The sequence below is a fragment of the Acartia tonsa genome, chromosome 12, assembly GCF_053477335.1.
Source record: "Acartia tonsa isolate MP-2025a chromosome 12, ASM5347733v1, whole genome shotgun sequence".
Taxonomy (NCBI): Eukaryota; Metazoa; Arthropoda; class Copepoda; order Calanoida; family Acartiidae; genus Acartia; species Acartia tonsa.
The window spans coordinates 13,923,248-14,164,325 of record NC_137271.1 but is presented as its reverse complement, the minus strand read 5'-3'; the positions used below and the strand labels follow the sequence as shown (position 1 = coordinate 14,164,325).

Genomic DNA, 241,078 nt, shown 5'->3' with positions numbered 1-241,078 from the left:
TAAGGATAATTTTATTGCATTTATTTCAGACAGACAAATGCACACACACACACACAGAAAAAAACCAATTAGACTTATAGATAGATAGATAGATCTATTTACCATACAATGCCTAGATATCATGGATCTAAAGGGATAGGACAATGGAGGATCAATTGATGAAAATCCCCAATCTTAATTCAGTTTTAAAGTTTAAACGCTACTATTTTCAAACTAACAAATCAAAATTTGATAAAAGTACCCAAAGGTTTGAGTCATTAATAAGAGAACGAAATCATAAAACTTCGGGTACCAGTGTAATTTACAGTCCAATGTCCCCTCCCTCCCTGAATAGATAAACTGGAAGCCGGGTAAATCTTGACATACAATAACGGGGAAACTCTGGAAACTGGTATATACTAGTTACCAAACTTATTTTCATCATTCAATATAATAAGTGTATTAGATGTAGATACATGCCTGTATTGTTTAATCAAATGGTTATAAAAGCAAGGTTTTTCTATAATTAAGGTCGGTAAGTCCGACATAGATAGCTTTTTTCGGTAATTTAGGCATTGTCCTAAAAATTTTAAACCTTGCATGGTGTTTCCTGTAGTACGATTTAGAGAGCGCAGCAACTCTATAATTGTTAGCAGAATGTCCTAATGTCCATTTTAAACCTGCTGATTTTTAACTTTTTTAAGAACAAATTTAAGTGATATAATTATCCGATTGATCCGATTTTGAAATAATGATTCATAGGACAACAAAGTACAATGTTATAAGCAAAGCAACTCTATAATCAAGAAGTAAAAATGTTCTTCTATAAATCTATACATTTATATTCTAATTCAGCAGTTCTGACACTCTAAGTGTTAATGTTCGTTTGTCCTACCGTTTCAGAGTTTCGCTTTTATGGATGTTGTCATCATTGTTAAATTTGCACATGTATTGCAAGGATAGGCTAATGCAACGCTAACATAAAAAAGTGCGTAAAATCAGTCTTTTTGACTGTGTATTTTTAAATTTTTTTGAAATATATTAGGATATGGGATAGGACAATGTACTGAAACCAACGCAACTTTACTTATTACAACTATATTTCAAGACTTTTGAAATGCCGCTTAAAAAAGTTCTAGCAGACCAAGCTAACTATAATAAATCAAAACAAATACTAGACAATAAAGTCCCAAATGAAAAAAAATACAAATGAGATAATTTTGGTTGGTTTAAAATAAAAAGGTTTCATTCCAAGCTGTGACCACTAGGGGCTGTCTGAGTATTCCTGTCTGTAGCTTATGATCTTGCTAACTCTTGATCTGATATGGTTCACCTTTACAATGAAGCTTCTCATAGGTCTAGGGAAGATTATAATCATATGAGGGAAGTAACACTCCTCCCCAAGTACAAAATAGACCACCCTCCTTTACCTCACATGCCAATATAAGAATTCATTTGACTTTATTAACCCCCCCCCCCCCTCTGAAAACAAATGTTTTTGACTTAATTGAAAATCTGTATAGTATATCAGAATGCTCCCCCCCCCCCCCTCCAAAAAATTACTTAGCACGAATATGGTTTATTTGCTAAACTTGTGGCACTGTGGAAAGGATACTGTATTTTTTAGTAAGGTCTGGTTTCGATTAGGGAGGGAGTTGACATTTGGGCTGTTTATTACATTTTTTAGAAACTGTATCTGGTTGGTTGGTTCATTAAGTAAGTTGTCCAAATATTTCAACTACTGATTGTAATCTACAGAAGAGGTAATTTTGTGTCTTTTTATTGGGGATATATTCATATAAATTTATTGGCCATTGTCTTATCCCTTTTGTTCTCTGGTTTACGATAGTGTCAAGGATTTTAACATTTGTTATAAAAGTTGCTATGTCAGAAATATACATTAGTAGGTATAATATGAATTGCATAGATAGCTAATTAAAATTACAGGACTTTTAAATAAATTGATTTTTTTCTCATGAAGTTTAAATCCAAATCTCAAAAAAAAGAAAACAAACATCAGAACTAGGTCCGAGAAATGGATATAGAATATACGTGGATATACTGACAGGGTAAAATTTGTCATCAATTAATTTTGGTTGCTGATATGGACCTCTTTTATTGGTCAGTTCGTTCATCCAGTAGGAGTGAGAGGGAATTAGGGGTATCTCTATTTTAGCCAGCTTTGAGCACCAGAGTACATGAATATCTTGTGCAACATTCAAGTAAGTAATAATATATCGATTGCCGAATTGAAATGAATTGTGACTTAAATGACTGAAACTTGTTTTAAAAGGAAACAAGGCCTAAAAACGCGTCAAAACATGCATAGATGCAATAAAAGTTAAGACTGAAAACAATTTACAATTATGGTATGCATTGTAAGGTTTCTTTGTATGAAACATAAGATCTCAATAACTGCTCGACGGGTGGAGTTTTTTATTTTAAGTAAGCTTCAAATAGGTTTCTTATGGTTTCAGTCAATTTATTTTAAGATATAAGTTTAAGGATGGTTTTAAGACATTTTTATACATATGAAATAAGAGCCCCTAAATGAAAGGGGCATTGCCACTAGTACTATATATATATAAACAATAAATACTCTTCGAAGATACACATTGCAAAAATGAAAGCATTAAGTATAAAACACAATTTGCAATATAAAAATGATGCAATATTTAATATTTCTATCAAATCAAATATAATATAACCAGAAATTATCTTTAACAAATTATTGTATAATACAGTTTGTCTAGCTTAATATTTCGATAACCACTGAACCGATTGTATTCTCTATTTCTACATATTGGTTTTAGGCTATTTTTCTGCTTTCCAAACTCGAAAAAGGGCGCCTAGATGCTAGGGTAGCGTGTGTGTGCTACAGATTTTTAGGGGGTTGTATTTCCAACGCCCCTACCTCCTTGGGTAACATAATTTAGGAGCTAGATATATATGTTTTGCTAAAATGTTTTTGGTTTTAATTTAAAGGGGGGGGGGGGGGGGGTATAAAATCACGATTAAAGGGGGTAAAAAATAATTTTTACACCTTTGACAATTACAGTGTAGCTGCGCTGATGAAACTGATTGGTTCAAAGTCCATCAATAATCGAATATGTATAAATAGTGGGGGGAGGGGGGGGGGGGGATAGCACTTGACAACATGAATACTTTTTAAAAGCGAAGCTTTTCTATAATTTTATGGTCTGTGCGTCCATCCGCTCGTACGTAAGTAACGGTTTACTCTTTTCATTGAATAAGACATGTTAGAATTGTCCTAATGATTTCAAACTTTGCATGAAAATTCATGTACTAGTTAGGTACGGTTTGCAAAAACAGTGCTACTCTATAATATTAATAGTTACAATAAAGTCCGTATGTCAAATTAAAACATCCTAATTACCGAACTTTTATGATAACAATTTTTTAGTATGTTATAAAAAAAAAGTTTTTAATTAAAAAGCCGGTAAAAAAAATCACTTTGCTCAAGTTTAATCTGATAGGAAGATATATTTTTAATTCTTTTAAACTATGATTAATCTACAGTTAAAAATAATATATTATTCTATTTACAAATGCATCATATTGCTAAAATCAAGATTTTCTTGTTTCAAAATTTTCATTTTTCAATAATTAAAACATTTTTAAAGATTATTTCTTGATAAAATTTATTGAATAACGCCAAAAATAATAATAATAAAAAAATTAAATACAAATATAAATAATATAACTTTAAATATACAAATAAACCTGAAAAATAACTTTTTAACTTCCGTATAACAACTAGTAAGTTGAAACTGGCAAGAAAATGTTTGACTGAGAACAGCTGATTTTTCACAGCGCTTTTTAGCAGACAAGTTACACAGACTAAATATTTTTACAGATCGGAAAGTTTTTTTTGCAGAAAAAACTAATTTTGGGGGGATAAATTCTTAAGTATATTTATATATAAAAGTATATATAAAAGATAACTGCTAACTGCTGAACCGATATGGTTCTCCTTTTCAATGTAGCTTCTCATAGGTCCTTGGAAGATTTGTGACTATTTTAGGGGAGGATACCACACCCCTTGAAAAAAAAATCGCCCCTCTCCCCCCATAAAATTTTCTTTTTCCTTATAACAAAAAAAAATTAAAATGATAGAAAAGGGGTCGATTTCTCCCCCTCCCCACCTCGTGTGCTCCTAGAGGCCTATGGGGGCCTAGTCGCTTGTAAAAAATATAATAGAAACTTTTACACTAAGGCCTAGAATATTTTGTGCGTTGTGAAATAAATTTGCGTACTAATCTAACAATTATTAGTCTATGATTTTCAGTATGACGCACGAAGTTGCGAAGAGGAGGCTTTCATTCTGCATTCACCCTCTAGATATAATTATGTAATCTGATGCGTCAATTTGTAAACTTTACTATACACCCAGGGATCTAAAGGGATAAGATAATTGCCGATAAATTGATGTACATCCCCAATGATGATACACAAAATAAATGATTAAAATTAGTGGTTGAACGTGATGAAACAACTACTCAAGATTTTCTGAAGTCCCCAAAGTTATTAAGCCAACGAATAAAAACATTATTATGAAACTTTGGGGACTAGTGTAATAAAAGGCCCATTGTCCCCTCTCCTTCGACATGATTATACACATAAAAATCAATGCCCTGTTTTTTAAAAGCAAAGCTTTTCTATAATTAGGGTCGGTCCGTCCGTCCGTTACAGTTAGCAATTTTCGTTAATTTAAACAGGTTATAATTGTCCTATCGATTTAAAACTTTGCATTCTGATTTCTATAACAGTTAGGTACGACTAGAAAGCGCAGGAACTGTATAATCGTTACCAGAAAGTCCGTACGTCCATTTAAAACAAGCAGATTTTTTTTTAAATTGACAACAAATTTTTGAAAGTTAATTAAAGTTATACTATTCATCTGATTTTTTGTTACTGATTCCTATAACAACAAGGTATAGTGTAATAGGCAAAGCATCTCTATAATCAAGTCCTGAAAACGTCAGTATGTCCATAAACAGTAATGTGTATTTAATCAGTTTTGCAACAAATTTACTTATAATTTTTTATAGACAATATGCATTAATATTCAGAATATTCAGTTATGACACTCTACAAGTGTTGATGTTCGTTTGTTCCATTCCATTTCAGAGCTTCACTTTTTTGGATGTTGTCATTCTTGTTTTAAAGCGAAGCTTTTCTATAATTAAGTCGGGTCCGTCCTTCCATCTGGAGCTGTTAGCTATTTTTCTTAATTTAGACATATTAAAATTGTCCTATTGATTTCAAACTTGATGATTTCTATAACAGTTAGGTACGACTTTGGCAGCGTAGCAACTCTATATTCGTTACCAGGAAGTCCGTAAGTCCATTTAAATTTTAGTACATGTTTATTGATTTTTTTTTTAAAGCGAAGCTTTTCTATAATTAGGGTAGGTCCGTCTGTTCGTCTGTCCGTACGTCCGTCACAAACGGATAGCTTTTTTAGTTGATTTAGGCATGTTAGAATTGTCCTATCGATTTCAAACTTTGCATGGTGATTCCTTTAGTAGTTAGGTAGGATTTAGAAAGCGTAGAAACTCTATAATATTTACAAGAATATCCGTACGTCTATTTTAAACATGTTGATTTTTTTACTTTTTTAACAACAATTTTTTTGTGATTTAATCATCCGATTGTTCTGATTTTTTAGATGGTTATTCCTAGGACAACAAAGTATATTGTTTCAAGCGAAGCAACTCTATAATCAAGTCCTAAAAATGTAAGTATGTCCATAAACATTATCCTGTATCAAGCAGTTTTTCAACAAATTTACTTACAATTTTGCATCAACTCTTATACATTTATATTCTGATTATTCAGTTCTGACACTATATAACACAAGGACTCTGGCAGGAAATTGACAACTTATTCATACGTACTGTACTAAATCAATCTTTACGTGGACTAATTTAACCAAATTAGGGTTTTTTTAGGTTTTTTATAATTCATACAACCCCCTTAAGTTATTCATTACAATAGAATACAATTTTAAAATTTATTTACTGTGTAAATATGCATAAATATGACGTTTTTACTGACAATTAGGTTAATTTTTACTCAAAGCATTTTTCTTGTAGACAATAAAATGATTATAACTTTCGTTCTATTTAAGATAAATTGATGAAATAAAAAGTATTTTCAATTTTATTATGCTGTGAAGTCACTTATTGGTTTTAAGAAATAATAAACCCCTTTGAGTTGGGGGGGGGGGGGGGCGTTGAGTATCAAAATAATGAAACTAATGTAAATTTCTTTTTATGGTGGGTTTTAATGATTCATATAGCAGCCAAACTGTTTTTAGGCAATACCCCTTTGTCTGTCTGTCCCTCTGTCTGTCTGTTTTTTGTCTGTCTGTCACTCCACTTGTCAGTCTATCTGTCTAACTGCCTCTTTTTCGGATTTCAATGAATCATCTAGCATAGCCTAATTCTAATTTGTTAATGCCTCAAAAACTGTCTGTCTGTCCGTCTGTCTGTCTATCCCTCCATCTGTCTGATCATTCACAGGTTCTCTATTGGATTTTATTTAATGAATTGTCTATTATGGTCAAACTGTAATTTGATCATTCTTCTTGCCTGTCTGTCTGTCTCGTCTATCTGCTGAGTTTCTACCATTGGTCTAACAGACTGATTTACTTAATTAACCCCTTACGGTCGGGCCCCTTACCGCACCTTAATCAGTCGGGGGGGGGGGGGCGTCCCCCCCCCCTATTATCTCAGTTCTTATTAGAGCTAGTAAGCTAAAAAATTTTGTGCAAGTCCCCTTGAGATATTTAAGGTTAAGGATATTTTGCAGTTGTTAGATAAATAATAAGTGTTATGTCCGTTTGTCCCACAGTTTTAGTGCTTCGCTTTTATGGATGTTGTCATCCTTGTTTTATTTTATTTTATTTATTTTTTTTGGTATTTATTTTTTTTCTGTTTTCATTTGTTTTTTTTTTTATTTTTTTTTTCATTTTTATTTTATCTTTTTTTATTTATTTATTTATATACTATATAATTCAAAAGGCCCGTCCGTCCGTCTGAGACAGAAAGGTAGAAACATGATTTTCTCGGCTCTTATAACAGATAGAGAGCTGAAATTTTCAGGGATTAATTACGTTAACAGTCTTCATATTTTCACAAAGTTTCATAAGGATTCGTCCGTTGGTTGGGGTTCTAGATCGATTCCTACATTTTTAAGTTTTCATTATTTTCTCAACTCCTATTCAACATAGACGGCTGAAATTTTCAAGGATTGAATACTTTCATATAAGGCATACTTTTATTAAGTTTTATTAAGATTTGGTGATTGGTTGGGGTGCTAGTTCGATTCCTAGATTTTTAGGTTTTCATAATTTTCTTTACTCCCATTTGAGATAGACAAATATGTATTTTTAGGGATTTAATAAATTCACAATTTACATATCCCCACAAAGTTTCATTAAGATTTGCTAATTTCCTGAGGTGCTAGTTCAATTCCTAGATTTTCAAGTTATAAATCTTATAAGGTTTCGTGATTTTTTAGTTTAATGATTATTTATGAAACTGCAATAAAGTTAATTTTTTCCATCCATAATATTTGTGCTTCGCTGCTTATGGATGTTGTCAACCTTGTTTACTTCTTGACAACAACATTTTTTATGATATAATATCTTATTCGTCTAATTTTTGGAATAATGTTCCTAGAACAACAAGGGTGCAATATTTTAAGCAAGGCATCTCTATACCTAATCAAATCCTAAAAATGAAAGTATGTCCTTTTATCCAGTTTTTATAAATTTGCAACAAATTTATAAAAAAATTGTTTAGAAAAACAAACAAATATTCTCCTTATTAAGTTCTGACACTCTACAAGAGTTATATTGTTCGTTTTCCCTTTCTTCTGATTTTAGAGCTTCTATGGATGTTGTCATCCTTGTTGCTATATCTGTTAGTAGTAAATCTACTCTATAATTTGAAATGTCAGTCTGGACCAGCTAGCTAGTTAGAGGAAAACGAGATTTACTCAGATGCTTTTTTAAGATAGATGCGGTTGAAATATTGCCTTTAAAATGAGCATCGATTGAAATTAAGTTGAAATGGTAATTTTGTAAGGTGCAGCCATTTTCCACTAATAACAGTGCCACCTATGGTATTTAATTTACGTCCTTGTATAAAGTGTATACATAAAAGTAGTAATAACCAACTAGTCATAATTGAATTGAAGCTATGCACCTGAAATATAGAAAGTTGATGATCCTTTAATTGCCATTTGAGATATTCCACAGCAACCATTAGCTCATAAAAAAATTATGTAACCCCTTTTGGGCCCTGCTGCACCCCCTAGAGGTATTGTAGTATCCAGTCCTGCTGGATACTGATAAAGGTTTTTTTCTGGTGTACACTGAAAAGATGGCACCTCAAAACAGGATAGTATTGTACCTTTGCAAAAAAAATCATATTTACATAGCTAATTACAGGGATAAGGGATAGGAAACCTGTCCATTAATTAGGTCCCGGCCTAGATTTGAAAGGGATATTGCAACTTTTACCAATTCCTAATTAACTGATGTCACTGGCAGATGCTCTGAAGTAGCTATGGCTCCAAACCAATACGGATCGGCCTGTTTTGTATCAACCAATAGGCAATTGGCGGATGCTGATATAAAAAATTGGCATATGAAATTGAAGAAAAGATTTTGCATTGTCTGCTTCTAAATAGAAATAAGAAAAGAAAAAAAAGGAGTTCGATCAAATCTCCTTGATTATCAAATCTGCCCAGAGTTTTACATTAAAAAAATACCATAGATAAAAAAAATAAGGGAATTATTTTTTGAACAGTAGGTAGCTACGAATTAATCATTTGGTAGTTTATAAATGAAATGTTGTATTTTAAATTTTAAAACTTTATACGGAATTGATTGAAACACCTCAATTTACTATCTATAATACAAAGTAGAACGATGTCTGTCCGTCTGTCTGTCCGTCTGTCCGTCTGTCCGTCTGAAGCTTAAGATCTCGGTAACCACTGAACCGAATGGATTCTACTCTTCAGGGTATATACCTATTGGTCCTGCGGTGGTTTTAAGCTATTTTCTTGGGGGGTGGGACACCCCCAACCCCCCCAAAAACAAAAAAATCCCCCCCATTTTTTTTTTTTTTTTTTTTTTTTTTTTTTTTTTTGGTGAAGAATTCTTTTGTAGAAATATTCTTTTGAAGAAGAATTCTTTTGTAGAAGATTTCTTTTGTAGAAAATTTCTTTTGTAGAAGATTTCTTTAATTCTTCTTATTTTTTTTTTGAATTTTTTGTTGTTGTCATCTCTTGTGGCAAAGCCCCTAGAGGCTAGGGGCGAAGCCGCTAGTTATCTATAATTCAAAGTAGAACAATGTCTGTCCGTCTGTCCGTCTGAAGCTTAAGATCTCAGTAACCACTGAACCGATTGGGCTCTACTATTCAGGGAATATACCTACTGTTCCTGTGATGGTTTTAAGCTATTTTCTTTGGGGGTGAGACACCCCCAACCCCCCCAAAAAATGAAAATACCCCCCCAAAAAAAAAAAAATTTTAAATCTAAAATACGAAAAATTAAGTTGATGAAACCTCTTGGGGCAAAGCCCCTAGAGGCTAGGGGCGAAGCCGCTAGTATGCTAAAAAGTACAAACACATTATTCTATTAACATGAAACAAAAAGAATTGATAGAATTTACCCAAGTGCTTATTTACTTGTACTAAATTTATTTATTCATTTAGAATTTTAGTAGGCAATGATAAAATAATATTTTAAAATAAAATTTTTACTCTTTAATAAAAATGCAAACAACACATATCTGTCTTAGGCAAACCCAACGATAGCTTTCTGAAAAATTCAAATAACTAGAGTAAAAGATAAAAAAAAATTTGGGAGACAAAAAAACATCATAATATGATTTTAACAAAAGCCATTAATATATTGGTTTATAAAAAGTTCTATTTTTACGTTAGACTAGCTACCTGAATTTTATTCTATACTTTATCTACACATACACACACAGCTATTTCATTAGCGTTGATAACGAACTAATGCACCATCCCATACTTGTTTTTTTTAGGCCCATGCTTGAAATAGGCCTGAAATAATATTTTCTTACGTTTCCAATCCCTTATCCCTGACTAATTATAGCGGCACTACTTATTGTATCTATATATTTGCAAGCTCTATTTTTTTTATTATAAAAATCGCAGCTGTTCTTTTGTACTTAAAAGCGTTTTCTATAAAACTTATTCTCCCTTTCTAAATCTGTAACTAGGTTTGTTTTATCCATATAATAAAGTAACAGGATGTTTGTCTGTCTGTGGGTCTGTTTGAATACAGATACCCTTAATGCTAGGGGTGCAGCGGATAGTATTCAATATAGTACATGCTTACAGAATAAAGTATACAACTTTGTGGTGTGGACAACGTTTATTTAAATACTTAGTACATGAGTAAATAGAGATTAAATAGAGATTCACGGTTAGGAATTTAATAGTATTGAGAGAGTATTAATTGAAGTAGTAACCTTTCAAGCCTGTACCATTATAAGCTATAAATTTGGTCAGGGCTAATAGCTAAGACAACAGAGCACTTAATTCTGACCAACACCTTCCCAAGTTAACTCTCTCAATGATATTAGAAAGTGAATACAATTGAGTGCATATATATAAGCGCACTATTACTTTTTATCTATACTAGCGGATACGCCCCTAGAGGCCTTTAGTGGCACTTTAAATGTTTTTTTTTATATCTAAATATAGCTATTTTGCGTTTGACGTTTATTTTTCGTTGAAATCTCTTTCTAAAATCGAGAAATAAAAAAAAATAATTTCTCTAGGGAGGGTGGTGGTACCCTCCCCCAAAATAGATATAAACCTTCCCGGGACATATGAGAATCTACCCTGTTAAGGAGAACCCGATCGGTTCAGCGGTTAGCGAGATCCTTCGGTACAACAAAAGCACACAGACATCCTGCTACTTTAGTATAAGGATAACAATAATATATTTATTACAATCAAGCATAAAGTTGTCCATTTCATCAGTTCATCTGAAAAAAAGACAAAAAATAAATCATTGAAATATTTTTTCAGTTTTTATTATAATAATTTTTATCTTAGGAAAACTTTTTAAAATTTAAATCAAATAGAATTAAAAATTGTCAACATTTTAAAATTATTAGATAAAAAAAAACATAGACAACTAACCTTTCATAGTTCTAATGAGTCTAATAACAAATGGGATCGCCACCTGCTCCCCATCTGCATGGTCTTTCGGGATTTTCAACTGAGTCTGAAATATTAATGTTTTTCAACAGATATACATAACACATGCATTGCTTTCGGACATAAAAGTTCTAATCTATACAATGAGCATAGAAAAAAATCTTGCTTTCAAACAATTAGACTTTTATTTAAAAAAGTCATGCTGAACCAAATACTAAAGAATTTATAATTTATTATCAAATCATAGTAATCATCAATTACCGTATGAACGGGCGGAGGTGCTGTCCATGACAATCAAACGCTATTGTCCGACAACCCAGGATAACAAAGGGGGAGCAAAAAAACGCCCATCTCAGGGGAGCTAAATGCCTCCTTTTCTGTCCAAACACCCGGGGTATTAGATTAAGTAACACCCAACAGACAACCAACTCTTTGATTGTACGACCTTTGTCTGAGAAGTCCTAACTGGGCATGGTAATGATCGAGTTGCGCCTGTTTTGGGCCTAGGCATTCCCCCTAATCTAACTATTAATGTCGCGCACCTGACATAGTAGCAGTAGAAATATTGTTAAGCCTAGATTCGAACATATTACCTCCCTGACGACGAGCGGATGCGCTACGTGTTGAGCCACGGTCGCGAATATTAAAATAGGGATGGGAAAAATGTAAAGAAAAAAGTTAGATAATATAAAGAAAAAAAGACAGTAAATAATCAAATATATATATCCTATTATATAAAGAAGTAAGCTTTTTTTCTGTAGCGAAGGATCTCGCTAACCGCTGAACCGATATGATTCGCCTTTACAAAGAAGCTTCTTATAGGTCCTTGGATGGTTTTAGTTCATTTCATTTTTATAAATAAGTCTAGGTATGATGTTAGGCTACTTCTCTGCCCTTCGAATATATATCCCGTAATATAGGCTATATTCTTTGGGGGTGGGAAACCCCTAACCCCCCCAAAAAAATGAAAAAAAAAACTCAATTTTTTTAATAATGTTAATGTTTTTAAATGTTAATAATTGCCCGGAGGGTTAGGAAATTGGCCCTGCGGGGTTAGGGTCCCTCGCAGGTGCTAGAAATAGGAGAAAAGCTACTGTGAAAATACGATGAAAACTCGCTACTTTGTTTTTTTCCTCATGATCCTTATAAACATACCTTCTTCAATTTTTTTATCTAACCATTCTGCCGCTTCTACCAAATTCATAGCAGCACAATGTGTTGCCTCAATTGTATTTTATACTTTAGCTGCTGCCAAAACTATCGGGATTACTGGAAATGCCCTAATCAAAAAGAAAAATTATGTTGTTATTATGTCAGCATAAGTATGTAATTTTAATCTCATGTCAATATGATGTCAGCCAATACAATTTTTAACAGCAAATCTTTTCTATAATTAGGGTTGGTCCGTCCGTCCATACGTAACGGTTAGCTATTCTCGGTGATCTCGACATGTTAGAATTATGCTATTAATTTCTAACTTTGTATGAAAGTTCCTTTAAACAACTTAAAAAGCGTAGCAACTCTATAATCGTTACCAGTAAAACCGAACATCCAATCAAAACAAGCTAATTTTTAACTTTGTTGATAACAACTTATGATCTGATTTTTTAAGTATTGATTCCTATTACAACAAGGTATAATATTACAGGCGAAGCATCTCTATATCAAGTCCCAATAATGTAAGCATGTCCTTAAACAGTATCCTGTATTTAAAAAGTTTTTTAATTAAATTTATGTTCAATTTTGTCTAAGCTTTATATTTTGGTTCAGTTCTGACACTCTACAAGAGTTAATGTTCGTTTGTCCATTTGTTTCAGAGCTTGTCTTTAGTTAGCATGAGTGAGAGACTAATGGTCTAAGTAGATATATACTGGATGCTCAAAACAATTTTTTTACTCTGATCCTAAAAACTTATAAAATCGGACCAAACATACCAAAGATATGGGGGGAAATGTAAAATGTATAAAATTGTATAGCAATACAATGCCAACAACATAATTTGCACTAACTTCCCCTTTTTATTGATGTAAAAAATAGATTTTAAATTAAATTACCTTTTACGCCTTTTAGCATATATATCTAAACCTACACTTGGTACACCTACTAAAATAAAAAAAATTGGGAAGTTGAATCCATTTATATAAAAGCAGAAATATACTCTATGAGTATTAAGAGATATAAGTTTTCCGGAATTTTAATGTAGGGAGTAGATTTGAAATCTGCATCAAATTTTAAGGATTTTTTATAAAATTCGTTTTTTGTAAAATTCTTTATCTAAAAGCGGAAATACGTTTTAAGTTAATTAATTTTGACCAATAGGATAAGTGGATTTTAAACTACCTGCGCTCTAATTGGTTGAATGATATACGACATCCAATCAGAGCGCAGATTTTTTAAATCCACCAATCACGGATGCCAAAATTAATTAACTTAATTTGTATTTCCGCTTTTAAATAAAGAATTATACAAAAAACGAATTTTATAAAAAATCCTTAAAATTTGATGCAGATTTCAAATCTACTCCCTACATTACAATTCCGGAAAACTTATATCTCTTAATGAGTATGGTTTTGTCCCTCTAAAAAAAGGTAATGCATGATTTCATTGTCCCCTCTCTTCATAATAGTATCATCTTGGTTGATATGAATTTTTTTAACACCATTCCATTTTAGCCTCTCTTGGTAAAAATATTATTATATTATCATGGCTGGTACAATTTTTGTAATGCACCATTCAACTTTGAAGAGACACAAAACTTGAATGGTGGTTTACATTTTTAACATTAAAGTAATCGAAATCCTCTTTACTATTTTTAGAATATGTTAATTTTAAAAATGCCAAACATTTTTTTTAAATTCATGTAAAATAATTACTATATACCATGAATATTATATTAATTTAAATAAGGAAATCAATGTTTACAAATATGCTGGTATATAAACATGAATGTACCATTCTAGTTTCGTCTGATTTGTAAGAATAATGGCGCATTACAAAATTCATATCAACCAAGATATCGACCAAGATGATATCACTATGAAGAGAGGGGAATCATACATTACCATTTAGATCTACAAAACCGTATTTATAGATCATATTTATGCTTTCATAAAAATTGTTTCAACCTCTTAACTGTTAAAGGCTCGCAAACTATACTATGAGCATTTAAAAAATTACTTTTAAACAATAAGACTGTAATAAAATTGTTCATGTTGACCCCAAACTAAAGAATTTGGAATTTAATATTAAAAAGAAAACAATAAGAGTTGTTTAAAGGAAACAGACAGTTATATTAAATATATGTAATATTTTGACTTAACGCTTATTATATCAGAGTTCCAAGATTTAGGCAAAACATAGGTTTCAAAAACATATTAAAAATCATCAAAATTGTAGTATGCATACTAACTGTCGTGTCTGCTTTCTATATTTTCTTGTAGCCAGTTTGCCAGATCTACCACTTTACCCGCATTACAAATGGCACTAGGTATATAAGGTGCTTTTGTCTTTTTATACACTTTTAGCGCTTTCTCCAAAAAAGTTTCCCTAATAAAAAAGAAAAATTATGTTGTTATTATTTCAGCATAATTATGTAGTTTTAATGTCATTATATTGTCAATATGATGTCAGCCACGCAACATATGTTTTAAAACAGTGTAGCAGACCGACCTATCTATAATACAAAGTAGAACGATATCTGTTTGTTTGTAGCGAAGGATCTCGCTAACCGCTGAACCGATCGGGTTCTCCTTTACAGGGTAGCTTTTCATAGGTCCCAGGAAGGTTTATAACCATTTTCTTGGGGAGTGGGACACCCTTAACCCCCCCCCCCCCCCCATCTGTCGTGGCCGCATCTTGCGCCGATTACGCTACAACAGTATGATGCTATTAAGACATCAATTACTACTTTATATCAAAGCTATATTGTCAACCTAAACCAACGGTTTATGTGGCATAACTTCTCTTTTTGATATTGTAAGGTATTAATTATAAATCAAGATTTACCCGTTTACACCAGAGAAGCTTATCATCTCAATTAACAACAATGCTCCCTGTAATAATTATAAGAAGTTAGAATGCAAGATTTTAATTTGTAAGTTTCTCAAAGATACTACTAACTAGTGATAGCTTTTGTTGTTTCATGTCAACTTTAATATTTAACAGTTTAGTTAATTTTTTTATCAAAGATTTTTACTCCATGTTAATATCATATCTCTTTTATTAAGAGAGTGATAATATATTACAGCACTTTATTGGAGCCTTGTAATCAGAAAATATTTTTAAAATCGATCAAGTCAAAATACTGTGTTAATCCTTATAATAAAATTAAAGTAACACGATGTTTGTCTGTGTGTCTGTACCGAAGAGAAATAATTATAAATCGAAATTTTTATTTTAAGTATAGAGACTCCTACGTAACATTTCGAGGTATCGTATATGGAGACTCCTACGCAACATATCGTAGAAACGCAACAAAAACCAAACATTTAAAGTGCCACTAGAGGCTTCTGGGGGCGTAGCCGCTAGTAGATAGATATCGTATTATTAAAAAAAACATTTAAAGTGCCACTAGAGGCTTTTATGGGCGTAGCCGCAAGTCCTTATAATAAAGTAACAAGATGTGTGTTTGTCTGTTTGTTTGTCTGTACCGAAGGATCTCGCTAACCGCTGAACCGATCGGGTTCTTCTTAACAGGGAAGCTTCTCATAGGTCCCGGAAGGTTTATAACTATTTTGGGGGAGAGTACCACAACCATCCCAAGAGAAATCACAAAAAATTTATGAAGAGCAACGCAACATGAACGTTAACGCAACATAGACATATTTCAAATATAAAAAAAAATTTAAAGTGCCACTAGAGGCCTTTAGGAGCATAGCCGCTAGATATATTAATAATGTTTACATTCTTTTGAGGTTACATGAAATGGGATTTCAAAAGAGGATTTCTTACTTTCTATATTTTTAACCAATAGATTTTTTGCTTCGCTTTTATGGATGTCATCCTTGTATATTATACCTAATTAGTGGAATTAATAAATATCTATCTATCTATCTATCTACATATATGCTTAATTTTAATAAATGAAGAAAAACATACCAAAAGTAGCAGTGTAACCTTCATGTTGAGAGATAGTAATTTTCAATACTAGAAAGTTTTCTAACCCACTTCACTTTTTATAGGCCCCTTAAAAATTTGTGATTCACAAATTAAAAGGGGAAACTTGTTTATCCATGTTAAATAGGTTAATTGTGGTAGTGTGGTATCCGCCGAGGATCAATGGCAGACACCGGAGTTCAATTAGATTACGGCAGTGTGACAGACGTGGACACCTTACTATAGAGAAGCTACGCTTCTCTAGCTTTCACTAGATAATGATCAACATCTACTTTTAGTTGTCACTTTATTGAAGGCTTAAGATATACTGGAGTTATATACAACAAACAATAATTACATGGATAGGAATAAATAATCATAACATAAAAGCATAAATAATATATGTACAATGGTCAGTTTGGGCAATAATGATTCCCCCATCCCTGGAAAGGGTGGGGGAGAATTAAGAATACAGTTAGCCATAATAAACATGACAGATTCAAATCATTAATTCTAAGCGTAGGGAGGGGGTCACTAGACCCCTTCCCCAGGACTCGGGGGAGGGCCATTGACCCTCCACCGAACCCCAGATCAGGGGTGCCATAGACATGGCTCACGGTTGCCGAATACCACAACTCTCCCCTCGGAAGGCTGGGAGATGGTTTCCCTACCAGACTTCCGACAGTGGTTGAGGCCTTCGGCCCGCTCCTTAGGGCTAAAAATATATACAAACGATAATGATTCAATGGAATCCTAGTGGTGAGTATCTTCTTAGGGTTGATGGGCTCCCAATGTGGGGTAGAAGGCAGAGGCTGCCTTGGGTTGGATACGTTGGTCGGCGCCGGCAGGTATCAGGTTTGGTGGTGGCACATTGGTTGCTGGAACGGTCAGCAGTGGGACCTGCGGGTTGTTGTTGGCAGCGGCTGGGGCACTGGCTGCCAGGTTGAGTGTCTGAGCAGCGGCCTGTCCTCCTGAGGGGCCGCGGGGTCTGCCAGAGGGCGGTCCGGGTCTACCTGGGCGGTCATGCCCGCTGTCAGTGGATTTCATAGACACCATTTCCTCGGCTGCTTCCCTGCCGATGGGGATGGCATCCCAGTCCACTGAAAAGTCCCGGGACTTGGCATGGTTGAGCCTGGCTCTAGCCATCGCCTTCTTATACAAAGCTGGGTGGTACAGGAACACTTGTGATATCGCATTCAGGGCTGCCCGGACTCCTCCTTGTGCTGCTGCCAGAGAAATGATGGTGAGGTCCCCCAGCAGTTTGAGGATCAGCAGCAGCAAGCACAAGATGGCGGCGCCATCTCCCCACTCGTGGATGGCTTGTCTAAATCCTGCCCAGACATCCAGGGCTGCCTCTCCTTCCTCCGCCAGTCGGTCAATGTTGTAGGACACTATCCCATGGTCTCCTGTGGCCGAACAGCTGCCTTGCTGAACGCAGGAGCCATAGGATAGGCCGGTCAGCATGGCGCTCTTGTATGCTGGGAACGCCAGCAGCTGTTGCCAGTCGTTCAACTCAGCCTGTGAATACAGACCACCTGAACTGAAGTCATCTAAGGGGTCTGTCAACAGCTGCTTGGGCGTATCCAGCGGGGGTGGCCTCTTCTTGGGAGCAGGGGTCAACTCTATCCAGCCTTCCTCTGCGTGCACAGTCAGGGGGTAGGTGGAGGAACAGGGAATCTTGGTGGCGTGCTCACTGTATACCCGCGTCACGGCGTCTACAAAACCTGTGGGCTCCACTGGCACTTTGTCCCAACACTCCTTGTGTTCGCGGACAACATACTTGTGCCTTTGGCAGGTCAGCTGCAGCAGGATGTCTCCCCTCAGTACCGAGAACGTGCTCCCCTGGACACGCACCGGGTGGGCCGGATCTAGTTGCTGGAGCTTCCAGCAGTTGGCCGCTACTTCTTCTGCTGCAGTGCTCCTCATGCGTGTTTCCAGGGTGAATCCAATATAACCTGCATGGATCTGTGCTTGGAGGGGAACGTCAACATCCCTGGCCGACACTCGGGGCAGCGCAGCCGCGGCTGGGTCAGCTGCCACAAACAGCGCTGGATGGTTGGTGGCATGGGCCTCGAAGTCGCAGTTCACAATTGAGGTGGGGCTGGTCATGTTGATGAAAAACTGGGCCTGATGGTCAATCAAATATGCATCCCTCACCAGGCTGGGCTGGAGGCTGCGGATCAGCCTCAAGGGGCAATCTCTTCCCAGGTGGTCCCACACGTAGGTTGCTTCCCCAGTGATACAGGACAGCTCAGAATGGGGACAGTCGAGGGTCAGGTGGTCAGACTGGGACTCCACCCGTCCATCCTCCACCACATAGGTCTCCTCCTTGACCAGCAGCCGCCGCTCCTGGAGCACTAATTCATTGCGGTAGAGCTGGCCCTCAAAGTGGACGTCCTCCCCCTCGCAACCCACCCCCTCGGGGCTGTTGACGAGGGCGCCCACTACATCAACGGTGAAGAACAGGGGGTGGTTCAGCTGGAACGTCAGTGGCTGGGTCTTGCCTGGCAACGTGTATACTCGGTTCCTGGCCAGGTCTCGGCACGCTTCTGGGTCTATCTTGGTTGGCCTCATGAGGGTGGGGACCGAGGTCACCTTGAGGTGACCCCATACCCCACACCTGAATGTCCACTGGGACACGGTGAGCTGACAGCTGAACCCAGTGGTTTCCCTCACCTTGACTTGCTGCAGGACGTGGATGTCGTGGCCCAGGGGCACCTCCTGGTGTAGGGGCTCCGTGTCACACATCTTTTCTTTGTTGTAAGACGTGACATGGGTGGGGTTGGCACAGTCCCACCCCACCAGGACGTAGCTGGTTGTAGGCCACACGGCTGCCAGAAGGAGGCCCCACAGGACCATCCACCAATGGGAGAGGCTTCCAGGTAACCATCTTCCTCGGGCACGCGGCTGGGGATCTCCGGTTCTGGTCACGGCTGCTTCTTGGGGCTGGACACGGCTGGGCTGCTCCTGGCTAGACACAAATTTCCATTGAGCGTTATCTGTATGCGGCCGAGGCACCCCGATACCCTCCCCAATGACAGACTGGCAAGCGACTGGCACTTGCCTGGGTGTCGGCTCCCCTAGCCCTAAATGCTCCCTTCCCTGGTCCAAGGCATGCCCAGTGGCATGGGGCTGAAGTGCATGTGGCACAGGCTCGCCCTTACTCAATGCCCTCCCCTGCCCTAGGAACTCAGGTGCATGTGGCACAGGCAAGCCCTTATTTTCCCAATTTTCAATCTCCCCAGCCTCAAGTGCAGGGGGCACAGGCAAGGCTGGGTGTTTACAAGGTTTTGGATTCAATACATTTAACAAATTCAACTTATCCTGATGGTGAGCCGCTGGGTTCCCTTGGCTGGTAGAGGGCTCTGGATGGCATGTAGCTGGACTCTCCCTGCAGGCTGGTGGCGCTGGCTGGCATGTAGCTGGGCTCTCACTGCAGGCTGGTGGCGCTGGCTGGCTGGGGGTGACGGGTGTCACCCCTTCCTCTGGGACCGCTGGCTCGTTCCAGGACTCAGGTCTCTCGGTGGCGGCGACGGGGGTCGCCCCAGACATCAGGTTGGAGGCTGGCTCGTTCCAGGATCCAGGTATCTCGGTGGCGGCGACGGTTGTCGCCCCAAGCACACGGTGGGAGGCGCTGGATAGCACCCCCCCATCATCCCAGGTGGCGACGCCGGGTGGCGTCCCATACATCGATGCAGAGGTGCTGGCTAGCACCTCCTGCCTCTCTCGTTCAGCGGCTGCCAGGGCCTCCCCATACACCGTCTCAGGGACGCTGGGCAGCGCCCCTCCACTCTTGCTGGGTAGGCTCGGTCGGGCAGGTTCCATCATATTGAGACTGAAAGGCTGGGGCCTCAGCACCTCTGGCTCGGCTATGTTGTTGGGCTGTATCAGCTCTGGCCCCAGATGGTTCAGACTGAAGCCTAGGCCAACCCGGTTGGGCTCAGCCGCGCCGCCCAGTACGTTGATCCTAGCTGGGACAGTCCCGAACTGCGGCATCCCATCGGCTCGGTCCGCAGCTCTGGAGGCGGCTGCTTGCGGTGGTGGTGCTGGGGGCGCGCTCCCTTCCATATGGGCCACTCTGCTGGGCTTCCCTGGAGGGGCACCTTTGTCGGCGGTGCGCCTGCGGCTGGCTACCTGGGCCCAGTCAGCTCTACACTCGGCCGCCGTGTGGCCGTCATAGTGGCAACGCTCACACTTGGCAGAACGGTCACGGCGTGGCTGGGTGCGCCTCTCCTCTAGGCTAACTTCCATAGGCGTTGGACAGTCTCGAGCTCGGTGGCCTCTCCCCTGGCAGCGGTAGCAGCGGCCTGGAACCTTGTCATCTGGAGCGACCTTCCCCATCTGGTGGAGACCCGGAGCCAAGGAGCCAATCTCCATTGGCTCCGACTCGTCATATTGGGGCAACTGGATGCAGGCAGATCCAGTCAGCCCGTCGGTCGAGTCCACTAAGCACACACCCTCCTTCAGTTGCTTAGTAACCATGGTCACGGTGAACATGGCCTTGCGAGTGTACTCAGGTACACTCGCAATTTCATGGTTCATCATGAGGCGTTTTACATTGGCGTTACGAATTCCACGGTTTAATTCGTCCACCAACAATTCAAGATCCTCATGATTGTAGGCGTCCCTATACAAGGCGCACTTTGTTGATATGTACGCCTGTATAGGTTCTGTCGAGTGTTGCTTGTAGTCCCTAAACGCTTGTTTAAGCGTTTGGGACTCAAAAGCAGGACGAAATAACAATTCACACTCGGTCTTGACCTGCTCGTAGGTCAAGGCTTGGCCTGCCTCGCCAAACAGATGGGACGCCATTTCCGCCGCTTGCCCTACCAATGACAGTAGTAGGGCGTTGCGGCGGTTGAGGGAATCATGAGGTGGCACGCGGTAAGCCGCCCATGACATTTCCAGTCGGCGGATATGTGCCGACCAGGACTGCTTGGGCGGCCCTCTATACTCCGGCAGATTGCTCAACATCAGCTTGCGGTACTCGGCTGGTGCCGGCTGAGGGTCATCCTGGAGCCATCCTGGGGCTTGGTCACCTCCTGGGACTTGATGCTGGTCCATTGGGTCAACGGTGAAACGGCGGGCACAAAGTTATACAGGAATACAATGAATGGGTTGTCACTTGAGGCTTCCTAGCCTAACAGCCAACACTGTTTGTATCACTAGGTTGGGAGTTTTAGTTGCAAAGGTATAACTTAGCTGTACTTATCAATGGTTAGATGTTGAGGTAGATAGATGTTGAGGGTCTGAACTGCTGTCAGGAACTGATTGGGTTTTCCCTTATCACACTAGAGCTAGGAGGAAAGAAACTTGCAATTCTTTATTTGCTAAAAATACCCCTGTTAGATGCTATGGAGTAGCTCTGCTCTGGTGTGAAGGTGTGTGTGTGTGTGTGTGTGTGTGTGTACGTGGAATCTTCTGTCCTTGTAACGCGCGTTCGCGCCGTCAAATCCGCGCACACGGGGAAAACGCGCTCTCACCCCTCAGCTCGCTCCCTCATTGGTCCGTTTCGTCCGTTGGATTTATGATGTTTTCCGCACTTTGTTGCGCTACCCGTGAATGGCGCTCTGTATATCCGATCGCTAGCTCCACACTACAGACGGACTTGGCCTAGTGTGGGTAGGAAGGGGGAAGCGCGTGAGGGGGACGGGGGTAACTCCGTCCGTTCCCACTGTGAGGGAGGGGGTAACTGTGTGTTGGTGTAATGGGGCCTCTGCTTCTTAATCTCAGGCTTATCTGTTATATAACCCTGATTGTATTTGTCTTCAAATGGAAAGGGGCCCCCTCCCCTTCCCTTGGAATAAAGGGTGTATTTGTTATTGTGCTGTGGGCTTGAAATTGTTTTGATTATATTACATCTAACTTTTATTGCTGTCCTTATCACAATTACATAACAGATTTGTTGACCAACTCTGTTCTATTTTTAGCTGTTATCACAATAAACAGTAATCCAAGCCTGTTCTATTCTTAGATTTATCACAACACAACAATTTGTTTGCCAAGCTTTGCTCATAAATCTATTGTTTGGTCATCACATTGGGGTGGTAATCCCTGCAAATGTGATATAATATCTGTCTTCTAGATGGGTGGCTGCGTTGTAGCTTCTCAGGATACTCGGGGTTGACGTAGTTTTTCTCTGTTCTGGTGCACTACACCCGTATGTTAGCTCGCAGCTTGCAGCTATGTGGCATGTTTCAGCCTATCGGCGGCAGGGAATGTCCCGTCCTGCTAGCGCCACTGGTTCGGATCCTGCTATTTCTTGCAGTAAAGTTGGCCTATTTTCAGCCGTCTACACGTATTTGGCTTGTTTCAGCCGGTCCGCAGGCCTGTTTCAGCCCTTTTGGCGCTCAATTCTCCGTTAGATATCAGCGCTGCTCGCGGTTATTCGTCAGATTTCGCTGTTTTGCTTCCACAACTGCCGGATGCAGAGTTAAACTTTGCTGTCCAGGGTGGGTAATTCAGGTTGCTTGCGTCAGTTTTGCCAGATTCACTGCTGGGAGTACCTTAGCCTCAGATGCGCGTCTGCTCTACACTTGTGGTTCGCCGTAATATCTCACAGCTGACACCAAAGTTGTGGTATCCGCCGAGGATCAATGGCAGACACCGGAGTTCAATTAGATTACGGCAGTGTGACAGACGTGGACACCTTACTATAGAGAAGCTACGCTTCTCTAGCTTTCACTAGATAATGATCAACATCTACTTTTAGTTGTCACTTTATTGAAGGCTTAAGATATACTGGAGTTATATACAACAAACAATAATTACATGGATAGGAATAAATAATCATAACATAAAAGCATAAATAATATATGTACAATGGTCAGTTTGGGCAATAATGATTCCCCCATCCCTGGAAAGGGTGGGGGAGAATTAAGAATACAGTTAGCCATAATAAACATGACAGATTCAAATCATTAATTCTAAGCGTAGGGAGGGGGTCACTAGACCCCTTCCCCAGGACTCGGGGGAGGGCCATTGACCCTCCACCGAACCCCAGATCAGGGGTGCCATAGACATGGCTCACGGTTGCCGAATACCACAGTAGTACGTAGTTAAGGTTTACCATAAAAATATTTAAGTCTTTTTCAACAAAAAATAAATTTGTGTGAGGAATGGGTTGGGGAGGGGGGGGACCTATAAGCAGCTCTAACTAGAGACTCTGCCCCCCAAAAATTTTACCCCACATAAAAAAACCTTAAACATTATTTCTTATGTATTTTTTTTTTACAAATCCCATCATAACATTTAAGGTAAAACCCTTAAGTTTTAGCCTAAATTTTCCAGAGAAGGTTTGTAACTATTGTTGGGAGGGTATCTCAACTTTTCCAAGTGAAATCGCAACTGGAACAAAAAATTGCATTAAACAAAACAGTGTTGAAAATTACTGTAAAATTTTCTATTTTTTAAAAGTCTATTTATCTTGCAGAAAAATGTTCCACAGATAAATATATTTTATGTTAGAGCACACCAAGTAGTCAAAAATAAAATAAAAACATTACAGGCTCTGACTTTTAAGATTTGTAATTCCCTCTTTCCAATTTTTTTCAATTTTCAATTTAGATTTTCTGTGTAAATTTACCATTTAACACGTCCATTAGATAATCAAACTATCGTTTTTTTGTGTCATGTTAAACTAAGTACCTTTTTATCTGAAACGACTTTGTAGACAAAATCAAGTTGTATTTCATCCTGTTACTAGGAGAAACTTCTTACATAAAAATTAAGGTTTTAAGAAAGCCTTTTTTAGTCATATTTTTTGAGGCTTTTAGAAAACTTAATTTTGAGGAAACATTACCAAATATAAAAGTGTTTGAGTTTTCATTTCAAGAAAAAATAAAATAAAATTTAAAGTCTTATATACACAAAGAAAATGCAGGGTTTAAAAGGAATAAGACAATTGCCAATAAATTGATGGTGTCCGGAAGCATATCAAGAATGGTTTTAGGATGTAGCGTGGGTTCCGCAGATTTTTAATTTTTAGCAGTTGTATACTTATTATATCTGTATCAATAAGGTTTTATACAGAGGTTTAATGGGATTAAAAAAAATGGCCGATAAATTGTTGTACTTCCCCAATAATTATCCTTTCTGTATAACAATTAGTGGTTGAAACGTTTGGACACTCAACTTAATAAATCAACCAATCAAAATTATAAAGTTCCCAAAGTTGTTGAGTTAACAAATAGGAAAACGTTATTATTATACTTTGGGGCCTGGTGAAATAAACAGCCTAATATCCCCTCATTTTCTGCAGAAACTTAGTAGGTAATTAATTGGCTTATATGTATGTAAACTTTATATTCAAAATCCTAAAATATAAATTTGGCTGTACTTGGCAGCTGCCATCTGCCGCAGTAGGTGGTCGGCGGGAAAACAGAGGCAGATTTTCATGATCTAAGTAAAAAAACGCGGTCACAGGAGCTATTTAAAGATTTCTGAAGACCTGGAGGATGAGATAGAACCCCCCCCCCCCCACCGTTTAAGGGTTAATCTATAATACAAAGTAGCTTGATGTCTGTCCGTCTGAAGCTTAAGATCTTAGTAACCACTGAAACGATTGGGCTCTACTCTTCAGGGAATATACCTACTGGTCCTGTGATGGTTTAAGGCTGTTTTCTATGGGGATGGGACACCCCCCCCACAAAAAATTTTTTTTAGGTAGTTACTTCACATAAAATGGCAGCACCAGAAATACATAATTTTTTTAAAATTACCTCTTGGGGCAAAGCCCCTAGAGGCTAGGGACGAACCCGCTATTATCTTATATTCTGATGTCCTTCTTTTTCATTCTTTTTTTTATGACCACTGAGCATTTGGATAATTTACTTCGACTTTTTGTCAATCCTTGTTTTTCTGTGCTTCACTACTCATGGATGTTAATCTTCCTTGTTTTTTTCTTTTCCTTAGTTAAATTGGCACATAAAAACAACGCAATAAAGCAAGCACTTTCTAAACTTTCTAAAAACAGGTCCTAAATATCAGATAATTCTATTGCTAAGCTTGATTAAAATAAGGATGACAACATCCATAAGTAGCAATACACAAAATATCATGGATAAGAGAAGAGTTAAAAAGCAGTTGTTAAAATAAAGAAATGTTATATTGTTGTAAATATCCCGAAATGTTTCTCACGATTTTTTTTATATTTTATAATAACTGACATACTGACTGCCAAAGTAAATTACATACTGGATGCTCCGAAGAACGGGAAATTTAATTTTGATATTATTATCCACAAAAATTTTGAAAATCGGACCAAAAACACCATAGATATGGGGGAAATATGTCAAAATATCAAAATAGCCAAAAACTTTGAAAAAAGCAGTCCGACCAGTCCACCATGGATGTTTCCTAAGAACGAAGGGATATTTAATTTTTATATATTTCTATCTTAAATGGCTGAGATCATATTCACCCCATTTTGTGTCTGACGGACAGACGAACTGATATTTGAAATTATAGAATAGATTCACTACTAAAAATACATGTGCCTCGGTTTGGAAATTACAAATTCTTTACAGCCACACTTTTCTAGGTTAAAGGAACTGCGTTCTATTAGTTTTGGGATGATTTCCAGATTTAACTGGATGTTGAGATAAGGCAGCCTATGTAGAATTAAGTAGGTACGCCATAAAGTTGTTAGAAATCTTAATACTTTATTCACTACTAGCCTCTACGCCCCTAACATCTAGGGGGCACTGTATTCAAAGGAGCAAATAAGTTCTAGGAAATAGCCTTAAACCGTCCGAAAACTTAAATAGAAAATTAAATAGCCTAAAACCATCCAAACACCTGTGTAAATCTTCCATATGATGAAGAATTGGACAAAGCCCAAATTGTGTCAAAATTGTGTCAAAAACCATCAATGTGACGTCATAAAAATGAGGGATAATCCATCTCTATTTTAGGGGTTTTCTTCCCCACTTCTCCTCTCGTCTCCCTCACATGGACCATTTTTGACACAACTTTGACACAATTTATGCTTTGTCGTTGAATTGGGATTGTAGAAGGAATGAACCATCACCATTTTTTACTTATTTATTTTGTTAAATTAAGATTGGAGGCGATAATTTTTTCTAGGGGCAATTCATTCTTTGAGGGTTGTGGTACCCTCACCTAAAATAGTTATAAACCTACCCTGAACCTAAAAAAATTTACATTGTAAAGAGGAGTTCAGCGGTTAAACAGATCTTTTGGTATTAGCATACAGACATCCTGTTACTTTATGATAAGTATTGTACATTGTTTTCTGAACATAATTATATGATTTAAGACAACAAATGACCAAATAACACATATCTATTCTTGGTTCATTTTTAGGAACAAGAAATTTAGGAAATATAGAAAGTTAAACTTCCCAGAGGGAGGTAGGGGACAATGGACTATAGATTATAATATTTAATGTCAAAAGTTTTATACACATGATCTTTTATTCAATGGCTCAAAAACTTTTATCAAAGCTTGATTATTTTGTGCTCACCTTTAATGTCCAAACTTTCCCACCAATGATTTAAATTTATATTTAGGATATTTATTTATCACAATAAAGGATGTACATAGTACATCTTTATATTCTTTAATTGAGTTATTCCTCAAGATCCCTAAAACTTGCAGACATACAAAAAATATTTTTAAACAATTTTCATTTTCTTTTACTTGTTGGCTTATTTAGTTTGTATGTTTATACTTTTTTTACAAGCCAACTGTCTGGTTTGGTATACAGGATGTTAGATTGGTTGTATATAATTTCACAGCTTTTCTAAATTAAGAATAGCCATCAGTATAATTTTGACATGTTTGAATTGATTTCAAGAATGTGGCAACTCTATAATCAATGAAGGTATTCCAAGACATGTTACTGCTTTTTGTAAGTAATATTTTAAATTTAAATTGTGCAAATCAACCTTGTTAAAAAAATTTTAACACTGGAGAAAACCAAAATAATTGAACCTGACTTTGCCTGTCATAAATATCTATCCTTATACTAAAGTAACAGTATGTCTGTTTGTCTGTGTGTTTGTGTGTTTGTATGTCTGTACCGAAGGATCTCGCTAACCGCTGAACCGATCGGGTTCTCCTTAACAGGGTAGCTTCTCATAGGTCTCGTGAAGGTTTATAACTATTTTCTGGGGGGGTGGGACACCCCCAACCCCCCCCCCCCAAAAAATGAAAAATCCCCCCCCCGAAAAAAAATTTTTTTTTTATTTTTTTTAAATTTTTTTTACCAAAGTTAAAAATGAAGGGGGGGGGCACCTCCAAAAAAAATTTTTTTTTTTTAATTTTTCTAAAATCTAAAATAAGAAATTGGGTTATTAAATTCGACTCTCTCCTCCTCAAGTGACCCTAGAGGCCTCTAGGGGCGTAGCCGCTAGTCCTTATACTAAAGTAACAGGATGTCTGTGTGTCTGTGTGTCTGTACCGAAGGATCTCGCTAACCGCTGAACCGATCGGGTTCTCCTTAACAGGGTAGCTTTTCATAGGTCCAGGGAAGGTTTATAACTATTTTTTTGGGGGTGGGACACCCCCAACCGCCCCAAAAAATGAAAAATCCCCCCCCCAAAAAAAAATTAACTAAAATTAAAAATGAGGGGGGGGCACCCTCCCCACCCAAAAAAATTTTTTTGCTCCCCCCAAAATTTTTTTTATATTTTTTCTTTAAAAATTTAAAATAAGAAATCGGGTTATTAAATTTGACTCTCTCCTCCTCACGTGCCCCTAGAGGCCTCTAGGGGCGTAGCCGCTAGTCCTTATAATAAAGTAACAGGATGTGTGTTTGTGTGTTTGTTTGTACCAAAGGATCTCGCTAACCACTGAACCGATCGGATTCTCCTTAACAGGGTAGCTTCTCATAGGTCCCGGGAAGGTTTATAACTATTTTCTTGGGGGGTGTGACACCCCCAACCCCCCAAAAAAATTAATAATCCCCCCCCAAAATTTTTTTTTTAATTTTTTTAACTGAAATTAAGAATTTTTTAATTTTTCTATTAAAATCTAAAATAATAAATTGGGTTATCAAATTCCACTCTCCTCTCCTCAAGTGCCCCTAGAGGCCTCTAGGGGGCGTAGCCGCTAGTATTAAATAATTTCCTAAAATTGTCTCCATCTTTACAACCTAATAGATCCAGACAAGAAGACTTAATTAGCTGGAGCTAAGTCAAATCTTTTAACAGACATACCCATAAGCAGACAGACTCACATTGATAATGTTAATTTTATGTATAGAAAGCCATTATTTGTTTATGAGGATTAAAATAAAAAGCTCAAAAAAGTAAATAATAGCAATTCTATATTAGTTATTTCTCGCATCGTATTATAAACAGCTTTCCGCGGATATAAAATGTATAATTATAAGATTAAATCCAGTTTTTTTAGCCCAAAAATGCCAAAGTGTTAAATTATTAATTTAATTTGATTTTTCTAATTAGATTAAGTTAGGTTAAGATATGAATGTACAAATAAGCCCCCCGCAGGGGTTAGGCATTTAAAAAACTATAATAATCTAAAATAGGTTAGGTTAGAGTCCACTCCGTTGTTTGGGACTCCTGCATTTGTCCGGCCTTGGACCATTAAACCCAGGAATACATTAAACCTACAATCTAAGCAGGGATCCTGGAGGATAAGACTACAACAATGACCGAAAAAATTAAGCTACACTTCCCCCAAATTTGATAAATGCTTTAAAAACTTACAAGTATGTATATAAAAATTAGACAAAAAAATGACAAATTAAATTCTAGGCATTTTATACTAATTATTCATTGTTTTCATGTAAAGTTTTAAATAAATTATGCAAATTTGTCATTGTTTGTTTGTTAATTTATAAAAATAATATGTTAATTTCAAATAAATATCTATTTATTGATATTTTAAAACAATATTAAAGTAAAACTAATATTTTCACGTACTGCATCCAATCTATAAACATTAGACCTATTACTCAAAATACACTTTTTCAAATTTAATTCTTCTGATCACCTATAATTTATTTTAGAGGCCTTTAAATACATGTACAAAATTTCATCTCTCTAACTCTACTGGCTACCTAGCGCCAGGCCTCTAAAAAATCATCAGCTAAGGGTAGCAATTTCTCAGCAAAGTGCAGGTTTTTAGCTCTTCTGCAAATTTCAATTTAAACAGATAAGGCCAAAGATATGATATTCAAAAATTCTTTTGTCAAAAGTCTGCTCTACAACTAGCGCCGGTCAGTTTTCTAAAAATATTGCTGAAATTTGTTTAAAACAGACATCGCCATGCAGCGCTAGTCACGATTCAAAGATAGTACAGCATACTTTTGACACAACAATCTTAATCGCATTTCATAATTTAACAAGGATGACAACATCCATAAGTAGCGAAGCACAAAAAATCGTGGATGGAAATATGTAAAAGTAGATTTAAAATGTATTTATTAAAAACAAGAATAGATTTATTGGAGAAAATAAACACGAAACCTTGTTTTATTTTTAATGATGACGACGGTCAAAGTAGATTACATAAAAGATTTTCATAACAATGGGAAAAATTATTTTGATACTGATATCCCAAAAAAGTTTGAAAATTGGACCAAAAACACCAAATATATGGGAAAATGTGTAAAACATATAAAAATAGCCAAAACCTTATAAAAGGCAGTGTGACCGCCATGGTTGTTTTCTTTAAACGACGGGAAATTTAATTCTTATATCTATAACTGAAAAAATTTTGAAAATCGGACCATAAACACTGAAAATATGGAGAATAATGTGAAAAAATACAAAAATAGCCTAAAACCTGCAAACAGGCAGTCTGGCCATCATGGTTGTTTTCTTTAAACGACGGGAAATTTAATTCTTATATCTATAACTGTAAAAATTTTGAAAATCGGACCATAAACACTGAAGATATGGAGAATAATGTGAAAAAATACAAAAATAGCCTAAAACCTGCAAACAGGCAGTCTGGCCGTCATGGTTGTTTTCTTTAAACGATGGGAAATTTAATTCTTATATCTATAACTGAAAAAATTTTAAAATCGGACCATAAACACTGAAGATATGGTGGAAATGTGAAAAATACAAAAATAGCCTAAAACCTGCAAAATGGCAGTTTGGCCGTCATGATTGTTTACTGTAAACGACAGGAAATTTAATTTTGATATCAATAACTGAAAAAATTTTTAAAATCAAACCATAAACACTGAAGATATGGAGGAAAATGTGAAAAATACAAAAATAGCCTAAAACCTGCAAAAAAGCGGTCCGACCGCCCTTGATGTTTTATAGTTAATTGTGCTCCTTAATATTGGGAATGTTGTCAAAAAATTTCAGCTGTCTATCTTTAATAGGAGCCGAGAAAATCACGTTTTCCCTATTCTGTCTCAGACGGACAGACGGATGGACGGACGGACATTGTGAATTATAGAGTAGCTTCGCTACTAAAAAATATTCAGTACACCTAAATTAATCTCCAAGCCATTCTCGTATGCATTTGAAATTTTTGTATGAAATAACTGGATCTCAAAAATGTCCTTTTTTTTAGACGCCTGGCTCTAGGTAGCCAGTAGAGATAGAGAGATAAAATTTTGTGCATGTATTTCTAGGCTCCTAGTGTTGGCTATTTTTATAACCCTTCCCCCCACCCCCTCCCTAATAACAAAAGCGCATCAGCAAATTTTTTTTTTAAATTAAGAAAAAAAGATTCTACAATTCACTTCATTATACTGCTTGGAGGCCACAGGAAAAGTGTCTGACTATGACGTAAGGAAAAATTAACAATTAACCGATGAGAAGCCAGTATTCACAATGGTAAAATATATAGCGGCCTCTCATTGGTTAGTTGTTAATTTTTTCTGACGTCATAGTCAGACACTTTTACTGTTTTCCTGCTTGGATGTTGTATATAGAGGGGGGGGGGGGGGTTTATTTTTTTTCAGAATCTCACTCCTCAACTGTGAAATTGCCAAACTGGTATTAATTTTATGATTTTTTAATTTTTAATATTCTTGAAAAATTGTCTGTAATACATGATTTTTAAGTTTATCTGAGAATCTAGGGATATTAATTGTTGTGTAGTCATACTGCAAATATGCAGGGAGGGAGGGGACATTGGACTGTAAATAACACCCTTACCCTAAGTTTTATAACCATATATATAGCCGCCGCCTCTCTTGTTGAAAAACTTTTTAAATAAAATTTAAAAATCTGAAAATATAATAAGATTAAAATTGATAAAACGATGAATTTTAGATAAAAACAAGGTAAAAATATAAAATTATAAGTTACAAATAACACGTTCATTGCAAAACATTAGAGAAAATTTCCATTCATTTCAATATACTTGAAATACCAATACATCTTATTCGTTTGCTGAGAAACTTTGGGTTCTTTTGTCATAGATTATACCCATATCCAATCTAAGTTACATTATTTAGTCTATGGAGCAACTTCTACGCGTGAATACCGCGTTCAATATTTTCTCATTTGGCGGGGTTCAGACACTTTTCACAACAAGTGGTCAAATTTTTCAAAATAAGTAAAAAAAGTTTCTTTTTCGCACATGACAGCTAGTTTTCCTGGCTTTTTGTCAAAAAATGAATATAGTTTTATAATTATCACCAATAATAATTTTTTGTAGTCATTTGTTATAAATAATATCCGAATTTTAATTTAAATTGAATACAACTTTTGTGATGTTTTGTAGTGTACTAGCAGCTCTAGGCACTTGAGGAGGGACTCGATCCCCCCGCCCCTTTAGTTTTACAATAAAAGTCCTAACCTTTTTTTTATTTGGTGGGGTTGTCATTCATATCTCTTGTGAGGGTGGTGGTTTCCTCCCCCAAAACAATCAAAAACATTACCCCCTGTGTACCTAATATGACAAGTTACACCGATTCGGAGTTTGAAGCGCTTTAGCATCCTATGTACGTTTTTCATAATTTCAGGTTCCCTCTAAGTGACTTTTCGAGCAAAAATATTTAGGGGGGGGGGGGGGGGGGCGAGGGTTGTAGTTAATGTCAGGTTTTTTTCTTTAAGCGAGTTAAGACTAAATAATTTTCAGGAGTTTTAGGGCACCATAGGTTAATTATGCCCTTTAGGGTTAAGTTCCCCCCCCCCAGGCCCCCCGCATGGGTACGTTTGGGAAAAAGAATTAAAATTTAACCTCCCCCTTTTTTTATATTTATTTATTTTTCAAATGGCGAGGTCAGTGCTCGTTATATAGGCACTTGGAGGATTGAAAGCATCTAATTCATATAATTTTGCCCTTTTATTCTCGAATAAACTAATAATCGAAGCTGTCTAAAAGAACGATACCCACAATAATTTCCCCCCTCATATTGGATGAACGAACTGAACAATTAATGAGGTCTATGTTAACGGTCTTAAAGGGAGTGTGAACGTAAAAATTTCTCATCTGATTATCAAATCTTAACATTTACTAAGCACATTTCACTACACTGATCAACCAAAAATGTCCTATTCACAAAAATATCCAGAAATAATGCCTTGATTTTATGGTATTTTGAGAGGGAAAAAGGAAAAAACAGGGAAAATCTGAACGTTTTTGTTTCTTATAATGTTTGTAGGGATATTTAACTTGTCATATATAGTTGAAACAATTTACTTACTGTTAAGGATTTATTTTATGCTATAAAATTGCCAATTCGTTTTTTTATAACGTAGTAATTAGGTAATAAAGACATATTTTAAATTCGTATTATTGACAAAAAAAATACCACACTGTCTACAAAGGGTTGAATCTCATAGGTTATATAAAATGATAATATCCTTTTTTATTGTGTTGAACAATAAATAACCCACTTTGGAGAATTAGTTTACACTTTTATCAGACTGTTTATAAAGAAATATTGCGTCTTTATTATTTACAAATTTGTAATTAAAGGTGGGCGAGAGATGGGCCATTTAAAGTTAATTGGATACTAATAAAAAACCTGTTTCTGGCTTTGTTATTGTATTTGGTTTTCAATAAAAAAATATTGCTTATTTTATCAATTTCTAAGTAACTATACATTGGATTAAAGCAAGGATTATGTTAAAAGTCAGCTTAACTGTTAGGAAAAATCTATAACTATGTGAAAAAGTTTAATTTTAGCTATAATGGGAGAAAAAAGCAATTTAATGCACATTTTATATAATACGGAAAATTTCTTCATTTCCCCGTACCTTATAAAAATCGTCGGAAAAAGCCGTTTTTTAAGCAAACAAAAGCGCGTTTTGCTCTATCTGTGAGATATTATGAATGAGGTAATGTTAAGATTTGATATTAAGATGAGAAAAATTTACGTTCACAGTCCCTTTAATTTTTGACCAATTTTGCCCTTCTCAATATATTCACGTAAATTCTATTATTCTACATCCATTATTTTTCAGAATTTTTATAACTTACTCTTGTAGGAAATATGGCATTTATTAGTTCAAGTTTTGATAATGAAAGATCTTTCCACTAAGAGAAGAGATTTATCTGAGAGTTTGGAGAGTCAGAGGAGAGGCCCAAGGAGAAGTAAGTATAATCTTGTTCACAATAACAATTGATGTCTAGCTACCTACTATCTATCTTTAGCTGCTTTGATATTGCTGACATTAACAGTACCCAAAGTAAATGATCTCTCCTTAACCATCAGGCTGAGGGACACACGTCTAACTATCTTTCTGGCTATCTGTGACTACCTTAACAAGGCTGGCAATATCAGTACCTATAGTATATAACCCAATAAGACTGAAGAAACACAATAACATTTGATGTCTACTATCGAGTTAAAATTGGTACTCAGAAGCTCGGGTACTGTATAAAAAAGAATATGTGTCCTTAGTTAGCACATTGGAAAATAATTACCTATGTTTTTTTTAGGGTTGGCAATCCGGATCCGGAATCCGCCCAATTTTTGGGCCAATTTTGGGATCCGGATCCGGAATCCGTTTTTTTATTAGCGAATTCCGGATACTTAATTGGTATGCTAAAATTAGCGTCTTGAGTTTTTTCTTTCAACTATCGCTTTTTGAAGGCAAAGATTATCATCAATACATATAAAATTTTTCAAAATCTGGTTCGATTCTCGGAAGTGAATTATAGAGAACACCAAGAACATTAATTTTAGGACATATGTAGCACTTAAGGGGGGGGTCCGTAATGACATCTATTCGTAAACCGTGAGCAAAATGGTCTAAATATTTAGCTAGACCCTTCAAACTTGGTATATAAGCCTAGTCCTATAGGTATTACATCTAAATGGCAAAAAAATCCAAAATTTTTTATTTTAAGGTTAGGTTAGGTAAGAAAAACCCTGCGGAAATGGGGTTTTTAGGCTTTTTATAGTCTATTTTGATGTGGAAACTTACCTTAAATTATTTTTTCTTAGGGTTTTAACTTAAATACACTGTGTCTATTCATATGGACATTACTTAAGATGATTCAGCAAGTCTTGGACCGACCCCAGGGGGCTAGGTGGGTGGCCCGCAGGGGTTAAGTGCATTTTTCCCAATATATATGTTGTGATACATCAAATTATAGGTTTTTTAGGTCAAGGAACTCAAATTCAGAGCTAAAATAAGCATTAGACTAATCTGAAGCTAGCCCCAGCAGGCTAGGTTGGTGGCCCGCAGGGGCTAAGTGCATTTTTTCCAATATATATCTTGTTATATATCAAAATATAGGTTTTTTAGGTCAAGAAACTCAAATTCTCAGCGAAATTAGCATTAGACTAACCTGAAGCTAACCCCCCCGGGCTAGGTTGGTTTTCTGCAGGCCTTAAGAGCATTTATCTAACCTAACCTAGAAACTTACTTATATTTTTACAGGTTTTTTTTCTTGAATAAACTGTGTCTATTAATGAGGACTTTATTTAAGATGATCCAGCAAGTCGGGGACTGACCCCAGCGGGCTAGGTGGGTGGCCAGCAGGGGTTAAGTGCATTTTTCCCGATATATATGTTGTGATACATCAAATTATAAGTTTTTTAGGTCAGTAACTCAAATTCAGAGCTAGAATTAGCATAAGATTAATCTGAAGCTAGCCCCAGCGGGCTAGGTCGGTGGCCCGCAGGGGTTAAATGCATTATTTTCCAATATATACCTTGTTATATATCAAAATATAGGTTTTTAAGGTCAAGAAACTCAAATTCAGAGCTAAAATTGGCATAAGACTTACCTGAAGCTACCCCCCGCGGGCTAGGTAGATTTTCCGCAGGGCTTATGTGCATTTTACCTAACCTAACCTAGAAGCTTACTTATTCTTTTGGTTTTTTCCTTGAATAAACAGTGTCTATTAATGAAGACATTATTTTAGATAATCCAGCAAGTTGGGGACCGACCCCAGTGGGCTAAGTGGGTGACCCGCTTTGAATTTGAGTTTCTTGACCTTAAAAACCTATATTTTGATATATAACAAGGTATATATTGGAAAATAATGCATTTAACCCCTGCGGGCCACCGACCTAGCCCTTCTGGGGCTAGCTTCAGATTAATCTTATGCTAATTCTAGCTCTGAATTTGAGTTACTGACCTAAAAAACTTATAATTTGATGTATCACAACATATATATCGGGAAAAATGCACTTAACCCCTGCGGGCCACCCACCTAGCCCGCTGGGGTCAGTCCCCGACTTGCTGGATCATCTTAAATAAAGTCCTCATTAATAGACACAGTTTATTCAAGAAAAAAAACCTGTAAAAATATAAGTAAGTTTCTAGGTTAGGTTAGATAAATGCTCTTAAGGCCTGCAGAAAACCAACCTAGCCCGGGGGGGTTAGCTTCAGGTTAGTCTAATGCTAATTTCGCTGAGAATTTGAGTTTCTTGACCTTAAAAACCTATATTTTGATATATAACAAGATATATATTGAAAAAAAATGCACTTAGCCCCTGCGGGCCACCAACCTAGCCTGCTGGGGCTAGCTTCAGATTAGTCTAATGCTTATTTTAGCTCTGAATTTGAGTTCCTTGACCTAAAAAACCTATAATTTGATGTATCACAACATATATATTGGGAAAAATGCACTTAACCCCTGCGGGCCACCCACCTAGCCCCCTGGGGTCGGTCCAAGACTTGCTGAATCATCTTAAGTAATGTCCATATGAATAGACACAGTGTATTTAAGTTAAAACCCTAAGAAAAAATAATTTAAGGTAAGTTTCCACATCAAAATAGACTATAAAAAGCCTAAAAACCCCATTTCCGCAGGGTTTTTCTTACCTAACCTAACCTTAAAATAAAAATTTTTGGATTTTTTTGCCATTTAGATGTAATACCTATAGGACTAGGCTTATATACCAAGTTTGAAGGGTCTAGCTAAATATTTAGACCATTTTGCTCACGGTTTACGAATAGATGTCATTACGGACCCCCCCCCCTTTTTTTAATTTTTAAAAAAAGCCTTTAAAAATACTGCTAGAATCCGGAATCCGTCAAAAATAAGAATCCGGAATCCGCCACTTTTTTTGACGGATTCTTTTAAGAATATGGAATCCGAATCCGGCCCAAAAATTCGACGGATTGCCATCACTAGTATTTTTAAATCTTGTTGTTTGACCTCTCTTACTTCATATTGTTCGATCGTACTTAGTTGGCCGTCTTTCTGTCAAAATCTGAATATCTCTAAAAATCTGTTGTATATTTCAGGGACTAGAAGCGGTTCTCCTACTTCCCACGACAACAAATCCTTTATTTCAACCTTTTCCGAAGATCACTTTCCCATCAAGAAAGTCGACGTTCGCATCAAACCTGTTCAAATCCCAAAAAGGATCTGGGATCTTCAGTTTAAAAGACTTTTTGCCTCTCCCACAAAGGAGGAAGGGTCTAGAGTCACAAGATTTTCAACCTGGACGCCAGCAGTTGAAGCTGGTATTTTGCCCAGTGTTGGTGAACAAATAACCTCTAGTTCTAGTGACCAAGAAGCTAGTGATTTAAGGGGCGTTTCATTTATATCTTCAAGATGATTTTTTTTGTAGAATAGAATTTATTCAGTGATGTATATTTTCCATAGTCTTCCCCCTCTCTTGTTGGTGGGAGGGAATATAAATAAGAAAATATTTCTTATTTTTACTTAGAGAACGAAATTGAGTGGGGGTGGGGGGGGGGGGAGACTCAAATTTAACTCGATTAGGAAATATACATATATACCTAATTGAAAGACTCAACTTAACATTATTCACTTGTCAAGTATACGTTTTATGATATAAATGAAACCATCTAAATATTATTATAGTCTTTCTGAATCAGAGACTAGGACCTTGGCATTGGGACTACGTCCTGTGAAAAGTAAACCGAACTACAGAGACACATCGGATCATCGTAGCAGTGATAGTGCTAGTAAGAGTGACAGACAATCTCCAAAGCACAGTTTAAAACGGTTGACTAGGTCCCTGGAAAAATCTTCAAACCGTGGACCAGATCGTTGCCGTCGAAAGAGTAATATTTTATCCCCCAGACCAAATGTATTTTTTGACAATGAAGCAAACAAAAATGTTGTAATCAAAGATTCATTTATAAAAGGTATGTGTATTTATATATTTTATTGGTGTTTAACGTCTTATGAAAAAAATACTAGGTACTACAAAAAAATGGGGTGAAATATTTGAAGAAAAATAAGCAAAAAGATACTTGTCCTCTGTCAAAAACAAGCCTTTAAAATTATGGGAAATTTAATTTTAACTCGAGGGGGAAATGAAATATTTTTTGGAGCTTGGAAATAAGGAATTTTGTGCAGAATATACAGTATGACCCTCGAAAAAGTATCTTTAAGGGTATACAGCCCTTATTTCTTAATCTATCATAAAAAATAGCATATGTCCTTGTTCTCTGTACATTTTCACACAAGCATTTATAAAAAAAATAATTTTACCTCCATTAACACTGGAGATTTTTAGAGCTAAAGTTTTGAAAAAGTGACTGAGCAAAAAGTAACTTTTAACATAAATTGACTTTTTTGGCAAAATTAAGATAGAAATCCTATTATTTTTGTTACTAGCAGAAACTTTATACAAAAATGAAACAAAAAATTTAGGTTTTAAGTTAAAAGTCTTTTTTTTTACACATATTTTTGAGTCTTTCTTGTGTAATCATATTTTGAAAAACTTAATTATGAGGCAAAATTGTTTTAGATTAAAAAACGAAATAAATCTTTATGAATATAGCAGGAATATTGTTTTTGTTTCATAATCATAACTTTAATAACAAAAAAGTTATAAGGAAAATAAAATTACATTATAATGATTTTTTAGTCTAAAAAGCTTAATTAATCCCCTATTAAGTGATTGAGATGTCAAAAAAGGGGGCGGAGCAACTGTCATAATTAATCCTTTTCTTAAATAAGGGTAAGTAAATAGCCTGAAATTTGCAAATAATCAATTAATTCAGTAGTATTTTATGCTTTTAAAAATTTATATTTTTTGGTGGAATAAAAAGAAATAATTAGTTACCATGTTTTTCTTTGTTTATCATTCTTCAGTTACCAGAAAGACATAATTTAACCATCCAAAAATAGTGGGAAACAAAAAAAAATTATTTTTCTCAGTCACTTTTTCAAAACTTTAGCTCTAAAAATCTCCGGTGTTAATGGAGGTAAAATAAAAAAATTTATATATGTTTGTGTGGAAATGTACAGAGAACAAGGACATATGCTATTTTTTGTGATACATTAAGAAATAAGGACTGTATACCCTTAAAGATACTTTTTCGAGGGTCATACTGTATACCCTGTTGATAAATGAATTAAACTTAAAACAAATATTGATTAATTGCGAAAATTGTATGGGAAAATTAAGGTATGATATTATTTCAATAAAGCTTTATAAAATATTTTTAAGGAAAGTAGGTATTCATGTATTTTAGCTTCTCCAACTTTTTGTTTAATTTAGGGAAAATAGACCTACCAAGGAATACTCTTGCAAAATTTCAGATTGAAATTCGAATTCTAAGCGTCATTTAATCATTGATTACGAGATGGTTGCATTACCCCCCCCCCCTATTTTCAAAATTGAAATAATTTTGTTAGTTTTAATCATTTTATTTTTTTTAGTGAGAAGGATGAGCTCAGAAGAGATTTCTGCTGCTGGTGAAAACAGGTACCTAGTAACCCTTCCTACCTTAAACAGTTTTCCAGTATGGCTTAGAACCGGTTCTGTAATGTCCACGTAAATATATCTATAATATGATGCGATAAATGTATAATTAAACATAAAATAGGGAAGAAAATGAAGGAACTTTTCAAAATTGTATTTTTATTATATAGAAAAGAACAATAATTTATAACGCATCGTATTGTAGACAGCGTTGCACAAAAAGTTAATAAAAATTGTGAGATTATTTCCAGTTGGGTTGGCTCTGGGCCAATAGAGCAGGGATTGATTTAGGATATTTTTATTATTCGTAAAAAATTCTCTATTATTACAAAGCATTATATTTCATTATGGCTCAAAATTGGCTCTAATCTAGAGGAAATTAAACAGATTCGAAGCCATACTGCATATAAAGTTATTCAATCTTAATATTAAATAAACTTTGTGTTCCTAAGACTCCCAACTGGGCTACGCAGCAAGCTGGTTGAAGATTTGAAACTGGCGGGAATAGAATCGGAAAATAGCAGTGAACCTTTGGATCAGAATCAACAGGGATGTTGCCAATTTTATAACTGACAATAGCAATAGTTAATGAACTAATGGGGGGGGGGGGGGGTGCATATTTTCCAATCAGATAAATTTTTTTCTCTCTCCGCCCCTATTTTTTCTCAAGTTTATTAAGTAAATATACAGGGAGGGACATTTAGCTGTTTATTACACTAGTCCCTAAAGTTTTATAATAGCGTGTTCTTATTCGTTGGCTTAATGACTTTGGTGATTTTTATTAAATTTTGATTGGTTGGTTCATGAAGCAGAGTGGTCAAACATTTCAACCATTAATTGTAATGTAATTCCCATGGTTAGGAAGTATTAGATACTATTATCAAAAAATATACAATACTATCTGATAATCAACTAGCTAATCAAATTCAAATATCCAAACAGATTAAATCTTGTTGGAACGTACTCCCATAAATCTATTCTAATATGAAGTCAGTTTAAAATTCATCCAATACAACAGGCTAAAGAGTCAGAAAAATCTGAATCCGCCGGCGAAGAAAAACAACCAGAAAAAGCTGTAAGGAACAAAGCTGATGAGATAGAAGAGATAACTATTAGTGACACCACTAGCGCTGAAAATACACCAAATACAGGAATGCATCTATTACAGCAGTCTACACGTTTCCTAAAACAAATAGGTGCTTTCTTACAAAGTGCCTGTCGAGCACTGTAAATAAGGCGAGGTGGTTTATTTCCATATTCCTAACTCCTGTAATGGTGCCCTAACCCTGCGTGGCTGTTAATCCATTATAACCTATACTAGTCTCATCTATGTAATAAACGAACATACGAAAAACTACTTCCCCTTCTTATTTTTAAAATTATTTTCAAAACAAGAGGGGGGTTATTTGTGCTCAACAAGGCATTTTGAGGGATAACGACAACTATTGATGTATGGTTTATGACACAAAACCTCATTGGTTAAATTCTATTAGTACCCAGTCAGATTATAAATAGGTATACAGTTTACGAAAATGAAAATTATATACCTAATAGATACAATTGATAAGGATCTGAAACGGCTAAAACCGAATTTTCAGCCCAGCTATCTTCCATCAAACTGCCACCTGGAATAACTGTCCTGAAAGCTGGAACCTCCAGCTCCAATGTCCAGAAGCCATCCCTGCCTGTCCTACCTGCTTCTACTATAACTATAACAAGTGTAAGCACTTGCGAAGGCACGAACGATACTGCTAAAAAATCGTTACAAGGTACTTATCATTAAAATTTAGGATAGTTAATATTTATAGCATCGTATTATAGCCAGCTTTCCACAGATATTAAGATTGAATTTATATTAAATTTCAAACCAGAACTTCAGGCCCTGGTTAACAAAACTGGTATATATTTATTTCATGTCTATATTTTAATATTCTTGGAAAAATGTCTGTAATACGATACTATGCATGATGTTTCAGTATGTTTGAGAACCGGTTCTAATCCAACGGATATGAATCGGTTTTGAAGCATAACTGGAAAAAAAATATGAAATAGTATATTAATAGAGTTAAGTTTTAAAGTTTCTTAAGAACACCTACCTATCTATACCAGTTGTAACTACTTAATTCTCAATTATGATTGTATTTAGGTAACAATATCAGTGTTTTGATGCCTGCCATGTCATCTACTACAATAAGTACAGGTCTTAGTTCTTTTATATATATATACAATGACGTCAGACTCAGCGCAATATTTTTTTTACCTTTTGCTTACCCATAACTAGGTATGACAGAATCTTACGATAAGGAGAATTTTTATGTGAAGATTCTCCTGAGCATAGCCAACTTTAACTTCTCGTTAGATTATATTCCATTCTGATAAATGAGACTTACTCGGTAGCTAAATGATGTAACTCTCTTTGTTTTTCTTGTATGTCTGTATTAAAAATTTTGTCCTGGAAGTGCCTATATAATATGATCTATAATTCCACCCCCCTCCCCCCTATCTTTAAATAAAATATAAACAAATTGGCCTTTTTTCTTCATACCGAACCCCTGCGAGGGGCCATAACCAAATCATGGAGGGCTAAAATGTACCTAATATGATCTAACTTCCCTAACCTAGCCTGGGGTCATAATTTACACTAGAATAAAAACTGACCCCCCCCCTGATCCCCCCTTTTATTTAAAATAATGCACTGTCATTTATTTTGTTCAGTTGACGGTCGTCCGGTACCTGCCTTAGTGACCAAGGCAATGATGAAGCAAGGGATAACCACAGTCTCTACACAGTCTTCACCTATGAGATCAAATACAGGGCTGTTTCATGTTTTTGTTCAATGTATTTTTAAAATTTTATCTAAACCTAGTTTTGTTAGGAGAAAAATCACCCAAAGAATACCTATATTTTTCATCTTTTTTACTGTTAAAATATTCAAAATTATGACAAATGTATTGTATTTCTCTACGTTAAAGTTAGTGTCATATTTGTCAAACAAGTAGAAAATGAGTATTTTAAGTCAATAAGTTAAAGCTTTACGTATGAAATATCCTTTCTAAACGTGGTACCTACTTACCTATGGTTCTAAATTATCTTCAAATTTAATGTTTTTCAATATTTTTAAACCACTCTGGGGAAAAAAATTTACTTCCATCCCCCCTTCCCCCCCAAATTTTGTTTACTTAAAAAGCTAAAATTGAAAGTGAAATTTATACTTACCCCTCCTCCCTCAAATTTCCCCCTTAAGGCCTCTAGGGGCACAACCGCTTATTTTAGATAAAAATTAAAATTACTACCTACTTAAAAAATCTTCGAAACATTATGGACTAACAGATTCGAACTGCATGGCGAGCCCTAATCACGTGATGTCTGATCATGCCTACGGAATTCCATCACCAAAACAACATGAGGGACAGAGATATAGTTTCTACTAGTTGCTTTCATTTGTAATTTCTAGGAAGTTAATACCCTGAATAGATATTAAAATTAAGTTTTGTAATGGGGTAGTTCCATGGATTTTTTTCAGCTGATTTGGTACAAGACTTGAAGATTGCATAAGGCGTATAAGAATCTGATTTTAAGACCTAAAGATTCAACTACAAGGTAGAAAATCAAGTTCAAAACGTTCATTGTTCATGTAACTACCTCTTGAAACTTTTTCCTGAACCTAAATTTGACCTTCGCGAATCGCCATTATTGATGTATAGACTCCATATCTTTGTGACTAACACAGGATGAAAAATCTGGAGGAACTCACCATGATCCAGGTTCTGCTCTGGCAGCCACATCTACCAGCAGCGGCAAGGTTATGGTCACCCGTACCCCACAGGTATCACCTTAAACTTAAAGTATAAAATTGGCATTTTCCCTTAAAGTGCCTATCAAGCACACAAAACCACGCCGAACCTTTGGGGGAGAAGGGGGGGGGGGTGCTAATCCTCCGGGGCTTATCTGTACCTAACGGAATTATTTTAAAAGTACGGGCGGGATCTGTGGTCGACAAAAAGGGTGGAAATCGCTTATTTATGAAACGAAATCATACCAAACACACTCCTTCACATCCCCGGGATTGCATTTCATTTTTTTTTTGCCTTGATTAGCATCTCTATCCAGGGTTTCGGATCCGGATCTGGATCCGGATCCGCAAGGATCCGTATATTTTCGAGTCCAAGGATCCGGATCCTTGGACTCAAAAAAATGCGGAAAAAATGGAAAAATCTACCTAAATTTATATAAAATCTCAGACATTCTCTTGATGAGAGCCAGTCTTTAAGGTTTAGGGTAAGACTTGAAAATTAAAAGTATTTTTGACTTCGAATTAAGAATAAATATTTTTTGAAAGGTTTGGTGATTTTTTTTTTTTATTGTCAAGGATCCGGAATCGGATCCGGATCCGGATCTGGATCCGCACTGACCAAATTTTGAGGATCCGGATCCGCAAAAAATCAATGCGGATCCGAAACCCTGTCTCTATCTTATAAATGTAAATACTACTTTATTATTGTCTTAATATCTTTCCATCTGTTGTATTTATTTAGGTGTACCCTAATATTAGAAATAGTGTTTACACGCCTGGTGCCATATCAGCTGATGATGAAAGTTCAGGTACAGACAGATTAGATAAACAGCTGGATAGACAGATAGATTAGATAAACAGCTGGATAGACAGACAGATTAGATAGACAGCTGGATAGACAGATAGATTAGATAAACAGCTGATTAGACAGATAGATTAGATAAACAGCTGGATAGACAGACAGATTAGATAGACAGCTGGATAGACAGATAGATTAGATAAACAGCTGATTAGACAGATAGATTAGATAGACAGCTGGATAGACAGACAGATTAGATAGACAGCTGGATAGACAGAAAGATTAGATAGACAGCTGGATAGACAGATAGATTATATAGACAGCTGGATAGACAGATAGATTAGATAAACAGCTGGATAGACAGATAGATTAAGTGTCATGTGAATATTCATCCCCCCTTTCAGCGAGGCTATCCAGTACCAAATAACTAACTTAACAAGTTAACATGACCTAGAATAATAATCAAACCATAAACTACCCCCTCTTCCCTTCTCTAAACATTGTTGTGCCATTTTAAAGAAAAAAAGATACCTAGTTTTCACTTCTTTTAACATTGTTTTCATTTTATTTTTTAAAGATAATGCGGTAAATAATATTCCATACAATAAGTAATTCTCTAGGTATAATTACACGTTGTAACAAAAAGGTTGCATTAATATTTTTTTCCACAGAAAATGAGGGAGAGGTGACCCAAGCTGGTAGCAGCTCGAAGCCCAGCGGGGGCAGCAGCCAAGTTGGCTCCGTGTGGAATAGCCTAAACTTCATACTGAGTGATAACTCCCCTGTCAGCAGCCAAAATTCACAGGTAGGGTTTTATTTAAGGTCGTGTCTCTACATTAAGAAGTTCGAAAAAACTGGTGGTAATTGGCTTTATACAAAATAATAAGTTTTGTTCCAAGATAATTTTAATTTAATAAGTGAACACTTTTTCAATTCGTTATTCTCCAATTAGTTTGAAATATTTTCAATTTAGAGCCAAGATGGTGGACCAAAGAGAAAATTGGAGAAAAAGAAGGTTCTCAGAAAAACTATGCATACAAAGGTACCTAAGGATTTTAACACAATCTCACATGTAATATCGGTTAAAACGGCGTTGCCAGGTAAAAAAGACCTAAATTCTAAAGATTTAATCTGACAAAACACTTAATCCTATAAAATACCTAACCCATCAAAACAAAGACCTAAAAGACATAACTTACAGCTTTCAAATCCATATAAAACTGTAAAAAAGTAGTCTTTCCCCATTCCTGACTCCCTAACCACAAAGGCCTTGTTTCTGAGGATGCTGGACTACCCAGTAACCAATAATGCGTGGAAAATGTCCCACTACTTTGACTTTTTTATGTAACTGAACAATTCTCATTATCATTCCATTTTGTTTCCAGGCGAAACATTTGGAGGCTGAAACTGGAACGGATACCGACGATCCAGAATTCTCTCCCCGCATATCTAACCGCATCGTTGAAACCTCCCGCCTCTCCCGCAAATCATCAGAGTCCAGATCACAACCAACGCGCAACTCACAGCCGGCCGCCAAAATGGCTAATAATGAAACCGGCCAGCTATCTGACAACACGGCTGTTGAAGCGTCGGATAACGCTGTTCAACACACAGAGACTGCTAAAGAAACACCGCCAAAGGCGGTGGCAGTTGGTCGTCGGTCAAGATTGTCCCGTAGAAAGACACCGTCTAAGACTAAACCATCACCGGCCACTACCCCAAGCAACCAACCAAAGATTTCACAATTCTTCGAGAAATCTCCCAGATCTCCAATGGAAAACAAGGACAATACAACATTGAAGCAAGCAGAAGCTGGTAAAGATAGTATGAAGGCACCTGTAACAGTTGACATAGCTGGGACTAGAAGTAAGCTAGAAGTTAGCACTTGTGGAACTAGTGAGGCCATGGAGATTGAAACAGGTATTTGTTGTTTTTATTAAAAGGCATTGAACTTCTTCCACAAATTCAAAATGTATGGCCCTGGCCTTGGGACCTTTATAACAATGGTCCTCAAATAGTGTGTCTGTGTTTTTTAGACACGGTTGTTTAAGTTTTGTATATCTTGGCCTATTTTCATTGGATTTTCAATTTTTATGGGCTCAAAACAATGGAAATAATTTCCAGTTATCCTATGCAGTAATTCAATGTTACTATCCCAAAAAAGAAGGACGAAATTTTGTATAGATTGGTCATTTTTTCATCAATTTTTATTGACACAAATTTTTCCAGGGAACAGTGAAGTAGAAGAAAAGTCAACTAGGCCAGTGAGAAAATCTACCAGGATTCAAGAAGTTCTAAGGTAAGCATTGTTCTTGAATTTTTTAATATAAATCAAGGCCTAAAACAATAATAAACTAAGGCAGGTACCGTCACTCAAACCTATTACTTGACCAGCCAAAAAATCCCCTTCTGCATGTATTTTAAATTTAATAAAAAATTATTTCTAACAACTGTGGGGCGTTCTAACCCATCCCTATCCCCACGGGTACTATCTCTTCCTGCGGGACTCTTCTAACTTAATTTTTAAACCTAACCAATATAAGAATAAAAACAGGATTTTTTACACGGTTCGTTTGTGGTCCAGATGCAAAATAAGTGAAATCGCCCTTTGTCATTTAAGATAATATAATCTTGTTATAAATGGTAAAATAAATTTCAATGCAAGTGATACTGAGACTTCAGTTTTGAATTTGACTGGTGGAATGTCCGACACTGATACCAGCAAGTTGGATACCTCACAGGTTTGTTAGTTGTAGCATAACTACTCTACAATCACAGTCATGTTGGCCTGTCCTAAATAAAACTTTTACATTTTTATGCTCTTTTGCTTTTCTTACTTTCTTTTTTTGTTTGTGCATGTGATTTATTTTTAATATAAAAAAAACGCTATAGAAGCACATTAGTTTATCAATCTGTATGTATATCCAATCTTATCGTATGTTCTTACAATAAATAGTATTTTTTTTTGGTCTGTAGCTTAAGATCTCGGGGAAATGCTTATCCAAAAAGAGTTGTACTTTTTATATTTTATGTTTATATTTATTATTAGCGGCTTGTTTCGCCAACAGCGGCCTCTAAGGGCACTTTCATTGAGGAAGGGTACGGGGGGGGGGGGGGTGGAGGAGTTAAAAATTTTTAACGAAAACAAATCTTTGGGGTATAGACATAAAGGAGAATATTCTGTTACTTTTATATCATAAGGATTAAAATGTTTTAGGAAAGTATAGAATCACCTGCAAGACCTCTGGGTCCTCCAGAGTATGAGCAAGGAGACCTGGTCTGGGTTAGGCTGGGTAACTATCCTTGGTGGCCTGCCATGGTAAGTTATATGTGAGTGTGTGTTTGTGTCTGTGTGTGTGTAGCTGTGTCCTCCAGAGTATGAGCAAGGAGACCTGGTCTGGGTTAGGCTAGGTAACTATCCTTGATGGCCTGCCATGGTAAGTTATATGTGAGTGTGTGTTTGTGTCTGTGTGTGTGTAGCTGTGTCCTCCAGTGTATGAGCAAGGAGACCTGGTCTGGGTTAGGCTGGGTAACTATCCTTGGTGGCCTGCCATGGTAAGTTATATGTGAGTTGAGTGTGTGTGTGTTTGTGTCTGTGTGTGTGTAGCTGTGTCCTCCAGAGTATAAGCAAGGAGACCTGGTCTAGGTTAGGCTAGGTAACTGTCCTTGGTGGCCTGCCATGGTAAGTTATCAGAGCCCAGATGTGAATATTCTGCACAAGATTATTTTTTTTCCCCTGCTGCAAAAAAAATATTTTATACTCCCCCCTAGTTTTTTTTTCCAAGTAGGGAGAAAAATGGAAAACTCACTGAAGGAGCTATGACAAAAGGCAAATGAAAAAATGAGACAATTAAGGCCAAATGATTTTAAGTGCTATTTTTCAAATGCTGTCACTGCTGGAAGGTGCTTAACAGCACTTGCTCTCGAGCATTCATAGAAACCTTTAAAGAGATTACCTATGTGTTAAAATAGTAGACTTTTTTTATTTATGTTCATGCTTTTCAGATTAAAGTTACTTATTAATATATATTAATATTTGTACTCTGAGCTTGATCTTTAAATCGTTTTTATGGTGCGCTGAATCGGGGCGATTCAGAGGTGAACCGTAGGTGCGCTGGTGGTAAGCCACAGCGCACCTAATTTTAAAAAGATTTTCAGCGCGGTGTTGTTAAATTGCTTGCGCACTCACTAAAATATCGATCCGCGCCAGTACAACTTTATTACTTAAGCAGTGTCAGTAAGGTATTTTATATAAAATGCCATGTCAGTATGGTATTTTATATAAAACATTAATATATAATTTATTTTAAAAATAACTATAAAAATGTTTTCATGATAATTTTGCAATCCTTATACTAACGTAACAGAATGTCTGTGTGTGTATCTGTGTGTCTGTACCGAAGGATCTCGCTAACCGCTGAACCGATCAGGTTCTCCGTAACAGGGTAGCTTCTCATAGGTTCCGGGAAGGTTTATAACTATTTTGGGGGAGGGTACCACCACCCTCCCAAGAGAAATCACAATAAAATCAAAAATATTAAATATTTCCGCTGCATAGTGTAGCTAGCATAGTCGCGCTACGTAGTCGCGCTGCGTAGACGCCTGAATTTAACAATTGAAACATAGACAAGTTATTTCTCAAATTAGATATTTAAAATTAAAAAAAAACATTTAAAGGCCACTAGAGGCCTCTAGGGGCGTAGCCGCTAGTAAAATATTAAAGTAATTAAAAAAAAATATTTATTTATTAAATAAATCACCCCGATTTGGTTCGGCAATGCCACTCAGTGAGTGGCATTGCCGCGTCGGTACCGCGCCACTGGGCGCGCCAAATCGCCCATGCAAATTCGATTTAAAGATTGGTATTTAATAATTTGATGGTGCGCTGAATGAATCGCCCCGGTTTAAATCACCTATAAACAATTTAAAGATCAAGCTCGGATTAATAATTGACACTAACTCAACTAGGTGTCTGGTGACCCTCTGGAACAATCCTACTGCAGGAAGAGCGCCCACTCAGACAAATGGGAATACCATGTGTCATTTTTGGGCGAGGCAAACAGGGCCTGGATTATACAACGTAAAGCTATTCCGTACCAGGTTAATATTTAGCTTTAATTCTGTTTGAGGCTGATTTGAAAATAGTAGGATGTATGTTTGTCTGTTTTTAGCTGTAGAACTCACCGCTGGACTGATATGGTTCTCCTTTATAGTGAAGCTTTATATAGGTCCAGAAAAGGTTTATAATTATTATTGGATGTGAGTTAGGTTCTTAAAAATGAACAAGTATCGCTCAAGCGTTCAGATCACAAAAATTATTTTTCTAAAAAATCCTCCAATTGACTTAAAATTGTCTAATTTGACGTTAGAAAACAAAAAAAATAGGCTGATATTACTAGCTTTCTTGGATGTTTATAAATGATCATAACAACGAGTTTTATGAGAATTAAAAAAAAGAAAAAGAATCTCCCTCCCTTTGTTAGGATCGTTAATTTTTCTTGAATTTTCACATTTCTTTGTATTTAAGGGCAAAGATAAGTTAATGGAAAAGAAACATGGTGATATATCAGCTGGAGCAAAGTCGAAATACATCAACGTAGCCTATGTTCCGAAACCTCAACATGTTGACAGGGAAAATCCTTTTCATAAATCCTTATACTAAAGTAACAGGATGTTTGTTTGTCTGTCTGTGTGTCTGTACCGAAGGATCTCGCTAACCTCTGAACCGATCGGGTTCTCCTTAACAGGGTAGATTCTCATGGTTTCTGGGAAGGTTTATATCTATTTTGGGGGAGGGTACGACCACCCTCCCAAGAGAAATTTAAAAAAAATCGAAAATTTTTAAAATATATGGGAGACTTCAACGTAACATAAAGAGAATTATCGTAAAATAAAGAAGTAATGTAGAGACTTTAACAAATAAAAACATCTAAAGTGCCACTAGAGGCCTCTAGGGGCGTTGCCGCTAGTTTGATTTTAAAGTAAAGAAATTACGCATTGTCATTAGTTTAACACAGGGATCTAAAGGGATAAGACAATAAACAACAATGGGTAGTACATCCACAATTTTGATAAACAAAATACTACTTCTGTATTTTGATTGTAAACTGTGAACACTGTCGCTTTAAAGCAACCAATCAAGATGCATGGAAAGTACCTAGATCTTTTGATCAAACGAATGAGAAAACATCTTTCTATAACTACATAAAGTTCAATGTCCCTTCCTTCCTGATAAGAACAAATTCTTTACTTTGGGTCGTTCTTGTTTTTAGATGAGTTTCAATTGTTAAATGTGACTTACTTAAAAAATAAAGGATTTTACCAATGTACAGGTGGCAGACAGGCATTTTAGCAGCTGACCAGCTGGCTAAACTGTCCAAAAAGGTCCGACTTCAAAGCATCATGGAGTTTAGCACTGCGTTACCTGCATCCAACATTTCATTCGGTAGTGAGGATTTAAAACACGCCAAAAGTCCAAGAACTGTCAGTCAATCCACCCCAAGTGACAAGGACCAAAGGAGGTGTAAGAAACGAGTGGCCCAAATTGAGGCAGTTATCAGCAAAGTTCCACAAAAGATTCTCTCTGCTGCAGGCACATATTATACATTTGTTAGTTCAACAGCTTCTCTATAATTTGACTATGTTCGAGTTTGTTATCTGTATAACCTATAGAGTCCAGACTTCCAGAGGACATGATACACCACGAGATCTTATTTTGGTTCAACTCTGAACTGAACCAAATCTTGTTAAATAAGCCCTTCCTTCATACAACTAACCCTTTCACTGCATGATCTTTGTCTGAAAGTCCTTGCTGTGCATAAGGTACACTTCTTTATGTTATAAAGCGTTTTTAAACTTTTACCAGTGGTTTCATTTTTTTGTATGGCCAGTAATCTTATATATATTTAAATTACATAGTTCCATAAAAAAAATGCGTTAAATTAGAAATAAGATTTTTAGAAAAATGCGTTAAATAAAATGTGCGAATAACAGGAACCAAACTAACAGCGTACAAACTGTACAAGATGTGTCTCAAAGTTTCCAAGGATCCCAAATACGAAGATGATGTCTACTGCAAGTAAGAAAATAATTTTGCTATTAATATTGTACTAATATTTATTATGCTGTAATGCTGGAACAACATGAAAACACTTAAGTCAACCAGGGGGGGGGGGGGTTAGAGATTAGACTGTAAATTCGTTGTATTATTCAATCTTGATTGGTTGGTTGAAACTAAAAATGTTCAAACTTTTTAAGCAACAATTTTAATCTAAAGGAGGGGTAATTTAAATTTACTGTGATTTGGGATGTACATCTATTTATCGTCCATCGTCGTATCCCTTTGGATCCTTGATAGACAAAACAACAATGATTTGTTAAGGAAAAGTTGGGAAGAGTTGCCTGGATATGAGAAGCACGTGTACAGCCAACATAAGAAGAAACTTTTAGAGGATCTTAGCTGTGCTGAATCAGATGATGGAGGAAACAGGTAAAAAAAGTTATGTATTAAATCGTATTATAGACAACTTTCCGCGGATATTAATTTGAAAAATTATGAAATTAAAGAGTAAAGATTAAAAGTAATAATATATTTAATGTTACTAAGGAGAAGTCAGGCTTCCAAACGACAACAAGAGCTTCAACAACAGAAGGAGGAAAAGGAAAGAAAGTAAGTTCATTTTGTTTCTGCAACATAATCTTTAATTTCATGTTACTTCTTTAGGAAAGAATAGTCTAGCCATATTTTTTAATCGGTCCCTAACCGTCTTACAAAGCCACAGATCCAGTTCAAGCTTACTTAAGCCGCTATATAATGAGAGCTTCTACTACTATTACCTTAACCTCATCAAATATGGCAGGTGTCTCAAATTAAGTCAAAATAATTGTCAAAGACGCTTGCTGCCTTTTTGTTGTCAAAAGTATAGAGTTTTCAAGGAAACTTGGCGGCCACTAGATATCAGCAAACTTCGAGTTAAAGAATATAATGAAGCTTTTAAAAAAGATGATTCCTAGTTTTGCATTATTTCTTGTACAACAATAAGTTATTTTTGTATAAACTAAGACTTTAGCTTCATACCAACCTAGCAACTAAGAAAATAAAGATTTTTTTTATTAAAATATTAAAACAAATGGTTTAGCTAAGATATTAAGATAATACTTTTCAGGGAAGCAGAAAAAGGACCTGGATGGTACTATGAGCTGGTTCCTGTAAAGAACAGTCCTAGGCCAGTGGAGGTTGCGGAAGAGCCAGTAGATTTACTGGGCTACAAGAAGTATGAGAGATGCTGCTCCAAGTGCGAGGGCGTCACTACAACAGAACAGGTGAAAAAAGGTTCAGCATGTGCGTTAGATCACGTCAAACTTAATTGGCGCATTTTTAAAATTAAAATCGTACCTAATACGAATTTGATTACATAATGAAATGATACATTTGCGTTTCTAGTATTTTCTAATTTTAATAGTTATTGGTACTACGTCAGACAGACAAACATTAGATGCGTCAAACGCTAGACAGACAAACAATAGATGCGTTAAACACTAGACTACGACAAACAGTAGAATTTTCAATTTCGCGACAAACAGTAAAATTTTTAAAGTGCGACAAACACTAGAAGCGACATACGCTAGAATTTAAACTTGAAAAAATATTCATAGATATTTTTTGTTAATTAATACCTACTAAATTTATATTACAATCAACGGAGGGATCTAAAGGGATAAGATAATGGATGAAAAATTGTATGTACATCCCCTATAGCGTATTTAGCGTATGTCGTGTCTAGGCTTTGTCTGTCTACTGGCTTTTAGAATAAAACCGAATTTGATTTTCAACTAAGTACAAAAAAAACATTCTTTTGTGTTAAACTGATTTTTAATTATAATTTAGGGTGAAGTTTTGAAGTGTCGTGGAGCATGTAGTTTATCCTATCATCCTTCCTGTCTACAGATTAATATAAAGGTATTTCTAGTATGGCTTCGAAACCGATTAATATCCGGAAGATCAGAACCGGTTATTAGCAATGCTGAAAAATCATGTATAGCCTCGTATTAGACACAACTTTCCATGAATCTTAAAATATAAATCATAAAAAATCAATACTAGTTTTGTTATCCTGAGCCTTCGGCCCATCGGGGCTAACAAAACAGATTTTAATTTTATAATTTTTCATTTTAACATACGCGGAAAGTTGTCTATAATACGAAAGTAAATAACTATTATATTAGCGTAGCTATCCTACATTATGTTTAGGTTAGGTAATATGTAGGTCTGCAATGCAAAAACATTTAAAATGATAGAAAATAGTACCTAGATACTAGCACATTTTGTCATTAAATTGGTTTCTCCATTAGCCGTTTACATTCTATTACATTTTATATTACACACAGACAAATCTGCTACTAATTCTAAATAACATAACATTAATTTAGAGTGGGCAGGAGGACAGTTTCAAATGCTTGGACTGTCAGGAAAACAGGATCCTGTGCTCTCTGTGTGGTCTACAGGAACCTCCAGTTAGTTCAGTTCCAGGTATTATTTTCAGTGAGATTATTAGCATTGAACATATGAAGGTTTAAAAAACAAATTTAACCCAATTTATTATTGAAATATGCCTACTCCTTGTGGAGTATCTTACCCTTCGTGGGTACCCATTATCTGATATTTATACCCTAACCTAACTAAAGTATTAAACAAACAAACAATTATAACCACCCCCTGCCCCATTATTTTTAATTTATTTCATGTTAAGGGAATTTTTAATGCCCTTATTTTAACATTTAAAAATATGAAATTTTTAAGAGTGATATAACTTTAGATTAACAGCATATTAGGATTATTTATAGATTGATTATTTTTAGCTTTAACGAACGAAGATGATTCACAAGCTGTTGTTGCCGCTACAAATTCTGATACGGTGTTGCGGCGGTGTAATAGCAGCGGCTGTGGACGATGGTTCCACCCCTCTTGTCTGACAGCTACACCCTTGTGGCCACAGGTAACTTGGATATTGGATTGTGTGTATAATGTATATTACACTGGTACCCAAAGTTTTATAGATAAACACGACATCTTATTCGTTTGCTCTAAAACTTGGATTTAGATTGGTTAGTTCCCTAACTAATGGTTTCCAAACTTTTTGACCAATAATTTAATAAATTAGAAAGGGGCAATATTGGGGACATATTTTTAAAATATCATAGTCATGTGATTTATGCAACTTTTTATGTTACTGTAAATGTATTACTTGTCTCCAAAATTTCAGTAATTGATTATATCAATATCTAGTCCCCTGGTTAAACTAGCCTATTGTTTTGTGATTTGCATAAACAAAATACCATATTCGAGCAACTTTTTAGTTTACTGTAAATGGGACTTGTATATGATTTTCTAAATGTTTAGGCTCGGGTAGGAAGCAGCCATTTGATATGTCCAGCGCACATGTGCCATACTTGTGCTTCTGATGATCCAAAGAATCCTATTATGAAGCACAAAGAGAAGCTTGTCAGGTGAAAATTTAACATATATGACGTTTATGGTCGTACAGATTTCCTGAAGCCCATTTTTTCTCGAATAAAAAAAGGTATACTCAAAATAATTTGGATGTTGTGATTTTAAATGCTACAGTGTTCTCACGTAGAGGTTTGGGATTCAACCACAGAATTTAAAGGAATATTTTTAGTTTAAAACTTCTGGTGACGGTTGATAACAACGTGGGCTAGGCATTTAAGGTATTTTAACGCCGTTTGGGAAGAAATCCGAACCCATTACTTTCAGAATAGAATGCTGGAGGATGATTTAAAAATCATTATACCAGTCTTTTAGATATCATAAAAAACATAAAGCCAGACTAACACCTAATCCTTGTTAGATGTATCCGATGTCCGACAGCGTACCACCACAATGACTACTGCATGACTGCGGGCACACTCATCATCACCAAGCATGACATCCTGTGCCCCAAGCACTACAGCCCCGCCAAGGGAAAGAAGAACCATCATGTGAATGCCAGCTGGTGCTTCATGTGTAGGTATGTATAATTATATGTTCCTTACTTCAATACTTGTGACTCTTGATGGTATATATTGCAAGTCATTTATGGGTATGAGAGGCAGTAAACTACACGTCTTTGGCGAAACCGTTTGGGAACTTATTAATTCTTGATTGGGCTGCACAAACTTTTAATGTCTAAACTTTTCCACAATAACCCACAGAAGCCGTAATTTTGTTTATCGTAATTAAGGGTTACTTCAAAGTATCGTCTATTGTCTTTTCCCCGAAACAACCTGTCCTAACTCTGCTCTGAATACTACAGATGTACTTATTTAATCAACTATTTAATAAGGCTAAATATAAATGAAATCCATTTTTAAAGTTTCTTGGAGGAATGAACAAATAAATCTCATTCTTTTTCTCCTTTCCCATTTGTGTGATCTTGATACCTAGTAAATAAACTATTTGAAAATATACATCTTTATTAATATGTAGTGAGGGTGGAAGTCTGATTTGTTGCGAGATTTGTCCTGCTGCCTTCCATTTGGAGTGCCTTAAACTAGGTAAATATTCTTAATTTTTTTTGGAGTTTTAGCCGATTTAGCATTGACCCCTCCCCCCAAAATTAATTTTATTTATAAAATGTGCTTCTTATTTGCATATAGGCTTTGTGGATCTTTGCAAAGGTTTCGTGACTCTTATATTTTCCATTTATTGTTTGTTTGACTTTCACGAGGCCTTTGATAATCAGTTGATGGTTCTTCTTGGTTATCTAAAACAAGAGAGCATTACTGATGAGCGCAAAATAAAGGGATGTCTATTAAATCTCATTTGAATATTTATTTTTGTTCAGAAACCCCGCCAGAAAAGTATTACTGTGATAACTGTGAGACTGGCCGTTTGCCACTCTATAATGAGATTGTTTGGGTCAAAATTGGAGCTTACCGCTGGTGGCCAACTAAGGTAAGATTATTATTTTATAATTTTGGCAAGATTAAATTCTGTTATAATAATATTGTCATATTACTGCTTTTTAAAATCTTCTCTGGATATGACATAACATCTGGCAAGTAGGAGAAATTGACTGTCAATTACACTGGTACCTAAAGTTTTATAATTTATATCCACCTGACGTTATCTTATTAATGGCATGGCTTTAGAACTTTAACGCTGAATTTTGATTGGTAGATTCCAAATTGATTTAGTCTAAAGTTCTTCCACCATAATTTGATCTACAGAGGGGTAAATTTGTATTTTATCACTGGGAATGTACCAGGGGCGTCCAATTTTTTATTTTTGGGGGGGGGGGGGGGGTAAAATTTTTTTAAGGAGGGGTAAAATGGCGCGAGTACTTTTATAGGGTGGTCGTTACTCAGTTCTACTTCGGTTCCAGAAACATAACCCATTCGTGTACGAATTATCTTCTTTTTATCCAGGTTGTACCTCCAGAGAAGCTGCCCAACAAGATCGAAGCAATTCCACATCAGGAGGGAGAATTTCCTGTTCAGTTTCTGGGCAGTGGAGAGTATTCTTGGATGAATCATGGTCGGGCATTCTTGTATGAAGAAGGGGATAGCGAAAAGGTATTTTCTTGGTCTTTCACTTAAAGTGCATAGCGAGCCCCACCCCCCCCCCCTCTTGATTTTGGAAATAAATTGAAAACAAGTAGGTTGTGGTTTTTTTTATTAGCCCTAGGGACCTCAAAAGTTTCACACGTTCTATAGGGTATCTTTGTCTGTATAAAAATCTTTTGCTCATTTAAACTAGGCATCAGTTTTCATAAAAAGCTAATCTTATGTTTAGGTACCTGCTCACAGTTCCAAGTCTATGGATGCGGTGTTCCGCAAGGGTCTCAAGGAGGCAGAAGAATTGTATCAAGCTTACACCAAGGCAGGGATAAGGGATATGTCAATGGGATGAAAACAAAACAACGTTTTTTATGTAAAAATCTTGTCATTAAAGAAAAACATTTTTGTGATTTTTTTCATGTATGTTAGTTCAGGTTGACTAAGATTGCAAGTTTTTTTATTATTTGCTTATCCCTTATCCCTGTTAACAAGGAAAAAGAGGCACGTGACGCGAAAAACGCGGGCAAACGCAGTTTTGTCGGCAATAAGCCGGCGCCATATGTGAAGCTAAAGACCAACAAGGTGTATGGCAACTGTCCCATTTATACAGTAGATCCTGAGGTATTGTTATTTAGTTTTAGAAGCTAAGCTTATTTTAATTAGGCGGTTTTTTGTCTGTATTTATGTATTTAGATACCAGTGTAAATCAAAATATGTATAAAGATAAAAGATTCTCATTACGATAAGAAGAGATTTTTTAAGTATCCTACGTAATACCACTTTGAACATAATAATTTTGTTAAGGATTTACACCCCTGTGATTGTGACCCTGCTAAGGCTGGTCCCTGTGGGGAGGATAGTAATTGTATCAACAGGATGCTAATGTTTGAATGCCATCCCCAGGTAAGATCACATTTTATATTTTAATCCAAACTTGCACTTACCTTAGCTTAAAAAAGGAATTTCTTTGGAATTATTTTAATCAGCATCTAGAAAAGCTTATGAGTTTAAGTTTTGACGCATAATATCTCATAATAACTCGAATTTTATATTTAGTTTTAAAATAGTTGTAATAAACTTTTGGAGAGTCATTTTTTCTAGGGGCAAAATCTCTTGGACGGGTGTAGGTATACTCTCCTCTAAATAGTGTTAACATTTATTTATTTCAAATAGGTTTGTAACTCTGGAGACAAATGTGAAAATATGAGATTTCAGAAACGACAATACCCTGATTTTAAGGTGAATTTTGAAACCTATAGATTTACAACTTATAGACAATAATTTCTCCAACTTAAAAAGAATTTCTAGTTAACGAACATATTTGTTTTGTAACTTGTCATTACGATACGATTCCCATACGAACGACGAACTTTTTCACAGTAAATTGGATATGTTTGTTTGTCCTACCAAGCAGTGGACTATCCCTAAACTGGCTATAGCAGCCTTGTTTATTGACGGATTTTAATGATTCAATGACACAAATTGCCCTTTCACAGAATTTGATATTCAGGAGAGCATTTGTTATAAAATATTTCATGTTATGATTGACTAGGTACAAAGGGGGGGGGGGGAGTTTGTACAGTTATAGGAAATGAAAATTCAGTACCAAATTTTGCTCTGGCCGTTTGGGCTTGTTTTTATAGTTATCAACCTAATTCTTTTTGTAAGCTCTCTTATATGATTGGATCTGCCTGTAAAATTGAGTTTTGGGACTTTCCCTGATTTTTTAAATGGAACCTTCTATTACATAGATGAGTTGATTAGCCACCCCATATTACATTTTTGCACTTTACTTCTAGGGACTTTTGGAGTAAAACAACCCCGCCAAATACAAAATTTATAAGTTTTGAGCTTACATGCCCCTAGAAGTAAGGTGCAAAAATGAAATATGGGATGGCTAATCATAAGGAAAAAGGATAATACTCATCCTTTTTCATGGTAAAATACTTCTTCCCCATCCCTAAATTTAGAAGCAGACGAAAATCAAAAGCCGCCCAGGGCTTTTTGTAAGTCAATCATAAATAATAATGTGAATAAAAAGAAAAGCGATATTTAGCAAACAGCCGTGGGCGGTCAGAATCAGCTGAATGTTCATTATGAAAAAATTTCCCCCTTTTTAGAAATAGAAGGATTCATCTTTCATGAACAAATTTTTTAAAATAAAAATAAAATTCTATGTAATTTTTAATTAAAACATTAAAACGAAAATATCTAATCTAATATTATTGCCCTAAATATGGAAATAGTAAAAAGTAAAAAAATATTTTTTTAAATAATTTTTAATGCGCTCAGTAGGCCTCTTGGCCCACTGCCTATTTTCGTCTTCTAGTTGCTTCGATTCCTCTCTTTTATTTTTTTCTCTATATGGCTAATCAACTCATTTATGTAATAAAAGCTTCCATTTAAAAACCTGCTCGATATCTTTAAAAATAAGCTCATAACTTAAAATTTTAGTTTTTGGGGGGGTCTTTTGCACCACTAGATGCAAAATTTGGTACTGAATTTTCATTTCATATAACTGTACAAACTCCCCCCCCCCCCCCTCCCTTATTAATGTATTTTGTTAATTTTGGACTAAAATGTTCTTTTTTAAACATGTACAGTTTACATTATGGATTTTTTATCAGTATTTTCATTAGGTTACTCGAGTAGAAGGTAGAGGATGGGGATTGTTCGCCAACCAGCTGATCAAGAAAGGCAGCTTTTGTATCGGTGAGTTTTTAGCATCACATCTAATCTTTGCACAAAATCGGATTGTCAAAATATTGGAGGATTTCAGATTTAACACAACTAAATATCCAAATTTTCACTATTTCGGTTTAGAAGCATCCAGTAGTTGGGTAATTTTTGCGTAAATTCATACATACGGAAGTTTTGTTAAGGTTTTTAAAATGTTAAAAGATAAAATGCGTTGATACTCTATACTTTATGTTCGTTTGTCTGACCGCATGTGTGATGGGTCTCTAAAGATTTAAATTATCATTATAGTCTTTTGTCAATTAAAGGAAAAAAAATTGTCAAATTCTATTGAAGTAGTTCATTGGATGAATAAAGTACTAACTGTTTATTCAGAATACTATATTCATCAAATGATTTACAACATAGATCACATCATGATAATACAAGTTTATGTATTTTAAAATAATGGAAACAGGATATACGTGGATATTATGACAGGGGAAAACTTTTTAATTTAGTTTGCTTACAGTTCGTTTATCCAGTAGGAGGGAAGGGGATGAATTGGAAGGGGGGATCTTTATTTTAGCCAGCTACGTATTTACTTTATTAGAGAAAAAAATCTGGTAGGTCTAACATCCAAGTAATAATAAATCTATTTTTAGAATATGTTGGAGAGCTGATAACTATGGAAGAGTATAGATATAGAATGAAACAAAATCAAGACACTAAAGAGGAAAACTATTACTATCTCACCATTGATAATAATAGGTGATTAAAGTATTATGATTACTGCCGTTTTATTGAACATGCCTATTATCTTATCATATAATGTAAATATGTATTTTCTCCTTTAATTTCTTTTTCAGCATAAATGTTAATTTATCTGTCATTAACTAATCCATATCAGATTTTGCAACCTTATTCATCAAAAAAGGGTTCAAAATGTCAGCATCACTTTATCAGAGTACATGAAATTCTGGTGTAAAACACTAGAGTGAGAAAGGGTTAAATAACAGTATCTCCCCATCGCAACTGTCTTGTGTAACCTTTCTATTGGGTCATTGATAATCAACCAATGGTATCGCTTATATTACACAGCCAAGTGCAGAAAATAATTTAGAAGCTGACAAAAGAGGTCTTTGAAAAATTAAGGGAGGTAGATGTATATACATGTATGTTATATACATCTATATTCTATACTATAGATCTGTTATCCAAGCAATAATCAATTCAATTTTTTGTTTGATTTTAGAATGATAGACGCTGGACCGAAGGGTAACAACGCGAGGTTTATGAACCACTCCTGTGATCCCAACTGTATCACACAAAAGTGGAGCGTCAATGGAGACACACGGGTTGGACTCTTTGCCATTAAGGTAGCTTTTATGTCTCTAAAATTAAGTAGCAGGGTGTTTTTGCCTATTTTTGCGTTTCTTGGCCAATTTTTTTTTCTAAAAGTTGTAAGAGAATAATTTTCAGTGTGGCTTCGAAACCGATTAATATCCGCTGGATTAGAACCGGTTCTAAGAAATATTGGAAAATCATGTTTCGTATCGTTTTCTAATTTAAAACGGCGTAGGTAATATGTTATTAAAACTTATCCTTAGTTCTGTATTTCATAATTAGACAGCAATTTATCGTCCATTGACTCATCCCTGGTAAATTGCAGGATATCGAACCCGGTGCTGAATTGACCTTCAACTATCAGCTGGAGAGTGTCGGGGATGTGAAGAAACCCTGCCTGTGTGGGGCGGCCAACTGCTCAGGTCTGCATTCTGGGGGGATGGGCACAAGCACACTTTAGGCATTAAAGGGGGGGGGGGGGATTAGTCGACCATCCACTTTGAATTTTTCACAATTATTCTTGGTATGTTGGTGATACCTATCCCCAATATAGTAATAAACCTTTCCAGGATCTATGAAAAGCTACAGGTAGCGATATTATTCGCTGTAGAGTAGACACATTAACAGACAGGCATCCTGTTATTATTATATCAGCATAAGGTACATTCGTTGAAAGGCAAAAAATAAAAGTGGTTAGAAAAAAATGGAATCGAGTGTCTACAATTAAACTTTGCTATGCGGCGGCTATTTTAATAATGATGAATTCAGGTTTCATTGGGTTGAAGCCGAAGAATGAGAAGGATGACAAGAAGAAGGATCAAGAAGCTAGAAAGAAAGAACTAAAGAAACAGAAGAAATTAAAGGAATAAATCATTTTCTCGTTCTCATTCGAATTTGGTGGATAGGAACCGGTTCTCATCCATACGAAAAAACTATGTCTTGCATCGTATTATATCCAGTTTTCTACGAATATAGAAATGTACAATCATAAGATTAAAACCAGTTTTTTTTTAGCCCGTGCCTTCGGCATCTCGGGGCTAAAAAACTAGTTTTAATCTTATAATTGTGCATTCAATATCCGCGGAAAGCCGTTTATAATACGATGAAAGAAATAACTATTAAAATATTTGTAATATGCATGCAACAGAGCTATAATGATACCTACTAATCTTGGTTTATAAAGTAAAAAAATTGCTTAAAAATACCTTAATATTTATTAAGCTTTTCTGAAAAATACAACAAATTTGGACCAGTAATTTTGAAGTTTTTTAGCTTCAAACAAACATTTCTCTAGTCTCCCAAAAATATATATGAACCTTCCCAGGACCTATGAGAAGCTACACTGTAAAGGATTGATTGATTGATTAGCCTCCAGGGGAAATCTCGTCAGTGGAATGAATCTGTGTTTTCTGTTCAAGTTACGCCCTCGTCAAGTTTAAGAAAATTCGCCGCCAAAACAGGTTGAGTCCATAGTGATAAAACTGTAAGATGCGTTGGATTGTTGGGGCAGTTGAACAGGTGAACAGTGTCGTGTGGTGTTTGGTTGCAGAGCGGGCATTTATCTTCAATATTCTCGTCAATTCTATGTAGATATGAGTTTAAAAGTCTTATAGCCAGATCTTAATTGAGATAGTTGGGAACGTACAGATCTAGTTAAATTAGCCTCCATTTTGTTGACCTCTGGGGGGTTGGCCTGGAGGACTTTATTTGGTGGATAGTTGGCCAGAATTCTGGTAACTTCTCTGGTGTGTATAATTTTCTGCTTAGCTTTAAGGTTGTCTCTGGATACAGGTAGCAGGTCTCGTATGTCTTGTCTCATGTTTTGGATGGTAGGTTTTAGATGAGATCTAGGTGGTAGAGGTTTATGGACATGTTTGTATCCAGGGTGGCCAGGAACATGGTTGGTCAGCAGGAATTGTTTGGAAATCATTTTGCAATGATCTCTTATAGGTAAGATTTTGGCTTCCCTATGTATATGTTGTTCAGATGCCATAGCCAAGTTGCCTGTGATGACTTTTAAGGCTTGGTTTTGGACAGATTGAAGTTTCTGCCAACTGCTGTCAGAAATAATTGGGCTCCATATTGGAGCAGCATATTCTAACACACTCCTGACTATAGCTTTGTATGTCATGGACAGGGTCTCCTGGTCTTGCCCCCAGGTGGCGCCTGCCAGGGACTTCATGATGTTAACTTTGGTCTTAGCTGAATCAACGGTTGCTTTTATATGATGACAGAAAGTGTACATGGTGTCAAAAGTGACACCAAGTAGTTTCGGTTTCAATTCAAGTTTTACTACTTCATTTTCAATTACCACTGTGAGAAGTTCTTTAAACTCCTTAGTGTCGGGGGTAAACAGGGTGACCGTGGACTTGGAGGGGGAGACTTACAACTCCCTTTCTTCAAGAAAATCTAGCACTGCTGGTATGTATGTGTTGATGGCTTTGGCGAGTGCAGCATGTGGTTTGCCTGTAGCATATATGCTAATATCATCAGCATATTGGACAACCACAATGTTCTTGGGTGGGTTTGGTAGATGGCGAAGGTAAAAATTGAATAAAATAGGAGAGGTGACAGCTCCTTGTGGTACTCCAGCTCTAATATTTCTGCTTTTAGAGAGGTGGTTTCTGAAATTAACCTTAGATTGACGTCCTTTTAGATAGCAGCAGAACCATCTTTTTAGGGCACCAGGGATGTTGGATTGGTTGAGGTCTTTAAGCAACTTGTCATGATTGACCATGTCAAATGCTTTACTAAGGTCAATTTGGAGTAGCACTGTTCTATCCGGTTTGATAGAAGCTTTTTCATTGAAACCATTTGATATCTGGATATTGAAGTCATTCAGAGCTGTGACTGTAGAATGATCTTTACGAAAGCCATGTTGGAAGACAGGGATGTTTAAATTGCTGGTGAGGGTTGGGAGAAGAAGTCGTTCAAGGATTTTAATTGCTGGACAGAGGAGAGAAACAGGTCTGTAGGAGTCAAATTCATTTGCAGGCTTGTTGGGTTTAAGAAGAGGGATAATGATGGAGGTCTTCCAGATGTCGGGGATGGTGCTGGTGCTCATTGAGATGTTAAAGATCTTGGTTAGGTATTTAATACAATTATCTCCTAGGTGTTTAAGATGGAGGTTGGAAATATTGTCGGGCCCAGCTGCCTTAGAAGCTTTACAAGCTTTTATGGCTTTCTTAGTATCCATGTAGTTGAAGGTGATGTTGTCCTCTAGGTCGTTCTTCTTAATATTCTTAGAGATGGTTCTTGAGCCTTTAGAGCTTTGATGTTTCACGATGGAGGAGTATTGCTTGTTGAAACCAAAAGCAATATCCTTGGCTGTGGATAGATATTTACCTTTGAACCTTATAGCTTGATTGTTGTGGTTATCATAGCTTTTACCATTCAGATTTTTAATTAATTTGAATAGTTTTGAAGAACAACCTTTGTGGATTTCATTGACTTTTTCTCTCCATTTAGATTTGCGATGTATATTAATTTCCTTCAGGATGTCTCTGTTAAGGTTGGCAATCTCTGGAGAGTTTGGGTCATTTGATCTTAATTCATCTCTAGTCTTAATCTTGTTGGCTGTTGCTGTTGGTATTTCAGGAATTATGTCTTTAATTCTGCTGCCAGGTATAGTCCTTTTTGCAGCTTTATTGATAACTTTCCTGAGAGCCTTTTCAGCTTGGTGTATATTAATGATAGGTAGTCCTGTGGTAGGATCAGTAGATGTAGGGTCAGGTAGCTTCAGAACTTCCTGTTCGGTGATTTTAGTGAACTTCTCCCAGTCTGCTTTATTGAAGTTGATAAAGTTTCTGAAGTCACTTTTTGTGTGGTTGATTGATGTTTTTATTTTTATAATGATTGGGAGGTGATCTGATCCCAGACAGGTTTTAGTCTTCCAATCTGTACTAGTTATGATGGATGTTGATGCCAGAGATATGTTAGGTGATGTTGGTTGACCACTGGATGGAACTCTGGTGGGAAGATTCTCATTAATAACACAATAAGATGAATTTCCAATATCATCTGCAATTTCTGAGTCACGTGTATCTTGAATGCTCGAGTGCCATAAGTTATCATGTGCATTGAAGTCTCCAAGTACAAGGGCGTCTCCCAGTGGAAGGAGAGCAGGTATATTAGGTTTAAAACCTGTGGCGCAGCTAGTGACAGGAGGTATGTAAACATTTAAAATGTTTGTGTTACCAACTTTTACTCCAAGTGTTTCAGTGTGGCCGTCGGATGGAATATCAGGAAGTTTCATAAATTGTAAGGATTTATGAATATATGTGGCAAGTCCACCTCCTTTATCTGATGTTCTATCTTTACGTACTAATGTAAAGTTAGGTATAGTGGGATTGTTGGATTTTTTGCCAAGTTTTGTTTCCTGGAGGACTGCTACTTTTATATCATTTTGATGGATGAAGTTGGAGAGTTCAGTAATTTTACTGCTGATGCCATTGCAGTTCCATTGGAGTATGTTTAGATCATATTCGTCGTCTAGATTAGTGGGGGGAGGGGGTGGGGGTTGTGGGGGGGTAGGTGGGGGTGTTGATGGTGGAGGTGGCGGGGGTGGAGAAGGGGGTTGTTGACTAGCAGGATTTTTGGTATATTTGTTTTTGGTAGGATTTATCACAGGTTGAGGAAGAGCCGCCGAGGTAAATGTTGGGTTAGATCTACAGGAGGGGCATTTGTAGGATTTGTCGTATTCTTTGGTAGATGTAAGCTGCAGTTATTTTGTCTTCTATGATGAACCCATTTTAGACAATAATTGCACTGTACTGAGGTAGAATTTGTCTTTAACTTGACTAGACAAAAAGACAGATGTATACAGGTCCTGGATTTGGTTCTATGCCGGCCATCACCAAAAGGATTTTGACCAGTCCTGCCGGCATTGGCTGGTCAGTTACAATAAAAATTCATAAGCACTGACTTGAGATCCTCTGAGAGGAGTAGAGTGGAAGACTTTGCTGGCGCTGCTGATGGTGTGGCGGCTCCAGGTAGTTGCACCTCGGACAGGCTCTTCCTCGACAACCACACTGTAAATGAGAACCATATCGGTTCAGCGCTAGGCAAAATCCTACGGTACAACTAAGGAATAATTAATTAAGGTTTAATAGATTTTCATAGAGTAGCTTTACTGAACATAAATGTATTTTAAATATAAAAATGATTATACTGACAGAAACAGCAGCAACGTCAAGCAAAGGAGAAAGAAGAACAGGAGAAAAAGAAGGAAAATGTCAAGATTTGGGAGTCTCTTTGCTTTAGGTAAAGACTAGCGGCTCCGTCCTTAGAGGCTTCTAGGTTCAATTGTGACAGTGGGGTGTTGGGTGGGGGACCCTCTCTAGTATACCCACAAATTTATTTTTTAATTTAAAAAAAAAAATTTTTGGGTATTTTTTCTATTAGTGATAGACAACCTGCGACTTTTATATAAGGAATAGTTTTTCCAGAGTGACTTCCAAACCGATTTGAGTCCGCTGGATTAGAACAAGTGTTTATTTATACTAAAAATCATGTGCACCATTGTATTACGGAGATTTTCCCACGCATATTAAAATATAATTTTAAAGGGGGGGGGGGGCGAAAGTGACACATTTTGTAACCAAAACTAAAAGTCAACAAAGGAACTCTACTAAAAAAAAGAGTTACAGGTCTGAGATTTTGCATGGCAGTTGCTTTATAGGGGTACAATATGGAACTGCGAAGAAACGGCGGCGCAACCGCCGAAAACCGCTGTTTCCCGCCGAATTTTTTTTTACCTTTTCTCGGCGGTTTTCGGCGGTTGCGCCGCCGTTTCTTCACAGTTCCATATAATATTGTACCCCTATAAAGCAACTGCCATTCAAAATGTCAGACCTGTAACTCTTTTTTTAGTTGAGTTCCTTTCTTTTTTAGTTTTGGTTTCAAAAAGTGTCACTTTCGGAAAGATGTCTATAATACGATGCAAAAATTAACTTTGATAGTTATTTTAATTAACCACATATATACAGAGATAGTTAAATTGAAGATAAAATAACAAATAAAAAAGTTTTTAATTTAAACTATTGTTTTAGATGCCATGAGGGTGGTAGTTTGATTAGATGTGAGATGGGACTTTGTCCTAAAGTTTATCATTTGTCTTGCATAGGTAATATTTATCTTACATTTTAAAAGTCAAGCTACTCTTGTAACACTTTTTGTACGTTCATCTGTCAGAAATGTGAAAAAAATTCTGGCTGTTAGATATGTAATTATTGAGACTATGGAAATCTTTTAAAAGATTTTCTTGTTTAACATTTGAGTTTTTGTGACTTTTTTATTTAAAGTTCTTTTGGTTTGATAAGTTCTTATATTTTTTTTTGATAAATATGGATCAAAATGAAGATTAAAGTTTAAATGAATTAAAATTAAATTATATTTTTACGTATGTTTTCTTCCTTTATAGGAAAAGAAACTTTGCCACGTGGAAAATGGCATTGTCCCTGGCATTATTGTCATGAGTGTGGCAAACTGGTTGATGGTCCCAACTCTTGGTGTATCCATTGCCCTAGCGCGTATTGCAGGAACCACAAGGTATGTTGTTATTAATGGTCCCAACTCTTAGTGTATCCATTGCCCTAGCGCGTACTGCAGGAATCATAAGGTAAGCTGTTATTAATGGTCCAAACTCTTGATGTATCCATTGCCCTAGCGCGTACTGCAGGAACCACAAGGTAAGCTGTTATTAATGGTCACAACTCTTGATGTATCCATTGCCCTAGCGCTTACTGCAGAAAGCACTAGGTATGTTGTTATTAATAGTCCCAACTCTTGGTGTATCCATTGCCCTAGCGCGTACTGCAGGAACTACAAGGTATGTTGTTATTAATGGTCCCAACTCTTGGTGTATCCATTGCCCTAGCGCTTACTGCAGGAACCACAAGGTATGTTGTTATTAATGGTCCCAACGATTTTTTATTCATTATTTCTTTTTGTGTATTGCAGGGCCCATAAGGTAAGATAGCATTGATGGGCCCTATTTTAAACTCTTGTTTGTAATAGTTAAACTATTGTGAGGCTATTCATTGCTAAAAATGTTTAAGTATGAAAACATTTTTGTACACTTTTTTTATCAGAACTATTTACATATTAGCGAGGCTTTTTTTCTATACAGTCAAATTCAACAACCTTTTATTGGTCAGTTCGTTCATCCAGTAGAGGGGAGGGGGATTTGGGTGGATGTGGGTATCGTTATTGTAGCCAGCTGCGAGTATTACTTTATCAGAGTTCACATAAATCTGGTGCAATATCCCAAGTAGTAATAATAATATGGATTTTCATTATAGGATTGTTTGAGCAAGCATCCTGAGTTGTCTTGGATGTGTAACCAGCATGTGGAGCAAGAGCTTGACTTCATGTTGGATGTTGTGAGAGAGGGGGCTGGTCTTGCTGAACTTCTTCCTTGTCCTAATCCAACTAAGGTAGATGCATGAATGGATGGATGGATGGATAGATAGCACTGTAAATTATAATGGTACCCATTCTCTCGTTGGTTGGCTTAATAAATGTGAGGACTAATATTAAACCCTAACAGAAAGACAAACAGATTGACCTGTATTAAAGAAAAGAAATATATACAGATTGTTACATATTATTATATCCATTAGTAGCGTCTATGCCACTTGAGGTCTCTAGTAGCACTTGATAGATTCAATGTCGACCCCCGCCATTTGATTTTAAATTTAAAAGAAAAGTGGAAAAAATTTATGTATATTTTTTCTTGGGACGATTTCTCTTTTAAGAAACAGTTTAAGATTTCTATCTTGTTGTTTTTCCACATCTAGCTGACCAATTAGGGTAATTTTTTCGTGTATTTTTCGTAAAGTTCAGTATTAGCGTTTAATCGAATGCGCTTAATAAGGCAAACTGTTTTAATTATGAAATTTTTGTATACATTTAGTAAAAATTGAGAACAGAATGCGCTTAATAAGTCAAACTGTTTTTAATTATGAAATTACCTTTGTATACATTTGGTCAAAATTGAGAACAGTTTGACTTAATAAGCGCATTTGACTAAACATTAACACACAACTTTGGGGAAATACACAAAAGATCACCTTCTTTATTCTTATTTAATAGTTTTTTGTTTGATAGGAACAATTATCCATTTGGAAGAAAGCCAGAGGCATTGATGACAACTCTGAGTCTCAACAAACACAAAGTAAAGAAACAAACAAAGACAACAAGAAAAAGAATAAAAATAGATTTTCTATTGACTTTGGTAAATTTTTTTTCTGGTTGAATATGTAATTTTTTCAGGCTACAGGTCCAGGTACTGCAGACCTCCAGGTGGATCCTGGACAAGTAAAAACTGAAAAAAATTTCAATTAAAGATAGAACAAAACTTATTTAATAAAAGTTGATACTTCATGGATGGTATTAACTAATTTAAAGAAAATTTTGAAATTGGTCTCCAGGTTCAGGTACTGCAGGCCTCCAGGTGGATCCTGGACAGGTAAAAACTGAAAAAGGGGGGGGGGGGGAAATGTGGTGACTCGTCACACGACATACCAGCAATTTTATTTTGGGTGCTACTCCCTTAGTTTTAGAGATAATTGGATGAAATCTTTTGGGCTGGGTCACTAATTACCCCAACTATTGGTATCTTTAAAAAAAACGGCGGCGGGACCGCCGCTCGCCGCCGTTTTCCGCCGCCACCAAAATTTTTTTTTTTATTGCATTTCTCGCCGAATTAGGCAATTTGGAATCATTTGAGACCATGTTATTTTTTTTCAAAAATTTTTCCCTTACAATCAACCCTTCGGGGGGATTTTTTTCAAATTCTCGTTTATGAACGTATATCTTAAATTCAGTGCTACTCCTGTGCTTTTAAAGATATTGAAACAAAATCTTTTTAGGTAGGTCAGTAAAAAAATATTTGAAAATATTTGAATAAAAAATGGCGGCGGGACCGCCGCTCCCGCCGTCCGCCGCCGTTTTCCGCCGCCACAAAAAAAAATTTATTGCATTTCTCGCCGAATTAGGCAATTTGGAATATTATGAATAATATTTTTTTCAAATTCTCGTTTATGAAGGTATATCTTAAATACAGTATGCTACTCCTTTAGTTTTAGAGATAATTGGATGAAATCTTTTTGATTGTGTCACTAATTACCCCAACTATTGGTATCTTTCAAAAAAAAACATGTTATTTTTTTCAAAAATTTTTCCCCTTACAAGCAACCCTTCGGGGGGATTTTTTTCAAATTCTCGTTTATGAACGTATATCTTAAATTCAGTGCTACTCCTGTGCTTTTAAAGATATTGAAACAAAATCTTTTTAGGTAGGTCAGTAAAAAAATATTTGAAAATATTTGAATAAAAAATGGCGGCGGGACCGCCGCTCCCGCCGTCCGCCGCCGTTTTCCGCCGCCACAAAAAAAATTTATTGCATTTCTCGCCGAATTAGGCAATTTGGAATAATATGAGACCAAGTTATTTTTTTCAAAAATTTCCCCTTACAAGCAACCTTGCTCCCGCCATCCGCCGCCGCCGCTTTCCGCCACCGCCCAAAAAAAAATTTGAAAAAATAACATGGTCTCAAATGATTCCAAATTGCCTAATTCGGCGAGAAATGCAATAAAAATTTTTTTTTGGTGGCGGCGGAAAACGGCGGTGGCCGGCGGGAGCGGCGGTCCCGCCGTTGTTTTTTTTTGAAAGACACCAAAACTTGGGTTAATTAGTAACACAATCAAACAGTCCCCCGAAGGGTTGCTTGTAAGGGGAAAAATTTTTGAAAAAAATAACATGGTCTCAAATGATTCCAAATTGCCTAATTCGGCGAGAAATGCAATAAAAATTTTTTTTTGGTGGCGGCGGAAAACGGCGGTGGCCGGCGGGAGCGGCGGTCCCGCCGCTGTTTTTTTTGAAAGACACCAAAACTTGGGGTAATTAGTAACACAATCAAATAAATTTCATCCAATTATCTCTAAAACTAAGGGAGTAGCATACTGTATTTAAGATATACCTTCATAAACGAGAATTTGAAAAAAATGACCCCCCGCAGGGTTGCTTGTAAGGGGAAAAATTTTTGAAAAAAATAACATGGTCTCAAATGATTCCAAATTGCCTAATTCGGCGAGAAATGCAATAAAAAAAATTTTTTGGTGGTGGCGGAAAACGGCGGCGGGAGCGGCGGTCCCGCCGCCGTTTTTTTTTTTAAAGATACCAATAGTTGGGGTTATTAGTGACCCAGCCCAAAAGATTTCATCCAATTATCTCTAAAACTAAGGGAGTAGCAACCAAAATAAAATTGCTGGTATGTCGTGTGACGAGTCACCACATTTCCCCCCCCCCCCTTTTTCTATTAAAGTTAGAACAAAACTTATTTAACAAAAGTTGATACTTTATACATGGTAGGAACTAATTTAAAGAAATTTTTTTAATTTGGCTCCAGGTTCAGGAACTGCAGGCCTCCAGGTAGATCCTGCATGGACAGGTAAAAATTGAAATTTTTTACTTTAAAAATTTTCTTCAAATTAGTTCATACCATCCATAAAGTAGCAACTTTTGTTAAATAAGTTTTGTTCTAACTTAAAATTTTTTTTACCTGTCCAGAATCCACCTGGAGGCCTGGAGGCCGAATCCAAATTTGTTTTAAAAATAGGAAAACTACATCCCAAAAGGAAACTTTTTTGTTAAATAACCTATCCTCTCCAGGAATAAGGTATAACCAACAAGCAAATTAATTCAGAAATTGATTTGGGGGGCAAAATAACGCAACCTTTATTAAATTGCCTTTTTCAGCTGTCGTTGGGGGGCAAAAATTGTATTTCACCATCGATAAAATGTAGGTAAATCGCGGCATTGTGTACATTATCAATAACCAAAACAATCGTTTAATAGCAGACAAGAATGAATTATAAGAATGAAAAGGACTGTCCACAGGAAGTTTTTTTTAACTTTAAGCATACTATATGTATTATCAGAATCAAGATCTAATCCTTTTGAAAAGTCTGACCTCTAACTATTAGATTATCCCACCCGTTTTTGTGCTTCTTTAGTGGTAGTTTTCTCTTCTTGTTTTGCCTCTCATGGCGCTATATAATATACCACCAGCAGGATAATATAATAGAGGTCAATTTTTAAATGGCTTCTATTGCTATGCTGTCAATATAAAATCCGAACAGAAAGCAATAGTTATATGAGTAAAATTAAAGTTTTACTTTTATTTCTTTTTTTTTCTATTGTACAGTCCTAATTGAGAGTACAAAATACAAGTTTTAGATTTGTAATTTGAATAGATAGATATAGTAGATCTAGATGATCAATCTGGCCCCTTATTCCATCAAACTAAACAATGAATTTCTAACCTTTTTGTTTATTTATACATAAATAGGATTTGTTTCATTATTACGAACGATATTTTTTTGGCTATATAATTTCCTGAAAGATATTTTATCATTAAGAATTAAAATATGCACATCTTATCATATTTGTTTTCCCATATGTTTCACTTTTAACGAAATTAAAGAAATGCTTTATCCTAAGTGTTATCTGTTCATTTTCTAACCTGATTATTCCTGTTGGCTGATTAATATATTATGTATCTAGATTATATTTAACATTGAGCACCCAATCAGATATAACCACGTACTTCACCATTGCAATGGATATAGCATACATGGATATATTGACAGGGGAAAATGCGTCGTCAATTTAGGTTGCTAATATGCAGGGATCTAAAGGGATATAAGCAGGGTTGTCGAATTGGGCACTTTTTTTGATATTGGGCGGCCCAATTGCCCAAAAGGGTTTTAGGCGGGTTTTGGGCGCCCAAAAGTGGTTTTGGGCACCCTTTTTGGGCAAATGTCGTAAAAAGCATATAAAAAGGATGTAAAATAGCCTAGAACCATACCTAGACTTATTATTAGAAATAAAATAGCCTAAAACCATCTCAGGACCTATAAAGGCTCCACTGGAAAGGAGAACCATATCGGTTCAACAGTTAGCGAAATCCTTCTCTAGATACAAAAAAGCTTACTAATTTATATAGTTAACTAGCGGCTACGGCCCTAGAGGCCTCTAGGGGCACTTGAGGAGGGGAGAGTCAAATTTGATAATCCAATTATTATATTAGATTTAAAAAGAAAAAGTAAAAAAAAATTGGGGGGGGGGGGAATATTTTTTTTTTTTTGGGGGGGGGAGTGGGTTTCCTCCCCCCATTTTTATTTTTAGTTTTCAAAAAATTTTTAAAAAGTTTTGGGGAGAGTGTAATTTTTTTCTAGGGGCGATTTCTCTTAGGAAGGTGGTGGTACCCTCCCCCAAAATAGTTATAAACCTTCCCAGAACCTATAAGAAGCTACCCTGTTAAGGAGAACCCGATCGGTTCAGCGGTTAGCGAGATCCTTCGGTACAAACACACAGACAAACAAACAAACAGACACACATCCTGTTACTTTAGTATAAGGATATCACCCAAAAAATAGGCCCGCCCCCCTCTTTTTTAACCCCCTTCCCTTTTTCTCTTATCCCTAAAAGGGGGGTGCCCAAAACTGCCCAAAAGGACCTTATATTGGGCGGCCCAAAACCGCCCGCCCAAAACTGCCCGCCCAAAAGCGTCCGCCCAAAATGACAACCCTGGATATAAGACAATGACAAATAAATTGATGTATATCCCCAATGATGCTACACAAAATAACTTCTTCTGTTTATTACAATTAGTGGTTGAGGCGTTTGGACATTTAACTTTATGAACCAACCAATTAAAATTTAGCAAAATCACTCTAGCTGTTTTGCCAACGAATAAGAAAACGTTATTATAAAATATGACTTGTGTAATAAACAGTTCAATGACCTTTACCTCCCTTCTAATATGGTACTCATTTATTAGTCTGCTCGTTTATCCAGTAGGAAGGGAGGGGATAAGGTCAAGAAGGTGGATGGTGGGTTTTGTTATTTTATCCAGTTTTTTTTACAACAGTAGATGAAAATCTGGTGCAACATCTATGTAATAATATATCAATTACCATAGTTGGACTGTTTTAATGCTAAAAATTGAATCTTCCAAAAAACAGGTTTTAAGCAAGTATGGTGAAATTGGGTTAAATAATTAATTCGCTTGTTGGTTATAGCTAGCTGTATCCTCTCACTCCAAAGACAAAGTCTATAATCACTGTTTACGCAATAGTGTCAGAACTCCCCCCCCCTTGTTATCTAGAGAAGGGGTAAGTTTGTGAATCATCATAGATGATGTATATCAATTTATCGGCCATTGTCTTATCCCTTTAGACCTTAGGAATGTTGTATATTCTGCTCCTTGTCCATTTTTTCGCTGATTTTTGCATAGTTTGTCCATTTTTCATCGGTATTTTATTTTTAATGTTTGTTTAGATAGCGAAGAGGACACAGAGACATCCATATCCAGAGAACAAACTGTTAGCCGTAGTGTTACTCCATCCACACTTTCTACTATTAGTAATACAGAATCAAGGTTAGTCACGTGACATCAATTTTCAATAATATATTCTCATGTTTCACCTTCTATGTGCCAACTCTAAGCAATAGTCTAAAAGTTAGTGTGTCTAATTGCCGAAGTCGACGGGGTGTCGGGTTTGAGAACCACACATAGTTTTACTAAAGACGCTTGAAATGGTCCTATAATTAAAGCAGTAAAACTATTGGTTTCTGCAGGCGAATTGCTTTGTCCTATAAAAACAGACCCAACTTATTATTATACACAGTTGGGAAGTTCAGAAAATGGTAGTTTAATCAAAATATTGTTTTTATGTAATTTCACCCTATATATCTTGAAGAAACTCTTCTAAATTTTCCTTCAATGTTATTTATTTTTCAGGCCTATGTCTCCAAGTGAGTCAAATCCTAGAGCCAATCGCGGCAACCGCCGTTCCACAACGGCATCAGCCATCCCCGCCGAACTGAAAGTTACAATCCAGAAGCCAAAGAGTAGCAAGAAACAGCAGCCAGAAGCCATTTTGACGGCTGCTAAAGAGCGACTGCAGGAGATGTCAGAAAATGATGTTCTTGATAATGATGATGCCAGCACGGCTGCAAGCGAAGCAGAAGAAATGGAAATAGACTTGCCAACTCCCGCGGTGGTAACCAAAGAGACTTCGGTCACAGATTCTAGTGCCAAGAAAGACCGGACAAACAGATTATCCCGCCGATCCGATAGGCAACCCAGGGAAAAAGAGCCTAAAACACCAACATTACCCTCAAAATCGCCATCCAACAAAAGTCGTCAAAGTTTGGCACTTGATTCAAATAAAACTGACCCAGGACCTTCGGCGACAACCCGGCCGTCAAGAAGAAGTCTTGCCACTGTTGTCGAACCTAAGGCTGCCGAAGTTGAAAATAGAGAATCGACTAGACGCAGTAGGTCAGCCGTCAAACAAACACCTTCGCGGTTAGAAGCTGAAGCAAACGCTCCAAATAATGTCAGTCCACCATCAACAAAATCTGCTGCCAAAGTGTCTACAGCTAGAACGCCAAAATCAGCTGCTAAAGAAAAAGCTGACAAGCCAGCAACTTTGTTTTCACCTCCCTCTGCTAGATCACTAAGATTGGCAGCAGCTAGAAAAGAAAATGTTCCTTCTCCTCAAAAGTAGGTTTTTAAACATCCTATTTTATGGTTAACGTTTCTTCGCCAAATAATATCTTTGATTCTGAACGTAATTCTCAATTTTTACACTAAAATAGTTTTTCTGCAAATTTGAGAAAATTTTGTTGCTTAGACTATTTAACTTAATTACCCTATGTTTTAAGAGATTTCTGTTTTTATCCTATTATATAAAAGTAGTACCAAAGGTTTCTTTTTTCTTGAGCTAAAGATCTCGGATAATGGTTGTTTGAAAGGGTTTTACTTTGCAAAAGAACCTTTATGAATGTCTAAGCGTGATTTTATGCTATTTTCCTAGCCCTGGCATCCCCTAGGCTAGGGGCAAAGCAACTTGTTTGTATGTTGATATATTAAAAACTAGCAGCTACGCCCCTAGAGGCCTCTAGGGACACATAAAATTGTTTCAATCTATTTTAAATCAGCTATTTTTACAAAAAAAAAAAATTTGCCGCTAGATAGTGCTAGTTAAATTGGTTTTAGCTAATTACAAAAAAATGTCGGCAGTGCGGCTTTTTTTTATTTTATTTATTTTTGTCGATTTCTCTGGAGAGGATGGTGGTACCCTCCCCCCAAATTTCTAGTTTGTTTACGTATGTTTACAAAAGACTAATCTTGTTTACTTTAGGGCGACAGTGTCGGAAGTCTCAAAAGCAGCATCACCAAAGTCTGTTCCCGCCACAGCCAACACGATAACTTTCCCAACTCCTGGTGCTGCGACACCCGTCCAGAAAACTAACCCACTAACCTCACCAATACGACTAACTGCTGCTGCTCCGACATCCATCAAGATAACGCCTGTAAAACAACCAGATTGGTTCAAAAGAGAAGATCAGGTTTTTATTTTCCTTATAATAAAGTAACAGGATGTCTGTCTGTATAACTATTTTGGGGGAGGGCACCACCACCCTCCTAAGATAAATCGTAAAAAAAACTGATTTTTAATATTGATTATGAGATTATGATCCATAAATCATAATTTTTTTTATATAAAAAAACAGTATACGTTTATTTGCACAAGATGGTGCAATGATAAAAGTAAAATCCACTTATCTAAAAATTTGTTTATTTGAAAATTCAGAATAAGATTTATTTTGTTATTTAAGTAGATTGACATCCCCCACGCCCCCCCTTTTTGGTTAAACAAGGGAAATCTAGATATGTCTTTTATTTAAATAGTTTATTCAACTTTTATGATTCATCACTATAAAAGACATCTCTAACCTTCTCCCACTCCCTTTTCTAACCCAAATTGGAAGAACTGAATTCTAGTATTATGTAAAGTACTTAGTTAGGAAAAACTGGAATTTTCATTTCTAATAAAAATACACAACCCCCCTCCTTTACCCACTTCCCTTCTTAGGCCTTAAGATTTTACTATATAAAGGAAACCTCACCTTGAGTAAAGCAGTTCTATTTGAACACTAACGAGATTCACATCTCAGCTCTCCTCTCAACATATAAATCTAGGCATAAATATATATTGATAAAATGGAAGGTATTTTAGATTGGACCGATGCCGAACTGGCAGCCTTTTTAGAACTACCTAATGAAATTAACCCTCCCCAGAATTTGGCTCACTCTAGTGAGGGTAATTGCTTTATAGACTCGAACCTAACTAATCTTTTGGTAACAGTAGATTTCATTATTTTATTTAAGTCAACAATTAGGCCTAAGGCCAACAGGAAAACATTTTTTGCAAAGAGATTGATAAAGGTCCAGGAAATAGTTGAAACCCAGAATAAGTTTATAGGTTTTAGACCTTATTTCAGATTTCTAATAACTTTATCAAAATCGGATCCTAAGATCCAAAGATTTATGCTAGATTCATGTACAGTAGGCCGACTCAAGATGCAAAATTTTTTGGCGCGCTATTTTAACCCATTCTATTCATAAATATAAGACTATAGATACCTTTAAAAGTGTTCTCAGACTATTTTTTCAGCAATATGTCAAATTCGAATTTCATAAAAAAGGGGAAGGTTCCCCCCTGGGGGTGAAATTTTTTTTTCTTTCAAACCATGGCTTTATACACCTTCCTGAATTCGCCTTGAAGAGTACATTAAGAATCAAAAAACGTTTTTTAAAAATATTGATCCCAGAAAAAGTTATCCTCAAATAACCGTCAAAATCACCTGATTTTGCTAAAATGGCCAAAATTGTTAGTTTTTTGAGAATAGCTCTTGCTATGATCAAAATATTTTAAAATCGTTTTTTGATCCTTAATGTACTCTTCAAGACGAATTCAGGAAGGTGTATAAAGCCATGGTTTGAAAGAAAAAAAAATTTCACCCCCAGGGGGGAACCTTCCCCTTTTTTATGAAAATCGAATTTGACATATTGCTGAAAAAAAGCTACCAGAACACTTTTTTTGGTATCATTGGTCTTTATATCATAAAAGGAATGGGTTGAAATAGCGCGCCCATTGAATTTCAAAAAAAGTGGTAATTCTGAGTCGGTCTAATGTACAGAATGTCTCTACTCATTTTATAAAAATAAAAACCCACTATAAATCTATGTATGTTTTTTCATGTATATATAATTATAATATTTATTTAACGTTTATATGCCTTTTACCAAAATAAAAAACCTCTATAAATCTATTTATGTATCTAATGTATGTAAACTATAATATTCATTTAATCCTTTACCTATTTGTAAATAAAACTATGTATATATTGTAAAAAAAATCTTAGTTTCTTATTAACGACAAGGATGATTATTTTCATTTTAAGTAGCATTCTTACCTGTTTAGGAAGATACCAGAATCATAGGCCAGAGTTATCCTTTTTCTATTACACTAAGTCACAGTTTTTTTTCACTCTTGTGTCAATCACTTGTGTAACTCTGTATGGCATCTCACTTTGTAGGCCTAGAAGAAAATAGGTTTTACTATCACAAAAGAATCATTATTACTAAATAGAGATGGAAAGATCTTATTAAGTGTCCAGGGTAACCCCCCCCCCCCCTCCGTGGTTTTTAGAATAGCACGGATTAATAGTTGTTTAAAATATCATGCAAGTCTGTGTATTCCTTAAACCATTACAGTGACTATCCCCCCTTAAATGAACCAACGACCAAAGTATAGAGAAACACATTTGTACCTTAAGCTAGGGGGTGTGTCGCAATCAATATTTCTCAAATTAGGTAGATATCAAAATAAATTAAAAAACATTTAATTGCCACTAGAGGCCTTTAGAGGCGTAGCCGCTAGTGTACTAAAAAATGAGTTTGATGTTTGTTTAAAATAAACTAGAACATTTTAAACTTTTCATAAAAATATTGTATTATTTTAGACTAATTCACGGAGCCTCTGTAAATGACAGTTTTTCCTTCTGTAATAAAACTAAAGTATTCCTTCGGCCCCTTTGGGCTTATAAAACTGGTTCTATTCTTATAATTTTTCATTTTAATATTGGCGGAAAGCTGTATGTATATGTATAATATGATGCGATAAATATCATTTTTTGTTTATATTTGATTTTTAATTTTGTTCTTGTGTTATTGAAATGACATCTTTGGGTGTTATGGCTGTTTTCGGCCTTGTTAAACATTATTTATATTTATAAAGGTTGTATGGAAATGTGTGGAGACTAGATGTCGGTACCTTGGCACTGACGACCTGCAGAAAATGCAGAACCACCTGAGTTACCATGGCTTGCCAGACGAGGAGGTCCATAGGCTGGCAGCTAATATTCTGGCCATCAATATGAACCTGAAAATGGCAACCAGGTAAATTAAATAAATGGATAGTTAACCTAATACGATTTTTAAAAAAAGCAAATGTAAGAATGATATTGATAAAGCTTAAGTCAAGTTTTTTAGTCCCTTCCTAAATTGTTTTTAGTTAAATTAAATTTTTTTGACATTGATTTATTGATTGATAATAACGTACAAACTTGTGTTTCAGGACTCTATATAAGCTATTGGTAAAACCCGAGACAATTTTGGGAGCTTCTCCACAAAAACTGGTTACTGACCCCAGCGCAGGTAGATAAGTTATGTAAAAAAAATCTATTTATCTACTTTGTAAAGATTGGAGATTCAAAACAAATCTAGTTTAATGAGGAAGGGCACATTGGACAGAAAATGAAATTACATTAGCACCCAAAGTTTTATCATTACTTGTTGGCTCGAAAAACTTTGGGCACATTTATTACATTTTGATTGGTGAGATCAAACTAGCAGTACCCAAACTTTTCAACCAATAACTTTAACCTACAGAAGGGGTACTTTTTGTTTATTTGCTCGACAGGCACCAGAAAATATTTTTGTCCTACATTAGTACATATTATAAAATTAAGAAAAATGAGAAAAGCTACTGTGAAAGTACAACGAAACTCGCTACTTCAATTTCTTTCCATGATCCAAATCTTCCTATTATGAATATCAATTTGTTTCAGCTGTTTACGGTTATGAAGAGTTTGAGTGTTTGACAGATTCTGAATGCAGGATGACTTTCACCACAGAATTAGAGCTTATCAATCATTTAAGGTGCATTTTATAAAATTCATCTATATTATTATTGGAGTATAAGTAATGGAATGTTTGTCATTAATCTAATCTCCTCGATTTTTGCTTTGAAAATCTTGTTTCAGAAATGTTTTTATGTCTGTACAATAAAGGACAGTCGTGAAATAGATACTGTAGATCTATAATCTATATATACAATCTGGCCCAATAATCCGTCAAACTTAAAATGGGATTCCAATCAGACAAACCCTTTTGTGAATTGTATCTTTAAATACAATTCATTCCAAACATACGAGCTATGACACTTTGACGATTTAGGTACGAAAGCGTAAAACTTTATCCTAAGATCAATTTTTACGCATGATAATATACCCAAGCAAAGCTTTATCTATATTACATTTATTGCCATAAATTTTTCATTTAAAAAAGGAACAGCTTTCATGAAAACTTTTTCATATACCTAACCTTTAAAACATATTCAGACGAGCCCATTCCTCTATAGTTCCAGCTTCTCCAGAGCCACAGAAACCTGTGATTAAGGATCTATCTTCCATTGACACATCTCTGCCACCTTCAATCCAGGCATAGATTCTTTACATAATACCTTAATACCTATTTGATATTTTCTCAAGATATCAGTTTGTACATTTACGGGACCTATGTGAAGCTTACCTTACAGTAGAGAACCCAATCAGTTCAGTATTTATTGAGATCTAAAGCGTTAGATAAAAAACAATACTAGGATTTTATTCATTTATTGTTAGTTTGACTTTTTAAAAGCCTTCGATAGTCTATTGATGGTTATACTTAGTTATCTAAACAAGAAATAATTACTGAAAAAGCAAAAGGATACAAAAGGTAGAAAAATCCACCTGCCCTGTTATCTAAAGTTATCTGTGTATCAAGGATGCCACTCCTAAGGTTGGTTATCAATGCAAGTTCCAGGGCTGTAACAGGTAAGAAATTCAGAAGTGGATTCTTAAAAAACTTTTTGGCTCACTGCCTCTATGAAAAAAATTATTGTTAAAAATCTTACAAAATCGCATTAAAAATGTACAAAAATTGAACAAAATCTTATGCTAATAACCCTTCTATGATTTTATTTAATTTTTGTAGATCTTTTATGCGATTTTGGAGGATTTTTCACCAAAAATTTTAGCGAGCCTCACTAATTTTAGGGAGTCAGTGAGCCAAAAAAATTTTAATGAATCTACCTCAGATTATTTATTAGCAAAGCCTATCTTGAAATGAAAGTATTTTCTCGTCTGTATGGATGGAACTGTATCTGAAAATAAGAGGAGAGATCTTATTGGATAAGACATTCAAAAGAATGATAAATAAAATTATGCTTCTTTAGATTATTAAAGTTTAAATGGTTTGGCTACTACTTTAAGAAGCCAACCAACCAAGATATAAAAGAAGTTTAAAACAGCGAATGAGAGAATGACTTTGGTTACTATACACACTTATTAGATTTAACCAACCAAAGAATTTTTTATCCAATCTTAACCAGACAAATGCCATCTAGCTAAAAAAGATGCGTAGATTTCATTTCTGGCAACCAGAAAATCCGCAGAAATCGAATTCACGAGATCCAAAAAAGTTTCATTAAAAAAAACCTTACACCAAAAATAACAAACAATAATTATAACGACGACTTAGTTTCTTTTTCCTGTTTAATACGAATATTGAAACTAATTTTCAGGCATGCATGTTTGTTGGTATAGTACTTTTTTTAGAAACCAAAATACAGACATATATAAAACTACGAAATTGTATATTAGTCACTAGAAAGATTATATTTTTTTTCTTGCTTTAAAACAACTTTTTGTACATAAAAACCCGTAATGTCTTCATTATTGACACAAACATGCATGCTGTATAGTTTTAAAAAAATTAGTCAAATAAAATACCTGATTAGAATACAAAGCAAGAAATAAAGGTTATCAACTCCCTATGAGCTTTTTGTGTTAAATAGAATTATTAATAAGAATAAAAGAGTTTCAAAAAAAAGTAAAATAACAAAATGTTAGGTGAATTGTTAATATTAAATCAATCAAAAAATGTTTTACATTCTTATAATTAATTTCAATAAAACATATATATGCTCAAGAAAGGTTATTTATAATTATGAATTCTACCAGACTAAAATATAAAAGGGGAAATAGTTTATGAAGACGACACAAAATGATTTTAAAAATTACTTATTTTTATCTTTTTTTTTAATCTTTAACAATTTTAATGTTTTTATTATGTAAATATATAAAGTATTATTCAGTGACAGAGTGAAAAAAATATATACCTTGTTTTATAGTTTTTGATCTCTTTTTTTATATATATTTTTATCTGATATGTATATCAAAATTTAAAAGTATCTATTTCATTAGATATTCATACTTTGCTAAAACGTCTTGGTTACTTTTTGCACTATATTTGCTCTAAAAAGGATTCTTTATCTGACTTTTACATTTAAAATGAAAGATTTTATGCCAATTTTTGTGTTGACTGTAGAAAAAAATAATTATTTTGTTTATATGCAATTTTCTATAATAAAATGTGAGAAATGCCTTTTTTCACATGTAGGGCGAAAAAAGTAACACTGAAAATATTTTTTACGTCTTAAGCATGTCCTAAACTCAAAGATAATAAACTTTCATAAAAGATTTATTTCAGAATATGTCATTTAGGGCATAAAATTAATTTTGCAAATTAACATTGCAAATGTTTGCCAATAACTTTTAAAAATGATTTCTGCGGATTTTCTAATTTACATGGGTGTTTTCTACACATTTTCCCCTTTCTAAAAATACCTTCCTCATAAAGATTGGCTTCCGGAAAGTATATACTTTTCGAAAATGATATGTGTATAGTAGTACAATTTACAGTCCTATGGCACTTCCATCCGATTTCTGTCTATTACTACTAATGTATTGAATTAAGTTAAAATTAAAATAAATTTGAATTTTAGTGTTATTGATTGTTTGCCCGGATCAGCAGCCCTTAAAACTCATTGGATGTCACATCACGGTGCTGTGTTTAAAGATCTAGTCTTTTATGATCTTAAAAATGAGAAGGTTAGTTTGTTATATGAGTAGAGAGATTAATCAAGAGACATATCAATAGGAGAATCCTTAAGGAACATTAAAGAGATCTCATTGGTTGAAATTGTGTACTCATTTTATTACGAACGCATATTTTTTTCATTTCATACATAGATAAAAGTCAGCTGTAAACAGTATAATTTCTTAGTATAAAACTTTTCTGAATCAGACTTAATTGCCTAAAAATCTCGTCGTAAATTTTTTGAAATGTGAAAGCTTCAAACAGAGGTGGATTCTTTAAAAGAAATTAGGCTCACTACTCGCTGGTGAGGCAAAATTATTTTTTTGAAAGATCCTCCGAAATCACACAAAATTCTACAAAAATTAAATAAAAACTTATAATTAAGGGTTATTAACATAAGATTTTGTTTAATTTTGTAGATTTTTAATGTGATTTTGAGGATTTTTCAGAAAAATAATTTTGTCTCACCAACGAGAAGCGAGTCGAAGTTTTAATCTAAATATAATATGTCTATTGTTATATCATATGGAACGCCAACGTATAGATTCGCATCTTCTTGATAGGAGGGATATGTTCAATATCATAATTAAACGATATTGCCTTAAATTGAGATTTAATTGTTTGTTGGTTGTTAAAAACTAAAGAAAAAATTATTTGCTAAAATTGTCTATTTTAACAGTATAATACTTTATTGTTCGTAATTATACAAAATTTTCTATGTTAAGGATTTAGACATAGAATCAGTATATTCATATTTCATAGAATATGGACTATGTAGTTTGTATTACTATATATAACTTTCTATGTAAAGTATTTAGACATAGAATCATTTTATCCATAGAATATGTGCTTTGTACTTTTCCTATCCATATGATATGGAGTATTTGCAATATACATTATACAATATACATCTATCTATTATAACTTTCTATGTTAAGGATTTAGACATAGAATCAGTGTATCCATATTTTGGAGAATGTGCGCTATGTCCTGAAATTTGTACGAGTATGCTGAGCATGACCGACGTGCTACAGCAGATCCGGCTACACTGGAAAAGTTGCCATTCTAACTCCCAGGTAGGGGTTCATTCATCCATAGGCCATATATATATATGGTTTAAGCTGGGTGTTGTGGTTGTCAAATTTCGTACAGTGTTTTACAGGAGTGTAGGTATATTCTGCAAATTTGTATAAAAAATATGTGGTTGGGGAAAAAATGTAAAAATTAAGAAAACTGAAAACATTTCTTTCCTTTTTTCTCCCCTACTTGGTAAAAAAAATAAAAGAATATGTGTGATAATATGAATAAAATATAGACTTCTGAAAATATTTTCATTTTTTCCCCTTCCTTCCGTCCGTCCGTAAAAGTTCTGACTCTGCAATTGTTAATGTTCGTTTGTCCTACCGTCTGGTTTTAGAGCTTTAGTTTTATGGATTTTGTCATTCTTGTTTGCTTTCATCATAAATATTGGTAACTTGTATTTGCGTCACTTTTGGACATAATTGTCCTTGTTTTTTTTTTTTATTTAGAATACATCACAAAGTTCAGTATCCCACCAAACAAGTTTTGGCCAACATCATTCACCTACCAGGAAACAAATACAATAATAAAAATATTAATTTATTTGTAACCATTTACCCAGGGCTTGGCAGCTGCGCCTCAGCCGCGCATGAGCCTCAAATTTAAACCAGCTTGTATAAAAAAAAGAATCGAAAAGATGTATTGTCTGTTCAGGAACAGGCTTAGACATCCAGCTGAATTTTAAAGTTCTACTATGCCGATTTAACTGAGGCTTACACGCGGCTGGATTAAAAATATACCTAGTGGTCTCATATTTAAGGATTTTCGGAAATAGTCCCTTTCGTAACATCGCCCCATAAGGGGCGATTCGTCGTATTTTTTAAAAGGCTTTTTATAGGTTATTTTAGGTTAGGTTAGGTTATATTGGGTTAGGTGATTGCCAGACAGGGTTAGGTAATTGGCCTCGCAGGGTTAGAGCCCCCCGCAGGGGCTAGAAGTAGGAGAAAAGTTATTGTGAAAAATACCAAGAATCGCCCCATAAGGTGCGATGTTACAAAAAAAAACTTTACCCGGATTTTCTTTATTGTCTCAAATATATGTATAGAATTATAGCCTAAAATCATTAAAAGACGTAAACTTAAAGCCTTTCTGAAGTGGAGAACTATATCGGTTGGTTTGCTAGATCTTATTACTCTATTTAAATAGACTAGCGAATGCGCACTTAGCCTTGAGGGCATCTTAAATCATAATCAGGGAGGTTAGGGGGGCTGTGTTCAAGCAGTCGCTTTGAAGGAAAACGTGAATTGACTTCTTATTTCTTTCTAAATGACTATGTCCTTGTCAATGTGTAAATAGTGTTTTAATAGTGTAAGTAAAAAATTAAGAAATAAGTATTTGTTAATCCAACAGAAGAGTACCAATGGCTGGACTGTTGAGCCCTCCTGCAGCATCCTCCAGAAAAGGCAAGGGTATAGGATATTGTAGGTATGAATATACAAAAAATATTTTGAGGCAAAGTGTTCCGCTAGTTAATTGAAGGTAGATATTAATAGAAATATTTTCTTTTTTCTTTTGACTAGACTATAATTACATTACATTATAAAATGATTTAATTAAGGAAAAGAATAGAAAAGTAAGCATAATAGTTTTTCAAAACCGATTAATAACCGGATTCTCATCCATACGAAATTTTTTTGTCGATCATCGTATTTTATCAGTTTTCTACAAACCAGTTTTTATCTTATAATAATAAATTTTATATCCGCGGAAAGCTGTTTATAATACGATGCGAGAAATAACTATTCTTGTCCTATACTGTCTGAGGCTTTTGAAAGGCTATAATGCAGGAAATGCTTTACTAAGCTACTGGCTTTATCTGTTCTTGTTATTTATTTACTCCTAAATCCCTGATAAAAAAGGAATGATGTCTGTCCAACAAAGTCCTGCAGCTGTAACTAGTAGCGGCGGTGGCCGCAAAATCAAAACAAAGAAAACTGCTGATAAAATCAAAGGTATTTATAACTTATTTATTATAAAGCAAAAGGTATAGTATGAAAACTTGCTTTTGTAACCTTTTACAGCAATTTAATTACATACATGGCTTACTGTAAGTATGTCCTTTTTTATCATGCATAGTTTTTAATCATTTTTTGGTAGCTTACTTTTTTACAATTAATCTTGAATGAATGGATTTAATTACTTGGATCTTACACCAGATTATCATTTACTCTAATAAAATGAAACTTGCATCTTGCTAAAATAACGATCCACCCCTTTACCCCATACCCTCCCCTTCTACTGAATGAAGGAACTGACCATTTTAGCAACCTAAATTGACAACAATAATTCCCCTGTCATAATATCCATGTAAATATATCCTATATACATTTTTAGTTGAGCCTATGACAATCACTGACGAAATAGACTACAAATCAGAACAGGATGAGATCAACACTGACCATGAAGACACAAAACCTTTAAACAAATCCCAGTCAAGACTTAGCAAAAGCCCCGCAGGGCGCAAACCCAGCCTCGCGGGGATCAAGCCGACCCTGGGCAAAGTTGTGGATGATGAAATGGTTGCAGATCCGATGGAGTTGCGCGGCCCATTCACGTGTCAGATGTTAAAGTGTAAACAAACCCTGGATGATGCACAGTCTGTTCTCAGGTATTGCGAGGCCCTTCTTCATTAATACTTAAAAATTATATAGCGCAGCCCTTTTTTATGTTCTGCTATTAGTAGTATTAATGCATTTCGACGCGTAAATAAATCCTTTGTATTTGTAACGTATGTATTTTGATTTCCGCCTTAGTTTTAAACGAGACTTAATTTTAGCTTATGGCATTTTAAACTTTTAACTTATGGGAAGAAAACTCAACGTTGTAAAAAATCCTCTAAAATCTTTGTAATAAATCTCTGAATTTCTATTTTATCTTTAGACATTGTAGAGAGCAACACCCCGACACAAGCCTAGCTAAGAAAACTGTACATCATAATAATACAGAGAGAGTGGTTTATATAACTGCTTTGTACAGATATGTTTTGCAGTGTGGATTCAAGAAATGCAACTACTTCGTGTATAGGTAGGCAATTTCCGTAGAATAGGTCAATTATTTCCAAAAGAGGCCCAGAAATAAGCTTTTTTGTAAAAGATATTCTAAATACTGAATCCTTGTTTACGACTATCTGTTAATGTCTATCTGACTAATATTTTAGCGAAAGGTCTTGCTAACCTCTGTACTTATATGGTTCTTCTTCACATTCAAGCCTCTTTATAACAATTTTAAGGAGAGTACCTCCACCCTCCCAAGAGCAATCGCTCCTTATAATCCTTCTCCCCCCCCCCAAAAAAAAAGAAAATTGTTCTATAACTTTTTGTTATTAAAGCTGAAGGCTTCAAATTTGGAGTACTTTTTCTACTCGTGGCTGTCTTTTAGCAGTCAAAGTGGGGAATTTCCTGCAGGATTCCTCTAATAGTTGAAGAAAGTAACCAATCGCATTTAATTATGGTACCAGTGTGTTTTACACTTGTAATACGTTATTTGTACTGCAATAATTCTAGTTATGTATTTACACTAGGAACTCAAGCGAAGACGAAGCCCAGATATTGATGAAGAATCATTGGACTATTCAGCACAGCTCTGTTTCTCCCAGAGATTTTATTTTCCAGGTTGGAATAGTTTTATTTCCCTAGATGCTCTGTCAGTCAATAATCCGTCCAATTAAACATATGTTCAATCAAATAATACTAAGAAAGAGAGGGGTAGGTTTCTGGTAGAATCCGTAAAGGTGTGTGTTTTAAGGCTTAAAAATAGTAGTAGAACGATAATATTCACTGAATATGTGTATTTCTTATTGAAAAGAACTGTAGACAAATTTTTAAAAAATTTTTTTATCGTTCTACTACTGTTTTTTACTTATAACACATAACCTTTACGGATTTAAACCAGATACCTAGCCCCTCTTTTACAATTTACAGCTGATTATGTATGTATGAATTGAAAAATGTACTTATGTACCATAAAGTGTAAAGGTTCTAACCAATAATATGGCTGGATTGATCTTACACTGTATTCTTATTGGACCAGTTTATTGATAAGTTATCTAGATCTACTATATTTATTCGGTTATCTTTAACGATGTTTAAAAGTCAAAATAATATTTAATTTGCGAGTTTTTTTTGTAGAAAAGTGACGATTTTGTGTTAGTTTGATATTCACAAAGCATTTGACATTTAACAGAGAAAAGTGACCGAAATAATTTGTACCAATTAAAAATGCCAATCATTATAATACTAGCTTTTGTTCTTGTCTCAATAAAGTCTAGAAATTTCTGAGATTTTAATGAACAAATTTTCAGGATCTATCAGTTAACCATCCTGTTGAAGTGAAACCGGTTTCTGTTGAAGAACCACTCCAATTATCTGCTTCAGGAATGGAATTATGAAAAAAAACGCATAAAGGACTAAGAAACTGGCGGACATATACAGACTGGTCACTAAAGATGCCAACGTGTTTAAATGCTAATAAAATCCACCATTTTTTTAATGCTACTTCGACCATGGACATTTAAAATGATAGTCCAAAAAAATGTTACGTCAAACAATGTAGAATTTGACGTATCTGACCCGATTTTTATCGGATTTTTAAATTTTTATCAGAAAAGAAAATAATATTCAAGCGTTTTCTAAAGTAATAAGACGTTTACCTATCTGTCAAATTTAAATAATTTATAGGTTGTATAATTTGGAAACTTGGTAATTTTCGGATTTCAATTAATTACCTATGCGATAAACGTTTTAAAAAAATATTTACTGTCGTTCTATGAGCATAAGATTTTATAAAAACTAATCTTGTATAAATATTAAAATTTAATTTCTCCATTATTATTAGAATCTGGACCGTACTACTGTTCAGTGCAGGATTGTTCCTACATGTGCTCCAAGTGGACAATGTTTACAAGACACAAGAATTCAAAACATCCAGAGTTGGATATAGAATCAGCTGGTATGTTATATATTATTCTATACCTATATGAGCGATTACTTTTTCTGTTTTTTACCTTATGAATTATTTTCGACAGATTTTTTATAAAACGGCTTGCTTTATTGCATCAAGATCCATGACAGATCTATATAGGAAATAAACGTCTATATATGAGCTCGAGTCTTCCAATAGTAGAGTGTTTAATACTCATAGTGCTTCAAAAACCTATAATAAATTCTCATTGACCAGAACTATAAGACCCATTATTTTACTCTAAAGAATAAATTCTTTTTTTAATTTCATGTTGCTATTTCAATTATACTAAAGTATTAAATTTCTATTCATTAAATAGAAAATTTGAATTTATAAAATAGTAAATCAAAGAAAACTTAGTTTTAAAATTATTTGATACTAACGCTGCGTCTGTAATGTGTTCAGATATTAAACTAAAATTTAACATTTAACTAAATATCTTAACCCTTTGAGGACGATAATTTGAAACAAAAAAATTCTAGGATCCTAAAATATTTTAAAGAAAGAGAGATAAAATTATAAATACGGTTTTAAATAAAAATAATGAAATTTAAAGATGGAAGGAAAGGGTAGTGAGAGAGAGGGACATATAATCTCTAAAAAATGATGAAAAAACGAAACTAAAGTCGTAGTATCTTTTTAAAAAATCTTTAAGTGTAGTAACTTTTTTGTAGTTGGGTTGATATTCAGTGGTTGGACAATGGAAGAAAAAGATTAATATTCAGAGATAGGCCAATGGAAGAAAAAGATTAAGATTCAATCTAGCCAATAGCGAGATAATTTTATAACGCCTCCTCTAGTGAATTATATATGGTAGCTTTCATCTATCTATAATACAAAGTAGCTTGATGTCTATAATACAAAGTAGAACGATGTATGTCTGTTCCTTAAGATCTCGGTAACCACTGAACCGATCGGATTCTACTCTTCAAACCCCCACCCCTCAAAAAAAAAAAAAAAAAATCGCCCCATTTTTTTAGCATGTTTGAAAATAGTGGGTACACCTCCATTTTTTATTTTTTTTTAAAATATGTTCAAAATAAGTGATTGTATCTCCAATTTATTTTTTTAATTACCTCTTGCGGCTAGGGGCGAAGCCGCTTGTATAGTACAAAGAAATAAGATGTCTATCTGTCCGTATAAAGCCACAAATCTCTGTAACCTTTGAACCGATTAGGTTGTGCTTCTCAGGGGAATACTTCTACTAGTCCTGTGGTGGTTTTAATGGGGTGGGATAGAAGGAGGAGATTAACCCCCCCCCCTTCCCTGTAAAATAGAAGTGATTTCAGTTAGATATCATTTACCCCTACACCTCAGCTTTCATATCTTCACTTTTTTAAGATTTTGATTTTTTTCTAGCATGTACCAGGAAGTATTTTTTAGGCATTCTATTGGGTTTGTAATAGGGACAGTAATCTTTTTTTTCCTCTCATAAAGGCATCAGTTTTTATATACCTACTAATCTTATAAAACTTATGATTATTTTTAGGTTTTATTGATTCCAGTACGCAGTCGTATGTGACTGTATTCAATTTTGCCTCATTTATCATGGCATGCAGGCTTTGCAGGTAAGGAAATATTTAGTTTTGGCTAATATCTTGATTGGGTAGTACAAACTAACAGTACCCAAACTTTTTTACAAATAATTTAATCAACAGAAGGGTTAATTTTTTTGTTAAAAAATAAAGCTTGTACATCTATTTTTGATAAGGCAACTGACGATAAATTAATATACATCCCCCAAGGATGATAAACAATATTATCCCTTCTGTTTTTTGGTATTTATGGTTAACGAGTTTTGACACTAGAAGTTAAGAACCAACTCTTCAAAATTCCATAAAAGTACCCAAAGTTTTAGATCTAATGAATTAGATAACGTAATTATAAAACTTTCACACAAAGTGCCTGCTGAGCACTGATAACCCCTCCATTCCCCTTATTTTTAAAGTAAATTAAAAATTATTTCAGGGGTGTATAATTTGCACAAAATTCATTTTTCTCCCTGCTGCAATTTTTTTTTTATTTTTTCCTCCTAGTAAGTTTTTTCCAGCAAGGAAGGGGAAAAATTGAAAAATATTTTCAGAACTCTTTTTTTTTTTTATTCATATTATCCCCCTCCCACATATTCTTTTATTTTTTTTACCAAAGAGTGGAGTAAAATGGAAAAAAATGCTCTCAGTTCTCTTAATTTTTACATTTCCCCCCCCCCCCCCCCCGTACATATACCACACTTTTCTGGGATCTTGCCAGATCAAGTATCAACTGTGGGGAATACCAAAGGATGACTCCATGCAAAATTTGAGCCTGATCCGGCCAAAACCGGCCGTGATTTTTATAAAAAACCGTTTTTTTCCGGTTTTTAGAGGGTATCTGTAAATCGATTCAGCTGGAGCAAAACCGGATAAGATACAAAAAAATTTACTTCACATAAAATTTAGCCAATGTAATTGCCTACAAAAATGAACTTCATCATCAACTTGATTGGACAACTCTTTCCCCTCCTAAATGTCCATTAAAATCTCGGAAACGGCATAAATCGCTTAAAATCACGCCTTTGGCGGCGAATAACGGCTAAACGGTCAGCCGGAGGCGAATCAAACATAATTAAAGAAATGTCCGCCTTAAAAAGTTGTTCAACATCAAAGAGATGCTTGAAATCTCTTAAACGACTCCTTCCCCTACTTTAAGGGGAAAAACTGAAAAAACGTGATTTTCAAAAGTATGCCCACTTCATGGGTGTGGGGGGCACTGACCCCGTCACCCCAGGGTCACCAAATATAAAGTCTAGGCGGCCCACAATGCTAAATTTTCACCAACTGAAAGTCTTGTGTCATTATCTCTTATGAGAAAAAAGTTATTAATTAATTAAAATTTCAAATTGTGATTTTTTGATGGATTTCTTTGATGAAATGACAGGCCAGTCAATTTTTAGGCCATTTTTTGCAGTTTTTGGCCCGTCACGCCCAAACGGTTTGAGATAATCTCACGGGACCTTTTGCCCAACCTAAGTCTGGTTATTTGTGAGGTCTAGGAAAAAAATTAGACTTACGCAAAAGATTATAATGATAATCTTTACACAGAAAAATGGCACAAGGTGAGGGTTTAAGGGGGCAAAATGAGCCGACCAGCGATTTTTGACGGCGATTTTTGACGGTGCTTCATCCAATCCGGGATTTTTTTTTCTTAGACCTTACAAATACCCCCTAAAAACCGGAAAAAAACGGTTTATTAAAATTACGGCTGGTTTTGGCCGGATCAGGCTCAAATTTTGCATGGAGTCATCCTTTGGTATTCCCCACAGTTGATACTTGATCTGGCAAGATCCCAGAAAAGTGTGGTATATCTCCCCCCCCCTCCCCCCCCCCAACCACATATTTTTATATTTTTTTACCCCCCCCCCCCCCTTAGCAGGCTTAAATTTGCAGAATATATACACCCCTGTTTCTTAAATAAATTGAAAATTATTTAGGTGTGCATTTTCTGCAAACAAACGCAACCATACTGAGGAATCATTGGAAAAGCATTTCCGAAGTAAGCACGATGATATCACCAGAGAGGATGTCTATAATCATGTTGATGTTCTAAAAGATGAAAATGGACAGGTACAGTTTTTGAAGCTTTCGGTAAGAGAATTTTTTGGTGTGAAGGGGGGGGGGTCTTTTTTTTGGTTATTTCTTTTGCGAGCTTCTCTTCCCGAAAAAGTTATGAACCTTCCTTTATGAAAAGCTACACTGTAATGTAGAGCCATATCGGTTCAGCGATACGCGAGATCCTTCGGTACAAACATATTCCTTTACTTTCATATAAGGACTAGTTTCCCCGCTACTAGCCTCTAGGGAAGGGCGGAAAACATTAAGACATTTTAAAATGTTCCCTGAAAAGTGAAAAGTGTTTCAGACCAGCATTTTCCGAGATCTGTCACTGTACAAAAATTTCACAACCTTAAAATATAGGATAGGTTTGCTTCCTGGCTGTCATGTATTTCACAGCTATTGAACAAGTATGATGATTTAGATTAGTCGACATATTATTAAATGAATGTTGCACCAGATTTTCATGTACTTAAATTAAGTGATACTCGCAGCTGGCTAGAATAACGATACCGCCCATCCACCACCTTTCCCCATCCTCTCCTCCCCTCCTACTGGACCAACGAACTGACCTATAAATTATCAACCTAAATTGACGACAAATATTCCCCTGTCAATATATCTTTCTTTATCCATTTTTAGGTTGCAGCTGCGCCTCCGGAATTTAGTTCCTACAGACTTGCTGTTAACCAAGGTCTTATTGACAATGGAAGACAGGTAAATACAGGGGTTCATATTTTGCAAAATTGACCCTGCTAAGGGGGGGGGGGGGGTAAAAAGATATGTTGCTGGGGGGGAAAAAGGAAAAAATAAGAGAAATGAAAACATTTTTTCCATTTTCTCTCATCCTTGGTGAAAAAAACTAAAATAATGTGTGGAAGGGGGATAATATAAATAAAAGAGTTTTTGAATTTTTTTTAACTTTACCCCTTCCTTGCTTGAAAAAAACCAGGAGGGAAAAAAATTAAAACCTTTGCAACAGGGAAAAAAATGAATCTTTTGCAGAATATACACCCCTGGGTAAATACCAGGGATCTTAAGGGATATGATAATGGATGTCAATTTATATACTAGGTACGCCGTCCGAATCTAAAGGGATAGTTGCATGATTGCAAGCATAAGTTATAAGAATACCATCGAACATATATATTTTTGTATTATTATAAATTAAATAGCAATCAATTGGGCACCAACAAAATAGTCAGGACAGCCATTTATTTTGCATATATCCAAAAAAATATGCTTTTCAAGTCTTGATAATTTAAAAACTACCTGGTAGAAAATTTAAATTCTTTCAAATATGTCCTATAGATGTAGTTTATGCAGTTCACTAAATTCAAGTTTAAATGCACTTCGTGCAACTTCCCCTTTTAAGGGAGATATTATGCACGCATATGCAAGAAAACCTTTTAAAAATTTGACCTTGGGGAGAGGGATGAGTGGTATTATTACTTTTTTAACATAGGTAAGGTTAATCTGTAAATTAAAATCTATTTAATGAATGATCCATGTTTAACTATTTAGGTTGAAGTTCCTATTGGTGCCTTAAAATGCCTTTACTCTGGTTGTGATCAGAATCAATCTTTCTCATACAAACAAATATTAAGGTAAGTCTTACTTTTCTTGAATATATTTACTCTAGTGTTTTGCTTATTTTTTATAAGATTAAACCTTTTTTATGACTTTAAGAAAAATAGGCCAGTTTAATCTTTTTTTGGTCCTCATTTATATGGTCCAAAATTCTTCAAAAAGCATGTGTGTGTGTTTGTCTGTGAATGTGTGTTAGTTTGTTATGCGTTTTTAAGTTTGTTATGTATTTTTAAGTGTGACTTAGGTAACTTTATCCCGATTTTCACTGGATTTTCTATTATTTATTAGAACAAGATTATATTGCTTTATTCCCTTCTACATGAGGTTCGATTGATCATGAAGATTTTTTCTTTGAAATATAATATATTACGTCGTTGCAGCAGACTAATTCAAATATATTGGTTGAAATAGATTTATAACCTTTAAAAATGCATTTTAGTCATGATTACGCTAAGTTTTTTTTTGAATAATAGGCTTAACTGACATATTTTTAGACATTGGAATACAGCTCATGAGAACGTCAGCCTTACAAAGTTCATAGTTCTAGACGTAGAGAAAAACCAAAGGGATGTTTATCAACAATAATCTAACAATATTATGCAATCACAGTTACTTTAGAAATTACTTCCATTGTGACTAGGGTTGGCATTCCGAATCCGGGATCCGGAATCCGCCGAATTTTTGGTCAATTTTGGAATCCGAATCCGGAATCCGTTTTTTAATAGCGGATTCGGATTCTTAATTGGTAGGCTAAAATTAGCGTCTTGAGTTTTTTAATACTTGTCATTATCATCATTATATATCTTTTAAATTCTGGTTCCATTCTCGGAAGTGAATTATAGAGAACACCAAGAACAAAAATTTTTAGAACATATGTAGCAATCAAATTTTTTAATTTTAAAAAAAAGCCTTTTAAAATATTGCTAGAATCCGGAATCCGCCATTTTTTTGGACGGATTCTTGTTAGAATCCGAATCCGGTCAAAAAATTTGACGGATTGCCATCCCTAATTGTGACAAGTGTCGTCGTCTCTAGTATTTAGGGGCTTGACTCTGTATCCGAAGTGAAAGAAAGACAATTAACTAGCCTAAAACCAACCCGGGAGCTGTAAGAAGCCTTGTATTTACAGCAGGGGTACTTATCATTATGTTTATCTTAATTAGGTGTACATCAATTATCGTACATTGACTAAACCTTAAAATCCCTGTGTAAAGTATATAGTTGATAAAAAAAAAACTGATTAGACTTGGAGTGAATGATGTATTTAAGTGTACAGGAGAATGTCCAACCTGTGGTGTCTATTCATTTAGCAATACCAGCTATGCTAAATTATACCATGTAAGTTCTTGATAAATACTAGCGGATACGCCCCTAGACAAATTTGTGGGAGGATTTTTTTTTGCGGGGGGGGGGGGGAATTTTTTACAATCGATTTCTCTTTTGGGTTATGGTACCCTCCCCCAAAATAGTTATAAACTTTTTCAGGAGCTACCCTGTAAAGGACAACCATATCGGTTCAGCTGTCAGCGAGATCCTTCGGTACAATCAGATAGATAGACATCCTGTTACTTTATTACAAGGATTTTAAAACAAAGCTTGTTTGAAATCAGGGAGAAAGGGAACATTAGCCTGTAAATTATACTCGTACCAACAGTTTCATTTGCTTACAGGACACTTTAACTCAATTACTTTTTTTAATAGTATTGATTAAAACCTTTGAAATATGATGGAGAGAGGAGAGGTCTTGTCCCTAAAGTTTTATAAGCACGATCTATCATAACATACAAACTTTGGGGACTTCACTATCGGTGTACCTCAATTTATCGTTCATGATTAATATTTTGTTTAGACTATTAAGATTCATAATGAAGTGATACACAACAAAGAAATTACTGACTTCAGAGTAATTCTACCCCCTTCAATCAACAATGCTGGTAAGTCTAAATTGTTAATTTATTTTATTTTATTTTATTATAAGCAAACAAAAGAGGACTATCCACGAACGAGAGCACATGATTCTAAGTACCTTCCAGCATTGATCCTAAGTATTTTCTTTCAGAATATAATAGGTCACCATATATTATTAATATATTGACGAGAAAATTTATGTTTCACCATGTTTTTTTAGGTATTTTAATTGATTTTGAAAACTTTTATGAAGCTAATTCTTTTAATAAAATGGATACTTGATAATACATATGCGAATACTCGTGTTATATAGATTGTAAATTAATCCATATTAGCATTAATTTAAACATAACATATAAGATATAGTAAATGTGCTTTTGACTTTTTTTAATTTTTATCATTTGACAACATGGACAATTAAAGACACCCTGAACTCAACAAAACGTTTGATAGAATTTTAACGAAAAATTGTGGACATTTTTTTACTTTTCTTCAACTTGAAGTGGTGAAACATAAATTTTCTCGTCAATATATTAATTATTGATAGTGACCTATTATATTCTGAAAGAAAATACTCAGGATCAATGCTGGAAGGTACTTAGAATCACGTGCTCTTGTTCGTGGATAGTCCTCTTTAGCATAAATGGATATTTAAATCCCAAGGTATTAAATGATCGATATGAAATTAAATGAAAATTATATGTGTCATTAAAATAAAAATTAAATGGTTTTCATGTTCAAAAATTTTTCCCACGGGTCAAAAAAATAAATTTAAATGAAAAATATATGTCATTTAAATAAAAAAAATGGTTCCCACCTTCGAAAAATTTTCCCACGTTATCACGCTTGAAAAAAAGCTAAATAAATGTATATTTAAACAAACTAAATATCGCATTTTTTGCAATTGAATGAACTTTTGAAATAATCGATTCCAGCAATATTTTACCGTGAACTAATATAAACAAAATTTCAATGTTTAAGTTTGGAATATTTACAATATTTATGTGTTAAATGTTAAGAAAATTCTCCATTTACAAAGGTTAAAATGGGAGGAAGGGGACATTGGACTGTAAATACTACATTTCACTAAAGTTTTATAAGCACGTATTCTTATTCATTGGTTAATAAATTTTGTACCTAGACTAAAATCTTTATTGGGTTGTGCATTCTAGAAGCGTATTAACTTTTCTACCAATAATTTCAAATTTCAAGGGGTTATTTTTATCATAATCTTGGGTGACTGAAATTGTGTAATTGTATTAATAAACTTAATCCTAGGATTTGGATTTGAGTTAGTTGAAAGTTTGGACACCGAGGATTATTTCCTCCCCTTGTACCCAGGACCCTATTATTGCATGGGGGAAGACTGTCAGTACAAGTAAGTATTTTGAACAATGATAAGCGAAGCTTTTCTAGAATTAGAATCGGTTTGTCAGTAACAGATGATGAATTTTGGCTTCTCTTAAACAATGTTTATATGCTATGACTATCCTTTTCATTCTATTTTGAAAGTATTAGTTATAGCCCCCTTCCCTAATTAAAAGGGGAATTTTTAGTATATAAATTAATTTTGGCAGTTCAAGTTATTATAATAAATTGTACTGGTAGCTCCGCAGGGTTAGGGCCCCAAGCAATGTTAGGCATAAAAATACCCTCATTTATTTTCTTTTTTAAAAGTAAGTGGAAAGGGAGGAGGTTATTAGTGTTCAAACAGGTATTCTGTGTAAAAGCACTTATTATTTATATTCAGGTGGGGTAAAACAGACATGAAATCTGCTGGCAGTGTCCTGCTGGAACATTGGCAGGCAATACATGGAGATCCAGTAAAGATGCTTTATTATGCCCAGGAAGCCAACAAAGTTCTAACTGCCAAGGTAAAAACGATTGTGAAGGACAATAGGATTTTAAAATTATATTTTTTGAGTACCTAAGCATCAAAGGTTATGTAATGGCTTTGATCCAAAAGACCTAGTAGACCTAAGGAGGGAGGGGGAACATTGGCTGTTGGAAATAGAGACATAGCCGAGTCCCTACAAAAGAACAGAAAGCCATTTGCTAGCAGACGAAAAGGTTTTCCACCACTTGGGGCAGGTAGTTGGTTGGATTATACATTTATGTATACTTAAACGTGTATTTTTAGGTAATCTGTGTGAATCTGGTCCAGTGTGGGTACCCAGATTGTGACAAGTATTATCACAGTGTGTATCACAAAAGTTTAAGTACAAAGATCAGCTTGCACCTCTACAAAACTCACAAATTTACCGAGGTAATGGGATTTCTTTGCACAACATTTTGTCAATTCGCGCTTTTTATTTCTCTCAACTTTGCAACTTAACATTGACCAACCGCAAAAAAGAATAAAACCAGTTTTGTTAACCCAAGGGACCGAAGGCACTGACAAACAAACTATCATTGAAATATCTTTATTTTATTATTCGCGGGAAAGTTGTCTACAATACGGTCTGATACAGGATTTCTCAGTATATATCAGAACCGGTTCTATTCCAGTGGATATTAACCGGTCATAAACCATACTGGAAAAATATTACAATGAATGCCAGCTCGAATTTTAATAAGATCATAAAACCAAGTTTCAATTTATTATTGTTATTTTAGCTACTTCACGAAAATTGGGTAAATTCTAAAATTAATTTTAACTTTTAGAAGGTGAAAGATAAATACATCAAGGCGGTGAATATCGCTCAAATGAAAGAAAAAATGAGTGTGTTAAAAATGAAAGTGGATAAGATTAAGGTTTGTGTGTTTACTTATTACCTATTCATGATTAAATTTAAATAAAATGGACAGAATCGTCTTTTAAAAGCGCAGCAATACTTTTTTTGTCAGTCTGTCTGTCGGACATGCTTAAAAAGACGAAAACCTTATTATTTCAGTTCAAAATGTCCTCAGTTTTCATGAAAACTATTCTTGTTAATTTTTTTTAACTGCTATAGGAGATGATTGCGGCGACTTCACCCGCAAGAAAGGAAATGAATGCAGTGTCATCCCCTGCTAGAAAACAAAAGCTGGCAAAAACCCCGCCAACTGATTCACCACTAAGGTTTGTCCTAAAGTTTTTATTACACAGTTGATATTTGATGGAGATAAGAAAGCGTTTTTGCTGTTATAAATCAACAATTCTATACTATATAGCTGTACGTTGAATTGGTGTATCCGCTAAGATCTTGTTAACGGCTGAACGTTTCCTTACTTACAGCTAGGTTTAGTATTTATCCAGCGATGTTTGATGTGGAAATGAGTTTTATGGCAGAGGCAAATTACACCCACTTCCCATCTAAACTTCTAAATAAAATCCTCTAGTTTTAATAATAGAAACAATTTTGTTAAAGGGGACTATCCACGAACAAGAGCAAGTGATTTTAAGCAACTTCCAGCATTGATAAACCAAATATTAAACATAAACCTAGTATTTTCACTAAAAAATGCTATGGTTCAATGCTGAAAGGTGCTTAGAATCACTTGCTCTTGTTCGTGGATAGTCCCCTTTAGTTCAATTTTGTAACCAAAAATGTTAAATATTTACAAATTTTTAGATCGCCGACAACGGCAGCCAGTTTGAGTCCTGCAGCCGCAGCTGGCAGCATTGACAGACGCAGCCTCAGCATGGCAGCTACAGACACAGAGGTAAGACAGGGATCTTAAGGCATAAGACAATGGCCGATAAATTGATGTACATCCCCAATAATGATGCTCAAAATTAACCTTTCTGTAGTTTTAATTAATAGTTGAAACGTTTGAACACTCAAATTAATAAACGAAACAATCAAAATTCACTGAAGTCTGAAATCCCCAAAGCTAACGAATAAGAAAACGTTATAATACAACTTTGGGGACTAAGTAGTGTAATAGACAAACTATTGTCCCCTAGCTCTCTGGAGAAATGATATTTAGTTTTTGTTGTTATATTATCTATTAAGAGCTAAGGGTGTGCAAAAAATGCGTACCTTTTTAAAAATCAAATTGTGTTTCTTTTGTTAATAGTAGGCAAATACCCGTCAAGAAAGTAGACTCAAACCACCCAAAGACATATACAAAGCTTTCCTGTAAAGTAGTTTTCAAGATCTTTATCTTTTGACAAAAACAATAAAGAACATACTATTTAATATTACTAGCGGCTGCATAAATGAGTTCCCTATTCGAAGTAGTAAGGAAAGTAGGGAAATAGCCCAAAGCTCAACTTAGATATAAAAATTAAATAGCTTAAACTCATCTAGGGACCTGTAATAATAAATCGCTTCATTAAACACAAAAATCTTGAGCTACAGACAAAAACAAACCTACTACTTAATATAATAGGATAAGATACAGTATGACTTTATCTAATCATAAATAACCTATCATTGATGTATTATATCTCCTATCTAACTAATAGGCTATCCATCTATCTATCTTAGGATGAAAAGAAGATTATATTGGATATGATGGACCCTATGTCTGTAATATTTGTCATTATGAGCTTCAACTTTCTATCCATCTATCTATCTATATATCTATCTATCTATCTAGGATGAGAACGGAGAAGAAGATTATATTGGATATGATGGATCCTATGTCTGTAATATTTGTCATTATGAGTTACAACTTTTTATCTATCTATCTATCTATCCAGGATAAAAACGGAGAAGAAGATTATATTGGATATGATGGACCTTATGTCTGTAATATTTGTCAATATGAGCTACAACTTTCTATCCATCTATCTATCTATCTAAATATCTATCTATCTATCTAGGATGAGAACGGAGAAGAAGATTATATTGGATATGATGGACCTTATGTCTGTAATATTTGTCAATATGAGCTACAACTTTCTATTCATCTATCTATCTATCTATCTATTCATCTATCTATCTATCTATCCATCTATCTATCTATCCATCTATCTATCTATCTATCTATCTATCTATCTATCTAGGATGAAAACGGAGAAGAAGATTATATTGGATATGATGGACCTTATGTCTGTAATATTTGTCAATATGAGCAACAACTTTCTGTCAAATCTAACAGGAATCAGTTTATACCTGGAACTCAAATAAAAAAGATAGACAGACATATTTCCCAATGTTAATAGACAAAATTACCACATCTGCAGGTTAAAATTAGTGGTTGAAGGTAATAAAAACCTTCAATAAAAGTTAAAAGCTTATCACATATACAGAGGATTTAATCACATATTCCCTATAGTCCTATATAAAGACTAACAGACAGACAACGTGAGTTGCTGAGAAGATGCACAAAAATATCTGAACAGACTTAAGACACTTTGGTAGACATACAGACAAAGAGAAACAGTAGTTATCTTGTGAAAGAAGCAGAATAATAGTAGATAGTCACATCGAGACAAATAATACAACGATATATAAATGACAGCGAAAAAAAAGAAACAAGAGTTAGAAGCCAGGTATAATGATTGTGGCTAGGGCAATGATGGATCACTGGATAAACAACCACGGACACCCTCAAGATTTGGTCTTCATTGACCGACCAACAAATACTCCACTCAGGATTCAAAACATTTTCCTAAGTCTTTACCAGGTATTCATCTTTTGGATCATGGAAAGAAAACGAAGTTGCGGGTTTTGTCGTATTTTCACAGTAGCTTTTCTCCTATTTCTAGCCCCTGCGGGAGGCTCTAGCTTTGCGGGGCAATCATTAACATTTACATAACCTAAAATAACCTTTCAAAAGCTACTGTGAAAATGCGATGAAACCCGCAATTTCGTTTTCTTTCCTAGACATATAATCTTTTAATTTTGTGGTGCTATCTCTTTTAAGTTACAGTCGAGCATCAGTGATAACTCCCCCCCCCCCCTTTTTTTAATTAAATGAAAATTAGGGTTGTTTTTTGCGTTGCTGGCTACCCAGTTCCCAATATAACATAACCTAACTTGAATTATTTTTTAGCAGTCGTGCTACTCTAGAATATTAAGAAAAGTATTTTCCATTAACGCTTCGAAACCAATTAACATCCGGTGGATTAGAACCGGTTCTTAGCCATACTGAAAAATTATGTTTAGCATCGTATTATACCCATATTTCTAAAAATATAAAAGATATACAATGATAATATTAAAACCATTTTTTTTAGCCCGTGCCTTCGGATTCTCGGTGCCTAAAAAATGGTTTTAGTCTTATAATAGTACATTTTTATATCTGCGGAAAGCTGTTTATAATACGATGCGATAAATAACTATTACTTAGGTACTCTGAGGCGCAAATACGTAAAAATGACTAAATGTTTCTGTGCTCTGAAAGAAAAATGTCTTTTTCTAAAACTTCATTGACTTGACTGTTAAAAATTGTCTTGTTTCAGTGCACCCAACCTGGTTGCATGGCCTTCTTTGGTTCCAATAATTTGAATACTTTGGACTCAAAAATAAGATTCAAGATTAAGAAGCATAATAAAGGGGTAAGTTTTATATTTTTCCACAATAGCTTGAAACCGATTAATATTCGCTGGATTAGAACCTGTGAAGTCACACTAAAAATCATATATCGTATTGTAGCTATTTTACTACGAATATTAACATAAAAATAATGATATTGGTACCAGTTTTGTTAGACCCAAACTGAAAATCGTGTATAGCTTATATTTTCTAGGAATATTTTAAAACATGATAAAACATACCAGTTTGAAAGCTATCTTAAAGAGGTTCCAGGGGTGTATATTTTCAAATTTGACCCTGCTGAGGGGGGGGGGGGGAATAAAAAATATGTGGTTGGGGGGAAAAAATGTAAAAATTAAGAGAACTGAAATCATTTTTTTCCATTTTTCTCACCTTTTTGGTGAAAAAAAATTACTAAAAGAATATGTGGGAGGGGGAATAATATGAATTAAATAGAGAGTTTTGAAAATATTTGCTGGAAAAAAACTAGTAGGGGAAAAAAATAAAAAAAATTTGCAGCAGGGGGAAAAAATTAATCTTGTGCAGAATATACACCCCTGAGAGTTTCCCTGCAATTATCTGCTGTCTTTCTGCCAAAGAAGTAGGATGTATATGTTTCTGTCTAAATGAACAATACGATCTTTGTCTATTCACGAATAAACTGTAATCATTTTCAAAAAGGCATCAGTTTTCAAAAAAACGAATCTTGTGTTTGTCTAGAAACACCCTGAGGTCGAGTACACCGAGGACAAAGACATGTTCACGAAGGTTTACATTAATGATGTGGAGGTTGACACAGAGATGGAGGACACGGAGACAGATACTTTACCTGAAGGCAGTGAATTCGTTTTCTCAGGTTAGGCTCATCCTATTGATTTGGCGTTTCCCCCCCCCCCCCCTCAAATTGCCTAGTCAAGCTTAGAATCTACCCCACCCCTCTTTTTTTTTATTGTTGAGTGTCTGTTTTCTACTTAGGTTAGATAAATAAGGGATAACAAAACTTGGGAGTGATTGATTATGGACTCATCTAAAAATATTTTACCCCATTATCTTTAAAACTAAGGGAGTAGCACTCAAAATAAAATTGCTGGTATATCATTACACGATATGCCACAATATCCCCCTCCCCTCCTTTATTTAAAAACTAAGGGGGATTTCTCTGCTCCTTATGCACTTTGACGGAAAGAACAATTTTTTGTGTTGTTGAGACAATAAATAAAATGAGTAATTTACTGTTTTTACCTAACCGGAGCCGTTTTTTAACTAAAATTGCGGCACTAGCTCCGACTCCAGCAGAATATGGCGGCTCCACGGCTTCCGGCTCCACAACGCTGTTTACAACTAACCTTGTTATCTTTGCAGGACCTTGGAAATGTACAGTGAAGGGCTGTGACGTAGAATTTGCCAGTGGATCCAGGGGAAAATGGAGGATGATGGCTTTGAATCATTTCATTCTGGAGCATGATGACTTGTTCATAGGTAGATTATGGAATCTATAACTGTTCACTTTGTAATATTGCTGGTTTCAAATCTTTCCTTAAACTAAAAGGGCTACACGCTAACAGCCTTTTATTTAAAATGTTCGATTTTACCCTGAACTGTTCTAAATTGACAAAAAGATTTTAATCATTTGGACGTACAGTCAACTTAACAATGCTTTCAATTAAGACTTTTATTTAAAAATGTAATAGCCTAAAACCATATTATCTTAGGACTAATGTAAAGCTTGCAGAAAATTGAGAATTCAATCGGTTGTCATTTATTGAGATTTTAAGCTTCAGACAAAAAAAACTTACTACTGTTTATTAAAGGGTTGTTATTATTTTTAGGTGACATGTCAGTTTTTGATGTCGGCCTAGGAAAAGTATTGAAGATCCAGAACATCTTCAGATTCGTGGGACAGTGTAACATTGATGGATGCTACATGATCAAGGGGGTTATGGGCCGAAATATGAATGATGGCAGGTAGAGATTAGATAGACAGATAATGGATAGATAGCTAAGATGGACAAAAAAGGTAGAAAATATTGATGGATGGTATATGATCAAGGGAGTTATGGGCAGAAATATGAATGATGGCAAGTATAGATTAGATAGATAAGAGGATAGATAAATAGAAAGATAGATAGGAGATAGATAATGGATAGATAGCTAAAATGGAATGTAGCTTCTCATTGGTCCTGGACAGGTTAATAACTATTTTGGAGCCACCACCCTCCCATGAGAAGTCGCCTCTAGATGGACGATGTTTGAAAAATATATATCGGACAAAATTATTTTATGGCATATAAATTAGGGATGGGAATCCGTCGAATTTTTGGGCCGGATTCGGATTCCGGATTCTGAAGGAATCCGTCAAAAAAAGTGACGGATTCTTGCGGATTCTGGATTCTTATTTTAGGCGGATTCCGAATTCGGATTCCGGATTCTAGCAGTATTTTAAAAGGCCGTCCGTCACAGAGGGATAGCTTTTTTCATTAATTTAACACTATGTTACTTGGTTGAAGCCTTGATTTGTTTAAAGTGTTAAAGTGTTAAACATTTACATAACATTAGTAATTATTAAAATTTGTTATGTACAAAAAAAATTTAAGAGGGAGTTGTAAGAAAAAACTCAAGACGGTAATTTTAGCCTACCAATTTAGAATCCGGAATCCGCTATAAAAAACGGATTCCGGATCCGGATTCGGATTCCAAAATAGGCCGAAAATTGGGCGGATTCCGGATTCGGATTCCGGATCCGGATTCCCATCACTAATATAAATATATGAATACTAGCCTACAGCTTACGTTGTTCGCTGGTCTGTAATGCTCTTGAGAATATTAAATATCCGTACTGGAAAGGTAGAAGGCTAATGCAATTATTAAGGTATAAAATCCGATCAGTTAAGAATTTGTAGAGAGCCCGATCTTTCAGGGTTATGACAGAAGAATTATTTTATGTTTGCTGCCCAATGCACGTCTACTCTAAGCTCTAAGTATAATATTGTCTGTCGGTCTATCAGTAATGCTCTTAAATAATTTTCCCAGCTTTTATCAAAGATATTTTTGTGAAGAGTCACTATGCATCATTACTTTATATGTCAGTCTGTTGTGCACCCTTTTTGCTTTTATTTGCTTTGCCTTTTGTTTTTTTAAATTTAAGAGGTTCTATAGTTATGGATGTTGTCATCCTTATCTACCTGTTAAATGTTAGTAGCGAAGTCAATTAATTTAAATTTAAAAAGTTTTATTCCACACTTAGTCCGTTATTCCGTCTAAAGTGCTCTGAAATAAATAGAATTACTGTAGGAGAAATGTTTATTTCCCTTTCTGCTATTTAATATAGAAGATTTTTTTTTTGAGATCAATATACTTCTGTCTGCCTATCCGTTGATCAATCAGTACTGCACTTGAACACAATTTTATTTTCTGATATCAAAGACTACTAATATTTTGTGTAAAGATTTGTATGACCACTGCACTGATCATCGTTCGTCTGTCTGTCGGTTATGCCGCGTTTTCTTCTTTTTGCTTTTGTGTTTTTACTTTTACAATTTGGAACTTTGTTACTTATGGATATTATCATCCTTGTTGATGATTTGATGATTTTTAAACTCAGGGATCTTAGGAAATAATGTTTTATATTTATTTTACATCCCCCATGATGATAAACAAAGGTAAGCCTTCTGTTGATTTAAAAGTTTGAATACTTCTTGTTTAGAACTGACGAAACACTAATTAAGTTTTTTAGTCAAAGTGGTTACTAAACTTTGGTTAACAGTGTAATTTACAGTCATATGTTACCTCCTTCCCTGAGGAAAAGAAATTTTGTAATTGAAATTATCCTTCTTACTCTATAATTCACTCTAAAATATTTGTTTTCTCAGCTGCTATAAAAATTAGATGGCTTAAATTTTTAATCAAGATTATAATAGACATTTGTTATTAAAATTGCTTATTGTTTATTTATAATTCAAAATGTCCGTCCGTTCGTCTGTTGTCTAGGATAGAGGAAAAAGTAATTTTCTCATTTGCTATTCAATGGCTGAAAATTGTGTTAATATTCCCTACATAGCTTGCCAGTATAGACCTTATTTATTGGTCAGTTCATTCAGTAAGAGGGAAGGAAATGGGGTATAAGAGTTGTATAGATAGCCCTATCACCATAACGTTAGGATGTCCAAATAAAATAACTTTTATTTAAGCTATTAAATGACATATTTACTTAAATTTTTGCTGAAATCTAGATATTTTCTATTTTAAGTGCAATTACTCTATATTTCTTAATGTTCTTTAGTAGAATTGATTAATGTTTCTCTTTTACGGATTTTGTCATCCTTGTTAATGTTATTAATTATCAGAGATAATTACTATTTTTAAATACTCTCGCTCTTTGCCTTACAAATTTTATTCTCTTATTCTTCAATTAAATGTTCATTTTTATTATCTCTTCAATTTCTCTCTCCCCCTCTCTTTCATTCTCCCATTCTCTCTCGGTCTCCCCCCCCCCCCCTTCTCTTTCTATCTCTCTCGCTCCCTCTCTTTTTCTCTTTCCTCTCTCTTTCTCTCTCTTCATATACGTTACACATAATGATTCGATTACTACGACTTACGTCTTACGTTAGAATATCTGTTTAATATATATTTAATCAATAATTATTAGTTTTATATTTACACCCAATGTAACAATACACGATTTAACGTTTTGCTCCATTTTTTTATCATATTTTAAAGATTGAAATCCTTTTATTCTTCATTTCAATTTATTGTCCTCAAAGGGTTGAAATGTTTAGTTTGATATCTGACCGCATTACAGGGGTGTCGCATGAATCATTTCATTTTAAAACTAAGTTTTCTTAGATTTACTATATTATAAATTTAAGTTTTCTGTTTTATGAATAGAAATCAAATACTTCAATGTTATTTAAATTGCAACATGAATTAAAAAAACTGAATTTATGATGCTAAAAGTAGAATAATGGGTCTTAACGTTTTGGTCAATGAGAGTTTAATAGGGATTATTTGAGCACTATGAGTTTTATACACAATATGTTTGGAAGATTCGAGCTCGATTATAGACGTTTATTCCTATATAGATCTGTCATGGATCTTGATGCAATAAAGCAGGCCGTTTTGTACATGTTAAAAATTGGAAGATTTCATTAAATAAAAGTTGTCGCAAATATACTTAGTAAGTAAATATTCTATTAAATAGTTATTTATCGCATCGTATTATAGACATCTTTCCACGGATATTAATTTAAAATGAAGGCTAGCACTAAAAAATTGATATTAATATTTTGAATTTTCTTTTAATATTCGATTCGTAGAAAACTGGCTATAATATGATACTGGAATAGTTATTTCTCGTATCGTATTATAAACGGCTTTCCGCGGATATAGAATGTACAATTATAAGATAAAAAAAACTAGTTTTAATCTTATGATTGTACATTTCTATATTCGTAGAAAACTGGTTATAATACGATGCTAGACATAGTTTTTTCGTATTCATGAGAACCGGTTCCTATCCACCGGATTCAAATGAATACGAGAAAAATAATTTAACTTTTCTTTACAGGTACGAGCTTAACAGGGCATTTGCCAGCCATTTTAGAATAGAACATAATGGCGCAGAGTCGGACTATACTATTCTTGTGGATAATCAAAAGGTTGATACATCTATTGTAATTAAATACCAAATTATGAATTTTGGTCTTAAAAGATAAAACATTTTCATTTAAATATTAATTTATATCTATTGAATTAACTTTCTTTCTTATTATATAAAATATTATTTTCTTTTGTCTGTAGCTTAAGATTTCAGTAACGACTAAACTCGATAAGCTTCTCATAGATCCTGATATGGTTTTAGGCTCTTTTATTATCTAATTTTGGAGGGGTTTAAGCTATTGTTTAGTTTACCAGATTCCCCTCCTTCGAATTCAAAGGCCCTGGATGCTAAGGGCGAAAACACTATAAAATATATAAAGCGTTGTGTCTTTTCTTCTCGTTCTTTGTTTCTAGAGACACTTGTAATTTTAGTTTTAAAAAGGAAAAAGAATGAAAATGTCGTTTTCTTTTTGTTGGGGGGAGTTCATTTTTCTAGGGGCTATTTCTCTCGAAAGGTTAGAGATTATCCTCCCATCTCCCCTAAATAAGTAAAACCTTCTCCTGATCTATAAGAAGCTTCACTGTAAAAAAAAGAACTGTAACGGTTTAGCTATTAGCGAGATCCCCTGCTGCAGGCAACTTAATATTTTAGAATTTTTAGTTATTTTAAATGCATTTGATTACAATGGATGTTAAATAAAACAGGTTTTATTTGTCCGAGACGGGGATGAAGCTTCCCAGGTGGTGTCAACCAATCTGACACAAATCTTCCTGCCGCAGGACCAGAAACCGGATATTAAATCTCTAGCCACAGAAGATAACAAAGGAAAGGATTATATCAATGGTTATGGATAATTTTGGATGGTTAATTGGTGAGGTGTCCCTCATATGGCTATAGACCAATAACAAACTTTTTAACAAACTGTATCCCTATTGCTTATTGCAGGTTAGGTTATGAAAGTGTTAACCTAGGGCCAATGACTTGCAAACGTGCTACATCTTTTAAATATTGGATAAAAAGTAGTTTATTATATCATATCATATCTTCATTAATTCCCAAAATTAAATCAAATTTCAAAAGCAACGGTTAAATAAAGGCAATTTACAATTATTACATAACTTTTTAGATTTAAAAAATTCTATTTTTTCATTTTTCAATAATCCTTGAAATCAGAAAATCGCAAGAGAAAATCTATGAGCTCGGTCCCCGATTCCAGATCAAATGCCCAAACTTCGTCCTCCCGCAAGCGTAAGCGAATGTCGCTGGCAGTAACAGAAGGTAAGACATTATTAAACAAGGATTACTGACAACATTCATCAAAGCGAAGCTCAACAATTCAGACAGACTAACTTCTAATATATGAATGTCAATGTGAATTTTTTGTCCGCTATAAATCGTCTCTATTATTTTCATTGAGTTTGGTCTACTAGAATCGTAACAAATTTAGCGGCATTATGTGCACTGGTCCCCAAAGTCTAAAATTAGGGAAATTAAGAATGTTGCATTAGTTTTAGTACCCAAAAGTCCAAGACAGCCAAAAAATGAATTTTAGATCCATCCTCCTATTTCTATATACCTGTATTTTTTTTATAATTTTTCTAAATTATTTAGATGTGAGAGACCCTCTCGCAATAAATGAAATTGCAGATGCGGACATGGAGGTCTACGAGTGTGAGGTAGGAATTATTGGCAATTTCCCTATAAGTGCCTTGTCGAGCTAAGGGCCTCGCCTCCTTCTTATCTTGAAAAAGGTTGGGGGGAGGGAGTGGTTACTTTATCGTTTGTTTATAACTTTATGTTAAGGTTACATTAAATTCTGGACGGGTTAAAATAATTATATATTTATGTTTCCTCTGATTAGGTGTTGAGAAGATCGACAGAAATAAATATCAAATAAGTTTAAAATGTAAAAAAATTATACTTAAATATTATTTTAAGTTTCTCTACTGTAAATATCACCAAAGGCTCAAATTTTGTCGGTTTTAGTGGTTTACGAGATCTTAACGTAGAGAAATTGTGATTAAAATCTATATATTGAAGGATTTAATCTGATCCAAACTTATATATCACTTGATATGCAATATGATTTTAAATATATTGAAACTAGGGTTGGGCCGGATATTCGGTGTGGCCGGATATCCGGCCACTTTCGATATCCGGCCGGATACCGGATATTGAAACTATCCGGCCGGATATCCGGCTCTTTAATTTTTATACTTTACACCAAAAATCTCTGCTTTTTAAAATTTTAAATGGCTATAATTTTCTTATTATTGAAGTTAGAAGAACATTTTTTTTCTGAACAAGTTTAACTTTATGTAAATTTGTATAAGATTTTTGAAGAAATTTTTTTTGCTACTTTAGTATCTGGTAATTTGGCCGGTTATCCGGCCGGATATCCGGTAATTTGGCCGGATAACCGGATATTTGCCAGATATCCGGCGTTTGAAATCAGCCGGATATCCGGTATTTGGCCAAAAAAGTATCCGGCCCAACCCTAATTGAAACTCTTGAAATTATTGCAGGTTTGTCAAGCAGCTGTCACCCCGAAGAACTTTTTGACTCATTGTTCCACCAAGCATTCTGCTATGAACCAACTTGGTATTAGAGTTCTCAGGTCAGACATCTTTTGTAAAGCGTCTCCGCTAGTTGTTGAAATGTGGTCTTTTAATAGATTCATTAACTTGTCTATGAGAAAGATAAATCAGGGTGGCTTAAAAAGTATTTTAAATTTTACCTATATTTAGTCATATATGATATAATTAGTGTATAATACAGGGTTGCCGAAATTCATGTATAAATCATGGTGCCGAAGTTCATCATAAATTTGCTGTATAATTCAGGGTTGCCAAAAATCAGCGTGTCGGAGCCGTTTAATTTTATGCGGCTCCGGCTCCAGCTCCGGCTCCTACCTTAAAATTAATATATCAATTTTTGTTCATTATTGAAATTGATAAAATAAAATAAATAATATAAAATATTTTGCTTTTATTTGATTAAAGCTATAGGTATAAAAGTAGAAGGATGTGTGTCTATTTGTTAAGTAACAATAGTTTATTATATGGAAATAGACCGTTGCCAAATTATAATATTACTTTTAAAAATCATTTTAGCTAATCTAGAGCCGGAGCCGTTTTTAACGAAAAATACGGCTCCGGCTCCACCAAAAATGTTGCTGCTCCGGTTCCGGCCCCGAAACGCTGCCAAAAATCATCATAAAATTAATGTAAAATTCAGGGTTGCTGACCAGAAGTTCTTAAATTTGCTGGAGCTATGCGCGACAACAGGAACAAGTTTATGCAAGTGCGGACAGTGTGAGTTTGTTTACAAAGATGACCAGGGCAAAGGACCAGTGCTGGCCAGTCATAACAGGAAAATAAATGATTGTCAGATTTTATAATTTCTTGTATGCTGTTGGTTTCTGGATTTATGCAAAATGGTTTGTTACTTAAATGAAAAAAATACTAGCGGATCCGCTCTCGAGAGGTCTCTAGGGACACCAAAAGGAAGGGGAGGAATTCGACCTTGCAATTTAGATTTTAAAAATAGAGAGTAAAAAAAGTATAAATTTTTGGGGTGTTGGTTTTTTTTTAAGGGGCGATATATTTTGGAAAGGTGAAGGTTTTACCCTTTCCTGGACCTTTAGGAACCTTAATTGCAAAGTAGAACCATGTCGGTCCAGTGAAATCTGAAGCTACAGACAGGCACACACACACACAGACATACTTTTACTTTACATAAAAATCAATTTTCTGTTTAATGAAAATCTCTTAGTGACGCATCATTCAAACTAAATCATCCTTGTTTTTGTAATCATTTTGAAAAAAAAAATCTACCAGGAGGTTTCATAATGGTAAGAGTATAGAAGGTGCCAAGATTAAAGGTATTGGATATCTCTGCACCTGCACCAGTTGCTGGAAGGTAAATTGTTTTTTTTATTAAAGGGGTAGATTTAGTGAACTGCCTATTTTTTCCTGTGCTTTAAATGCTTTAAACAACATTTATAGGGCATATGATATATAATATATTTAAAAGAATTTCTATTTTCTACCATATCAAGACTTGAAAATTGTATTTTGGTGATATATGCAATTTGCTTATTTTTACAAAAACAGCAAGGCGACTAACTTAATGACGTCTAATTGTTATTTATTGTAATACATAATTAAATATATTTGACGGTATAATTGTAACTAATGTTTGAAATTATTTTTCTGAAATGCACTTCTAGGGAAATTAAGGAATAATGCAAATCATATGTCGTTTGGGAATTAATTGAAACTTTTAATACTAGGTACCTTTTTAAATAACCAATAAAGATTTGATAAAAAGTACTCAAAGTTTTAAAGGCAGTGAACGTGTTTATGAGTTTTGGATACCATTGTAATTTATGTTTATTATCCCTTTCCTCCGTTAATTTTTCACTGGGAAAAAAGATGATTTCTTAGAGATGCTTAATGAAACTTCAGACCTATTTTAAGCTAATAACATGATCTGTAAGCTTACCTACTATTAGACGTAATTGTCTATGTTAATTTCTAGGTATTCCAAACTGGTGAAGAAATGATCAGACACATGCAGGAGGAACATTCACACATCTCCATCCTACAGACACCTTTCAGGTATTTTTATTCCTGTTGGGACACGGGACCAGGATACTTGCTAACTATCATTGACGTCCTAGGGTAGGGGTAAGGGGTGTTTACCCCCCTCAAACGTTGAAACCTTTCATTTTACCCACCTCGCTTACAAACATTAAATTGGCACCGCCAAATCTTTGAAAGCCCTCATTTTACTCCCCTCAAAATAAAAAGCTAGGACATCTGCAAACTGCCTCCTTAATTTTCCCCTTTATACCCATTTCTTCTTGATTTTAATATCCAAATTTCAAATTTGAAGGAGTTCATCTGATATTCTATTAGTGTCAACACAAGTGATTAAATTTTAAAATTATTTGGAGGCTTCATGAGTTCTGCAAAAAAGCTTTTTACCTTTTAGAAATATTTTGCCTAAATACCCTAGATTTAAAAATATATGTACTTAAGTACAATATTATAAGATTGAATTTCAATGTTAAGAAATTGTGATATTAACGTGTACAATAAAAGTATCGTAAAGCTATTTTTCCCTAAAATGGGCGTTGTAGCTCAGTGGTAACGCACTGAGTTACGGTGATGAGAGTTCAAGTACAAGTCCCCATGTGGCAACTCGAATTTCTCAGTTGAATACATTCACACAAGATCCCCTGGTTGTGTAAGAAGGGAGAGTGAAGGCATAATATACTTGAGCGTGGAGCTTGATAGTCCTAGTGGTTATACAAAAGTGTCTCGTCATTCTCCATGACTACTTAGGTCCAAACCCTTAGAAACAATGGCTACACACACACACGCTATTTTTCCCCTGTAAATATATCCACGTATATTATATCAATTTTGTACAACTACTTTTTTTAGGAATATGGACACACATACAGATACATATATTCACAACATATTTAAATATGTCCAAGAGTGCCATGCCAAATGTGGAAAGATATTCTATCACAACACCGTAAGTGCCTATTTTTTAATCGAATTATCTTTCTTAAATATCGTAATCATAGGTTATCCATTTATTTATATTTTTATATAATATTTCAATCTATTTGCCATCCCAAATAAGGAATAGTTATTTATCGCATCGTATTATAGACAGCTTTCCGTGGATATTAGGATGAAAATTTACGGGTTTTTTTTTGATATTCATGAAATTCTGTACCTAATGATACTATGAATGATTTTCACTATGACTGAAACCAGTTCTAATCCAGCGGATATTAATCGGTCTCTAAGTCATACTTTTACTATTATTTATTTTCAAATTGCGGCTACGCCCCTAGAGGCTTTTAGTGGCATTTTAAATGTTTTTTTACATTTAAAATATGTCTGTGTTGCATTGATGTTTATGTTGCGTTGAACTATCTTTGTAAAATCGAGAAACGTAAAAAATTTAAATTTTTTGTGATTTCTCTTGGGAGGGTTGTGGTACCCTCCCCCCCAAAAGTTATAAACCTTCCCGTGACCTATGAGAAGCTACCCTGTTAAGGAGAACCCGATCGGTTCAGCGGTTAGCAAGATCCTTTGGTACAGACAAAAAACATCCTGTTACTTTATTATAAGGATATTTCAAAATAAAATTAAAGGGAGGGGGGGGGGGGAGTTGATCTAAATCATCGTCTAAAAAGAAAAGCTATCAAGAATCAACATCAAATACTTTGTTTAAGTCTAAGTGCTCGTTTTTCTATTTATTTTCATGAAAAATAACGTTTACAAACTTAAGTAATTTCCCAAATATTTTTGAAGAAAAGTTTGATTTGCTGGTTTCATATTCTTAAAAAAATGACTTTTTCACTAAGTAGGTCAAGTTAGTTATCGTTTAATAGTATTTAAGTTCCTTTATTTTTTGATTGATTTACGTTGATTTAGTTTTTTTTTACAATCTATTGGCTATGGCCTCCCTCGCCAATAGGAGGCCACCTCCAATATTTACTTTCATTTTTTAAAATCTGCCCTTTAATAATGGAAAACTTCCCTGTTAATTGTAGATCGATCTGTCCGGCCGTTTTCGAGATCTTAGTAGACATATAGACGTTACTGTCAGATAGTTTAATCACAAAAAAAAATGTTATTTTACTAGGATTCTAAATATGTTGAAAGCTCGGCAGCCAATCATTGTATCGAAGATTTACCTCAAACTTTGGGACTACCTTCACCCTCTAAGCCTGTCTCCAGCAATTTATACGGTAACATTCTAATAATTACCCCATATATATCACTAATAAATGTATTGTATAAGTATTAGGGCGGGTTCATATCGGAATTAGACAAAGAGTGGATATGCAACAGATAAAATTAACCTTAAAAACATTTCTGACCGAAAAAGAATTTTAAAAAATTGAGATTTAGAACGCGACCACTAAATAATATATTTCATTACTTATTAATATGCAAAGACGACATTCTAAAATTTTTTGAATCAGAACTATGGCTTCATGGTGCTCCCTGGAAAGGCCTTGAGGAGCTGAATCAGGAACTTTTGTCCGTTTCAAAATATCTCGTTCCTAGCCTTAGAAATCACTAAAAAACCACAACTTTTTAAGGTTTATTGAGAATTGTCTAATTTGTAGAGGTTTTTTAGATTTTCTCAGGCTAGGAACGAGATTTTTTGAAACGGTCAAAAGTTCCTGATTCTACTCCTCAATGCCTTTCCTGGGAGCACTATGAAGCCATAGTTCTGATTCAAAAAAAAAAATTTACTCCCATTTACAAATAGCTATACAATTGAATGTCTGGTCGTCAGCGGTTTTAAGACTTAGGATAAATTTTAAATCATTTAGAGGCGCTTCGGCCTCAGAAAAAAATGTCCAAAATCGACCCACCCTAATAAGTATGGGTGTATAATCCAGACAACTTCCTGGCCCAATTAGTTTGTTTTGTTGTAGTCCTGATTCTCTGAAGTTAGAATTCAGATGCACATCGAAATTAGTCGAAACTCTCTTCGTCTGTTAGCAAATTACTTTCTATTCTTTTGTAGCAACTCTGCTTTATATTTCCAACGCTATTATCTGATTTAAAAGACCCAATACAAAATCTGGACCATGTGGGTCGAGTATCATTATAGCTTATGCCTATTCTTTTACGTCAATGTATCGTCCTTTTCAGAAATAAAATTATTCATTTATATCTTAAACATCTTCATATTTTAGGCTATCAATGCATGGCGGGATTAGGCGGTGGGGGTGACGACGGATCGGCGGATAATTCGGTGGGGCCAACAACTTGCAACTTGTTGATCCCCAGCGGCAACCTGGTGAATGCTCTAAAGCACTGGCAGTACAAGCATAAGAATTCTAAGCTGAAAGAATTTCTGTTCATGGTGACCCACTCACAGAAGCTTATTACTGTAAGTTTTTTTTATTACGTTGATCTTGGTAATAGGATGATTTTGTGCTTTCCTTCAAAGTGCTCGGGGAGGGAGAATGAACATTGGAATATTCAATACACTAGTACCCATTCGTTTGCTTTAAATACTTTGGGGACTTTTACAGAATTTTAATTTATTGGTTTATTATGTTGAGTGTCCAAACGTTTTAACCGCTACGCGTAATCTACAGAGGGGTTAATTTTGTGTATCATAAATGGGGGGTGGGAATGTTTATCAATTTGTCATATACCTGGTGATACCCAAAGTTTTAAACCACATTACCTTAATTGTTGACTCAAACTTTGGTTACTTATAGCCATGTTTATTGGTTTGTTCTAAACTTACGATCTGCAAACTTTTCAAACCATAATGTAAATCTACAGAAGGGCAAATTTTGTTCATAATCATCCATCGGAGATGTTTATCAATTTAACATAGATCCCTGTTGGTTCTCAAAGGATTGCATTATAGATTAAGTGATATTTGATCTTGTTATTTAAGTTATATAATTTCAGTTAAGTGGCCTATATCCCTCGTGTGCAAGATGTCCAATTCCTCCATGCAACAAAACATACTACCTCAAAAACCAAAACAGGTATTACAAAAAATGCTATAATAGTTATTTATCGGATCGTATTAAACATAGACAGCTTTCCGTGGATATTAAAATGAAAATTATTAGATTAAAACCAGTTTTGCTAGGCCTGAAGGGCTTTTAAAACTGGTATTATTTTTTATAATCTTTATTTTATTAATGGAAAATTGTCTGTAATTTGATGCAATACATGATTTTTCAGAATGGCTGAGAACCAGTTCTAATCCACCGGATATTAATCGGTTTTAAAGTAATACCGGAAAAGAACTTGTATGTCTCTCTTTGTCGGAGTGGACCTGAATTAGATATCGTACTAAATTGTCATAATTATTGACAATGCATGCTAACAAAACAACTTACCTGTTCCATAAATTTTGTTTGCATTTTACTTCTTTTCTTCTTAAGGACATAGATTAACTTGTTTTTTTTTTTCAGTGCCTCTGCAGTGGACATCAAGATGAGTGAACATTTTGCCAGAAAGCATCCTAAAGTTATTTATTCTGATGGCGATTTCCAGGTTAGCAATATTTTAGAAATTATTGGTTAGTTCTATACTAGATAGGATTACATTAAGGTATTATTCTTTTTTATTATTTTTACGCCAGGGGAAATTTTTTTTTGAGAGGGATGGGGTGGAGTAGCATTCCCTCGTTAAAAATCGATCAAAATAGGCCCAGTAACTTTTTTTATTTCCTACAAAGAAAAACTTGAAACTTTTTCCGTATTATTTTGAGTTAGGAGATAAACCAAGGAGTGAGGAGACATGAGATTGGAAAAAATACTGATACCCAAAGTTTATAAACACGTTAGCTCTAATTCGTTGATATGAAAACTTTGGCTACTTTTATTAAATCTTGGATGGTAGGTGAAAATTAAAAGTGTGTGTGTGTGTGTGTGTAGCCTCGGCACTGTTCATCATTCTGTTAATAATTTCGTCATCAAGTTCCATCCAGTTTTAGAAATGCTGTAACAGCAGAAGGTTTTTTCCATAAGTCGATAGGTTTAAGATTTGTTGGTTTTGCCGGGCAGTTGAAAAGATGTGTGACATCATGTGGGGAGATATTACAGTTGGGACAGTGATCATAAGCGGATTCTTGAATTCTATACAGATAGCTATTTAATTTTCTTGAAAATCCACTCCTTAGTTGGGCGAGACTTGTTCTTGCTTTCCTTTTCAGGTTCAGTTCACTTTTGTGAACTTCTGGAGGTCGGGTTCCAAGGACTCGATTATTTGAATATTTGGAAATGCATGTTTTGACTACTTTTGTGTGTAGACGTTTCAGACCTTTTTTATAAGATGGTTTGTTGGTGATAGGAAGGCATTGGCGGACATTTGACTTGAGATCAATAGCAGTAGACTTCATTTTACGTTGTGGTGGTGGTCTATCAAGGTGTTTCTGTCCAGGGTGGCCGGGTAGGTGCATGGCAAGTACATACTGTTCAGTAAGTAGCATAGCATGATCTTTTATGGGTAGAACTTTAGTTTCTTGGTGTAAATGATCAATACTAGACATGACCAGGCAACCTGTTGCTATCCGTAGGGCTTTGTTTTGTGCAATTTGTAGGTCCTTCCAATTGCTGTCGCTAATGATTGGGCTCCAGACAGGGGTGCCATATTCTAGAACACTTCGTCCGAGAGATTTATAGGTAAGAATAAGATTTTCTTTTTCTTGGCCCCAATCAGATCCAGCAATGGCTTTCATCATATTAATCTTTGGTTTATATTTATCTAAACTTGCCTGAATATGATGAGAAAAATTAAGGTGAGGATCAAAAGTAACTCCAAGGAGTTTTGGGTGTTTTTCAAGAGGAACTAACTTATCTTTAAGGAAGATTTGTGGATGGTAGTTGGCTTGTTTCCTATCAGAGGTAAACAGAGTGACAGTTGATTTCTCTGGGGAGACAGATAATTCTCGTTCATCTAGATATTCAAGAAGAGACTTCATATAATCATTCAGTTTTAGAGATAGTTCATTCAGATCAGTTCCAGATGTATAAACAGAAATATCATCTGCATATTGGATGATCTTGATACCTGCAGGTGGTGATGGAAGTTTAGACAGGTAAAAACTGAATAAAAGGGGTGAGGTTACAGCTCCCTGTGGTACTCCTGTTCTGATGTTAGTTGAGGCCGATTTCTTGGTCCTGAATTGTACTCTTGATTGTCTACCTTTTAAATAACAGTTAAGCCAACGTTTTACACCTTCAGGAAGGGAAGATGCATTCAGATCTTTAATAAGTTTATCCAGCGATACCATATCAAATGCCTTTGATAAGTCAAGCTGGACTAATATTGTACGATCAGGTGGAAGATTTTTGTTGAAACCTTGAGCAACAGCCTCGGTAAAATCATACAATGCAGTAACTGTAGAGTGATCAGATCTGAATCCATGTTGAAAATCTGGAAGTTCAAGATTGTTTGTAAGGGTAGGTAATAGCAGGCGTTCCAAAATTTTAATTGCAGGGCAGAGAAGGCTGACAGGTCTGTAGGATTTGGAATCATCAGGATCTTTTCCAGGTTTAGGGAGCGGGATTATAATGGAGGATTTCCAAATTGCAGGAATCTTGCAGGTTGATGAAGAGAGATTGAAAATTTTTGTAAGATAGGAAATTCCATTTGGTCCTAAATGTTTCAGGTGTAAGTTAGATATTTTATCAGGTCCCAGGGCTTTGGAAGATTTACTCTGTTTAATAGCTTCTTTGGTTTGTTCAGCTGTATGAGTTGGATGGTCATTTAAGTTATTTTTTCTGATATCTTTGGTGATCTTTCTACTCTCTTTAGAGCTTTTATGGTGAACAACTGAAGAATATTGCTTATTAAAGAATTTAGCTATTTTTGATGGATTGGAGATATATTTTCCTTTAAATTTTATTGGTTGATTTCCTGATTCTTGATTTTTGCCATTTATTCTTTTAAGTAATTTAAAGAGTTTGGTAGAACAGGAACGATCAACTTTTTCAACTTCTTGCTTCCATTTTTCTTTTCTGTGGTTTATTACCAAATCACTGATTTCTTGGTTTAAAATCTTGATGTTATCAGACATAGGATCATTATTTATTAACTCGTCTCTTTCTTTAATAAGAGCTGCGGCTTCCCTAGGTACTTCAGGATAAACTGTTTTAATTCTGCCTTGAGGTATGCATAGATTAGATACTTTATTAATATTTTTTCTAAATTTCTTTTCCCCTTGAAGTATTAAAAGTGTACAAACTTTTTGTACATTGTCCTATCTCTTAATATCCTTGTGATAAACAAATAGACGTATTTACATCCCTTTTATTTTATATTTAACTAGCGACTGCGCCCCTAGCATCTAGGGGCTCTATATTCGAAAGAATATAGGATACAATAATAACCTAAAACCATACCAACCAAGACTTCTTAAAAAAATAAAATAGCCTAAAACCATCCCGAGACCTATAAGTAGCTTCACTGTAAAAAAGGACCATATCGGTTCAGTGTTTAGCGAGATCCTTCACTACAGACAAAAAAAGCTTATTACTTTATATATATTAGGATTACCTTTATTATTGATTTTTCTTAGTTGATGAAAACCAGCAAACTCCTATCCCAAGACCTGCCCGTGCAGGATGAAGAAATAGTTGAAGCTGTTAAAGTGCCCGAAGTTATTGATGTTGTCACTCCGACTAGAAACCCACAAGAGAATGAAGTCAGTGCCTATGCTTGTGCCATACCTAAATGTAACAAGGTAAATATTTATTATTCTATCTACTTTTTCTGCATTTCTTTTCGATCATTCATTCAGGAGGGGAGGGGATTGGGTAAAAGGTGTGGATAAGGTATCGTTAGTTTAGCCTGCTGCGAGCATCCCTTTATCAGAGTCCATGAAAATCTGTTGCAACATCCAAGTATTAATACAGTGTGTTTTTTTTATGAGCACTTTTTTGAAAGCAATTTTACCCCACTTATAGTTATCAGAATTTAATGATTAATGGCTTATTTTCTTCGTTTTTTAAGGGAAATTATGAAACAACAAAAAAAAATACAGTTTTTGTTGAAAAAGTACAGTAAAGTTGAAAATTAAAAACTTAGGTGTCAACATCTAAAAATGGTTTTAGCGGTCCTACCCCAAACGTAAGAGTCCCAAACGTCAGAGTGGACAAACGCAAGAGTCCCAAACGTCAGAGTGGACAAACGTCAGAGTGGGACAAACGTCGGAGTGGACAAACGTCAGAGTGGACATTGCTTAAGTAAAACATCAGAGTCTATGCTATTTTAATTATATGACAATTTTGAAAGTTTTTTATACCACTGTCTACAAAATAATGGTTATGGCCGCAGCGCTCGGCCCCCTAGCCTGCCTAGCCGCAGCGCTCGGCCCCCTAGCCTGCCTAGCCGCAGCGCTCGGCCCCCTGGCCTATAACCTAACCTAACCTATCTAAGAAAAATAAGGGGACCGAATAAAGGGGGGGGGGGGAGGGTGGATAAAAAAATTCAAAATTGAAAAAAAAAATTCAAAATTGAAAAAAATTTCAAAATTGAAAAAAAAATAAAAAATTAAAGAAAAATTCAAAATTGAAAAAAAACTTTGGGACTCCTGCGTTTACGTTTTTTTCTTATGCTCAAATAATCAACCTTTTGCAAGAATGGCTGCTAAACACTTCAAAGTTGAGATATAGAGCTAAAAATGTATACAGATACTATTAGGGACATGTACTAAAACATATCAAAGTTTGAAGGTCATATCTCAACCAGGGAGGGAGTACTGGCCCCCCAAAGTCGACTACAGAAAATCCATTTTTTTTAAGAAAAATGCGCTAAAACCATTTTTATATGTTGACACCTAAGTTTTTAATTTTCAACTTTACTGTACTTTTTCAACAAAAACTGTAATTTTTTTGTTGTTTCATAATTTCCCCTAAAAAACGAAGAAAATAAGCCATTAATCATTAAATTCTGATAACTATAAGTGGGGTAAAATTGCTTTCAAAAAAGTGCTCATAAAAAAAACACACTGTATATCCCTCTTGAATAAACATGTTACATGTAATAATCTTTATTTAGATTGTGTTGGTAACAAGTTCCCAAGCAGCGAGTGTTGCCATAAACAGACTAAAAACTCATTACAAGAATAAGCATGATAAATTGCCAACAGAAGACTTTGCTTATAAGACTATTTTGAAGGTAATTCTTAATTATACATTGCGAAGCTACTTTAGATTATTTTGTGGTTTATTAGCTGCTATACTAGTGAGATATGATATCTATTCATCAGCTGAGATTTTTCCTGATCAACTAACATCAACTCTAGTAATAAATCTTTTATTCTGTTTATTGGTTTGCCTGTCCCTAATATTTACATAGTTTGTATTTCAGAACCTAACTACCTAATTGGAATAGATTTTTCTTGTTTTTAAATATTCTCTTATTTAATTTTTTTGTAATCTTTACCTTGAACTTTTGACTGTATTAAATTTTTATTATATATGTTAATTTATATTTTTCTTTTTGTTGATTTTAAAATAATAGAAAAATAAAACCAGTTTTGGTAGCCCAAAACACTTTTTAAGTAAATGATTTTTTTTATATTAGTGGAAATTTTCTGTGATATGACGCGACATATGTTTTTTCAGCGGATATTACCTAATCGGTTTCGAATCCATACTGGAAAAATCATCATTGTTTATTTTTGTAGAAGAATGATTCGAGTCCCGAGTCCATAGTTTCTGAAAGTGTACAAGAAAACCAAGAAAGTATTTTAAGCACCAGGTACAACTTGTTCATCCTGTTATGTTAAGTAGTAAGTTTTTTATGTTGGTCAAATCTCGCTAAATGCTGAAGAATTTGAATTCTCATTTTTAAGGAAGCTTTAGATACTAATAGGTTCAAGGATGGTTTTAAGCTTTTTATTTTGGGTATTCTGTACATGGTTTCAGGTTTTTTCTGCCCCCTGAAACCTCTTTGATGCTAAGGGCAAAGCCGCTAATATTAATGAAATGTTGAGAATGTTTGCAAAAATATAATTTATTAGGCTACTATTCAAGATTTTTGTGTATGATATAAATTGTAAGTCTATATTAACATATGTAGCTATATACCGCTAGAATGTGTATTTGTATTGGGCGCAACCAAATGAAAAAATAAATAATATTTTTTTCGTCCTTTCCATGTTTCCTATTTGAATGCCTTCTTTTATTTATAAAACATTAGAATGTTAAGTGTAATAAGAACTAACTTCTCTTTAAGGTACAATCCAGATCCAAACGTTGTGTACCGATGTCCCACCAGGAGCTGTTGTCAAGTTTCTGTCTTCTATGATTCACTGCGCCTACACTGGGAGAATACTCACAGGTATATTTCATTTTAGTTAAATTTTTCACCGCTAGAGGATGATTTTGTTATTGTTGAACTATGCTTAGAAGTCAAAATGCAAATAAAATTTTTACCCCTAGAATTTTAAGTTCATGTTTGATTACCTAAGTTTTTTTTCCAAAATTTTCTTGGATTTATATCACAATTTCAAAAAACTGGCTTGATTCATACATACATTAATAATTATTGATTGATTGGTTTCAGAGAGTACGTGAATGCCGCGTTCCATCCTTTCTTAGTACCAAGCACTGATGTATTGATTGATTGTCCCCAAGAAGGTAAATTATTACTTGTTAAGAACAGATTCAAATTGTAAATGTAAACACGATAGATTGTAGGCTAATGTATGTATTTATTTGTTAAACTTGAAGTTTTAACCAATATTTAGAGTCACAAACCTATTTTCATGGAGTAAGGGAGGGGACAAAGGGCAATTAATTCAATTTAAGAGTTTTCGCTGAAAGGCCACGAAATCCGGATTTATCCAGAAAATTTGAAGAAAATATTAAAGGGTGTGTTAATCAAATCTAGACAACTATAAAATAAGAAAAAAGTTCTAAGAAAAAAAGCATTCATTTTATTACCAGTATATCAGACTGACGTAACCATTCTGTAATTAATTAATAGAAAAATCGTTTTGGAACTCGTTCACCCCATATTCCTATATTTTAAAATGCCACTAAATACAAGAATTGAATTTAAGGGTTCTTAGATTGTTTATTACACAAATATCACAATAAAGTTTTTATCTATATGATATTTTTTTGGGGGAAAAACCAGCCATCTCATAACAAATTTGTCTTGTCTGCTATTATATTAAAAACTAACTCGGGACTTACAAAACTGAAATTATTTTTAAAATTTTTCATACGATTCGATAAATAACTATTAATTAACTTATCCGCGGATAACTGTCTTATTCATATTTAAACCTTTATTTTATAGGATGTATCGAGCGTAAAGCAAATATGGAAACTTTGAATCAACATCTTATCAGTGTGCATGCCAGGTAATTCCTTTTCCAGCATGGCTTCCAAATCGATCAATATACGCTGGATTAGAACCAGTTCTGAGCCATACTGTACAGCTTCGTATTATACTATTTTTTTTCCGCGGAAAGCTGTTTACGATAAGATGCGATAAATAACTATTCCAGTATGGCTTCGCAGCTGGTTGATATCTGCTGGATTAGAACCAGTTTTCATCCTTACTAAAAAAACATGTTCTGTATCGAATTGTATGCAACTTTACGCGGATAATATTCAGTGGCGTGCGAAGCACTTTGTCTAGGGGGGGGCATTTTGAAGATTTTGTAAAATTTTGCCCCCCCCCCCCTCCTAAAACAAAGTGCCCCGGGGGGCACTTTGCTTTAGGGGGGGGCATTTTGATTATATATACTAATTTTAAATAAGGGCGTTTTAAGGGGTGGGATCATTTGATTATGGGCCTTCTAGTTCTTATCCCTTTTTCCCCATCCCTTCCCCCATCCCCTTTTCCCATTTATATCCAACATCTCCCCCCCCCCCCCCATCTCTTCTCCCCCATCCCTTCTCCCCACCCTGCAATGACCGAAGGGAAGGGAGCTAGAAAGCATCTTTGAAAAAAAATTACAGAAGATAATTTAACCTCCCCCCCCCCCCCCCCACCCCCCCCCACAACCACAAAACATTTTTTATGGGTGGAAGGGGATGTTATAAAATCTCAACAGGAAGGATGAATAACCTCATTAAAAAAATTTGGGGGGGGAGATAAAAACACTCATTTTGGAAATAATTTACCAAAAATTAACCTAATATGTAAAACTGATTTTAAATATTTATTTATTGTATGACAACAAGGATGACAACATCTTTAGGTAGCAAAGCACAAAAAATTATGAATAAGAATACAGACAAGTAAATTTAAAGAGCATCTGTTGAAATAAATATATATTTAGGTAGAAAAAGTCACAAATCCTTTTTCCTGTATGTTGTGTGATGACAGTCAAAGTAAATTACATACTGGATGCTCGAATCAGCGAGAAATTTTATTTTTTTAAATATTATAATCCACAAAAAAATTACTTGTCCTTTTATCTACAGATATAAAAATCTCTTAGAAATATAGGGTATAGTCTCTTTTGTGGCAACGCCTCTTAAGGGGCATTTCGTCATATTTTCATAGTAGCTTTTAAAAGGTTATTCTAGGTTAAGTTAGGTCAGGTGATTTCCCTGCAGGGTTAGGTAATTGGCCCCGCAGGAGCTATAAATAGGTGAAAAGCTATTGTGAAAATACGACGAAATGCACCTTAAGAGGCAATGTCACAAAAGGGACTATACCTGAAATTTAAAAGATACAAAAATAGCCAAAAACGTCCTGTAAAGCAGTCCAACCTCCATGAATTTTTAATAGTTAATTATACTCCATAATGATGGGAACGTTAACATTAAGTTTTAGCCTTCTATCTTTAATTGCAGTTGAAAAAATCACATTTCCCCCTTAGCATTACGTACTGACAGCCATAGTGAATTATAGAGAAGCTAAAAAGTTATATCAACATATCCTACCCTCTTTAAATGGCACTTTAAAACTCTGTTAATTTTTGATTAAGTGGTGTTTCCAAAGATTTATAAGGGCGGTGCGTGAAGGGCACCTAAAATTTTTACTCCCCCTTTGAACTAAAATCAATTAAAGACAACAAGAGTGGCGTATTTGATCAGGTTAGGAATATAGAGTGTAGTTAGTTTTAATGGTTTTTAATGAAAATTGCCATAAAAAAACATGTCTTTTTGTAAGGGTATGTACACAAAAAAAATGCCCCCTTCGGTTCGCACGCCACTGATAATATTAAAAAAAAAACATAAGATTTATACAAGTTTTTTTGGCCCGCGCCTTAGTCCCCCCTTGTCCAACAAACTAGTAGTCAATGAATAATAATTATATTAATCTGAAGAATGGATAATTTAGTTTTTCAAATCAATTCATAATTGCCTTATCCCTTAAGATCCCTCTTAAATACATGATTCACAGCAAATTTGTCAGAAAGCTGTGTATTACACTAGTCTCCAAAGTTCTATAATACCTAACGTTTTCATATTCTTATTAAATTATTAATGTTTGGTTCATGAAGTTGGGTGTCCAAACGTGTCAACCGCTAATTTCAATTGTAATCTACAGAAGTTGTAATTTTGTTTAACATCATTTGGGGTAGATAACATAATTTTATTGGCCATAGTCTTATCCCTTCAGATCCATAAATGTTGTGCTCAAATAAGTAACATCAATGCATATCATATGCTAAAGCTCAGTCCATTTTGACCGCTTTCAAATCTTGTAATTGGCGCATTTATGTTTTCTTTATTTTTACTTTTCTTATTTTGTATTAGTAGATTTTAGTCCTGTGGTAAGTTATATTCTTAAATTTTTCTTTAATTTATCTTAAGAGCACTACTAAAACTAAATATTTGTTAGAAGCTAATCTATAATTCAATTTGTTTACCTAACAGTCCGTACGTAACGATATTGGGAAGTGTAAATTTCTCGGTTGCTAGTAAAAATAGTCAGCTGCTGAAATATTTAGTGAAGATTCCTATGACATATGCGCATCTAATAATATAATATACGTTATATTAAGGTTTCGTGTTTTTAAATGAGTTTTTTATATTCTTTCTTCTTCTCATATTCTTTATTTTGCTCTAACTCACTTTATCTGTTTGTCCATTTCATTATTTTTTTTATTTTTACCATTTTTGTATGTTGTCATCCTAGTTAAATTCCAGTTTTAGATTTATGGTTTTTAAGGGGATCCGATACTGCGACCACAACACCAACTCGTCCAGGAGTCTCCAAACGGCCGCCAAAACAGGATGTGTGGCAGACCAGGGAAAATGCGACTGCCGCAAAAGCTACAACTGCTGCAGCCAAGAAGGATGTGAAACCACAGCCGCAAGCAAGGCCAATTCAACTCTTCAGGTTTGTTTTTTAAGAAAATATAATCTAATAACTTCATAAGAAGCGCAGCTATAATAAGCTAACAATAATATTCTAATCGTATTCTACTACATGACAATTTTGAAATTAGAAGACCTCAACAGTCTTTTTTATTCCTTTTTTGAAAAAAGGCATCTAGTGTTCGGTTCTTCAACCAATTAAAAAAATTACTTTTGCGTAAACAATGATTATAGGCTTTGTCTTTGGAGTGAATGAAAGGATAGATTATTTAACAAAAAAAGTTTGTTTTTGGGATGTCGTTTTCCTATTTTTAAAAAAAAATTGGATTTGGCCTCCAGATTCAGGTGGTGTAGTCCTCCAGGTCGTCTCTGGACAGGTAAAGAGGAAAAAAGTGTTTTTTAGAGTTCAACTTTTAATTTAAAATATGCATCTTTTGTCTTTAAATATGTAAACATTCAAAAAGATGCATATTTTGTTTTATAATTTGACTTCTAAATCTGAACCTGGAGGCCAAATCAAAAAATTTTTTAAAATAAGAAAACTACATCCCAAAATGTGTTATAATCTATCCTCTCACTCCAAAGACAATGCCTATAAGGCTATAATCACTGTTTACGCAAAAGTGTCAGAACTTACCCCCCCCCCCTCCCCCCCTTGTTTGCAAGTATTGTCAATAAATCACTGACTTTGATAATTCGAATCAATTTATGTATTTTGATATTAATCTCTAATATTTCGGATCAAGTCAAGCTGAATATGCCAATGGCAACAAGTCAAACAGAGCGTGCCAATATTCCCCCTAGTCAAGTAGAGTATGCCAATATTCCCCCAAGTCAAGTAGCGTGTGCCAATATTTCATCAAGTAAAGCAAAGTATGCCAATAGTTTATCAAACAAATATGTTTATGTTAGTTTGTCTGTAGGTTTGAGCTTCGCTTTCATGGAAGTTGTCTTCCTTGTTATTGGTATTAATATATGTATGTCTTAAAAGAGGCGGAGATGAGAATTATTAGGGGATTAGGGGATTAATGTTTCCCGTAACTGGATAATTCAAAAAAGGCCGAAAAAATTATGGATAAGGAAATGGAAATTTAGAAATTCTTTTATATAACAGATTGGAATTTATTACAAAGGATTATATTAAAGAGAAACAAGAATGATAATATTTATAGAAGTTCTGTCTAAAGTCAAATAACAACATGTAATATTGTCATATTTAAAGGTATAAAATCGAAAGTACATTTATTCAACATACAAAAATTGGATACTTAATGGACTGACTCTAAATGTGGGGGAAAAAGTTTAAAATGATAGACTGCACGATTAGAAAAAGTTAACTATAGAGTAGCTTCGCTACTTGTATGATCATGACTCAGGATTTAAGAATATTTATTTAAGTCTAATAATTATTATATAGGTTGTCATCTAATTCAACCTACAAATTTACTACTTTATGTACGCAAATATATAAACTAGCAGTTGCGTCCCTAGCATCTAGCAGCTCTCTATTCCAAGTCGTAGAAAAGTTACGAAAATTAGCCTAAAACCATTAAAATTTCAAAATAAAAGATCTCAATAATCGATGGACTGTTATGATTCTTCTTTCAATGAAGCTTCTTATTGGTCCTTCAAAATATCATGATTTTGTTACATAGTTTTTCTTTTTAAAACTTAAATGTAAAGGAGATTTTCAGCTCTCTACTTCCCTCAAATGCCCCTAGAGACATCGAGAGGGGGGCGGGGGTGAAGCCGCTAGTATATATACATAAATTATTTCAAAATTCTAGGAAAAGCATATTTTGACAAGTAAAGCAGAGTATGCCAATATTCCCCCTAGTAAAGCAGAGTATGCCAATATTCCCCCTAGTCAAGTAGAGTATGCCAATATTCCCCCAAGTCAAGTAGCGTGTGCCAAAACAGGCTATTGGCATACTCAGCTTGACTTGATCCAATATTTCTAATATTCTATATTAAAATGACATATAATAGTTCGTATGCATAATGAAGATTTTATAATTATGATGAAATACTTATCACCTTTGATCACTTGAGTCGGTTATTGTCAAGGAAAAACATATTTTTATTGGATTTTAAGGGTTCAAATTGTCTTAATAAACCCTAAAATACTTGGTCATAAGGTTGTGAATTGCTATTTTGTATTTTTGGTAAAAATGCACATCAAAAGAAAAACACATAATGTATTTGCGCGTGCATGTGTAATGTGCAACACACATGTGATGCGTGTGTGTCTGTCTTGGTGACTGTGATGACACACTCTTCCTGATGCTTTTATAACAGCACATGATGGCAATATATAGTTTTCAATCTGTACAACCATTGCACCCTTAGGATAGACGCGCTCGCGCCTTGTGTGTTGTATGCTACGCTTGTACTGTACGTGCATTTTACATTCTCGTTGTTTAAATTTTTGCGCATTTTTTTCATGAAAACACAAATTTTGCAAAAATACTTTTTAGCCAAGTATTGAAAATCCAATAATTTTTTTTTAACTTTAGTATCAATTAAAAAGGACTTATTTTGATATTAAAATGTTATTTAATGTTTTTTTTCTTACTATGACATGATTCGTGATATGATTTGTTAAACATAAACTTTCCTGATAAACAAAAATAATAAAAATAAACTATTTGATTTTTGTTATTTTTCCAACTGGCAATTTTATTTTAAGGTGTGAATTTGACGGTTGTCAGTTTGCCAGTGATAAGAAGAGCGAGCTTGTAAGACACAGGTATAGTTATATTTCATTTACATACCATCCCCTCCCTTCTCGTCCTACTGTACGAACGAACTGACCAATAAATGAGCACCATTGTAGCAACATAAATTGACGAGTGTCAATATATCCACTCATATTTTCCGTAGGTCAAAAACTGTTTTGTGCTCCGCTTCTTATGAGTGTTGACATCTTTGTATAATACCCTTACTTTTACTAGGAGAGAAAACGGTCACGGAGAGGTTGATAACGAACTACTGGAGGATAATGTTTCTATGAACGAGGATCATACCAATCTCAACACTCCTTCAACATCAAAGAAACGTAAATTGACAGGTGGGATTTTGTTAATAAATGGAAGATACTTAGCTGACCAATAGGAAGACGATGTAGAAAAAATTCGACCTTATTATTGGTTTGAAAGTGTACTTATTTTGGAATGAGGATCAGGATCGAACCTGGAACCCGAAATTTACTTAAACACCATTAAAAAGCAAGTTAAAAGGTACCCCCCCCCCCCCCCCTTCCTGACAAACCTATGACTCTTTCTGCGGGGCTCTGGCCCCTAGCCTGCCTGGCCACAGCGCTCGGTCCCCCTAGACTTCCTAGCCGCGGGCGTTCGGCCCTCAAAATTGAAAAAAAAAGTATAAAGTCTTAATCTATTATTGTTTGTTTTAGATGAAAGACAGACAGAGAACATAAAGAAGTCACTAAGCAGCGGTTTCGCCGCCGTATCTACAACTGTAGGCGGCGTACGACATAGTAGCGGTTCGATCGCAGCAACCGCTGCTGGGCGGCAAATTACTTGCGATATCGGCGGCAATTTTGACTTTGAGGCGGCAGATTTGAGCGGTGAGGATAGCGATGAAGAGATGGATATCAACTATTACTGATAGCAAGAAATTTTCAGAAATATCCATGATTATATTTATTTGTTAACTGAAAATTGATAATATTGAAGTTGTAGAGCCAAAGATTAAAAGCTTCGTTTTTTATCATATTTTTTTTAAGTATTTTTTTTCTCCGTTATGGATTAAATAAAATTCAATTTAATTCATAGATTAAAAATCCAGTTTTTTTAAAATCTTGTACATTTTTTATGCCAGATTAGTATTTTATGATCATGTATGATGTACCTATGTAATAAAGTTTTTTTTTCAAGGTTTTTTTTTGTTTGAAACATGTAAATGAAAATTGCACCTTAAACTATTTTTTTGTGGCTCATAACTGTTTTTACTAACAAAGGTTGGAGGCTGAAAAGCTTTTTTGTAAGGTGCAATGCCTGATTTTTTTGATTTTTTCTCTTTACAAATTATCCCATATTTATAATCGTAAAACAAAGAGTTATTTATCATATATTTCATATCATTTAAAAACTGAAAATTATGCCTACATATATCCCTAATAATGTATTTGGAGCGTAATTGCACGACCTAGCGCTCCCCGTGGTGGTCTAACCCCTACGGGAGCCGTTTGCTGTGTTGATATAAACCTAATTATGTGCTTATTAAAATATGAATTTCTATGTATACCTAATGTAAAAAATGAGATTTTCTTTATTATAACAAATATATTCATTATTTTTTTGGTAATAGTGCGTTTTTTATTTCTATTTTGTTCATGTTATGTAACCGAAAAATATCCATAAGATTAATTTGTATGCTTTTACCTAAATATTATTGAAATTGTTATTTGTGAAGAAGTATACTTATAAGTTAAGTTTTGGGTAAAAGAGTAAAAAGTAAGTAGAAAATTAGTCGCTGTTTTAATATACAATACATACATATATGCGGTTCTGTCGTTTTTTCTTGTTCTTTTTACTAATAGTTGTTTGGGCCAAGTTCCTGCCAACTTTAAATTAAATGGAATTTCCGCACCTGAAGTTCACGAAACCTATTTGTAATAATAGTATTAAGTTTGAAATTTGTAATAATCGCGCAACCTTTGCGCAAAATTTTGTCCGTTACAATTTTGTTCCACCTGCCCTTTCTCTTCTTTCCCTCATTTTCATATCCACCCTCCCCTCCTCAACTTCCCACACCCCCCTGGAAAGTTCTCATATAATATGATCATAGCAGGAGAGGGGTGGTGGGGTTTAATATGAAGGGGAAAGTTTTCACTTCAGGCCTTCTTAGGAAAGCATAAATTTAAAAGTTTCTGATGATTTTTATTAATAAGGATTGTTTTTATTTTCTGTTAATATTGGTTTAAAAAGGGTTGTGGCTATATATTTTCACCCCCCCCCCAAAAAAAAAAAAAAAAAACTAACTGGACTAAGAACAAAGCTTCCCCAAAAAGCAAAGTCAACTATTCAGCCAAATACAGTCATCTTTATTAAAAGAAAAACCTTTATGATCTATTACTTCTCCTAAAGCGCTATTCTGATAATGCTCCTTTAATAAATAATTCCAACTGGAAGGATTTAGAGTTTGTAGGGGACGTTAACTCCTAAAAGTTATATCACACAACAGCAAATTATTTTGAAGGGGGAGGTAGGTTGTGCTAAACTTCCGTAGAGGTGTGAGTTTTAAGGCTTAAAAACAGTAGAAGAACGATAATATTCACTAAATATTGAAAAGAACTATATACAAAAACAATTTTTAAAGTTAACATAAACTACCTTTCTTACTACCTACTGTTTTTAAGCCTTAAAACTCGCACCTTTACGGAATTTTAGCACAACCTACCTCCCCCTTAGCCAATTATTTGCAAAGTTTGGTGTACCTTATTTGCCCTAAAGTGTATTCTTATGGAAAGTAGGTAATGTTTGCTATTTTAAAAGTTTTCTATTTTTTGTTATTTTATGTGAACAGACGAACTCTCTAACGGAAGAGAGAGAATTTTTATAAGGAAAAACAGATGGACGTACTGACGTTTTGTGTATGTGTGTGTGTGTGTGTAAGCGAGGGAAATTTAAATTGGTAAGGATTTTTTTTAAGCAAAAAAATCTAAGCATTGGAGAAAATATACCATTTTTTGCCTTATTTCAGTGTTTATAGTAGCAGTTTTTATGTCCTATATTGATATATTGAAATACTATTGTAAAAAAAGAGCATTCTAAAATAGAATTCAAACATATAATTTATTGTTTATTCATTTTTATAAATCTACAAGTTAATATCAATACAGTGGGGTTTTGTCTGAAGCTTAATATCCTAATAACTACTGAACTGATTGAATTCTATTTTAAAAGCGAAGCTTTTCTATAACTAGGGTCGGTCCATCCGTCCTTCCGAGTTAGAGAGCTTTTTTTCGTTAATTTAGGCATGCTAGAATTGTCCTATCAATTTCAAACTTTGCATGGTGATTCCTGTAGTAGTTTGGTACGATTTGGAATGCGTAGCAACTCTAATCATTACCAGAATGCCCGTACGTCCATTTTAAACATGTTGATTTTTCTTTTTTTTGATGACAAATTTTATGTGATTTAATTATCCGTTTGATCTGATTTTTGGTATATAGATTCCTGGGACAACAAAGTACAATATTATAAGCGAAGCAACTCTATAATCAAGTCCTAAAAATGTGAGTATGTCCATAAACATTATCCTGTATCAAGCAGTTTTTCAACAAATTTACTTACAATTTTCCTTCGACTCTTATACTTTTTGTTCTGATTATTTAGTTCTGACACTATACAAGTGTTAATGTCCGTTTGTCCTACCGTTTCAGTACTTCGCTTTTATTGATGTTGTCATCCTTGTTTAATTAAGATTTCCATAGCTCATGTGATGGTTAGTCCATTTCAGTCTCAGGATGGTTTTAGGCTATTTTAATTCTAACACCTCTCTGCCTTTTCGTATACAGAGCCCCTAGAGGCATAGCATATAGGTATTTATAAAGCCAGAGTAAAAGACTCCAACTCGGTTGGACTTACAGACAGACAAACGGAGATATCCTAGTAATATAGAGTATCTGTGGTTGAAATACGTACTTAAGAATTTTCTGTTCAGAATAATACAGTTTTGTCTTGATAAAGGACAGACTATCATGAAGGAAAGTTTAATACTAGTTCATATTTCTTCCTTTCTATCATCCCAGTAGTGAATGTATAAGTATAGAAAAAATATTCCAGACATCTACCTGGCCCGAGTGGTGGAGACCCTGTTCGTCTGCCAGCAAAATGCTTACTCATCTTTTGTAGAAACTTGGCTGTGTTAATATTTCCGGCGTTATTAGCTGATTTCAAAGACACAACACAAAATCGCGACAAGGCACCCGCCCTTTTGGTAGAGTTTAAATAGCGCATGCCCTATCTATTCTTTTACTTAAATATCCCAGTGATTAAAAAGTGGGAAGTTCCATAAATATATATTGGCTGAAGATTAATTTATCGTCAAATCAATGTTACGCACTTTTGTAGAACTAATATTTAATTTTGTAGGCAGAAAAATGTCCCAGCAATCTCGCATCAATCATTCAGCCCCACGGATTTTCAACAATATTCAATGGAATCAGGTTCGTGGAGATATTGACATCGTATTTTCGTAGTAGCTTTTGAAGGTTATTGTTTGGTTAGGTTAGTTAATGATTATGATTGCCCCGCAGGGTTAGAAAATATGCCCCACAGGGGCTAGAAATAGGAGAAAAGTTACTGTGAAAATACGACGGAACCCGAAATTTAGTTTTCTTTCCATGACCCAATTATATGATATTTTGTAGTTATGTACCTGAGGCTAATAAATATGTTTTTTAGTACAACAGTTTCTCTGGTGCTAGTTGCGTAAGTAACACCAAAGAATATCAAGAATGCTTCGACAGATCTACCCATACTAGTCAAATACCGCCATTTGTTGGCACAAAAGAAGGGATGAGAGTTTATTTGATTGTTTAAATTTATTTCTGCTTAATATCAAATTATTAGGTTATAATTTCAGTCAATGGCGTACACTGGATTTTGCCAGGGGGGTTCGCGAGGCGCATCCGGAAATTTTGAAACTGGCCAAGCCTTGATCCAAAATTGGTTTTAATTTGAGTGCGGGATGGATACACCCCTGTTGGTGTCCACCCACCCATTGAAATGTTCCAAAAGCGTTCCTGAATTGGTAAATTTACGCGCGAAGCGCGCAAATTTTTTTTTTAACATCATCTTAAGTTTTAAGGGTGTGACTTTTTATCCTGTCACACCCTCTTGGTTTCATTGAGGGGGTGTATGTAGACCCTAGTGAAGTGAATGTAGGGGAATAGGCATTTTGAAAGTTTAACAACACCCCTTTATTTTGCCATAGAGGTGGATACACCCCCCTTATATTATGTACGCCTCTGATTTCAGAGAAGCTTCAAGCAATTAATGGTAATGATTTACAGAACTTTTTTTATCACAAATTGAAACTCTTACAATAGAAGGTGTTGATAATGAAGAGTCAAACGCCTGCCGCAAGTCAAAGTACCACAGGAAAGGGGACACACTTAAACAATTTAAAGAACAGTTTTTTTGAGGTTTAAAACCGGTTTGTTCCCTAGGAAATTAAATGTTGTTAAACATTATTTGCCAAGGATATGGAAAATTGTATTTAAGTCTTTTTATGCCTACTGATAAGTTGATTAAAAACTTTGATTAAGAAATAGTTTTAGAAAGATTTGATCAGTGCTCGGCAGTTGTCCATTTTAGGAAAAGGTTTAGACATCCAGGTGATTTTTCGGATTATAAAACGTAGGTTTTACTTAGGCTTATGTGCGGCTGCCGAGCCCTTGATTTGATTACCTAAATGTTTAAGAATGTTACTTTTCAAAAATATGAACAGTGGCAATGGGCAGTATACTATAGTACGTGCAAAAGGGACCCCCTACTTCAGAATTAATAAGGTAGGCAATTTAGTAGTTTTTTCTTTTAGATTTTACACCTTTTTTAGCATGTTAGATATTGATTTTTTTTCATTTATGTTTCATTTATAGTATGTCTTTAGGTTATGTTTAGTTAGGTTAAGTATAATTCAAAAGATTCTACTAATAGAGTTTTCTTAATTGCCAGGAACAAAATTATGTATTTTAGCCAGTACAGGGCTGTCCTAAACCTTACCTAACCGAAAATAAGAAAAAATACGATTTTTAACAAAAAAATTTGGCTTGCCAATTTTTTAGCACATTTTTTGCTCGATTTATTTGTGCAAGTTGGCCGAGCTTCCTTGTTTCATAACACAGGAACATAGAGAAATGTTTATTATGTAAAAAAAATACTACTTAGTATTTTTCAGAGATTCAAAAAAACCACATAGACTGTAAATGCTCGTATTTTGATACCTTTGGAAGGCTTTTTTTTATTTTGAACATTTTTACTATACTTTTACTCCCTGAATTAAAAACCTAATATGAGTGTACTGTGTTATATTTTGAATGGGGGAAATTTCAACGGATTTTTCGTCTCCTAGAAAGGATTATCATGATAGGGCAATGGACGTGAAATTGGTTTTCCCTTATTCTTATGTAGCAAATATTTTGACAATCACTTATGATGCAAATCCAAATGTGGGAACGGTCGGTTGGATATCGTATATATAGATTTTTTATCGAGTGGTTTTAAAGATATAAGACAAACATTAAAATTTTTTCCAGTATGGCTTCGAAGCCGATTAATATCCGCTGGATTAGAACCGGTTCTCAGACATACTGAAAAATATGTATAGCATCATATTACAGAAATTTTTCACGAATATTGAAATCAAAATTTTTTTACCAGTTTTGTTGCCCTGGGCCTTCGGCTCCTCGGGTCTAGCAAAACTGGTTTTAGTCTTAAAATTTTTATTATCCGCGGAAAGCTGTCTATAATACGATGTGATAAATAACTATTCTACCATCTGCGTTACTATTAGGCGCGCTGTTGCTCTACAACTTAACTAGTTTTTAATTATGTTAAATCGAGGGAGGGAAAGGACATTTCATTGACTGTGAATTACAGTCCTGGTACCAGCGTTTCGGAGCCGTTTAATTTTGATGCAGCTCCGGCTCCGCGAAGCCGTATCTGGAAATACGGCTCCGGCTCCTGCTCTGGCTCCGGCTCCAGCTCCGGCTCCTACCTTAAAATTTATATATCAATTTTTATTGATTATTGAATTTGATAAAATAATATAAATAATATAAAATATTTTGCTTTTATTTGATTAAAGCTATATAAAAGTAGAAGGATGTGTGTCTATTTGTTAAGTAACAATAGTTTTTCAGTTTATTACATAGAAATAGACCGTTGCCAAATTTTAATATTACTTTAAAAAATCAATTTTAGCTAATCTGGAGCCGGAGCCGTTTTTAACGAAAAATACGGCTCCGGCTTCACCAAAAATGTTGCTGCTCCCGGCTCCGGCTCCGAAACGCTGCCTGGTACCCAAAGTTTTACGACAGAAAATAAGGGGTCTGTATTCGAATAGGGAAAACCTTTAAAGGACCTACTATAGTGTTCCCTTAAATTGAGAACTCGTGAGTAGTGAGATCCTAATGGAAAACCTTGCTACTTTACATAAGAGGATAAACAACCATGGGCGAAAATTTTGTCTTCTCCCCGATTATTATGAGTTAAATACTGCCTTTGATGGCGTTAATTATTTGATATGAGAAAAAAGTACAGATTTATTCAAAATTGATTTATTATTCTACTCCTCCCACCCTAGAAATATTGACTAAGATGCAGTGGCGTGCACATGTTTTGTCGGGAGGGGGGGGGGGGGTGAAATTCATGACGGGGTGAAAGAAGGGGAATGCAGGCTTTCTAATTTTTTTATTTTAAAGGCTGTGTTTAAATTTTGCATCCCCCTCCTACAGGCTTTTGAAAATATGTGTATTTCTATGTACAAAGTTTTACTTGTTTTTACAATAGCGCTTTTAAATCCCCTATTTTACGTATATATATATATATTATTGGACAATGGATATAAAATATACGTGGATATTAAGATTTGGGAAAAATGTCGTTGCTAACGTAGACATCACTTGTTGCTCAGTTCGTTTATCCAGTAGGCGGTTGTAGATGGGGGATCGATATTTTAGCCAGCTACAAGTTTCACTTTACTAGAATACATGATAATCTGGTGTAAGATCTAAGTTTAATAAATCCATTCATAGGACAATAATAAATATAAAAGTGGTAAGAACTCAGACTCTAATCAATGAAAAGAGCTATCCGTTACGGACGGACGGATCAACCCAAATCAGAAAAGCTTCGCTGTAAAAAAATTCAGTTGATTTAATTGAATGTGTAGCACTTTCAAAGGGGTTTTAAATGTGTTTGGTTGTCTAACCTCCAAAATTTCATTTCCAAAATTTGTACAGTTTGTTTAACATTCTCTTTTCTCAGATATTCTTTGGTATGGTCTGAAATCCTTGCTTTCAACAAAAAAAAACAACTAATAATAATGTCATTTTAAGTCAGCCAATGCCACTATTTAATGATTTCAAGTCGACCTAAACAATTGAATTTGTATGTCGATATTTGAATTTCAAATTAGGCTCTGATTGGTTGTATTTTTACTTTTCCAGTTATAAGCCTGACATTGCAGCAGTATGAATGGTTTTTAATGTCTTTTGTTATGACTCAAATCCGTCACTGTTCAGAAAACTAGCGGTTGTGTTAAAACAGTATAAATCTTGAAAATCATCCACATTATGATTTTCTACTGTTTAGTTTTGTACATATGTTAGGAATATTCCCGTCTTTATGTCTTCTAAGATCTCAAAAACGGTCGGAGGGATATTTTTTACTTTTCATGCATGCTTTGTTATAATTCTAGAATTTATTGAGGTAAATTTCTCCTCTGGATTAAATTACTGGTTGAAAAGTTTGGGCACTACTTGTTTGGGACCCATAAATTAAAGAAAAGTACTCAAAGTTTTTGGCCAACGAATGAGATAACGTTTTTATAAAACGGTGGTTACCAGTCTAATTTACAATCCATTGTCCCCTCCCTTCCTGCAAAAAAGGGCAACAACTTTCATTGAACAGATTTTTAACTGTTTGTCCCTTTAAATACGTTCATACGATACAGATAAACATTAAACATTTAATTTCATTTCATTTATCTTATTATAAACTAGTGGCTACGCCCCTAGAGGCCCTTTTTTTATTTATGGGCTTTTTTTATTGGGAGGGTGGTATTAACCTCCCAAAAATTAGTTGTAAACCTTTCTTCGAACCATAAAAGCTATATTGCAAAGATTTTTTATTTTAATTTTCTTACACAATTACAGTATTTAATGTATTTGATGTCATAGCTACTTGACAGAAGATTTTTGTTGGTCCTGGGATGTTTAAAGCTCTATTAACTTTTTTTATAATGAAATGAAACTAGATAGATTCAAATGAGTTTGCTGTTATGCTAAATTTCGAAAATGGTTGATTGGTGAAAAAGAAGAAACACCATAAGATGAAGGGAGTGAACGCTCTACATGGAATTTCTACAAGAATTAAAAGCCCAGGGAAGCTGGTGGAAAAATGGGGAGTGTGCTGTTTGGGTAGCAAATTTCTGGATAGCAAGGATATATTTATTATTCATATTAATAAATAAATGAATATTACGTACAATACATAGGTATATAAAGTCAAATTTTATTTGTATTTTATATTGAAAATTTTCTTCCCAAATGACGTTTCCTAAAAGGTAGGAAGTATGCAACAATGTGTATTCACACATTGTTTTCATACAGGCCATATAAGAAAGCCAAAAATAGAAAGAAGTAAGTTTTTTTTGTTTTTTAGGAGCTTAAAATTTCAATGACTACTAAACCAATAGAGATCTATATTTAGGGAAAGCTTTACATAGGTTACGGGATGAATTTAGGCTATATTTTTAACCCCTATTTTTACAGAGCCTTTAGATGCTACGGGTTAAAGCAAAATTTCACTTAAGAATTGCGAAGATAATTTTGATTTTTCATCCATCATTATTTATAAAAAATGAAGTAATTTTCTTAGTTTTATACCTAATGAAATAGCTTACTGTAATCGTCATCAATTGTTTAGAGCTTCCTAACCCGTTAATGTTTTGTTCTGCTGGTTTTACCCCAAACCGATAGAAACCAAGCTACATGGATGTTTAAAAAGGCATGCGGGTCTTTAGGCTTAGAGCATAATATGTTTAGATAATGTTACACAATTTACAATTTTCTGCCTATTTTATGTGATAAAGTTATGTTTCTTAATTAAGGGATAAGAAATTGAACGATAAATTGATGTACTTCCCCATTGATGATAATCTAAATTACTCTTTTTGTAGATTTAGGATTATTGATTGAAAAGTTTGGACACTGCTAGTTCAGAACCACAATGTAAAAAAAGTACTCAAAGTTTTTGACACAATAATTGAGTGAATTAGGTTGATACTTAGCTAATTTTTATAAGCTAAATTCTTAATTAAAATGCTTAGTGATTTCGTAGAAACACCGTAAAATGAGAGAAAGAGAGAGATATATAGCGGTGTTTGCTTTAAAAGTCGGTTAGAAAAATAGATCTTTCATAATTAGAATAGTGAAGCAAGGGGTCAATATCATTATGTACCCCTCATTTTATTTTAGTTTAGGTATTTAAGAAGGAATATTGAAACTAAAAAAAATCTGTTAAGCCGTTAACTTTTCTTTCAATTAAAAAAAATCATTCGATTTTTTTTCTGTGTTTCTTGCTTTCTAAAGAAATTCTGTTGTAAAAAAGTGGTCTAAACGCACAAGGTCATTTTTAGCTTGGCTTTTAGTAGCTTGTTGCGTCGCTTTTTGGCAGCAAAGCCACTCCATACTTAGGGTCTTACAAATGGAGCTGCAAGGCTTTAGTTGTCCTGCGCTGCGTAATACTAAAGATGCTAAAGATTATATCTTCTGCTATGTTAGTAGTGTAACCTACCTAAGCAATATTTCCAAATCTTCATAAAGTAGTAAGGATTTTGTCTGAAGCTAAAGATCTTAGAAACTGCTGGTCTAAATTGATTGTTCTTTTCAGGACACCTTTATAAATATCTTCGGGTGGTTTTGGGCTTTTTTCTTGACCTCCTTCGCCCTCCCCTAGAGGCTAGGGGCGAAGCAACTAGTTAGAATTAGTATACGAAGATTGTTCAATCAATTTTTTGTTGGCAAGGGTCTGTCTGATAATAAAAGTATCAGAAATGTTTGAAATTTTTTCATAAGATCTCTTAAACTGTGAAACAGATAAAAATTCCATTGGGGATGAAATGGGCTGGTTTGTGAATTTACAGGATGAGAAATAATCCAAGAGAAACTATTTGAGTAATATTAAATTATATAGAAAAGAAAGCTTATTCAGACGCATAAATCACATAAAAAGAATCTTTAAATTAAGTCGTCTGAATGAACTTTTTTAGTTAATTGCGTCAGAAATAATATATATTATATATTCAGTGTATATTATTTTATTTTGTCCCTTTAAATTTGGGGGTCCCTAACAAACCAGCAAATGAATCAACTGTTAAAGATCAGGTTTGGTGGACATTGGGCTGTTTATTACACTAGTCCCCATAGTTTTGTAATAACATTTTCTTATTCATTGGTTTAACAACTTTGGGAACTCTTATTGAAATTTGATTGGTTGGTTCATTTAGTTAAGTGTTATCATGTTTCAACCTTTAATTGTAATTGTGTGTATCATCATTGGGAATGTACAACAATTTATCGTATGCAAACAACATCTAGCTAAACTGCAATAGACTGAAGAGGAGGTCCAGCCAAATATATATCAAAATAAAAAATGTATTGAAAGCATATGTTTTACTTTTGAGGGTGGGGAAGAGTCGATCCCTCCCTTTTTCTATAAATTGAAAAAGACAATACAAACAAACATTCTGTAAAGGAGAAACATATTGGTTTAGCGGTTAGTGAGATACTATGGAACATACAGACTTACACACAGAAAGACATCCTGTTACTCTATAAGATCACTAGCGGCGGCGACCCTAGCATCCAGGAGCTGTAATTCGGGGGCAGAAAAATAGCTTAAAACTATACACAGACTTATTTATAAAAAAATAAATTGGCCTAAAACCATCTCAGGAACCATAGAAGCTTCACTGTAAAGGAGAACCATATCGGGCCAGCGGTTATCGAGATCCTTTGCTACAGACAAAAAAAAACGCTTACTACTTAGGATATAAAAGGGAAACTTTTACTCTATTGTGGTGGTTTGAAAGGGCCCCAAAACTTTTTCCTAAAAGTATTCGCGTCTGTTCTATCCTAACCGATTTTAAGGCTTGCAAGCCGTTTTCTCTATAATACGCAGGGACGTACAAGGATACCACAATAGACGATTAATTGATATACATCCCCAATAATGATGAAACAAATGTTAGACAATTCTAGTTTAAAAAGAACCAATCAAAATTCAATAGAAGTTCATTGTCTTCTCACTCCCTGATAACACGTTAGCTTTTGGGTTTAGAGACAAGATATATAAAAAATTAATTAGAAGATTTAAATAGATTAGTAAGTAAAATATCATTTACTGTAAAGAAATAAGTTGTGTGTGTCCACTATGATTTAGAGACTAGAGACGAATCCACCAGTAGATATTCTTCACTAGCGGCTACGACCCTATAGGTTGCTAGGAGCTTCAAAAAAATTATAAAAATTGTCTGGATTTATTAGAAGTTACACTGTAAAGGAGAACCATATCGGTTCACTGGTAAACGAGATCCTTTGGATTAAATAAGTTCTACTATTCATATTGCGTAGAATAATTGTTCCTGTCTTAAAACGCGTTAAGTTTTCCCCCCTTCCGCGATTTTTAATACAACTCGAAAACACACTTTTTAAAGGACTGTAGCTGTCAGTTTGTTGTAGTACAATAAAATAAGTAAGCAACTTATTTAATACAAGCGACTACGCTACTAGAGGCCTTTTTTTGCACTTTTAGGGAAGAAGGGGGGAGGTGGTTAATTTGGAGCCCCCCCCCCCCTTTAAAAAATAAAACTTCACCGTAAAGGAGAACCATATCATTCCAGCCAGACAGATAAACCTCCCCTTATTCTTATGTAAGGATTAAATTTTCTCTACATTTTTTCTTGGACAGTCTTTTTAAAGAAACGCTTTTTTGTTAACGCATTATCATTTTGACTAAGTATGTTGTAAAAAACCAAAACCATAGTAAAAAAGGACAAAATTAATGGCCTTTAAAAAGAATTTTGACAAAAAATTATGTTTTGTCCTTGAATGTCAGCATTCAAATATGAAATTGTAATTGGGGAGAAAGGGGACATTGGGCTGTTTACTGTTTATTACACTAGTACCCAAAGTTTTATAATAACTGTTTTTTATTCGCTGGCCTAACGATTTTGGGGACTATTATTGACTTCTGATTGGCTGGTTCATTTAGTTGAGTGTTTAAACGTTATAACCACTAACGGGGATGTACATAATTTTATCGGCCATTGTCTTATCCCTTTAGATCCACGAAATAAACACAGCAGACAAAGATTTGTTAGGTAGCATAAAGTAGTATGAAAAGATTTTTCGAGACAAAAAAGTTTATAATTTTTTGAGGTCAAATATACAAAAAAATATACTAAAAAATTTAAAGATTAATACCAGTTTTGTTATCGTCGAGAGGCCGAAGGCCCAGGCTAACAAAACTGGTATTAATCGTTTTAGAAGTTAGTTATAAAAACTTGAATGACTGAAAAGTTGGAGACATTATATTTTTTGGTTTAGAAAGTTTATTTAAAAAGTGCAATAAAACTTTAAATAAGAGCGGAAAAACTGTCAGATGTACATCAAATAAAAATACTAAAAATGATAATAAACAAGGAAGTTCCCAAGCAGCGCAGCTAAATCAAAATTGTAGGCCTAGAATTATTGAAAGCGATAAAAGGACAATTGAGTTAGGGATCTTAAGGGATAAGACGATGGATGATAAATTGTTATTCATTCTCATTGATGATAAACAAAATTACTTCTTTTGAAGATTTAAATTAAATTAAGACATCAAGTTAAGTACCCAAAGTTTAAGCTACTAAATAAGAGAATAAAACTTTGGGTACCATTATGATTTGCAGTCTATGATGTCTCCAAAGCAAGTACAAACGTACAGACTCTAAATGTAAGCAGCTACGCTCCTAAAAAGCCCGCTAGCCGTAGGGAATAAGCCGTATGGTGGAAATTGCCAATTAAGAAGAAAATCTGTTGGAAAATTGATGAACATTTTTCCACCTATTTTTTGGGTAAGGGGGGGGGCAAGGCTTCTCAAAATTTATTTTAGTTTCATGTATTTGACATAAAAAGAACAAAAGTACTTTATTTTAATCCTTATAATAAAATAACATGATGGATGCCTGTCTGTCTCACTAATCGAGAACCGATTTGGTCCTTCTAATAGGTCCGAAATTTGGTGGGGGTCGACTTCCCCCCTTTATCGCTAGTCTTACAATAATATTGGAAAAATTAGTATTCTAATCACGGGTGCACCCTCAGATGTAAAAACTTTATTTTAGTGTTTGGCCAAAATGACTTAGCAATTGTATCTGTAAGTACGTCTAATAACACCCTTTGCTATTATTAAAATCCTAGAAAAATTTTTTTGCAAGAAAATTGCATAAATTCGCAACTTTTTTTAGCACCACTTCTTAACTTGAGTTTTAAAACTTTTATATAAAATCCTTTTTACAAAAAATATCAATAATTACTTAAAATTCAAACCTGAAAGAAAAAAATTCTCATTACACGTGTTAATTTTCATGTTTTAGGTCTTTTTTTGAGGAAAACATAACTTCTCCTTTTTTGACAATAATATATTTTTTTAACAATTCAAAGTAAAATATAATAAAACTTAAATGATTTTTCTTGAATTATCAGTTGAAAATTTCATCAAACATGCAATTTAAGTGATGAAAATTTAATAAAATCATTTTTTGAATGTTTAGAATTACCAATTTTCTACATTTAAAACAAAATGTTAACAAGATTTAAAAACATTCTAACATATAACTTCAAAAATCAATAACATTTTATAAAAAGATGTTTAAAAAAATAAATCATTAAAAGGTATTAAAATGCATTTGAAATTACTTAAAATTAAAACGAGAACATCTTTTTACACTGTATTCTGTGTAATAGAGTTTAAATGACATGATTAGTGTATGAAATATTTCCTAAACTCATTAAGCCTTTTTGTGACTATATTAAAAGTAATTTATTTTGTTTTATATTGTTTTTTTATTCAAATATTTGACAAAACTTTCCCTACGTCAATAAAATAAAGTCAGTTTTTTACTGTTTCCAGGTTTTTCTTTATAATTATAACAATTAAATATAATATAAATCTTCATTATCTTTAATTTGAATTATCATACACATTAAAATGTGAAGTATAAGCTAGAATAGCACTTTTTTCAACGAATATTTTAATGACATTATATCAAAATAATTCCTCTTAAATATCACACAACATATGATTGGGAAGTATAGCCATTTCTTGGAGGTATAATATTTACAAAAATACCATTAATTCTGTTTTTATCAGAAGTTAAAAAAAATTGAACAATTCTAAAACAATGGTTGGCTGTCTAGATATTGAGTACACTAAGACTACGGCTCTGTTCTTTTGAAATATCGTTGCAAAAAGAGGGGTTCTGAAAGTAATCTACCTAATTTTTTTTAAAGAACCAACAAGTACTGTCAGTATCTTTTTTCTTGTAATCTAGCAGACAATCAAATCATAACACAATTTTCATGATAAAATATTCAGGTTTCTACTTCACATTCTAAAAAATATACTGATCAATAAAATGTTCAAAATTTTACTTTGTACTAATTGAAAAAACATGTTGTAATTCTTATTTTAAAGTTACATTTTTATCCCTGACAAAATCATAGACGACTTTTAAAGGCATCTTATCTAAACTTTTTGAAGAAAAACTTAAAAACGTTAATTAACCCATTAGTGCCGAACCGGGCATTAAAACCCGGTTCCGAAAAATGGGAAAAAAACTGGTTTCCGGCTTCATAATTGCATCATTCTCAGTAGGAATCCCCCCTCTACTACCCTGGCTTTCATTTCCCCCTGGAGCAGGTAGTTTAGCTTACTTCCGTTTTCCGGTATAGCTCAACAAAATTTGAAAATCATGAAAATTCAAAATACCCCTTCTAACTTTTTTGTTTTTATAGTAAAGTCGCTAATTTTTTTCGTGAAATCTAATGTTTATTGACAAGTACATCTATTTGTGAATTCGATTTATTCAAATTATTATTTTTTATATGATTTTTTTATCGTTTTTTTACGCCCTATTCACACTTATCCTCAACAGTTTAGCGGATTTAAAACCAACACGCAACAAGCGGTCAATGGATCCTATAAATATACATATTTGCTGAATCAAAACTGGTTTTACCTAAATTTTATCTGTTCCTTCTTCAGGATTATAGAATTTCAAAGATTTTAACCAAAAATGTGCGATGATTTGACTTTAAAATAGCATTTAATCTTAATGTTCATGGCTTATTAATATAAGTTTGTCATATTTGTTGAGGTTTTAAAACAATATTTCTATAGACAATTCAACACTGCATATTTAGGATTTATAACAATGGTTATTTTATGCATTATGAGTGACATAAAAAGTCATATCAAAAGTACTTTTTAATTATTAATTCTAATTGTTTAGATCCTTTGCCGTTTATTACACAAAAGTAAATATTTTTGTTCTAAACCATTTAGAATTTTATATGGATAAAATAATTGATATAATGAACAAGGATGACAACATCAATAAACGCGAAGCAATGAAACGGTAGGACAAACGGACATAAACACTTGTATAGTGTCAGAACTTAATAATCAGAATATAAAAGTACAAGAGTCGAAGCAAAATTGTAAGTAAATTTGTTAAAAAATCTGCTTGATACAGGATAATGTTTATGGACATACTTACATTTTAGGACTTGATTATAGAGTTGCATCGCTTATAATATTGTACTTTGTTGTCCCAGGAATCTATATACCAAAAATCAGATCAAACGGAGAATTAAATCACATAAAATTTGTTGTTAAAAAAGTTGTTAAGTTATCAACATGTTTTAAATGAACGTACGGATATTCTGGTAATGATTATAGAGTTTCTACGCTTTATAATCGTACCAAACTACTACAGGAATGACCATGCAAAGTTTGAAATCAATAGGCACAATCGCTATTTTTTATATTGAGCTAGTATATCTTAATTAAACGCCAAATTATTGTCTTGTGTATTTAAGATTATTTAGCCATTGAAAACAATTATTATTTAATTTTGTATCTTATTTAAGACATGGCAAAACTTTTTTCAAAATGTGATCATAATCTAAATAGGTCAAAGATTTTGGTCCTTGTTGATCTATAATTATATTTTTTTAAAACAAGACTCTTTCAAGATAAAGAATAAAGGATAGAAGCATGTACATACAACAAGTATCTTTAATAATGCAGGATTTTACGTTAACAAACTAATAAAGGTTAGTCTTTAGGTTAGATTAGAAAACCTTTACATCTCAGTTGCTTGATTTTAATTTCTTTTAAAATCAAGCAGCAGAAATGAGATGTAAAGGTTTTCTATATTTATTGTTCGTCTGTCTGTCCATAAAGGATAGATCTTATCGTTAATTTAGGCATTTTATAATTGTCCTATTGATTTTATACTTGGCATGGTTGGTTATTTCTGTAGTAATAGTAAGGTACCATTTAGAAAGCATAGCAATTCTACAATCAATCGTTGTCTATTTACAAAAAGTTGATTTGAAACATTTTTTATATTCCTACTACAAAAAGGTAGAATGTTATAAACAAAGCATATCAAAAATGTAGGAATGTCCATAAACAGTATCCTATATTTTGCAACAAATTTACTTACATTTTTTTAGACTTATACATATACATATATGTATATTTGCTTATTCAGTTATGACACTCTACAATTGTTAATGTTTTTTTGTCCTACCCTTTCATAGATTCACTTTTATGGAAATTGTCATCCTTGTTATTTAATGTATAATCAACTATTAAGTTGTTAACTAATTTGACTAGGTATACTTATTAATAACAGTCCTTTGATATAATCAATTAAAGGCCTAATGTCTTCAACAATCTATTGTTTATGTGGTTGATAACTTAATACTATCGTGTCTTTTTTACATACAAAATTCGAGTGTCAATGCTAATTGTTTCTATATAAACAAGGATGACAACATCTATAAAAGCGAAGCTATGAAACCGTAGGACAAACTGACATTACCATTGTGCAGTTTTTGAAGTGAATAATCAGAATATAAAGTTATAAAAGTCGGAACAAATGTGTAAGTAAATTTGTTTAATTGTTTGTAATTAAAAAACTGTTTAAATACAGGATAATGTTAAAGGACATAATTACATTTTAGGACTTGATTATAAAGATGCTTTGCTTTAAACATTGAACTTTGTTGTCCTAGAATCAGTATTCCAAAAATCAGATCAATTAGATAATTTTTACACATAAAAATTTGTTGTTAAAAAAAGTTAAAATCAACATATTAAAAATGGGCATATGGACATTCTGGTAATGATTATAGAATTGATACGCTTTCTAAACCGTATCTAATTAGTACAGGAATAACCTTGCAAAGTTTGAAATCGATAGGAAAATTCTAACATGTCCAAGTTATGAAAAAGGTAATTGTTCCACCTAAAAAGCTAACTGTTACTGACGGACGGACAGACTAAACGACCCCAATTGTAGAAAAGCTTCAATTTAAAAAAAAGTATATGTTGTAAATCAATTGTGCCAGTATTTTTAGTTAAATGATATGTTTATTTTTTATTACTGTTTTTACTTTCTAAGTTTAAAATTTCAAGGTAATTTGAAGAAAAACAAGCATTAATTAAAGTCAGAAGTTACCCCGTCGACAATTTTATAAGTTATAATTAATCTACAAAAAAAGGGTTTTAAAACAACTACTACTTTCATGTGTTAAGGGTAATATACAGCATATATATTTTACATCAAAGGCCATTTTAAAGTCAAATCATCACACATTTTTTGTTAAAATCTTTGAAATTCTATAATCGCGAAGAAGGAACAGATACAATTTAGGTAAAACCAGTTTTGATTCAGCAAATGTGTCTATTTATAGGATCCATTGGCCGCTAGTTGCGTGTCGGTTTTAAATCTGCTAAACTGTTGAGGAAAAGCGTGTATTATGACCCGGTTCGGCTTGGCCATAAATACCCGACAGTTTTAAAACCCGGCTCGGTTTTGGTTTTTATTACCCGGTTTTAACTTTTCAACCAATAAAAATAACAGTTTACGTCATTAGTAAGGGTTTGAGCCACCCTAATAACCCTAGTAATCTCTATAGGTGTCACCCAATAGTTTTATTCTCGTTTTCTGATATGTAACACCCAAATTTTATATGTTCTTTTTTTGTAGTGTGTGTCTTTTAAAACTTCGAGCAACGGTTTTTTTTACCCGAAAACGGCGGCACCTATAGCCGAAACACTAAATTTGAAATAAATCGCTTCGTATTATACTTGTAGCTCTATAGATTACATGAGGTTGTGTAGTTTTCAATTTCGGATCGTATCAAAGTTCTAAAAAGTGTTAATCTCACTTTTGGCGTTCAAAAATTACATTTTTCGATTTTTGGTCGAAATAACCGGGTTTTTACAGCAAAACCGGGTTTTAACGCCGGCGGAAACCGCCCAAAACGGGTAATAATGCCTGGTTGGTATTTATGGCCGAGCCGAACCGGTTTTTTTTGCAACTTTCCTGTGCATGCCATTAGAGCAAAACAAAAAAATACGAATTCCGTTTTGACCATTATAAAGCTTCCCTGAAACTTTCAGCTCGATCGGCCCATAAAAGTGGCGCTCGGCACCAATGGGTTAAGTATGAAAACTATTTTCTTCGATTTTTCTGAAGTTTTTCTTATCGCATTCTATGGGTTTTTAAAAGCGAAGCTTTTCTATAATTAGGGTCGGTCCGTCCGTCCGTACGTCCGTCACGGATAGCTTTTTTCGTTAATTTAGACATGTTAGAATTGTCCTATCGATTTCAAATTTTGCATGGTGATTCCTTTAGTAGTTAGGTACGATTTAGAAAGCGTAGCATCTCTATAATCATTACCAGAATGTCCGTACGTCCATTTTAAACATGTTGATTTTTTAAATTTTTTAAGTAGCTTTTTTTGTTAATTTAAGCATGTTAGAATTGTCCTATTGATTTCAAATTTTGCATGGTGATTCCTTTAGTAGTTAGGTACGAGTTAGAAAGCGTAGCAACTCTATAATCATTACCAGAATGTCCGTACGTCCATTTTAAACATGTTGATTTTTTTACATTTTTAACAACAAATTTGTATGTGACCTAATTATCCGATTGGTCTGATTTTTGGTATACTGATTCCTTGGACAACAAAGTACAACATTATAAGCGAAGCAACTCTATAATCAAGTCCTAAAAATGTAAGTATGTCTATAATCATTATCCTGTATCAAGCAGTTTTTCAACAACTTTACTTACAATTTTGCTTTGATTCGCATTCTGATTATTCAGTTCTGACATTATACAAGTGTTAATGTCCGTTTGTCCTACCGTTTCAGAGCTTCGCTTTTATGGATGTTGTCATCCTTGTTTATTATCATTTACTTATATCGAAAGTGCCAAACATTTTACCCCAACTTATTCATTTAATAAAAAACGAAGCGTGAATGTTTTGTATTATTTAAATTCTCTAAACTGTTGGGTCATCTTTCCTAGAATCTTTTCGCGCAGCTTCTAGGGGGATGAGAGGTTAATATGTTACCCGTTTATAAAATAACTCATGACTATATTTTTTTGTGTAAATTATTAAATATTTTGTGACTTAAACAATTTTTAACTTCCTTATGATCATTAGTTTTAATAGGCCGTTTCCTTTCATTTGGTTTTTTTGGGGGGTAAAATTGCATAAATTTTTAATTATCTCTCCATTTGTTTTTCCCTTCCTTTTTACCATAATATCGGCTACGCCTCTAGGGGCACTTCAGGGAAGGGTGGGGGGTTGGTAGTCAACACTCCAATATACATTATATTCGTTAAAAAAATATTTTATTTTGGAGCGATTTCTCTTGTAAGAGTAAGGGTATTCTCCCTCAAAAAATGTATAGAACTTCCCAGAACCTATGCGAAGCTTCACTGAAAAGGAGAACCATATGAGTCTAGCGGTTAGCTTGATATTTTGGTACAAACAGACACACATCCTGTTACTTTAATATGAGGCTACATTTTTTCAAATCTCCTTCATTTTTGTCATAATTTGTAAGCGAGATCCTATCGGACTAGCAGAAAAACCTTACTACTTTGTATAAGGACACTGTTTCGGTATGTTTTCTTGTATTCCCTGGCAAGTTCGAACCCATTAATCCCTGTTTCCTTACACCAAATTTCCTAGAGAATGAGTGTGTTACGCGGCATTCCTAACTATCTCCGCGCGGCGCGTGGCTTGTAAACGGACAAAAGAAACGCGCACTTATCCTTTGATTAGTCCCACGTGAAGAGCTACGTGATTGAAAATAATGTATTGCTTGAATATACATGTGCTCTGATGTGTGGAATATCTCAAATAAGCCTTCTGCTTAGTTTGACATCATAATGTGGTAAGAATTTATCTTTAATTCTTAATAATAAGTGTAGTATGGTATATTTTTACGAAGAAATTTAAAAACATTAATTTTTCAACAAATAGACCATTTAACTGCTAACTTTTGACATACGAATATTTTCCTTAATTTTATTGATCATTTGAATCTAAAATTATCAATTTCTGATGCTATTTAATATGTTTCGTGCCAATTTAAAGTTTTTTAGAAATTTTATATTTTTAATTAAATTGAAATCACGCAACCTCGATCTACAAAAATAATAAACCATTAATACTATGTAATTAATTTTTATATTTTTGTTTTAGATTCACCGTTTTCATGGTAATAAATACACATTTGTAAACATTCACATGTTGGTCATTCGGAGGGCTTGGAGATTAAGAATTCGTGAACGGCAAGGAATGCGTTCCGAAACAATGAAAACGAGACAGAACAGATGCAGCTAAGAACATTCTGTGAAGTTTTGTGAATGTGTTGGTTGTGATACCTTACCACACATTATTATTATAGTCATAATCAGTACAGTTAACTTTAGTGACAATTATGGGTCCTAAAAAGAATAAAGGTGAACAATTGAGTAAGCGGCTGCGTCCAGCCGTTGATGCCCTAACCAGTGAGCTAAATAGAGTGATGAAGTTGGTCAGTGATACTTCAGAACTTAATGTTAGACATCTCACTAAGGAATCAATCCTTGTCCATGACAAGTTCGAGACATTTGACAGCATCATGGTCGGTTTTAGCAAGCTTGGTTTGAGAATCCAAGAGCTTGATGAGTTTAGTGACATTTATTCTGATATAGTTACTGTACAAAAAGACTATAGTGCCTTGAAAGACGCTCTTGATGCTATAGAAGAGCTTAGTGACATTCAAAGTGTTGTTGATGTTGTTGGTGATAATTTGCCTAACCATCAGGCTGAACTTTATGATCGATGTTTGAAGATTGTGAAAGTTATTAAAGGGCCATACTTTCCTTTGCCTGATGCAATTATAAACACTTTGTCTGCTTTGATGAAACGTCTGGCTGAGGTTAAGCTTGAACCTGTGAAGCCACCTACGACGACGGCGGGTGCCTCGACAGCATCGCCATTTGTGTCACCGTTTGGCACACCACAGTTCGTCGCCGGTTCTATGTTCACGCCAGGATATATGAATCGTGTCAACGAACGTCTTCTTCCATCTTTCGACGGCCTGGAAGCTTCCTATGTAAGTTTTAAAGACACTTTTAAAAAGCTTACTGTAGGACAAGACCCGTCGTATTTACAGTTATTGTTAAGCAGTGAAAAGGTCTGTAAAAATAAAGAGCTTAGACTCCAGTTAATTCAGATTCAGTCGCATGAATCTCAGTGGGCCTACCTTGACGCACGTTTTAAGTCCAAAACACGTCAGATGCTCTGCCTTTTCAACCAATGGGAGAAGAAGTCTAAACCGTCGGACTCCAACCAGATTGTGACTGTGTTAGCAGAGTTTGGCGGAGCAGTTAGCCAGCTGGAGCAGCTGACTAAAGATGATGAAGATGATGAAGTTACCACTAGCCAGTGGTTGACTGTGATACTTCTTGAGATGTTATCCAAGAAGTTGCCACGTGATTTTCAAGATAAGCTCAATTTATCATTGGGCTCGATGGATGTCCCAAACGTCCCAAAGCTGTTAAAGATTATTGAAGAACAGCGTGGCGCCATTTTAATGAGGTGTTCGACTGATATGGACACCCCCTCTAAGAAGAAAGGTAACCCTGCGACAGCCGCTACCGCCGTAGGTAAACCTGGTAAATCTAAGATGAAGCAGTCATGTTTTGTTAATGGCTGTAGTGAGATGCACTTACTTTACAAGTGCCCAAAATTTCATGACCTGTCAGTGTCAGACAGGAAGAGTATTGTGGAGAGTGCTGGATGCTGTTGGATTTGTTTGCAAAAAGGGCATAAATCTGTGGATTGCCCGAAGGCAGATGTAATAGGCGGCTGCAAAGTGGACAATTGTGGTCAGGCCCATAACAACCTTTTGCATGAGAGTGTTGATATGGCTGCCGCCGTCTATGAAGTACATACTTCCCCTGAGGCGAACCTAATGTTAATGTTACAGCAGTTAGACGTCGTTGATATTAATCGCCAGAAGGTCCCAGTGAACGCCATGTGGGACACTGGTTTAACTACCACAATGGTAACCCAGTCACTTGTTAATAAACTTCAGTTACCTTTTACTGGACGTTCAGCAAGAATTTCTCTAGCTGACGGTGAAGTTAAACGTCTCCCGACGGTCAAGCTATGTTTAATTGATCGACACAAGAATTATCACATATTAGAACCTGTGGTAGTGCCTCTCATTGGTCCAAAAGAGGCGATCTGCTCCATAAATCCTGTGGAGGCAGCTGTTTTGTTTGATATGAAACCTGAAGATTTTACTTTGGTTGATGGGCAGGTTGATTTGCTCGTAGGGCACCTGCACCCATCGATGTTTCCCTACTCTGAACGTTCAGTAGGAGAAACCATGCTTTACTCCAGCCTGTTTGGATCTGGATATTTTGCTGTTAGTGCTAATGGTTTAGCAAAGAGTAGGTATGTTGTCTGCTCAGATGTTCAGCCGCAGCCGACTGTTGGTGCTGCTTGTGATGCTATTATTGAACCTGTTGGTTCTGCTTGTAACGCGGCTGATGAACCTTTTGGTTCTGCTAGTGCCGCAGCCGTTGACAACATGGCTACGGCGTGTGTTGCCGTGGCTAATATTGATAATGATGTTAGTTGTGCTGCAGTTATTCCTGATGATATTGGTAACGATACTGTAGTCGTTGATAACTTTGTTACGGCGGGTGTTGAGCCGCTGAATGATTCGGTTCCAGCCGGACAAGAGCCGACGGGAGTTTCGGTTCCGGCCGGACAAAAGCCAGTAGATGATTCTAAGTTTTATGACAGCCACACTTTTATTACGTGCCCTGGTGGTGTTATGAATCAAGAATCGACTTGGTTGCTGCCAAGCTGGCCGCCCGACGCAGGGTAAGAGGCCTGCCAATGGCGGGTGGAAATATGGCGGGTGTTGCCGCCAGAAAGTCATTGAAATTTTTCAAACCACACATATCTAATCTACAACATGAACTATTATGTGAAAATGATCTTTAAAAAAAAAAATATATCACAAGTTATATATTAGGCTTGTGAAGGGAACCAAATGGGTTCTGTAAAGAATAAGTATTCATTATTCAACTAATTTTATTGTTCATACCTAAGCACAAAAATTCTACAAAACTGTTTAGACTTTTAAAGCAGATTTTAAAAAGATTTTGTTTCTTTAAGTATGATTTTGAAAAGCAAAAGTTCGTGAAATGATTTTTGCAGATTTTAAATTGAGAAAAATAGATTTTTTACAAATTATTTTTCTAGTTTTTTTATGGTTCACGTTTACTTAAAAAAATGTTATTTCTCAGATACTCATATGAAATAATGCATTAAAGTAAAGAACACAACATGTAATATTATTATGATAATGTTTAAAATATTCCTCGTTATTATTTTAAAAGATTATCGCAAAAAATCAAGATATTTGTTTAAATTTGTAAGCAAATCAAAGATTTTCTTTCATTCGGGAGGCAGAGATTCTTAACAATTCATGTACAAAAGTTTTCTTTCACTCCGGGAGCTGGGATTCCTATTAATCCACGCGTTAAGATTTTTTTTCTTCATTCCGAGAGCAGAGATTCGTAGTAATATACGTACCTAGCGGTTTCGGACAATTTTAAACCTTGAGAAAATACTTTTAGCAATTACTTTCCTAGGTACATATATTTTCGTTCATGTTTAAGCATTTATGATAATGAACACGATGTATGGTATTATTAAAATATTGATTAATATTTTATCTGAATGCCACAGAGTTAATTTAAGATAAACTATGCATGTTTTAAATTAACTCTACCTTCATTTTTATCGTATATATTAAAATACTGCTTCAATGTATTTATTTTTTGTAAAAAGAAATTAACCATTTCTTAAGATTTATAAGTAACGCAAATTTTGATACAATTTCGTTTAAACTTTCAGATCGATGCAAGATTTTTTTCATTTGAAATGCAAACTTAAGTTTTTTATACGTTTGCGCAAGTTTTTTCAATGATTTAAGTCTTTTCGGGACCAGGGATTTTTTTCGCGGAAAATTTCCTAGGTACCTGCACAGATATAAACATTTTTATCCTTGTTGGATTGAAATTTGATATGAAAGAAATTAACAAAATGAGAGTTTTACATCATTTAAATATTTCTTTATGATTTATTATAATCACATAAATAATTTAATATAACATGCATATTAAAATTATTACTATTTACCTTTGAACTGATGTACCTAAAGAGAAATTGCAGATTCAGCATTTTAAAGTTCTTTTCTTATATTGAGCTTTTGTTTTATTTTGGTAATTTAATTTGCATATTTCAATTGCAATTTTATTTTACGCAATTTTGATTCACGACGATTTAAAATTATGAAATTTTAATTTTCCGATGTATGATGATTTTTTTACAGTCATATTTTATTTAGATTTAAGTATCTATTTTATTAAACATGTTAGATTTAAGGATTTACCTATCTTATCTAAGAATGTCTAGATGTAAGCCCGAGTATTTTTCCGCTGGAAACAATGCTAATTATTGAGAAGTTTTTTATGAAATTCTACTTTTCTTTTCTAGCAAAAAGATTTAGTAGAAAAAATGTCATTATTTAATCTTTCTTTCTTTTGATGAAAAAGTTTGAGTTGATTATTTAATTATCGATGCGATTTTTAGTATAAAAATCATTTACCTATTTTATTATGTAGGTGCCTAATTGAAGTTTAGGTACTATTGATTATTAATTCATGTATTCGCAATTACATGGTCTGTAATTCTAATTTTATTGAGATTATGAGGCCATGATATAATGAGATGTGTGAGTGGTAAATGTGCAATTCATGTATATTGAATGCTTTTCCCATTCCTTATTCCTATCCTTATGTGGTAGTGGACTCGGTTTGAGTTATTGTGGTATTCGCGAGTTACCCTAATTAATTTTAGGCCTTATGGCCATAACATTTTAAACTCTTGTGGTTTATGTGTTGTGAGATTGTGATTTCGTGGACACTGTCTGCACGCATATTGCAAAGATGAGGTATTGTGTTCGATTCCCAGTGAATAGACGGGTGTGTTTCGGTATGTTTTCTTGTATTCCCTGGCAAGTTCGAACCCATTAATCCCTGTTTCCTTACACCAAATTTCCTAGAGAATGAGTGTGTTACGCGGCATTCCTAACTATCTCCGCGCGGCGCGTGGCTTGTAAACGGACAAAAGAAACGCGCACTTATCCTTTGATTAGTCCCACGTGAAGAGCTACGTGATTGAAAATAATGTATTGCTTGAATATACATGTGCTCTGATGTGTGGAATATCTCAAATAAGCCTTCTGCTTAGTTTGACATCATAATGTGGTAAGAATTTATCTTTAATTCTTAATAATAAGTGTAGTATGGTATATTTTTACGAAGAAATTTAAAAACATTAATTTTTCAACAAATAGACCATTTAACTGCTAACTTTTGACATACGAATATTTTCCTTAATTTTATTGATCATTTGAATCTAAAATTATCAATTTCTGATGCTATTTAATATGTTTCGTGCCAATTTAAAGTTTTTTAGAAATTTTATATTTTTAATTAAATTGAAATCACGCAACCTCGATCTACAAAAATAATAAACCATTAATACTATGTAATTAATTTTTATATTTTTGTTTTAGATTCACCGTTTTCATGGTAATAAATACACATTTGTAAACATTCACATGTTGGTCATTCGGAGGGCTTGGAGATTAAGAATTCGTGAACGGCAAGGAATGCGTTCCGAAACAGACACGTGCACAGATATTTAAAAGAGTCGGTGTATCTCCCTCTCCCAACCGGTGAATGCCCTTGTTTTTATCTCAACAAATTATCAATTTTACCGTTTTCCAAAGAATGTGTTACCCATTGGGAAAATGGTTTAAAAACAATATTATGGTTTTGTCAGGGATACGGGGATAAGACATTGGATAATAATTAAATCTTCCTCCATTTTTTTATGTGTGAAATTCTTTCTTAAAACAATTAAGGTATATTAAGCAGGGATCTAAAGGGATAAACCAAAGGCCGAAAAATTGATATACATTATACATCCCCAATGATACACAAAATTACCGCTTTTTTAGATTACAATTAAATTCTGTACCTAGATTAAATCAAAATTCAATACAAGTCCCAAAGGTTGTTATTACTTGTTAAGCTTACAAATAAGAAAACGTAATTATAATACTTTGGGTACTAGTGTAATAAACAGCCCTATGTCTTCTCCATCCCTGTATAGAAAGGGTTGTTGTTTTATGTTGTTGCCACTGTTACTCTTCTCCCTGGGTTTTGCTTATATTGTTGTAAGTACATGTGTTGCATATTTGAAGCCAGGCTTAACTAGAAAAGTGCATTTTTCCCGTAAAAATACAAAAAATGATACTTACAACTTTGTGTGCTGTTTTTTTTCATTTTTTGTATATTTTGATAATAAATTTTCTCAGCCATACTGAAAAATTGTAAATAGCATCTTAATACAAACATTTTCCACAAATATCAAAATAAAAAACTTAAAATCAATACAATTTTTGTTGGCCCCAGTCAGCTACACATGGATTATCATGTTATCATTTTTCAGTATGGCTCTGAATCGGTTCTAATCCGGTACATTGCAGACGCCGTTTTCTAGTTGTTCTAACAAATTTGCTATCTTTCATCTATTAAAGTAATATATATAGAGTGATAAATAGCTATGAAACCATTTTCTTTTTTCAAAGACCCCAGAGATGGGTTTTTGAGAAAAGAATGCCGCGTTTTTTTTGACATGTCAAAAAAACAGAGTATACAACTATTTATTTAATTATTTCGCTTTTGTTGGAACAGCCTTCATAGAAGAAAAACAAATTATCTTAAATCTATTTTGGCTGCATATTAATAAATGCACGTTTTAGAGCTGTATTAGATATTATACAAATGGCTAAAATACTAATTTTAAAATTTTAAATTCTTTTGTTTTATACTCTGTTGAACGAAGACGATTGAACAAAGACGATATCGTCTTCGTTCAATCAATCAATGTCTTAAAAAATGCCGAAAAAACGCGGCATTCTTTCTCAAAAACCCATCTCTGACGCTGCAGAAGGTTGTTTATCGATAAAAATTTTGCTTTCTCACTTAGCTGCTAGAAAGCTCATAAGCTGTCATTGGAATAAGATTTGAAGGAACTTTACTAATTAATCAAAACCACCGTATATTTTGGTATAAGGATTTGGGGGACCTTTATTTTAATTAAAGTCATGTGACCTAATGTACAAGAGTTAAAACAAGGGGGGGGGGAAGTTTTGACACATTTGCGTAAACCTGGCACCCTGGCTTTATCTTTGGACTGAGAGGGTAGGTTATTAGGGATAAAATCATTCTTATATGATGAATTTCACGAAGTTGTAAGATTTTTTGGATAGGCCTCCAGGTTCCGGAGCTCCAGGCCTCCAGGTGGTCTCTGGACAGGTAAAAAAATAAAAAATTTCTTATTTGGACAGTTAGAGGTAAGTTTATAAAACAACATAACCTTCTTTTAATATATTATTTACATATTTGAAGAAAAAATTACAATCGGCCTCCAGGTTCAGGTGCTGGAGGCCTCCAGGTGGCCTCTGGACAGGTAAAAAATCAAAATTTCTTATTTGGACAGTTAGAGGTAAGTTTATAAAACAACATAACCTTCTTTTAATATATTATTTACATATTTGAAGAAAAAATTACAATCGGCCTCCAGGTTCAGGTGCTGGAGGCCTCCAGGTGGCCTCTGGACAGGTAAAAATCAAAATTTCTTATTTATACAGTTAGAGGTAAGTTTATAAAACAACATAACCTTCTTTAATATATCATTTAAATATTTGAAGAAAAAATTACAATTGGCCTCCAGGTTCAGGTGCTGGAGGCCTCCAGGTGGCCTCTTGACAGGTAAAAAATCTAAATTTACTTATTTGAACAGTTAGACGTAAGTTTATAAAACAACATAACCTTCTTTTAATATATCATTTAAATATTTGAAGAAAAAATTACAATTGGCCTCCAGGTTCAGGTGCTGGAGGCCTCCAGGTGGCCTCTGGACAGGTAAAAAATCAAAATTTCTTATTTGAACAGTTAGAGGTAAGTTTATAAAACAACATAACCTTCTTTTAATATATTATTTAAATATTCCAAGAAAAAATTACAATTGGCCTCCAGGTTCAGGTGCTGGAGGCCTCCAGGTGGCCTCTGGACAGGTAAAAAATCAAAATTTCTTATTTGAACAGTTAGAGGTAAGTTTATAAAACAACATAACCTTCTTTTAATATATTATTTAAATATTCCAAGAAAAAATTACAATTGGCCTCCAGGTTCAGGTGCTGGAGGCCTCCAGGTGGCCTCTGGACAGGTAAAAAATCAAAATTTCTTATTTGAACAGTTAGAGGTCAACTTATAAAACAACAAAACCTTCTTTTAATATATTATTTATTATATTATTATTGATTCCCAACGTTCCCTAGCATAAAATATGGAAGGTAATTTTCAATGAGGTAGGTAATTAATATAATAAAAAAATATGTTTATTTTCAATTATTGAGGTAAATATTTTTAAGGTTAAACCTGAAATACATAAATAACATTTAAAAATATGCTTACTTTGTTTTACAAGTTTACCTCTAACTGTTCAAACAAGAAATTTTGATTTTTTACCTGTCCAGAGGCCACCTGGAGGCCTGCACCACCTGAACCTGGAGGCCAATAGTAATTTTGTCTTTAAATATGTAAATAACATATTAAAAGAAGGTTATTTTGTTTTTTAAAATTAATTCTAACTGTTCAAATAAGAAATTTTGATTTTTTACCTGTCCAGAGGCCACCTGGAGGCCTGCAGCAGCTGAACCTGGAGGCCGATTGTAAATTTTCTCCAAATATGTAAGTAATATATTAAAAAAAGGTTATTTTGTTTTATAAACTTACTTCTAACTGTTCAAATAAGAAATTTTGATTTTTTACCTGTCCAGAGGCCACCTGGAGGCCTGCAGCAGCTGAACCTGGAGGCCAATTGTAATTTTTTCTCCAAATATGTAAGTAATATATTAAAAAAAGGTTATTTTGTTTTATAAACTTACCTCTAACTGTTCAAATAAGAAATTTTGATTTTTTACCTGTCCAGAGGCCACCTGGAGGCCTGCACCACCTGAACCTGGAGGCTGATCCTAATTTTTTCTTCAAATATGTAAGTAATATATTAAAAGAAGGTTATGTTGTTTTATAAACTTACCTCTAACTGTTTTAATAAGAAATTTTGATTTTTTACCTGTCCAGAGGCCATCTGGAGGCCTGCAGCACCTGAACCTGGAAGCCGATTGTAATTTTTTCTTCAAATATATAAATAATATATTAAAAGAAGCTTATGTTGTTTAATAAACTTACCTCTAACTGTTCAAATTAGAAATTTTTATTTTTTACCTGTCAAGAGGCCACCTGGAGGCCTGCAGCACCTGAACCTGAGGGCTAATCCTAATTTTTTCTTCAAATATGTAAGTAATATATTAAAAGAAGGTTATGTTGTTTTATAAACTTACCTCTAACTGTTTTAATAAGAAATTTAGATTTTTTACCTGTCCAGAGGCCATCTGGAGGCCTGCAGCACCTGAACCTGGAAGCCGATTGTAATTTTTTCTTCAAATATTTAAATAATATATTAAAAGAAGCTTATGTTGTTTAATAAACTTACCTCTAACTGTTCAAATTAGAAATTTTAATTTTTTTCCTGTCCAGAGGCCACCTGGAGGCCTGCAGCACCGGAACCTGAGGGCTGATCCTAATTTTTTCTTCAAATATGTAAATAATATATTAAAAGAAGGTTATGTTGTTTTATAAACTTACCTCTAACTGTTTTAATAAGAAATTTAGATTTTTTACCTGTCCAGAGGCCACCTGGAGGCCTGCAGCACCTGAACCTGGAGGCCGATCCTAATTTTTTCTTCAAATATGTAAATAATATAGTAAAAGAAGCTTATGTTGTTTTATAAACATACCTCTAACTGTCCAAATAAGAAATTTTGATTTTTTACCTGTCCAGAGGCCACCTGGAGGCCTCCAGCACCTGAACCTGGAGGCCGATTGTAATTTTTTCTTCAAATATGTAAATAATATATTAAAAGAAGGTTATGTTGTTTTATAAACTTACCTCTAACTGTCCAAATAAGAAATTTTTTATTTTTTTACCTGTCCAGAGACCACCTGGAGGCCTGGAGCTCCGGAACCTGGAGGCCTATCCAAAAAATCTTAAAAACTTCGTGAAATTCATCATATAAGAATGATTTTATCCCTAATAACCTATCCTCTCAGTCCAAAGATAAAGCCAGGGTGCCAGGTTTACGCAAATGTGTCAAAACTTCCCCCCCCCTTAAATCAAAAGATTTTAGTGTAAAACTATTTGTAAATAAGAGTATAAGAATAAGATATTGTTGTCAACGACAAAAAATAAATGTTTTGCCTAATTTTTGTAAAAATTTAGAGCATATTTATCATTTAAAATCAATGCTATCTTTTCAAAAGTGTTTCCATTAATTTGATTGTGTTTTGTAAGCAAAACCTGTTTTTTATTATTTGTACTGTTTAATTTTATTTGAATATTTATTTCAAAGATAGCAATTTTTTTAAAAAATAACCTAAGATGAATGTCGGAATTTTCTTATTAAACATAATAATGTATATATAATTAGAATAGTAAGACCTTGAAAATAAGCAAAAAATTATTATATGATAATTATCAGTAAATCTAAAAGAATTTAAACGTAATTATTAAAAAGCTAGCTTCAAAAAATAATAATACATTTTTTATTCAAATACTATAGCACATTCTAACAAGGATGATGATATCAAGTTTAGCAACATTTAACAAATATGTCTTTCAAAAATCAGTTGATTTATTGCATGAAATATTGAAAATGTATATAGCAATTTACAGATTTTTATTATTTTCAGGAACTTAAAATAATTACATTCATTTTGTAACTGTAAAAGCAGAGTATAGCATGTATAGTGTCATAAATGAGCTACAATTTGAAATAATTTACATATATTTATTGGGATATAATATCCTTTTATAAAAGGCAAATACAGATTGATTTTAATTACAAGTTCATTGAAAAAGAATCCGGACTTTCTGATGGATAGACAAAGTGAATTATAGAGTAGCTTTGCTACTAAATATGACATATACACAGGCATGCGCTTTGGTTCAGTTCACATTGCTATGGACAGTTAAACTATTTAGGAAAGTTGTAAGGAAGAAAGTTATCTATCTAGTACTAAGATAAAGATTTAAAAGCCTTCTAAAAAAAGAAATATATTTTTAAAAACAAATTAAATCTATAGTGCTGTTAACTTGAACTTTAATATTGTTATTATAAAAATGGAAATAATCTCTACTTTCCGAAATAATTGTACTCAAGACAGCTTGTAATGAAATTACTATCCAGATTTTTACGATTTTATAATTTTTTTGACAACGCCAAAATTGTTTTTTTAATATATTAATTTTAAGATATTTGCATTATCTATAAAGGACAAACACAAATACATAATAAATTTTATAGTTAGGGTAATGTTTCTAAAAATGAAAAACCCTGTATAAAACTCTCCATTTTAGAGTCTAAGCTGTCAAATTTCTTGAGCAATGGGATTGTGTTGGTAGGTCTTTGCGATAGTTCTATATAGTCATGTACCCTTGCTCCCTCTATTCTCTAACTTTATTTTTCATCTTACTGTTTACCTCACACGATGGCTTATATGTGCCCTAGTACAAGTGTTCATAAAATGCAACACAAATTAAAGATAGCAAGTCGTGCGAAGCTTTCAAAGAAAATTTGGATCATGGAAAGAAAACTTAGTAGTGGGTTATGTCGTATTTTCACAGTAGGTTTTGATGGGTTCTTTTAGGTTAGGTTAGGCAAGGTAAATGTTAATGAAATAGGAGAAAAGCTACTGTGAAAATACACGCTACTTTGTTTTCTTTTCATGATCCAAAAATTTAAATTGGTATTCCTTTCCTGTAATAGGTAGGTTGCCCAATGTATTTCTTTTTCTTGCATTTTTATGCGATTTTTATCTAAAATTGAGATACTTTTAACAAATAGCAACTTAAAAAATTTAATAATTTTACGGCTAATTTAAAATCCTATTTCTTCGGCTGAATTGTTTGAACATTTTTCAAAAGTATTTAAAGGATTATTTCCATTTTTTCTCATAACCAGCAAATTCAAAATATTTCTACAACTACATATTTGACCTACTAATACGACACGCTATTATCCCTCTTTCTTGCCGTTATTACATCAACATAGGACTAATGTAGTAAAGCTTAATGTTGGTCATAGTGCAGTATATGAATATCAGTCAAAAAGATAGAGTTTCAGGTTCTTTTAGGTTAGGTTAGGCAAGGTAAATGTTAATGAAATAGGAGAAAAGCTACTGTGAAAATACACGCTACTTTGTTTTCTTTTCATGATCCAAAAATTTAAATTGGTATTCCTTTCCTGTAATAGGTAGGTTGCCCAATGTATTTCTTTTTCTTGCATTTTTATGCGATTTTTATCTAAAATTGAGATACTTTTAACAAATAGCAACTTAAAAAATTTAATAATTTTACGGCTAATTTAAAATCCTATTTCTTCGGCTGAATTGTTTGAACATTTTTCAAAAGTATTTAAAGGATTATTTCCATTTTTTCTCATAACCAGCAAATTCAAAATATTTCTACAACTACATATTTGACCTACTAATACGACACGCTATTATCCCTCTTTCTTGCCGTTATTACATCAACATAGGACTAATGTAGTAAAGCTTAATGTTGGTCATAGTGCAGTATATGAATATCTGTTTCATGTATTTTTATACAGTTTATTCCATTGAAATGACGGCGAATTTTTGTATAATGTGACTGATTTTAGAAAAAATCATAAATTGCTGGAATTAATTTTGGACTCCTAAGACCATCCGAGAAGGCCTTAATCTAAAAATGAAATAGCCCAAAACCATCCCACGACCAATGTGTAGCGTTTCTAAAATGGAAAACACAATCATTTCTGTAGTTATCGAAATCTTAAACTTTAGACAAAAAAAAACCCTAATACTTCATATAATAGGATGACTAAATATACTTATGGTGACGTAATAACTACATGATTTTTAGACATGTTAATGTATAATACTTTACTGTTACTTTTCAAAATTAATGTAACTATTGGACATGATAGTACTTGTTTCAAAAGATAGTTTATAGCTGAACAAATTAGAATCTTAATTAATCTACATAAATCGGTCAATTGATCCAAATTTAATAATTGATTGAACAAAAATAGGAATTCTATATATTTCAATTGACAAGAACAACAATATCCTTAAGTAGCAAATTAAGTATAGTAACTATTTCGTAGCTTTTTTCTGTAGATTATAATTTTTGCAATCTTTTTCCATGTAATAAAGTTGCGTTAGAAGAAAATTTTTATTAATATAATCACTAAACTACAGATTTGTTGGCCCCGATGGACGGAAGGCCTTGGCCAAAAAATTAGTATTAATTTTGTGATTTTCATTCTAGTATTCGTAGAATATCGTCTCTAATATGATGCGATAAATGATTTTTCAGTATGACCCAGAACCCCATTCTAATTTAGGGGATACTAATAGGTTTAGATGCCATACAGGAAAGAACTATATAGTTTAAACGGCCAGACAGACTGAATTTAAACGTAGTTTTGCTGTACAAAATTTTTATCTCATAGACTTAAAAATATTTCAAGTATTCTATGCTTTATTATATGCAAAATTCTAGAGGTAAAGGAATAAGTAAATATGTTTAAATTCAAAATTTTTAGTTTTTGTTTTCCATAGCTTACAGAATAGGTGTAAGGTAGAAAATTCTACACAAGTTAGCCTCAGCAAAATTGCATGTTTTATTTATTTAAGTAAATGTCTTTCTATTTGTTCGTTAATATCTCTGTCAAGTTATAACGGCTTAAGCCTAAACTTTTGTCGAAGGTTATCAAAGCCTTTGAAATTCTATCGATATGCCCTTTCAGTGGTTTATGTTGATTATATAGCTTTCATTAGAAGTGGTTGTGGCTGACATAACATCGACATTTTGATAGTCTAACATTACTATTTTAAGTAACATCTAGCAACTATTGTAATAGTAACTTTTTAATTGCATTTTTATTTGTTGATATAAAAACAGCAAAAAGGAACATAATTTCTATATTCTATATTAAAGACTTAGGTTTGTTCATTTTTTTTTCATTGGCCTGTCCTTGCAACTCTGATCTATATATACCTTCTATTTTTGTTTATTTATGATAGACAAGGCAGAAAATCTGGTGTGCATACTTTTAAGCTAAATAATCGGACATAGGAATATTCCAACTAATAAAAAGTCAACTAATTTGTCGCTAAATGTTCAAATAGATAGTAATTTCATGATATTTCTTAAGATAGTTATTGTTGGTGGGTCAAAAATAGAGAAGAAATATTGTTAACTTATAGGTGCAAATTTAACGTCTTCTGCCTGTCTGTCTATATTTTCCGTATCTCGCTAACCGCTGTACCGATATTTTTCTCCTTTAAAAGGTAGTTTTAGTCTCTCCTAGGTTCAGGAAGGTTTTTAACTTTTTTTTTGGGGGGGGGGGGGAGAAAGAGCACAACCACCCTTTCAAGATAAATGTGCACCTAGAGGCTTCTATATTATTGCGAGACTCAAATTCGACAACAAACAAATTTCTGTTACTTTGTATGGACACCGTATAGTGAGATAGGTATCCTAACTGAACTCAACCTACCCTAGTACACAACAATAATCAAAATATTCCATCTTTAGACAACAGGTAGTTCTTTCAATCTGTTGGAAATTTACATTTTATTAGCGAAATATAGCATAAACATTCTATAAGGTTATGGGTTATTATTAAATTTTTATCCTTAAAATTCTTACTTCGATAGCTGAAATGTTTTGTACATCAATAATATATAGATTTTTACAACAATTTACATTTAAAAAAAGATTAATAACACATTCAAATGGCGCAATTGAATAAGTACATCAGACCGACGGGAGTACGGTAATACTATAGTAATTGAAAAGCTTAACTTACAATTTAAACTATAATTCATAAAACAGAATGGCAATAAAAATTTAAATTTTCATATCATTGCTAATAAATGATATTTTTCATAATGAAAACATACCTGCTTAGGACGAGAAAGGTACCGTTACCCTCCCCCTCCCCTCCCCCCAATATGAACCAACCCTTTCTATTCTTTATAAGTGTATTGAAAACCATTGAGAATTGTATTTTATAAAATTGTAGCCTGTCCAAAAAAATCAAAAAATACTTTACATGACTTATAATACAGGCTACAAAATCATTTCATGGATCTTGCACCAGATTATGAAGAATTCTAATTAAGCGAAACTTGTAGCTGGCTAAAATCAATCCCCCGTCACCCCATCACCTCCCCTCCTACTGAATGAACGAACTGGCCAATAAATGATGACTTTGTTACCTACCTTCATTGACGACAATTTTTTCTCTGTCTTAATATCTACGTATATTCTATAAACATTGGGCTACATTAATGAATCAAACAAAACAGCCTTAAACTCAAAAAAGTGTTAAATTCTAGCTAATATAGATGAAAATGAAGTCATTATTTCTTTAGTTGACATTTCCCTGATGTAATATTATGTTTCTCTATTATCAATGAAGAAATTATTTTATTTCTTATTTTGAACCAGTCTAATTTTTAAAAACATAGGGGAAATCAAAAGCTGAGAGAAAGAAGGGGAAATGGTTATTTCCCCCTTCCCATCCCTTTTTATCAACCACCCCTTGTTTATCCCCTCCCCCTGTTTTATTGCCCCAGGGTAAAGGTTGACCGACAGAATTTGTTACATGAGGATTATCCCGGTCGATGACAAATTAAATCCACGCTGTATCACGGGATGGGGGCGTGATTGAAATATGTAGTATACTCCTTTGATTAAACTCAATTTACGGGTTTTTATATAATTGCAACGTAGTTATAAGACTTTTGGTAGCAACAAATTGAGACGTTGGGTATCCCTCTAACTGAACCGATTTTTGATTAGTCAACGGTCTAAATTTGTCTCGGCCAGGATATGATTAAAAGCCTAAATCGGCCAAGGAATAGCCGAGTACAATATTTTTAAACTTAAAAAATTAAAAATAAAGAGCTAAATGATTTATTGTGTCTTTCTCTTTTTATCGACAGACGCACTTGGATATATTATTTTCATAATTAATTATATGTATTTCCCATGTTAACGTCACCTTATGTGTAAATTTGGTGAGCCACAGTATTGAGTAGCGTTGTTAAGTTAGGATGGAAGAATTTTGTAATGAAAGCAAAAGTGGGGTAGAGGATAAGGGATGGGGTAAAACGGGTTATCATAATGTTTTATTTTCTTGACTTTAAGTTAAACTCTATCGATTATCCCTACACACACTCCCCCCCCCCCCCCTGCTGCACCCTCCCCCAGAATATATTCATAATAAATACACAATAACACATGAGGGGGTGGGGGTTTAGATCATTATATGTGTCCTGTCCCCTCCCTAATTTAAATTTTAAGGGGGTGTATTATATATGTCCTGCCCCACCCCTACCCCAATGTAATATGGTGGTAATAACAATATATTTGTTATTTACAAGAAAAAGAACGGTTATAGTTTAATATTTCATATTATTTATTTTTGATAAAATTCTAATAAACAATTTTATTAAATGCACTTAATTAGTTAAGTCAATATGATTCAATCCGCCCAAGTGGGTATTTTTTAACGATTTAAAAAAAAACATAAAATGCATAATTTTTTGAGATATACCATACATAGTCTTGAATGAATATAAAACCATTAATGAAATAAAAGAAAGATTGTCCTTGCGATTTTAAATTGTTAGCTTGTCGTCTATGCTTAAATTGTTATATAGCTTGTGTATATGATTGTTCTTGTTTATAGATATTATTTATTTTTTTTTAATTATTAAATTCACGAAACCAATCAACAAATAATTTAATGTAAAGGCTAAATAAATGAAATGAACATTTGCACTGAATGATAAATTGAAATACACGTAACCCCAATCATGATGAACTAAATTACCTTATTGTTAATGAAAATTGGCTACAGCTATGCATCAACTAATCAAAATTCAAAATAGTCCAAACATTTTTTATTGATCCAATGGAATAACATGTCTTTAAAACTTTCTAAACCTTTGCTAAACATCTCAATTTCAGATAACTCTAAGCTTCACATAGGTCCCGGTGTGGGTTTTAGCTATTTATGTCTAGATTTAAGTATTGGGATGGTTATTGGCTGTATTTTGCTGCCTCTTTAAATAAAGCCCTCTAGATGCCCTAGACGCAACCGCTAGTTGGTCAAAAAGTAAAACAAATACAAAATAAAACTTCTCTGAAAAATAATGCAAAGAGAGCCTCGCTCCTTAAATAAATTTTTTTTTCTAGCTTTACTACCCCCCCCCCTCCCCCCTCCAGGGCAGATACCATATTAAAAGCTTGGGACGAAGCTGGTATTACTGTTAACAAGAAGGACAGCATCCATAAGAAGCAAAGCACAAAAAAATCATAATAAGGTTTACGTCTATCTAAGCAGACATGAGAAAAAATAACATATAAGAGTAGATGCGCTTATGTCATCTTAACTGGAAATTTCATCTTTCTATCTTCAATAGCAGCAGAGAAAATCACATTTCCCCCATAGCGTACTAACTGACGGACAGACAAAGTGAATTATAGAGTAATATTGAATGGTTACTAAAAATGCTTGTAGCTGATCGATTTACACCTTGATGTAATTTCCTATAGATAATATGAAAAGTGTTCTATTAAAATAACAAATTTTTTAGCAGTCTATCTTTAAAAGCAACTGAGTGAAAATACTGTTTCCTTCAGGCGTAAATTTGAAAATCATTAGAAGTTTTGCTACTAAGAATAATTTTTGTTTATGTAGGTAATCAAAATAATATTTGGATTTTTTAATGTGTAATATTTTCGGTATTGTATGAACATATATATATTTGATATAGATGCTTCTTAATTATGTGTAATTAACACACTTTAGCTAACTACAAGTTCACTGCATTTTATAAGGGGAGCTTGGTTTCAGTTAGATCAACCATTATTACCTCGTCAAACTAGGGCCATTGTCGACTCAAGAAAACTATCTCTTTAAAATTGTGCGATCTTGGACTAGAAGTACTAACCTTGTATAAAATTAAGATGAGTCTGTTTTAAGGCAAAGCCATTCCCCCGGCCCTACTTTTACCATTAGATACAGGCAAAGGCCTGGCATAGCAGAAGTAAATACTAATATATGAATTTCTCCATTCTCATGGTGCTGTCCAGACTACTCTAACCAAACAACTCGAGAAATTAGCGGATATAAATATTGAATTCATTAATTAAAAAAGCAGCGGTTCAACGAAAAATTATTGATCTAACTTTCATGGTTTCAGTTTTTTACATTATTTGGAAAGAAAAAAACAATTAATTATGTTTAGTAGCTCATAACAAAAATCAAAAGTTTGATTTGATCTAAAATTTGAAAATCACATACTTTAGAGGTTATCAGTTTCTTGGGGTGGGGGGGGGGGGAGGGTGCATGATTTTCTAACACAATTTCATCTAAATTAGAGAGTAGCTACACTACAACACAGGATAACGGAAATATATATACTGAAAAGAATTAGGTTAAAAACAATTGTCTTTGTTGTTTGTCGGTAGGTTTAATTTTATGTAAATGCAGCCTAAATTAGTACAATTATCTAGGCTATCTATTGTCCAAAGAAACACTGGCAGATATTCATTTATTTACAGGGATCTGTTAACATCTTTGTTTTTCAAGCTTGCTTTTTCAAGCTTTACTTTTTGAGGAAGCTTCATACTATTCATATAGCTTTATACAATTAAATAGATTAAATAACATGTAAAGCTTTTGTATAATGCATAACTCAATTAGAACAACGAGATTTTAACGGACAAACAAACAAAAAACAACCATCCCGATATCTTAGTGAACATTCCTTAAAATGGAAAAATCATTCAATTTTGTGGGGTTATCGAGATCGTTAACAAACAAAAAAAAGCCTACTACTTATACAACAGGATTCTTTTATTAAATGAAATGAATATATTCTATATGTAAAAAAACTTTAGTTTTACTTCTCTTCAATTGGATAGGCAGTAAAATTTAAATTCAAAGTTTACGATTAAGCTTAAGTATACATTAACAGTTAAAAAGTGAAATTTCACTAAAAGCCAAATAAAATTCAGATAAAAACAATCCCCCTCAAACCTTAAAAATTCAACGTGAATTGGGTCAAGACGGAATTTGACCCCACCCCACCCCACCCCCCTAAATATCACCCCACCCATGCAGCGAAAACTTTTCACCAAAAATGCTAAGTAAAGCAGCTGTAATTAACTTTTTCTTTTTTTCCCAAAAAGAATTTTTGGCGCAATTTTTTAAAAATTTTTAACTGGGTCAAAGTCAACGTAAAAGTAGCCAATGAATTTTGACCATTATATTGGGATATGTATTCGGAAAATTAGTATACTTATATAGAAATAACAGGATGTCTATCAGTCTGTCTGTGTGTACCTTAAGATCTCAATAACCACGGACTAAAGTGTTCTCCTTTTATTTTAGTGAAGCTTCTTAAAGGTCCAAGAGAGGCTATAACCATTTTGGGCCTTTACCCTCCTAAGAGAAATCGTGTCTGGAGACCCCTCCCCAATTTTTTTTTATATTTTTTTTCCTGTGGAAACCACTTTGCATTTTAGAGGCCTTGAGCTGTGTATCCACAAGTCCTTGATATAATGTATTAAGGTCCATTCTGTCTGTCCGTAGTAAACCGATTAAGTTCTCTATTTTATTAAAGCTCCACATTGCTCCTCGGGTGGTTGTGGGGAATATGGTGGGTCCACGCATGAGGTGCATGATCAAATATCTCATGATTTATCGTTCTTAATTACTGACTACTTTTATACAGTGGGAGGCGTAGTGAAACAAATTAGTTGGGGGGGAAAAGACCAATTCAACGGTGTGCGGTCATTTCCGCATATTATTACATAAGCATATTGTTTTATCAATACACAAAAGCAAATTAAATTAGAAGTTGTATACAGTAGTGAGTGTAATGGATCTAAAGGGATAAGACAATGGCTGATAAATTAATATACATCCCCGATGATGATACTTAGAATAACCCCTTATGTAGATTAAAATTTGTGGTTAAAAAGTGTGAACACTCAACCTATTGATGCAACCAATTCAAATTGACTCAATACCCAAAATTGTTAAGCTAATAAATAAGAAAACGTTATTTAAAACTTTGGGGACTATTGTCATTGCCCACTCTTTCTCTGCTGTACAAAGTTTATACTGTGTTAACAAGGACAAAAGGGATGAAAAGTAGAAAATGTTTTTTTTCATTAAATAAAAAAAATATATTTTGTATCATGTATATCAAATAATTGTAGATCCTAAATAAATTTAGCTGAGTAATTTACCACATCGTATTATAGACATCTTTCTGTGGATAATAAGTGAAAACAAGGTTCCAAATGCCTGAGCTAGCAAAACTGGTGCTAATATTATGATATTTACTTACTACTCATTTAAAATTTCTGTAATATTAATAGTAATAGAGTAGCCCCGCTACTCTAAATTATTTTGTTTTATACCAACTAAGAACTAACGGCAAATTTTCAGATGTTTAAATTAATTTTTTTTAAAAGAATTAATTAATGATTATTAAAATCTCAAAAGCTTTTTTTCTAAGTTTGTTTCAAAAATTAATTTAAATACTATGAAGAAAAAAATACTTTATCGATGTACTTAATAGCTTAATGTACTTTTCTTCAATTTATACATGGAAACGTTTTATGGGAGCGTTGTTCAAAAAAGTGGTTTAAACACCGCCAATAATTAAAATTTAAACAAAAATAAAAATCTGTATATTAATGTATTTTATATACAAGATATATTTAAATCTTTTATTACAAGCGACTTTAGATAAAGTATCAATTAATTCACATGAGTCGCATGTGTTTGAATGTATTCGCATCAATGTAAATTATGTTTGCAGGGATAAATGGAGTTGAAATATGGATCTTGAAATTGTTGGCGAATTTTATCTATAATTTAGATGTCTGTCAACCCTTAACGGTCGGGGGGTGGGGGCGTTTTTTTTTCTATCCTGTTTTCTATCTCATTTTCCATTTTTTCCATCCTGTTTTTTCTATCTCATTTTCTGTGTGTGAAAGATAAAGAGCCCAAACTGCTTGACTTTTTAAGTATGGGTATGACACATAACTGAGAGTTGGAATTTTTTGAATATCTGCATCCTGGAGGGCACAGGATGCCAGCAAACCTGGCAGGGTCATCCAGGTAAAGAGCAAAAATATTTTTTTGACTAAAGCATTTTATCATGCCAAAATACTAAAAAATCCTCTAGTAGTACATCCTTATATAAAATACAGGTGTTCAAGTCACTTTCAGGTTCCAGGTATGATCCTGCAGGTGCTGCCAAGTACAGCTGCGGCCGCAGAAATTTATATTTTGATATTTCTAATGTAAAATTTACATAAAGATAAACATTTTCTGGAAAAAAATTTTTCTTCTAGCTTCAAAAATAAGAAAATTACAGCCGTTTGAAATTTTTAAGTAAAAAAAGACCTAAAAACAAAGGTGGTTAAATAAAAGGGTGAAGGAAGCGAAAATTGACTTAGACTTATAAAAGGTCGGAAATTCATTATCAAACAGGGGACTTGCACAAAAAATTAAGCCCTCTAGATCTGACAGGAACTGAGATAATAAGGGGGGCGTTGAACGCCCCCCCCCCCCAACCGATTAAGGTGCGGCAAGGGGCCCGACTGTAAAGGGTTAATGTAACTTTTTTACTACATTTATTTTTAATTTTTTATATTTTTTAGGTATTTTCCTTATAGGATTTCAAACAGAGTGATAGATTAACAGGGAGAAAAAACAAAGTGAGTTGCAGTGTAGATTTGCTTTTAAAAATTAGTTTATTTGCCAACATTTTCCTGCCATTCAACTTTCTCCTCACCCTCAAATGGTTAAAGATTCAAAAATAAAACAAATATATTCTGTTCAAGTGTACTCTTGTTGAGAAAAATATTGGAAAATTAATCAGTATTATTCTGTTAGTGAGTAAATTCATATCAGCTTTTTAAAAGCAAAGCTTTTATATAATTAAAGTCTGTCTGTCTGTATGTAAGTTTATTATTCTGGCAGAGTTAGCTCTTCTGGTTAAATTTAACAGGTTAGAATTGTCCTATTAATTTCAAACTTTGTATAATGATTCCTTTAATAATTAGGTATGGTTTTTGAATTGTAGCAACTTTATAATTGTTACTAGAAAGTACATCTAAAACATGATGATTTTCTATTTATTCAGCTAATTTTTGGGATTCTGATTCCTTTTACAACAAGGTACATTGTTATAAGCAAATCAATTCTATAAATAAGTTGAAAATGTCCTTAAAAATTCTCCTGTATTAAAGAAGATTGCAACAAATTTACTTTACTTCAAATTTTTTTTAGACCTGTGTTTAGTATTCTTCTTATTAAGTTCTGATACGCTACAAGTGTTTATGTTCGTTTGTCCTACATTTCAGAGGTTTTCTTATATGGATGTTGCCAAATGAGGAAGTCTGTAATAAGATATGCGCCAAAGGGCAATAATAGGTAAATTTTGTTAATTTTATTATAATTCATGTATAATCATATCCATATTCCATAAAAAAATTTAAGGTGGGAGTTTGTACACTTACAGATTTCATCCTGGGACTTTCCCTCTAGGGGCTAGTGGAGCAAAACAGCTCTAGACCAGCCAATTTTGTATGTAGTCTATTACTGTAATCATAAACATATAAAAAACTTAATTGGCGTCGGCAACCGCCGTAAACGCCGAAAATGGCGGTTTCCGTTATTTGCCGTTTTTTGGCGATGGTCAGAAAAATATTTTTTTGTTATGTAAACTAAGAGTTCGTCCTAAAATTTGGTTATCATAGCTTTAGAATTGGCCGCTCTACAGCTGTTTTAATATTTAGCAGCTGGCAAAAAAAATGAAATAAGGGGGGAGGGGGGAAGTTAGTACACTTATAGGAAATGAAATTCAATAGCAAATTTTGCCCTGGCTTGTTTTTCTAGTTATCAACCTAATTCTTTTTGTAAGCTCTCTTACATGACTGGATCTACCCATAAAACTTTAAAAATTTAATTTTGTGACTTTCCCTCTAGGGGCTAGTGTGGCAAAAGAACCCCCCAAACACTAAAAATTTAGGTTCTGAGCTTATTTTTAGAGATATTGAGATAATTTTTTTTTCCAGAAAACTTTTTTAACATAACCAAACTAAGTAAACATTACAGATTTCATTTTGAGACTTTCCCTCTAGGGGCTAGTGGAGCAAAAGACTCCCAAACAGTAGAAATTTTAGTTCTAAGCTTATTTTTAAAGATATTGAGATGATTTTTTTTCAGAAAACTTTTTTAACATAATCAAACTAAGTAATCATTACAGATTTCATTTTAGAACATTCCTTCTAGGGGCTAGTGAGCATAAGACCCCCAAACACTAAAAAATTAAGTTCTGAGCTTATTTTTAGAAATATTGAGATGATTTTTTCCAGAAAACTTTCTTAACATAACCGTACTAAGTAATCATTACAGATTTCACACTAACATTTTAAATCTGAGCCTATTTTTAAAGATATTGAGATGATTTTTTTTCCAGAAAACTTTCTTAACATAACCAAACTAAGTAATCATTACAGATTTCATTTTGAGACTTTCCTTCTAGGGGCTAGTGAGCATAAGACCCCCAAACACTAAAAAATTAAGTTCTGAGCTTATTTTTAGAAATATTGAGATGATTTTTTCCAGAAAACTTTCTTAACATAACCGTACTAAGTAATCAATACAGAATTCATATTGGGAATTTCCTTTTAGGAGCTAGTTGAGCAAAAGACCCCACAAACATTAAAAATTTAGGCTCTGAGCTTAATTTTAGAGATATTGAGATGTCTGTCCATCTGTCTGTCAGTCTGTCCATCAGTCCATCAGACTGTCAGTCAATAATACTTTTGGGAAAATGTGATTTTCTAAGCTGCCATTTAAGATAGAAGGCTAAAATTCTTTGTCAACATTTAATTTGTTGAAAAACTGCTTAATACAGGATAATGTTTATGGACATACTCACATTTTTAGGTCTTGATTATAGAGTTTCTTCGCTTATAACATTATAGTTTGTTGTCCCAGGAATTAATACACCAAAAATCAGATCAATCAGATGATTAGATCACAAAAAATTTGTTGTTAAAAAAGTAAAAAAATCAACATGTTTAAAATGGACGTACGGACATTTTGGTAATGGTTATAGAGTTGCTATGCTTTCTAAATCGTACCTAACTATTAAAGGAATCACCATTCAAAATTTGAAATTGATAGGACAATTCTAACATGCCTAAATTAACGAAAAAAGCTATCCGTTACGGACGGACGGACGGACCGACCCTAATTATAGAAAAACTTCGCTTTTAAAAAGAATATTTAGCAATCCTCATAAGAAAATAACAGGATGTTTGTTTAATTGGGGGGAACTTCAACGCCCCCCCCCCCCCCCCCCCCCCAAACCTATTAAGGTCCAGAAAGGGTACCGACCGTTTAGGGTTAAACATAGAGTAAATTCGCTACTAAAACTTAAACTCTAAAGTCATCCTAGATGTAACACGAATGTTATTTAGTTTACTGCGAAGTTGTCTCCGATACAACCGCTAATTTTTAAAATCAAATTAATGTTTTTGATATACAAAATAATAATCCTTTAATAATTTTTAGTGCATTTAAATATAGAATGTAAATATTCTAAATAGAAAAAAATAATTTCTATCTAGGCGTTGCAAAGTTTTAAGTTCGCCAAATTTGAGATATGCCAGAAAGCCGGACCCACCTTTTTCCCCACAACCCCTCGGGTGGTTTTTAGGTCATGAAGTAGATTAAGTCTTGATAGGATCGAGATACTCCCCCCCCTATTTATAAAGCTTCCAGGAACCTATGAAGAAAGGCTTCACTGTAAAGGGGAACTATAATTTTCCAGCGGTTACCGAGATCTTAAGCCAGACGGATAGACATCCTATTAATCTTTTGTTAGAATACTTTTCTTTTTGAAAAAAAAGTAGTCGAAGCTGCTAGCCAACGAAATTTGGACATTTTTTAGGGAAATCATTATAAAAGTGTTTTTGTAAAACAGAAAATTTTATATTTCGGCAAGAAATCTAGTCTTTAATCATATCTATATCTTCAATCCTTCTATTTCTGTTTATTATCATATTTAAAATTCTATTTGAAAAACATCTTAAAATTTGCAACATTTTTAAGCTAAAATTAAAATATCTCATTTCGCGTTGTTTTGCAAGAATTTTAAATGTGGATTGAATAGGATGGGTCATATAAAGAATTGAGGAGTAGGGTTTGGGGGGGGGGGGGGGGGCTTTAGGTCCTAAAAGGTCCTTCTGAGCGAAGCTGCTCTTTATTGTTAAGTCATGTAAGTCAGTCTATGTGAAAAGGGATAACTCTTCTGCAATTATGTTTAAAAGTTTATCTGAAGAAAATTACCCATCTGCCTTAGAAGAAAATATCCTAAAAGCTCAGAGTAGTAGGGGACATTAGGTTGTTTATTACACTAGTTCCCAAAGTTATATAATAACGTTTTCTTATTCGTTAGTTTATCAATTTAGGGGACTTTTTATTTAATTTGTATTGGTTGGTTCAAACGTCCAAACGTTTTAACCATTAATTGTAATCTAAAGAAGTATTTGGGATCTATATAAATTTTTCTGTCATTGTCATATATGAGACCTATAACTAAAAAAATGTGCCCTTAAAATGTATCTTTTATAGAAGAAATAACTTTCTTAAATAGGGAAGTAGAAAATATTTTGTTTAAGATCTGATAAACGGTTATTGATTATTTAAAATAAAACTAGTACCTATAAACTGCAAATGTAACTTACTTAACAAATGTAACTTACACTTTTAACTTTTTATTTTACTGAATATCAGTCCCTGTTCCGAAAAAACTGTTAATTCTTAGGAATTTTTCTGTTGGGAAAAAATGAACATTTTTTGGAGGGTTTTTGAGGAGAAATTTAATTGTTTTAGACACTTTTTGCTGTATAACAGAAAAGATAGTATGACGCCTTGTAATGGCTATTGATAATTTTTAAGCTTTTGGCTGGAAAAAAGAGACAAAAACAATGTGGATATTCCGTGATCAAAATATCTAGCAGTTAAACAGCAAAAAAATTATGTACTTTTCTAGTAAGATCACTGTATTGATTGATCTTCACCTTTTAGGGAATCTTTAAGTTGATTTTGGTTTTATAACAGATAAGATAGTATGACTCCTTCTAATGGCTATTGATTATTTTTAAAGAAGGTGTATCAACTTTTTTTTTATAGCTAGCCGGTTCTTTTAGTAAGTAGTAGATGTAAAATTTTTCATAGAATTCAGATATGCAATCAGTTTTTTTTGTAGACCTCTTATTTTTTAAGTAATTTAAGTTTTTAAAAAAAAGATTAAGTCGATTTTAAGGTACTAAAACGCAACAAAAAAAAGGAAGAAAATGTCCATTATGTACAAAAATAGTAAGATCTTTAATTTGACACCTTACTTTTTGAATTTTGTCAGGTAATTATTGAAAAAATTGATTTTTTAAAACCCACGAGAATAAAAACTTTGAACTTAATTTTATCATTTCACAGGTAAAAAAATATGGGTTCATATATACCTTTAGAATCAGAAAAATATTACAAATCCATTGTAAGCAAAATTGAAAAAAAGTAAAAAAATAAACAAATGGCCAATTATATTTTTTGTTCAGGCAACACTTTCGTCTTCCCTTTTTTACCCCCTCTTTACCCCCTTCCCATTTTTATACTCAATTCAAGAATTAAGACGTTGCCTGTATAATATAATATGATATTTTCATATAATTCCTTTTATTGTAGTTTATATACTATATTGTAAACTTTTTTATTTCAATTTTGCTTACAATGGATTCGTAATATTTTTCTGATTCTAAAGGTATATATGAACCCATATTTTTTTACCTGTGAAATGATAAAATTAAGTTCAAAGTTTTTATTCTCGTGGGTTTAAAAAAATCGATTTTTTCAATAATTACCTGACAGAATTGAAAAAGTAAGGTGTCAAATTAAAGATCTTACTATTTTTGTTCATAATGGCCATTTTCTTTCTTTTTTTTGTTGCATTTTAGTACCTTAAAATTGACTTAATTTTTTTTTTTAAAACTTAAATTACTTAAAAAATAAGAGGTCTACAAAAAAACCGATTGCATATCTGAATTCTATGAAAAATTTTACATCTACTACTTACTAAAAGAACCGGCTAGCTATAAAAAAAAGTTGATACACCTTCTTTAAGGCTGGTAAAGTGAGATAAAAACAATGTGGATTTTCCGAAATCAAAATATTCAGTAATTAAAGCAGCTATGATTCTTGTGTAATTTTTCAGTAAGATCTCAAAAAAAATCTTCAGCTTTCAGGGAATCTTTAGGTTGATTTTTACTGGCTAGTGGGAAGGTTATTTGCTATTTACAAAAATAGCTCCCGAAATGTAGTAACCCCTTCTCCATAAATAAATTTTTCATTCAAAATTTTAGGATTTTAACTGTGGAAGGTAAATAAGAATAACAAGTGCATAATTTGGCCTTCAGATTTACTTTTAAAAATATTTGCAATATCTAAAATAATTGTTCTTGTATTTAAACTTATAAAGGAAACAAACGCCAGAGTAGCTAAACACCAATTTTTGAAAAATAAAAATATTTTTTATTAGAACCGTTGCAAAAATTTGACTTATTTACTTTAATGAATTAACAAACTGTAGAGATAAAAGTCTATTTTTATTTAAATAGTATTTATACTCTATAACTTACTTTGTCTGTCTTGTAACACTTTTAGGGTATTTCAGAAAGACTATTTACTCGGCTGATATCTAAGGTAGATATCTAAAATTGGGCACAGGCCAATGAGCTTCTTCAACCAGAGGGGGGGGGGGGGGAGACATTGGCTTGTTTATTTCACTAGCCCTTAAAGTTTTATGACAACGTTTCCTTAATCGTTGGGTTAACAACTTCGGTGAGTTTTATTGTATTTTGTTTTGTTGGTTCATTAAGTTGAGTTTCAACAAATTTCAACCACTTATTGTAATCTACAGAATAGATAATTTTGTGTATAATCATATTAATTTATCGGCCATTGTCTTATCCCTTTAGATCCCTGATCTTCAGCCCAATGTGTTTGCGTATCTTTAGAAATTTCTTTAATATTACTACTTGTTGATTTTGTCATACTTATTTTGTTTTATTTCTATGCAGTGCAAGTAATTTAATATAATTAAAAGATAAAGCCTTCTTTTATACAACAGTAATTTTAAATATTTTGATATTCATACAAATAATCAAAAATTAAAACAGCTAATTTAAAGATTTTGTGTGAAGATTAAATGTGTGTCCACTTGAGTTTTAAAACAAAAGTATCTAAACAAGAATGACTATATCCATTAGTAAAACATTGATTGACGATTGGACAAAGTAAAGCTCGTAAATATTCAAGGGCTAAAAAGCTGCTTTAAAGCAGTCGGACTGCTATGGATGTTATAAATTTTATTATGCCCCACAATGGAAGTATATAAAATCAGAGGTCTAAATTAAAATCTGCTGAGTATATCCCATTTCCCCCATAGCGTTGTGGACAGACATACAAAGCGAATCATAGAGTAGCTTCGCTACTAAAAACTACGTTTGCAATTTAGACTCCGTCGATTCTGTGGTTTCTTGACTGCCTATGTAATTGTATAATGAATGTAGACTTACTTACACTATTTTACTATAGAGTAGCTACGCTACTTAGAATAGAATAATTACTAGTAAAATGCGGAAAAGCCAAAAATACTTTGCTATTCATTATCCTTATTTGTTTTTACCCAAACCCTTTCTTATGGTAAGCTAAACTATTTGTTTTTTTCATTCATTCATTTAATAATTGTTCTTTTTATGTGGTTTAATTTTAATCTAGTTGTTTAAAGTTGAGTCAGTTGGCGAAGGAGGGAGGGGATAGTGCACTGTTTATTATAATAGTATCCAAAGTTTCACAATAACGTCTTATTATTCGTTGGCTCATCAACTTTGGTGACTTTAACTTTGATTGGTTGGTTCATTGAGTTGAGTGTCTAAACGTTTTAACCACTAATTGTAGTAGAAGGGATAATTTTGTTTACCATCATTGGAGTTGTAAATTAATTAGTCGGTCATTGTCTTATAATCATTATAATATGTAAATAAAAATTATAAGATTAAAACCAGTTGTGTTAGCCCCGACCTATCCAGCGAATATTAATCGGTTTGGAAGCCATACTGGAAAACCTTCTCCAACATTTAATCGAATACAAATCAAATTTAGGAATTAATGTTTATTTTTACTGTTAAAATTAAAAAAAAAAACAAGATTGTACCAATGTACACATTCAAAAGAAGTAAAGCATTTAAACAAGTTTTTAATCAATCATTTCCCCGTAAATCTCATTCTGTAAAATAAAAGACAGGCCAATTAATTAATAGACAATAGAAATAGAAGAATAGAAGCATATTTTGAACCCTTTTTTCGTCAAATCTAAGAAGGAACATTTCTAGCAGACAAAAGTATTGTTTACTTTCGACTCAAGCTGATGTGGATTCTTAAGAAATTATAGACTCGCTACTCGATAGTGAGGCAAAATTATTTTTGTGAAAAATCATCCAAAAGCACATTAAAAATCTACATAAATTAAACAAAATCATATGTTAATAACCCTTTAAGATTTTACTTAATTTTTGTAAATTTTTTTATTCGATTTTGGAGGATTTTTCACAAAAATAATTTTGCCGCACCAGCGAGTAGCCAGCCTAACTTTTTTTTTAAGAATCCACCTCGTTACTAAGCTTTCAAATTTAAACGAAATTTTTGGGCAATTAATTCTGATTCCGCAAAGCTTTCTACTAAGAAAATATACTGTTTACAGCTGACTTTTATGTATGTATGAAATGAAAAAAAACATGCCTTTGTAGCAAAATGTGTACACAATTTCAACCAATGAGATCCAATGTAAATTCCGATGCGATTCTCCTATTGGCTCAATCAGACATTCCCTCTCTTTCTTAGTACCTTTATTTTAATAGACTAACCAACAAATAAAACTGAAAAGAAAGCTTGGCTTCTTAAAAACTGTTAATGGCTTTATTTTATTTTATTTTTGGTATTTTTTGTAATTGAGGATTTCCGTCCAAACGTTAAGCTTAAAAAATAAGATGTTCATACAATACAGGCAGATTAGGTGCAGTTCCTGGTAAAATGATGATCCAGGGATCGATTATTTCCAAAAATTTATGAACATTAATATCATTATTAAATTATTGAATTTTAATTGATATAAGAAGGCCTACAAATAATCATAAAAAGCAATCACTCAATAATGTGCAGTCATCTCGCAGCGCACTTAAATGCCAAGCTTTCCCTGTGCATCATAGTGTAAAGAGTATGATAAGATCTCGTGGACTGCTGTAACTTTAGACCTACAATTTACAGAGAAGCCTAATATTAGTCCTGATCATATTTTTAGCAATTCTTATTCAGGGGGCCTGTAAACTCTTTAAATGAAAAACGTAAAAAAAAACAAAGCCCCACCCCCCTACCAAAATTTGTTCAAAGCCTTTTTAAACTTTGCTGTTTTACAAGAAGTATTAAGGATTAGCTTTTTGATTGATTTATCTTAATTTGCAATCTATATTTGCTCCACACAAATTTGACTTAATATTTTGTTTTTCAAAATAAACAAAAATGTCGTTGGAAATATTTTGTAAAAATAATTCAATGTCTTTTCTTGAGATCCTAAAAATTTAATTCAATGGAAAATTGTTTTATACATTACTTTAGGGAAGGAGCGGGGTTTTGACACTCCACTTTATATTTTAGATTTTTTTGAAATGAAAAAAATGTAGGGGCCTAATTTTTTCCAAGGGTGATTTCTTATGGGAACCTTCCCCAAAATTAGTTATAGAGCTTCCCTGGATGTTAAGCTACATTGTTAGGGAGAACCTTATTGGTTCGTCGGTTAGCGAGATTTTTTGGTAGTGTCTGACACACATCCTGTTACTTTTATATAAGGATTGAAATAAAATTTGAAACTGAGGTTAAAGAAACCAAAAAAATTATTGTCCATATCCTGAAGAAAGTAAAACAAGGATGACATTAGCGAAGTTTTTTAAACAGACGGTAGGACCAATCAACATTAAAACTTATTGAGTGTCAGAACTTAATAAGCATTATATCAATTTTATAAGTTTAAACAAAATTGTAGAGAAATTGCCTAAATTTTAAGGGCTCTACTTGATTATAAAGATGCTTCGCTAGTGAATTTGAACCTTGTTGTCTTAAGAATCACTATTAAATAAACCTACCTAACTGTCACAGGAATCATAGATTCATAATGCAAACTTTTAATTGTTTACATTATCGATAACAGCTATCCGTAACGGTTAAACGTGCCAACCCTGATTATAGAAAAGCTTCGCTTTGAAAAATCCTCGGCAGCTCTGATTATAAAATGTTGAAAGTCTTGAAATCAAACTTTCTCATGACCTGTAGCTTCCTAGAAAAATCTGTGAAAATAAGGACGTGTATTCTGTAATACAAATAATTGACAGTCGGACAGAGTAAGTTAAGGATAAGTAGCACAGTGTTTAGGGGAATATTCACGTGAAATTTCATAAATCTACCCATTGTAGTTATATCAGGGTTGGCATAAAAAAAACCAAGTAAAAAACCCAAGTTGGGTTTTATTGGGTTTTTTAACTCAAAAAAACCCCAAAACCCGGGGTTTTTTTTAATGTACCTTTTGTCGATAATGTTAACTCTATTTTGACTCATAAGGAGTACTATTTTCAAACAAATAATTGATATTATAAAAACATTTTATTTTAATTATTGTATAACTGGATGCCGTGAGTATTGGTGCAAAAAATATGACGTAACAAGAAAAATTAGCCAATGAGAGTCCACTATAAATTTTACCATTGGTCAATAACGGCCTCTCATTGGCTAATTTTTTTTGTTACGTCATATTTTTTGCACCAATACTCACAGCATCGTATAACTGCATTTTAACTGCTTATTTATATATGTAAGTAACGGAATGTCTGTCCCTATGTACCAAAATAACTCCCTAACCACTGAACCGATATGGTTCTCAATTACAATTAGCTTCTCACGGGTCCGTTGAAGATTTTTATCTACTTTGGGGTGGGGGGGGGGGGGGGGCAGATTTCTCTTAGGAGATTTGTGGTGCCCTCCCCCAAAATTGGAATAAACCATCCCTGGACCTTTGAAAAGCTACCCTGTACAGGAGATTCATACCGATTCAGCAGTTAGCGAGATCCTATGGTACAGACAAACATCCTGTTACTTTATAAAAATGATTTAACCTTATATCTTAAAATTCCCAGGTAATAATCATTAGAAAACAATAAAACCCAAAAAAACCGTATTTATTAATAAAACCCGGGTTTGATAACTTTAGTAAATGTGGAGATAGGTAACTGGAAGATAGAACGTTTCTTTCCAGCTTTCTTCTTTAAATCACACAGATAAAAGAATTGTCTGATTTTAATTGGTAGTATTAATAATTTATCTATTCATTTTATCAAGAGATTTATATCTGTTTTTTTGAATACTTGTACCAAAACCAAGGTGTTCCAAAAAAGATTTCATGACTATTTTAAAGTCTTAAAAACAAATTCACTTTTTACACGAAGTTTGGAGGGGAATGGGGGTGGGGGGATGATAGCAAAAAGTGTTCTAAAGTGTTGGCCTTTTATTTTGGGAATTCTTTCACTTTTTAATTCAAAGAACGATAGATTTTTAAAAGCAGGTTGGTTCTTTGTTAAAGAAGATTAATTAAAAGCTAAACCTTTTTTTCTTAGAGTGGGGGGTTCGTTTATAGCTCTTGTTTGGTTTTAGGCTATTTTAGGCTACTCTGTAACTCAACATTAAATGCTATGATATAAAGTCCAAAGTCATCAAATCAAAGATGTTGAATTGTAGATATAAGGTGTGAGTAGTAATAAAATTTTCATATGTATAATTATATTTTTTATTGCGCTTCTATTGATATTTGTAATACTAGTTAAAATTTATAAATACACACAATATTGTACATAGTGGATATGTGTATTATAAAATATATAAATGTAGCAATTTTAAAATATTTGCTATAAATATACCATTATATGTACTTATAGTGATTCATCAAAACAGCGCAGAATTAAGAATAGCAAAATAGCAGAAGACTTTTAAATTAGAAATATCTAAAAAAGAACAGTAAACTTGATTTTACAATAGTAACATATACGGCCATAGATAAAAAGTAGATATATTGCTAATAATATGCTATAATTTAGAAAATTGTCTATTTTGTGTAAACATATATTGCTATATGGGAATTAAAATTTGCTGTTTCTCAAAACAGTCATCTTTAATGAATCAAGGTACAAAAGCATGTACATTTTTATTTTAATCATACTGTAATACCCTATTATTACAGGACTCTAAACCCGGCAAAACTATAGGCAAGCAGGCATTCCAATGTATTTAACATATTTGTCATCCAATCTTTAGCCATTCAGTGTCAATATTCGTTGGCTTAGTTTATTTTTTGGATGTAGAATATACGTGGATAAATTGACAGGGAAAAATTTGTCGTCAATTTAGGTTAGGTTGCTAACATGGACTTCATTTATTGGTCAGTTTGTTCATCCAAATCGGGGGGAGGTGATGGGGAAATGTGGTGGGTGCAGTGTTTCCTAATTTTAGCCAGCTACGATTATCACTTTATATGAGTACATAAAAATCTGGTGCAACATTCAAGTAATAATATATCCATTAGTTTAACAAGGACGATCACATTTAATTTTTTGACAAAAACATTTGTGACTTTTGGGATTGAAAGATTGACAAAAATTTAATCTGACTTTTATTACCTTTAAGAAGTCTTAGGGATTGGGAGGAAGAAGGGGTCGTAGAATAATTTAACCTTCATTGCTCTCTCCCTTTCTTCCAAAACATACATATTGCAAAATCAAATTGTCGCTTCGTTGAAAAAAATCCCCATCTTAAAGAATAGACGGTGTTTTAGACCTATTTTTGCTGTCGCGAAGCGAAGCTCTTCAAAGTGTCTGAAAAAATTAGCCGTGACATAAAAATGAGAGTCGAGAGGAGAAGTGGAAAAGAAAACCCCTTATAAAGAGATGGATCTGTTGACGTCACACGACTCATTTTTTCTGACCGTCAGTATCTCCGTCTAATATTATAACTTAAAAGGATAAGATTTCTTAGCCATAATGTAATTTTAAAAACGTACTAGTTGCTTCGCGCCTGTTCTTTAGGGGAGGACGGGTAAGGTCAGGCTAATAGCCTAAAACCATCTCAAGATATTTATAACATACCCTCCCTCCCCGATCTAGTATTTGATAAAGTATTATGCTCTATAACATATAGCTCTAATAATATTTTTTCTATCGTATAATGTAAGAGGTATAGAAAAATGTATCAACAAAAAAATATTATAAAACTTAAAGTAAAAACAAGGAAAATTATATCTATAATCTGTTAAGTCTCTAGTTTACGCTAACGGTGTGACGGACGTACAGTGGACAAGCACTAAATATAGAGTGACATCTCTAATTGATTTATAATATTCCTAAGGTTTCACAATAAGTTTTTTTTATAATAATAATCTCTGTACATAATGATCATATAAAAAAAAAATATATGAGTAGGCTGTTTAAAAGATTTAAATCCCCCAAATATATATATATATATATAAAAGGCTAAACATCTGCCTTTTAGCAATGAATTGGACTTGGATTCTTAAATATAAATGTTTTAGAGAAAAGATAGAAGAAATAGTGTAGCTGCTCGGCTGCTATTTTAGATTGATGGCTGATTTTTTTTGTAAATATTCTGCTGAGCATCTATTCTATATATAAACTTGTCCATCTGTCTGTCTGTTATGCAATATATATGTGTTTTCTGAGTGGTTTTCAAAGATATACAGATTTGTTTGTCTACTATATAACTCATCATGACTGTATTCACTTTATCCTTTCATCTCCTTGGATGTTCTTTGACTTTTATATCTATGAGCTTCGCTACTCTTGGATCTAATATCGTTTTTTTTCACTATTTATTTTTCTTAATGATTATCCCTGTTAGTATCTACTTGTTGAAAATGGATGATATACACTTTTTATAATCAACTAGTTGGCTTTGCCTCTAGCCTACAGAGGCGTTCCTCCTGGTAGAGTGATTTTGTTTTACTAGGGCTAGCCTAGCAACTGAATGTAGAATATGCGTTGATATAATGACAGGGGGAAAATTGTCGTCAATTAGCTTGCTAACATGGAGCTCATCAATTGGTCAGTTTAGTTGGAGGGGAGGGAATAGGGTAATGGGATTGGGCTGGGGGAATCGTTATTTTAGCCCGCTACAAGTATCAATATTAGAAAAATTGAAAGATCCAAGTAATATTGTAACCATAACCAGCTATTTGGGGACTTATATTACTTTATATATTTAATAATTTATAGCATAATTTTATCAATAATATAATATTTTGTTGGCATAAGGACGACACAACTTTTCTTTGACCTGGACACACATTTTAAAACAGATTTTATTTTGATTTAATTTTGTAAAATAGAATTTGTACCTAGATATTTTCCTTAAAAATGAAAATTCAGTTTGGTTTAAGTTTAGGATTTAGTGTAAAGATAACTGAAAATTTTGTTATGAAATGAAACAAAAAATGTCTAATTCTAAATATTTTTCTAAAGGGACGGTATTTTCAAGTTTTAGTTCTAGTTTCCAAATAAAACTGCTTCTAATTATTAACTAGGGGTTATTTTCTATGGAGGGTTATTCAAGTCTTCCCAAAAGTGGACTTTACCCCTCAATCCGTTTCTTGAAGGAAAACTCAGTCCGTTCAAAGTTTCCGAGATCTTAAAGATAATACACACAAAGGACAGAAAGCCAAACATCCTTTTACTTTAGTACAATGAATATTTAAGTAGAAACTAAGCAAAATATTTCAATATGTACTAGCGACTGCTTTCCTACCATCTAGAAGCTCTGTATTCAGAGGAGTAAGAAAAATAGTTTAAAACCTAACTTAGATATAAAAATTAAATAGCCTAACCATCCAGGGACATTTAAGAAGCTTCCATAGAATGGAGAACTCAATTGGTTCAGTATTTATGGAAATCTTAAGCTAAAATAATAAAAAAAAACTGGTTTAAGGACAAACACAGGAGTCCCAAACGTCGGAGTGGACAAACGCAGGAGTGTTAAAAACTTAAAATATTGATTTTATTAAGTATTTCTATACAGATTAGGTTAGGTTAAGATATGAATGAACAAATAAGCCCCCCGCAGGGGTTAGGCATTTAAAAAAACCTATAGGATGGTCTAAAATAGGTTAGGTTAAGTGTCCACTCCGACGTTTGGGACTCCTGCGTTTGTCGTAGAACCAAAAACCTTACTACTTTATATAACAGGATCGATTAATCATCAAATATATCCTTACTAGTCAACTGTCCCTTTAAGGGCTTTAGGAATTACTTCCCTTAATACAGAAAAGGCATTTTAGAAAGGAATTAAGGAGAAGAGAGAGAAAGAGAGAAATGTGAAAGCTTGGGAGATATAGAGAAAGAGAAAGGCCATATCCACATCCCATTCCCGTCAACTGTTCTAACGGACTTAAAACCCTCGCCCTGTAATGTAACAGACTTTCAGGGGTAATCCCCCCCCCCAACAACAAAAAATTATAAAAAATTACATAAAAAATAACCCCTCTTACAACCCCTTGAAGACGAAAAAAAATTCCAAAATTGAAAATTTAACCCTTTAGAGTGGAGTTCAGCAACCTATATTCTAGGAGAAAAAAAGAAAATATACACGAAACAGAAATTTTAGAAAGAGGAAGAGAGAATTGTATTTTTGAGGTTCAACCAGCAATAGACAGATAAATAAATTAGCTGATTATTTTGTCTTCATGTATTGAATTATTATAGAGGATAAGATTAGTTTAAATGCCAGACAATCAATTGCCAACAAAATAAGATTTTTTTTAACCCTTTAAATAAAAAAATAAGGATTTTTGTCATCCTAATTTACAAAGTAGTAAGTTTTTTTTGCCTGTAACTTTATATAACTTAAACTATTAAACAAATTGAATAATCCAATTTAGGGAAGCTTCACATTGGTCCAGGGGTAGTGTTAGTCTATTTTTTTGCTTTGCTCTTTTCCATAATTATAAAAGAAAAACTGTAATGCTTCTTATTTGTCTACTTTTCATTAAAAGTATAAAATTTTAATTAAAGGGGGTGATTTTTGGCTAAAAGGAAATTTTTTTAACCCTTTACCCCTGGACAATAGACACCCCATTCCAAACATCCCTTCCTTCCTATGTGTGTATATATATATATACTACACCTTTCCTACTTCCCCCTCCCCCCCCCCTCTTCCTACTTTGCCCCATTCTACCATCCCTCACGTAATCATCATTTCCATATATTTTTTCGCGCCATTTTTAGACCATGCACCCTCTCCCTTTCACCTTCCCCATGCCTAGGAAGAAAAAACCCGCGAAATGGTGTGGCGAGGTGAAATTTACGAGCAATGATCTCCGAGAATAGGTTTCTGTCTGTCTAGATGGTCCTCCTATATTTTTACTCGGAGCGTAGCAACTCTGTAATTTTCCCTTTCTTTTCTTGTCAGTTTTTCGGTGCTGTTCAAATAAAACACAGGACTTTCTTTGTAAGAATAGGATTCCAAAGCAGACAATGTTTTTGGCACTTATCGATAATTCTAGTCAAAACAGTTAAACAAAAATTAGCGTATTTTGCTTTGCTGCTTTTGGCATAAATGAACTTGTTGAATTTATTAAGAAATGGGCGGAGATTTAAAACAATTTTATTTATTTATAGTACTTATTTTTACATGTAATATACACAATTTATTGCACTGAATCTGAGACTTTTTCAGTCATAAATAATATATATTTATCGCATCGTATTATAGACAGCCTTCGGTGGATATTAAAATGAAAAATTATAAGATTATAACCAGTTTTGTTAACCCCGAATGGTCGAAAGCTCGGGCTAACAAAACTGCTATTGATGATTTTTATATTATATATATATTAATTTATATGATCTGTAATACATGATATTTCAGTAAGAATAATTAATCGGTTTCGAAGCCATGCTGGAAGATAAAAAGATTATGTTATATATTGTTATCAAATAGTTTATTTTACAATCAGACTCTATGTACAGACATACTTGTCTGTAGAATAGATTTGCTTTTTTATAATTTCTTTGAAAGGTAGAGCCAGCCATTTATTACGTGGATTAAGAGGGAGGGTACTTTGAAAAGGAGCTCGTAAGCGAACATCAACGCCCATTAACATTAATCCCCCCCCCTCATATATTTTGTTTTAATCCTTTTGAATTTGGTTATAAAATATAAATTTTTATGACGTAAAAAAGTAAAAAAAAACATAATGACAAGAAAATGATTTTAACTTCCAATCTAAACCAACTTAGACTTTGGTTTTAAAGTAGAATAGCCTAAAACCATAACAGGACCTATGTAAAGCTTCCTCTAAATTGAGAACACAAATATGGTTAGTCGTTGGCGAGATTTTATCAGACAAACTAAGAACCAAACTACTTTATATAATAGGCTGTAGTTCTTTGATAGTTTTTAAAAAAATTATTGATTTAAACTTTAAATGCTTATTTTATACCCTATCCTATTATATAAAGTAATAAGCGTTTTTTGTTTGTCCTGAAGGATCTCGCTAACCACTGAACCGATATTGTTCTCCTTTACTGTGAAGCTTCTTATAGGTCCTAGGAAGGTTTTAAACTATTTTAGGGGAGGGTGTTTTCACCCCCCTCTCCCCCCCCAAAAAAATATTTTTTTACTCTTTTGAAACTGAAATTCAAAATGGGATGTTGTCGACTTTTCCCCCTCCAACCTTAAGTACCCCTAGAGGCTTCTAGGGGCGTAGCCGCTAGTTATATATATAACATCTGAGAATGAATAAAACTGTTACAGGCCAAAATAAGTGTTATTACAAAAGTGCCAAAAAAAAATAAATCAGCATCTTTAAAAAAAAATTATATATTATAAAAAAATTACACAGTTCTTACTATAATAAATATATACTCTTTGGCCTCCAACTTTTCTACAATACTCTATTTTAGAGGATTTTTTTCTGCAATGATAGCAATCGTAGCAAATTTGCATGATAATATGTAGAATAAACACAGTATTTTGTCTTAATATAATGATCTTATAAAGTCGTTGTTAGTTGATTGTTATTTTAGATACTACTGCATATGATGTGAGGTGCGTGACATACACAAAAAAGTAGTGGAATGCATTAGCATTTCAAAAAAAAATCGACAATAGTTGTGCAAGCAACTTTTCTTTCGACAAATCTATATAAATAATTACACATTAACAAGGATGACAACATCCATAAAAGCGAAGCACTGAAACGGTAGAACAAACGGACATTAACGCTTGTATAGTGTCTGAACTGAATAATCAGAATATAAAAGTATAAGAGTCAAAGCAGAAAAACTGCTTGATATAGGATAATGTTTAAGGACATACTTACATTTTTAGGACTTGATTATAGAGTTGCTTCGCTTATAATATTGTTCTTTGTTGTCTCAGGAATTAATATACCAAAAATCAGATCAAACGGATAAATAGTTCACATAAAAATTAGTTGTTTAAAAAGTAGAAAAATCAACATGTTTAAAATGGACGTACGGACATTCTGGTAATGATTATAGAGTTGCTACGCTTTCTAAATCGTACCTAACTACTACAGGAATCATCATGCAAAGTTTGAAATCGATAGGACAATTCTAACATGCCTAAATTAACGAATAAAAGCTATCTATCTCGGACGGACGTACGGACGGACGGACGTACGGACGGACGGACGTACGGACGGACCGACCCTAATTATAGAAAAGCTTCGCTTTTAAAAACACTCTTATACATCCAAAACAATAGAAATATAGTAAAAACATCAACAACAAAAAAATTTTAGCAGTTGGGTATAAACACCCCCCCCCCCCCCCCAAAGTTATGTAATGCAACGGAACTGAAAATTTCTGTTACACGGGACGTTTCCTGTTTATTTGTGAGTACACTTCCAAATATGGATAGATATTCTACATAATAAAGTAGCTGGATGTATGGGTGCTTTTACTCAAAGTGCTATCAAGCATTGAATCTCCCCCCCCCCCATCCCCTTGAGGGATGCTAGGCATTGGTGTACAGAGGGTTTGTCTTTATCCTAATTTAATGATATTTGAATAGTAAAACAAAGCATTAGATAGAGACGTAGTATAAACTATACTGATTCGTTCCAGAAATCTTAAATAAAATATCTAACAAATAGCATTTATAACAGCCAAGAAATTGATTTCTATTTGTGATAGATCTTGTTGAATTGAGGGACAAATTGAATTGCAGAGTATATACGTAACTTTAGGTAAAACTTCTTATGTTTTGATTCTTTGACAATTTGGTTTTCATAAGACCCGTCTCTGTGTAATAAAACATTTTATATATGGGTATAGAAATAAATATAAGGTAACCCCCCCCCCCCCTTCTGTAAACTATTTCCTATTTTAATTGATAGGCATGTAGAAATATCGGTTTGGAAAGGGGGGGGGGGGGGGGGAGGGACTGAGGGTCAAACGGCGGATATTTATAGAATTTATTCGCTCTGTATTATATAATACTTATATTTTGGTGTTTTTCAAAAGTAAATGAAGATTTATTTAGCAATTAATCCTATACTTTAAAGAAAAAAAGAAAATTTTTGTCTGAGGCTCAAGATCTCAATAACTAAATTACTAATAAACCGATTTGGTTCTCTTTAGTCAAGCTTTACAAAGGCTAATTTATGTAGATTTAATTCTTTGAATGGTTTTAAGCTATTTCTCTTGCCTCTCTCTGACCCCTTAAATATAGAGTCTCTTAATTTTAAAGGCGTAGCCGCTAGTGAACAAAGTAGACTTATACTCATTTGAAGAAATATCTTCCCAAAATTTTAAATTTGCAAATGTTAGGGAAAAAAAAGAGTTGTAGATTGAATAAATTGTTATTGCTCGTACTAATTTACATTATTATTTTACAGTTAATTTTAACTTCTATAGGTAGTTCTTTAATATATTTGCTACATTTAAATAAAATATTTAGAACTTTGTGAAAACACTTTTTTTTGCTTGAATATTACTTACATAACATTTACCATATTTCCCGTAAATTTCAAACTTAGGTAAATATTTCCCAAATACTCATATTTAGGGGAAAGGGACAAGATTTCTTTGAAAAAGCTAAATGTTCGTTTGTCATACTGGCTGAATTTAGAGATCCGCTTTTGTGGATGTTGTCTTTTTTTTGTTAAATAACATTTTCTTTTAGTTTAGTACCATTTAGCTGTCTCTGTAATAATTCTTTACCAGTAGCTATGCCCCTTGAGGCCTCTTGTTGCTTTTGAGGTGGGTAGCGGGAAAGTCTATCCCAATAAAGCACATAAACGGTAGGACAAACGGACATTAACACTTACATAGTGTCAGAACTGAATAATCAGAATAATCATACTTACATTTTTAGGACTTGATTATAGAGTTGATTTTCTTATAACATTATATTTTGTTGTCCCAGGAATCAACATACCCAAAATCAGATCAATCGGATGATTAGATCACATAAAAATTAGTTGTTAAAAAAGTTGGACGTACGGACATTTTTGTTATGATTATAGAGTTGCTACGCTTTCTAAATCGTACCTAACTAATAAAGGAATCACCATGCAAAGTTTAAAATCGATAGGACATTTCTAACATGCCTAAATTAATGAAAAAGGCTATCCCTTACGGACGGACGGACGGACCGACCCTAATTATAGAAAAGCCTCGCTTTTAAAAAGTATTTTGCTACACTGTAAATCAGAAAAATATCAGATCAGCGTTTAGCAAGATCCTTTGAAAAAGACAGACACAGATCCTGTTACTTTTATATTTAGGATTCTAACCATTAGACATTCAGTTTTATAGAATGATTAGGTTCATTCCATGTAAAGTAATTTTCTCTCAATCAACTAATGTCTATTTTAATAAAAAAAATAAAGCCATTCATTCTAGAACCTAGGGTCAGATCAACTTATTTTTGATCTTTGCTTTGCATTAAGATATAATTTTTTTTTTGCATGTTAAGATCTCTCTAGCGATGCTTTCTATTGCTTTTTAAAAGACCTTTAGACTTTTGAAAGTAGCTTAATAATGTCATAAATATGCATATTTTTACTGTATAATTCTTTACAGCTCTAATTTTATTAAACGTTTTATTAGCTTGTTATTGCTGCGGTACTTAAACAGTGGATTGGCCAAAGGATTCAATTTATTTTATTTTTTTTCAATGAGGATTCATTTTTCAGCTGATGCGTAACTATTTCACATTAATCTTGAGTGGTAAACGGTCAGAAATGACATCTTTGCAGGAAATTGTTTCGACATCAAAATTGTTACGTTTAAGAAATCGTTGAAAAGGGACACTTTGTGCCTGGTTTTTACAGAAAAAAATCCAAATGAAATTTTTGAGTGGTCAAGGGGAAGGGTCAGGCAATCTTGTAAATGGCATAGAACCTGTCTAGAACCATATTAAATCCTCCATGACATTACAAACCAATCGTTTCAGTGTAAAGATAAATTTTAACATACGGGTGCAAAGTTATCGTTTAACTGGTTAGCCTAATATAGAGATTGTTTAAAGAGCTTTATCCCTTAAAGAAGAGGCCTTAAGGGGGGTGGGCGTGCACCTTCCTCCCTCCAAAGTTCTAAATCCCAATAGATAACAAATTGTGCTTTCATTGATCTAGCCGTTTACAAGATATTAATGGAACAATGTGTGTATATAATGTTACTTTAATTAAAGTGTACATAATTGAAAATTAAGAAGATGACTTTTAGAGATGCTACGCGTCCAAAAAAAAGATAGATAGTTGAATTTAAATCTATGCTCTTCAAATACAATACTTTTTACACCATTTATAATGTTTACACAATTCAAAAACATTATAAAATAGCAAAAGTAGAAAAAAACAAATTTGCAAAAGTTCATTGTACTTAATTAAATATAAAAATGGTCAAAGTTGATGTGATATCGACGTGAAAATATATCAATATTGTGAGTATAAGATATTAAGAGTGATCATGATTGACTTACTATCAACAGATCATATGTGGCTGACATATCATCAATATGACTATATTACTATTATCATACGATTTTAGACTTAAGTGTATATAATAACAGCTTAACATTTTGAAAAATATAGCATTTTTTGTACTAGGAGAAATGTAGAATATTTGCTGTATCCTAAAACAAACCTCATAAAACCCCTTTTTTTCAATGCTCATTTTGACCCCTTGCCCTTTTTTCCTCTAACCCTTTTCCCAGTAGGATTTAAGGAATTTTTAGAACTATTTGACACACTTTTCTTTATTTCCAAACCCCTCTCTTTTTTTTCTTCTGAATGTTTACTCTCCTTTTTTTATTTAGCTCTTTCTTTTTTTTGTCTGTAAGACTATATAATTCTTCATTTTTCTCTTTTTTCTCTCACTTTTCTGTGTTTCTATATTTTCTCTCTCCCTATCTCCTTTTTCTCTCTCTCTATCTATCTATCCATCTTATCTATCCTTTTCATCCTTCATTTTAGCACATTAAAAAAACTTTGAAAGGTTTTTTTTACAAAAGAAGTCTTTTTGAATAAATTGAAATAGTCCTTTAAATTAAGACCTAAAAATTTTTACAAAGGAAAAAAAGCTTTAACCTTTTAAAAGATTAACGAAAAGAAAATTTAGAAGAAAAAATTAAGGAAAACTAACTTTAATTTAGTTTTGCACGTCTGCTAAGTTTTACGTCCTGTTGCACCTGTTCTTAAATCTTTGTCTAGTCTGTTTTACTGTTCATTTTTAGATGTTTGAAGAAAAAAAATCAAGGATGACAAAATCCATAAAAGCACAAATAGAAATGTTTAACTCGATAGCATGATGTCAACATATATGGGTAAAAAATGGTTGCTTAGATTATACCTATTCATTTTGGGCATCCTTATGAAAGAGCAGTTTACTTCAGTTCGAATGAACTTTTTGAAGATATGGAAAAAATATATTTCGGTGTTTATTTTAGCTTAGGTTATAGGTTAAGTAGAGGTTACACCCCTCGGGGGCTCAAAATATTTCATCCATCAAAATCTTTGTGAGGAGTGGATCCCAAAATAGCTTTGAAAGAAAGCAACGGTATGAAATTAATACTACTTGTCTATCATACCTAATTTTAAAAACGAGAGCTACCCGTTACATAGGAAAATACAGACTAACATACAGACATACTCTAAACGAAGAAAAACTTTGTTTGTAGAATATGAAGAGCAAAGACCTCCCAAGTTAATATTTAGAGTATCCTATGCTATGTTTATACGATACAGATAAAAGTACACATTAGCAAATTATGAAAAAAAATTTATTGACAATTATCATTAGCAATAACAAGCTTATAAGATTATTAAAATATAAATAAATAAAAATGGGGGGGGGGGGAACCGGTTCTAATCCAGCGGATAATAATCGGTTACGAAGCCATACTGGAACCTGTATAGAAATTAACTGTTGGCAATAAATATTTGGTTTGCAGTACATAGTAAAACTTTTTACAATAAATTTAAATAATTAAAAAAATAACAGTTTATTAAGTTTTCATTGCTTTTTTCAAACGAACAGTTTACAGAATGCAGAAACACCAACTAACTTATTTGTAGACCAAAATACAAACGACCATGGCAAAATTCTTAACGGACCGACTTTTCATGGAGTACTTATTGTTAGGTTGGAAAATTGATGTTTTTTTCGACTGTTTCAGGCTTATTTGAAATTTCAGCGGTTAAGTCTTTTAAAATATGTAGTTGGATGTCTTATTAGGCTAAGTAAATTGAAATCCTGTATGGTTGAAGTTTTGGAGGGGGTATCATTTTCTACTGTAAATTACGTTCTCTTATTTGTTAGCTGAAACGCTTTGATTAGATTTTTCAAACTATATCTGTCCAAACTTTACCAAAAATTATTATTTTTAGCTACAAAAGGAATCATTTTGTTTAACGGGGTGAACATAAATTAATCTTCAAAATTTACTATACAAACTTCTTAAAAATTCAGATAAACTATTTAGCTTTAGATTCCGTATTTCCCCAACCGTTGATTAAAGTGTCCATGTTGACTTTGAGTAGAAAATAATGTACGGGAAAATAAAAATAGAACTTTCTTAAAAGTCATCACACAATCTAGCCAACATTTTGTTTAATTGGGAATTGTTATTACACATGTCCCTAAAGTTTTATAATAGCGTTTTCTTATTCGTTTGCCTAACAACTTTGGTTACTCTTATTAAATTTTGATTGAGTGTCCAAACGCTTCAACCACTAATTGTAATTGATAGAAGGAGTAATTTTATGTATCAAAATCGGGAATGTTAATTGTCCTTTCCCTTTAGATCCCTGCTTTAAAATGTTACAAGCTGATGGTATGTAAAACGCGTGATTTGAAAAATAAGAATAGGAAATACTTAGCAAACTCTGTTTATCAAAAATTAGCTGGTTTGTGATAACACTTTCTTTAAACAAACCACTAAAGTCAAAAATAGATATACAAAATCTTTCTTAAGGGGGGGAGTAATTTTTATTTTTATTAATAACTAATTTGAATTAAAAAGATATTTATTAAAGTGTTAATTTTATTGTAAAATTTATTAAGAACACCTATGTTGAAAATGATACCGTTTAACGCCTAAATTGATTTTTCCAACACTGCACTGGTTTTAACTGATTTAATTCGGCTTGATAAGTATTCTTTGCCGTGTTGAAAACACATGCATAGTTTTATAGCAGTTGTCATTTTCCTATCCGGGGGCGACTGTATGAAAGACATATTCTTCTATAAAGCAAAAATAGAAAATGGTGTTTTGAAAGAAATTTTTTGTCTTCAATTAACTATGCCCCAAATAATCAATATTGCAAAAAGTAGATTAGATTATGATACACAGTGGGATCTTTTGAAAAAAATCGGGACATCCAAAAAATCTAAAATCGACTTTTATCTATCCTAGGACCTAATAATGGCTGTAAGTAGACAGCTAGAAAAGAAATTTTTAAAAAATATTAATTTTTGGCGGGTTTATGCCATTTTTAAAAAAGGTAGTGAAATATTTCTTTTCAGTTTTGATGATTTTCCAGATTTTTTTTACACAATTTTTTCAAGGCAACAAAAAATACATTTATGTTCATCTTATGAAAAAAAAAAAATTATTGAGGTACTTTTCAGATACCTGTACCAATGTCTAATTAAAGAAAAAATTAAAAAAAATATTTTTTTGGTGGTGTAAATTGACCTTCCACCGCCATTTTCCGCCGTCGCCACCAAAATTTTTTTATTGCATTTCTCGCTGAATTAGGCAATTTGGAATCATTTGAGACCATATTATTTTTTTCAAAAATTTTTCCCCTTACAAGCCGTCCTGTGGTCGGCGGAAAATGGCGGTGGATGGCGGGAGCGGTGGTACCGCCGCCATTTTTTATTCAAATATTTTTTTGCTGATCTACCTCAAAAGATTTTGTTTCAATATCTTTAAAAGCACAGGAGAAGCACTGAATTTAAGATATACCTTAATAAACGAGAATTTGAAAAAAATGACTAAGTCCCCTGCAGGGTTGGTTATAAGGGGAAAAATTTTTGAAAAAAATAACATGGTCTCAAATGATTCCAAATTGCCTAATTCGGCGAGAAATGCAATAAAAAAAATTTTTGTGGCGGCGGGGAAAATGGCGGTGGACGGGGGGAGCGGCGGTACCGCCGCCATTTTTTATTCAAATATTTTTTACTGATCTACCTCAAAAGGTTTTGTCTCAATATCTTTAAAAGCTTAGGAGAGGCACTGAATTTAAGATATACCTTGATAAACGAGAATTTGAAAAAAATGACTAAGTCCCCCCGCAGGGTTGGTTATAAGGGGAAAAATTTTTGAAAAAAATAACATGGTCTCAAATGATTCCAAATTGCCTAATTCGGCGAGAAATGCAATAAAAAATTTTTTTTTGGCGGCGGTGGGGGCGGCGGACCCGCCGCCGTTTTTTTTGAAAGATACCTCTAGTTGGGGTAATTAGTGACCCAGCCCAAAAGATTTCACCCAATTATCTCTAAAACTAAGGGAGTAGCACCCAAAATAAAATTGCTGGTATGTCGTGGCACGAGTCACCACATTTCCCCCCCCCCTTTGCTAAATTTCATGTGTTCTAAATAAATTTGTAGTTCTAACTGGTTTTGGTCCAGCAGAAATTCAAATTTGGAGATTAATTATAATATTGCAAAAACATTATATACGCATCAGAGAGAGAGAGAGAAATATACGTTTGAGAGAGAATATAATTTAAGTAATTATGCTTATATTCTTATACAAACTTTAAATGAAGATAGCTAGACCTAGAATAAAGGTATTAATTCAAAATCAAAAGTGTTTTGAAAATTATGTTATTGTTGTTTATATCTGTAAAAAAAATATTTGAAAACATGCCTTATAAGTGTCCTATTTTACTTATACTGGACCTACCTAAAAATGCCGGGACTCGAAATGGGTGCACCTGACGCTATATTCTTGTTCACAAACATTGTTAAAATATTCCTATCCTAACTAAAGTTATGAAGTTTTATAGATTTTTTAAAAATAGGGTAGCTTCGCTCCTTCAAAACAGCAAGACGTACTTACCAAATGCACATTAGAAGTTAACAGAGGCAAAATTTAAGTTATTTCCGAGTTAAAGCAAAAGAAATTACATCATTTCTTCAAATACAAGCTTATTTATTGAAGTTTACTTTTGTCTACTCTAAATGTCCCGTTTTTTGGCAAAAGATCCCACTGTGTGATATCACAACCTTAGAATACAGCAGTAGGTGAGAATATTCATCTTACTCTTTTTTTGCTCCTGGACAGTTTTTTTTAGCCTATTTTGGAGAACATTAGCTCAGTTCACTCTCAAAATGGCTTGCTGCAAAAACATAAGAATATTTTTTGGAAGTATAATATAGCCTTTATAGAGGTTAAGAATAAAAAAGAAAGAACATTTAAAATATTCTTTTTAAAAACTTTTTCTTTGCCTATAATATCTCCTTCCTAAATATATTTGATTTTCTTTTCTATGTTTCTTCCTTTGATTTCCCAAAATTTTCCCCACTTAAAATCTTTCCCAGATTATTAAATTTTATGTTTATACATTGCAGACAATATGAAGGATGCAAGAGACAGGCATAGGTAAATGAAAGATAAGGTAACATTTTCTTTAATTATTAATATCTTCGGCGGCGCCCTATCATCTAGGGACTTTTTTTTCGATAAGGTATGGAAAAATCAGAAAAATAGCCTTAAACTGGCCAAAGAGTTAAATTTGAAAACTATACCTATAACTAAACCAGGTCCTAAACGAAGCTTATTTGTAATGAAGTATATATTATGTTCAGCGGTTAGCGCGAACTTAACGGACAAATAAACAAAAACCCATATTACCTTATCTAATAAGATTAAGGATGCATTTTTTACACTATTCAATTCAGTTAGTTTTAAAATTCCAATGATCTAAAATTAAAAGTTATTTCACAAACACATAATTAAATATTCTCTTCTTTTATTATCTTATTTTAAATTCGGTTTTCTACGACCGTTAGCTCTTTACAGTAGCTACGCTTTAAAAATAGTTGCTGAACATTTGAAACACCAAACAAAAGCCCTATTTAAACTTGCCACCTTAAAATAAAGTCAATTTAAATTAGGAAAAGGACTGGTATTCTAAACAAAAATAACAGTAACCGCTGAACTGATTAGTCTTTACTTTTTAGGGAATATCCACGGATCCTTTGATGGGTTTACGCTATTTTCTTGACAGGCTACGCAAATAGTATTCAATAATTACTATACTATACATAGTTTTTCATCAATGTAATAAGAATTTAATATTTTTATGTCAAGTACTGAAATTTTATTTTCCTAATTATTTTCCCTGCCTGTGAATAAAGTCATTCCGTTTTCTTCCAATTTGTAGTGCCTAGAAATTTTGGGAATAGTCCCTTTCGTAACATCGCCCCTTAAGGGGCGATTAGTCGCAATTTTAAAATGGCTTTTTGTAGGTTATTTTAGGTTAGGTTAGGTTATATTGGGTTAGGTGATTGCCCCACAGGGTTAGGTGATTGCCCCACAGGGTTAGGTAATTGGCCCAACAGGGTTAGAGCCCCCTGAGGGGATAGAAATAGGGGAAAAGCTACTGTGAAAAATACGAAGAATCGCCCCATTAGGTGCGATGTTACGAGAGGGACTATACCCGAAATTTTTAAACAAGGATGAAATAATTAGTATTTGTCGCAGTCAATATCAAAATGATAAGGCACTTTGAGAGACACCACTAAAATAGTATAGCCTAAAACCATCCTATAAGGTATGTGAAGATTCCCGAAAAAAAGAGAGATCAATTGGTTAAGTTGTTAGCGAGATCTTTACGGTCAGACACAAAACCTCACTTTACAATAGGATTATATACTTTAAAAGGGGTATTTTACACGAAAAATAGCCCAAAACCACTCTCGTTACATTGTCATGGTTCAAAAGAGGCTGGGATAGGATAAGATAGTTAGACAATCATTCTATTACTTACAAGAAATATGAACTGTGGAATAGCTACGCGCCTAATACGACTAAATTATAATAATTTTCTTCATTTCCTTTTGTCCACCCACCCCCCCCCCCACACCCCCAATAATTCCTCGACCAAAATTTTTCCCCATTTGAAAATGATATATTTATATATAAATTATATTTAGATACAAGATAATTAATTTCAGCTTGGGAGGTTTTTGGTGAAATTTCTTTTGTTAAAAGACATTTTTCTAAAAGTTTTATTAACGGTAAACAATCAATAAAATTTCTTTATTTTCCGAATTTGATTAATTTCCTCTGGATGAAAACCGGTTCTAAGCCTTAAATTGGAATTATCCTATGATTTTTTTTATTTTACTAACAGCAGAAAATTGTCATGCGATAAATAACTATCAACTTTGGCTTTTTAAACAATTTGAAAACTCATTAACACATGTTTACCACATATTTGTCAGCGCAGCTATTCTGTATGCCTGTACCTTTAAATCATCTGTTTGACCCGTCTTCTGTTTCACGGCTTAGAGTTCAAACAAAGTCTTCTTTTGAACTGCATATATCCTATACTTAATCTAAATAAGTGAATGTTTGTGCTTATTAAGATCTCTCAAACGGCTGGGAAACCCCGTTAATGGAAATGACTATTTAAAACAATAACAATACAAAATATCACATATTTTTATCATTTTTTATGAAATTTTTGTAATATTTTACTTTTTTCTCAAATAAATTATGATATTTTTTCTACGCTGCATATGGACAAGATTGTTCATTATAATTTATTATTATTCTTATTACTTGTTTACTCGAGAACAAACTCAGGCATATAAGGAAAGGTAGATTTAATACTAAAAAAACATTGATTAACTGCATAATTTGTGAATTTTTAATATGTCTTTCTGAATATTTTTTATGTAGATCGAGTTTATTTTGGGGATGAATTATTAATCTTTTATTTGCTTATCTCTTTACTCCTGACCAACACCCACTTTACCCTTCTGTATTTTACAAGGACGTTTCCTCAAAACCGACAGACAAAATATTTTTGGGTTACTCTTCTTTTCTTAGGCTATTTCTCTGATGGAGGTTTTTTCCTGGGACAATTTCTCTTAGGAAAGGGGGGGGGGTGGTAGGCCTACCCCCTTATATTTATAAATCTTCCAAGATCTATGAGAAGCTACATTGTAAAGGAGAACCTGAACGGTTCAGCGGTTAGCGCGATACTTACATACAAACAGACATAAACAGATTATGAACAAAATTTCAGTCTTTTGTACTTTTATTCGTTTTTCCCCTAAATATTTACCTGTGAAAATTAAATTTTTAATTTTCTGTATTTTGAATAAACACTTAAAAGAAGGTAGAAAGAAGATAGCCTGATATCTAGTTGCCGAAAGTGTACGCAGTTTCCTGGGTGTTTCCTCATCCTCGCTCAATATTTACTACTAGCTACAAATCTTCAAACTTCCCTTAAAAAAATCAAAATTTGAATGTGTAAACGATTTATACAATATACATTATAAATTTGAATTTTTTAAATTTTGATTTTTTTTTTTTGAAGTTTGAAGCTTTTTTAGCTAGTAGTAAATATTGAGCTAGGATGAGGAAACACCCAGGAAACTGCGTACACTTTCGGCAACTAGATATCAGGCTATCTAGAAAGAAATAGGAGAGAAATAATAAAACCTGAGATTTCAAACAAATCACTTTGGGCTAAAAATTTGATAGTTTTGCCAAAAATTATACTACAATTAAGTTACATTGAAATATGCGTTTAGCTATGATTAGGTTTTAGGAATATTATGAATTCTTAAAAAAGTATTCTTAAAATTAGTAATACCCACTTTCTTTTCCCAAATTATTATACTGTATAAAAAAAAGAATGTTTATGCTTCTTTCTGTGAGTGTGTGTGTGTGTTTGTATCAAAGGATCTAGAACACTGCTAAAATAATATGGTTCTCCTTAACAGGAAGCTTCTCAAAAGTGCCACTAGAAAAAAAACACCCACTTCCCCTTTTCTTCTAGTTTCCATAGAGGTCTCTTGTGGCGTAGCTGCTAAAATGTCAAATAATGCACAATTTTTCAGAAAAGTTGAGGGGAGATTATTTATCTTTTATTTTTCTATCCCCCAGTACATAAAATAAAAACATAATAATTTTTGTCCAAAAATAAAGCTGATATGTCACTGTGGTAGATGTCAAAAGGGGCTAGGATTTCAAATAAGCCAACATCAATGGATATATAATACGTGGACATTGTTAGAGATTCTCGCATACCCTGATAAATGTTTCTCTTAACTGGCTTATATAATTATACCCATGTATGATTTTAACCCTTCCCCTCCCCTGAACATGGATGAACGTATTGACCAATATATGAGGACTATATTAACAACCTAGTCCTAAATTGACGACAAAATGCCCCTGTCACAATATCCACGTATTCAATATCCATTGCAACATGTCAATTTGAATAATGATAAAAACAAAAATATTTATTTTCAAAGCCCAAAATATCAAGTATCTAGGTATCTCTATTTAAGTTATGTTATTGATTTTTTTTTGACAAAGAATGTGTAATAGAATCGTCCCATTAGTTTGAAATATTGCATGTTGGCTGTTTGAAATAGTGTAATTTATAATTAACATTTCTTTCTTATTTTTTATAGGACATAAGATTGTAGATTATAATGGCACCCAAAGTTTTATAAACATGTTCTGTCTATGTTAGCTTAAAAACTTTTCTCGTATTCATTCGAATCCGGTGGATAGGAACCGGTTCTCATCCATACGAAAAAACTATGTCTAGCATCGTATTATATCCAGCTTTCTACGAATATAGAAATGTACAATCATAAGATTAAAACTAGTTTTTTTAGCCGGTGCCTTCGGCACCACGGGGCTAAAAAAACTAGTTTTAATCTTATAATTGTACATTCTATATCCGCGGAAAGCCGTTTATAATACGATACGAGAAATAACTATTCTCGTATTCATTCGAATCCGGTGGATAGGAACCAGTTCTCATCCATACGAAAAAAACTATGTCTAGCATCGTATTATATCCAGCTTTCTACGAATATAAAAATGTACAATTATAAGATTAAAACCATTTTTTTAGCCCGTGCCTTCGGCACCTCGGGGTTAAAAGAACTGGTTTTAATCTTATAATTGTACATTCTATATCCGCGGAAAGCTCTTTATAATACGATGAAAGAAATAACCAGGGATCCCTGGAAATAACTATTAATGAAATAAAAAAAGCTGTCATGAAAAGTATTTTGACCAGCAATTCCGAGATTTTTAGCTTCATATAATAAACCTTACTACTTTATATTATAGAATTACTTAAAATTACCAATTATTATTCAATTTCTTACAAAAAAAATTTTTATAAATGATTATTTTTTAATCTCTTATCATCTTTGAAGATTTAGAGTAAATATTTTCCCTAATCTTACCAGTTAAAATCACTGAAAGGGTTATGGGTACTAATAAATGAATTTTAGAAAAAAATATTTTTAGTATGGTTTAGAAACCGATTAATATCCGTTGGATTAGAACCGATTTTCTCGTATTCATTCGAATCCGGTGGATAGGAACCGATTCTCATCCATACGAAAAAACTATGTCTAGCATCGTATTATATCCAGCTTTCTACGAATATAAAAATATACAATCATAAGATTAAAACCATTTTTTTTAGACCGTGCCATCGGCCTTGGGGCTAAAAGAACTGGTTTTAATCTTATAATTGTACATTCTATATCCGCGGAAAGCTGTTTATAATACGATGAAAGAAATAACTATTAATGAAATATAAAAAGCTGTCATGAAAAGTATTTTGACCAGCAATTCTGAGAACTTTAGCTTCATATAATAAACCTTACTACTTTATATTATAGGATTACCTAAAATTACTAATTATTATTCAATTTCTTACAAAAAAATTTTTTTATACCTAAATGATTATTTTTTAATCTCTTATCATCTTTGAAGATTTAGAGTAAATATTTTCCATAATCTTACCAGTTAAAATCACTGAAAGGGAAAATGATACTGTTAATTTAATATTAGAAAAGATTTTTTTATTTAAAGACAGTATCACACAAAGTTTTGGACATTAATAGCCCTTTCCCTCCCCCCCTTCCCCTCTTATTTTGAAATAAGCAGTTTTTCGTTTATTTGTTTATTACTTTAGGTAAAGAAATATTGAGTACTGGGTAGGTTTTGGGCATAGCAGGTTTAGATAAGCCCACAGGGTTAGGTACTCCCGCAAGGGGTAGGAAAGGAAATAACCGCCTCTATTTTTATTTTATTTCAAAAAGGGGAGGAGTATGGGTGGTATTAGTGCTTAAAATTTTGTCTAGCCTTATTTTTTTTATAGAATTCTTATCCAAATTTTCCTCTTTTTTTGTTTAATCTTAGCATTAATACGCAAAGACTAGCTAATAATATCTAATCTTAAGTCTAGAAATATTAAAATTCAAGATAATTAATGAACAAGGATGACAATTTCCAAATTACATTCTTAATCAGTATGAAAAGTTTTGAATTAATAGAACAATTAATAGAAAACTTGTCAACAATTTAGGTTGTCAATATGTACCTTATTTATTGGTCAGTACATTTATCTAGTAGAAAGGTATGGGGTAAAGGGGAAGATGGGGGATTTCTCTATTTTAGCCAGATGCGAGTTTTCATCAGAGTACATGAAAATCTGGTGTAACATCCAATTAATAACATATCGATTAATAGATCATTGCTTTATAATGCATAAATTTTATAGTTAAATCTTATTTTAATATCTTTGAATTTAAGAAAGGGTTCAATTGTCTTTACAAGAAAATCTAGGATTAAGAAAATGTATATAGGCTAAAAATTATTTAAATAAGAATTATACAGAAGAAGTGATGTCAAATATCCAAAAATAAAAGAAGTGTATGTTTCTGTATATTTCTAAATATCTTGCTGACAGATGTGGTTAGAGTTTGTTAGTTGTTAATAGCGGAGCTACTACATGGCTTAAATTTTTATTTACATGTATATATGATTGTAAGCATATGATTCTCAATTACTTCAAGTTATTGTCCTTGTTTTTAAAGATAAATCATCTATTTTTTATAATAACTAGCGGATACGCCCCTAGCATCTACGGGATAAGTATTCGAAGAGGCACGTATTGGCTTGAAAAATAGCTTAAATTTTTACATCGCCAAGATACATTATAGCCTAAAATCTCCATAGGGCATATGTGAAGCTTACCTAAAATAGATAACCCAATCGGTTCAGAAGTTATTGAAGTCTTTAGCTTTAGACAAAATACCCTTACTACTTTATATAAAAGGATTAGAAGATATTAAAATTAATCATGTTTTTAAAAAACTTACATATTACTTTATCTTGAGAAAAACATGTTATAAGAAGATGAAACTAAAGATTAGCTATCACAAAATAATAACCATGACCAGTTCTTTTTCAATAACGGTTATAGCTAATAATAACTAATAATTATGAAGGGGTTGGGGGGTTAATAATTGTTAAGATGTCTTAAATAAATAACAAGGATGACAACTTTCAATAAAGACAATGAAAGTTGAAAAGTAAAAGTTAATACCTATCAGATTAAGAACTCATTCATAAAATATAACTAAAAGAAGTAAAAATAGGGTTATAATGGAAAAGAAATTAGGTTAAAAAAATACCGTTGTATGATCAGACCTTCCAATTTAAAGACATTTCCAAGCTAGACCCATCTAGCTATATTATATATTTATAAAACCGTCCAGATTTTACTACAAAATAATGATTAAGGATTTGATATCATGATTATTAATACGCCTGAAAATCAGACATACTGACAGACTACATTATTGAGAAGTTTTTCTCGTAGATAATGATAATAGCTATAATATTGAAGAATATTAGAATGTTTATCTCAGATTAAGAATAATAATATCCACTTTCCCTTTACTTAACCCAACCCCCAGATCTATTTTTAATGAAATTAATAAATAGTCTTCAATCTTTTTCAAGATTTGGTCAAGAAAATTATTTATAGCTCCCCCTTCTCCTTCCCCCCATACTCTTCATAATGAAAGGGTAAAGAACAATTATAATTATTTCCTCTTTTGTTATTAAAAAGAGAAAGGTGTGTAAGGGGAAGGGGGTAGGTTGGCCTATTGTAGGATGACCGCTAGTGCGTATCTTACGGTTAAGCCTTCATTACAGGGATTAATATGATTCTTTAACAATTGATCTTATATTTTGATAATTTTAAATAGTTTCTCTTTGTGTCTGTCTTTTCTGTAATATCTCGCAAATGGTTAATCTAGTTAACTTCTCATTTTAAGGAAAACTGAATATAATGTTTTTAACAAGTAAACCACCTATTTCTAAACAATTTTTTTTGTGGGGAGCAATTTCTATCCCTGTGAAGACTGGACTGCAAGTATAATGGGTAAAGATGCCTAAGAAAGATTAGTGACAATTTATTATTAGAAAAGAAGGAAGGACAGTTAGGGGTTCAAGAGTTAATGCCCCAACCTCCAGATTACTCTCCCTGTAAACCAACCCCTCCCACATACCCCTTCCCCAATTTTTTTTTATAGCCCGCTAACTATCTTAATATAATTTGAAGACAATTTTGCAATGCTTAGTAGGTGGTTCATTTTAACTGTCTCTTTCAAGGGACACTCATTCACTGGTTCAATTTCATTTGATGTAGCTTCTTTATAACTGGAATATATGTAGGGAGGGAGGGGTCATTGGACTCTAAATTACACTGGTACCGAAAGTTTTATAACCATTTTAAACTATGGGTACTTTTATAGGTTGGCTCAAAACTTGAAGTGTCCAAACTTTTCAAACAATAATTTTGTTATCATCATTGGGGATGTTTATCAATTTATCGTCCATTGTCCACTAACCTTAAACTAAAGATATTGCATTGTAATAATTACAGAATATTAAAGAATCATACATTGTCACATTCTGTGATTTATTAACAATACCTGCTGAAACACAAAATTTATCCTTTTTATTTCAATATCTACTTTGTATTTAAATTGTTTTAAAAGTTCTCACTGTGAATTCTTTAATATCCACATAGTCAATTAAATATAAGATAAGTCACAGAAACAAAGTATCCTTTGAAGGGCCCCTATTATTTTAGATTTTCTTGAAGGGATGGGGGGGGGGGGGGGCATTTATTTTCTTGAAAGGGTACTGACCTTGTGGTGCAGTATCCTTATTTAAATCTTTACCTACCCTCCAAGGAGTTTACTAATAAAGTTGCTAAATTAGAGGGTTTACCTATTTTTGAGATTCGTGCACCTACATAGTTTCTAGGTTTACCTAACTTAGATTTAATTGCCTTGAACCATAAGTGAAGCTTCTATAAAATGGAGAACTAAATCGGTGTAGTAGATATAAAAATCTTAAGCTAAAGACAAAAAAACCTTACTACTTTATATTATCAACATAAAACTGCAGTCCCAATAACATTACAATAATGTTTAGTCGATAAAATGTCAGACATGGCCACATTTATTAAATGATATACAATCGACATTAATCTTTCGATCGCTTGATTTGAATAGATATTTTTATTCCTAACTTTTAAGTAAATCTCTCAAAATTTAGATGATATATTTTGATAGAGATAGTGCGGCAGCTGGCTAAATTAAGAAAATTAAAGATTGCTTCCAACTTCCATGTTGATTTATAATTAACAATTTATTTCAATGCACAAGCAGCTTTGCCCATAGTCTTTAGGTTTATTTAATCTTTGTAATAAGTTTAGGGACATTATTATCAGTGCTTGGCAGCCTCAGCTAATTACATTCAAGAGCGCAGCATACTAAAGAACCTAATAAATCTCAGCTGCAGCGACAAAATTAGTATTTAGCCTCTCTACGCCACCTTCAGCCAAGCCCCAGCGGCTTTGTATAAGCTAACGCCGCTAAAGTACTCATTAATGCAGGTAAATAAATCTGCCGTTGCAGCCGAAAAAAACTGCTCAAATTCGAGAAATCTTGGCGGCTTAGAGGAAGCATCCGCCACTATAAGCCACCCTAAGCTTATGCTTGATTTATATCCTTTTGAAATACACATTTCTGCTATTTCAAATCGATCTCAAGCTATGGTATACTTTTATTTTTGTTAAATCAATTAAACTAAGGTACAGTAAGGTCAATAAAAATAGAAATAAACCTATAGCACATAAACTGTAGATAGAATAAGTTTTCTAAAAACTAATTGGCTTAATAGGGTAGATGAATATATTTTAAGTTGCTTTTCAAAAAATTTGGGAAAATTAATTATAATATTCAATCATGTTCCACCATTAATATGCTCTTTAATTCTTAAACTTTTTCTCTAAAAAAAAACTATTAGATAATAGCATAAAGCCTGACCAGAGCAAATTTAAATCTTTCCTAAAAATTATAAACTTCTCATTCAATAAATTTTTGATGGAAACACACTTATACATCTTATGACTTTAGTATACGGGATCTTTTATGTTCCTTTTCAGAATTCCTCTCCCTACCCCCAAAAACGAGGGGGATGTGGGTTATTTTCTGTAAGACCAGGTGGTTATCATTCCAGGGACTCAGGGATAGGAAACTGCAAGAAAAAATAATCAATACCCCCCTCACATTTTGATAATGATACACAAGTCTTCATTGTCTGTATATTTAAAACTTTAGAAAAAAGTTGATTTTTATTCCATTGCCCCATCCCTAATGCCTGATTCAAGCAGTTGTAAAATATTTAGAGGAATAATCCAGGAATATTCTGAGATTTAAGAAAACATTAAAATAGATAAAACTAGGTTCGAGAAAATTTGTTAATTCATACTAATTTCAGTAATTTTCTGTAACAGACTGACTTTCAGAGCAGGGAGGACGGGGACATTGGGCTGTTTATTAAACTAGTCCCCAAAGTTTTATACGGACCTTTACTTATTCGTTGGCTTAACAACATTGGGGACTTGTCATTGGTTGGTTCATTAAGTTAGGTATCCAAATTGTACTTTACATAAGGGGTAATTTTGTGCGTCAACAATGAAGATGTACATCAATATATCGGCCATTGTCTTATCCCTTTAGATCCCTGCCCCCAAATACAACCTATACTACAAAATTTATTTTATTAAAGTTTTATTTATGTTACTTAAAACCTTTGAAATGGCTATCCAAACTAAACTTAGATTATTCGAGTTCTCATATACATTATTTATGAGCAAGGGAGGGTGTAGAACCTCCCCCAACCCCCACAAAATAATTAAAAACGGCTGATTGCACCTTTTATAAGAACTGCCCAATCAAAAGTTTCAATTATTGACAACAATGCACAACTATTCCTATGATTTTCTTTTTCATGAACAGAACAGCAGAAAAACAGGCTTTCTGAAGCTGTAATTAGACTGTAATTTTGCAGGGAAGAGGACTTTAAAATCTAAATTATGGCTCGTGCTAAAAGTAACAATGTGCATGGGTGTGTTTATATAATCATGCATAATTATCTCCAAGAATGATTTTCAAATAATCCTTAATCTGAAGCTTAATATTTAAATAATTACTGAACTGATTAAGTTCTTTATTTTATGAAGCTGGATAGGTTTAGGCTATTTAATTTTTTAAATAAGTCTTGTAATATATCAAGTGTAAATTTTTATTTCTGTAGATTTCATAAACAATTGAACTGATTGAGTTCCCTTTCTTCATGAAATCTTCACAGAGGCCATGGATTGTTCTAGGCTATTTTTCTGCTTCCTTCTTTCCTCTAGATGTCATTTCATCAACAAAAATAGCAGAAATCCTTCCCTGAATATTGTAATCATGTCTTGTAAAGTTTAAGATATATTATGATTAAATTCCCATATTATATAAACTTAATTCTATAATTCTTGCTAATATTTAATATTAACTGTATTGTATAAACATAGAGAGTAATGTTTATGAATTCGCCAGCTGCACCGTATATCTCCAATAGAAGCCATGAAACTATTTTATCAAGCATCTTGTTAGGCTCAAAGGAGTTTTAGAAAGGTTGGATGATTCATTAAATCGCACTGATGATATTTTAAAAGCCCTCAAGATAAAAAAAATAAATGGTGGTTGCTCCAGGGGATAGGGAGGGAGAGGACATTAGACTGTGAATTACACTGGTACCCAAAGTCTTATTATTATTACGATATCTTCATGATTGTCTTTAAAACTATTGGTACTTTTATTAAGTTTTAATCGGTTGGTTCCATTCTAATAATGTATTTTCAACCATTTCAACCAATATTTCAATCTAAAGCAAGGTAATTTTGTTTATCACCATTGTGGATGTACACCAAGTTATAGTCAATTGTCTTATCCCGTAAGATCCTTGTGTTTGCTTCCATAGCGTCTTAAGAAACTTATGTTTTAGAAGAAATGACTTTACCTTTATGATATTTGATTTTTTTAAACAGAAATTATAAAAAAGAGATTATTTAGGGGGTTTCTTTTTTTGTCATATTTAAGATATTACAGGACACAAGCACGCCCTTTTTTTTTATTTTGTATTCAAAATTTTAACTTTCATTTATCCACTTTCAGTCTGCTCTGGGACGCGGTGGGAGTAACACACAACATGTGTGCTTCTCTGACCGCTGCACACATTATTTGTGTCAACATTATTTGTTATTTGTGTGATAACAAAATCTTCGTGGATTCCTGATAGGTGCTTTGAAGATAGTGTTGGTAATCGGACACAGATGATTTCTGCCACCAAAAGAAGAAACAGTTTTCTGACTGCCTGCTTTTTTTCCTGCTACATCATCTCAAGCTTTTATTCAAATCTTTAGATTTCCTTTGTTTCCTTTCTTGGAAACATTGTTTGGTAACTTAACCCCATGACGCTTAACTTAGACGCCCGCCAGATGACCTACCTCCCCCCCCCCTCCTCCTCACCAACAGTCTCACCACCTCTCTCCCCTCCAAACTTCTGTCAACAACCCCTCCTCATAACTTCAACTACACCTACGTGCCTACAACATCTATAAACCCGCTAGAAATCCTTTGTGTGCTTTTATTATCTATTTTAGTGTGTGTGAAAGGGAAAATATTTTTCCTTTATTCTTGTGCAGATTCCCCCATATTTTATGGGGTATTTTCACCCGCAAAAGCCTAGGGGCGGGTTCGCTTATTACAGTGATACTTTCAAATCCTGGCAAGAACTCTTGTAGTCTTTTTATTATAAGACTACCTTACAATTTTGACTTTTCCTCAATTTTGTAAGTCCCCAAAAGAGCCCAGTAAACTTAAACTGGGACCCTCCACCTCCATAATCTACTCCTGCCCAAAATTCTTGCTATCAATCAAACCAACCAACTCTAACAAACTAAACTCAAACACCAAACCAATTTAAACATTATCAATTTAATTGTGTATTTAGTTTATTATGCTAGTTATTAATATTTTATATGTATAACAGCTAACCCTTAACCTACTAACACATATCTAATTTATTAATTTTTATAGTTCGTATTTTACTTATTTTATCATGTATGATTTTTTTCTGTAAGAATAAATCATTTCAACAACAACAATTTATCCACTTTGTTAGTTCCGTTTTAATTATTAGCGTGAATAATTTCAAAGTACATTCATAATGCAATACAATAAAATAATTCAAATATCCTGTTAGAAAAGTAACAGGATGTCTACTGTGTGTATAGCTAAGGATTGAAATGGTTCTCCTTTACAGTGAAGCCTATTATAAGTCCAGGTAATTTTTTAACTTTATTGGGTGCGGGGGGGGGGGTGTTACCTACACCATCCAAAGAGAAATCACTCTGAACAAATATACTCCCCAAAAACTCTTCTATAAATTTAATTCTTTTTCGTTTTAAAACTAAAATTGGAAGTACAGGGTCAACTTTTTGAAACGGGAAAAGCAAAGTCCATATCAAGTATTTAATTTAATTTTGAATTAAACCTTGTTTGTAATGCATAGGCCACCTGGCTTAAATATCAGCTTTAGATTTTATTCATTAAAGCTTTGCTTAAGACGATCTAAAAGTCTTAGAGAAGAAAGGCATATTAAAGTATAAGTTCTAAAACTTAATAATTAAACTAAATTAAGGGTAAACTGCAATTCATATGACAAGATTTACTTAACTTGAAACATATTCATTTTGAACCTTTAGGCAGATAAAAACCGAGGTGGAAAAGTTTGATCCAAAAAATCAAGATTTAACAAGCGCCTTAAAAGTTTTTAAGCCTATGATGTAACTTCTTTCAGTACTTGTTTAATTAATTTGCAATCCAACGTCCCCTCTTTCCCTGATAAATAGAATAGAAGTATCTTATTCAAACTTAATTGTAAAGGTATTATCCTTAAAACAAATAGGCAAATCAGGCATTGGCTTGTTTGTGTGTGTGTGTATGTATTTGTGTGTTTGAATGAGTCAAGGTAAATATGCTAAAAGTCTAAACATTGATTCTACTCCTACATAAGGCGTTTATTTTCAGTGTCCTTACATCAGGGCTTTTCAAAATACAAATCTAACCTACAAAATAACAATCATAGTCCTTCTTGTATAAAAGTATTAAGATGTGTATCTGTCTTGTCCGTACCACAAGATCTCGGTAACCGATAGTCCAACTTGGTACATGATATCTAGACAGGTTTTCAGCCATTTCAGGCATTAAACAAGCACAGGTTTTCTTTTCATTTTAAAAACGAATTATTTTTTGGGGGGATGGGGGAGGACTTTTAGCAATCCGCAAGCTTTTTGGAGTAGAAACCTAACTTTAAAATATATTTACCTTATGTTTGTTTGTCTGTCCGTTTGTCTGTAACGTGTTTGTAAAGGAAACAATAAGGCATGTGCCTCACTTTGAACATTATCATAGATCAGAAATAGCTAGATTTTGATTTGATTTATCAAAGTTTTTGTTGAATATAAGAAGAATAAATCATTTAAAACACACACATAAAACAATTACCTTTCAAATTAAATTATTTTCATCTTATTAGCTATTTCGTAAGTATTTTGATATTTTAAACGAAAAACATAAGAGACTTCAAATTTGTCCGAGGCATATAGCCTATATTGAAAAACTGGTTTGACAAATATAATCACAAGCATATATAGAGCTTCCCTTAAAAAAGTAATTGGTAGAATTGTTGGCAAGATCTATTGGTATTCTACCTGTATTAACAATGTGATTGTTTTTAATGTTCAATCAGTTTTAGTAAATATTATTTGCCATCTATATGTTTGTTCTGATTTTTTGTTTATGATTTTAGCTTGGCAAAATTTGTTCATCCATGAATTTAATTTTAGTGTCCACAGGTGATGGGTAGGAACCCAGGGAGGGAGGGGACATTGGGCTGTGCATTACACTAGTCCCCAAAGATTTATAATAACATTTTTTTATTTGTTGTTTCAACAACTTAGGGGATTCTGGGGAAAAAATTTTGATTGGTTTGTTTATTAGGTTTAGTTTCCTATTGTAATTTACAGAAGGGGTAATTTTGTGTATCGTCTTTGGAAATGTATATAAATTTTTCGGCTATTGTCTTATCTCTTTAGATCCCTGGCAGGAACCATGGATAAGTATATTCAATAACAAAAAGTAATCAACCCGTTTCTCTGACCGTATTAGAAGCAGACAACCAACTCCAATAAATAGATAAAAAATTAAATAAATGGATATAATATACATGGAGTCCTCATTTATTGGTCTGTGCTTACCTTCAGTGGGAAATTTTTTTATTAACGTCATAGTTCACTGTGGGCTAGAATTGAATCAAGACAAAAGTAAGTGCCGAGCCCTGAGACCTATGTATGGTGAAAATAGACATAAAACCATGATAATTCCAGGTAAAACCAAAATATATCAGCGGGGGCTTTTTGAGAAAATTAGATTTGAAAATTTCAAGTTCAATTTTCACCCCCTAGGAGTTGCCGCATAATCATGACAAGAAAAGCAAATATTATTTATTTTAAATTTTGAACAACTTTGCTTTTATGAAGTCCTTCTTAAAACCTCTCTATATATGATTTATTTTAGGCTGAATTTTCGTGACCTTTGCAAAGCAAGTGTTAAAAATGGCCATTTATTAACTCCCTTCAGGAGTGGTTTTATGAAGAACTTTATAAAAGCAAAGTTGTTCAAAATTTAAAATAAATAATATTTGCTTTTCTTGTCTTGATTATGCGGCAGCTCCTAGGGGGTGAAAATTAAACTTAAAATTTTCAAATCTAATTTTCTCAAAAAGCCCCCGCTGAAATATTTCGGTTTTACCTGGAATCATCATGGTTTTATGTCTATTTTCACCATACATAGGTCTCAGGGCTCGGCACTTACTTTTGTCTTGATTCAATTATAGCCCACAGTGAGTTACGACGGGGATTAAATCTAAACGTTGATTAATTTTAATAAATTTGATGAAGATTTTCTGTAAATCTTTATACATGTCTTTGAATTTAGTAAACAATATACTTTTATTAATCTCCACTTTAAATCCTGATATCTATATCATACATAGGACATATGTAAGAAAAATAATCAGCTTTAATCGGTGATACCCCCTGGTTTTGAAGGGGATGGGGGTGGATTAAAAACACTGCCCCCTTACTCATATATTTTGTAAACTTCTGGGGGAAGATTAAAACACTCCCTCTTCATAGTATTTTGCGAATTATATTTTGAAAACTTCTTGGGGTGGTTGGGGGTAATTAAAAACAAACCCTCCTTATTGAATTTTGCGATTTAGATTTTGTAAACATCTTGGGAAGGGTAAAACACTTAATACTATTTTGCGAATATAATTTTTTTAAATTTTGTAAAGGATCCAATAGGTTTGATGGTGTTTTGGGGCCGCCAGAATTATAATTCTTAAACAAAGTCTTAATATTCCATTTGAAGTGGTGAAACCTCCCTCCTTTTGTCAATTTTATTAGCATTAATCACCGCCTATTTATATTATTTAATTGTTACATGATTATTAAATGTAAAAATGACTCCACCTATTTGGATTAATAATTTTACCAACCCATTTTTTATTTGAGTCATTTATATTGATTTTAATCAAATGTAGGCGGCTACTCTATAACTCTTTTTAATATATTAATCTACGAACCTTTCTTCCCCCCAAATATCTAAACGGTAGTAACAAAAACATCCTATATTGTCCATTCCATGCAGAAACTAAGGGAGGAAGGGGACATTGGGCTTTTTATTACACTAGTGTATGTTTAATATCTTTGATCATATTTGCTGTTATCTAATGTCTCATGCCTATATTTTTTTAGACAAAATGAATTGAAAATGGTTGCTAAAATCGAAATATATCTTCATGTCTTAGAATAGTGCATTTAAAAAAAAAATAGGTTGAAAAACATACTAACTTTAAAATATTACACTAGTCCCCAACGTTTTGTAATAATTTTTCTAATCTGTTGACTTAACAACTTTGGGGACTTTTATTGAATTTTTATTGATTTGTCTATTAAGTTGAGTATCCAAATGTTTCAACAACCACAATAGAAATGGTAATATTATATTGTGTATCATAATTGGGAATGTTGTAATGTACATCAATTTATCGGCCATTGTCCTATCCCAGGAGAAACCTGAGGAACACTTCCGTTAATGGAAGGTGAACCTTAAACATAAATTTGACCATTTTAGATTTCCTCTCGCAGGGTAATTAATAACGGGTGGTGCAAAAATTATTTAAAACAAGGATGATCATGTCTAATTAATTGAAAGGTATTTTAAGCGCAGCTACTCTATAACTTTATTTCATTTCTCTCCGTGTATAATATGATTCATTCATTCAGAAAATGTTTCTTAAGAAGCTAGTAAAAGTGGCTGACTCAGATTATGACGTCAAAAAAATTGACTAATGAGAGGCCAGTATACACTGTAATTGACCAATGGTAAAATTTATAGTGGCCTCTCATTGGTTAATTGGTGGGGGAGGGGGGAGTGAAAAAAGATAAAAGCAGTTCTTTCTACTCCATTTTAAAGTGGTTTTTAAAACCCTCCTACTGCACGCCACTGCTCACACGCCTGTACTGACTGGTACATACTATACATGCTCTTGCTTGACATTATTTGTCATTGTCATAAGATATTTTTGTATTATAGTAAACTGTTACTTTTAAAATTCAAAACTTTTTTTAGACACCCTTAATGTGTGTATTTTGAATCCGGATATAAATGTGATTCGTTTCCTAATTTTCTGTTAGTTTTATAATATCTTAATCGTAGCTTTTCTATAGTTATTAACTGCCTGGCTTGTATTATTAATTTAGAATGGATTCATAAAAGTTTAAACATAATAACAATAACAAAATCGTTATTTTAAATAAGATACGACCTCTAGTTTTACGATTGCCAAGTTTGGTATTCAATGACATATGAAGTATTTAAAATTGGCAAATCTGCTCTATAACTAGATTATATATGTACTTACATACATCCACCAGAAAGTCTAACGTTGCGTCAATTAAAGATTTGCCAGGGTTGCAAAGTTCAATAATAAATGTATCAGTAAATAATTGAATGTTTAATCTCTTGTCCCCTCTATTCTTTTACTTGTCTTAGTTCATTTTTATAAGTTTTAAAATCAATTAAGCGTTAAAAGTTGGTAACGGCTATGTCATTTTAAACAGGAAAAACTTTTAAAAGAGATTATAGAAAAAGTAAATGAAAATATCAAAGACTATAAAAAAGCGAAAGAATAGTCATTTAAAGTAAACAAGGATGACAACATCCATAAAAGCGAAGCACTGAAACGGTAGGACAAACGGACATTAACACTTAATGTAAATTTGTTGAAAAACTGCTTGATACAGGATAATGTTTATAGACATACTTACATTTTAAGGACTTGATTATAGAGTTGCTTCGCTTATAATATATACTTTGTTGTCCCAGGAATCAAGGAACCAAAAATCAGATCAATCAGATGATTAGATCACAAAAAAATTTGTTGTTAAAAAAGTAAAAAAATCAACATGTTTAAAAAGGACGTACGGACATTCTGGTAATGCTTATAGAGTTGCTACCCTTTCTAAATCGTACCTAACTGCTAAAGGAATCACCATGCAAAGTTTGAAATCGATAAGAATTCTAAAAAGCCTCTCTGATACGGACGGACGTACGGACGGACCGACCCTAATTATAGAACAGCTTTGCTTTTAAAAACAAGGAATGTGAGTATGGCGGATTATTTGAAATAGAACTTGCAGAGTAGAATCGCTACAAAAAAAGAATGTAGCCTATGTATTTATTTAAAAGTCAGAAATAATCAAAGAATAAAGGAGGGGGGATTAAAAACAAAGCTATGATAGATGCTTTTGTGATTTCAATCTAAATTTTCACATTGGTACATAATTAAACAAAATTTCAACGAAAAACTGATAATATAAATATTATTTTAATTACATTTTATGGTTCATAGATATATGATAAAGTCTTAATTATTTTATTTTAGTTAAAAGTGGTTGTTTATAATATATTTTTTTCTCACTTTTTATACCATAGTACTAATAAAGGGACACTGGTGTTTACGCAAAACGAAGTAATTTGATGTTATTTTGTTCGTTGGATTTGGGGGGGGGGGCCTTGCCGTGCTAAATAAAAGCTTAAAGTAAAGCCTTGTACATTAAATTGAAAATTTAACATCAAAAGCTGAATTGCCAATAGTAATAATATATTTCCTATTTTGTATAAACATAAGATGGGGTGTGTAAAGAAATGGGTATGGGATGACTACTTTATAAAACAGCAAAAATTTATTGCATTTATTTGTCAGATTTTTTGTTTAAAACTTTCTTTGGAAGCTACACAACCCTTGATTTACATTTTTACCGTGGAAAGAGATCAATTCTTCATAATGTTAGAGACGTCTAAATCTATTTTTATTATTTAATGGAATTTTAATTTTTTGAAAACTATGAAACATTTCACAAATTTATAAATTGAAAAATTCTTTTTGCTTTTTTTATTCTATTATTTAAAGTAAGATTATTTATTATAAGATCTAGATATTAGTTTTGGGATTGTATTGTGCTGTTTTCTGGTAAGGTTTTGTCTGAAGCTAAAAATCTCAGAAAATGCTGATTAAGAACACAGTAATAGTGCCTGACTGATTATGACGTAACAAAAAAATTAGCCAATGAGAGGCCACTATAAATTTTACCATTGGTCAATAACGGCCTCTCATTGGCTAATTTTTTTTGTTACGTCATAATCAGTCAGACACTATTACTGTGTTCTCCACAGAGGATAGGGGCAAAGCAACTATTAATTGTGAAGCAAAGCTAGTCTTTAATTTAGTTGATTTTGAAGAACGCCAACTTAATCTGTATGACTGGGCTAGCCATGAATAAATAGTAAATACTGTAAATACTAACATAGACAATTATCAATTTTAAAATCTGTTCAACAACTGCCTTTAAATCAGATTTTTTGAAGCGAAATTGTTCTATAACTAGGGTATATAAATAAAATAAAAGGATTTTATTTTATTTTGTTTCTTAGCTGATATTAAAAGTTAATTTTTCAGTTAAAAGCAAAATTACATAAGATGATTTAATGAAGTATTATTAGAATAGTTATTTATCGCATCGTAATACAGACAGCTTTTCTCGCATGTTATCATAATAAAGAAATAGGAGATTAAAACCAGTTTTGTTAGCCCCGATGGGCCGAAGGCATGAGCTAACAAAATTTGTATTAAATTTATGATTTTTATTTCAATATCTGTGAAAAATTCTCTGTAACACGATGGAATACAAGATTTTTCTGTATGGCTGAGAACCGGTTCTAATCCAGCGAATATTAATTGGTTTCGAAGCCATACTTGAAACTGTATTAATTTTATCCTGTATTGAGCAAAATGGACACCAACTGTTACAATCTTTGGATAAATTTATTCTTGTTATTGATGATTGTTGACATTTTCTAAGATATAATCTTTTACATTTATATATTATAATCATCTTCTCATGATATATAGTAGATAAACAAGGATGAAAACATCCACAACAGCAAAATTTAATAAATACAGCATGCTTCATATGGACATACTTTCATTTTAAGACTTGATTATCGAAATGCTTCGCTTATGATATTTTCCTACTCATCCTAGGAATCAATATTATAATGAATAGGATAATTGTAGAACATGTATTAAAATCAAAGTGTTAATGTTCGTTTGTCCTGATTTCAAGCTTCGCTTTTACGGATGTTGTCATCCTTGTTAAGGAGGACGTTGCCGTTCCTGCAACTGGCAGAAATACAGTAGATGTATTTTTGTCAAAATTGTTTGTCTGGATGTAAATTCGACAGTAATTTGTTATATATCGTAGGTAAGCTGACAAAAATACATCTAACACAGGCATTTAAACATCCAAAATTGTCAATTATACATCTATTTCTTGCCAATTTCACATCTAAACTTTTTAATATGTCATAAATACATCCTGTAAATTTTTATCAATTATAAACAATAGTAGGCTAGTTAAGGACTAGTTTGGGATCATTGGTCATTTCATTCGCAAAATATTGGATGCTACTAAATACCCATGAGTATAGTTTTTCATATAGGATAAAATTTTCCTTTGGGGACAAGTTTTTTAAAAACAATTCATTAAATCTGTTTTATAAGTTGTATCTGTAAGTTTAAAGATAAATAAAATATGACTTTTTTCTTTTCTATAATTAGGGTCGGTCCTTCCGACCGGAATGGATACCAGAAAGTTCGTACGTCTATTTAAAACAAGCTTTTTATCTTTTTTTTTACAACAACTTTTTCTATGATGTAATCCTATTCATCTGATTTTTGGAAGAGTTATTGTTCGTTTGTCCTTCCTTCTAATTTTAGAGCTTCGCTTTTATGGATGTTTTCGTCCTTGTTTTTAATATAATGTATTCCAAATCCTAAGGGGATAAATTTACAATGGGGCTAAAGTTTAATTAGCGGGGTGGTGCTAATTTTTTCATAACTCATGCATAACGAAAATATATCCTTTTGTCGTTTTATTTTTCTCAAGCGAAGATGCGCTAAAATTCACTGATGCCGTTATTCGCAATGTTAAAAAGTGTACATACTGCTGTAATGTCAGATGCGCGACTTTTAAAGTCTTAGTAATTCTTGGATTAGGACTGGCGCTACTTAAAAATATGACTTCCAGAAAAAGGTCGTGAAATCAGAGGGCTGTTTGTCTGCAACATTTGCACAATTAGGTAGCTGGACAAAATGTCTTAAAAATCACCCACGTGACGTCATAAAAATATGGGAGACGAGAGGAGAAGTGGGGATAAAAACACCCAAAAAAGAGATGGATAATCCGTCATTTTTATGACGTCACAAAGCTGATTTTTCGAGACATTTTGTTCAGCTACGGCATTTAATTTTGGATATCTTTATACTTGTTACCAAAAGAAAATTTATATTTTTGGACATTTTGATTTTGAAATTTGAGCGTTGTGAGAGAAATAAAGAAGTGTTTAACTTCTCGGGGAAGTTCAGATATGATCTGAAACATAGAATTAGATTTTAAATAAAATATTGAGGATAAGCGGCTATGACCGCCCCTAGGAGAGGCCTATATAGGCACTCTAAGAATCGGGGAGGAGGTAAATCGACCCTCCACTTTCTTTTTTCAAGGAACAAGTAAAATTTTCTTTTGGGGTTGTGGTGGTTTTTTTCCAGGGCCGACTTCCCTTAGTTGGGTTGAGGTTTCTACTTCCCCTAAAAAAAGTTAAAACCTCTATGGGACCTTTAATAAGCTTCACTAAAAATGAGAACCAAATCAGTCCAGCGGTTAGCGAGATCCTTTGCTGCAAATTTTTTTTTTGCCGTAATAGCAATTTTTTTTAAGTAGCATTTTATGGTAGACCTAGGAATGTAGTAGTATTGTTTAATGTTTGTATTTATTCTATGCTAGAAAAGTTTGCCCTGTTTTATCATGTGAATGTCGAAATTGCGATATTGAACAAATTATGTAGTTGACTTAAACCATTGTTTTTATTTATTGACAAAGTTGCTGTTTAACAAGGATGACAACATCCATAAAAGCGAAGCACTGAAACGGACATTAACACTTGTATAGTGTCAGAACTGAATAATCAGAATATAAATGTATAAGAGTCGAAGCAAAATTGTAAATAAATTTGTTGAGAAACTGCTTGATACAGAACAATGTTTATGGACATACTTACATTTTAGGACTTGATTATAGAGTTGCTTAGCTTATAATATTGTACTTTGTTGTCCCAGGAATCAGTATACCAAAAATCAGATCAATCGAATTATTAGATCACATAAAAATTTGTTGTTAAAAAAGTAAAAAAAATCATTCGGACATTCTGGTAATGATTATAAGAGTTGCTACGCTTTCTAAATCGTTCCTAACTACTACAGGAATCACCATGTAAAGTTTGAAATCAATAGGACAATTCTAACATGCCTAAATTAACGAAAAAAGCTATCCGACCCTAATTATAGAAAAGCTTCGCTTTTAAAAAGCTTTATGGAAACCGGGGTTAAAGACCTGTATATGTATGTATAAAGAAGATCCAATGTTAAAATTCCTTTTTCAAGGTTGCTTTGCTCCAGGGAGGAAGGGAACATTTGAATGTTTATTTCGCTCAGGGATAAGGGATGGGAAACGTAAGAAAATTTTATTTCAGGCCTATTTCAAGCCTAGGCCTATTTCTAGCCTAATAAACCAGTTTTGGGATGACGCAGTAGTTCGTATAAAATGCTAATGAAAAAGCTGTGTGTGTGTGTGTGTAGATAAAGTATAGAATCAAATTCAGGTAGCTAGTTTAAAGTAAAAAACATAAATTTTAATAAACCTATATATTAACCCTTAACAGTCGGGCCCCTTGCCGCACCTTAATCAGTCGGGGGGGGGGGGCGTTCAACGCCCCCCCTCATTATCTCAGTTCCTATTAGAGCTAGAGGGCTAAAAAATTTTGTGCAAGTCCCCTGTGTTATGGTGAATTTCCGATCTTAAGTAAGTCAAGGTCAATTTCCGCTTCCTTCACCCTTTTATTTAACAACCTTTGTTTTTAGGTCCTTTTTTACTTAAAAATTTCAAACGGCTGTAATTTTTTTATTTTTAAAGCTAGAAGAAAATTTTTTTTTGCAGAAAATGTTTATTTTATTTAAATTTTATATTTGAAATATCAAAACATAAGTTTCAGCGGCCGCAGCTGTACTTGGCAGCTGCCAGCCGCCGCAGTCGGCGGTCGGCGGGAAAACAGCGGCGGATCTTTATGAAATTTTAATACATTATGTAGACATGTAAGAAAAGCTTAAGTTTAAAATTTGAAGTCTCTAAGTCAAAAATGGTGGCCACAGGAGCATTTTGAAGATTTCTGGAGACCTGGAAGATCAGGACCTGCAGGATCATACCTGGAACCTGAAATTGACTTGAACACTTGTATTTATTATGAGGATGTACTACTAGAGGATATTTTAGTATTTTGGTAAGATAAAATGCTTTGTTTAAATCAAAAACAAATTTTTGTTCTTTATCTGGATGACCCTGCCAGGTTTGCTGGCATCCTGTGCCCGCCAGGATGGAGATATTCAAAAAATTTCAACTCTCAGTTATGTGTCATACCCATACTTAAAAAGTCAAGCAGTTTGGGCTCTTTATCTTTCACACACAGAAAATGAGATAGAAAAAACCGGATGAACGCCCCCCCCCCCCCAACCGTTAAGGGTTAATGGCCTTTGTTAAAATGAAGTTTTTTCTCTCCCAAATTTTTTTATCTTTTACTTTGGTAATTTGAACTGTCAGAAAGCTATCGTTGGGTTTCCCTTAGACAGATTTTAGTTTGTATTATTTGCATTTTTATTAATGAGTAAAAATTTTATTTGAAAATTTCATTGCTAATTAAAATTCAAAATAAATAAATTAATATGTACTTGGGTAACATTCTATCAAGTTCTTTGGATACTATTATGTAGTGATATATTTGTACTGTGTTGTATTGTACATATATTAGGGTTAAGGTGTTGTATCAATTCCGTATTAAATTTTTAAAACTCAAAATACAACATATAATTTATAAACTACCAAATGAAAATTCGTAGCTACCTTCTTTCCAAAAAATAATCCCGTTATTTTTGTTTTTTTCTATATGGCCCTTTTTTAATGTTTAAATCTAAGCAGATTTAATAATTAAGCTAATGTGATCTAACACCATTTATATTTATTTTTTAGTAGCAGACGAAATCATTATTTTTTCTAGAATTGTCTGCTTCTAAAATTACCACCAATTGGTGATTGGTTGTTAAAAACAGGCCGATTCTTATTGGTTTAGAGCATTAGCTACTTGGGAGCGTCCGCCAGTTTGATAGGAATTTGTAATAGTTGCAATATCCCTTTAGAATCTAGGCCGGGACCTAATTAATGGCCAGGTTTCCTATCCCTTATCCCTGATTTTGCTAGTCCCCAAAGTTTTGAAATAACGTTTTCATATACATTGACTTTGGGGAATTTTGATTGGTTATTCAGTTTAGTATCCAAACGTTTCAACCACTAATTGCAATTTACAGAAAGGGTAATTTTGAGTATCATTATTGGGGATATACATCAATTTATCTGCCATTGTATTATCCCTTTAGATCCCTGGCTTTACACATAGAAGGTTGGTTACTAGGTGTATTTTTATAGTATATTATCCAGTGTTGGCAGACTGTAAAGTTTATTGTGATACTTTGATATTAAATAACTTTAGAATTAGAATGTATGATACTATTTTTAACCCAAATATAGCTCATAAGCAATGCTCTGTTGGTTAATATATAGAGTGATCAATGTTTCATAAAAAGAACATTTTACAACCCTTTTCTACATTCTATTTAAGTAATATTTATAGGCTTTGCACACAAACCTCCTACTACTTTTGAATTAATTCTTTTAAGAGTACAGACACGCAGACAACCTGTTACTTTTTATATAAGGATTAAAAGCTTTGTTATACTAGTCTAAATTGCTGTCTAATTCAAATTTCTAAGACCCCTTTAGGAAGTTTGAAAATTCAGGGCTTGGGACAGATATTCATGATTTTATGTGTAAGATTTAATTTTAAAATGTGTTTATTAAGAAACTATCGTCCCCTCATTTATTAAGAATGTTTTTGTTATGCTTATTTAGGATAGGTTAGGTTAGGTTAGGTTAGTTTTAGTAGAGGTAAGGATAACCCTGCAGAGTTACCGCGGACTCAAAAATTCATCCTCAGCCGATATTCATCAATCCGCAGTAAATCCGTTTATATTCCAATAGATTTAGAATATACTAGGATATTATGACAGGGGAAAATTGTCAATTTAGGTTTCTAACATGGACATCATTTATTGGTAAGTTCATTCATACAGTAGGAAAAGAGGGGGTGAGGCTAAAGGGGAGGGACGGAAGGTATTGTTATTTAAGCCTGCTGTGATTTTCACTTCTTTAGAGAACATAAAAATCTGGTGTTACGCACAACCAAGTAATAATATATCACTTCTCATACCAATATTAAATATCCTAATATCTGTCTATGTTTCTTAGTTAGAATTAGGTTGAGTAGCCTTTATATAGGACAAGGTCAAACTTCAATTTCAAGGATTCTTATTCAAGCAAGGCTTTTCTTCATACTATCCTCATTTCTCAGCTGTTTAGCCCAATATTAGTAGGGGATATGCCTGATCTCAAAAAACAGGCAAAAACATATTTTGGCACAGTTATGACTTCCAGCAAACAGAAATCTAATGTATTTTTTTTTAATTTATGCCCACCTCTAAGAAAAACATTTTTGTACTTAAAAACCTTAAAAATTCATTTATGGACATGTATATCCTATTATATAAAGTACTAAGGTTTTTTTGTTTGAAGCTTGAGATCTCAATAACTACTGAACTTATTGGATTCTATATTTTAGGTTTGCTTCACAAGTAATGTATTTTTTTATGCTATTTTATGTTTAGATTTAAGTCTTTAATGCTATTTTTTTAGCCTCTTCTAATACACAGGCATTAGATGCTAGAGGCATAACCGCTAGTAAGAATAAAAATAAAGATTGAATTATCGTTAATTGTCAAATCTCTTATCTTTCTTTATTTATTTGTTTAAGTAATCAAGGACATCTAAATCTTATCAGAAAATCTTACTCCGGGAGGGAGGAGACATTGGACTGATAATTTTGCTTGTAGGTACCCAAAGTTTTAAAATACTTTTTCGTTAGTTGGCAAACTTTTAACCAATAATCTCAAAGAAATTTTTACATTTAAGTCAATTTAACTTAATTAAAGCAAGGACAGTTAAATCACATTATAACAAAGCTTTTGCAATATATTGAACGTATTAGCCGTTGGCAGTTGGCTAAAATGTTAGTTTTATTGCACTTAATTTCTAACCTATGAGAAGCATTACAGAACCGACAAACAGACAGACCAAGAGCTTTACTTGAAGAGTGGTATTGATACTAAAAATTCTAATATTCCCTAGCATTACTATCAGGGATCTTAAGGGTTAAGAAAATGGAAATAAATTGATGCACGTACCCTACTACTAGTTTTAAACCAATTAAAGTTTAATATAAATACCTTATATTTTTAAGCCAACTAATAAGAAAACGTATTTATAAAACATTGGGTACCAGTGTAATAAACAGCCCATTGTCCCATCTACCTGATTATTAAAAGCGAAGCTTTTCTATAATTAAGGTCGGTACGGCCGTCCGTCCGTCCGTAACGGATAGCTTTTTTCATTAATTTAGGCATGTTAGAATTGTCCTATCGATTTCAAATTTTGCATGGTGATTCCTTTAGTAGTTAGGTACGATTTAGAAAGCGTAGCAACTCTATAATCATTACCAAAATGTCCGTACGTCCATTTTAAACATGTTGATTTTTTTACTTTTTTAACAACAATTTTTTATGTGAACTAATCATCTGATTGATCTGATTTTTGGTATATTGATTCCTGGGACAACAAAGTATAATATAATAAGCGAAGCAACTCTAGAATTAAGTCCTAAAAATGTAAGTATGTCCATCAACCTTATCCTGAATCAAGCAGTTTTTTAACAAATTTACTTACAATTTTGCTTTGACCCTTATGAATTTATATTATGATTATTCAGTTCTGACACTATTCAAGTGTTAATGTCCGTTTGTCCTACCGTTTCAGTGCTTCGCTTTTATGGATGTTGTCATCCTTGTTATATATACGGTTTAAAGTGTTAGGGGGGGATAAATAAACGTAGGGAAAGTATTTTGTTAAAGAATTAAAATTAACTTATTCTCAAACAATAAGTACAACATCTAAAAAAGCAAACATCAAGAAAGGTATAGATTAAAGTAACAATAGTATAATAGTATTTTACAACTTTTTATACGATAAATATACTGTTATAATTGCTATGGGCAGCGTTGCGGAGCCGTTTGATTTTGGTGCGGCTCCGGCTCCAGCTCCAGCTCCGGCTTCAACCTAAAAGCAAGAAAAACTCGACATTTTCATTCATTTAGCCCGTGTCCTTCTCATGTAGATTCATCATCAGCTGTTGCCAGGTCTAGGAATCTGGCCGTAGCAACAGGATTTTTCCAGAGGTCTCTGATAGTGAGGTTCGTTGGTTTATTTGGACAGTTAAACAGATGAGTGGTGGTGTGGGAACTGTCACAGTTAGGGCATTTATCTGTCACAGTTCTGTCGATGCGGGCCTTGTAACTGTTCAAATAGACACTATAACCAGATCTCAGCTGTGCTAGTGTTGATCTGGTTGACCTGGGCAGCTTCATCTCAGTCTTGCTGATGTCTGGAGGTTTAGTTTTCAGTACTTTATTGTTATCAAGGTTTTTGATAACTTCTTGTACTGATTTGGTGTGGATTTGTTTCAACCTTGATTTGTATTCCTTCTCTGGCAGATTAGGACGAGAAATTTTCTTAATTTCTTTACCAAACTTAGATGTGAGAGTTTGTTTCATCTGACGTGGAGGGGGACGTCTGTTTAGGTTGGTTCTGTTGGGATGATTTTCCCTTTGTGTGCCGAGTAAAAATTGCTTACTAAGCATTTCACAATGTGGCCGCACAGGCATGACCTTAGTTTCAGAGTGCAGATGGTCTATGTTCGTCATTCTGTGGCAACCAGTGGCGACTCTGAGTGCTGCATTTTGGGCAGTTTGTAGGTGTTTCCAATTTGTGTCGCTTAGTGTTGGTGTCCAGATGGGGGCGCAGTAATTGAGGGTGGACTGTCCAATAGCTTTGTATGTATTGACAATTACCTCTTTTTCCTTGCCCCAACTGCTACCTGCCAATGCCTTAAGGATGTTGTTCTTGGACTGTACAGATGTTTTCATATTGGCAGCGTGTTCTTTGAAAGTAAGCAAACCATCAAATGTAACACCAAGAATCTTGGGTTTCTTAACCGTGGGTACACTTTCTCCTGCTATTTCAACACCAAGTTCAATGTTGATTTCATTGGAACTTGTTGTGAACAGGGTTGCCGAAGATTTGGAGGGAGAGATGTTCAGATTTCGACTTTTGAACCATGTGTCAAGGGTGGATAGGTAGATGTTGATTTCCTTGACTATGGGTTCGATAGCAGGGCCAGAGTTTAGGATATTTCCATCATCTGCATATGATACAAGATTAATGGAGCCAGGTGGTGAGGGCATGGAAGACATATATAAGTTGAAAAGTACAGGGGACAGGACACCTCCTTGTGGGACACCCTGTTTGACTTTCCTGTATTTGCTCTTGGAATTACGGAACATTACATATGTTTGCCTACCTCTGAGATATGAACAAAGAAATTTCTTGATGTAATCGTTCAGGTTGAGTTGGTTACTCGACATGTTTTTTCCCCACGTCTATTTTTGACTTTTGAAGGTTTTAAAAGTTCAATTTTTGATAAAAATGGACTTGAAAAGGGCATTTGCACATGACAAAACAGAGTTACCAAATTATAATTTATAAAAAAAATCTCTTTATTTATCTAGTCCGGAGCCGGAACCGTTTTGTTTGTAAATTACGGCTCCGGCTCCAGCAAAATATGGCGGCTCCACGGCTCCCGGCTCCGGCTCCGCAACACTGGCTATGGGGGCAATATATTTTGTCTAGTCGTTAGAGGAATCGACATTCATAGAGTAAACTTATATGCTAATTAATCAATATAAAGCAACTTAAATCTAAATATATTAATCATTGCCTTTTCTGTTTTTTAAAGCATACATCCCCTACCAGTTAATATATAGATAGGCAGATGTGAAAATTTTGTATTAGAGTATTTGGTATAATCAATATGTGTACCATAGAATAATGTAGAATTATAATTTGGTATAATCAATATATGTACCATAGACTAATGTAGAATTATAATCAGCTTCTCATTAATAAGGAATATCAATTGATTTATTATTACTTAGATGTTATACCAGATTTTTATGTTCTCTGATAAAGTAATGTTCGCAGCTGGCTAAAATTAAGATATCCCCAATCAATCCCTTTTACCCCATACGTCCCCTCTTACTCGATGAACGAAATGACCAATAAGTGAGGTCCATATTAGCAAGCAAAATTGAAGACAAATTTCCTTCTATCAATATATCAACGTATATCCTATTGCCATCAAATCATTTAAAACACAACACAAATTAACCGTTTGGTTGAGTCGTTTAATAGATCTATTGTTCAGATAAAAGTTATTTATCGCATCGTATTAATGATATTAAAACCAATTTTGTTACTTTTCAGTAAGGCTAAGAAGTGCTAGTTGTAAATTAATTTATCTACCTGACTTGTAATCTATTAGTATCTTTCATAGAAATTTTTTTTTAAAGGATAGGGGGGAAAATCAGCTGATTTTACGTACTACGTAATTTATTTACTGAACTAGCGGCTAAGCCCCTAGAGGCCTGTAGAGGTACTTGAGGTGGGAGTGTAAAAGTCGTCATCCCCCTATTCAATTTTAGTTAATGTAAGAGAAATTAAAAAAATTGTGGGGGTTATTTTTTAGTGGTACTTCTCTAAAAAGCCCAAAAGAGGTTAGAGGCGCTGCAGCTACTTGTAGCTCTAAGCCAACTTTGATAATTTAAAATATCTAGTCAAACTTAACACATCAAAAGGGGATTAAATATTGCAGAGCACATATTATGGATTATTCATTTTGATGCATTAGGGCCATAGTACACTGACTTTATGAAAGCAAAGTTGTTCAAAATTTTAAATAAATAATCTTTGCTTTTCATGTCATTATTATGCGGTAACTCCTAGTGGGTAAAAAATGAACTTGCAATTTTTAAATCTAATTTTCTCAAAAACCGCTGCATTTTAGATTTTATTGAAAAGTGAAATGAAGTTACCTAACCTAGGGTAATGAAATGCACTATGTCCCAATATAGGTTCTGACACTAAAGTCAAAGCACTTTCGAAGGCACTGTGAGTAGGTTTATAGTACTCAGCTATCTTGCATGTTGGTCTGTCCTTACTTCTGTCTCTCCTTCTGTAATGCTTAATTGTTTCAATTTAGTTATGAAAATCTCTACTCTTTCTCCTTTACTTTCTCTCTCTCTCATTATCTTTTATCCAATTCCTATCTTTTTATCAATATATGTATGACATTATGTTTAGCTTACCATTACAAAAAGCTTCGATATTAAATGATGTCTTCTTCTGTTGTTTTTAAAAGCCTATATGATTATCTCTGATGGGCCCTTGTCTGCAGGGCTGCCCAGTACTTAATATAACCTAACCTAACCTTGACTGAAAGTATTAAACAAACAAACGAAAAACTAGCTTTACCCAGGGAGCTTTACCCTTATTTTCATGTTTTTAAAATAAGGAGGGAGGGGGGGGGGGATTCAGTAATCAACAAGACATTTTCTTCTTTAATCTGTATTTTCTGAATACAAGTACCTCTAAAAATTTGTTTTAAATGTTCAGCTTAACGGTTTCTTAAATACACCAAAATACCATTGTAATGTAATTTTAAAGGACATTCCCCTATTTTTTTTTATTTGTAAATGATTCAAAAACATAATTAATTTGGGAATAGTCCCTTTCGTAACATCGCCCCATAAGGGGCGATTCGTCGTATTTTTAAAATGGCTTTCTATAGGTTATTTTAGGTTAGGTTTGGTTATATTGGGTTAGGTGATTGCCCCACAGGGTTAGGCAATTGGCCCCGTAGGGTTAGAGCCCCCCGCAGGGGCTAGAAATGGGAGAAAAGCTACTGTAAAAAATACGAAGAATCGCCTCATAAGGAGCGATATTACGAAAGGGACTATAACCATTAATTTTGGTAAGATCTTTTCTCGTATTCATTCGAATCCGGTGGATAGGAACCGGTTCTCATCCATACAAAAAAACTATGTCTAGCATCGTATCATATCCAGTTTTCTACGAATATAGAAATGTACAATCATAAGATTAAAACTAGTTTTTTAGCCGGTGCCTTCGGCACCACGGGGCTAAAAAAACTAGTTTTAATCTTATAATTGTACATTCTATATCCGCGGAAAGCCGTTTATAATACGATACGAGAAATAACTATTATAATTTTGGAAACTTGCTATTTCGCTTAAGTCGAAATATCTAATGACATCCATCAGACAATCCTCTCATCATGCAACCCAAGAAATAAATATAATTTTTGGTAAATGTAGACATGTCAATTATTTGTCAGCCATGATCACTTTTTTTACATGAAACTTTGACATTATGTGTCGACATAAAGCTTTTACATATGAAAAGAAATTCATAATTTGCGTGTTTTTTTTATTCCAAGTTGAGACAATTTTTTATGATATAAATTGAAAGAATGTAGTTTCCCTTTAGAACATAATATCCATTTGCATTTGTAAGTACTGCCATTATATTAAGAAACATTTAAAGACAAGGTTCCTTTTGAAAAGCCATTCAAACACGCATCTTTATTTCAGCTGACATGAAGCTCTTTATAATGCCTGCAAAAAGCAGTAAGCTTTTTTTTATCTGTAATGAAGGATCTCGCAAACCGATGAACCTTTGTGTTTCTCTTTTGCAGTGAAGCTTCTAGCTTCACCTCTAGAAAAGAATTATCCCCAGAATATAATGGAATATTGGTGGAGTCACCTCCCCTCCCCCCACTTTAAGTGCCCCTAGAGGCTTCAAGGGGGCGTAGCCGCTAGTAGGCACTGTAAAGGGCTTCGTTGACATGCCTTTTTTTCACATTCATTTATTATAAGTTTACTTGTGCATATCTTATCTATCGTTAATTTAGGCAAGTTGAATTGTTCTTTAGATTTAAAACTTCGCATTCTGATTCCTGTAAAAGTTAGGTACGATTTAGATATTATAAGCGAAGCAACTTTATAATCAATTTCTAAAATGTAAGTATGTCCCATTATTTTTTGAGTAAAAATTGCAATTTTAAATTTATTAGCTTTTTGTTATGCAATTTTGAATGCTAACCAAAATTGATAGAAAATTAGAAAAAAACAGGAAAGACGTAATGGGAAACGGGCAATTGTGCCACCAGTGGTAATATGTTGTTAGGCTTTTCAGGAATTGGACTAGTAATCTATATATTAAAGAGTAAAACAGCGATGACAAACATTTTTATTTAGAATAACTTATATCAATTCTTACATAAAAGTAACAGCATGTCTGTCTGTCTGTGGATCTGTGTGTCTGTACCCTAAGATTTCGATTACCACTGGACCGAATTGGCCCTTATTTGCAATGAAGCTTATTAAAGTCTAGGAATGAAAACTATGGGGGTAGGGTTCCTCAACTCTCCCACTAGATACTGCTCTTTATAAAATCAGCTTTATCTCTGATAATTAAATTTAAGAAATTTTCTAATATTTGTCATAAATACAATTATTGGAATTGTCTTGACCCATTAACAGGCAGGCGCAACTACTTATTGCATGTTCTTAGGTTTCTTATACTTAAATTAAAGGATGAATTTTTTTAACCAAAAAGAAATTATTCGCTGTCTTGAATCATATGTCATTGTCTAATATGCCTAAGCTACAAATATTTTTAGTTTAAGATATGCCTCAGTAGTGATGATAATTAAAGTCCTTCCACAGATTATGGCGTCATACGATAGAAAAGCCAATGAGAGGCCAGCTTAAATTTTACCATTGGTCAATTACAGTGTATACTGGCCTCTCATTGGCTATTCTATCGTATGTCATAATCTGTGGAGGAACCTTAATAATCTTCGCCTCAGTTACAAATATTTTTAGTTCTACAATTTGTTTATCAGAATACTAACTCCTAACCCTGGTTATTATGTGTTATGTTTGGACTATCTTTTTAAGTACGTTGGGAATACAAGAGAGTTAACTTATAGAGTAGCTATCCCTCGCTTTTCTATAGCCCAAATACTCTATAACAAGGAAGTTTGTACGTATGTCTGACCGTTACCCACAGTCAACAAGCAATGAAGCATAATTGCTTAATTTAGTGACACTTTTATAGTAATTTGTCTACTTATAAACCTGAGGTGAATTCTTAAAAAAACTTTTGCCCCACTAAAATCAGTTTGCCTCATTAAAATTTTATTGAGGCAAAATTATCCCCTCTAAATTTTTAGCAAGCCTCACTAATTTTAGTGAGGCAAAAGTTTTTTTTTTAAATTGTAGTAGTTAATAATAATTTTACAAAATGTTTTTGATACCTTTAACAGTTATTTGTCTTTAAAAATCGTTGAATTAAAGGGGGTCTTTAGTTAACCAGTGGGCGAACCTATGACCCCCTACGGGTCAGCTAAAAAAACATTACATTATTATGCTTTATTCGCAGCTGCATGACAATGTATTTAAAAAAAAATTTACCCTTTTTATGCTTTAAAATTACACTAAATCTTGATTAGTCGGTTAGTACAAACTTTTTTTCCAATAAATTTGTTGTAAGGGGTAATTTTGTTTATCAACATCAAGATATCGTCCATTGTCTTATCCTTAAGAATCTTGAGTAAAATGTAGAATAAATAATAAATTAAAATGCCGAAAAAATTCTCTTAGTTTAATATTTTGTAGAAAAAATCTTCTAAAAATTATAGCTGGAATGTTCAAAGTTTTGATTTTAGATTAACATACCCTGTTCGATGAGCATTATTCTTTATTTCTGGCTGAATGAATGGATAAAAAGACTTTATGGAAATAAAAAAACTGAATGAAATTACCGCTATGCCTAGCTGCAGGGGTCATGGGAATTAAAAGGAAAAACATTTAATTTACAAATTATTTGTCCATCTGTAAGTGCGTCTGTCTGTTTGTTTATTAAATACTACTTTGTAAGTCGTCTGTCTGTCGAAAGCGGAGAATTTTCTCAACTTTTATTCAAGGTTGACTGAAATTTTTTGACATGATTTCCGACATTATGGAGCATTTTTAAGTATACAATATCATTGGCGGTCGGATCGTTTTTTTGACAGCTTATTAGCCGTTGTTATATTTTACAAATAATGTTCATATATTTATTGTGTTTTTGGTCAGATTTTCAAATAAAGAAATACTTTAAATGCATAATTAAAGGGGGATCAAATGGACTACTATATTATTTTCACTTACAGTTGCTTAATTTTTGAGGAGTTTTAGAGTTTTTAATCCTTAATTAAATCTAAATATGACGTATAGACTTACATACATAACCAAATTACTGAATATCTTCGCTTAATTATCTAAATGGTCTAATTAACTGGGTGATTATGTATAAATAGAAGATTACCATATCAACATATGTAAAACGGACGTTGTCTTAATTAGAAGGTCAATCAGACATTGTATTAATTAGAAGGTCAATGATATAACGATAGATAAGTATATTATAAAAACAAAGCAAAGGATGACAGTTATTTATCGCATCGTATTATAGACAACATTCTGCGGATATTAGAATATAAATTATAAGATTAAAACCAGTTTTGATAGTCCCGAAGGGGCCGAAGCACCGGACTAACAAATTCAGTATTATTTTTTTTTAATAACGTGCAAAATTGTCTTTAATACGATGCTATACATGATTTTTCATTATGGCTGAGAAACAGTTATAATCCAGCGGATATTAATCGGATTCGAAGCCACACTGAAAAAAAACTTTATCCTATTATATAAAGTAGAAAGCTTTTTTTGTCTTTAGCTTAAGATTTCGATAACCTCTAAACCGATTGAGTTCTCCATTTTATGGAAACTTCTTATAAGTTTCTGGATGGTTTTAGTCTATTTGATTTTTATATCTAATTTTGGTTTTAGGCTTCTTTCCCATTCTCTTACTCCTTCAAATATAGAGAGCTCCTAGATGCAAAGAGCGAAGTCGTTAGTATAAAAAAACAACAATGGATAATAGTTATTTATCGCATCGTATTATAAACAGCTTTCCATGGATATTAAAATTATAAGATTAGAACCAATTTTTTTAGCACCGAGGGGCCGAAGTTCCGGGCTACAAAAAAACTGGTATTGATTCTATGATTTTTATATTAATATTCCTGGAAAATTGTCTATTATACGATTTGACTACTTAAAACCAACTCAAGACTAAGGTTTTTAAAATAAAGTAAAATTTATAGGATCTGAGATCTTTGGCATCATACAAAAAAATCATAATTCTTTAAATTATAGGATATTTGTTCCCATTCGTTTAAAATTGTAATTATAAGGTCAATGATATAATTAACATATAGGCTATTAAAAGTCTTTAATACATAATGAGTTAACCTACATCATATGTTTAATGCTAATTAGCGGCTGTGGACCTATCCTCTACTTAATATAGAGGGAGGGTTGGGGGGAGGGGTATTTCTAAAGTAAAATAAGTTATAGACAGGGTACTGAAGGGACAAGATAATGAACGATAAATTGATTCATCCCACCCCCCCCCCCCCAAAAAACCTCTTCAAAATTTATCGGTTGAAATGTTTAAAAACTATTTTTTTTTAAACCAACCGATCAATATTGAACTAAAGTTTTTAAGCTAGAGAAAGGGAATTCATAAAACTTTGGGCACCAGTTTAATTTAAAGTGACCCATCCCTCCTTAGTTTGTTTGCTACTAGCGGCTACGCCCCTAGAGGCCTCTAGTGGCACTTTAAATGTTTTTGTTTGTTAAAGTCTACGATAATTCTTTATATTACGGATACCTCTTAATGTTACGTTGAAGTCTCCCAGATTTTAAGAAAATTTTCAATTTTTTGTCATTTCTTTTGGGAGGGTGGTAGTACCCTCCCCCAAAATAGTTAAAAACCTTCCCAGGACATATGAGAATCTACCCTGTTAAGGAGAACCCGATCGGCTCAGCGGTTAGCGAGATCCTTCGGTACACACAGACAGACACACAGACAGACAAACATCCTGTTACTTTAGTATAAGGATTAAAAACTATTTAAAAAAAATAAAAATCATTATAACTTGATAAAATGAAATTATGGAGAATGAAATTTCTAAAAGTCACCTCTCAAGAAAAAAATGTTAACAGTTTATTTGTCCTTGGGTTTAATTTAGGGTCCTGTTGTGACCATGGGCGTTCACAGGAGGGGGGTGTAACCCCCCACATTAAGTTTATTGTCTGTAAAATGCTGTTAACAATTTGTAAAACAAGATAGATAAAGATTTAAGATTATTAAATCCAAATAAAATATTACTGTTAACAATATATTTTACTCCTGGGTTTTTTCCCACTATTTTTTTCCAGTATGGCTTCGATACTGAATAATATGCGATGGATTAGAAATGGTTCTGCTCTCAGTCATACTGAAAATCATGTATAGCAACGTAGGCACGGGCTAACAAAACTGGTTTTAATCATTTAATTTTTCATTTTAATATCCGTGAAAAGCTGTTCATAATACGATGGGAAAAATAACTATTTAAATAAATCTTTTACTGTCTATTATATTGTACATTTAAATAATTAAAGTTTAATTTTGTTCTTTTATGGGAAGTTTCACATTGGTTTTAAGGCTTCTTGGGGTCCTTGTGATTAACTATCCAATTCCCCCTCCTAACCCCAAAAAAATACTAAATGCGCCCTTGTGTAATTTAGGTGGTGTATGCCTAAAAATGTATGTAATTTCGTTTATAACTCACTCACAATAGAGCTATTGCCCTAGATGCCTAGAAATGTATGTAATTTCGTTTATAACTCACTCACAATAGATGTATTCCCCTAGATTGCCAATCAAACACAATAATTTTTCTAATGTAAATTTAGGCAATGCTTTATCGTAGGGAAAATTTAATATTTATAGCTGACTTATAACATTGAGAACAAGAAATAACATTTAGGTAAAATAATAGATGGGGCATGAGCTATATTTAACTCTTCCCACAGGGCGGGGACCTTGTCTTGATTTTTTATTGGGTCTCTGAAATCAGCTAATAGCGTCGGGAATATAAACAGAAAGAACAGAAAGCAATTTGTTATCAGACAAAAGGGGTTTCCACCACTTGACCCAGGTAGTTGTCTAGATTATACTTCTATACTTATACATTTATTGAAATAACTACTTAATATGTAAACATTCTAACCATCTATTTTACTATTAAGGGATTGTTGTTCATCTAGACTTTCTATATTTATTATACTCACACTAAACTATTTATAGTAATACAAGGACGCACGGACTTTCTGGTTATGATTGATTATAGAGTTGCTATACGCTTTCTTGTACCTAACTTAATCACCATACATAGTTTTAATTTAATAGGACAACTCTAACATGTCTAAAGTATGATTGTATAAAAGCCTAGCTGTTACTAAATTAAGATTTAAACTGCCTCTATCATTTTTTCTTGCTATCCCTCACAGAAAGAAAAAAAATTGAGAAAATGACCTTCAACTCCATTTTAAACTTTCAACCACACACACACACACACATACACCATACTGATGGACAAGTTTTCTAAAATTTAATGATCTCATGCGATAGGACAATGAACGATGATAAACAAATTTACCCCTTCTGTAGTTTAAAATTGGACACTTAAAATTTCAACCAATTTACCAAGATTTTGAAAAAGTATCCAAAGTTTTTTATCCAATGCATAAAATAACGTGGTTAAAAAACTTTGGGTACTAGTATAATATACAGTCCAATGTCCCCTCCCCTCCTATTTTTTTTCCAACATCAGTCCCAACCCATGCATATAAACACACACATCTAGCTGGATTGCCAAAAAAAGCCGAATTTGACCTTCAAATCGATGGAAAGACATTTTTTTTAAAAAGAAGAAATTCTTGAATTTTAAAGCATTAACATTTTTACATCACTTTAAGGTTTATAGTGTGCCATATATTCAACATGAAATTTTTTTAAAATCGTCTTATTTGTGTAAAACATTTTTGAGAAGTAGACTCAATAACTTAATGAAAATAGCCTAAAACCTATCCAGAATATGAAAACGATTCTCCCTTAAAAATTGTAGACTTATCAGATCAATAAACATACAGACAGACAAACAATCATTTAAATATTACTACAAACTTTCCTTCATCTATAATACAAAGTAGAACGATGTCTGTCTGTCTGTTTGTTTGTCTGTCTGTTTGTTTGTTTGTCTGTCTGTCTGTATGTTTGTAGCGAAGGATCTCGCTAACCGCTGAACCGATCGGGTTCTCCTTTACAGGGTAGTTTCGCATAGGTCCCGGGAAGGTTTATAACTATTTTCTTAGGGGTGGGACACCCCCAAACCCAACCCCCCCCCCCCAAAAAAAAAAAAAAAATTCTTTTTAAAACTAAAATTAAAATAGTTGGGTCGACTACCCACCCCCCCAAACAAAAAAAAATAATTTCCTCCCCAAAATTTTTTTTTCTTTTCCTTTTAAATCTAAAATACGAAAAATCGGTTTTATCAAACCTCTTGAGGCAAAGCTCCTAGATGCTAGGGGCGAAGCCGCTAGTTCTGTAAAAAGTAAGACGCAATAAACTTGGCCGTTAAAACAGGTAAAAGACAATTTAATCCATACTCTGAAACAAAAGAAATATTGACCATATGTAAGATATAATCATGTAGGATTGTAAGATCTTAAAGATTATCCAGAATCTCCACCCCCTTAGCAATTTCTACCTTCTCTTTTGAAGTATTTCCTTCTTTGTTGGGGCAAGGGGTGGACCTTTTTATGGGGTGGCGCTTTTACAACCTCCTAATCCCCACACACACCTCCAATATTGAGGCCCGGACGTTATTTAAAATCTTAATCCCTCCTCCCCTCTTGAAAAAATTCAAGAAACGCCCCTTTTTTTTGAAACAATAAAAAGATTATGGCTCATGTAATATGTTCATAATGGGGCGGAGCAGCTAAGACCAGCGGTCAGTTAAACATTGACCGATCAAATTTATTTTTTCTATGTGCCTTTTTCGGAGTCAGCTTTTCTTTACTTTTGTGTACATCCGTCTGACTGTCAACAACGGGTAGCTTAGTAAATTTAGGCATGCTAGAATCGTCTTGGATGATTTTAGACATTGAATGAAGATTCATGTAACAATAAGGTTAGGTTCTACTTGATACTTTTTGATAATTTAGCTCAATCAAATTGGACCTATGTAATAATCATGAACAACCTTTTTTTATTGGGATATCCTATTGTATAAAGTAGTAAGCATTTTTTGTGTGTCGCGAAGGATATCTCTAACCGCTGAATTGATATAGTCCTCATTTACAGTGAAGCTTCTTATAGATCATTGGATGGTTTTAGGCTATTTCATTTTCTTACCTAAAAAGTCTGTATGGTTTTAGTCTATTTTTCTGCCCTTCCTTATTTCTTTGAATAAAGAGCCCCTAGATGCTAGGGGCGCAGCCGCTAGTGTTTTTAAAAAGCTATCTCTCAAATTAGTCATAAAAAAACTCAATTCACAAGACATAACACATATTTTATTTATTAATCAGTCTCTTTCTACCACTCCCCCCCCCCCGCCCCCCCTCCCCCCATAAAATATATCATTTATACCCAATAAAATTTACCCCTACACCGCCCCCCCCACCTAATTTTATTTAAAATTTTGCAATTACCACATGTTTTGTAAAGTCTTGTTACCAGATGATATGTGTCATACTTGGATTAAAATTATTGGGAATAGTCCCTTTCGTAACATCGCCCCATAAGTAGCGATTCGTAGTATTTTTAAAATGGCCTTTATAGGTTATTTTAGGTTAGGTTAGGCTATATTTGGTTAGGTGATTGCCACACAGGGTTAGGTAATTGGCCCCGCAGGGTTAGAGCCCCCCGCAGGGGCTAGAAATGGGAGAAAAGCTACTGTGAAAAATACGAAGAATCGCCCCATAAGGTGCGATGTTACGAAAGGGACTATACCCAAATTAATTTGTAACGTAGCTACTCTTTAATTAAGCTATGTCCGTAAATCTGCATGTTTGACGGTGTTCCACAAAGAAACTTCCTTCTTTTGAACGGAATTTAACTACATAGAATTAAATGATATGTATAAAATTAACATGGATCTGTGTGTGTCTGTACCGAAGGATCTCGCTAACCGCTGAATCAAAATATGTTAGAGGCCTCTAAGGACCTAGCTGCTAGTAATTTTCAATTATTAAGAGTGGCCATTCATTTACAATAACTGCTAAAATGTTGTAATATTTTTTAACTGGTTTGATTTTTGACAATGGAATTGACTCTCCTTGGTTTTATGTGTATAAAAATTTCATTTTGTCTTGTATAGAATTAGAAAACTGTCGCAAATTTTCTGACAGTAAAAAGTTTCTGTAATGTTAAATTTTCTTTGTTGATGACATTTTCATGCATTTGCAAAATTCTTCCTATTGTAAAAAGTAGTAAGAGTTGTTTGTCTTTAATATTTCGCTAACCACTGAACCGACCAAGTTATCCATTTTAAGTAATCATCATAAAGGTCATGGAAAGGTTTTTGACTATTTTATTTTGAAATCAAAGCCTTGGTCTCTCATTCCCTTTCTTCAATTCAGAATACAAAGACCATAATTGTTAGGAAAACAGCCATTATTTTAAAAGTTCTGTAAATTTTTT

General features: G+C 33.6%; 6 protein-coding genes across 9 annotated transcripts; 5 read left to right on the top strand and 1 right to left on the bottom strand.

The window, feature by feature from the left end:
• Positions 1 to 10,410: 10,410 nt before the first annotated feature.
• On the bottom strand, positions 10,411 to 16,442 carry LOC145334782 (uncharacterized). Its single transcript, XM_080180383.1, has 7 exons — positions 16,315 to 16,442; positions 15,223 to 15,269; positions 14,627 to 14,763; positions 13,272 to 13,320; positions 12,373 to 12,497; positions 11,200 to 11,284; positions 10,411 to 11,042 (listed from the first exon to the last, which is right to left on the bottom strand). The coding sequence occupies exons 1-5, from the start codon at positions 16,336 to 16,338 to the stop codon at positions 12,452 to 12,454; spliced, it is 303 nt and encodes a 100-aa protein (XP_080036509.1). The 5' UTR covers positions 16,339 to 16,442; the 3' UTR covers positions 10,411 to 11,042; positions 11,200 to 11,284; positions 12,373 to 12,451.
• Positions 16,443 to 33,681: 17,239 nt separating this feature from the next.
• On the top strand, positions 33,682 to 37,247 carry LOC145333870 (uncharacterized). The gene is made up of 2 exons (XM_080179130.1): positions 33,682 to 33,813; positions 36,927 to 37,247. The coding sequence occupies exons 1-2, from the start codon at positions 33,741 to 33,743 to the stop codon at positions 37,241 to 37,243; spliced, it is 390 nt and encodes a 129-aa protein (XP_080035256.1). The 5' UTR covers positions 33,682 to 33,740; the 3' UTR covers positions 37,244 to 37,247.
• A 261-nt stretch (positions 37,248 to 37,508) lies between these two features.
• Positions 37,509 to 42,242, top strand: LOC145333182 (uncharacterized). Its single transcript, XM_080178332.1, has 8 exons — positions 37,509 to 37,799; positions 39,325 to 39,370; positions 39,820 to 39,917; positions 40,387 to 40,520; positions 40,938 to 41,136; positions 41,514 to 41,567; positions 42,083 to 42,192; positions 42,234 to 42,242. Exons 2-8 carry the CDS (start codon positions 39,333 to 39,335, stop codon positions 42,240 to 42,242), a joined length of 642 nt encoding a protein of 213 aa, XP_080034458.1. The 5' UTR covers positions 37,509 to 37,799; positions 39,325 to 39,332.
• Positions 42,243 to 42,677: 435 nt separating this feature from the next.
• On the top strand, positions 42,678 to 49,636 carry LOC145333868 (uncharacterized). 2 transcript variants are annotated; one of them, XM_080179129.1, is made up of 11 exons: positions 42,678 to 42,775; positions 43,099 to 43,193; positions 43,903 to 43,969; positions 44,631 to 44,764; positions 44,933 to 45,001; positions 45,345 to 45,879; positions 46,189 to 46,258; positions 46,625 to 46,700; positions 47,177 to 47,278; positions 48,928 to 49,059; positions 49,487 to 49,636. In XM_080179129.1, the coding sequence occupies exons 1-11, from the start codon at positions 42,709 to 42,711 to the stop codon at positions 49,619 to 49,621; spliced, it is 1,482 nt and encodes a 493-aa protein (XP_080035255.1). In that variant the 5' UTR covers positions 42,678 to 42,708; the 3' UTR covers positions 49,622 to 49,636. The 2 variants fall into 2 exon arrangements, with proteins under 2 accessions (XP_080035255.1, XP_080035254.1); XM_080179128.1 differs by having other exon boundaries at positions 46,619 to 46,700.
• Positions 49,637 to 50,268: 632 nt separating this feature from the next.
• Positions 50,269 to 130,945, top strand: LOC145333867 (uncharacterized). Of its 3 annotated transcripts, none has more exons than XM_080179127.1 (87): positions 50,269 to 50,551; positions 50,953 to 51,037; positions 51,341 to 51,448; positions 51,566 to 51,628; positions 52,125 to 52,281; positions 52,847 to 52,918; positions 53,389 to 53,488; positions 53,818 to 53,954; positions 54,359 to 54,465; positions 54,828 to 54,986; positions 55,445 to 55,512; positions 55,803 to 55,912; positions 56,386 to 56,532; positions 56,753 to 56,839; positions 57,010 to 57,138; positions 57,322 to 57,420; positions 57,691 to 57,756; positions 59,157 to 59,229; positions 59,859 to 59,964; positions 60,449 to 60,572; positions 60,866 to 60,962; positions 61,309 to 61,403; positions 65,717 to 65,802; positions 66,591 to 66,664; positions 66,962 to 67,089; positions 67,842 to 67,976; positions 68,650 to 68,776; positions 73,888 to 73,987; positions 74,351 to 75,118; positions 75,759 to 75,966; positions 78,702 to 78,862; positions 79,041 to 79,120; positions 79,534 to 79,624; positions 80,086 to 80,185; positions 80,510 to 80,559; positions 82,572 to 82,677; positions 83,605 to 83,742; positions 84,196 to 84,257; positions 85,097 to 85,149; positions 85,606 to 85,698; positions 86,081 to 86,354; positions 86,627 to 86,770; positions 87,267 to 87,357; positions 88,047 to 88,119; positions 88,580 to 88,693; positions 90,195 to 90,273; positions 92,175 to 92,307; positions 92,938 to 93,012; positions 93,820 to 93,902; positions 94,380 to 94,451; positions 95,130 to 95,223; positions 95,735 to 95,819; positions 97,072 to 97,171; positions 97,544 to 97,667; positions 97,934 to 98,059; positions 98,458 to 98,547; positions 98,748 to 98,854; positions 99,348 to 99,438; positions 100,730 to 100,825; positions 101,239 to 101,352; positions 102,131 to 102,226; positions 102,924 to 103,059; positions 103,566 to 103,682; positions 104,033 to 104,168; positions 107,767 to 107,857; positions 108,504 to 108,624; positions 108,973 to 109,077; positions 109,411 to 109,475; positions 110,325 to 110,416; positions 111,037 to 111,173; positions 111,641 to 111,720; positions 112,342 to 112,421; positions 113,253 to 113,349; positions 114,475 to 114,580; positions 115,544 to 115,740; positions 116,277 to 116,356; positions 116,792 to 116,873; positions 119,902 to 120,066; positions 121,383 to 121,502; positions 122,014 to 122,087; positions 122,565 to 122,669; positions 122,895 to 122,968; positions 123,636 to 123,699; positions 126,471 to 126,641; positions 129,309 to 129,368; positions 129,574 to 129,689; positions 130,032 to 130,945. In XM_080179127.1, the coding sequence occupies exons 1-87, from the start codon at positions 50,284 to 50,286 to the stop codon at positions 130,244 to 130,246; spliced, it is 10,164 nt and encodes a 3,387-aa protein (XP_080035253.1). In that variant the 5' UTR covers positions 50,269 to 50,283; the 3' UTR covers positions 130,247 to 130,945. The 3 variants fall into 3 exon arrangements, with proteins under 3 accessions (XP_080035253.1, XP_080035251.1, XP_080035252.1); XM_080179125.1 differs by having other exon boundaries at positions 85,097 to 85,155; XM_080179126.1 differs by having other exon boundaries at positions 84,196 to 84,258; positions 85,101 to 85,155.
• A 19,689-nt stretch (positions 130,946 to 150,634) lies between these two features.
• Positions 150,635 to 184,831, top strand: LOC145333181 (uncharacterized). Its single transcript, XM_080178331.1, has 3 exons — positions 150,635 to 150,909; positions 151,221 to 153,795; positions 184,781 to 184,831. Exons 2-3 carry the CDS (start codon positions 151,459 to 151,461, stop codon positions 184,829 to 184,831), a joined length of 2,388 nt encoding a protein of 795 aa, XP_080034457.1. The 5' UTR covers positions 150,635 to 150,909; positions 151,221 to 151,458.
• Positions 184,832 to 241,078: the final 56,247 nt, after the last annotated feature.

Excerpts from the sequence above, each read along its gene's own strand:
- LOC145333868 (XM_080179128.1), top strand. The coding sequence starts at position 42,709 with ATGGCGAGCCCTAATCACGTGATGTCTGATCATGCCTACGGAATTCCA. Across the intron at positions 42,776-43,098 it reads ATCACCAAAACAACATGAGG|ATGAAAAATCTGGAGGAACT; the intron begins GACAGAGATATA and ends GACTAACACAGG. Across the intron at positions 45,002-45,344 it reads GAAAAACTATGCATACAAAG|GCGAAACATTTGGAGGCTGA; the intron begins GTACCTAAGGAT and ends TTTTGTTTCCAG.
- LOC145334782 (XM_080180383.1), bottom strand. The coding sequence starts at position 16,338 with ATGAAGGTTACACTGCTACTTTTG. Across the intron at positions 13,321-14,626 it reads TATAGAAAGCAGACACGACA|TAGGTGTACCAAGTGTAGGT; the intron begins GTTAGTATGCAT and ends TTTTTATTTTAG. Across the intron at positions 12,498-13,271 it reads TATGCTAAAAGGCGTAAAAG|GGCATTTCCAGTAATCCCGA; the intron begins GTAATTTAATTT and ends CTTTTTGATTAG.
- LOC145333870 (XM_080179130.1), top strand. The coding sequence starts at position 33,741 with ATGAAAGATCTTTCCACTAAGAGAAGAGATTTATCTGAGAGTTTGGAG. Across the intron at positions 33,814-36,926 it reads GAGGAGAGGCCCAAGGAGAA|GGACTAGAAGCGGTTCTCCT; the intron begins GTAAGTATAATC and ends TGTATATTTCAG.
- LOC145333867 (XM_080179125.1), top strand. The coding sequence starts at position 50,284 with ATGTACAGGTGGCAGACAGGCATTTTAGCAGCTGACCAGCTGGCTAAA. Across the intron at positions 98,855-99,347 it reads CCAACTGATTCACCACTAAG|ATCGCCGACAACGGCAGCCA; the intron begins GTTTGTCCTAAA and ends ACAAATTTTTAG. Across the intron at positions 129,369-129,573 it reads AGCGAGCTTGTAAGACACAG|GAGAGAAAACGGTCACGGAG; the intron begins GTATAGTTATAT and ends TACTTTTACTAG.
- LOC145333181 (XM_080178331.1), top strand. The coding sequence starts at position 151,459 with ATGGGTCCTAAAAAGAATAAAGGTGAACAATTGAGTAAGCGGCTGCGT. Across the intron at positions 153,796-184,780 it reads TTCCGGCCGGACAAAAGCCA|GACTCTAAACCCGGCAAAAC; the intron begins GTAGATGATTCT and ends CTATTATTACAG.
- LOC145333182 (XM_080178332.1), top strand. The coding sequence starts at position 39,333 with ATGAGCTCAGAAGAGATTTCTGCTGCTGGTGAAAACAG. Across the intron at positions 41,137-41,513 it reads TGCTAAAAAATCGTTACAAG|GTAACAATATCAGTGTTTTG; the intron begins GTACTTATCATT and ends GATTGTATTTAG. Across the intron at positions 41,568-42,082 it reads ATCTACTACAATAAGTACAG|TTGACGGTCGTCCGGTACCT; the intron begins GTCTTAGTTCTT and ends TATTTTGTTCAG.